We start from the raw sequence: 288,358 nt of genomic DNA on the forward strand, positions 1-288,358 counted from the left end.
ATGGTGCTGCAAATTTAAGGGAAAAAAGGTAGTATTATGGTCATTGTTGTCATGTCTTGTCTACAAAGCCTCATGATCATAGATGTGGTGTGCAGCTTTGTCTTGGTGTTAACTAATGGTAGTTCCCACTGCTGATCAGATCTACTCCATCAAGCTTGACCAGATTGTTTTGGTCTGGTCGGGTTCACTCGGCAAGGGTGATCAGGGGTGATAGCAGTCGGTCTACCTTGATTGGCATTGGTCCGGCTTCCTACAGGATAATTTTTAAAATATCAAAAAATATCGTGTAGGAAGACAGACCAATGCCAATTAAGGTAGATTGACCCCGTTTGCCTTTGCTGAGCGAGCCTGACCAGGCCAAAATAGGCTGTTCGGGTTTGATCAAGTAGATGTGATCGACAGTGGGAACTCACTTTTAAGCACTGCTATGTGTGTTGACCCCTGTACAGGTTGTACTTCTACCTTATTTCTCTTCATTTGTGCTGGAGGAATCTCCAGTTTGCTGGAAAAGAAATGTGTGTTAATTTTATTTGCCAAATGATTGATGGCGTCCAGAAAGGTGGTACACAGATACTATGTGATTTAAATGATATAGTTTTTATTCAAGACTCTTCAGTAATATTAATTTTGGCATAAATTGTGAAGGCTTCTACCTCTGTGTATGAAGGCGCATAAACTATTGTACAGATGATGCAGTGCAATTCAAAGTAATAATAGCAGTGCTGGTAAAAATTCTGTATGTCATTTTCATACTTGTGTGTGTCAGACAGCTTAAAAGAGATAAGCTGGAGGTAACAAAGTTTCATTTGCCTCATAGCTTCTTGAAGACTGTATATTTAATTGTACAAGCCAGGCAGTAGCTGGCTTTTTCCTAGTCTTGTGTCATTTGTCAGTTAATTCTACAAGCCATTTGGTGGCAAACTATTGTGAATTCCCACCCTGCTCATTATGCCAATTCCATTGGACCTTCTGAAAACAGGAAAACAATGATTAACCTTTCATTGATAGGTAAACGTTCAATGTATCAGTGCTATGATATTGTGGTGTGAGTGGATCTGCTAGATCCTATGTGCCTGGACAGACACATGTATTGATAGATATTTATGATCTAGAATTAAAATTGTAGATCTGTAGATGACATTTGTATATATGATAAACCGATACCTCTTTGTAAATATTCTGACAGAAATTAAATTTTATGTACATATTGACTAGTGACCTTTTATCATGTATGATTGTGTAAATAGAATAGATATTTATACTTGTTTGTGTGACACCAGTAGCACTGGATCTTGCATATTTCCATTTGCAGTGCTGGCCTTCTCAGTCTTAGCAGATTTTATTGTTAGTATGCTTTGAGGCTTTTTATTATCTCCAGTCAAATCTCTCTTCTTATTGAAGTTCAGTTGCATTCAAGCTACCATCATATGCAAGTCTTCGAAATTTATGCATGGTGTGTAAATGAGAATTTACCCCAAAGAGAATGTTGATGTTGATGAAGGTAAATGTAAGCTCATTGTTTTTAAGCTATTTGGCATTTTCTTAAGAGGTAAGAAATTAGTATCATTTCACATACAAATGCAACCAATTCACTTGATTTTATTGTCATATGAAAAAGTACAAAAGGTAGTGAAAATGCTGAAACAGATCACATCATTTACAGTTTTTCTCCAAGTTTTACCAAAGTTTTAAGTGATGTGATACTTTTGTTGTTTGTGTTGTTTCACAATTTTTCTCTCTTATTAAGTTTAAACACATCCTTAATGAAGATGAAAGGCTGATGGTGTTCCAGGTATTGTCTCCCAGACAAGACCTGATGCAGATACATGTACAGATTCATCAACATTTGTCAACTATCACAATACATGCTACTGCGATGCTTTTAATGTGCACTCTATTCCTGTATTTTTCTTTGACAAGAGATTAATTAGGGGAGGTAGACATCTGAAATGATTTGACGTTTTAATGTAGCTGTCTTTATGAACACAAAATGTGTAGAAATGAATACCCCTTGATTATGATTGATGTCATAGTTTGTCCCTGATTATTTGCATAATTCTTGAGTGCCCGGTTACGGGGTTTTAAAATGTTCTGCTCCAGCTAGGACCATTATGATGGATTTAAAAAAAAAAAAGAGGATTGGCCAATGTACTTGGTCACACTGCATATCTGGACAGTGATTTAAAAAAAAAACCCCAAAGTTGAATGATAATCTGAAACATTGCCTTATCCAGATTACTGTGTGATTTATGATATAGCTATCGATATCCAGTTGTGTAGCAAAGTTAGCAAAAGTTGTTATTTTTAAATGTTCCAAACAAAGTGATGTATACAGTTGACATTGCTTGTAGCAGATTTTACTTCCTTGAAGTGGGGTCAAAGTGCCCAGTGTGCAGTGAACAAACAGAGAGAATGATTATGCTGTTGCATATATGTATTGATACTGCCTTTTTCTTGCTTTCCCAATTTCATGCAATACTTATTGAATTTTGATGAAGCACACATTTTAAATTGTCTGAGCATTTATTCTTTTTATATCACTGTGACATGTTAACAGTCATAATGACAGATTTATAGACCTTGCTGTCATTGTTAGACTAAGACAAGATGAAATGTGGTGAGGTGTTGCAACTGTGTTGTGTGTGTGTGTGTGTATGTGTGTTTGTCATTCACTTTTAACTGAGCTCCCTGTGGCATTTTATGCACTGTGATATCTTGTGTAGTTTTTTTTTCTTTTAGCAGAAGGTATGAAAGCCTGTGCAAAATCATGTATTTTGTCCATGAAGGAGGAAGATGGTGTCTTTTCAGCCCTGTTATCATATGAACATGTGAGGATGTGTAGTGTGAACACATTGTTGTTCTCTGGATGGTCATGCTATATTCAGCTCATGAGTGTTCCTGAGAGTATCATTACTACTGACACAATTATACATTTGTATTATGGTAGCTTGTTATATCTTTCATGCTTTCGAGGGTGTTGGGGACAGACCATGACTACACCAATGAAAAATGATATATCAGGACTCGGGATGTGCTCCTGTACTTTCCAGTTGATCGCTAGGGCTCTCTCAACTGGTAGTGGCTGCTTGATCAAGTCCAAGCCTTTAACTTGCTTAACCCTCTCAACTGGTATGGATTGAAGCACCTTGGTTCTGTTGCGTATCCACTTTGTTAACCTGAAACTTCCTTTCTTCAGATTCATCAGCTCATCTGCTATCGTAATTGCAGCATCTTCGTGAGGCACAGCAACCAAATAATCATACACATAGATATTGTGCTTCACAATTCTATTTACATCAGGGCTGCATACAGACTCCAAGTCCTCGGCTGTCCTGCGGAGTGCATAGCTACATACACTAGGGCTCCAAGTTCCCTCAAACAAGTGGACACACATTCTGTAAATAGGAGGATTTTCTTTCATTTCACCACCTGGCCACCACAAAAATCTCAATACATTTCGGTCTGCTACTGGCATTTTAACTTGATGAAACATCACTTCAATGTCCCCCATCAGGGCCACTGCAGCTGATCTGAATCTCAACAGCACCCGATCAGCTTGTCAGTAAGATCTTGTTCCTGGTAAACCACGTCCTTCAGCAATACACCTTTCCATGCCAATGCACAGTTGAAAACGATCCTCACTTTACCAGGTTTTGATGGTAAAGAACTGGTTGATGTGGCAAATACCTCTCACATTCACCTTTACTGTCCTTCTCGACTTCCTCTACATACCCCTTTTCCAGAAGCTCTGCCATGCCCTCTGAATACTTCTGGAGGAAACCTTGACTTTGATGAAGCTCCCTTCCTCGACTTTGTAGTCTCATTTCTGCCAGCCATTGGTTGTTCTGGAGATCTGGAGGTCTCTTCTTGAAAGTGATAGGGAACTGATAATGACCGTCCTGCGTGAAGATGCCCTGCTTCCAGTCTGCCAAGGCCTTCACATCATTCCTAGACATTCCTCTTTCCTCCTTGAGAGGATCAGGGGTCGCAAGCTTCCAGAACCTCTCTAACTGTCTCTTGAGGTAAGCATCTTCTTCGATGAAGGTGTTTGTAACATAAACCAGAACATTCTTTCCACATGCTGAACTGATTGGATCATGTAGTGACCATCCAAGGCACATTCTGATTGCATATGGTCCTTTTTCTCCTCATCTTACTTCTAGAGGCAGCAAGGCTTCTGGCACATCCTGACCTATAATTAGACCCTCTTCCTCTTCAGTTGCTCCAGGGATGTCAATCCTTTTAAGATGGGTCAGTTCTCTAATGTCATCAATTTTAGCCATGTGCACACCTTTGATGTTGGTGTTGTCCCTTGTACACACATGGTATCTTGACCTGCTTGATGTTGTCTCCAGTGTCCACGACCAGACTTACAGCTTCTGTGTAAACAACACTTTCATTATGTGTAAGGGTCGTTAACAACAGCTTCTCCTCAACTCCCTTTGCTCTTAGTCTCCTCGCCAACCTTGTCAGGCAAAACCTACTTGTGGATCCTGAGTCTAGTAATGCCTAAGTACACAGCATTTTCTGGCAGCCTTCTGCCTTCACCCTTACAGGTACTATTGGGAGTACACTCTTCTGCCAGCCCCTGTGGAACTAAAAGAGGCTTCTGCTTCCACACTGTCATTCTGTGTGTCACCCTCAATCCTCTCGTCACTAACTGCTTCAGAGATATACAATAGCTTTTTTTATATTTATGTGAGCAACCATCCACAGAGCAGTCCTCGTGCTCTTACATTCTCCTTTCATGTGGCCTGGTCTCAAACAGTTGAAACATATTTCCTTTTTTCTTGCAATCCGCAATCTATCTTTTGGGGAAAAGTCCTTAAATTGCTCACAGTCCCACAGCTTGTGGTTGCCCTTGCATTGGTAACACCCTGGTTCAGCAGGCTTAGCACTGGAAGTAGAGGAGGAGTTCTTGGATTTTCCACTACCAGAAGATTTACATTGCTCAGTCTTACCAGACATCACTGCTCTGAACTAAATACATCATATCTTCAAACCCAGGAATTCTCTGCTGACGTGGAATTGCTCTCACTCTGTTCAGCCACTTTCCCTTCGTGTGGAAGGCAGATGTTCAGCAACTGGGAGAAGAGCCTTCTGAGGCGAGAGTTCATGTTTAAAACCGATGGCTTGGAAAGACATTAAACAGACACTCATTTCATCTACCAACTCTCGTAAAGCGTTCCTGTCTTGAGGGCCTATGTTCTTTCCAGATGATATCTTTTCCATCCATGCCTCCGTAATCACAACTGGATCTCCAAATCTCTCCTGCAACAGGCACTTTGCCACGGAGTAACCTTGGGATGGTGACATCAACAGGCATGGACTAAGCAACCTTTTGGGCTCTCCCTTATAATAATGCAGGAGTCTTGTTAGCTTTTTCCTGTCCTTGACCAGAGTAGAGTCAATACTGTCTTCAAAACTATGCCAAAAACTCTGCCAAAACTCCCAAAATCCCGGCGGATTTCCATCAAAACAAGTCAGTCTGCTTTAGGGAATTGCATTGTTTGCAGGAGATGTTACTGCTGCATCTAACTTTACTTCATCAGACTGACTAAATCTGAGTTGTCATTCCTGGCAGTCTGATTTGCAGATATCTTTGGCTGTTGATCATGCCTAGACCCAGATGATTCAGAATTCACTGCAACAGGATCTGACTTGTTAGGAATAACAGTCTCTGGGGTTCTTGTTGCTGCATTATCAGATGGGTATTGCAAAGTTTCATCCTCTTCTTTCACAGGAAAGCTGAATCCCAACTTCTTGTTCTCATAATTGAGGTATATCTGTTTCTCGGCTTTAGCAACTCGCAGCTTGGTCTTCGTAGCCAACCTCAACTTATGCTGTGTAAGTCGAAATTCCTTGAGTTCTAGTTCTTGTAGCTCTTCCATAGCAGCTGCAAAGCTGCAAAGCTGCCTTCCTGGCCATCATTCACAACTTGGCAGATGATGTGGAACTGGTGGGGCTTTCACACTGACTCGCCAAATAGTCAGGATTGACATCCTGAACATCTTCCATCTCCAGCTCTCTCGCACTAGATGGCTCACCAGCATTTCGAGGTCTACCTGCATCACTCATCCAGAAGACCATTATTGAACTTGATGTTAGCAACAGACCATGACTGCACTGATGATAAATGATCAGTCAGGACATAGGTTGTATTGGCCCAGTTTGAGACCACACTAACATCACATTAAGCGTGGTTTGATAAGGTTGGGGTCATCAAATAGGATCAATTTATCATTTCAACTCCACAGTCGTCTGACTATTCCAAACAAGGAAATCAGTGGCATGTGACTAAACGCCCTCAACTGTCAATGTCGTGCCATTCCCTATAAGCCTCATCTATGACGTCATCTCTTAACCTTGTGGCACAGGATTTTCGAAGGAAACTTCCTACCACTAACAGAGGGTATACATGATTTTGATATCTGATACAGTTATTTACACAACACTCAATTGCTTTGCTTGGAAGTGTGTAGATGTGGTTGAACAGACTGGATAGCACTCGAGTTAATCACTTACCAACCATGGACATTACTTTGAGGCTTTTCATCAAACTTTGGTTTTCTGAGGAACATACGGGTCTTGGCGTGGACCATAGCTGTTAATCTCTTAAGTACTGTATAAAACATAGTAAATGGTTTTTATTTTTTGCAATGGAACCAAATTTTGCAGCTGGGAAATTAGGCATGAGCCCCTACAAAAAAAAAACAACAGTAATAATAAAATTTAAAAATGGGCCCTTGTAGGTCTTTGTCCCCCCCGTACAAAAAAAAAAGAAAGGCACAAACCATTTTCTTCCATAAAAGTATAGAGACTGCCGCTTTTCCAGACTGATATTTTAGGATTTTTTTTTTCTTAACTGGGCAAGTCGTTCTGCCTTAAGCAGCAAGTGACTGTTTCTTTCATCCTTGTTTAACTGTGTTGTGTGTCCTCCCGATAGTCAGTATACCTAGGACTTCTAGTGGACAGATAAAACTTGTTCTTGTGTTAGGAATGAATATTGTTAACATGTTGATATCTGATTTCAAATAAAGGGAAACAAGCACACTTGCAACAAGGTACCACTTTTATTGAGGCGAATTGGGTGATCCCGATTTTCCATTGCTGCATTTAGCTGGTCTCTTTCGTAGGACATTTACAATGCGGTATCCATTAAAACAAGATAAATTTGATGATCCCAGTGTCACAGTGACCTCATTATAACAGGATTTTCCTGTATTCCAGCAATAAATTTTGCATTCTTCACATGTATGTGTTTATAGTGATTGTATTCAATTAAAAGTGTTATAAGTAGCAGTTTACAGATTGATCATATACATTTACAACCTGCAAAGATGTATGAGCATGTGCAGTCTTGGCTTGTTGATTCCAACTAGTGCACAAAGCTATTACACACGTAATATTGTTAGCATTTTACACATCGACTTCAGAATGCCCAACTTAAGTAACACATTGACCATTTTGGGTAATTTGCAGGATCCCCTGGAAAGTAGATAATGATACCACTAATTGAAGTAGTCCGAGCATCAAATAAATGTACCACTAACAGTTGAAACTTTTTTAAAGACCTGACTTAACAAATTGTTTTCTTTGGTCCTGGAAAGTGTTTGTTTGTTTGGTTGTTTGTTGTGTGTGTGTGCTTTTTTTTTCATTGACTTAGCTGTTGATATAAGAAAGCCACAAATGATACAGAGGATTTCCTATTCCTTTGAATTTTTCAAAAGCATGTCTCCAATGTATTTTTTTTAAGAGTGTACATAGTATCATATGCCAGTTGATTGTAAGCAAGAAATTGTAATGGTGGTGTCTTTATGGTTAGATAGTGGTCAACATGTAAATGCTTTGTGGCAGCTGGCAGTTCAAAATACAATCTCCTTTCTTATGTTAAAAAAAAAAATGAAATTTAAATCACAGAGTTGTTTGCCTGTGTAGATCTTTGCCAGACACAATATAGCCTTATCAAGCTATTTTTGTTCTCCTAATTCACACTCACAAATGCACACTTGGCACCTCTTAATGGTGCTTCTGACAAAACTACACGATAAGGAAAATTTCATAACTGCTCTGCTTAATCAGAAGTTTGAAAATGTTCAAAGGCTGCCCTTTTGATACTTTACACAGCTAGCTTGTTAATCCTCTTCAATATTTTAGCAATTTGTAGTGGTCAAAGTGAGATCAATTGGTCAAATTTTGATTATTATAACTTGTATGTCAAACTACTCATCTTATGATAGCCAGTTTTCAACATGTGCTTTTGACCTTTCAAGATGATAGGGTCACTTTTAGAAGCTGAAATGACAACCTTTGACAACGGCTTTCCCATTATGAATTGTGTAAGAATACCATGGTTTAACGTCGAGGCAAAAAGCCTTAACGATATTATTTTTACTATTCAAGCAAAATGCAAGAATACATAAGTCATGCCCCATCCATACATTAAACACATACAAAGCAAGGCTCAAACTGCAGTACTTGAAGTTTTAGATCGAATGTCACACCTTGCACCAACACTGTTTACAATACTGTTCATACATGAATATCTGCTTTGATACACAATTTTCTATTTTACCATTCTCCCATGAACTCTCTGACACAACTTTTGCTCTAAAACCACATTACTAATAAAAGAAAACAGATCATTAGAAGAATGGAACTTACTACATTCATTCAAGCATCTTTAAAAACTGTGTGGATAGGCTGTGGAATCAAGGCTATATTAAGAGTATATATATTTACATATATTAAGAGTATATATATATATATATATATATATATATATATATATATATACACATATATGTATATATATATATATGTATTTGTATTTATATATATATTATATATATATATATATATATATATATATATATGTGTGTTGGCATCCATTCGTCTCGAGAAACGATGGCGTAGCACTAGCTGGGCAAGAAGTTTGCACTGCCTTGAGTGGCTGTAAAGCCCCACTCTTGAGTGGCAATCCTTAGAGCACTTGCAGCAGATGAAGTCTGTTGGGGCCAATACTAAGACTGCCCGTGCCTTTCTCTTAGCTCTCCTGTCGGTCTGCTGTACGTATATATATATATATATATATATATATATACATATATATGTATATATATATATGTATTTGTATGTATATATATATATTATATATATATATATATATATATATATGTTCTTTTTTGGATTTTTCCACGACTTCGAATGTTATAATTATAAGAAGAATGAGTCTCAAATACGCCATCTGTAGATCCAAAAAGAAGGTTTTTATTCACAAAATTTTCAACCCGCCTTGGGCCTTCGTCAGTGTAGTGTATACTAGGACAATGATAAGTGTTAGCAAAAACTTATCATTGTCCTAGTACATTGTATACACTACACTGACGAAGGCCCGAGGCGGGTTGAACATTTTGTGAATAAAAACCTTCGATCTACAGATGGCGTATTTGAAACTCATTCTTCTTATGTTAATATATATATATATATATATATATATATATATATATATATACACACACACACACACACATGTATTAGCGATGGTTTCATTTTGTGATCTAGTTGGCAGAGAGAGAACCTAGTCGGGGACGTGAGGGCTCCCTTCCAAATCCTTGACCCCCATGATTGCCATGCACATATGCACACACAGGCCTGGTGTGTTTTTCCTTCCCATTTTCGTCATCTCTTTATGAAATTGTTTAAAAATTTCCGACGTGATCTATAAAGGACATGTAGTGATCATTAATTAATGGACACCATTCTTCAGCCTTCTCTGTTAAATAAATGGAACAACCAGTGTCTTATGTCATTTTTGCGGGTCTATCTAACCCATCTATATTATTTGATGGAGTCGGGGGATATGCTTTTCCAAACCCTCCCCGCTCGGACTCCCTATAGGTTGCATCAGAACACTTTTTTTTTTTTTCTTTGGCGGGGGGAGTGACAATTTCCCAAATATTCCGTCAAAAATGTGTGCGAAACTTACATTTCAATCTAAATTTACAATTCCTTCGTATGGGAGGGATATCCCTCCTTCAGCCTCCTCTTGTACGGTATGCCTATCCCTCCATAGACTTAGTACTCTGGGATTGACACTTTTTCAGCTATTCAACTAAAAGTGCACGCCAGATCGTTGAATTTCAATCCTAAAAATGCAAAACTATAATAAACCTTTCAACACCCTCCCAGCATACTCGCACATATTATGTACTTCCAAGTTTTGCCCCCACCCCCAATCTTGACAACGGATCGATCATTTGATGCTAATTTATGATAATTTTGCACATATCCTGACCTAAAAAAAAAACAAACATATTCTTTAGTGAAACCCAAATCTAAGTATCAAAAGTACCACGGTTTGAGCATGATATGTTTTGTACACTTACATCCTTTGTTGAAAATGAAAATAAATGAAATGAAATAAAATGAAATGCCCCTGCTTCGAACCCTGCACCGTATGGTAAAAGTTTCGCCGCCCGACCAACACTGAAATCGTACCACTTTCAAATTTCTTCCGACATATGCCATGCCTGACTGGCACGGTTGCAATTTTTCAGATATTCAAGTAAAAGTGTGCACCAGATCGTTGAATTTGCAAAAGCTCCCTCATGTGGGAGGGGTATCCCTCTCCCACACATATACATTTTGGAGATTGATAAATTTCCTAATATTCCACCAAAATGTGCACTCTATCGCTGTAATTCAATTCTAAAATGCAAAAGGTGTAGCTCCCACATAATAATTATTATAGAAGGGATACCCCTACCTCACCCTCATGCGTGGTCTCCCTCCATAGACTTCGTACTCTTTAGGATTGACAATATTTCAGATATTCAACTAAAAGTGTGCCCAAGATCATTTCATTTCATTTCTAAAAACAATGCAAAAGATCCCCCGTGTGGGAGCGGATGGATATCCTCCTCCAACGCTTTCTCCCGCTCGGTATCCATCCGGCATACGGACACTTAAAAGTATACTCTATAACATATCACTAAAATCTAATTCCAAAAGTAATCTAAGTTTAAAGGTAGGGAATCCCATTTGCACGCCTTAAATGAAGAGCTGTATAAATACAGTGGTATGTTGAAGAGAGTATCATTTTAGAAACTCCCATAAAGTATTGAAAGTGGAAGGTAACATTTAGTACATTTTTTTGACCGTTAGATTTTGAATTGAATTGTTTTCGGGGCTCACCGTAAATTCCAGTACATTACTAGGCTACCTTTGCAGACCCATGTACTGCATGTGTGTCCATCGTCATGTATATTTTGTGAAGAAAGTTCATCAACACTTACAAACATTTCTATATACATTCTTGCCACACAACAAGAGCTGATGTAATAACATATATGTTATAACATCAGCTCTTGTACTTTTAGATTTGTGTTTATAGATCACAAATACAGAAGAATGCAACAAAAAGGCTTAAGTGTGGCTGACACACAGAACTACTGAGTAGTTGAGCTTTGTGCATTATTCAAATTTTAGATAACTGTTGACTTCCAAATTTCTAAGCAGTGGCCTAAGCAAGTCCCCTGAGGTTCACATTTAATGTTTTGCTGCATTTTGGGAGGTCTGTAAAAGGTATCCCCTACCTTTAAAAACAAGAAAAAACAGCCACTGTTTTGGCATGATATGTTTTGTACACTATACATATATACATATATATACATATATATATGTATTTTATATATATATATATATATATATATATATATATATATATATATATATATATATATATATACAGGGCTCGACACTAACGGTGGCCCGGTGGCCCGGGGCCACCAAAAATGGAAGTCGGGCCACCAAATTTCCAAAAAAGGCAAACTTGGTGGCCCGCCTCGGGCCACCAAAATTTTGTGAAAAGTATGTCAATAAATTCGTAACTTTTTGCGCCGGAAATTAGCAGTGAAATTTGTTCAAAGGATAGATGAAAAGGACTGAATGAATGCCTGAGAGTGAGTGTTGCAAGTTTGTTGAAGTTTCTTTATGAGTAGATATGTCCAACTTCTAATTCTTACTATCATAAATCTTGAATATTTGACTCATTAAAAAAAAGGACTTTTAATATTTTTTATTGTTTTTTTTTTTCGGGACACCAAATTTTTCTCTCGGGCCACCAAAAATTTGAAATTTAGGATTTTGGTGGCCCCATCGGGCCACCAAACAAAAAAGTTAGTGTCGAGCCATGATATATATATATATATATATATATATATATATATATATATATATACATACATATATATATATATATATATATATATATATATATATACATACATAATTATAATATTCTTTGTTGAAAATGAAAATAAATGAAATGAAATGAAATGAAATGCCCGTGCTTCGAACCCTGGTGGTTGAGGTTTCGCCGCCCGACCCACACTCAAATCCTACCACTTTCAAATTTCTTCCGACATGCATGCCTGATTGGCATGGTTGCTATTTTCTTCGGTGCTGCGCCCCTCAGAGGAACAGTCACCTCGCAGTTCTTAATTTCAACTGGTATGGAACCTCTCAGTTCATGGCATATCTTTTTATTACTATTCCCCTAAAAGTCACAGTGCACCAGATCGTTGAATTTCAGTTCTTCTTGGTAAGGGCTCCAACCCTCCCCCTTGGTCCAGAACAATAGACTTAGTACCTAATGAAGACAAACACACGGCAAAAGAGGTGACAGATACCACATACCACAATAAAGCCATTCGCAATGTAGGCCTAGATATAGGCCTACTTGAATATCAGTTTTTCTTACTTTTTGTTTGAAAATATTTTTAATATTTCCCCAAAAGTGTGCACCACATTGTTGAATTTAAGTTCTAAAAACGCAAAATCTCCCAGATGCAGGATACCACCTCCCATGTCCTCCCCACCCATACCCCCACTCTATTGGTAACATGGTAATTGCCGCTCCTATAGAGAAAAATTATGCCTGTTACGGCCATGTGTATACGTGTGGGTGTGTGTGTGTGTGTGTGTGTGTGTGTGTGTGTGTGTGTGTGTGTGTGTGTGTGTGCGTGTGTGCGTGTGTGTGTGTGTGCCATGGTTGTTCGAACGGGTGCACGTCAGGAGTTCGACACCTACGAATCATACAGCCCACGAGTCATACAGCTCATGAATTCGACACTAAGCAAACAAGGCCCCCGAGACCGACACATTAAGCAGGTGCATTAAGCCCCGTGTTCTAAGACCTATAATGTCGAACTCGTGAGCTGTTTTTACCTGTATAATGCCGAACTCATCTACATGTATATGATTCCGTGGGCTGTGTGACTCATGGACCTTTTTTCAATGTTGAACTCATGGGCTGTGATGACTCGTGGGTGTCGGTCTTGTGGGATGAGCCCGGTTTGACCACATGTCTATCATGCCACTGTCTGTAAATGCAAATTTTAAAGGCGCCCTCGCGTGGGAGGGGATTACCCACATCCCCCCCCCCCCCCCCCCGCTTGCGTGTTACCGAAAACATTTAACATAAATATTATTGCACCCCATAAAACATTTCTGCTCCCGGCCATGGACTCGACTAACGTCTCTTGCACTCCTTCATATCCATTACATCATCCATAATCGTTCACCTATATATCTAACTGACCTGATCTCATCGAAACCCAGACCGGATACACATATTAACCTAAGATCATCATCTGCAACCCAACTTAAACTTGGCCCTCGCACCCACAATCGTTATGGTGACCGTGCTTTTTCCGTTTGTGCCCCCCTTCTTTGGAACACTCTCCCTACTCACATTCAGACCTCCACCTCCGTTGACATCTTCAAAAAGAAACTTAAGACTCATTTATTTTTAGAGCAGAATTAATGATTATGTAGGCCCTGTATGCATTTGTAGTAAATTATTTGTTATTCTAAGCTGATTTGTATGTTTGGTTGTTTAGCATTGTAAAGCGCTTAGAAACATGTTGTATTAAGCGCTAAATAAATATTTCATATTATTATTATTATTATTATTACCACGAAATCATCAATCTGAAAAAGGTGACTGACAGTTTTCAGCAACACAAATCCAAGAAGGATGATGTTGCCGTGGTATAGGTAATAGATAGATTAGAACAATGCAGTATAGGCAAGGAGAAGAGAGACTTTTCTTCATAATGGCTGATAACATTATAAGTCACTACAAACTATTAAAAGAAAAAAAAATACGTTTGGAAATATGGTCTGGAAGGGGTATGTTTTTCATACTTTTGATTTTTTTTTCGTAATACACCTGTCAATTTATCGATCATTATGATTTACGATTTTTTTTTAATTTTTCAAATAATCTAACTTGCTATCAAATGTCTTTCTCTTTTACTTGTAATTTATAGTCACAATATATTGTGCCTAGTATTTGTAATATTTTATTATAGGGCCTACCTGCCAAATTTTACATACCTATCATGGTTTATTGTATTGATTGAATGTATTATAAGATTATTTCATTTTCTGTTTTTATTTTCGGGAGCCACTAAATGTCATTGTCGGGATACCAAAAATGGAATTTGATGATGAAAATAAAAGGTATATGTTATATCGTCGAGCCTTTTTGTGATGAATATGAAATTTTCCATTGGACAAGCTCATTCACGTTGTTACTGGTATACACACACTCGATCACAAGGCTCAGGATTTAGTTTCCTTTTTATTCTCCTTTTTTCAACTGCAGGAGAGCTTAGTCCGTTCCAACTTAGCATAATCACAAGAAGAAAACAAACTACATCAAGTAACTTAGTTTTAAGTCAGCGCATGGTTTGGGAATACAACTATTATAGATAGTTTTTATCAGGGGCCCGCACAGAGACAGAAAAACTGTGTAGAGACCGCGAAGGGTGAAGAGATTGAGGGAGAGATGAAGGGAGAGAGAGGGTGAGAAAAAAAGCAAAATGATGACGATAATAAAAGACCAGTTTAACTTGTCACTCTTGCTATCGTGTAATTTCAACCTGCGTTTTATCGAACTTGTGCATAGTAAAATGATACTCACGCATCCTCGGCATACATCTCATATTTTTCCATTTACCATCTTGTGTAAGTTTCATCGTTTGCTCTTTTTTTCCCCCTAAAGCTCATGCGCACATTCCCAGTACCAATTGGTATTTTTTTTCATTTGTATCTCGTTTGTTTAACATTATATTATATATACTAGGTGTTACAAAAAACATCTCCCACTTTTGATGCTTAATATTTCAAAAACTATATGTCAGATAACACTGACATTGATAAGAGCAATAGCTGAATAGTGTACAATTATTTTGTTGGAGGCAATTTCAATTTTTGTATTTAGTATTGGATACGAATTGTCACGGGAAGTTCACAGGTACTTTACGTATGGAACTGAAAATTAGCCATGGTTTAATTTAACACACAAAGTGACACACACATCCACCCTTAAGCGCGCCAGAACACTACTGTGTGTTTGTTTGTTTGTTTTTGTTTTTGTTTTTGTTTTGTTTTGTTTTGTTTGTTTTGTTTTGTCGTTTGTTTTTGGTTTTTTTTTTTGGAGGGGGGCAATATCTCGATGGGGGGCACATTCGTGACGGTGTGAGATCCTCGGCTAGGGAGCGAAGCGACCGAGGGCGGGGGGGGGGGGGAGGGTGTGGGAGGGGGTATCATACCCCCTCCCGCGGTAGGGACTTTTTGTAAAAGCAGAGTACAAAAGTGGCGTTCGTAGAGCATCTAAAAGCAAATTTCTAGGGAACTAAATATAGTGGAAAAAAATCACTGTAAAGGACTATGTTTATAACAAAGGGGGGTATGTGACGGTGTGAGATCCTCGGCGAGGGAGCGAAGCGATCGAGCAGGAAGGGTGTGGTAGGGGAATACCCCCTCCCACGGTATCTATAGGGGCTTTTTGTAAAAAGCAGAGTATAAAAGTCGCGTTTACAGAGCATTCTAAATCAAATTTCCAGGGAATTAAACATAGTTTTAAAAAACCGCTGTGAAGGACTGATTATAACGGGGGTACATTATGTGACGGTGTGAGATCCTCGGCAAGGGAACGAAGTGATCGAGCGGGAAGGGTGTGGTAGGGGAATACCCCTCCCACGGTAGGGACTTTTTGTAAAAACAGAGTATAAAAGTCGCGTTTACAGAGCATTTTAAATCAAATTTCCAGGGAATTAAACATAGTAAAAAAAATCGCTGTGAAGGACTGATTATAACATACAGGGGTACATTATAATTATGTGACGGTGTGAGATCCTCGGCGAGGGAGCGAAGCGACCGAGCGGGGGAGGGTGTGGGAGGGGGATACCCCCCCCCCCCCATGGGCGTAAATCCCGGGGGGGGGGGATGGGGGGATATATCCCCCTGAAATGGAGGAGGGGGGGGGATGGCCTGTACAATCATCCCCCCTGAATTTTGAGGGAAAAAAATGGAGGAAGCAGAAATGTGATTGTATCAAGTTTGGCATATTGCATGACGTTTATACGCCGGCCTTCAGACGATAACAGTAACAGTAACAGTATTCTATCTTTTAGGAAAATGTATACACAATTTTCTCAAGCGCTCGCTCGCTTCGCTCGCTCGCGAAGAAAGTAACATCGACATACACTGTAAGGTATGGCTCAGACGTTGACAACGTCAAATAGTATACGCCTACATGTAAACATCCTATGACGCGAGTAACTGGGGACCATCTGCAAAATATACGAAAACAAACAAACAAACAAACAATAACAAAAACTATACCGCCATAATTGAACCCCCTCCATTCCCTGAATCATTATTGAAAAACGACAGTGATTGATGACTCAGTCAGGATACATCCTATGGGCATACCCAGGGAAGATCAGGGGCGTCGAATCTATGGGGGGGGGGGGAGCAAAGGGGCATTTGCCCCGCCCCTACGGAAGTATTTAGGCAGACAAATCAATCAAAACCAAGCAATTCCCGAGATGAGGACAAATCTCGAACTTTCTTAATGGAAAATTGTCCAAATATCGCCAGAACTATGCACCAGATCGTTGTATTGCAATCATAGATGCAAAACTCCGCTATAAAGGATCCATTTCGATAAACTTTGTACACTTTTGACATTGACGTATATTTCCCTAATTTATTAAAGAGTGTGGAGCAGATCTTTCACTTAACAAAAGCACCCTCATATGAAGAGGCGTCGATGGGGGGGGGGGGGGATGGTTCCCCCATAAAAGTGGGACAAACAAAAGCGAAAAATATAGCTACAAACCGTACAAACGGCAGTTTTTGGAGTGTAAAATGTCAAAATTTTAAAGCTAGCTCGCTCCGCTCGCTCGCATTTAACCGCTATGCCATTCTCCTGATGTTGCTGCCATCAGTGACTGACAGCAGTTGCGCCCGATGCGCCCCCTTAATTTTCAAAGCGAAAAATATAGCTACAAACGGCAGTTTTGGGACTGTAAAATGTCACAATTTTGAAGCTCGCTCGCTTCGCTCGCTCGCATTACTAATCATTATTCCATTCTCCTTGTGTTGCTGCCAGTAATTGCCAGCAGTTTTCGCCCGGTGCGCCCCTCTTAATTTTCCAAAGCGAAAAATATAACTACAAACGGCAATTTGGGGACTGTAAAATGTCAAAATTTTGAAGCTCGCTCGCATTTAATCATTATGCCATCCTCCTGATGTTGCTGCCAGTAATTGCCAGCAGTTTTCGCCCGGTGCGCCCCCTTAATTTCCAAAGCGAAAAAATACAGCCACAAAGGACAGTTTTTAGACTGTAAAATGATTTTGAAGCTCACTCGCTTCGCTCCCTCGCATTTACTCATTATGCCATTCTCCTGATGTTGCTGCCAGTAATTGCCAGCAGTTTTCGCCCGGTGCGCCCCCTGAATTTCAAAAAGCGAAAAAATACAGCCACAAAGGACAGTTTTTTAGACTGTAAAATATCAAAATTTTCAAGCTCACTCGCTTCGCTCGCTCGCATTAATCGTTATGCCATCCTGATGTTGCTGCCAGTAATTGCCGGCAGTTGCGCCCGTTGTGCCCCCCCCCCCCCCCCTTGATTTCCAAAGCGAAAAATATACTGTAGCTACAAACGGCAGTTTTTAGACTGTAAAATGTCAAAATTTCAAGCTCGCTCGCTCCGCTCGCTCGCATTTAATCGCTATGCCATTCTCCTGATGTTGCTGCCAGTGATTGACAGCAGTTGCGCCCAGTGTGCCCCCCTTAATTTCCAAAGCGAAGAATATAGCTACAAACGGCAGTTTTTGGACTGTAAAATGTCTACATTTTTAATGCAAAAATATTTCACCGTGGGAGAGGGAAACCCCCCTACCATACCTCCCCCCCCCCCTCGCTTGCTTCGCTCCCTCGCATAACCGCTCCTCCCGAATATCAAATCCTGTCTACGTCGGTGATAGGCCCCATTATTTAGTAGGCCTTCACAGTGATGTCGCACAGGCGGAGCAAGAGCTGAAATACCACGATTTAGTCATTCAATAATATATTGTGAATATTTCATTTTCTTATTGTTTTTTAAAGAAAAGAAAAGAAAAATTTCACCAAAAGTGTGCACCAGATCGCTGAATTTCAGGTCTGAAAATGCAAAATCTTCCTCGTGTGGGAGAGGGATACCCCCCCCCCCCATACACACCCTCCCCCCGTTCGGTCGTTCCGCTCCCTCTCATAGATATTTCAAAAACAAAAAGAAAAATGTTTTCATACTTAAGGTCTGATTTTCCGCCGAAAGTCATCTGACAAGCAAAAAAAAAGCAACAAGAACAAAAAGTCTTCATATTTTTGCTGCCACTTTCCTCCCACTTTATATTTCATGCAAAAGAGTGGGACATCCGATCCCTGTAAAGTGTGTGTGTGGGGGGGGGGGGGGGGGGGGCACCAAGCTTCTCTCCCCCCCCCCCCCCCCCCCCCCCCCCCCCCCCAAGGCTGCGCCGGTCCTGTTATGGGCTTGTAATCGTGGCGATGGTGACCATCCCCCCACTCCTCAGTACGGATTTACGCCGTTGGCCCCCCCCCCCGCCCCCCCCCCCTCTCCTACGGTAGGGACTTTTTGTAAAAACAGAGTGTAAAAGTCGCGTTTACAGAGCATTTGAAATAAAATTTCTAGGTAACTAAACATACGTAGTAAAAAAATCACTGCGAAGGACTATGATCAATACTTATGAAAACTATCCATTTTACTATAATTTCATGTACGGGCAGGGGGAGCGAGCCACTTTCACTTTGCCATTCGTCTGAGATGTATCAATTAAAAGCTTAAACGTGATTGCATTGATTGAGCAATACAATTTTTTTCTTATATGAGCATTGAAGCATAGAAGAAAAGGAAAAGTGTAGGGTTTACTAAAGGAATGTTTCAAGGGGCGCGACTCGGGGCTACCATCTATACACTAAATTTACTCCTAATTTCTCCTAATATTGTCAAAATAATCAATGATGAACCTTTCATTTTAACAAATTTACACCAAATTTTTTGCACATGACTTTCTCTGCATTATCCATTCCAGCGGCGTCGATCCGTATTCCTGATTAGGGGGGGGGGGGGGGCAAACTTACAGGTGGGATATAGCATATGTGCGAGGAAGCGGAGCGACCGAGCGGGGGAGGGCGTGGGAAGGGGCATCCCCCTCCCACGACAGGGAGATTTTGTTTGCTTGTTTGTTCATTTCCATCTGAGAAGATGGCTGGATAGCCCATATTATTCAGCTTGCATTTTCAGACCTGACATTCAACGTTCTAGTGCACACTTCTGATGAAGTTTTTTTTCCTATAAAAAAAAAGAGAAAAAAGATAACTGCTAAAGTAACTCGCGGCAGTTCAGCCCTTGTTTCCACGTGTGCAACATCACCGTTATAGGCATAGTAATACATGGAAGTTGACAGGGGGAGGGTGTTGGAGGGGGTAGCCCCTTCCCACACGGCGGAGCTTTGCATTTTTAGAATTGAAATAGAACATTCTGATGCACACTGCTTTGAAATATTCCGAAAAATTGTCAGTCCCCAAATGTGTCGAGTCTTGTTAATCTGTGGTATCAAAAAATATTCTGAATTTGTCAATCCCCCAAGTTTGCTAAGTCGTTAGAGTATGGTTTGAGACCTAACGGGGGAGGGTGTGACGGAGATTTTGCATTTTCAGAATTAAAATTCAACAATCCCTTGCACAATGAGTGAAATATCTGGACATTTTTCTGTTAAAAAAGGAAGGAAATTTTCCTTATTTCGAGAATTACAGGGGGACAAAATGACGTTTGCCCCCTTGTCCTCCGGGACTGATGCCTCTGCATATACGAAGAAGCTGTTGCATTTTTAGAATTCAAATGAAAATAGCTCATAAAGACAATCACCCAAGACTTTTAGTGTACTATGAAGGGAAACAAAGCGGGGAAAGGGTTAACGGTTATTGAAAGGAGATAATAATTATCCCCTCCGACACGACGGAGCTTTTGCTTTTGCGTTACGTTTTGTTTTTTGTTTTATTTTTATTTTTTTGAAGTGAAGTGAAGTGACAGATCTGGTGCACTTTTTCGATAAACATTTGAAATGAAAACAATGAAAACAATGAAAACAATGAAATGAAATGAAATGAAAGGAAATGAAAGGAAAGGAAAGGAAATCTATCACTCTAAAGGTATAAGTCCATGGAAAATAGACCAAACGGGAGAGGGTTTGGGAAGGGGATCCCCTCCCACACGAGAGAGACTTTACAATTTTAGAATTGAAATACAGCAACCTGGAGCACACTTTGGGTAAAATATTTAGACAGATTTCTATCAAAAAAAGCAAGAAAATCTTCTCATCTCGGGGATTATAATTATCTGGGGGAGGGGGCAAATGATATGCTTATAGACCGGGGGCCCAGAAGATTTATTCAGCTGAAAAGGGTCACACTTTTTAATGTTCTCATCATATAAGGATGTGTCCAAGGGTCAATAAAATGAATTGCTGGCAAGTCACATCCTGTACCGTAAGCCTAGGGACCACAAAAAGGGACCCCGAAAAATGGATTTATTCAGCCGAAGGGGGTCACGGAGAAAAGTTGGTGGATATTGTTCCTTTGGGTGTACTTACCATGAAAACAGCAATGCCAGCTATTCTATCCTGTACGGGGCCCCAGACAGTAGCCCCAAAGGGCCCCACAAATATGGTGTTATTCAGCTGAAAAGGGTCACGGCTAATTTCTTTTGCAATGGAAGTAGTTCCCATCAGAGATATCCAAAACACCAATGCCAGCTATTTTATCCTGTACGGGGCCCTAGACAGTAGCCCCAAAGGGCCCCACCCCCCATAGGCCTACGTACAAACACACACAAACATTGATTTCATTCGTGCAGCTGAGAAGAGTCACGGCTAATTTCATTTGCAATGGAAGGAGTACCCATGAGATATCAAAAACACCAAAGTCAGCTATGTTATCCAGTACGGGGCCCTGGACAGTAGCCCCAAAGGAGCTCCCCCCCCCCCCCCCAACACACACACACACACATTAGTTTCATTCAGCTGAAAAGAGTCACGGCTAATTTCTTTTGCAATGGAAGTAGTACCTATCAGAGATATCCAAAATACGAAAGCCAGCTGTTTCATCCTGCACGGGGCCCCAGTCAGTAGCCCCAAATTGCTCCCTCCCCCCCCCCCCCCCCCCACACACACATTGATTTTATTCAGCTGAAAAGGGTCATGGCTACTTTCTTTTGCAATTGGAAGTAGTAGGCATACTCATCAGAGATATCCAAAACACTAAAGCCAGTTATTTTATCCTGTACGGGGTCCCAGACAGTAGCCCCGAAGTGCACCCCCCAACACACACACACACACACACACACACACACACACACACACACACACACACACACACACATTAGTTTCATTCAGCTGAAAAGGGTCACGGCTAATTTCTTTTGCAATGGAAGTAGTACCCATCACAGATATCCAAAATACCAAAGCCAGTTATTTTATCCTGTATGGGCCCCGCACAGTATAGCCCCAAACACGGGTAATTTCTTTTGCACTGGAAGAAGTACCTATCAGAGATATTCAACACACCAAGGCTAGTTATTTTATCCTGCACAGAGCCCCAGACAGTAGCTCCACAGTGTCCCATCCATTATACATGTACTGTGAATCAGCTGAAAATGGTCTTACAAATTCTTTTGTAACGTTAATATCAGGGCCTACTGAACAGAGATATCACAAACACTAAAGCAAGTCATCTTATCCTGTATACGGGGTCCCATAGGATACAGTAGCAAAACACTCAAGAAATTTGCAAAGGAAGCATACTTCTGTATAGTGCACAACCAAGATGACCATTATTACGAAAACCAGTCATTTCATCTTGTACTGGGCCCAGGTTACAGTAGCCATAAAGTGCCCCTCCCCCACATAATTATTATGACATCATTTAGCTGAAAAGAGTCATAGTTGTTTTTCTTTTACAATCGAAATAGGCCTTAGTTTACATCATAGATACCCAAAACATCAAAGCCAGTTAGGTTTTCCCAGCCAATTTCGCACTTTTGTTGGTTCATTTGATAGAAGGTTCGAATTCGTAGAATGGGTATTCAAATTGGCTGGTACCCTGCGTTCGTTCAAATTCGCCTTGACTTGCCGAAAAGGGTATTTCAGTCATTAAATTTCGCGAAAGACAGTCAAATTCCAAACGTGTTCATTCAAATTCAAATCATGCTATTTCTTTGTTTCAGATCATTTTAGCATGTCTTTCTATGTGTGTTTTCGTTTCATCTATAAATTACCGTTATAAAGCAGTCAAAGTATCATATTTCTTATCTAGTATAACTGGATTTGGTTGTTCTGTAACCAGAATGGTAACGCTCCTTCTCTTTCATATACATGTCATTATAGGCCTACACGTGTACCAGTAATGCAGATTAACTTCATTTTTTATAGCCATGACAGCACAATAGATACAGACGTATATCTCGAGAAGACATAGAAAGAATTATTAAAAAAGAAACAAAACATTTGATGATCATAACCTTGTCTTCTTGGAACTGGCCGACCGCTCGTAATAAAGCGCTCGTAACGGCCAGATAATTTGTGGCTTCTTACTTCTGTGGATTCAAAAAGCACGTTTAAAAAAATGGTGTCAAAGTCTCTTAAACGAATACGAAAACATAAAATGCTACGATGCTTACAAAACAATAACTACGACGAAAGAAAATAAGGAAAGAGGCCAAGCATGAACATATCTGTTTAATTGACTGCAGAACATGTTAAATTAGATGGCCAGAAATCAATTTGAATGAACGAGCGCAGCATGTAATCACGTGACTATATCATTATGAATTTATGAATGAACGGATAGTGGAATGGTACTTGTCTTATATATGGATTTCTTTGAAAAAGTGTTATTTAGAATAAGGTTAGAGGTAATGTGAATGTTTCAAAATAAATTTGAATGAAGAGATTAATATGACATTGAACTACCATGTCATCTAGGCGATGTTTTTGCTAAATTTAATTCAACATTAAAGAATTCGATTAAAAGAGGTGCGATATTGGCCCGGATGCAGGGCCCTTGACAGGTATAGCCCCAATGTATTCCCACCCCATGTGAATTAATAATGTTTTTAGGTGAAAAGAGTCATGTATGCCTATTTTCCTTGGCAGTGGAATTAACAGCTGAGATACGTAAAACACAAACCCATCCAGTTAAGGGGCCCCCAGCCAGTAGCTGGAAAGTGCTCCCGTATCATTTTATTCTAAGTGAAAAGAATCACTGCTATAATTTCTTTTGCAATTTAAGTAGTACTCAAGGAGGTATCAAAAACACCGAAACCAGTGTTCCTAAAGTGTCCCCACATGTAATTCCACTATCAAGATCTGCATCCCGATCTATTCAATCTGTCAGATCGGGAGAGAGCGGCAAAAGTGTACGGGGACCGGGAGCATCGTAGCAGCAGCGTTTGGGTGATGGGGTTGGATCTGGCAATTTTACAGATCGGGAAGAAATTTTGAACTCGTTCAAAATTTCTTCCTCATCTCCCAATCAAGATTGACCTATTTTGAATCGTAGCTCAAACGGGGAGAGAGCAGTGACAGTGTAATTACCGCGGGATGAGCGTAACAATTTCAGGTTTTTCTGACCGTAGTAACAACGGCACGAGAACGGGAAATATAGTCTAAACTACTCTAGACACCGACGACATGGTCCCGCTGCTGCGCCGCTTTCTTGATCAAAGCACGACCTTCCCGCTTTAACGACGCTCTCACTAAGTTCTCTACTCTCGTGTAAAATCAAGGCCTGTTCCTACGACGCTTCATTCCTGCTTCGATAACGCTGTTGGCCGCTTTAGCTACGCTGTTCCTACGCTTTCCCAGACTCAATTATGCACGTCTTCCGCTCTCGCCGCTCTAAAATCGAACGTAGCCGATACGCTGGAAAATGTTTGCCAGAACAGCAAAACAGATAATGATGAGGAGGACGCGTTGTCGTTGTCGCGAAAATGAAGACGAAGGAGCGCATATTTAAGAAGAAGAGATGCAAACAATAAAGAGAATAAAGCAAAACACTTTGGAGCTACTGTACGGGACCCCGTGCAGGATAAAATATCTGACTTTGGTATTTTGATATCCGATGGATACTACTCCCATTGCTAAAGAAATTAGCCGTGACCCTTTTCGGCTGAATGAAACCAATGTGTGTGTGTGTGTGTGTGTGTGTGTGTGTGTGTGTGTGTGTGTGTGTAGGGGGCATTTTGGGGCTACTGTCTGGGGCCCCGTACAGGATAAAATAACTGGCTTTAGTGCTTTGGATATCTCTGATGAGTACTACTTCCGATTGCAAAAGAAAGTAGCCGTGACCCTTTTCAGCTGAAGAAAATCAATGTGTGTGTGTGTGTGGGGGGGGGGGGGGGGAGGGGGAGGGAGTAAGGGGGCAATTTGGGGCTACTGTCTGGGGCTACAGTCTCGGGCCCCATGCAGGATAAAATAACTGGCTTTGGTATTTTGGATTTCTCTGATGGGTACTATAATTCCATTGCAAAAGAAATTAGCCGTGACCCTTTTTCAGCTGAATGAAACTATTGTGTGAGTATGTGTGTTGGGGGGGGGGGGGGGGGCACTTTGGGGCTACTGTCTGGGGCCCCATACAGGACAAAATAACTGGCTTTGGTGTTTTGTATGTCTCTGATGGGTACTACTTCCATTGCAAATGAAATTAGCCGTTACTCTTATCAGCTGAATAAAGTCAATATGTGTGTGTGTGTGTTTGTACGTATAAGGGCTTATAGGGGGTGGGGCACTTTGGGGCTACTGTCTGGGGCCCCGTGCAGGATAAATAGCTGGCTTTGGTGTTTTGTATATCTCTGATGGGTACTACTTCCATTGCAAATGAAATTAGCCGTTACTCTTATCAGCTGAATAAAGTCAATATGTGTGTGTGTGTGTTTGTACGTAGGGCTTATAGGGGGTGGGGCACTTTGGGGCTACTGTCTGGGGCCCCGTGCAGGATAAAATAGCTGGCTTTGGTGTTTTGGATATCTCTGATTGGTACTCCTTCCATTGCAAAAGAAATTAGCCGTGACTCTTTTCAACTGAATAAAATCAATGTTTGTGTGTGTTTGTACGTAGGCCTATGGGGGTGGGGCCCTTTGGGGCTACTGTCTAGGGCCCCGTACAGGATAAAATAGCTGGCATTGGTGTTTTGGATATCTCTGATGGGAACTACTTCTATTGCAAAAGAAATTAGCCGTGACCCTTTTCAGCTGAATAACACCATTTTTGTGGGGCCCTTTGGGGCTACTGTCTGGGGCCCCGTACAGGATAAAATAGCTGGCATTGCTGTTTTCATGACAAGTACACCCAAAGGAACAATATCCACCAACTTTTGTCCGTGACCCCCTTCGGCTGAATAAATCCATTTTTCGGGGTCCCTTTTTGTGGTCCCTAGGCTTACGGTACAGGATGTGACTTGCCAGCAATTCATTTTATTGACCCTTGGCCACATCCTTACATGATGAGACCATCAAAAAGTGTGACCCTTTTCAGCTGAATAAATGCTCTGGGCCCCCGGTCTATTACCCTTGCAATATTTTATAGCGGGAACTTTTTTTCTGTCAAAAAAGCACGAAAATCTTCTTATCTCGGGAATTATTAATTATGGGGGGGGGGGAGCAAAATTATAACAATGCTAACCCCTCCAAAATTTTTATGAGGCTAAGGCTCGCACTTCTCAGGGCTCGCATTCTCAATTTGGATTGGTTAGAAGCAGGGGCGGCGTAGCCGTGGGGGCCGTGGGGGCTCGGGCCCCCACACTTTTTGTGCACCATACAAAGGAATACATAAGGTGATCACTTTGGGCCCCCACACTTTTTTTCAACCCGAAAGTACGTAAGTGGCACTAAAATGGGAGGGGACAGAATGAGCTGAGGACCTTTTTTTTTTTTTTGCTTGTTAGCTCATGAAACCCGGAAGTGGGCCCCCACACTTTTGAAAACACTGCGCCGGCCCTGAGAAGTAAAGTGCTTAGATAGACCCTACATCCTTGTAGCACACGTACGCGTACACGCAAACGTATAGTATGAACCAGTGCCGTATATTAAGTTTATCGCAGTAAGATATCACAATATCTTTCGTGTATGAACGGCAAGACCCTCACTGCGCCGTGACTGATACTGGGGATGTCCCAAAGGCAAACAATAGCCGGGTTCACACGTACAAATTAGCGGGATGACGATCGCGATGCACATCCCGAGTTTTTTTGCGAGCGTCCACACGTACCAAATTAGCGGGATAGCGATCGCGATCGGTATCCCGCTAATTTGGCGAGCGTCCACACGTACCGAATTATCCCGCTAATTGCCGATAGAGATAACAGCAGAGCCTGCAAACTGGGTCACGCAGCGCCCTTCTCTATCACTGCCTACGCGCACTTACCTTTGTCCATTGTCTTTTACGCGTCGGTGGTGTGGTTCGCGCGCTGTTGTTGTGCTCCAAAGAGGTGAAGGACCTCTTCGCAGAGGCCTCGCTGTTGTGATGTGCGTATTGCATGATGGGATGTAAAAACTCGAGATTCTAATCCCGACCGTTCACACGTACCAGCGCGGGGCCAATTATCCCGCTAATTGACGAACCAGCGCAAGATTTCTTGGGATTAGCATCGCGATGCTTATCCCGCTAATTTTCGGGTTTTTTCTGTCCACACGTGCAAAAATCTCGGGATGACGATCACGATGCAAATCTCGAGATTTGTATCCCGCTAATTGGTGTACGTGTGAACCCGGCTAATATTAGTGCGTAGCTGCGCATAATGAACAATGGGCACCGCGTATGAGCTCTGCTCGCGCCCGCGTGATTGACTTTGGTAACGACATGGCGCCTGTAGATCACGGGACCAGCTTTTGACCAATCACAGGCTTCAAAACACATTAGCCAAAAACCGAGTTGGCCAGACTCTCTTAATATACGGCACTGGGGCCTGTCTTATAAAGACTTGTGATAGAAATCAATCACAAGTTTTGTGTGTGTTGCAATGCAAGTTGCGATTGATTTGGGGACTTGTGATCGATTTGAAGGCTTTATAAGACGGGGCCCTGGTATGAACACGTGCTCCGCGCCGTACGGATATAGTACGGTCGATAAATAGTAAACACTGTAATAGCTAATATTTGCATAAAGTCAGTGCTGCCAGAGCCCGGGATGCGATATTTTTTTCCCACGAATATTTTGTCCCTGGTGTAAAATGAAAATAAAAAGAATGATAAAAAATTAATAGAAAAGAATAATTGTTTAGCGTCCGGCGTTGAGGTCGCTCGCAGACTAAAGTGTTGTTGTTTTTTTTCCCCCTTTTTTTTTAGGGTCTGAAGGCGACCCCCCCCCCCCCCCCCCCCCCCCGTGTGACGCCCATGCACAGCTAGACTTTATTACCTCCGCCAAGGGCGGAGGTAATAAATGCTACAAGAATGCTACAAGAACTTAATTGGACCACTCTGGAACAGCGCAGAGAAAATGACGGGCTAATTATGATGTACAAAATACACAATAATCTCACTCCTCTTTCAGCACAGGACTATATCATCAAACAGGCTACTCAGTTAACGAGAGCCTCGCAACCACACTCCTATCAGGTACCATATTCGAGAACTGAATCGCATCGCCATTCGTTCTTCCCAAGAACTGTAAGGAACTGGAATTCCCTGTCGTCAGAAATTGTTTCAGCGCCATCTGTGGGATCATTTCGAAACCGTCTAACGGTTGATCACAGTGGCTAGTATTTTCGTCAAATTTTCTATGTGCTTGTAAATATCTGTAAATAAATTGTATTATAATTATAAAGTCTGCAAGAATCTTCAGTCTATTGAAGGAGGCAGACTTAATCAGAAGAAGAAGAAGAAGGGAGAAGGTTATGTTTTCGTTACCGTTGATTGGTTGGTTTGTTCATTAGTTAGTTAGTTATTGTCCGTGTGCAAAATAACACAAACAGTGGTGAACGGATTTGAATGAAACTTGCAGGAAAGGTTGAGAATGACACAAGTAACAAAAGATTAACTTTTGGTAGTTATCCGAGAATTTTTGGGGAATTTATGAAGGATTTTTGATATTATGGCAGGTAGGGTCAATGAACTTGGGAGTTCAGGCTGCGCGTATTTGAGGTTTGCATGCACGCACTGAAGTTCGTGCTCTAGTATATTAAGCAAATAATCAACGTTGGTGAAGGTGATGGGACAAACTATTACTTCCGAGGCGATCTGGATGTAGCTATCTTTCCGAAGCGCAGCTGAGGAAAGATAGCGTACACATTCAGATCGCCGAGGAAGTAATAGTTTGTCTCATTGCCTGAAACTAAAAGTTGATTATTTGCTTTATATTCCACATCTAGGGTCCTAGAAATTCCCATTTTATTCCGCATCTGAAACCGTTTTAGCCGTCTTTAGGTATCCTTAGGGCTTAGGCTACGTGTGCGCGGTGATGACAAAACAATGAATTTACTGCGCGCACCGCGCGGCACCGAAGTGAAAGTGCGTTGCACTGTGTACTATCAAGTGACCTAGGTCACATGATAGTCCACAGTGCAATGCACTTTTATTTCACGCGTACTCATCTTGCGTTGATAGGACTGTGTGGCCTGTGTGGAGATCAGCGAAACAAAAGGGACTATCAACATAGTAGTGTAACGAACTTTTCTTCTCAGGTGATGTGATGGGCAAAACTACGCTTCATCACGTGATCAGCTCTGGACCAATCCTATTGCAACATTCTTACTATGTGGAATATAATTTCTGCCAATTGGTTTTTGCTAGGGCGAGGCGCGCCGTGCAGCTGATGGTTTATGACGTAACAAAGGCTTCTATATTGGGAAATCGGGCGACTTTCAGCACTGTACGGAGCCCGCCAGGTGACACGAGGAAAAAAACCCTCAATGGATTATTGCGTTCCCTCGCAATAATTATTGCGTTCCCTCGCAATAATTATTGCGTTCTCTCGCAATAATTATTGCGTTCCCTCGCAATATTATCGCGTTCCCACGCAATATTATTGCGTTCCCTCGCAATAATATTGCGTTCCCTCGCAATATTATTGCGTTCCCTCGCAATAATATTGCGTTCCCTCGCAATAATTATTGCGTACCCTGGTTGTAATTATTGCGTTCCCTGGCAATATTATTGCATTCCCACGCAATATAATTATTGCGTTCCCTCGCAATATTATTGCGTTCCCTCGCAATAATTATTGCGTATTAACCCTCACAATAATCATTGCGTTCCCTCGCAATAATATTGCGTTCCCACGCAATATTATTGCGAGGGAAAGCAATATTATTTAATCCATTGAGTTTTTTTTCCTCATGTATGGCTCCGTAATACGGATATATATCAGTGATTTCCACACATACGCTCTATGTGGAAGAACAAGATCAGTGGTGGAAATGAGCTGCATGCTTGGCAGAGGTCTGCGCTCTCAGAGTGCTTTTCTAGTTCATTCTGAAATGTGGTGTATGCAAGCACGTGGAAACATGTGCTTACTTTTTTCATGTGCATGCATTTCACCCTTTGTTATAGGAATTCAGACTAGCAGTGCCCAGGCAATTATCCATCATGAATAATTAATGAAGCATTCATGTGCCTTGCAGCAGAGCTCTGAACAGGTGGTATCCCGGTCCATTGTTCAGAGTCATTGTAAGTAGGCCTAAACACTCACATACACATCATTAGTTCCTGTGTAAAGTTCAAGTTTTGTACAGAGGGTTAAAATTTGACCAAAATCTGGAACCTAACTTTGAAATTAATCATGGATTTCATGAAACTGATCTAGGTTTTCATATTCAATTCACCTCCAACTAAACTGTACACTATTCAGCTATTGCTCATATCAATGACAGTTTTATCTGATGTAAACTTTTCGAGGTATTAAGCATCATAAGTGGGAAATGTCTTTTGTAACACCTAGTAGTAGGGAGCCTATGCCGCACTCATGACTAATACGCATGCATTCGTGCACCTTGTAATTTCGCGTTTGGGAGAGAGTTTCCTTTTGTTTTGTGTCATGTTTGTTTGATTGTTTGTTTGATGATTTGTTTGTTTGTTTGTTTGTTTTGTTTTTGTTTTTGTTTTTCTCTTTTTATATATATGCACGTGTCGATGTCGATTGTCAACCTACAGGTAGGCCTATAAATGTTAGTCCATGGGCCAGGCCAGATATTGGTACCATCTCAGGTGGCAAAACCTTTTTGGTGTCGTTTTGTTTGTCGGGCATAGATATGCTTATCAAGCTATGATAGCATTTCCAAATGAGTAGCTTAGTCATAGTAAATTAATTTTAACCAATTTGTTCTCGTTGTTATATCCCTATACTTCTGAATCGAAACTAACCGCTATACAAATAAGAGCACTGTCTTCTGTATGTTCCATAGAGCTGTAAAATGCAGCTCTATGGTATGTTCACAGGTGTTCTATTGTAAACGCGGTGCGCTTAGTCTTTATTCAAGGCAGCGAAGGGAATATCCAAAGGTTATGATGTCCACAGCGCTTAGTCTTCATTCTAGAAGGCGAAGGGAAAATCCGAGGCGTATGATACAGTGTATATCCTTTTATCTAAAAACAACAACAACAACAAAAGCAATTCCTCGTGAATTTTACCGTATCTTTCAATTATTTATCATTTTCCCGCGAAAACGCTACGGTGAAAACGCTGATACCACGCCAATGTCGCTTTATTCCAACAATATAAGATAATGCAAAACAATGTACCGGTACACTACGATACATTATAATGAATGATATTGTAAATGAACAGAGTGATTTTTGTTTAAAATTGATATATTTGTTGATAGGGTAGTATAAAAACAGTATAGATAATCGTTATAAATCCCTTTTATGAGGAACTTTAGATATGATAACGGTACATTGGTCTAGATAAAGACTAAGCGCACCGCGTGACAGCTGTGGACATCATAACCCTTTGGATATTCCCTTCGCTGCCTTGAATAAAAACTAAGCGCACCGCGTTTACAACAGAACACCTGTGGACATACAGAAGGCAGTGCTCTTCTTTGTATAGCGGTTTAGTTTCGATTCAGAAGTATAGGGATATAAAAACGAGACCAAATTGGTTAAAAATTCATTTATTATGACTAAGCTACTCATTTGGAAATGCTATCATAGCTTGATAAGCATATCTATGCCCGACAAACAAACTGACACCAAAAAGGTTGTGCCACCTCAGATGGTACCAACAACCCATTTTTCGGGTCTTGGCCCATGGACTATGTGCTCTTTTCATCATTTGTCCTTTTCGATTTTGGCCAGCGGCACTATATAGGCACATACAGCTTCATAATCATTATATGCCCGTGTCATACTTGTAAGTCGATCCGTTTAGCATCTTTCTTATGCTGTATATTGTATACTAGTTTAGATGAATAACATTTGCTATATTGATGAACTGTCAATTAAAAAAAAAAAAAGAACACCCCAAAACAATGGAGACCAATGAAAAAGAGAAACAATGAAGAGAAATAAATATGGGTGCGGACGGGCCATGGCATTTATAAACTGGTCTTGGGCAACACACACACCTTCACACACACACACACACACGCACACAAAATAACAAGAGAAATGACCATGTAGAGTAGGCTTTTATAAAGTTCGTCAGTCATTGCCGAAATATGCACAAACATTCGTCACCATTAGCTATATATATATATATATATATATATATATATATATATATATATATATATATATATATTCAAATCCCTCAGCACCACATGTCAAATCATGTCCGTAGGACGGCCCTGATTGCCACGTTTATAAATATCGTGATTGTTAGAATGGTGTAAATCTCGTTCTATGGAAATATGAGTTATTGTCTAATCGGGCAGTGCATCCATCCCAGTTGCTCTCGTCCGAGGGCCATGTGGTGGGAAAAATATGTTTGTAAGACGTTTTCTGAGATTTATTCTTTTTCTGCTAAATTCTAAATTTCAACAGAAATTTAAAATAAAGTATCAAGACATTATTATTTTTACGTATTTAAAGATATATTTTAATCCATTTTGTAGTATTCAATTTTAAAGATAACGAAATAACCATGACAATGACTTGATCAAAATGGCGGGCGACAATAGTGCTGATTGTTATTGTGGAGATATTCTAAAGCTGCTAGAATCAAGTAAGTTTATCAGTCATTGATTATCAGCTTATTTTAAGGTACAAAATATAACGTGAACAGTAATGTATGATTTGCGTAAATTTTTCGTGGATCAATGCAAACATACGATGTCAGTAAGTCTGAGATACATGGCTGTCCATGTAGTCACGATCATAGTCCCACATGTGGAAATTAGTTGGACGTAATCTTCAGAATACAGAAGTGCTGGCATTCCCTCCCTGCTGAGCATATAGGCTAGACCTATTCTTCTTTGCAGACTTCGGACTCGTTCTTTTTAGTGGTAATGAGAAAGAGGGATCTTGTGGTATAATCTAACGTGCTACCACTTGTGCTAATTGTGATTCAGGTCTAGCCTGACTAGCCCCGGAGACGGCGCCGCAAGGCGCGGTCCTGGCGGCTACCTCGCAGCTGAGCGGGAGGCAGCAAAAATCACGAATAACTCCATTGCCACATTCACGGCGACTTCACAAATAAAGCACTGCTAAATTTCCATCATAAACACAGTGACAATAAAAAATGAAATATACATTACCTTGTCGACTTGGTTTTTCTCACCCATTTATCTAGAAACTGCAAAATTTTCTACATTTTTTAGGAGTAATAAGCGGCCTGCCCTAGTGCAACAGTAGTGGAGAGACTTGCTGCTATATCCATTAGTAGGCATATGAAATCGCAAAAATTCTGCAATATGAAGACTTACAGGTGAAGATGTAATGTTGAAGACTGACTGCGTTCAACTTTTGGTTCTAGTCCTTTTCTGCATGCGACTCGGTCGAGAGGAACTGCAGTCAATGGATTTGCATGCGCTGGCCGTCAAGTCGTGTAGCTTTGTGCATACTGTTGCAAACCCTCTGCTGTATATTGCGTTGCTTTCTGGGTGGGTGCGCGCGCGCAGGCCTTGTCAGAAGGCTAAACGCATTGCGCGCGCCTGGGAGCTGTGCGAGTGATTGTGAGTTTCAGTGAGCATCGGTGAGCTGAAGATATTCGAGTTATAAGACAACATTTTCTGCATCATAAGCGATGAAATGCATCAAACAGTCGCCGAAATTAATCATTTAGGTTTAATCGACCCATGTAAGTATTCCTAGTAGTTTTTGTTGAAAAATTTAGGAAATATAGCGCCGAAACGGCACCGTTTTGTACAATTCCTTGATCTGAATGCGAAAACGTCACAGCCCCAACGCAGCACGTTTGGGCTCCGCAGTTATAGCCTGACATGGTCCGACATGCGTTGTGTTTCAACGTTGTGTACCGGGTAAACGACCGTCACTATTGACGGCAAAATCACATAAAATACCTTTTATTTTGTATGATTTTAAGAGTAATATAATTTTTAACACTCACCTACAGTGTATTTTCCTAATGGTTCAGTTGAATTTGACGTTTTGTTGGTATCCAGACCTTATTGTTGAATTTTTCGGAGTAGATTGTGCGGTGGCATCTTTTCCTTCGAGAGCTTCACAAAATCAACAAACTACCACGCATGCGCAACCGGAAGTGGTTGCGTTTTACATACGCCCGTGCGCCCGTGCATTTTATGTGTTACGTAAAGCTTATCTATAGGCCTACCTTGTTCATCACGCGCGCCGGCAATGATTTGACCTTTTTTAGTCGGGGTCATCCGACTATCTCATCACTTCCGCCCCGACTACCTACGTTGTAGTAGAGAGTGAATGCCATTCAAATAACTCGCAGATGAGGAGTGAAGCAATAAGGACGTTTACAGACCTGATTTTAGCCACAGATTTCGGTGAGTTTTTGACCTAATTAAACAAAAAATCGCATACTGATTATTGAATGATTATCATAGATTACGACAATTCCTTACATTTTAGTTTTCTACGATTAATAAAGATATTCATGAAGGAAACGCACACCCACCGCTGAAAAATATCAACGTCTGCGAAGGAATAGACGTGCAGCCGCTGTCGCCTCGCGACAGCGGCTGCGTGTAGTTAATTCAGGTCCTACTTGATGAATGGTTGTTGGCTGATTCTCTGCCTTTTAACCCGTTCCTTCCGCAGTTCTCTGAGTGCCTTTAATTGCCCCCAAACGAGATTCTTTTCGCTCGTCGACAGAGAGGCACACAGGTTGGTAATCCAGCTGTGTGAAGGCAGTCAAGCGGTTGATTGTGTCCCACTTTCTACGGTCAAGTACATGTGCCCGTGAACAATGGAAATATCGATCGGGTGCGAGGTATGAATAGAGCGTGCGCTGATGAGCTCTCAGAATCTTTTGTTCTTCACAAAACCAGGTACCTGAATGAGGTGACTGGGGTCAGCGAACCCGCATTTCTAACTGATCTCAGCCTTGATCATTATGTACATGTTCGTACGAGTTTACAGCAGAACAAGCAAAAAACTAAATCAGGAAAAGGTACATAATACTGTAAAACCCCCTTTTTTTAAACAGCAGGAGAACAAATCCTGATAGAATAAACTCTGATCTTTTTATCAAACCCACTTTTCTGAGCATTTTAACACAAAGAAACATGAATTTAGGCCACTGAAGCAGGCACCCTTGTCTTCATTTTGGGAACCTGGTAAACCAGGTTCCCGTATATCAGTTGCTAACCTGGAACCGGTAAGGAACGGGTTAACAACAATGCAATGAATGGTTAACATTAATCGAGTGGAGTGAGTAGACTTGGTCTAACATTACATGGGTGGTTGTCAGCCCGACCAGACGCCGTACACGAAGCACGACTGCTAGCGACTTCTGTTGTCTAAAGTGGTGTGATAGAATCTATATATGCAAAATGAAATAATCTAGTAGGTCCTATAAGTACTGTGTACTGTAACACATATAGATCGCAGCATGAAATTTTCGTGAATTGGAGCTGACGGCCTTTTTTGTGGCATAAAATTTTTCTCGAACTACAACTGGCATTCAATGCACAGTGTTGACCGAAAGATCGGTCTGTATCTTGTCGTCGGGGATATGTTCCGCGGAGACTGCGTCTGGCTTCATGGATCCCCTCCTATATCCCCTCCTATATACTGTCTCAGAATTCGGACACGCGCTGTGCGCGTTCAATGTCAATACATGCATACAACTGAAGGCCACTGAAAAATGAGCACGCGCCATTGTACCTTGTTGGTGCAAGGTTGCATCGGGGACGTTGCGGCACCCGTTCTTGTCCGAATTCTGGTGCCTTGGCTCTTGCATTCAGCCCCTGTACATTTAATCACTGCATTGGCACACAGGGAGATTTTGTTTTTCTTTTGTGTTTTTGAGGATACCATCACACTCTGAGCTTGCGAATAAGCGAAAAATCTCGCAACAAAACGGCGTAACTTTTCAATTTTTAGCACTTTTTCAGCGACCCTGATTCTTGGTACGGGACCTATTTCGCGAGAGTTGTGGAAACGTTGTGGTGATTCTGCGTTTTTGATGGCAAAATTTGGGATTTTAGATGGATTTTTGGAGGTGACTCAGGCACTTTCCTGTGGTAAACAAGTGTGCCAGTATGTGAAACGATGTGATATACTGTACGTGTGTTGTGACAGTAGACTTTGCTGGCTTGTGATAAGTGATAAGTGTCCGTATTCTGGAGGCCCGCCAAAAACTGGGGGTTTTACTCTAGATTTTAGAAAGGCAGTGACCAGTGTAGCCTACACAGCCACACCCGTGTACATGTGTGTCTCCATCCAGCCACACGCATGCCAAGTGGCCAAGTGAACAATGACAGACTGTGTTCTGTCTCAGAGGAATGCCATTATCCAGTTAAAGTGTATCACCTGAGATGCCATAATATTGGAGCTTGATGCGAAGTCATTGGTGGGACACTCTATTGTGCATCATGGGTGATCTTTCACAATATATTAACAGCTGCAGCACTATGTTTATATTTCTGTTTGTGTGGTAACTATTACAAATTCACAATTTTGAGTTCTCTGATGAAACCGAGTCAGTATGTTTTGTGGACGTGATTGTATGTGTATGCACTTTGCACGGACCATTGTAAATTGTAATGAGAATCAATGTGTATACATTGTATAGACCAATTTGAGCGACTGCTCATGGAAGTGTGCCCTCTTAAGGTGACGCCATAACTGGGGGGCATCCAGGCCTGGCCGGCAAGCGCCGTACGTGCGTGGCGAGGGTGCCAGCGGCAGCCAGTGCTTTTACCACCCGGCGCCAGGTGGCCAGCTGTCTCTGGCAGCGATCGACGCGTCTGGCTTTGTGACAACTGCATTTTTTTCGCCCACTAAATTGTAAAATTTGCGGTCCAACAGTGATTAGCGAAATTCGTGAAAATTAAACAACTTATACCGGGTATGAGCGAATGGCCATGGGTAGATGACATACTGCACTGTAGCCAAAACTTGAATTTCAAGGTGAATATCGGTATGATCCTTGAGTGTTTGTACATGTAGACTTTATTTCTATGGCGATGACTTGGATACTCCCTTTTAAGCCCCATATATTCAAATTTGTGTAAGAGAATGAAAACCGCTGGGGTGAACTATGGCTAGGCGCAGGCAGACATCTTGCGAGTAAGCCTAGACTGTTGAGAAGTTAACTGATATGATTAAATACAAATAGTGAATCAGAATCTTCAGCTAGATATGGCGCCATAAATTGCAACTTATCGGTTAACTTAAGCTTTTTAGGCTTTACTCGGGCCAGCTTGGTAGAATCTGTCTAACGTTAGATCTTGTCTAGAATTCTAGGCAAGAGTCCAGACTAGACCTATTGACTTCTGGAACCCTACATCCAAGATACCCTATATAATTTTCGGTTGTCGCTAACTTCAGGCAAGCCTAACTGTATAAGTAAACCAAACGGAATACAGATCTAGGCATTCCTATACCGTATAAACTAAATTCAGGTCGCCTGATGTTAACAACCAAAACTTCTACTGTTTTAGGTTTAAGTAACATTGCATAACATCGCGCTAACGCCTAATATTATAATCTACAAAAGTGATTTTAAGATTAAACTTTTTTAATATGATTGTGAAGTGGATGTTTGCCTCCATCCATGGTTTGATATTTATAAGTATCAATATCAAAATTCAAATTCACAGTTTCCTTCAGGCCAAAATTGAATAGGCATGCTATGGTCAATGCAATGCTGAACATTTTAGAAGTGAAAACAATATAAGAATTAAATGCATCTTGAAACATTTATTTGCCTGTAGTGCAGGCTGTAAACTGTTTGTCATAATAATATGATATAGCCAGGAAGTGTATTTAAACTTTGGAAAGTAGTGCACCAAGCATAAAAAACCCCAGTGAATTATCAAAATCTTTGAACTTGTCTTCTAAAATGAACAACATATTTCACAAATATGCAGTGATAACCTAATTAGATAGAAGATCTAGTAGGCGTAGGCCTAACTTTCAAAATCTGTGCATTTTATACCGTTGTATTTCACTTGTCTCTAATTGTTTATTCATCATGCGTCAGTGGTGAATGAATTTCACACACTGCTATGCAGCTTCCATTTCCGTTTTTTTCTGTTATTTGTGCACCCAACAACTGCTCAATATATTTTCCTGATCCTTCCTTTGAAGTTTTCATTGTAGATCAATATGTATGAATCACTAAATTTGCCCAAAAGAAAGGCATTAAAAGCCGCTGAAAGACTTTTGCACAGTGAGTAAACAATCACAATATTAGCGCGGCGGCCGCCGGCGCAGTGGTGGTGGCCGGCTGACTATGCGCGATGGGTGCGCTAGGCTGCTGAGCTGACTGAAACGCCAGTGCAACTCGCTTGGTAGCTAGCTTGCTGGAAGCCCCCCGGCTTTGGCGACCAATATAGCTCCGCTAGCGGCGGTAGGTGTACAGGTCATCGAAATCGAATCGGTCTATAGCATTACTGTCGCATTCATGTATGTACACATACACACACACAAAACACACAGCATGCACACCCGATCCAGCTTCGTGCCATGAATGTCATGTGACGGTGTTGCGTGTTTGGAGAAATTCAAATATGCCTGAGCTCCTATGCACGAAAATTACCATGGACCCTTGCATATGAAGCCATGCCTAAAACGTTTGCTGCAGTCCAAAAATAATGGTCAGGAGTGATTTCGAGGCATTATACCCAGTCCCAGACATGGAGCTAGCAAAAAACTAATCGCACCATCAGATTCAGCATATCTATCCCTACTTGCATTCCACACGCTGGTTCAAGTACCTAAGCAGATGCTGAGATATGAGGATATAGATGTGATTCTAACAATGTTTACATCAACTTACTGTCAGAGTCATTTATGAGCGTCTAATAGAATATGGAGAAAAACTTCTTCTTTCATAATATGATACCAAATTTGTTAGGATTAGTTAGTGGCCATAAAGGCGAAGTCAGTCACAAAATTGCATGTCAAAATGAGCACACCCGGTGTTTTTATTGTGCCCTATGGGATTTGCGTGATATCAGATAGGGCACGTATTTGTCTTTATGTTGGCAGGGCACGATCCAACACCCTAATACGATACTGGTACTTACATTGTATACTTTGCACAACATGTAATCACCAATAAGTGTGTGTATATCCCAAATGCAAAGTGCATGCATATTCTCTGAAAGATAACCCAGGACACGCTTGTACTGTGTGCGTACGGCGTATGTGCGGGCCGTTGAAATCAGAATTGATCAACACTGGGGCCTTTATGTTGGCCGTTTTGGATTGGAAGCAAGCTCTACCTCGAGAAAACATGCAGACCGACGTTTGTGACAAGACCAGAAAAAAATTTGAGAAAAGACATTGAGAATTAAGGAGTATCCCTTCAAAGGAAAAAAAAGGTCATCTAGAATGTAAGAAAAAGTAGGTTATTTTCATCATATTGATGCATGATGGTGTGTTATGTGCATCACACTGTGTGTTGATGTGGCAGTATCCAGCTGGCCACTCTGGCTTTGGATACATTCAAATGTGTGGCTGTATACACTGCCTTGAACAAATATTGGCATCATCCTTTTGTAATTTTGGTAATAAAAAGACAACTCCCGAGGTCTGTTTGCATAGTTACAGTATTTTATCTGACCGGTACAAATCCACATTTTTAGTACAACGAGTACCGGTACTTGTTCTCCAATGAGGTAATGAACGTAGTCAGTGTCAGGAGTGTGTTGTTACCTCCGCCAAGGGAGGAGGTTATGTTTTCGTTACCGTTGGTTTGTTAGTTTGTCCGTGTGCAAAATAACTCAAAAAGTAGTTAACAGATTGGGATGAAACTTGCAGGAAAGGTTGAAATGTGGGGGAATTTATGAAGAATTTTTGATATTTTGGCAGGTAGGGTCAATGAACTTGGGAGTTCAGGCTGCGTTATGTTATATAATTATATTATAATATTGTTATGGGGAGATTTCAAGCTTTTGGTCACTTGAAGATGTGGTGCTAACAAAAAACTGTGCACCGTCCGATTCTGCATCTAATCCAAAACTACTTTCGTGCTCCTGCTGGTTGATGTAACAAAGTGCTGAGATGCCAATTTCTGGGGATAAATGTGATTCTATCGATGTTTAATCAATTCATTGTTGGAATTATGTGGGGGGGGGGGGGGGTGGGCATAGCCAGAGTTTAGATTTTTAACAACAAAACTGTCGTCAGGATATTTAGATAATGTTATCTGTTCTCTTCTCCCTTTCTCATTTTGCTCTCTTGCTTAAAAATTGCTTTTCTAAACTTTTCCCCTTTGCAAAAATTTGTTTCATTCTTGTGCTATCAAGAGGACATAAACACTGAAGAAGTATTTGTGTTATGGCAGTGTACAAGTTAGCGTATAACAGATACTTTGAATCCATTTAACAGTAAGTTGCAAAGTCATATCTAATAGATTTCCTACTCCTCTATGGTATAACTTACAATTCTTCTGACAATTTTCTGGAGTAAACATTTGCTGAGAAATCATTGAATTCCACTTTGCATGATGATACACCATCATATGCAATATTTAGTGTTCACCCTGAACTCCTAAAATTTATACAAGATTGCGAGGCAACTCCACTCCTTGATAATAAGTCTGTCCTTAATCAATTTTGTTGATGGGTTAACGTAAGAACTGTTTGAGGTATCCAAATGAAACTTGGCATATATATGTATGATTATTATCAATGGGGTAAAAGGTCAAAGGTCAAGTAAAAATGCTATTTTTAGATTTGATGGTTTCCATTAGATTTCCATTGATGGTTTCAAAAAGAATCTCAAGACATATATTTTCAATTTAAATTGACAATATTGTATACCTGTATGTATAGTATGTATACGTATAATAGGCCTATTGTTTGTTGGTTTATTGTCTTTTTTCTGTGATACTGTTGTAACGTGACACAATATGTACTCTGTTTTATAGCGCCTTGAGTATCTTTTTTTAGGTAGAAATGTGCGCTTTATAAAAGTCTCACTGTTATTATTATTATTTTCACTTTTTCTCCATTTCTTGAAAATGGCTCAATAAATCTTCATGAAACTTTAGTACATAAAGTTTGTATGCATGAACTGCCTGCCATGATCATCTTGGGAATGTTTGGGTCAAGGGTCAAAGGTCAGGATAAGATGCTTACATTTTACTAGTAAATGCTGAAATTTCACCACTTTCTCTTTGCCTTGGAAATTGCTCAGTACGCACACTTAATTCAACAAGTAACCTGGTATACAAATGTACATAACTGCGCAATGACTTTAGAGGGAAAGATTTAGGCCATGTGGTCAAAGGTCAAGTGAAAATGTTCAAATGTCACAATTTTTCCCATACTTTGAAAACTGCTCAAAGTATTGTGAAAATTGGATATCACCAGAAATTTGCAGAAATTGAATCTTTGATATGTTTTCTACATCTACACTAAATTTCACAGCATAAGACTCAGTTTTTCCTATCGAAAATGGAATTTTAAACACCCTATGTTGGATCGCACTTGTCAGTTTCGATCTTATTTCGAACGCCGCGCTAATATGCTCAGTGTTGCTACGGCGGGGCGTCTCGCGTGTGATTGGCTAGTGCTTTGCACACATTTACATACAAATATGTAGTTCGGCTTTTGGAAATACGTACGTCTCGCAGCGTGTCGGAAATGTTTTGTTCACGCGTGCATGCTCCATTGTTGTTGCTACGATAGATACCAGCACGCTCGCTCTGTACTGAATGCTCTTTGTTTGGCTTTCTATTCGAGCTTTTCTACCGTAATGTTCGACAACGGAAGTGAAACAAAAAGTGAACAGCAATACTAGGCATCACTAACTTCCAACGTGAAAATAGATACGATAGGGAACATGGTTTGAATGTATCAAAGTTACAAATTGCCACACAAATCGTGCAACATACAATCGAAAATTCACTTGTCAATTATTGTGCTTGTAGTAAATACGACAGCAGGTTGACTCAAAAGACAGCAGAAGAGAGGAAATGAACGGTCATGAATGACCAATATTCAAATAATACCCTGTACTAAAAGTCAAAATTGCACCAAACTAAGTAAAGTCGTGTTTGTTTGTTTGTTTGTTATGCCTCCGCCACGAAGTGGTGCCGGAGGCATTATGTTTTCGGGTTGTCCGTCCGTCCGTCTTTCCGTCCGTCCGTCCGTCCTTCCGTCCGTCCGTCCCTCCTTCCGTCCGTCCGTAATGAATTTTGTGGACAGGGTAACTACCAAAACCTTTTGAGGTATCCCAATGAAACTTGGCATGTATGTGTATTAGGGGGTGAAGTTGTGCCTATCAACTTTTGGGTGCACATGCTCAAGGTCAAAGGTCAAAAGGTCAAGGTCAAATGCTTAAAATTTTACTATTTCCCCCATATCTATGCAATGCCTGAAGATATTTTCTTGAAACTTAGTGTATACATGTACTACCCAATTAAGATTCTCTTGTGAAAGTTTGGGGTCATGAGGTCAAAAGGTCAAAGGTCAAAAGGTCAAGCAAAATGTTAAAATTTCACTTTTTTCTCTATATCTTGGAAATTGTTCAAGGTATCGTCATGGAACATAGTATATATGCATCTACTGACTGGCAGTGGTTATCTAGGGAATTTAGGGTTCATGGGTCAAAGGTCAGGGGTCAAAGGTCAAGGGCAATACTTCAAAATTTTACTATTTTCCTTATATTTATGCAATGCCAGCAGGATTTTTTTTAAAACTTGATGTATGCATGTATACCGGTAACCCAATAGAGATTCTCTGGGATTTTTTTTTTTTTGCCAAGAAGGTCAAAGGTCAAAAGGTCAAAGATCAAGTGAAAGTGCTGAACTTACTTCTTTCTCCATATCTCGGAAGTGGCTCAAGTTACCTCGAAACTTAGTACACTGTACATGCTGAATTTATGTATGTTCTGCCTGACAGTGATTCTCTTATAAATCAAAAGCCAGATGAAAATGATAACAATTTACTGTTCAATATAGAAATTGCGGTTTTTCTCCATACCTTGAAAATTACTCAGTGTATAAACTTATGAAATGGTCAAAGTCAAGTTAAAGTTCTTAAATCCTCAAATACATGCTCTCCTATTCATCCAATTAAACATAGGTCAAGGAAGGTAAACATTCAATACATTTGTGACAAACATGTCATTTTAATATTTTGCCAATTTTGTGAAAATGTAATCACACATTGTCCACATGTACTATAGACCTATTAGGAGAGTCATGCATTATGGCGGAGGCATACCAGTCGCCATAGCGACATTTCTAGTTTGTTTATATACCGTGATTTGAAAAGATGCATACAAAATAATGCGCCACCCGCTCCTGTGACGTGTACACACAGGCGTAGCGTGAGGATGCCATTGGGTAATACGTGCAGCATACACACGTAACCAGCAAGCTTGCAATAATCGTAACCGCCATCTTGAAAGACGTATTGGTAAACAAACCTGAACAAAACGCATTATGTATTCGGCTCAATACGCTGAGTTCTGAGGAAGCTGCCCGGGAAATTTGGCTCTCTCAGAGAGCCAATCAGAAGCTGTTGTGGTTGCTAGAGGCGGAGCTTAATCTCGATTGGCACCATCGTACGGATGGGTGATTCTCACCTCGCATCGCCCCTCAGCATTGTCTTCGAGCAAGAGGTGAATCTTCAAAGCCCGGTTTCTCGCAATTTTGTCAAGCTAACAATTCAAAAAGTGCATCATATTTCACTTTATATGACCGCTTATGGTGCCGGAGAGTACAAGTTTGTTATATCAATGTAAAGCTTAGGAAATGGGCATTGTGATTCAATGAAAAAAATGAATTTTCACAGTTTCTGCCTTTTGCCTGAAACCGTTGTCGCCGGTCACAAATGATTTGTCACACAGCACTAGAAAAATATATGAGAAATTCAATGAAAATCTCTATGAAAAAGGAAGCTAATGTCATATATTGCCATCACACTCTCACCAAATTACATTGTAGGTGAAAATATGTGGCATGGACTTGATATCAGGTAGCATCTTTCGATGGACTTTGGTGGACATTGCGATGGATTGCAAAGAGGGAACTGTAAAACCAGAAACTTTCTCGATTTTCCCAAAAAGACAAGATTCACAAAAGTAAAAAGTGTTTGTCTACATAGTGTATTGAATGCCAGAGTTTCATGCTGTGGAAAAAGGCCTTTGGCTCCAATTCACAAAAGTTTCATGCCGCAGTAGTGTTCCTGGGTTTTCAGTAAGCCCCAACAAGTGAGAGGGATGTAGGAAGAGATGTGATAACAATGTGAATGTTCATTGCTTAGTGATGTGCTGCAGTGTGAATGGCAACAAATAAATGAGCATTTTCCACAGTGCACATGCAGGCTGGAACAAGGTGCATTTGAAGTTCAGTGTGTCTGCAGCAGTCATGGACCATGCATCCATCACTGATGCATTCAGCCTTCCTGGGTTCTCAGTGGAATGAGAAGAGGGTACCCTTGTACTAGTCATTTCACAAATGGGGTGTGTATGGCTGAACATGAATCCCACGAGATGTCCCCTGCTGAGCATGTGATGACATACAGTGTATGGTGTGTGTGTTTGTGTTTGCCTGTGTGTGTGCACTCACGCACTTGTGCATTTTGTTTGCGTGCATGTGTGTACACGAATGTACAATGTACTGTATGTGTGCACATGTTTATTGATGTGTGGCCATATATGCATTATATGTGTGTGTGTTTGTGTGTGTGTGATTACCAATACAATTTGTGTCTCATCATAGAATGGGTGCATTTGTGCATTTGTGCAACACAGCCTTTGCTCAGAGAAAAGAAACTTCTTTATGAGGATACAAGTAGTGTACATGTATGTACAAGATGTCTACAAATCGCAACATACATTGTTACACCTGCGCTTTGTGCAACTGTGTCTGTTAAAATCAGTAAAGAGCATGAACTTGAGTATGCACTTGAATTTTTAAGATTCAATTCCATAACTGATAGCATCATGTTTTAATGTCACAATTGTCACTGAATCTATTGTCACAACAATAGATTCAGAGAAGCTCTGCATTTTTAACACAAATGGATTTTTTTATGTGTGTGAAATGTGATATGAAGCAAAACAGGAATTCTTATGCTTCCGCCACATGAGGATTGTCTCATTGTTGACCAATTCTCCCTGTTGCATATAGGCCCTAAATATAAAAACATTTCTTTGCCAGCCGTTTGATCAAGTGTATTACAAATTGTAAGTGCTTTATGCAACCATGCACAACACGCATGTAGGTCAAGCAGGGTTACACTTTCGGTACAAGTATTCACATGTGCACTTCCGGTAATGCTGAGTTACTGTCAGCAGGTGCGGTTAGAGCGTATACATTGTATGCCATAATGGGATCTAATTTGTCCCTTCTCATCATGATTAAAACATTGTCACTTCACAATAGAAATGCATTTTCAGAGCTAAAAGCTTGATATTTCTTTTCTCAGCATGTAACAGTTGCTGAGAAAATTGACAACACTATGGTAGTTTGGAGATAGAGATACATTGTACATGTAGTGTTCCATGTTCTTTGTGTACAATCTAGAATATACAGCTTGCGCTGTGCACCAGCACAGCTTTGTCAACACAGTGCTTTGGAAATTACTGGTAGATAGCGCTGCATCATTTGACTTTTTACAATAAGTTTGATTACTGTATACGCCATATATTTCGAGAGTCTAAATTTTCATAAATCAGGAATTCCCGACGATTTTGCAAGTGGTTGAATTCGCGATTTTGGAGTCCTGTACTGAACAGAGAAATGTACACGCGCACGTCACATTCACATCAGAATCAGAGTCAATATTTTTGTGTGTCTTTAATTTCGCGAATAGCATCTGACTTGCGAAATTTGCGAAAATAAAAACTTCGCGAAATATTCGGTGCATACACTATTACAGTATGCGATGGAGAAAACTGAATTGTAGCTAACTAAAGGAACTGCAGTGTGCCTTTATTGACAGACACTGTGTACCGGTATACAATGTACACATGTTGTACATTGTAAAGAGCATTTTTCAACACCAATATTGGTCCTTCACATTCCATATTTGCTATGATTTATACAGTATATACTACAGTAGGACCTCGATTATCCGGCCACGTCGGGACTGGTGGACATCCGCATTATTGATTTGGCTGGATAAGAGAGATACGCTTAAATACAACACTTTCTAACATATCATGCTAGGGGTATACACATGTGGCACATGTTATTACCAATTGACTAACAGCATGATTATCAGTATGGCATTGCCTTTTTCATACATCATAAATTGATATGGAAATAAGATAAGAAATTAGTAAAATATCCCTTCATGTATTGTTTGTCTGATTGATATTGACCAATAACGAGATCACTAAGCCACTTGTCGAATACTACTGCATTGTCCTATAACCACTCCAGTGCATTCAGTGCCAGTGACAGCGTGGCACCAGTCGTTGACATGGTCTGACAAACTGACTTCAAAGTTATAGTCCGCTACAATGATTGGAATATGTCCTGTCGTATATTTGCACAATAATGGTTGAGCGTGTGTTTGTTTTGAGTGAGATTTGCACTGAAAATACATGAAAACATTTTTTAAAAAGTCAGCCAGTCGACATCCGGATAACATCGACATCCGGATAACAGAGAATCCACATAATTGAAAGCCGGATAATCAAGGTCCTATCGTATATGATTATGAACAAAGTGTTTTAATAATTCATAGCTTTGCTTTTTAATCTGCAGTTTTTCCAGTATCGAAAGAACCCAGCATACTCCAATTTTCATGCTGTAGTATCATTTTTTTGCCCCAACCAGGTACTCAAGAAAAGATTGATTTACAGAAAGAACATGTATGGATCCTGTACAACTACACACAGGCCTTCCTTCACAGGTATGTACAGTGTTACAATGTGCATCAAACACTTCATTATCATCTACAATACACTATCCTCTGTTCATTCATGTTGATAGAGGTTGATTCATAAAGTGGAATGATACATGTACTTCACTGTGCAATATCTATTGGTGTGCAGCTCACACATGTACTGAACATGCATCAAAAAGAAAAGTCAAATGTATAGCAAATTGTTGTTCCTTTGATTAAAGGAAATGTTAGAAATGCCTTATACATGGTATCTTATGGCTGTGATGTTGTCGTGTGACATTCAGGCTTGCACAATCTTGGCCTTTTTTCTCTGGCAGATAATTGTCAGTAGCACTTTCACGCACATGTATGTGCATGTACTTTTCAAATAAGATTCAATAATTATATGGATGTTCTTTGTTATTGTGAATATTGCATTTAAACCACCAACAGCAGCAACAGCAGAGATGCCTAGGTCAGAGAGCAGCTAGGTGTGAGATTTTGCGACTGTGGCACTTGAGGGAGTATTAAAAAGTGATGGGGCCGTGAGAGGGGATGGGGTGCCTCCCCTCCCAATGGAGCAATTGTATACCATTTTTAAACTGTAAATCATGCAATCTGGTGTGTATAGTGTACATTAATGTAATATTTTGACTTATTCTGATTTAAAAGAAAAGAAAAAATTCCCAGTGTGTGGCTTGTTTGGTGGTTGGAAATTCACGTTTTGGGTTCATTTGTTTTTCTGTGAGGCGTGAGAAAAATCTTGTCAGGCGTTTGAGCTTGAAAACGACCCCTGAGGAATGAGTCTCATGCCTTATACTTGAGACTTGGTATGTCTGCTATAGGGGTGGTAGTATTCTGGACATACTGAACTGCAGTGAACTCTACATAAGTTAAAGGACAAGTCAACCTTCATATGTGGATTGAGTGAATGCATCAATATTAGTAGAACACATCAGTGAAAGTTTTGTGAAAATCGGACAAGCGTTTCAAAAGTTATGAATTTTTAAAGTATCTTTGCAAACACTGGTGGATAAGAGGACTACGTGTGTACTACAGTGTATGATGTCACATGCATAGAATGATATATAAGGAAAATATAAAGAAAATTCAACATATTTTCACTTTTCTTGCATAAAAAGGACACTTGACTCCCCTCTTTCTTTGATATTAATCATGAAAACAAAGTTCAGATTGGCTGAAGTGATCACAGGAAGACTGTTAGAACTGGCTAGTTGTGTTAGCGGTTATGGCTCCGCTGTCTACACTGAACATTGCTTAGTGAAACAGCCATGATCCATGATTTAAACGCAATGACACACACAGACTAAGAGCTTGTATTTCCATGTACTATTCAATCAATATTACTGTACTTGAAGTGGATCACAATTCATGGAAAAAAACCCATGTTTAGTTAACAACATTAAAGGGATCGTATAGTTCTGGTTGAGACCTAATTTCAATTTTTTGGTGAGATAATGAGAAACCTCTTATGAAATATGAAAGAGCATGTAATTCCATGAGGAATTCAACGTCTATTTGATGAAAATTGGTTTTGAAATGGCTGAGATATCCAAAACGGTGCGATTCTAATAACGTGTGGGACCCACACTTTTTTACGATCGCTTTGTTATACTTTGTTTTTTGATGTTTCAGTTATTCCAAACCTGATTTTCATCAAATAAACTTTGAATTCCTCATAGAATGGTATGCTCTGTAATATTTCATAAGTGTTTTCTTTAAATAGTATCTCGCAAAAAGTTAAAAGCCAAATTCTCATCTCCACCAATACTGTACCATCCCTTTAAAATACAAAAACAAGCCTAAACACTCATTGGGAGACACACAACTTTACATGGAATTACAGCACAAACAAGTAGAAAATCGTCAGAAACCTACAATGTACTATGAGAGTCGAATGAGATATAATCGAATGAGATAATCACTCGCATCGATTTGTTTTGCCTACCATTACTTAGCAATAATAGAGCATGTATAAGTACATCTACAATGTGTCTGAGCAATTATTGGAAGAAAAATAGAGATGAGTCAGTATATGACAAGACTTACTGATTATATGCAAACTAAATGAATAGATACATCGTACATTGCTGAGAAACTGTGAAAACCAGTTATTAAGTGATGATTGTGTAGTGAAGTGCTACCATATCATCTAAAAAGTGAAACATTTCTTCTTTGTATGTGTTTGGAAACTAGAAATCTACTGTGGATTTTGTACATGAACAGAGCAGAACAAAAGAGCATAGAGTGCCAGACAGCAGGATGTTGCAGAAGACAAAATTTCTGTATTTTAAACATATTTGAATAGACACTCGAACAGGAGTGTGCAAAATGTATACCTGGTAGTTTTGGGGTATCTGTTTTAATGTTGTGTACATAAGTACACAGCATGTCAAGAGAATATTGGAAGTCTAGTGACTTAGTGAGACTATAAAATCATAGTCTTATTCACATGTAGTGAACTACATGTACCTTGACTCTCCTTGCTGAAATAGTATGGGTGCAGTGTACTCCCGTTATGACAAATACGGTTATAACAAAATTCTCATGGCAACAAAGTAAAAAGTCAAGTTCCAAAATTATCATCAAGAGTAATTGTCTCTGTTTGCAGTTTCAGTCATCAATAAAACATTTAAAGAGTGTCTAGTGTGCTTAATCCCACTTAAGAACAAAAGCAGGAGTTACATGTAAATGTTTTAGGAAGTTAGGATACTCTCACACCTGATTGGGTCTTTTCATCAACAAATAAACATAGTTATGGCCCCTGCTTCAAATAGGCACTCTGTCGCAAACAGGAATGATTACTTATCTTTTTAAAATACACACTTTACTGAACTGGGCTATAACAAAATTTCAATATAAGAAAAGAAATCATACCGGTCCCAGGAACTTCATAAAATAACAGGAGTTTTAATTTAACCCATTCCTTCCACAATTCTCCGAGTTGTTAAACACCTGTGTGAAAGCAGTCAAGCAGTACATGTTTCCCCTTTCCATGGTCAACTGTATGTGTCGGAGGGAGGGGGGGGGGGGCGGACCCCCCCCCCCCCCCCCCCCCCATTGAGCTTTTGTTTCATTGTGGAAGTAGATAGAAATTATGCAATTGGCAAGGACTGTCTTGTAATTCCTGCACCATGCAAAATATGAAAGGAATGTACTATTTCGGTGTACCCATAGTTGGTCTGAGGTCAATTGGTCCATTAGTCTCTTGCAAAAATCATGTGGTGTGAACTACCCTCTTTTTTCAGCAATGTTGATGAAACATGGTACACATAATGGCTTCCCACTAGTATAGATGTACAAGTCTAACTTTCTATCAGAGGTCTTGTTGCTTGACCAACTTTGGTATACATTACTTTGTGTGGGGGGTGGGGTGGGGAATAGACATCCCTCTAGGTTCTGAAGCAGCAGGAAACTTTGCACTTGACGACCTACAATTGTAGTAAAGATAGTACATCATATGCAGGACATGCTTCGTACATAGGTATGTACAAAATATGTCATGTCAGAGATCATCATGGCAGTCATGATGTGTGCTGTAAGACCTTTGCAGAGTGAACTGTCTCAGACCATGAAAGGCATCAATTGCGGAAATAAAATTGAAAATAAACCAACAATCGAGATCATAGTAAAGAAGACTTTCAGAGCATAGATCACCAACAATCGAGATCATAGTAAAGAAGACTTTCAGAGCATAGATCAAATTTTGTTCATGCTGGATACAGATATTGACTAATGCAAGATAAACTTAACATTTTAAATTTTGTGTCTTTAAAGTACATGAGATTGCAATAGATAGCCCACTTGAATGACATTTGCTTCCATCACTTTTTGATATTCCTTGTTCTTAAAGGACAAGTTCACCTTCATAAACATAAGGATTGAGAAAATGCAACAATATTAGTAGAACACATCAGTGAAAGTTTGAGGAAAATTGGACAATCGATGCAAAAGTTATGAATTTTTTAAATTTTTGTGTTGGAACCGCTGGATGAGGAGACTACTACAGCTTGTGAGTCATATGCGTACAACAGTATAAAGAAAATATAAAAGAAAATTCAACATATTTTCACTTTTTTCGCATAATAAAAGAGCAATTGACTTGCCTCTTTCTAAGGGCAGGGGGAATAATATTACTCATAACATGTATCGGTAACGAGTCAGGGGAATGTGTACTTTTTTCAAAAGATGGAATTTTGTGAAATTCTCTTTATATTTTCCTTATATTGTTGTACGCATGTGACATCTAAGTTATTCATACACTGCAGTAGTCTTCTCATCCAGCGGGTACTGCACAAAAACTTCAAAAAATCATAACTTTTGAACGGATTGTCTGATTTTCCTCAAACTTTCAATGATGTGTTCTACTAATATTGCTACATTCTCTCAATCCTTATGTTTATGAAGGTGAACTTGTCCTTTAATATCTTTTCTCTCTCTTTCTCTCCATCTATTGACATTCACAGGCAGTGCAATTGTGTGTTCAAGGAATACAAAAACTTTGAGCAGCTGAATAGTCTTGTTCAGCTAGTCCTGCGCCTTGCCATCAACATCATATCCTCATGGCACCAAGCAAGAGAAAGAGAAGAGGCTGAGAAGGAGAAACGGCGAGATGGGAATGATAAAACCAATGACAAAGAGATCACCACATCTTCCTCCAAGGATGACAAGGAATCCAAGGAAGAGAGTGTGTCTGATGGTAGAAGTACTGAATCAAAGGAACTTGTGTCAAGCACATCGAGGAAAGACAACAAAAGCCAAAGTGATGCCAAAATGGAAGGAACAGAGTCTACATGTTCATCGGCTGAAAGCAAGAAAACAGCGTCTGCACAGGAGAAGGAAGGAGATGAGAGTGATGACAGCAGTGGATCCGAGAAGAGGGCAGAGAAAAAGGGTGGGGAGACCCCGCCCACAGCAGAGGAGGACTATTGGACACAGGAGGAGAAGGAGCGATTGCTGCTTCTGGTTGCCAAAGTTTTTCACATGACGTTCCCACTGTATTCAGCACATAAACAGTACTATCACGGTGTCACAGATGTAAGTGTGAAGGTCTCAAGTTGCAAATGTGATTATGGTCATGTTCAGACACATGATGCTTTATTGTATGCCCTGGTACATGTACTGGAGGATATTTTGGATTCAGCAGTGTTATACGCCACGGCCACATCACATCAAGTTTTGTACAGAGGTTTAGCATAGTCACATCAATCTGAACTCCTATTATTTTTGGTGATGCTGCACTTAATGTTCTGCCTTTTACATGGGCAGAGGCAGCCACCATTTGTAAATATATTTTTTATATATCTTCTCTACCATGCCCATTTCTGGGTAGGTTTTCTTCATAACATGTATGAAGGTGCATCATGCTTAAATTTAGACCTCTATTGTTTCTGGTGATGCTAAAATGCTGAAATTTAGTAGTCAGGTGTTCAATACATAGACTCCTAGTGTTTTTTTTTGTGTGTGTTTTGTTTTGTTTTGTTTTTTTGGTGATGCTGCCCTTAGTGTTTCAAGTCTTTTCTAGGATCAAAGGTCATATTTAGGTTGCTGACTTGTATACACTGTACTGTCCACTTGACTTTTTTCTATGTGTGTGTGTGTGTGTGTGTGTACAGGTCCATCATAATATACTTTTAACGGCTGTAGTTTGCCAACCTGGGGATGCACTTCCGTTGCATGGCAAAGGATATTTGTAGCTTTAAGTGATAGGCAGACAAATGAAAGTGAAGAGCAGAAAAACTGATTTCTTGCTAGATTTGATACTGAATTTTTATAAGATTCCAATGCACACTTTAAAAGAATTCATTAAAGGACAAGTTCACCTTCATAAACATAAGGATTGAGAGAATGCAACAATATTAGTAAAACACATCAGTAAAAGTTTGAGGAAAATTGGACAATCGATGCAAAAGTTATGAATTTTTAAAAATTTTGTGTTGGAACCGCTGGATGAGGAGACTACTACAGCTTGTGAGTCATATGCGTACAACAGTATAAAGAAAATGTAAAGAAAATTCAACATATTTTCACTCTTTTCGCATAATAAAAGAGCACTTGACTTGCCTCTTTCTAAAGGCAGGGGGAATAATATTACCCATAACATTTGTCGATAACGAGTCGGGGGAATGTGTACTTTTTTCAAAAGATGAAATTTTGTGAAATTCTCTTTATATTTTCCTTATATTGTTGTACGCATGTGACATCTAAGTTATTCACACATTGCAGTAGTCTTCTCATCCAGCGGTTACTGCACAAAAACTTCAAAAATTCATAACTTTTGAACGGATTGTCCGATTTTCCTCAAACTTTCAATGATATGTTCTACTAATATTGCTACATTCTCTCAATTCTTATGTTTATGAAGGTGAACTTGTCCTTTAAAAGACTTACTCAGGATATGTCTTAATAGCTTTTATATTTAGATGATAATGTTACCTACCAGATCATGAGAAGTAGTGAAATCAGTGTTGATTTCATTTTGGAGCATTCAGTATGCCCATATTGATATCTGTGCTTGATGACACATATTGAGATTGTGAAAACTTTATTTCACTATGATCCTGCATTGCAGCATATTTATTGTCCCAAAGAATTGATAGTAGTGCTCTATTGGTCTTTACCCTTGATATACAAAATGTTGTATGTGCAGGCCTTGAAATAGGATTTTGGAGGGGCAAGGCCATTAAGAAAAGGGCACTTTTTTAAAGAGGCCAGCCAATAAAGAGCACTTAGGTCAGTCAGAGGGGCACCAAGGCCACATTGGAAAGGGCATGTTGGGTGTTTATACGTGATGTGAATGCCCCATAGAGCTGTATGCTATCGACCGTGCTGCTACACTCCAGCAGCGCACGCACGCACGCTTTGGAGCACTTCGGCGCCATTTTGCTTTGAGCATGCGGGCATGAATGCAGAGCGAGAGAGATGGCAATGCTTGCAGCCGTCCGACAGGCCTGGCATTTTTTAGCATGGCTTGCGACCACTTGCTCCGGCCCGCCACTGCCTAGCTAGTAACTCTATGGCCGCTGCGCTGCGGAGGCAGTCAGGACGGTAAAAGCCGGTCGGGCGGGCGTACATGTACGTAGACTTCTACACGTTGTCTTGTATCTCGGAAAGATACTTTGAGTTTGAATCAGATATATTGGGACGCGAGTGAACTGAAGGTATGATATTTGAGATCAGGAAAGTTGTTCAACCTTATTAAAGTGTAGACTTTGAGAAAGGGCATATTATACGTCATGAATAATAACTTTCATTCTAAAAGGGCACCACGGCCACAAGAAAAAGGGCACATTTTTTTTGGCCGTAACTTTGATCAAGGAAAAAAAGGCATCGCAGCCAACGAGAGGGGCACCGACGGCCATGGCCGTTGGTGGCCGTCGGTTAATTCGAGGCCTGTGAAGGTATGATATTTGAGGTAAAAATACCATATATTCTTTTGTGATGTAATACAGTTATGATACCTGAAATGTGCCTGTTTGTCATGGTGGACAAACTATGTACAAGTAGATTATGATGGCAGATTGAAGATTTAGGATCACTCTGTCTGTTCTTGATTTCAATTAGGAATTGTCATCACAAGAATCGGAAGCACTTGGGAACTACTGTGACACAAATGTAAGTAAAATCACAGAAATCACAGAGCTGTTAAATGAAGTCATACGCCTAACCTGTACAATTCACTGGTTTGAAGTAATGACTGGTTAATTGTCTTTTCTTTAAAGTAATCATCACTTGCATGTTTTGGTATGCATTGCCCCTGTCGATGACCAAATGTATGATTGGATCAAGGAGATGAATTGTATGAATTTCTCACAAGTTTAATTTCATGAGACCTTTTGCAAAGAGAAGTTTGTTGCAATAACTGCAACTAATACAGTACAGCAACAATGTAACTGCTCAAGGCTGATCAATTCTTTCTTAGCTGCTGCCATAGCAACCACAATTATTTAAATTTACCATATGAGCAAAGTAGTTGAAAATCTTTGTTCAGAATATGCTCCAGATCTGTCATAATGAGAAGGCAAATACCTGATATTGTGTTTATTGTGATGTGTCTAGAAAACAATACAGTCCCCATGTAGATGCTATATATATCCCATTCTTCTTTGTGTTTGTGATAATTGTTAATACTGGAGTCAAAAGGGGCCCGAGCTTTCGATCCCAGCAGAATCTTTGTCAGAGGCAAAATGACAAACAGGCAGGGAAAGCAATCACATCAGGACTACACACAACAAGAACTGTCCGAGGAGGGCGAGGGACACATAACAAAGAAAATAAAAGGGGAGGGTTGGAAGTCATGGGCAAGGAGCCCAACAAGTATTAAAGGGAGGGGATTAAAGCAGGAGGGTAGACAGACAAAAGGCAGAGGAGGGTCAGTGATGATCTCAAGGATCATGAGGGGGGGGGGGGGGGGCAACCTGTGAAAGATAAGCATGAATATGGAGGCAACATTAAACAAGATAAAGAACAACAGATGGACAAATAGGAAAGGAGTGAAATAGCAACAGCATGGGGAGGGGGTGCTGAACAAGCAGTGAGCCCTAACTTGGTGTCACAAGAAGAGACAACAAATTGAAAGTGAGAGTCAACCAACAAATGCTATTTCACTCTATGCTATTCTTTGTCCCTCTGTTCCTTATCTTGTTTGATGTTTCCTCCCTATTCATCCTTACCCTTCACAGGTTTGCCCCCATGATCATTGGGATCATCACTGACCCTCCTCTGCTTTTTGTCTGTCCACCCTCCTGTTGTAATCCCCTCCCTTACTTGTCTGGCTCCTTGCCCGTGACTTCCAACCTATCCCTTTTGTTTTCTTTGTTCTGTGTCCCTAGCCCTCCCCTGACTGTTCTTGTTATGTGTAGTCATTATTATTATTATGTGATTGCTTTCTCTGCCTGTTTGTCATTTTGCCTCTGACGAAAATTCTGCTAGGATCGAAAGCTCAGGTCCCTTTTTGACTCCCATTTTACTCAATTGGCTTGCCACTATTGGATAAGCAGTTTTAAGCAGCTTTTTTTTCTACCATTATTACTGTAAAAATGTACCTGAAAAATGAATATACCTTGACCAACCAATAAATGTCAATATAGATGAATAAGTAAATGAATAAGTGAATAACGTACATATTCATAATGTAGAATATGCTTTTGTATGAAGTTCATTTACAGATATTTGGGCCCTGTTGCATTAAAAGATGCAATCAAACATAAGCCTGTAATCAGCCAATCAGAATTTAGTATTTGCCGACTTATGTTTAATTTTCTGACTTTTGTTTGATCTCAGCTTTTACGCAACAGGGCCCATATCTCTCTTTGAAATGCCTTTAGAAAGATTGAAAAGTAAATAAGTGACATGTGTGTAGAGATGCATTAACTGGAGGCCAGTCCTCTTGTCTTCCTCACAGGACCTGGATGTAAGTCTGCACCTGCTGAGAAACGTATGCTTCTTTTGTGACAGCAACGGCTTAGTGGTGATGAGGCAATGTTTCCAGCGCTCCACCCCGCAGAGTCTGCCTTTCTCGTCTGCGCATGCCATGTTTACTGTTGTCACCAATGTGAGTGTCTTTTGTCAGATTCTTTATTCTTTTTCTTTTCAGTTAGATATGCGTACGATCAGTGCTCTAACTTGCTTGATTAGTTTTGCTCCTTATGGCTGTCAACATGACTTTTTAAAGAATTATTCTTCCAGTTTAGCTTTTCAAAACTATGAATTGGTATTAGATTGTTTTCAAGCAATTGAGAAATTACAAAGATATCAAGTTTTAATCTTGATGTTTTTCATGTCTGATTTGATGGTCCTGTCTTTTGTTATTATCTAGTGGGAAGTAGTTGCTACGAATTTAGAATAAGGTATTATAGATATCATGTGCTGTGGTGTTTCCTTTAAAACCTGGCAGTTTTATGACTCATCAATGAGTCACAATTTTTCTGTCTTACTATGCACCGTCCTGCTAAAACAGGTCTACAGTGCTGTCATAGTGAATAAGGTCTGCAGAGAATATGGTAGCAAATATTGTGAGAGATTGTGAATGATAGTATAAGATGTTGGATTGATTTGATGTGCAAAGGCTTTGCAATGAAGCCAGTAGCTTTGATAACAACAACAACAACAACAAAAATATGTGTTTTAAAGTTTGCATGGGGCTGTACACGAGGAAGAGAGGTTTGTGGCAAAATCATGTTTACGTAGTCTGTTGTTTGGCAATAGAAGACTCTAGAAAGAAGAGAGTGAAGGGAAGCCACATAGGGAGAGTGTAAGGAAGGCAAATAGTGACAGTCTAAGGGCAGCGGTGAGCTGGAAGTTCAGCTAGCACTAATGGAGAAGGGAGAATAGGAGACAGGGACAGTTGTAAAGAGGGTTAGAGTGAGAATCAGGTAAGGGTTCCGAAGTCGGAGAAAGATGAATCAGAAAGGGAGGGAGGAGAGGGAGAAGGAGAAGGTTGGAAAATCATAGAGATGAGAGAGAGAAATGATGAAGAGAAATGAAGATGTGAAGAAATAAGTGATCCAGATGTTTCATTGTTGTTAGGGAGCATTGATTGTTGAATAGATAGGGAGTGCATGGGGAGGATTAGGTCAGGTGTTGATGTGACGTGGGCAGAATGCAGAACCAGGAGAAGATGGGGATGTGGGTGCTGTGGGTGATTGTGTTGGTGGGGGTGTCTTCTGGAACCAGCAGTGGATGTAGTTGCTTGTGGTTGGCAAGGGCAAGATGCTTTTTGCTGCGATGGGAAAGTGGATGTTGGGATATGAGAAGCAGAATGTGGGGGAGGAATGTTCTGTTGAGAGAGAGTGATATTGTTGGATGGTTTATTGATGAAAGGAAGCCAGATATAGATATAATAATGTGAAGTCCAGTTTCTTGTGTAGCTACATAGTGTGTATGAATTTCTATGGCTTCTCTGATCTGTCGAATACTTTCCCACATCAGCAAATGATTTGGTAGACACCTGGTTGTTGTGTTTGGGGTTTGTGTCTTTCTGTGAATGCAGTGTTTTGTTAAGTTTGTCAGTAGATGTGATAGACTTGGGTGTTTGCAGACTTAAAGATGTGCTGTATTGTTTGAAAGGAGGCACCAAGGTAGGGAAGAGTTATCATTGTAATGGGCTATAGATGTTTGGTTTGTAGAGGGAATTCATGTGTTGATCTTGTGTTCTGGGTAATTGTTGATTGAAGTCACTGATGATGTGATTGCACATGATGAAAATGTCATCCACATACTAGAGCTCAGGTGAGGGTTTGTATTGTGCTTTGGCTAGTGTATGGGTTTTGAAGTGCTCCAGGTATATTTTTGGCACATGTTTGGTGAGAGGTTAAAGCCCATGGCTGCGCCTTGTTGTTTGTAATGTGTATCTCTCCGTCAGGAGGATGTAGAATTGAAACATGTGAGGAGGTGGTCATGTATCTGTTGTGGTGTGAGTTAGGTTCTGGATGAAAGAGTCACATCATTGATGAGACATTTGATGGTGTTGCAGGCTCCATCAGGAGGAGGTAGAATTGAGATATGTGAGGAGGAGGTCTTGTACCTGTTGTAGTGTGAGCTAGGTTCTGGATAAAAGAGTCGCACCATTGATGAGACGTTTGAGATGGTGTTGCAAGCTTCGTTGCTGGTGAAGAGTGATTTGATAGTAAAGCTGACCAGAGTGTCTGTAGGGTTGATGGTGGCATTAGAGAGTCTGACAATGAAATGTTTGGAATTGTGGATGTCATGTTTTATGTTGCCAACTACTGGCTGTAGGATGTATAAGAGATGTTTGGCTGTTTCGTAGCAAGGGGAACCTTGTGGGGACTCTTGGTAACTGGGGCAGATGCAGATCTACTCCTGGTTCAATATTCCGCCCACATCCCACCAGCACCTGAAATACTCTTCACGGACGCACTCCCAGATCTATTCCACAATCAATGGCCCCAACAACAATGAACCATCAGGATCTCATCAACAATCACAATGCACCACCACACACTCCAATATCAGTTGCCTCGCCTGCTGTGGCCAGTGGTCTCCTTCCAAGTTTGCACCTTCCATACATACCTTGCCTCCTCTTAGGTTACACCTTACTTCTGGCGAAGGACAGCCATTCTGCCCAAAATGTCAATTACTTGAAATAGATTGGTTATCCTTCATGATTATAAGATTTCTAGCGCTTTTGCATAGTTGTTTGCACGACCCATTACTTCTTTTTCTTAGTCTCACTTCTCTTCGACTTACCTCTCTCTTTCCTCTTTCTATTCCCACTTTCCTCACAACCCAACAGTCCTTTTCAGAACCACATCACCAGTGGATGAATTTTTCAGTTCTTCTCTCCCATTCAGAACTACATTTTTACTTTATTCTCTTCTCTTCCACATTCCCTCTTCTGCAGGAATCCTTTTCAGGACTATACTTTTAATTTATTTTTGTCTTTTCCACAACTCTTTCCCACATGAGTCCTTCTTAGGATCCACCCCTCCCCCTCTTCTTACTTTTCATAGTTTCTGATGATGCATTTTATAGTCCACGTTCTCCATCGCTTACTGACATAATTTTCTCTTCTCTTTCTCTTGCTTGTTTCACGATACATTGTTCGGAATTTCACATCTTCATCACTTCTCTCTCATATCTCCATGATTTTCCAACTTTCTCCTCCCACTTTTCAGGTTAGTTTTTCTCCTCCCACTGACTTCGAACTGTTGATTTCACTCTAATCTTTCGTACAACTGTCTCTTGTCTTTTGTTTTCCCATCATCATTGGTGTAACCTCAACTTCTAGCTCACAGCTGCCCCTTGACTATCACTATTTGCCTTCCTTACACTCTCTCTATGTCGCTTCCCTCCTTCACTCTCTTCTTTCTAGAGTCATCTATTGCCAAACAACAGCCCTGTCATGGACTACATATGCATGGTTTCACTGCAAACATCTCTTCCTCCTGAGAAAATATGTCTAAGAATTTTTGTATGTTTTCTTTTCGCCATTCAGGTGTGTAAAATATGTGAATCTCAAATGTTTTCAGGTGTGTAGCTAATATTTCTGCATCTTCTTCTTCATATTTTATAATCTTTCTTTGCATCTCCAGCTGCGGATGTGGCTTCACCTTCATGCCATCATGCAGTTTGTTGTTCCTCTGAGAACTCATATAATACGGTGAGTTGGTGAGAAGATGTTGTCTGTTGTGCATCACTGCAGGATGCGTTACAAATCAATCATAGTTTTTAACACAATGCAGAGATTTCAATACTCTGGTGTAACACATTCCAAACCGGTAAAGAATAGGTCACATGACATATAAATGGCATCACACAAAGCATAACTCTGTGATTTAATATGAAAGGGGAGCCACTTGTGTACTGCAGTACTGACCAGTAGCAAGATGATACCTTTTGTCTGTACTGTGAAATGCTACCAAGAGAGGACTGTATGTGAATTACATCAAGTCTTTGAAGGAGAGTTTTGTTTTGAAAATCTTGAACCACTGAGTGGATGCACATTTAACTCCTTTTGAAATTGTTGCCAAGTGGATTGTATATGTATTTGTGCCACATTGAATAGTACTTGGCCATCTGTGAAATGTGCAGCTTAAAAGCTGCGTTAGGTCTGTGAGAATATGAAGGAGAAAAAAATATGTGAAACCAAAGAAGCACTCTGAGAGTGCAGACCTCTGCCAGGCAGCTTATTTCCACCACTGATCTTGTTCTTTCGTAGAGATCAGTGATTTCCACCCATACGTATGCATGCTGAAAATTGCCCGATTTCCCAATATACAAGCTTATTGTTGTTACATCATCAACTTCCAGCCAAGCGGCATGCCTTGCCCTAGGAGAAACTAGAGCATGCACTTTAGTGCGCATATGCGAACTTAAAAATGGGCAGCTTGAACTTCCAAATTCGTTGATACTACCTGTAAAAATGTTGAAAATCCTTCATAAAATCAATAAAAATTCCTGGATCACTATTAAGATTTAATCATCTGATCCTTGTGTCATTCTCAACCTTTTCTGGAAGTTTCATCTAAATCCGTTCACAACTTTTTGAGTTATTTTGCACACACACAAACCAACCAACAAACAAATTCAACGCCAAGGAAAATATAACCTCCTCCCTTGGCGGAAGCAGTAACTGTCAGTTTGGGGTTATTGGCATCATGATGTATCTAAGGTTGTCCCAAAACATGGATATCATACGGTATTTACCTAATTTTTTATTGTACCTGCATTTTTGATAATGGGACCTATCTACATTTAACTTTACCATCAGATTTGACTGTCTTTGCACTTTTATACACAGTAACTATCACTCCTCAAATTTAATTTTGCCATGTGGTCACACATACAGATATCTGTGTAAGCTGCCAGACAAGGAGCTAAGGGGGAACGGAGCGAGGCATATGGCTGACATGATGTGGAGTGCCATCAAGGAACCGGTGGAGGGGCCTCTCTGCTTTGATCAGGACAGCCTGGAGCTGGCCTTCAAGTTTTTCACCTCTGCCACACTCACCATGAGGCTAACTGGACTGGGCCAAATCACGGTGGGTCACTCTTGTCTCATAGCTGTATCTGCCCCAAATTAATTCCTTTTGTCAGTGGCATTTATTGCTTAACCCTATTCCCACCAGGGGGCCAACACGTGATGCTGTCGCCCCGACATTTTATGACGTTTTTCTTTCAAGTATCACGCAACTTTTGAGATCAAATTTGTAGCTCCCGGGCATACCGTTTTGAAGCCACGCCCCTTTGAAAAAAATTCGTCGACCCCAAAATTGCTCAAAAACATGATTTTGTGTACAAATCCAATGTAAATTGTGCTTTTGCAATTAATTCATATAAAAATAAATATTTTTACTTTCAATGGTTGATAACGATTTATTTTAGCCTGATTATGCTTTAAAAAGTTTCTGTGACAAATTTTGGCAAAAAAAACCAAAAACAAAAAGTAAAAAACAAGGAAATACATAAGAAATTCAATAAACAGTAAAATACATAAGAAATAATTATGAAGCTGAATTTTTGCTTCAATATATTGTTGAGGATATTGAAAAGAATATGTTCACCAAAAATTAGAAGTCTTGGAGCTTTATTTTTTTATTCATAGGCAAAAAATTATTTTTGCATAAGTTAGCATAAATTAATTAATATAAAATACATAAATTAAAATTTGAAAAATCTAACTATACAGTCTTGTAGATTATATTGGCCTCTACCTTAGTGCAAATTTTCACGAGGATTGTGCGATCCACGACCGAGATCTGAAGGGAGGGCCAAAAAAGCCCCCCCCCCCCCCCCCCCGTTAGGCCTTGTAGCCCAATGAAAAATAAAGTAGAAAAACAAATGTACGGTGAAAAGCACACAAGTGCTGAATGATTGTCAATTGTTAAAGGGATTGTGTGGATGCTAGATATTGTCAACAAAACTTGCATTATATGTGACAAGGTATTTCAACAGCAAATAGTAAAAGAAGTGTTTAAGAAAAAAGAATTTTGTTGGTAGGAAATGTTCCAGCAGTTTGATTACCATGATCTGGTCTAATATTGATTTGATGAATCAATGTTAAACACACATTTCTTACAAGTTTTCTTCTGTCTTATGGTCATGACAGATAAGTGAAGCTTCATGAAATGATCTGTTCCCAGTGAGTTTGTGTAATATTTTACAGACTTTGCATGTATCAAATGTGACAATCGAAAATGATGATATAATTTGTGTCTTTTCCTTTGGTCCGTTTGAAGGAAATTTCAATCTCCCATTCTTATTTTGAATGAAAGCAGTGGCGAGAAAAATAATCATTTGATGATAGTTTCAGTGAAGTCATACCAAATTTTGACTTCATTACAACCATTTTCTCATCAATGAGTCAATCAAAATGTCCAGTTGGTATTGCAGAATGCAACATTGCTTGCATAGTAATTACAACATATTACTCATATGACACATCTTTATGTGACTTTGTTCATGGTTTGCCAAAACAGAATGATCTTGTGCATCTGACAAGACAGGATAGACACCTCTCTAGTTTTTGAAGATATTGCAATCATTTTGTGCACAAAGCAAGGGACATGTAGCAAGAAGCAGCAAACTCTCATTACCTCGAACCTCGAACATGATGTACATGTACTTGCACATAAATGAACGTACTCTTTGGCCTTTGGAATTTTACTGAGTGATATTCCACTGTAATGTGTTAAATTTCATTAGAAATAACTTCAATGTTGAGATATTTGCCTTTAGCATTATGCCCTCAGGCTTCCCTGCACCCCCCCCCCCACACACACTTTTAAAATGTACAGTGTGTGAACATCACATTGCATTCATGTTGCTGATTTTCATGTTAACTTGGTTAGAAGTTGCCATGTTGTTTGTTTATGTACATTTACTTGAATTTATTTGATTTTTTTTTGGTGATGCCATGATATCGATGATCGCCATGCTAAAGAGATCATTTTTTTCTTTATTACAGTCTTGTAAATATAGTATAATAATGAACATTTCTCTTGGATGATGCTTAATATTTGTCAACTGTATCCATTGATATTTCTTTGCCATAAAATTGTTTTCATATAGAATCAAATCCACATGTTCAACGAAGTGTACCACAATGAATCAGTAACTGATGATGAAAAGTGAGTATGACGGGCAAAGTGTGTAACACACAGCATTTTACATGTGGATATAATTACATGTATGTTACAGTTTCCAAACATTCACTTGGTATTAAACATATTGCTGTCATTGTGTTCTATACACGTGCAATGTAGCTTTATTTATGTTAGGCCAAACTTTTGAGTTATCACTAAATTACAAGTCATTCAGTCTTCAGCAAGAAGTAAAGAAGAATCATTATTGCATATTTTTTTGAAAAGATTTTGTTGGTAGAAATTGCATTGACTGTAGTAGCGTGAATACAATTTCACCTTGAAATATGGAGTTTATGCAATCATATGAATGATAATGATTTTGGGACTTACAATCATGTTGCAAGTTTTTTTCTGAAAATACTTGATGATGTTAATTATCATTGTTACAGTGTGTCACTGTATTATGTGAATTGTGCATATATGACATAAACAAACCTTTTTCTTCATTCCTCTATCAATAAATGAGATGATACTCTTCACACTGCAAATTGTCTATCTCTCTTTGACAGTATGGGATCTGAGCTGACGAAATGGCTACTAGAAAAGGAAATAGTGGAACACATATTTGGACCCAATATGCATGTTGAGGTGAGTACTTGGAGTGATTCTAGAGTGCCATAGCATGATTTACCTGTTTTATTTTTTCCATATTTCCACGCAGATTAGACAAGAGATGAGAAAAAAAAATGCCTCATCAGATTTTTATTGTCTTGTTCAGGATTGTGAGCTTAAAGTTTGTAGGCCAAGAAAGAGTTTGCTTGCAATGAACTATGTCCTTGGGATCCTGCCTTTGCACCATTTGTAATTAATATGTGTCACATTTACCAGGTTTCAAGGAATTTCGATAATGACAACAAGGTTAAATTTGTAAATGAACAATAGTCCCTCTGTTACAAGACAGTGTCCACAATGTGAGCATCCAAATGGGGATTAAAAATCCACATTTTCCTTCGGTATGGTCTCTTTATGCAAAAAGAAATTGTGAAAGAACTGTGATTCAATTTGCTCTTTTCTTAGATGATAGTTATGACATTATGCCTTTGAAATTTAGCTGCTGAGTGCAAAGTGTATGTTCAAAGAGGCTTGTTGAAGTAATTTGATTTGTCACTTTCTCTTTACTCCAGATCATCAAGCAGTGTCAGGTGATACTCAACTTCCTAGCAAGTGATGGTGCCCTCACCCTAAAGCAGCTGGATACCGTGTGGGCAGCAGCCCAACTCAAGCACTCGGGTCGCTACGTCCATGACCTTTTCCCCCACCTCATCAAACATCTGGAGTCTCGCCCCCTCCTCCACCTCATGCAACTAGTGGCTAAGCTCCACCCCTCAGAGCACACAGAACAGGTTAGATCCCACCAGAAGAGGTTGCTGACAGAATGCATTGGTTTGGTGTCAGTATGTGCACAAAAACATAACATCAAATGCAATACGTAAATATCATGTTAGTCAGGGTCTCTTCTTTTTGAGGTAGTTGTTTGAGAATATGCACTCACATTGTCACTGTGAAGCTTCATGTTCATTCAGTGTGGATGCCATTTTCTTGTGATATATTTTGTTTGATACCAAACCAGGAATGTCAATATGATTATGCATGTAAAGAGTTATATAGACATATATAAAAATAGAATGGAGAAAAAGGGAAAAAGTGGTGCTTGATACAATTGGGTGTATTGCTTTGCTGGTGGTGAGATATGTGTGATGGCAGTGAGATAGATCAGATTTTCTTGTTCATCAAAAGTCATAACTCTGATGTGTGTTTTCTGCTTTGCCCAGACGCTGTACCTGTCTCAAGTCATCACCAAGTGCGTGTGGGACAACGCCCTATCCACTCGGACCATGGCAGCCACCACCACCCATCCTCGCAGGCTGCTACCTCCGGTCCAGATGTCTCCTAGCAGCCAAGACTTCCCTCTCCTCAAGTCCAGTCTAGAGAAGGGCAGAGGTCAGTGTACACCTTTGACATAAGGGCATAACGCACATTTCCCTTTAACTTTAATGGAAACACCCTCTCCTGAAGAACTGTGTATACAGATGAAATAAAAGAAAGTGGCTGAAAACAAGCTAATGCAAAGTGAGAAAATGTTTAAAATTTGTCATCCAGAATGGCCATCACCACAAGATTCCAGGTCATTTTACCGTGTTGTCATTCAAAAACATTTTTCATTTTGACATTTATGAACATGAAATGCCCTAATTTCATATTTTTCTCCTTCAAAAGAAATACACTCTGTAGTTATTATTTGTCATTGTTATATTTCATGTAGCCCTGAGCTCAAAAGTCAAATTTTATACATTAACAGTCAGACCGCAGCACGTATGCTAATGAGCCGATCCAGCAAGATTTATTCAGCACTCTCGTTGACGATCTTTGCGTTCGAAAGGTGTCTCTTAAGTGCGAGATTTTGCGAGAGTTTGACAGGGCTATGGTTTTCACAGTGTAGCGACCTGTACATACATTCATCATGGCTACAAGTCACGGTAAATTGTTCTCCAGACTTTGATCTTTATTTTGATACCAAATTTGCGTAGAATATCGGTTCTTATCATGACGATATAATCAGTTGAATTTGTGTAAATTTTACCTGCTTTTCACGGAAGATTTTGTCGTCTAAAGTTCATTTTTGGTTCCTGGCCGGATTAAGAAACTGTTGTTTCTGATTTTGGCTTTTTCGTAGAGAGGAAACTTAGATGCTCATCATATATTTAAGTCAAGGAGATGCAAGCATGATTTATACTAGTTTTTCCGTTTTGAAATGTCTGTAAAATTCACTTGTAAGCAGGAAGTATGCTCCACACAAAATGTACAGTGCCGCAAAAGAGCTCTCTCATTTGTCAGTGCTTGCATTCAGTGCTTGAACTTGGCTTTAACTACACGCGCGCCTGTATGCAAGCATGCGCTATGCACGCACGTGGCATGAAACCATAGCAGCGTAATGACGTAATGCAAGCGCTGAATGCAAGCGCTGTCCAGTGAAAGAGCTTACTCTTGAGATTGCATGGTTTCAAGCTGACCAGCACTGACATCGATGTATATTTTACTGGTTCCTGACCGGATTAAGCTACAAATTGTCAAGATATTTACATAGATACAAAGATTAATAGATGGACTACCAAATTGTGCATTTTCATTGAGACGCAAGGTGAAGTGGGTATTCTTTTGACGTCTTGAACGTGTACTACACGAATTACTTTTTATGCCTCCGCAACGAAGTGGCCGGAGGCATTATGTTTTCGGGTCGTCCGTACGTCCGTCCGTCCCGTTTTGTTTTTGTCGATATCTCAAGAACCGTGTGGTGGTTTTACATCAAACTTGGTATGAGGGTATATCCTTGAGGGATAATACTTTGTGTGGATTTTAGGGTCACAGGGTCAAAGGTCAAAGGTCACAGGTTATTTTGTGGAAAAAAAAAAGAATTGAAATTTCATGTTTTTCTCCATATCTCGCAAATGGTTCAAGGTATCTTCATGGAACTTAGTATATATGCTTGTACCGATGGGCAGTGATTATCTAGGGAAGTTGGGGGTCATGGGTCAAAGGTCAGGGGGGGGGTCAAAGGTCAAGGTCAACTCCTCAAAATATCACTACTTTCCTTATATTTATGCAATGAATGAAGTTTTTTTTTTTTTACTTGATGTATACATGTATTACCCAATATATATTTTGTGGGAAGTTTCTTGCCAAAAGGTCAAAGGTCAAAAGGTCAAAGGTCAAGTGAAAGTGCTGAATTGCACTTTTTCCTCCATATCTCAAAAGTAACTCAAGGTATCATCATGAAACTTACATATTTATGCATGTTTAACCTAACAGTGATTCTCTTTGGAACTGTGAGGTCAAAGGTCAAAGGCCAGGTTTAGATAATGCTATTTTCCCATTTGATACTGAAATTATACTTTTCTCAATACCTTGAAAAATTACTCAATGCATAAACTTATAAAAGGGTCAAAAGTCAAGTAAAAATCATTAGTTCCCCAAATACCTGCACTCTGACATTTTAATCATTCATCCAATTGAACCTAGTTCTAGGAAAGTGAACATTCAGCACATTTGTGTCAAACCTGTCATTTTAATATTTTGCCAATTGTTTGAAACTGTCATCACACATTGTCAAGACATTGTACTATAGACCTATTAGGAGAACCATGCATTATGGCGGAGGCATATCAGTCGCCGTAGCGATATATCTAGTGTCATCATTTTTCAAGCTCAAATTACGCTATGATATTTTTCATTCACAATAATTTGAGTAACATGTTACGATAGCTTACATATTTTCCTTGAATTTGATACCAAATTTGTGAATATAAGGTGCATTTTTGTTGCCAAAAGCCCAAGGACAAAATCCCCTTCCGCAGCTCACTACGTATGCAAGCCTCAAGCAGGCTTGCATACGAGTTGAATAAATACGAGCGAATTATCGGGTGCTGCGGTCTGACTGTGAACATTTTAGGAAAATTTTTTCTGTGAGTACCTATTAGTCAATTTTATGCAAACCTTTGCTGAGTAAACTATGATATGTTTCAAAATTTTGCCCAAAGTCTGGCAAATAGATGATAATGATTATTAGAATCCATAGTAAATAAATGTAAAGAAATCTTTTACCGTTATATATATTATTTTACATAGATTTAGTTCATTGTTAGCAGAACTGCACCTTCAAAGATTAGTAATAGTGAAGGTGCTTGAGAGGCATATAATAAAATGATAATGCATGAGCAGACACAGTGGATAAATAGTAACATGTGACCTGTCATAAGCGTGTATGTTACCTGCTGCTCTAAATCCTGATGTTGAGTTGGACGTTTGTTTTTTCAGTTCCGCTATCCATTGGAAACAACCGAAATAACAGCAGATCTCTGGACATTCCTGGCATGAGGGAAGACCAAGAAGGGGCGTGTCATCGCTGTTTGCACTGTGAGCAGCGTGCTGAAGAGGTATGGATATAGATCTATGAGTGGGACATAAGTTCTTCACATTAGGAAACCAAACTCAAATATCAGTGTGGATTGAGTAAAAGCTGCAATATTAGTGGAACACAACAGTGAAAGTTTAAGGAAAATTGGGCAATTGATTCAAAAGTTATGATTTTTTTAATGTTGTGGTGCTGTCATTGCTGGATAAGGAGACTGCTACACTTCCTGATGTCATTTTGGACAACAATGTAAAGAAAATATAGGGTGAATTCCACAAGATCTGATTTTTCATGAAACATATTACACAACTTGATACTGGCACAATGTTATGGGTAATATTATTCTCCCTGCTTGCTGAAAGAGGTAAGTCAAGTGCTCTTTCCTTATGCTAGAAAAGTGAAAATACATTTTTATTTTATTTTTATTTTTGTATATTGTTCTCCATAATGACATTAAGAAGCATAGAAATCTCCTCAAACTTTCACTGATGTGTTCTAATATTGCTACCTTCACTTAATTCACATTTATATTTTAAGTCAGTCTGTTAGGTTTCAGAATGTTAGTGTTCGGGTTGTGAGAATCAATGTCCCTTGCATACCTGTCATGTATGTTGCCATTGAAACCAGTTGAACAGTGAGGAGAGGTAGATTATGGTGTGAGCATCACATCTATTTTGGTTTCATTTTATGTAGATGTATAGTTGAGAACGTGTGTCACTTACAGATTTCTGATCAAACCACTACACTCATCTTGCCTGATGTTGTCATGTTTAGCCACAATGTTGTTTTCGTATATTGCTGATCACTTGGTAGAGGTCATGCTCATTTTGAATAGGTACTTAAATTTATTTGAAAATTACACGCACCTTGTATTAATGCTACAGCAGATATCTTTGTGTGTAGAGGTCAATTTGACACTAGTAACTTGTCCGGACCAGAGTAAAATATTGATGAACCTTACCTGCATCTTCTTTATGTTGGCTACCCAATGACTCAGTGTAATCATTCATTGCAGTGCAATCAATGTCAAAAAGTACGAAACAGTGGATAGAGATATTCTTTATATTTCCTTTTACAGGAGGAGCACCTTGATGTGGTAGGTTTAGATCCAACTCACCTTGAGGACCATGCATCGTCTGAAGTTATGTGCCACCATGACCCTGATGACCATCGGTCAGTCCACTCGCACAGCTCCAAGGCCAGCCATGCCGAGTCCTGGCGATCAGAGAGTGATGTGGCCTTGTGTCGTGGCCACCACAAAACTTCCCGTCACTCCTCGTCCCTCTGCGCCTCAGATCAAGATGATTCTGACAGCATAGACTCTGAAAATGAAGCCATGGCTACAAGCCCTGATCAGACGGACAGTGGTAGCGATGCCTCAGAGGGAAGCTATGAGGACAAAGGGGTGCAGTTAGGGAGTGACTATGAGGATGTCAGCAATGGGAGTGATATGGAGATTGGTGGTGAAAGGGAGAGTGCAGTGTCAAGGAGGGAAGAGGTGCACCGGCAACGAGAAGTCTTGAAACAGCTGACTCGGACACTTAGACATGGGAAGGAACCGCAGCACCATGGGGACATTGGGGGAGAGCAAGGGGGTGACAGCTCAGACTCCAGCCCAAGTATGGAGTACAGGAAAGTCCAGCGAGAATTAGTGCTCTCACCGAGTGAGTTAAACACCAGCCCGGTCAAGCTAGCACATGAGGCTGTGGTCAGGGGCAAGTTGCCTACCATCGATGAGTCACCAGAGTCGGAGACTCATGGACTGTCTCCAAGAGACTCACACAATTCTGAGGAATACTTCCATGGACAGAGTGGTGTGGATGTAGAGATCTATGACTGTCCAAGGTTCCTGCAGAGACCAAGACCTATCAGAAGGTAAACAAATTCCTTCACTGCATGCCAATCATTTTTATAGTTATTGATGATTAACAATTGTTCAAATGCCTCTGTATGCATTCTAATAGGCAATTCTAAAAATTACAATTTTTGTACCAAACAGGTGATTCTGCATCATTGAAATGTAAGTTATGTTTTGGTAGAAGATCATTCTTAATCATTGCAGTTGATTGGTATTCATAAGTTACACTTGGTGTTGGTGTAAGACTTAACAATACATTTTGCTCTTCCACTTGTGTGTCTAGACCAATGATGATGAATCTCATCTACCCCCATCAACACCACCATGATGAGGAAGATGAGGATGATGATGAGGAAGGAGGAGGCAGCTGCAGCAGCTCCCAGGCCAGTGCAAAGTCTGACAAGAACATGGCTGACTTTGATGGGGAGGATGAAGAGGATGAGTCCAGTTCGGTGTGTGAGGATGCGTTGGCACAGCTGAGTGCCCAGCTCAGCCAATTTGATCAGCATCCCGACCATGCCCACCACACCCATCACCACCACCATCATCACCACCACCATCACCATCATCCACACCGCCTGCAGCCACAAGTGAAGGGCAGGCCACGACCTATTGCCAATGTGTCTCCAGTTCAGAGAAGCAGGCTTTCCAGTAGGTCTTTCTTTCTCAGCCGTGAAGATAGTGTAGTTACATCTAATTGTTTCTTTAGGGTTTGTGTGAAGTAACTCAGTAGACTTGGTCCATCAAGGAAGGGACTGTGTACATGTTTGCATCCTCTAATTTCATTTAGTTTATTTTGCAATAAAGCCTAAAATATAAGGAGATATCACTATTTTTCTCATTAAACCATAACTGTTGACGGTTTAGTCTAGAAACAATTTTATTGTAACTATTGTTTACATTTTGTATATTTTGCAGTTAATAATGCTTATTGACTTTTTTTACAATGGTCGTTTCTACCCCTAACTCGCATTTCAGAACTATTTTGAAGCACTAAAGCTGGGTTTTTGTTTCATCTGTAAATGGTAAACAATGCCTTTAAAGTGCATGATTAAGCTCATTGTATTTCTAATAAATGAAGTAGTGAGATTGAGAAGTCAAGCAGTAGCTAGGATCAGTACAATGTTACAGATATGGTGCTATATGAATATCATAAATCATTTTTGCTATTGTTTGGATCATATCTTTTGTCCAAAATCCTAAACTCAGATTTTGAGCATAAAATCATCATACCAGTTGATAAACTGATGTGCCATGGATTTGCCCCCTTCCAGGTTCATGTTCGACACAGCGGGAGGAGGAGGATGAGGAGGGTCACATAGTACCCTTTGGGGACTTCAAGTTTGAGGATGTGTGCAAAAAAGCACATACACTCCTGTGGGACCTGGTGCAGGATGAGAGTGCTGTGAGTTTTCATTGGTGCCAACATATTTTTTTTTTGTGTAAATACACATCAGTATGACCTTGTTGAAGAACAGTCTGTAGCTGATACAAGTTGCCGTGGAGAGCGTGATGAAAAGCTATGTCATCTCAGTGGTACTTTTGACAGTAGTCATCAACTTTTAAATGTGGTGATTGTGCACAGATCTGCCTCCTATATTACACAACTTCAGCCAATGGCTAAGCGCAGCCAGGGGCTGAATTCTTTAAGCTCTCATTTTACATGAAACACAAATTGAATTTCAATTTTTTTTTTTCATTTAATTTTCTTTTCTGGTAGTATCTAACCTGTAGCGACATTGATGTGAATTTCATGTCAGCCTGTACTAATGTATTTGTGCTGTATCAGATTCTAGTAGTTGAAAAAGTTATTAATGCGTAAACTGTACTAAAAACAGAGTGTTAAGCCCGTATGTTTGTGTTCGTTATGTTTGTGTGTGTATGTCAGGTTCATCTCAGTGAAGGACTGTCCTCGGAGGCTGAGAAGCTGCTGTGTTCCTTGGTCTGTGTCTTTCCAGAGCGAGAAATCCGGATGAAATTTGTGGAAGGCTGCCTAGAGAACCTGAAACAGCACAGGTCAGTCATTGCCTTCATGCATGAAGGGTGTGAACACATGACTCTTTGTAGAGAACTGACACCTATTTGGTTTGGAACCTTGGCATTTCTCTGTGACATTGTAATTGCTCTGAAATGATTAAGTGACAGTAGTTCATCAAAAGTTCAGGTTTGTTGTGTGCATGTTTGCAGAATTATCTGTCGGATTATGGTATGTTCATTGATGGCTATTATTGTTTAATCATTTTTCAAAAGTTGATTTTGTGCTCTCTTTCCAGGTCTGTGGTGGTGTCCCTGCGACTGATCCCCAAGCTCTTTGCATCCTTCCAGCAATACCGCAACAACTACAATACTCACTGGATTACTATGTGAGTTTCTACTCCAATCTAATCCCTCTGGTGTCAATTCTGTCTTTATCCCCCAAAGAATGTCATTTCTGGCAATTATCTAGTCATTAGTCCTTCCTTCCAAAAATATGTCATGGCGTTTGTGAATGACTTGTTAATGCTTCACCATTTTCAAAATTTCATGTTACATTACCTGAAAGCATTATTTAAAGGTGGAATCATTTCAGTTTTAAGGTGCAAATCTTCTGTAGGTCAGATTGCATTTGGTGATTCATATAGAACTAAGGAATGTAGAAATGTATTCTTCCATTGTAAACGTGTAAATGCGTACCTATATGTATTTCCAAAGGACCTTGTATTTGGTACGTCTTGAACAGTGTTAATGATTGCTCTGAATATTGGAAATTCTGTGTATTTGTGTATTTGAGAGAGAGGATAAAAGGGGATTTGTCTTTCCCCTGTTTCCTTGCCAGGTGGGCTGAACGGGAGCTTGGGATGATGAGCCTCTTCTTTGCTGACCTTCTTCACTACACAGGGCAAGTCCGGCTGGCCAAGAAGCCAGACAAACAGCTGTAAGTCAATTCATGCAACACTGCCACTAACACAGACTGATATCTTATCATGTGCAATTATCTCAGCAGTACTGCCTTGTGTTTCTGCTTGTAAAGACTGGGATGAGAAATTCTGTCCCATGGAGGATGCTGCCACTTGTAATGATTGAATACTGAGATATAACCAATATATTGGATGTTATGTTATGTTTAAAGTATGTGTCAAACTTTAGACTCCTTCAATAGATATCTTGCAATCAGATATATACCAAACAAGTGACTACTTTCTTAAATATCAAATTATCAGCTAATAGGACTGGGTAGCCTTTTGGAAACCTTTTGCCTTTATACATTATATTGTTCAGGTAAACAAGTAGTTCATGCTAACTTGTCATAAAATGGCTAATCATTTGTTATTATTGTCAATCTGGTATCTGTATTGTACATCTTTGTGTTCAATTTATGTCTATTCCATGATCTAGATCAAGATGCATGTTTGTATTATCTCTCGTTTAAGGATTTTGAGTCTTCTGTAACAGTGGCTGTGAGAATATCTTTATATCCTGATTTTTGTTCCTTTTTTCCGATTTATCTATAGCTACAGTCACAAAATGGAGATCCAAACCAGACTCCAGTTCCTGACGTGTGTGTTCTCAACAGGAGGGTCCCCAGATCACTTCAGTGAGTTCAGAGTGTAGATTTATTATGAGCATAGGTCTATTGTGCACTAAGGTGTACACTGACCATTGACTTACATTTCGCAATGTGATTCTATTGGCCAGAGTGTTTTTTTTTTTGGGTTTTTATACCCCCGCCAAACGAAGTTTGAAGGGGGTATATAGGAATCAGCGGACGGTCGGGCGGTCGGTCGGGCGGTCGGTCGGGTGGTCGGGCGGTCGGGCGGTCGGTCCGTTGCAAATCTTGCGTCGCGAACTACTTCCTCAGTTTTCAACCGATTCCCATAAAACTTTGACAGATGTGTGCCTTGGGTTGTAGATGTGCAAGACATATTTTTTGACAGTACCCAAAAGTACGTTGCCATGGTAACGGCATATTATGGGCAAAAATGGGTACAAATCTTGCGTCGCGAACTCCTCCCACAGTTTTTGATCAATTTTTATGAAATTAGGTACAGATGTTCATCTGAATATGTTAATGTGCAAGACACATATTTCCGCAGTGGCAAAAAGTGCGTTGCCATGGTAACGGCATGTTATTGGTAAAATATAGGGCAAAATGCTTCATGGCAAAACTGCTTCATCAGTGTTCTTCCAATTCTCATGGAATTCATATTGAATGTTTGTCTTAGGATATAGGTCAGCATGACACATTTCTTGACAGTGACAAAAAGTATGTTGCCATGGTAACAGCTCACATATTATGAGCCAAAATGATGGAAAATTTTGTGTTGCAAACTACTTCCTCAGTTTTTGCCCAATTTCCATGAAACTTGGTACAGATGTGTGCCTTTGGTTGTAGATGTGCAAGACGCATTTTTTGACAGTACCCGAAAGTACGTTGCCATGGTAACGGCATATAAATGGCAGAAGATCAAGGAAAGATCTTGTGGATTTAACTACTTCCTCAGTTTTTTGACCAAAGCTTATGAAATGTGGCACACACCTTGATCTTGGTGGGAAGATGTGGAAGACATATTTTTCGGACGTGTCGGAAGCTGCGTTGCCATGGTAACGGCATATAAATGGCAGAAGATCAAGGAAAGATCTTGCGGATTGAACTACTTCCTCTGTATTCGACTGAAGCTCATGAAATGTGGCACACACATTGGTCTTGGTGGGAAGATGTGCAAGACATATTTTTTGGACGTGTCGTAAGCTGCGTTGCCATGGTAACGGCATATTAATGGCGGAAGATCAAGGAAAGATCTTGTGGATTGAACTACTTCCTCAGTTTTTGACAAAAGCTTATGAAATGTGGCACACACAATAGTCTTGGTGGGAAGATGTGCGAGACATATTTTTCGGACGTGTCGGAAGCTGCGTTGCCATGGTAACGGCATTTAAATGGCAGAAGATCAACGAAAGATCATTCCTTGGGTAAGACTGTCGTCACAGGGCGGGGGTATTAATCACCTTCAGTGATATTTCTAGTTTTTTTTTTGGTTGTTGTCGTTATGCCTCTGTTTCATTTTACAATATAATTTCCATGTTGCATGGGAGAACATGGAGAAAAGAGACAATCATTACAGTGTGTTTATTTATTGTTTTTATGCCTCCGCCACGAAGTGGTGCCGGAGGCATTATGTTTTCGGGTTGTCCGTCCGTCCGTCCGTCCGTCCTTCCGTCCGTCCGTCCGTCCGTCCTTCCGTCCGTCCTTCCGTCCGTCCGTAATGAATTTTGTGGACAGGGTAACTACCAAAACCTTTTGAGGTATCCTAATGAAACTTGGCATGTATGTGTATTAGGGGGTGAAGTTGTGCCTATCAACTTTTGGGTGCACATGCTCAAGGTCAAAGGTCAAAAGGTCAAGGTCAAATGCTTAAAATTTTACTATTTCCCCCATATCTATGCAATGCCTGAAGATATTTTCTTGAAACTTAGTGTATACATGTACTACCCAATTAAGATTCTCTGGTGAAAGTTTGGGGTCATGAGGTCAAAAGGTCAAAGGTCAAAAGGTCAAGTAAAATGTTAAAATTTCACTTTTTTCTCTGTATCTTGGAAATTGTTCAAGGTATCTTCATGGAACATAGTGTATATGCATCTACTGACTGGCAGTGGTTATCTAGGGAATTTAGGGTTCATGGGGTCAAAGGTCAGGGGTCAAAGGTCAAGGGCAATACTTCAAAATCTTACTATTTTCCTTATATTTATGCAATGCCAGCAGGATATATATATATTTTTTAAACTTGATGTATGCATGTCTAACCCAATAGAGATTCTCTGGGATTTTTTTTTTTGCCAAGAAGGTCAAAGGTCAAAAGGTCAAAGATCAAGTGAACGTGCTGAACTTACTTTTTTCTCCATATCTCGGAAGTGGCTCAAGTTATCTTGAAACTTAGTACATGCTGAATTTATGTATGTTCTGCCTTACAGTGCTTCTCTTATAAATCAAAGGCCAGATGAAAATGATAACAATTTACTGTTCAATACAGAAATTGCGCTTTTTCTCCATACCTTGAAAATTACTCAGTGCATAAACTTATGAAATGGTCAAAGTCAAGTTAAAGTTCTTAAATCCCCAAATACATGCTCTCCTATTCATCCAATTAAACATAGGTCAAGGAAGGTAAACATTCAATACATTTGTGACAAACATGTCATTTTAATATTTTGCCAATTTTGTGAAAATGTAATCACACATTGTCCACATGTACTATAGACCTATTAGGAGAATCATGCATTATGGCGGAGGCATACCAGTCGCCATAGCGACATTTCTAGTTGATATGTAATTTGAATCATCATTAGGATTTCAGTGAATTTTTTACTGTTCATGTGAAATCTTTGCATTCATATATTATGCATCTGGAAAGATGTCTTTGATATGTTCACAATTCATTCAAATGTTATAAAATATGGAATGTTGAAGTCCTTCTTCATTTCTGTGTGCATGATATTTGTAGACATTTCTCATGTCCTTTGTTCCTACTCCCAGGATTGACCCTTGACCAGGTTGACACATTGTGGTCATGCCTAGCCTTAGATCCAGACTGTTCAGACGAAGCACTCAACTGGTTTCTGCAACAAGCCAATAACAAAGATCAACATGCCTTGGGCCTTGAGAACTTCAAGCATATCTTCTTCCACAAGGTGACATTTTAATTGGCTCTTTTTGCAAAGCAAAGGGAATTGTGCTTATGTGTATTGTGGTGCATTGCATGAATGATATTTGTTTGAGTGAAATGTGTCCATTCTGTAGTAAACATACTGTTGTGTTTCTTCAAGTTGTATAAGTTTGGATATGAAATCTTTTAAATGCCACAAGTGGGAAAATCAAGCCAGTGATTCACCAACATGTCACCCCCTGCTTGCCATGCCAAGGCAGAAACAGGCTAAAGTGAACATTGGAAATATGACTGTAAACAAAGAACTAATAAGCAAAAAAATGTTTTCTTTGTACTGTGAAAACAATGCATTTATGAGTCATCAGTTAGTAAAATGATCAGGAATATCTGAAATGTTTATATTATTTATATTTCTACAGATGCCACAGCTAGAACCAGAGAGTATCAGCATGACTGGCCTAAACCTCTTCCAACAGCTGTGCAGTCTGGCCAGACTAGCCAGCTCCTCCTCATACAATAGTCCTCCTGTCGAGGTAAAGTATGGTTTCCCTTCTCTGGATGTGGTCTTGGCATGAAGTATTTGATCTGGATATATTTGTTCTTAAATATGGCATTTAGCCCTCTGTGGCAAGGACAAGGTTGTGAGTGAAATCTGCGTCTGGGATTGAAGTGGTTTTGTGCACAAGTTTTGTTCTATTATGTATTAATTCCCAGTGTGTGGTATATGCTAAAAAATGGATCAGCAAGAAGACAAAACTATGTATGACAATGCCATATGGTATATTCTTTTATAAAAAGATCCCTTTGCATACTGTATTTGCTGGCAATAAGACCGCACAATTTCTGACAGAAATAAAGCAGGATATTCCGGGTGAGATTTATGTGACATCACAACCAAATTATATTTTTTCCAACCCACCAAATCACCTGCTTAACCAACACATACCCATGTATGGAACTATGCAATGTGCCAGTGAGCAACTCTAACATTCAAATAGACTTAGAAATTTGTCAGGAATGACAAATTAGGTGATACGTTTAATCTGTGATGGGAGACGATTGGCCAAGCAATGTTTGAGATGTTCATCAAAGAGCAGGGAATCGAAGCTGGTACATGTATCTTGCGGACGATAAGCTACAGGTTACACCCATACAGGATACGTATTGCACAAAATCTTCCTAATTTGTATCCTAAGTTTCAATGTCAGCAAACTTAAAACATAAGCCTGTTATCCAACAAAAACAGCGGAGGGCATATTACAATAGCCCAAAGTGTCAGCTACAACCTATCAAAATCAGGGATTTGGGATGCGATGCTGCTGCCTAATCCCTGGCATTTCAGTTTGCAGTGAGAAAGGTTTGTCAGAGTGTGGCATTTTTCAAGCAAGTTAGTGTTTCAAGACGCTTCCATCTGTCATTTCTATCACAGATGCCAGGCATTGATCACCTGTGGAAGATTGCTCTGAGAGCAAAGAACACTGATGTCAGTCTTTCAGCTATACAGTACATCAACTCCTACTACATCAATGGTGAGATGTATAATGCTCATATTCCCATTACAAAATGTCATATTATAATTTCTCAATATTACATTATCAGTGCATGGCATATATCATGTAGGCCTACTGTAACAGAATGTACTGATTTTTTTTTTTCTCTCTCTCTGTACGGGAAGAACATGATGATAATTATGTAGTGAAAGTCCATGACCTCTGAAAAATATAATGATACAAATAAAAATGGTGAGTAATAAAATAAAAAGAATAGTAAAGAGGATTAAAAGGAGGGGAAATTGATGGAGCTGTCATCAATAATAACAGTGAAAGAGTCCCTGCTGCTGCTAACAGTATTAATATACCAGGGATTATGATCTTGATTGTATCTTGAGGAAATTCACAATGATAATAATGACTGTGATGTTGGAAATGTCGTCAAAGTTGTTGATGATGATGATGATGAGAGTGATGGTAATGACAAAGATTACTCTGATGGCGAATTCCTAGTTGACACTGTTTATGTGTTTGCAATCTGGTATTACAGCAGGAAATGGCTCTCTTGAGAAGGAAGAGGAATTCATTGAGCGCTGCATGGAGAGTCTGTCTCAGGCTTCAGCAGACCTCAGCTTGTCTCGGGACGCCAGCTTGCTCATCCTCCAGAGGGGACTCATTCTTCTCAAAACTCACCTGGAGGCATTCCGGAAAAGGTCAGATATTCTTTGGGTGTGCATATAGTGCAAATTGGACCATGACTGTGATCAAAAACTTCAGACACAGGACTGTGTCCAAAGTTGAACACAAGATGAACCGACAACTGGTTGTGATATTATTGAATTTGTGGTGATATCTAGTTATAGCTGTCTATCAAGCTGTACTGGTAGCCCATGACTACTGAGAAGTATGACTACAAGCTCTGTTTCAAGATGTCCACACTTCTAAATGTGGTATCAATTTGATTTAATGCTCCCAATTTTTGTGCTGCTCATTCCATGACAATTACATGCCAGTGGAGTTGTATGTACCTGCAAAGAGAGACTTACAGGTAAAACAGCAATGATAATTGGCAGTGGCATCCCCAACCTCTACTGCTTAAAATTCTTCGTGCTGGAGTGAATATTCTGTAGTACTAGCTTTCTTCTAGGGCTGGAATTTGCTTCCCCCTTTAACTTTGTGCTGTGAAAAAATCGAAGCCAAAACATAAAATCAAAAGGTGTGATGTGCTTCCTTTGCAGGTATGCCTATCATCTGCGCCAGTGGCAGCTTGAAGGATGTGGGATCACCAGTCATCAGAAGCACCTGTTGGACGGTCAGTCAGCGACCATCCGGGTCATCTGCCAGATTGCATCCATGCAAGACAAGGTGAGAAGAGGTTCTCAAAGTTCAGCCAGATAAAATATCTTTCATGAACTTGATAAGAAATACAAAGATGCGGTAACAGAGGTTTGTGTGTGTGTCTTGTGTCTTGGATTCACATTTGATGATAACATTTTGATAGGATTGTTTAAAGAGTGAATTCTGTCCCTTAACAAAAACTGTTGAGTGCATGCCTTCTTTTCAGTGCCTGTTTGTGTGATTTATAGGTCGCATATGTCCTACTCTTGCCCATAGTTCACATTGGAAATGAACCTCTCGGATCTTGTCGCTGACCTCCGTGCTGAGGTAACCCACGTCTGCAGCAAAATTCTTCAGCAGCAGTCTCCAGAGGGCAATGCACAGCTGAGTGCTTTGTATGCAGCTACAGCTCCAGAGGAGAAGGGTGCTGGTGACGAGCAAGGAACATCAACATCATCATCATCCTCGTCTTCCTCCCTGCCGATGATACCCGGCCCAGTTAGGATGATCTCCGCTGGGCACGAACTCATACCAGACCTTGATGAGAAAACTCTGAAGGAGATGAGTTTCAACGATGCTAGGGTCAGTGAGGCAACATCAAGCTTGTTAAATCAGGCAGTTATAACTTCTAAATCTGAGTTAGTTTGTGGACATAGCTTGCTTGAATGTGTATCTCCATGAATATTGCCCCTCCCCCAGTTTCTGATAAAATCTACTGTGTTTTCTATAGTCATTGCTACAGAGCTGCCAAATGTTATGAACAAATTGATTCCCTTTGAAAATCTTTCTGCCAACCATAGTTTGATTTAATTACCTCATGTTATTAAGACATCCTCTTATGGATTTCCATGGCTTTTAAAGTAGCAAATGTTGACTACACCATTATCTTAAAAAAAATATTGAATTACAAAAATGTTGCATATTGCCTTCTCTGATTGACATTCCAGCTGGTTTTTGTGTCCTTTGGAGCAATAAGGAGGGAGAGGAAACGAGAGGGGGCGGACCAGCCAGCATCGTGTCTGCCACCACCCCCTAGGGAGAAGCTACCCATGATGCTCTTACTGGAAGAACCCCACTTTGGCTGTCTCTTCAACCTACTACAGCAGCTTAATGAACTCAAGTGTGATGGCCAGCTGGTCAGTTCTCATAGAGACCTTCTGTATTTCAGGGGTTTAAGGATTACCTCGATTTTAGTGTTGTTTATTTAAACCTGTTTTGTGACCAGCAAGCCTGCTGCTGAAAAAATGTTACGTGTGACCAAATGCCAGTGAGTTTTCACAATGACGCTTTGCAATTTAACAATTCAAGTAGTCTCTAATTATTGTGAGAATCATGTTTGTTTCCATCACACACTTGTAGCAGGTGAATGAACTCTAGCTAGATGAATAGCTGGACACTTTACACTGCAGTGTGTATTTGATAAATTGTTGAGCTTTCATTATTAAAGATATACAATAAATGAGCGAATAGATTAAATAAGACCAGTTGTGTGACATACACTAGGAGCACATTAATGAAATGTAATGTGACAACCAAACAATTTTTCACACATGCCTTTATAAACTTTGTATTACAAAAATAAAATTGTCTGAAAGCTGGCATATATGATAGTGTGACTGCATAAAATGTATATATTATGTATTTTGTTCATTTAAAGCTATTTGTTTGTAGGACTATGCAGACTGCATTCTCTTTTGCAAAATGAAAGCTGTTCTGTGAGATGATTTTTTTTTTTAAATCGTAGATACTATAGAAAGTTACATTCATTTTTTGTCTTTTCTCCATAGGAGGAAGAAGCACAGAGAGATTTGGTCAGCCGAGCACAGATGCTGTCCAGGAATGTTTGGGATCTTCTAATGCTGCTTCCCACAAGTCCAGACGTGCTGAATGGGTTCAAAACATTGCCAGCAGATAAGGTATAAAGTCTATTCAGTAGAAAAATGGGAAATTACAGTGGTACATGTACTTGGGCTCTTCCAACAAGGAGTGGATTGACCCTTTTTCATGACATGATATATAGCATGACATGATATATAGCATTATATGATATATAGCATGACATGACATACTGTAAAACGAGGAATGTTCACGTACATTTTAATTTCGCGAATTTCGCGAGAGCAAAGATTCACAAAATTAAAATGCACATGAAGGCTCTTGTCCACACTATATGCATTGAATGCCAGAGGCACTGCGCAAAAATTTCATGCTGTCAAAAAGGCCGTCGGCTCCAATTCGCGAAAATTTCATGCCGCTAGAATATCATGTTTTACAGTATAGCTTGACATGATAGTAGCATATGATATATAGCATGAAGAGCTGATGATAACGCCCATACCTTCTTATCTGTTGAGTAGGAAAAACCATTGTCAATTGCCAGGACATGCATGTTGTTTTTGCATAAGATTAACCTGCTGTCTCTAAGATTTGATAAATCTCCATAGAGTTAGCACATGACCACCATATTCCAGTCAGCATTGGGTTTGAGGAAAATATTCTGTAATAAAAGATTCTGTTGAATCAGTATTGTCAAGAAACGAATGTACCCTGAAATTTTAAGTAGTGAGTACTAAGATCTAGACCAATGACTGGTATTTGAACATACTTTGATGTAATGAAAAGCGCTACATCAAAATCTGCAAGGAATTTTAAATGGCGTGAAAAATTTTTCCCAATCTGTGAAGTAGAGTACATTGGAATCTAAATGAAATTTACCAAGAAAAATTAAAAGGAAAATGTCAGAGGAAGCTATAGAGTAATAACTTTCCCTTGTAATTTTTCTTTTGCTTTTAGCTCCCTGCAGTGAAAGTGCAACGAGAGGTCAGCAAACATAAGTCAGGAGATTCTAGGGAAGTGTTGTCGTCATCATCATCATCAATGATGAGCAAAGTGAAGGACCCAAAATCATCAGACACAAACTCTGCTGCTGAGGTTGCCCCTGTCAGTGTGGACTGGGGTAAGCTGTTGACGGAGAACAAGCCCCACAAACTGCTCTATTCTCTACAAATCATTGAGGCCTTGGGCCAACCAGCCAAGAAGCAACGGAGCAAATCCACAGTGAGTATATTGTCCCACCTCTCTGGCAAATACCTATCAAAGTTAGCTAATGAGGTGTCTTTGATAATATCCTCTTTGATATATATTTTTTCCACCTTGGATTGCAGTATCTGAACCTTTTAATTTTTGTATAAGCCTTATATTTGTGGTGTTTTTATTTTTCAACATTTTGTAAGCCTACTGATAATTACCAAATCAACAATTTGCAAAAATGTTGCTTCCCGCTGCAACTGTGCAATATAAATTGTCTCAAAAGCAGGAAAACATTCACTTTTCTCCTGAATAGGGATGATGCATATTTGTAATTCTGTATCTGGTCCTTGATCAAAAATTCATTCACTCAATGTTGTCGTACAAGCCCGATTTAAACAAAAAATGGCATGTACAGTACTTTTATTTTTGCTACCTTGATTTGATGAATCAATCAAAAGTGTCAGTAATGTTCTGTCATCATCTCTTAGATAAGTAGATAGTGAGCATTTGTTTGTTACACTTTTTATTATACCCCCGCCAAACGAAGTTTGAAGGGGGTATATAGGAATCAGCGGACGGTCGGGCGGTCGGGCGGTCGGTCCGTTGCAAATCTTGCGTCGCGAACTACTTCCTCAGTTTTCAACCGATTCCCATAAAACTTGGCACAGATGTGTGCCTTGGGTTGTAGATGTGCAAGACATATTTTTTGACAGTACCCAAAAGTACGTTGCCATGGTAACAGCATATTATGGGCAAAAATGGGTACAAATCTTACGTCGCGAACTCCTCCCACAGTTTTTGATCAATTTTTATGAAATTAGGTACAGATGTTCATCTGAATATGTTAATGTGCAAGACACATATTTCCGCAGTGGCAAAAAGTGTGTTGCCATGGTAACGGCATGTTATTGGTAAAATATAGGGCAAAATGCTTCATGGCAAAACTGCTTCATCAGTGTTCTTCCAATTCTCATGGAATTCATATTGAATGTTTGTCTTAGGATATAGGTCAGCATGACACATTTCTTGACAGTGACAAAAAGTATGTTGCCATGGTAACAGCTCACATATTATGAGCCAAAATGATGGAAAATTTTGTGTTGCGAACTACTTCCTCATTTTTTGCCCAATTTCCATGAAACTTGGTACAGATGTGTGCCTTTGGTTGTAGATGTGCAAGATGCATTTTTTGACAGTACCCGAAAGTACGTTGCCATGGTAACGGCATATTAATGGCAGAAGATCAAGGAAAGATCTTGTGGATTTAACTACTTCCTCAGTTTTTTGACCAAAGCTTATGAAATGTTGTTTGGCGGGGGTATAACCAGTCGCTGTAGCGACATTTCTAGTGTTTTTTCTGTTTTCCTTTTCGTCAGGCATGTCTCGTTTCTGGTGATCATATACTGGGTACCAATGAGGTGGGAGTGTTGAAGTCCAAGAAGGTATTGACATAGGATGTATACAATTCTCTCTAAGCTCACATCTATTTCCTAACAGTATTCCTGAATGATAAAAGACACTGCTAGTTTGATGCATAACAAAGGGTAGCTTTGATTTGTATGTTTGATAAGCACCTTTCACAGAAAATTTCCTGCTCAAAAGGTTCCAAATGTAAAAAAACAAAACCCAGATCTTTACTAGGCTACAAGTTTTACTTTTCTATGGAATGAGGCAAGAAATATATTGGTTAGTATGGTTATTAAGGCACTACACATTCTAAAATGTGGTCAGGCATATGGTGTTGGATATTATAGGATCTCACTGTTCAGCCATACACATTTGTGATGGCACAGAGCTCATTGATACAAGTTAGTTCATTAATGACTGATGTATTCTTCATGTAAAATCTTTTAGTGACACTTTTTTGCATCTCTTGTTGAAATCTTTTAGCTTGAGGTGGTAACCAAATTGTGACTTTCTTCACATAGTATATAGAGCCATATATTTCAATGAATTATCCTCCCCATTGGAGGAAGTCTGGGACTATTTGTGCTATGTTTGTTGTCTGCTGCAGAGTAAGAGTGATACACACCTGAGTGAGATGGACACAGAAGTTGACCTGTTGAGTCACAGATCGTGGAGTGCAATGGTAAGACAAATATCTAACCTGCCTACACTATGGTGAATGTAGGAGATTGTACTGTATGGAATGCCAGTATGAAAATAGAGATTTGCAAATAATTTGTTTACAATGATTTGCCTATATAAATCAATGTCATCACTAGTGATGTGTTAACAGTCATCAAAATTAGCTTTACATTAAATTAGAGTTGGTCATAATCATTGGAGACTGAAAAGTAACTTGCACAAAATGTCCACTTTTATGGAATCTCAGATGCACAGAACTGAAGATCCTTATTCCATAGTAGGACCAGTCTATGCATTCACAGTTCATTCTGTGTCTCACTTGTGATCTCAGATGCAAAATGTATCCTGAGGAATCTTGGGTCTTTTTCATCATATTATTTTTTTCCCATAATGAGGAAAATGTTTGCAATCTGGATAAATATATTACACAGAGCTATGATTATACCCTATGTCATTATGTTCAGATGTCTATTTCTGTATCCCATCAGGAGAAAAAGCTCTGAAACTAGCTACTTTTTGTGATTTCTAGATGGGTTTTCCTATTAAATAAATAAAGAAAACTAATCAAGTGAATCAATCATTTTGATGATGTTGTTACAGATTAACTCATAGGAAACATACTCTATCAAGTCATCATACAAAAATCATGCATGATGATAGCTTTTCCTTTCTTCTTTTCCCTTTGCGCTTAGAAACAATGTATTAAGCACATTACAAATGTAATGTATTATTATCATTATAGCTAAATCTAAAATTGCATTGATACTATCTTCCAAAATTATGTTATTCATGTCTTTAGTAATTCCAGTGTTGTGCAAGAATGTCCCAATTCATATTTTCTGTTTGTCTGACTGTTTATAGTTTATCAGCTGCGGCGGCTTAAAGCATCTCTTTGGCATCTTTATGTCAGCGTGTCTGGAGACTAGAGATGACCAACAGTGGAACTTTGTAAGTCCGAGAATGTGCATTGTGTGTAGTGTAAACGTAATCTTGACTTATGTGAGCGTTTACCCTCAAAGAAAGGGTTATTTCTGAGTGGAGAAATTGACCTTTTGTTGTTGTTTTAAAGAACGAAAGAAGAGAGAGAGAGAAAATGGGGCCCTATACAAATAATTTGCCCCAGACAGCACTTAACATAAAACAAACATTATAAATCTTAGATAGATGTAAACAAGAATATTAAATATATACCAAGTCTCCACGAGACTTGACCTAAAAGCAAGAGACAAGTGGATAGTTTGTGCAAAATCAGAAGAATTGTAGATTGTTACTACTGTTTAAATGTCATTAACTCATGAGTATGAGTATGGTGTCCAGTGGGTGGTGTTAAACAGGCCTGATAGTCTGGTGATTAAGAAAAGCTGCCTGTGTGATGCATCTATTCTTTAATCAGAAGATACATACTGACACTGATGTTCATCCCCTTCTCTTTGCAGTCATAAGGCATTCTTTCTTTCTGTTGCTCTGCTGAAGATACATCTCAATCATTAAAAAAAAAAAAAAAAATCAATCACTTTTCTCATACAGCTTTGAAAACTGGTCAAATCTCTTATGCAAAATTTGATTTGAAAAGAAAAGTGTCAGTTTTATATAAGAGCAGGTGAGGATTATGTTCCAAGAAACATTTAGCTTTAGTGGGAAAGAGATACCAATGTTCACATGGCCATTTACCAAAAATTTCGTACGTACACCAAAATGAAACAGGTATAAGTTTTCAAAAGTTAAAAATTTCCAGCTCCACTTAATCATGAGAAAATGCACAAAAATCTGCAACTGCTGCTGCCCTGGGAAGAAGTTGTGTTGTTGAATGAAAATGCTTTTGAATAAAAGAATGTTTGTCCTTGAACAAGACTAGATTAGACCCTGTGATGGTGTAATGGATAAAAGCTAAGTCATCTCTCTGCAGTGATGGGATCTTAGATGATTGGTAACATCACCAGGAACTTGAAAACTATAACATCTATAAAAATATTGTCATGCGAGGGGGGGGGGGGGGGAAGAAATGAATCCGTCAGGCTGCCACTAATAGAAATGTGACATTGGGAGTCGGAGACCTATCATCATACCAAATTGCTGCCACCTGTTAATCTTTGAAAGGGATTAACAAACCTTATTCAGGAGTGTTATACTACTCCAGTTATCAATGTTATCACAACACTGTTACACAAACAAGAGTTTTTTTTATTTTATTATGGTTGTATATAGTGGCAGCAGGAGTGTCTGGCATCAGTGCTGAAGTTGATCAATGAGTTTGCCTCTGAGGAGGCTCTTTGTGAAACAAGTGGAGACGTTGATGAGGTTTTTGATGAGCCACCCTCGTCATCGTCCTCATCCGGGGAGGAGGTGCCAAGGAAGAGGGCCAGAACTGCCAGATCCAGAAGGGATAGCACAGACTCTGGTCGGCTGATGGTCCGATTCTCAGCAGTAAGATGATATCCCATCTCATTTTATCACAATTTATGTACTGCAATCATCTGTCTCTTTTTGATGACTAGAGCAAACTGCTTTCTTGTTTGGCCATGAGATAGAAATTTCTCCTCTCAATTTGACTCTGTTTATTTATTTATTTGCGCGTTTATTTGTGCTTACGCTTTTTTCTTTTGGTCTGTTATTCTCACCTGTACTTTCATCCGAAGTCACATTTGCAATTTTTCAGTCATTTTCATCTTACAAAACTTGCATTTCTTTTTTTTTTTTTGTAGAGTAATTGGTCATGATATCTGACTAAAGAATCTCGTTCAAAATTGAAGCTTTAGTTTTTTATTTCAAGAAGACTCAAATTGAGTTATTTAAAAGAGAGTCTACAAAGTTACATCTTACAGGATAACTGAGCATTTTTTCTTGTTGTGGGTCCAGTTCATTTATGCAGCTTCGTCTTAAATCCAACCACTTCTGATGAGAATATTTGATTTTGTTGGTCTTGTTTGATGAGAGTAAGGGTATGTTTTGTTGTTTCATAGTCTTAATATTAAAGGTTGTATTCTTCTGATACATCAGATCATGCAGGACCTGTTGTCGCAGCCTGGTGTTCTGGAGAGGCTGATGAGTGTGCTCTACAAGGCTGCCTTCCCAGGAGACTCAACACATATGCAGGCTGGCTACTGGGGTAAACACACTCTCTCTTGTTTTCACTCCCATTCTGAAATGGGGGCAGGCTGATGGGATGAAATATGTGTGACAGCCTTTGTACCTATGTAGATATGTGATTTCTAGGTCTTGTAAGATATGTTAAGTTCACATTATGGTTAAAAGCTTTAAGAATCTCACAGTGAACAATGTTAATATTAAATTAGGTCTCTCCATAGTTATTATGTGTTTAAATGCACCAGAAGAGAAAGGCTTATGTTTTGAATGGTGGTTCTGAAAACATTTGCATTTGACTTATTGAAAGTTTCTTTGGTATAGTAATCTGCCTTGTGAAGGTCTGATGAATTATAGGTTAATCAAGTCCATATAGAGAAAATTAATCTTAAGCATAAAAGTCATAAGGTTTCCCATGAATTAAATATATCTAAATCAGTCTTGTATTTAATCTGATGTATATTATAGATATTGTGTTTACAATGCATTCAAAAAGAAAGTCACCTTAAAGCTTGCAATTTTGTAGGAGTCATTGTTAACCTGCAGTGTGAATGAATGGCTAACCATTTCATTATTTTTTTTTTAATTTCCAGTTGTCCACTATGCCATGAAGTTGTTGGTCTCCTGGGCGTCGAGTGACCCAGAGGTCAAGATGGCCATAGGTCAATACAGCAAGCTTGACCAATGGTTGCAGAGATTGGTGCTGCAGACCAATGAGGTAGGTTCTATACCGAAGTCTTTTGCAACACTCTATAATTTTGAAACATCTCTCATGCTTGTAGCATTGATGATTTACAGCTAGATTGCTGTCACTGCTCTTACCGGGCACTCCTTACACTTCGGAAATAGGATAGGAAAGAGGATAGTCTCTATGAATGGATTATGTGTGGTTTATAGTATGCAAATATTGTGGTGGAGAAGAAACGGTTAGCGACGTAAACTTCATATTTAGCAATTTAAAGCTTTGCCAGTCCTAGGGATGAAAGAAGGTTCGTATTGCAGTCATTATGAGAGTGTTCAGGAATGGCCATTTATGATAGTAATCATGTAGTCTGGCGACAGATAAAAAGATCATAACATAAATCATCAAAGTGCCCACACTGTGATTTCAATTTGATGCCTTTGTAGAATAACATAACTTATGACAGATAAAGGCAAGACCAATGTGTAACCACTGATCACAAGTTATATGTTTAAATAAATATTTGAGAGAACTGCTGTAAATGCAAATGCATCTAAATATGCAATAGAAAAGTGTAGACCAGTTATTATGATCATGATCATGATCATCGTCATTGACATTATCTTGGTCATTGTCATCATCATCATAATGATAAATTATGATAATAGTGATATAAATGATAATAATAAAGCTTATCCCAATTCTCAGACTGGCTATTAGTGGGAAGGGGAGCTACAGATTTTATGATTCCTGGCTCTTTTAAAGATATGACCCAAGATAGTTCCGGTTTGGATTTCAGCCATTTTTCTCCTTTGATAAAAAAAAAAAACTCTTGCAGTTGTACATCCGACGTGAGGTGTGTGATGGCCTGTTCAGACTGTGTGAGGGACTGGGTCTATCTTGCCAGCACTTTCTCTGGTCTCTCCTCAAAAGTCTCTTTACTTCTCTGGACACAGCGCTCAACATCCAGCCAAAGAGGGTATGTGGAGATTCTGCTGAATGATGATCAAACGCATAAAGTCATTTGCGATGTAGATTGTCTTCTCTGATATCTTATGGTGTGAAACACATAACTAACTCTGGCATACTGGACCTTTATCTTATAGTCACATGGATTGTTGTTACAAACATTCTTGTCAATTTTAAGAACATAAGAAACTACATGTACTCCTTTGAGCTTCATGTTTTAACACTACACAAGTTGTATGTCCCACTTGGTAACAATTATTATATTGGTAAAAAATAAAAGTGAATTGTTATGAATTCATTTATTAAACTCAAGTTCTGAAGTATATGCGTTTGTCCTGAAAATTTAGGAACAGGCTACTAGAAATTGTTTATATGTGACAAGCTGCAAATAAATTACAGTGCAGTAAACATGGAATAAGAACAAATGTAATTTTTTATACATTTCATGTGATACCAGCATTGAAATAAAAAACTTGTGAATACAGTCAACCTTGCCTATGTCAAATCTATTTGGACTGAAGAAATAGAATATAAAGAGAAGAGGACTTGAAAAGACTTTAGACTTTGGCGATTATTCAACTTATGTGAAGTCTACTTGAGCAAGGGTGACTGTATGTTGCTTTCTATATTTTGTCCATGAAAATGAATAATATAGTCTGTAATTTGTCAATAATCTCGAAAGTCAAGTCTTACCTGCTGGAGCATAGAAATGATTTGTGCAAAAATTTCCAATTTTGCAATAGCTTTGTTATAATATATCTTTGTTCAAAGAGTTAAAGGAAGGCTAAAACAGCTGACTTTTCAGGAAAATAAAAAAGATGATTTAGGCAAAAATTTCTTCTCTTACACTTACAATATCTGTGTACAAAGGAACCAAAAGAAGGCTGAAATTGTTGTCAACAGCTGAGTCATTGTAATGTTTATCAGCTTTCACCAAATCATGCCTTGTTTGTACACCACAGGGAGGTGACAAAGGGTGTGATGACAGCATCCCAAGCTGCCGTGATTACTTCTGGTTGCTATGCCTCTTGATGGACAACCTACACTGGCAGGGAGACAGCCCCCAGGCAGGTTCGGCCAGTATGTGCAGCATTGACCCGGAAAAGGTCAATGCACAGCTGGACTCCTTTACCAGGCATCTAGCTCAACAAATTGAGAAGTGAGTTATCATAGCGATAGGACAATACTTGAGTGATTTCGTGTAGACTGGACCAGAGAGGCTTATATTTTTTCTGGTATCCTATTATCAGTTTTCATTATGTGAAGATAAACTAGAAAACAAAAACAAACAAACAAACAAACAAACAAACAAATCAACAAACAAACAAAAAAAGCCAGCAGAGATATCTGATTTACGCGTAATGTTTTCAGCTATGTTAACAGTGTTTGCTGTAAAAAAAAAAAAAAATCACACAAATAGGGGAAAAAATTGCTAAAAGGAAATTTGTTCTATATCTTGGATAAACCTTGATTTATCTCCATTTTAGTCACACATTCATCTGTTTTTTGTTTTTTCTTAAGTACATGCTTTTAATTTATCTTTATTTAGTCATTGAGGGATTGTATATCGTCGCTGGGGCGACAAGACCTTGTATCTACAAAATGTCAAATGTTCAGGAGAGCAAAAACACATGGGAGCCAAAGCACAGTATCAAATGGGAGAGCCTTTTTCTTTGACATGCCGTGGTGGCTTCATTTTTGGGGTAAGACATCTAGGATTTGTACAGGACATCACTTAACTGATTATCTGACCATTAATCCAGAAAATTCATTTTCATCAAAGTTGCAGATACAAGGTCTTGTCACCCCAGTGACGATATGCTGTCAACTCCAGAAAATTTACATATACCATAATTTCTTTGTGTAAAGTTAGTGTATGTATGTTGCAATTCAAAGAAAAAGATTTTTTTTTTTTGGAGCAAATATTGGTGTGGTCAGTATGGTATACATGTCAAATTACCTTGGTCAAATGGAGGGTTATGGAATAAGAAGTCTTTCCAGTTTACACTAGAATATCAGATATTGCAGCACCTCGGTATTCAAAAGATGTTTGTATGATTTATAGATCACTGAAAAACATGTTGGAATCACATTGATGCAATTAATAGCCACAGGGTAATGTTCAATTTACATTTAAGAGAGCAGCTTTTTATATTCTACAGCTCTGGTGTACACCACCTAAAAACATTTGGTATTTCTGTTGTGGTTGTTCTTTGACAGTCGTCCAATTCTGGAGGGCAGGCACAACACTGTAGAGGATTTGGCCTTAGCTGGGCTGCTCAAGTTATGCACTGCAGCAGTCAAACACAATCCACCATTTAAGTTCAGTGAGGGTGGACAGGTGGGTTGTTTCTTCGTTAATTGATACATGTAGCTCATTTTGCACTGTTTCTATATATACTTGGTACATTTGCTGTATTTATCATACCTTATTTGTGGAGGTTTCCATTTAGATCACTAAGCTCTGTCTGCAAAAGTTCTCAATAATGGATTTTTAAAAATGTATATTGCAACAAATATATTATCTGTATAATTCTGATTTTTTTTTTGGATAGAATATTAGATTAAGTATGATTTTGCACCTCATTTCTTTACATATTGGTAAGAATTACAGAAGCAATCTAGTAATTCAATGCTGTATGTATAGCATATGTATACAACTAGTCTATATTATGCTTATATTTTCCCTTCATGCCATCACAGTTATGGTAGTATTGACTGACTTTAAAATGTTTAATTTTGTTTTACTTCCTTTTGTTGTGTAAACTTGTTATAATTTTTCAGTATATCTGTAAAGATGACTGAATTGATGAGTAGAGCTATTTCAATAATTTCAATTTTTCATTCCTTCTTGTTTTTAATCCAGCAAAAATTATGATATCAATGATGATATTGAACATTGAATGCTCTTATGGACAGTCACAATGCCCAAGGTTGAAGTAACAGCATCCATGTGAAAAGTTATGTTTCAACAACATGCCCCAAGTTCACTTCTTTACAGCTGCAACTTTTAAAAAGAATTGCATCCACAATTTAATAGATACTAAGTTTGTAGACCCTTTGACTCGTATTATGCCAACCATAGATTATAGAAGTCTAAATATATGTGTCTTTGTGACAAACTTCACATTGTGGAGAATGTTTGTGCCTACAGCTACACATCATGGTAATTAATTTGCCTGTAACAGTGGGGCAAATGTTTGAATGTGTCAGAGGCGAAATTTTACAAGTGTATTCTTTTTTTTTTTTGGATTATTATGTTACCATGTGCAATTTCCTATGCTTTTCATGACATGATTATTTCTACTGTGTATTCTGGCACCAGGTATTTGTGAAGACAATATTTGACTGTCTGTTTGCCCTGCCAACACCTGGTCACAAAAATCTCCCCAAGTGCAAGTCAAGAACGAGTCGCCTAGCGGGGTTTGACCTCTTGCTGGAGTTGGCCAGGGAGTGCCAGGCAAACTACATCCTCCTTCACAAACTCATGTTTCAGCAGCATGCTCCTAGTAAGCCCAACACATATGCTTCCTTACAAGTACAACAGCAATCATGACACCCACCACCATAAATGCCACTACCACCACCAACAACAACAATTCCATCAACACCACCGTAATGACAGGAAAGCCATGCTTGTGTATTGTAGCTTGTATCTAACTTTGCATGTCACATACTGGAAGAGCTACACATGTTGTGTTAACTGCATTTATGAATTAGTTTGTATTTTGTTATGTTAACCCGTTGAAGGCAAGTCCCGCGTATACTCAGGCAAGCATATATGGGAAATGCGTGTTGTAGCAAAATCAGTCCATCCTCAACGGGTTAATGGATTTTATTTCAGCTGATAAGTTTATACCTCTTAAGTCTTTTATTCATAGAAGATGTGGAGTGTTATTTCTCACACAGATCATGATAATCTCTTTTACAGCAGTGGGTATGTGATTTATTGTCCGAGCAGGGGACTATGAAACGGGCTCCGTACGTGTGTGTGTCCGTGTGTCCGTGTGTCCGTGTGTCCGTCCGTCCGTCTGTGCGTCCGTCCGTCTGTGCGTCCGTGTGTGATCAAAATGTTCAATTTGCTACTTCTCTGTCATTTATGAGCCAATTTTGATTGTTTGTTTTATATGATAGCACTACATGGGAGCTTTGAAACTTCTACACAGAATTTCAGTTGTGACCTTTGACCTTGACGTTTGACCTATATTGTACATTTTGCTTCAAAATGCTACTCCTTCGCCATTTCTAACCCGATTTCGATTCCGTTCGCTTTATGTGATGGCACTAGGTATGGGCTTCAAAACTTCTACACAGAATTTTGACCTTTGACTTCTTTGACCTTTGACCTTGATTTTTGACCTATATTGTACATTTTGCTACAAAATGCTACTCCTTCGCCATTTCTAACCCGATTTCGATTCCGTTTGCTTTATGTGATGGCACTAGATATGGGCTTCAAAACTTGTACACAGAATTTTGACCTTTGACTTCTTTGACCTTTGACCTTGATTTTTGACCTGTACCGTACATTGGCTACAAAATGCTACTCCTTCGCCATTTCTAACCCGATTTCGATTCTGTTTGCTTTATGTGATGGCACTAGGTGAGGGCTTCAAAACTTCTACACAGAATTTTGACCTTTGACTTCTTTGACATTTGACCTTTATTTTTGACCTATATTGTACATTTTGCTACAAAATGCTACTCCTTCGCCATTTCTAACCCGATTTCGATTCCGTTTGCTTTATGTGATGGCACTAGGTGAGGGCTTCAAAACTTCTACATAGAATTTTGACCTTTGACTTCTTTGACCTTTGACCTTGATTTTTTACCTACATTGTACGTTTTGCTTCTAAATGCTACTTCCGGCGGGGACATATATTACGCACCGCGTAATTTCTATTTTTCCTTGTTTTTATTTGTATGTAATTCAATAATTAGAATATCTACACCTTGTAAATCTTTCTATTCTAAATACACTTCACAGTGAACCCAGCGTGTTTACCTTACACAGGTCACGACTGTCACTGGATGTTGCAATCCTGCATTTCCCATGAAGAAGATATGACATTGTTGCTGGCCTGTTCTTTTCTCCCATCCCCACCAGGCACTCATCCACCATACCCTTGGGAGTACTGGCCCCAGGAAGACCGGCGGGCCATGTGTGGCTATGTTGGCCTTACCAACCTGGGTGCCACCTGTTACATGGCCTCATGCATGCAGCAGCTCTTCATGATGCCAGAGGCCAGAGCACCTATTCTGGAGGCAAAGGTAGTACAAGAATGCAGTGCTATGTCAGGCAACAGATAGTGCCAGAGCAATGCTGCTCTGTTCATGATAATAACAACAGTAGTGTGCTTCTGTCTAGACATTCCAATATTCCATTCATGCTTAGGTTGCTACTACAAAAGTTTACCTCATACTATAGCAGTCATGCTGCAATGTCAAGTGATTTTTGCAGACAACTGTAAAGGGAGTCTTATTTTACAGTAGAAGTTTGGTCAAAAGTAATCTGCCAAAACAATCTCAGATTTTTGAGCCCACTGATTCTTTTTTTTTTATTATTGTGTTTTGATTACTAGTTTACCTAAATACCTCCTGAACTGCAGAAAATTTCTAGGTCTTTGAGACCTCTTTGTACTGAGTTTCCATGGCTTACTGCAGTGTTCACTGAGTATCCATGTATTCAATCTCTGTCTACCCTCCTTCCCCCTACACCAGGTGAGCGAGGCCAGCAAGCATGCTAGTGTGCTGAGTGAGACCCAGCGCATGTTTGCCTACTTGCAGGAGAGTGAGCGCAAAGCCTACAACCCCCGCAGCTTTTGCCGTGTCTACACCATGGACAAGCAACCTCTTAACACGGCCGAACAGAAGGACATGACAGAGTTCTTCACGGACCTCATCAGCAAGATGGAGGAGATTACTCCCAAGCTGGTGAGTTAAGTAGCCAGTTTACTGGTAGTGTTTACTATGCAGTGATAAAAGGCATGGTCTTTTTTTTCTTCTCCAAACTAGCCCCTTGAAAGGACATAGTATGTACATATAAAGTGTATGTATTATTGTCAATTTTATGTATTCATTTCATTTCTGCAAATTGTATGACAAGAAACATTTTATATTATGGGATGGAGACAGTTTTATTCCAATTCTCTGCAGGCCTGTTGCATACGACTGTTTGTCTATGGGTCTAGAAAGAAACATCAAATCCAACAATATCGTCATAGATACTAAACATCAAGTTTCAAGAACAATAAGACATGACATAATTATTACTGGTAGATAAACAAATGCAGTTACAGTAAAGGGGAATAATGATATACCCCAGGTACTGCACCTCTTATCTGCATTAATATCAGAATTATGTTGCTGTGATGGAAAAAAAAATCAGTTTATGATCTCCTTTGCTATATGATGTCATGTATTTATTTAGCTCTAAGCAAGTCAACAATAGCATGACCACTTCCTACTAAAGTGAAACTGGGAGTTTCAAACTTCAGATGTAAGAGTGGGTGCTGTCATAGATTGAGACTTACTTCAATCAATATTTGGATCACATTGCATGTTTAGAAAAATGTACTGGTAGGCTGTAGGTGATGGATCATTGATAGTCACATCCATGTTGTGATCATTGTAGATCTTCACACATCTATCCTTGAGTCCTTTTTTTCCTGTAATCCATAATTTATGATACTGGGGACTCTGTCAAATTGAGTCATGTATACTATTTTGTCAACAGAGGTGCATGTAAATATTCCCAGTTTATGTTAATGCAAATATGTCATTCATGTTATGTTTGGAAACAAATATTTCTCATTTATTCTTGGTGTTGTTCATAATTATTTTCTTTTGCAGAAAGAAACAGTCAGCACTTTGTTCAAGGGAGAGCTTACTAATAACGTGGTGTCACTTGTAAGTAATCACTTTCACCAGGATGTATGGATTTTTTTTTTCCTCCATGACATTTTACTATTAAAAAAAAAAAAATGAGTGTATGTATGCCTTCTTGCATGTATTTTCAGGTGTTTGTTCATGTCAACATTTGTTAATTCCTTCAGAGAAAATTGCCACTATTTTGAATGAAGGTTTTTGTGAAAACCTGTCCTTATCAGTGAATATTTGTTTTCATCAAATGAGTGCTAGTACTTCTTTAACAACAGGCTGGTTTATTCAACTTTGTCGCTATATTTCTCTGGTGACATGGTATGGAGCTGTCCTGTTGACCCATTTCTACCAATTACATTACGTGGAATATGGTTTGAGCGCATTTCTCACTGCTCTATCTAACAAGCTGCCAGCAAACCTATTACTTGTCAGGAAAATTTTCTAGCATTTAAGTGTATCTGTACACAGAAATTTAGTTTTCTGACATTGTAGGTTATTGTACTGGTAATATCCCTATCAAATATAAGAGTGCAACATTACTCTCATACTGAGATATAGCAATATATAAAGAGACATAGAGCAATCTCTAAAATGCCAAAAAATTACATGCGCCTTGATCTAAGAGTAGTTGTTTGGCGTTATCGACTGCATTCGATTGCGTAGTTTGATAATTTTCTGTACGATCAGTGTACTACAATACTCTCAAAACATGCAAACGCACGCAAATGTCCATGTATGCAGTTAGGTTGGTGCTGCTGTGCCGGGCCACTGACCAGGCAGCTGCGGCAGCATCTACTCGTGCGGATGCATAATATGGCTCGATGAGGCGATACTGATAGACAGTATTCGATATATCTGTGTGCAGATGGAGGCGAACGAAGGAAATGTGCACACACCGATGGTCTACGTGTGGCTACTATTTTCAGATCTGGCTACTATTGCAGTACGCACTAGTCCGTGCTGATTCATTAGAATTAATATTTCACAGTTTTGGACATTTTTTGTGATGGGATAGAATTTTCTCTAGAGTTCTTAGGACATGCTCTCACACCTCTCAAATTTTAGAGGAGAGATTCCCTTTAAGGTTTGTTTGCAATTTTTGTGTTTCAGCAAAATGGTCTGTCCTGTAATAATCTTGTACATGAAAGAATTTTCATCGCACCAAGAACAGCTTGATGTTCTCTCCAAGACTACTATACTGTTGTAAACAATGGCAGCCTGTTGGATGGTCTCTCAATTGTTTTATGGCTACTGTAATACCTGACTCCTTGTTTCCACTCAGGACTGCCCTCATGTAAGCCAGACGACGGAAGAGTTCTTCACAGTCAGATGTCAGGTCGCCGACATGAAGAATCTTTATGTAAGTGTGAGGACAGCAGACTCCATTCTGTTGCAATGGACACGTCAGCATTGTCTGTAGAGTGGGCTGTTTGTGTACAAAGTCTGTATCTATTTGTGTGCTGTATAAAAAGGTTGTGTGCCAGGGATTCAGCAGCCCTCATGTAATGAGTCTGCTTCTGCCAGTACTATTTAGATTGTGAGATATCTATTGGAAAAATTTTTTTGAATATTCTTTGATCATTGCTTTAGGGGATAAAGTGGTGATAAAAGAACATATTGAAATTGGAAATTTATGGCTCGTCATCTTGACAATGTCTTGCACTCATCGGCTACTTCAACTGATTTGTTGTCGAGCCCACCAGAGGTGCGGGGAGACTAAGAGATCGCCTGCGGCGTCTGTCAGTCCGTCGGTCGTCCGTCCGTAATGCTACAAAAACTTGAATATCTCTCTACTGAGGACTTTAATTTCAATTAAACTTGGAGGGAAGAGTGGTTATACAAAGTTACACAATTTACCATACATGAAGGTCACCTCAAGGTCAAAGGTCACAGGCAGGGGTCAATGAACTTTAGGGCCCAATGTTAAGTTTTTACGGCGTGTTTCAATTATGGCTCATAACTTTTGATGTATATGTCCGTTTGTGACCAAACTTGGATGGTAGATGTCCCTTGGGAATTTGAAGGTCACCACGAGGTCAAAGGTCACGGACAGGGGTCAACGAACTTTTAGGGCGCAATGTTAAGTTGTTACGGCGCGTTTTGATTATGGCTCAAAACTTTTGATCCATATGTCTATTTGTGACCAAACTGATGGTAGGTGTCCCTTGGGGAGATGAAGTTCATCACAAGGTCAAAGGTCACAGACAGGGGTCAACAAACTTTTAGGGCCCAATGTTGAGATTTTATGGCGCATTTCCATTATGGCTCATAACTTTTGATCCCTATGTCCATTTGTGACCAAACTTGGCTGGTAAATGTCCCTTGGGGAGTTGAAGGTCGCCACAAGGTCAAAAGGTCATAGGTGGGGGTCAATGAAATTCTGGGATTTAGAAAAGCATTAATTTCTTCTACGCGAATGGGCGAGACACATTTTGGCACTTGCCTTGTATGATGCTGCTCATGTATGTGAGCGACGAAATCACAAACTTTTAATCAATTTCTTGCTTGCAATAAAGGAAGAGGAAACATTGCAACTACCGTAGAATGAACTTTTTGTTCTGATATTGACATGTTTAACCCAGGAATACATGGACATTCCTTTCATTTGTTACACTTCCAAAAACTATGTCCATACTATTGGCAAAGTTCATTGTTTAAGGTGTTCATAGTATTCTTATGTAGTTGTGCCTAGAGGGTTAATGCTCCACTATTCATTCTACACACTCTACCATCAGGAATCCCTGGATGAGGTGACGGTCAAGGATACACTAGAAGGTGACAACATGTACACATGCTCCCAGTGCGGGAAGAAAGTCAGAGCTGAGAAGAGGTGAGTGTGAAGCCCTGAACAGTGATCTAACAATACTCGTGTGATGTTTGCACAATCCCCATGAGATTTTTCTGTCTGTCAGTTGCTGCTCAATATCACACAGGATCCTTTACTTGAAGAACACCCAGTGTAAATTTCTGTGAATAAACAACAGAATGAAGGCGTAACATTATTTCTTTATAATGGATACAGATGAAAATATAATCATTTGACCTGCACTTCCATGTCTACAAAGAGAGCAACTCTATCTTGCCACTCTCATAGAGGCCTTTCTGTAATTGTTGACCTATAAGTGAATGGGTATGAAACAAACACATTTGCCTCTCAGAATCATAGCTATAGAGAGGGAGCTACATTTCACTGAAGTAGAATGACAGTATAATACATGTAAGTGTCATGCTAGCTTTAGTAGACCTAGGAGAGTACTGTCTTGGTGTATTCACAAACATGTTCTTATGTGCTGCTATGTGACTCTATGCTCAGGGCCTGCTTCAAGACATTACCCAAGATCCTGTCCTTCAACACCATGCGCTACACCTTCAACATGGTCACCATGATGAAGGAGAAGGTCAACACTCACTTTTCATTCCCAAGACAACTGGACATGTCCGGCTACACCGAGGAGATGCTAATCAACAAGGGTCGGGGAACGGGTGAGCAGAATCTGACAAGATGAATCCTTTGAAATATAAGACAACCAGAAGCACTCTCAGTTAAACATGAGGAAATGATACTGTGTGTCTGTAGTTTTTGAGTCTGCATGTTTTCACTTGAATTTGAGTTGATTTGAATTTAAAGTGTGTAATACAGAAATCTATTTCACATTTTGTGACATACTGAACAACATCTGACACTGTTATATATAAGTGCATTTTTTTTTCCAAGTTAGGTAAGGTACAGTACATTCTTATTTCTATTGTGAATTGGACTTCTGGTCAATTAGGTGCAACTTTACTGGTGTGGTTTTTTTGTCCCCGCCGAACGAGTTCGAGCAGGGGACTATGAAACGGGCTCCGTACGTGTGTGTGTCCGTGTGTCCGTCCGTCCGTCTGTCCGTCCGTCCGTCCGTGTGTCCGTGTGTGCGTCCGTGTGTGATCAAAATCTTCAATTTGCTACTTCTCTGTCATTTATGAGCCAATTTTGATTCTGTTTGCTTTATATGATAGCACTACATGGGAGCTTTGAAACTTCTACACAGAATTTCAGTCGTGACCTTTGACCTTGACCTTTGACCTATATTGTACATTTTGCTACAAAATGCTACTCCTTCGCCATTTCTAACCCGATTTCGATTCCGTTTGCTTTATGTGATGGCACTAGGTGAGGGCTTCAAAACTTCTACACAGAATTTTGACCTTTGACTTCTTTGACCTTTGACCTTGATTTTTTGACCTATATTGTACATTTTGCTACAAAATGCTACTCCTTCGCCATTTCTAACCCGATTTCGATTCCGTTTGCTTTATGTGATGGCACTAGGTGAGGGCTTCAAAACTTCTACACAGAATTTTGACCTTTGACTTCTTTGACCTTTGACCTTGATTTTTTACCTATATTGTACATTTTGCTACGAAATGCTACTCCTTCGCCATTTTTAACCCGATTTCGATTCCATTTGCTTTATATGATGGCACTAGTTGAGGGCTTCAAAACTTCTACACAGAATTTTGACCTTTGACTTCTTTGACCTTTGACCTTGATTTTTGACCTATATTGTGCATTTTGCTACAGAATGCTACTCCTGCGCCATTTCTAACCCGATTTCGATTCCGTTTGCTTTATGTGATAGCACTAGGTGAGGGCTTCAAAACTTCTACACAGAATTTTGACCTTTGTCTTCTTTGACCTTTGACCTTGATTTTTGACCTATATTGTACATTGGCTACAAAATGCTACTCCTTCGCCATTTCTAACCCAATTTCGATTCCATTTGCTTTATGTGATGGCACTAGGTGAGGGCTTCAAAACTTCTACACAGAATTTTGACCTTTGACTTCTTTGACCTTTGACCTTGATTTTTTACCTATATTGCACATTTTGTTACAAAATGCTACTTGCGGCGGGGACATATGTTACGCACCGCGTAATTTCTACTTTTCCTTGTTTTTAATGGAATGGGGATCATGCCACATGCTTCCACTCTTTGCAAATGCTGATTTATTGGATGCATTTCCCTCTCCGTAACTTTGGTCTAAATTCACTGTATATGAATAGTATCAAATTGCTCAAGATCCTTTCTGTGATGTACACCCCTTGTATACTCAGATACACCATCCGGCAGCAGTGGCCAGCACCAGAGCTACTTGTATGACCTGATAGGGGTCACTGTGCACACAGGGACAGCAGACGGCGGTCACTACTACAGCTTCATCCAGGACCGCATCAATAGAGACCAGGAGGAGGACCGATGGTTCATGTTCAATGATGCTGAGGTCAAGCCCTTTGACCCCAAACAGCTGCCTGCTGAGTGCTATGGGGGAGAGATGACGGTGAGTACTAGAGCTGAAATTACTCGGCCTCAAAGCGGGAAGGTCATTGTGAAAACAGTGTTCAAACAATTACTGTCATGTGGAGTGTGCAATGTTTATGTTTAATTTAAAGTTTGTGTCTCCTTGGGATGATTGTTCCTTTCTTTTTTTTATTGTGGGGGGGGGGGGGGTAGGGTTAGAACAGGTGAGGGAGTTGCTCTTTGTGTGGTTATAGTGGGACCACATTAAGATAATTCCTTCTTCTTTGAATCTGTTGCATTTCATTTATTTTCATGGAAAATTATTAGAGTGAAGAATTAGAAGTGTTTCACAGAATAACCAAGGAACATCAAGATTGAACTCTATGTATGAAATATGCTTCTGTCATGCACACAAGTTTTTGTATACATAAACATTTACCTTTTTCAGTTCATAGACATATTGACCGCTCTCATACCCCTTTCCCGCTGAAGAAAATCTTCCCCGGGGGCACCTGGGGAACACCGGGGAAAATATGCAGATTATGTCAAAGGTCATGTTTTGTTTCTGGTCATGCACACGTTTTCAGCTAGCTAGCGCGCACTCGACCTCCCAAATCCACACGTACAGGGTACTAGTAATTCATGTTTGTAAACATACACACGACACTACTGTACATAGTACTAGTATGTCGTTTCGTGTGCAATGTGGCGTTCACAGTGCGACGGCATTGTTTTGCATCGTGCTGTGCATTGTATTGTTTACTAGTAATTAGCACGCCGTGTACTGTATACAAAGCTGATATAGGTTTACAGTGTACATATGTACTTGATCGATTTGATGCTTCCTCCTTCTTCGTCTTCCTCTAGTGTCTAGCTCTTAACTCTTCCAGTAAAGTCTGATACAGTGCGCCTCTTGCTTGATTTTTTCGTATTTTGTGCTTTTCTCGTCAAGTGCTGGGTTTACAGTGTGCAGGAGAAATCCGTTGACGTTTTGTGCTGTTGAAATTTGAGGGAATTTTGCAAATGGCTGGAGCGTGGACCAAAGACGAAGAGAGACTGTAACTTCAATTACGTAGCAAGGCAGCAGTGAACGAAGAACTGAGCGGGACGTCGGCTGACGCTGCCGCGTACGAGTCCCTCCTCCGAAAACTTGCTGAACATGGGATCGAAAAAACCAAATCGCAGATGCACAACAAACTCAAGTACATAAGATCACCCACGTTGCGAGCAGAAAACCCGTCTAGGGGAAAGTTTCACCGAGAGCAGTGTGAAACGACGGCACTCAAACTTTCACCGAGAGGTTCCCCGGTGAATTCACCGGGGAACCTCTCGGTGGTTCACCGAGACGGGCAGCGGGAAAGGGGTATCAGTTTCTGATCTGCACTGGCCGATTTTTTGTTTTCTTTGGTGGCATCTCATCACATTGCAGTTCTTTCAAAACAGCTTCCTAATCTTATGACAGTATAGAGTGACATGCAGTGATTTTGTATTATAGCCTGGAGCAAGTATTGTGATTTTCCCCTCATTTACAAATGCTGAGTTGAAAATAGTAGGTTGGGTATGCATAAGCACTTACAGCTTATTGCTATAGTGTTAAAATCACACTGGCTATGTTGATACAGACATTGTCCATCCATGGAAAAGGTCTGAATGATTCCATTACTTCTAGAAATATTTCTAGTTTGTAATAAAGTACAGTGTGGTAGGTTCTCTTTCACATTGACTTCAATATTTTCCTTTTTTTTCCTCAGACCAAGACGTACGATTCTGTTACAGACAAGTACATGGATTTTTCCTTCGAAAAGGTAATTTGTCATATAAGTACTTTATATTGTCGATATCTAAGTGAGCAGTCTTCTTCTTTTTCGTATGGCACAATGTGCCTGCTGGATGCTATATACAGACTGTTGGTAGTCACCAGGGGTGACCGTGAGGGGTCGACATCATTCACCCAATATCTTGTGTGGGTGGGTGGGTGGACCACTTCACCAGGTTTGCACCCTGCTCTTTGAGATGAATAAATGAAATGGGATCTTTCATAAGCACAATTTGTGACTAACTCACACACACAGGACCTCCATTTAATGTCTTGTCCAAGGAACAGATTGTTTTGCATCTTACAGTATGAGAGGGGACGGTATGATTACACACAACATTGCTCATCTAGACTTGGTGGGAGTCAAAGCAGAGTCGTTTGGATTGTGAGGCAAACAGGCTGAGCCACATCACCCCCCTGAGCAGGAGATGTATAATTTATCCATGTCTTGCATGAATATGGATTAAATGCGCAAAACATGATCAAAATAATGGAATGCAGTTAGTACGCTAAATCATTCACATATGGCAGATTGTGATGTGCGTGCTCTGACTAATTGCAAGTAGTGATATGTGAAAGTTTTTGCAATCTGGAGTATGTTCTTTCATTGAGGCCATTGCTTTCAGGCTCAATTTTGCATAATATGTGCTCTCTTGAGCTGTAATTGATAGTGTCACTGAATTTTATTGGCAGTAATGTCTATGTCTATCTTTTGTCCTCTTCTTTTAACAGACACACAGTGCATACATGCTGTTTTACAAGCAGTGTGAACCAGACAATGACAAATCAAGGGAGAAAAGAAGGATATCTTCTGCCATGGAGATTGCAGAAAAAACTGCCACTGAGTTGCCCAAAGAAATAGCTGAGGTGAGAAAACTTTGCCAAACTCTCCAGTAAGAGTCATGCTAGATTCATCAGCTCAGTGCATAGATAATAACTGAAAGTGAAAATGTAGCAGTGTAAATGAAATTTTCCAGGGGAGATGTGTTACATTACTATGCATCTGGTCCCTAGGAATGTTAATATTTGTGCTCTGTCTATATCATAATATGAATACCGGATGTAAATGTACGCATCTCGTATAGAAAGTTTTGAATGGCAAGATATGCAAGTGAAAAGACTTATTCAATGACCAGTTACAGTGCTAAGTGGGAGAGGTAGATTTATGCTCTGTTTCTGTCTATTTGAAGATGTGCATATATACCTGTTTGCCATATTGTGACTGTATTTTCTTATTATCAGATTTTCATTTTATATATTAGTTGTGTTATATTCTTTTTGATGAAATTATCTGCTTCCTCCTTGAAATAGAAAATTTCAGTGGCTGCCCTGGCATTTAATGTTGCCATCTTTCCTATTTTCAGTTCATTTGCAAGTCGCCATGAAACATATTTATGTGAAATTCTACAAAAACTTGTTTGATAACAGATTTGATTTTCTCCTGGGCAATAAAACACATTCATAAGCAAAATTAGTTCATGAAGTGACAACTGTGGTAGACAAAGAAATCCATGCACATATCAATTCCATGTTGACCTTGGCACTGCAGGTATGTGGTATCTAGTTTTCTCAGCCCCTCTGTTGCTCTGCAACTGAATCTCATCTTACAATTCCTCCCATCTGTAAAGCTACTAGAGCTAGCACCTAAACTCTGCAAACTTTGTTGTCCCAACAATCCTTGAAGAAAATCATATTTTCTTAAAGTGACTGTGAGTATTCTCTCCTGTGATTCAGTGGATCTGGGAGGACAACACCAGGTACCTGCAGGATAGCTACATCTTTGACCTCAACTACATGAACTTCATGTGGCAGGTCTGCAACTTCTTGCCGGCCACTCTCCCTGACCCTCAGGACGTCCAAGTCATCGCCTCAAAGGTGCGTCTCTTGCACCAGAGATTTTATTTTGTCAACAATTATGTCCAAAAGATCATGTATTTCATGAATTTAAAAAAAAGATATACAAATCTCAAATCTCGGTTAAGACTTGTACTGCTGTGCTGTTGTCACTAACTTGTGTTGCCTTTAAATCTTTATATCAAGAAAGAAAGAAAAAACCCAAGGGCTTCTTCTGCTATGTTGTCCCACATGGAGGTCAGCTGTTCATGCCAGATGTTGGGATTAATGTTGTCTTTTTCATATCACTTTCATTTTGTCAAAGAAAAAAAAAAAATCTGAGAAGGGAGAATACAAATGACTTCCATTACAGCTGTACTAAGCTGATAGACCATTGTGGTTGAGTGAATAAAACTGCTATTCCTCCATCTTGAGGTTCCTGGTTTGGACCCACTGGCAGCAACAGTGGTCCACACAAAGGCACTCTATCTTATCGCCTAGTCCTTTGGAGGGAACTTACAGTTGTTCCACATAAAGTGAACAATGAAACTCAACATCAACAATCAACTAGGCTTCAAATCTCCACCAAGAGATTTTCCTTTTGTCAGAATTTAGTGACCAATGTCTGGTAAATCTGAAATTTCATTGAGGACATCTTTTTTGGCTGAGTCTTGATCATTTACCTGTATTCTGGTTGAAATTAAATGAATTCCATGAAGACCGTCTCTGTATTCACTAATTTGCCTGATGATTATATATAACTTATGGACACAATAACAATGAGATATTACATGTGTATTCAGTCATAACAATAGTGTCTATCTAGAAGCAGAAAGAAATACAAGCTGTAGAACTGTTGTGTTTGTAGTGCTCCCCTGCGTCTGAATGAAATGACATTCATAATTTTGATAATACAAAATCCAATGAATCAAAATATCCATTTATGTTTCCCCCATCAGCTGACAACATCATTCATGCTGGAGACACTCATTCACTCCAAGGAGAAACCAAACACCAAACAGTGGATGGAGCTCATGACCAACCAGTTCCACACCTGTACTCTCGCTTGTGAGGTAATCACCAGTCTTTCTATCACTCCTGGATTGAAATAAAAACTTTCACTCGTACAATACCTCTTTATACATAGTCTTTGTCAGGATTGTGGTGATGAAAGTGGAACTTAGGATTATCAAAGATTAGCAGTACTTTGAGGTACATTTTTAGCACTTGTATGGTATATGTCGTGACTATACCTTTACTGAAGATTTTGAATGTGACCAAATTTCTTGATATTAAGTGTATCAAGTTGTATTGTCTTGTCTCTCTATGGTTCTGCAAATGAATTATTAGATTAACATGAAACAGTGCAATCCCATGGAGTAGCAATTCAAATTGAGGTTAATGGAATAGGAATCTGTCGTGTCTAGTGTGATCAACTAGTTGGACAACATAGTCTAAAGCCACAATAAGCTGGAGTGTGGGAAATGGTGCATGATAGGTATGGTACAGCCTATCTGCCAGAGTCAAGATAATTGTTTAGCTCTGAATGAAAAAAAAAGAAGAGTGACCGAAACATATTTGTTTGTTTGCAGTGGTTCCTTGACTACATGGCTACAGATGACTGGTGGCCGCAACAGATCCTGATCAAGTGTCCCATTCAGACGTGTAGACAGGTAGCGTCCTCCTTCCTTCCTACTCCTCCTTTGTGTTTTGAGCTTTAGCTACCAAGGTGTGATAATTCCCAATGGAGGTGATATCCAACACACCCAGCTCTCAGAAGCTCTTGATCTATCCATGTTACTAGTTATATTTAAGTGAAAGCCATCTTTAGGTAGTCCACTCCTGTATGAGTGCCATGAGTACATTAAACCTTGCTATTTGTTGCACTTTGTACCACAGATCTCATAGAAATTTTTAGGATGGATGGATGTTGGTTGTCACTTTGCCTTCCATGAATGACTGGACTAGATAGGTGTTGAAAATTTAGTGTAATGAACATTGTAGACGCCAGCATAAAAACAAATTGAGGCAAAATGAGTTAACAATTTATCCACATTTATATGAACATGTAGATTAATACTTGTCAGTAATTCTGTGGTATATATATGGAAGTTTGATCATATTGAAACAGATACAGAGGCAGTCAGTATGAAGAAAATTGAAACTTCAAATCAGCAAAGTTTTCTGAATGTGCTGTTACTCTGTTTTAGTCAGTAACAGTGTCTTCAAATAGCTCTTTTGATTGATAAATGGAAAACAAGCAGCGACTCAAATGCATGCCTTCTAAATATGACGCTGGTTGATTTCCTCTGCAGCTGTTCCAGAGACTGTGCATTCATGTCATCAGACAGCTGAGAGAAAAACATGCTCCACTCTACCTGCATGCAGTCATCGAGGGGTGAGTCTTGAGTTGGAAAAGAGGCTGGACAAATTATTGGTATTGTGTGGCTAATTATCCTGGGAAAGGGAGCTGAACCCAATACAGTCCATACTGAATCATTCTGTATCATGCATGGATGAAATCTAATGCCAAAGTAGATTAAATTTTAGGGGCATTGAACATTCTTATGAAGTACTATTGTTAAACGAATCAGCTAATTGGATAGAAACTGACAGTGTTTGACTTGAAATGTTCAATTTCAATATGTCTTTTTATTCTGCATTTGATACATTTTGATCTCTGAGGGCTGCCATTTTGGGCATTGATGATTGTGTTTGAGTGTATTCTAATCTTTTGTCTGAAGTCTTGTAAAATCTTGTCTCATCTTTTGTGGAGTGTTGTCAAGGAAAGCGGTCAATGCGAACTTTAACAAATAAGCATTCTCGACTGTCATAGTAGTACAAGACTAGTAATGCTTGATTATGCATCAATAATTCTCTGTCTCCTTTTATTTTCATATGTGAAACAATGAATAAGCCAGAAAAATAAGCCCCCCCAAAAAAAAAAAAAAAAAAAAATCAAACAAATCAAATATAGTGTGGTCCAATCAGAAAAAAGCTCATGTCCTGGCATGAGTGTGATAAATAGGATTGTGGCCAGAGTAATTTTCTTATACGTGGTCTACATAATGAGATTGAAGCATTTGACATTGTTTAACAGAACTTCCAAGAAGCAGTATCTTTCTATCTCTTCAGGACATTCTCCACTGTACAAATCTTATAGTGACTCAAATTGACCTTTTTTCTTGCAGTCACGATGAACGTGAGATTCAACCTGAAGAGATTGGAAACGTCTCCTGTGTGACAAGGTTCATCAAGAAGCTGCTGTCCATAGTAAGTCAGTGCCTTGTGTGATGTTTCAGTAATTGCCACCTTGGTAAAACCACCTCGATAGAAACAGGGATTTAATCACCGTTGGTATTTCTAGGATGAAAAAACAAAGAAATATTGGCAGTCAGATTCCTGTCTCCGCTTCGATGAGTCAGTCTAAAATGTGCTGAGTCATGAAAATCTAAATATACTCTTCATGATGATTACATGTATATTAAATAATTTATGTAAGCTAATAAACCTTTTGCAGACTGGAGCTGTGTCATATATAATAGATGTGCTGATATTTGCTGACATGCAATGTAACAACAAAAAAAAAACAATTACATAGTATGTGCTCTCAGTAGCACATGGTGGACGAGTCATAACCTTGTGTGTCATGCTAAAGATTTGTTTATGAGCAGGGTAGCAAAGTTGAAACTGGGGTGTGCAAAGTAAAAAACAGATGTATAACATCATATGGCATTGTTTCTGCAGATTTCCATGGGAGTGAGACCACAGTGCAAGCACCTAACAGAGTACTTCTCTGTGCTCTATGACTTTGCCAAAATTGGTGAAGATGAGGTAAGATTCCTGCTCAGATTACTCTTTATCTCTATCAAGTGAACAGATGATTGGGTTATCATATCATTCATATCTAAATGCAATAAAATATTGTGGAGAATGAACTTAAAAAAAAAATCATTTGATCAATGCTGAGTAAAACAATGCTCTGTTATCAGATATTGGATCATTTTAATCTTACCTGTAGTTCCTTTCTTTTTGTGTGCAATTGGACATTTCATTGCAAATACATGACTTCATTGGATGGCTCATGCAACAGTGAAACAAAAGCAAGACTGTCATCACACACTAATGATATTGTGTGCATGGGAACATTTACTTCAGTTAGAGATATGGTGCATATCTTGTATGAGCTTATAAAGGTTACTTCACTGATGTACATGTATTGACAGTGCACTTACTTCACATTCAGATGAATTCTGATTTAAAGGACAAGTTCACCTTCATATACATATGGAATGAGTGAAAGCAGCAATATTATTAGAAGACATCATTGAAAGTTTGGAGAAAATCGGACAATCCATTCACAAGTTATGAATTCTTAAAATGTCTGCACAGTCACTGCTGGATGAGAAGACTACTATAGTGTATGATGTCACATGCGTACAATGATATAAGAAAAATATAAAGAGAATTTCACAAATTTTTATTTTTTGAAAAAAGTGCACATTTCCTTGACTTGTCGCTGATCTATGTTAAAGGTAATATTATTCCCCCTGCCTTCTGAAAAAGGCAAGTCAAGCATTCTGTTATTGTGTGAGAAAAGTGAAAATATGTTGAATTTTCTTTGTTTTCTTTATATCGTTGTACACATATGACATCACTGGCTGTAGTAGTCTTCTCATCCAGCAGTGACTGAGCAGAAATTTCAAAAATTCATAACTTTTTAACGGGTTGTCCAATTTTCCACAAACCCTCACTGATGTGTGCTACTAATATTGCTGCATTCACTCAATCCACATGTCTATGAAGGTGGACTTGTCCTTTAATGTTGTGTGGTGAAAAAATAAAAGGGGTTTGTCTGTATTCATGATCATTTCCTCCAACTTTATTGTATACAGGCACAGTTTCTGACCTCGATAGAAGCTATATCTATCATGGCCAACTTCTATCTGGGCACAAAGGCAGCTGACTATGTGAGTATTCTGGTATTTATCTCAGGTGAAATTATAGAGAAGAAAATGCTCATCCCAAGTGCCATGGTAACATGACATCATATGCAATATTCAGCAACATATTAGATAGATGACTTATTTCCTAATATGTGTACATGAAAAAAAAAACCACCAAAAATCGGTAAATCACCCTAAGATGAATTTGCAGTGATAATTCAACTTAAGGGGGCTTTTCTTTGCATATGCACTGATGTCGATGAGCTCAAACAACATTACATAAACCTCTGATTTTTTTCATGTGTACATCAAGATGTGTTGCAGTCAGTAAGATATCACCTCTTGATATTGTTGAACCCTTGAATTACTGACACCAAACCCAATATTTATATTATATTGGATGGCTATGAATGGGATACTAGGGAATATTGCACGAGTTAGGGCCAATATTGCGTGAATCGAAGATGAGTGCAATATTAGCCCTAACGAGTGCAATATTCCCTGGTTTTCCATGAATTAATGCCAGCCAATATAATTATCCTCTCCAATTATGTAGAGAAAGCATGTTCTGCACAAAAATACCGTAGCCCTACTTCTACTCGTCTTTGAAGTTGACTCAGCAGTCCCATCCTAGCGCTGAAAAGGGGAAGCCCCTAAAACTGCGTATGAAGCAAGCAACTAGCACAATGTTTGCGCGCTTGTGAATTGTAACAAAATTTCGCGCACTAATAGCAAGCGTTTGTGCACTCGGCAAGCGCTCGCGCAACAGACAAGACAAAATATGGTGTATTCTTGAACGGCCAGTAACAACGGTAGCCTATGGGGAATTAATACGTTGGCCTATGCGTTTTGTTCAATACTAGTATGCTCTCATATTGAAAGGTAAAAATTGAGCGGACAACAATACACGTTTTTAATGCGCCGCTAAAACGTCCTATATAGATGATAATAGGAAAAAATCATATTATTAAAGCATTGTACTATACATGTCAACAGGTGGAGGTGATCTCAGATGATGAGAATGATGACGAAGATGATGACGATGACGTCATTTCGCTGACAGAGGACAAATACAAACCTACATCACTGGAGAAGATGATTTCCCTCATTGCATACTTGGTGGAGTCGTCTCGCACAGACAGGAGGCTTCTGTTGTCCCCAAATGACTACAATGTCTTGGTTGGCGGAAAGGTATGTAGTTCAATCTGTTTACAGATGAATAAATGCTCAATGTTTTTTATACGTAAGTGTGTGTGTGTCTGTGTGTGTGTGTGTGTTGTATATACGTGTGTTTTATTCACTACATTATTTGTTTGACAGTTTGGTACCTTTTGAGTGCATGACATAAAAGCTAATTTCCTGCAATGCAGCAAACTGTGGCAAACTTATTTCCATCAAGCAGAGATTTATTATTGCCTCTGCCAAGAAGGTAAATATACATTTTGCTGACATTTGTTTATTGGTCTGTATGTCGAGGTTAAGACTCAGAAAGTTATAAATGAAATTTGATGAAATTTTCATAATGAATCTGTTCTGGTAAAAACCATAGGTAATTAGATTTGGCAGTGATTTGATCATAGTCTAGATCTAGGATTGTTTTCAAATGGTGCATGCACAGTTCTATGGTATCAGTGACTATGGAGCCCTAGTAGGTGCTTGTTTCATTGAATGAGAAAACAATGGGCCTTACAATCATGATTGTTATGATACCTTTGATTTATTCTAGGGCTTCCCCTTCCTCTTCCAACAAATCCGAGACAACATCAACCTCCAGCAGACGAGGAACCTCATCCTAAGGCTAACAAGGTTCCCGCCAAAGCTTCCGGAACAGGTACTATGTGGGCACATTTTGACAGGCATTCACAAGCCTGTGCTCAGCACTTTGAAAAATGTTCACTTTCAGATATGTTCAGAACAGTCATCTATTGCAACTAAACTTAGTATAAATTGAATTGTGTTGATGATATAGTGTTGACTGAAATGAACTTTTTTACCACAACCAACAATGAGCAATGAGAACTAAAGTTCAGCCTCATACAGGAAGACAGAGTTACCTTCATGTACTCATTTCACCACTGAATTTACTGAAATGAATGGCTCGAGAAGAAAATTACCTCTTTCAGAGTGCTGTTATTTTTGGTGTGTCATGTGATTTTTATTTGGATGTATTGGTACTCTAAATACCTGAGCCATGTGAGTGTTAAGTGTGCATGATTTTAAGATGGAATACCTATGGTGTGGTTCTCTATATGTATGTAGCCATTATATTTGAATCCATCTGAATTAGCACTAGCATTTCAGCTTTGGTCTTGTGTTACTCAATCTTTTCATTACAGATCATTGCCATGATATTCAATGCCATCAGCAAGCTGAGTCCAGAGGTGAGTTTTACAAGGAATGCTGTCATGTCTTTACATGTATACCTACAATCGTACAGTAGTAATAGCATTACCACTGCTTGAAGCAGTAAATGCAATCATAAATATTTTTTAAAAAATGTATTTTTTATGTTTGTTAAGGTCATGTAAGTTACTCAGGTTTTCATTGTTTTCATTTCATAATGATATAATAATTTGCAGTTAAGTTCTTATCACCTCTATTTTGATTGGACAAAAATTGCCAAAGAGAATCTGTAATTGATTTATCATGTTGTAGACATAGAATGATTAATTCCAAAAACTAGTCGCTCTTTCATTTTTGAATGACAGTACATCTATCTTAGAGTATGCACTGCGACTTTCTGAAACATTTTTTTTTTTTTTTTAATTCTTTTGCTGGAACAAGCTTTTTGCCAAAAATGAGGACTGTGCTAGAAGAAGCAACAGTGTGGCTGATATCAAGCTCTCCTCTGTTCATTAATGAGTAATATTTATATTGGCACAACATTCATCTCTCCCATCTTGCAGGCTGGCATCCCATTCTTCAAGATGCTCTCCCTGTTAGTGGAACCAGTGCCTCCAGGTTGCACCTCCTTCACACCCATCATCCTCCAGAGGATCTGGGATGTAAGTCTTTTTAAGGCATGACTTCCTTGGCCAGTGTATAGTCTGTATTGTGATTTACCTACATACGATATAGTTCCTGCAGTGTATGTTGTATTAAAGCCAGCAAAGAGTTTCATTCTCTATTTATGTGCTGGGTGAATTTGAACTCTTGATATCACAGTTCATACTCTCAGCTTTGAAAAAGAAATATGAAAGGGAATGTTTAATGGTGTTTTTGATGAAGATCCCAGAGGTCATGCAGATTAGCAGGATTGCCATATTCAGAAATGATCTTCAAGTACATTTGTATGTCAAATAAACGACAAATTTGAGTTGTAGAGTGATAGTCAAAATCAGCAAAATATCAAAATTTGTATTAGGTCCTTCAGTTCCTGCTTTAGATTTTTTTTAGACCCTGAGGGAAACTATTGGCGCTATATAAATCATATCAATTATTATTATTATTATTATTATTATTCAAGTGGCCTATACAGTGCAGAAAAATCTAATGGTGATCAAAGAAATGTGGTACATGCTTTTATTTCATTGTTGTTATATTAACTGGTTATTTAACAATGTCACAACACTGTTATACAGTCATATATATTTGCACTCAAGTTCAAGTTTATTGTTTTGACAAAAATGGTTTTGTTGTTTCCTCCATATCTGTAGATCTCTGAGTACAACCCCCAGCAAGTACTAGACTGGCTTGCAGCCCAGGTGCCCAGGAACAAGCTTGCCCACAACTGGGTGCTGCACCACATTGATAGATGGGTAGAGACCTTCCTCATACACCAAAACAACCGAGTCAGAAACTGTAAGTTGTGATGTACTGCCCATTATGATGCAACTTTGTTTGCAAGGACCAGTTAGATATTCAAGGGCTTGATTCCGCTCACCTGATCTGTTTCAGTTTTACATGAAGACAACTTTTAACTTCATTTCAATGATTCAATCTCCCTTCCCTTTATTATTGATTTAGTCTGTCAATTCATACCTTGTCATGGAAGTGTTAGTTTGAGTCTGTGCTGACACGGCACCTTGCCCATGAATTACCAGTTGTGATTCACCTTCTTCCAAGACTACTAGGAAATGGAAAGAATGGTAGTGTGTAAAGTTTATTACTGGATGAAGCAAAATTTCCATACGACAAACCAGTAATTGGAGAAGATTTATAAAAGGTGTTCAGACAAGGCACTACATGCTTTTTAGGGTGGTGTGTAAAATTGCTTTTCACAATCTGACAAATGTTCCCCCAACCACTTTAAAGGACAAACAAACTACAGACAAATGCTCCAATATCGCAGCTGCTCATGTGTCTTGTAGGAATTTACAAAAGAGAGACAGAAAACTGAATTCAAAGGTTGCTCATGGAGACAGTCTGTAGATTTTGAAATAAATTGAGAAAAATTGTCCATAATTTTCACTTCAATTAATGGCATCAATTCAATTTCCTTTCATTTTTTAATGGATTTTCAAATAGCAGTACAAAGCTTGTGAATATGACTACATTATTGGCTGACAAGACTGACAAACTGAAAAACTGTAAGTCAAACTTCATACTGTCTTTACCAACAGCTGCTGCCTTCCTTCTCATCTCCCTGGTGCCTGACCCTCACTTCCGCCAGTCCTTCCGGTCAGCCAGGTCCCTGCACAGCCCACAGAGAGAGATCAGGGTAAGTCACCAACCATCCAACACTACATAATTCTCACCTTTGACTTCTACTGCCATGACTATTCCAACACTAGGAGGCATGGTAGGCTACAAATACATTAAGAATTGTTTAGCTATGTTTTAATGTATGGTGTGGGTGTATAGTCATAAGCATTGATACATTGTGTTTGTGAAAGATGACGTCAGTATCGTGTGTTTCCCTAATGATGACATTCAGCTGTTTTTACTGTGTTTCCCTCTTTATTAGGGATGCCATTGGCAACATATTTTCTGTTTGTATGTCTATCTCGAGTTGATACACCATGACGTCTTTACAACCGGTAAGATGACATTTAATTTTGATAATACTCTCACCTGTATGGAATAACTGAATACAGTGATGTTTTGGGAGGTTTCTTGTATTGTGCATCAGGAGTGAATGGTAAGAGATGTGACTGAATGAAATGTGTGGATGTGTTCTCTGACAGAGTATTTTCATGTGTGAGTCTCTCATCTTTTCTGTCCCCACACAGCTGGCACCAGAGGCACTTCTGGTCCTCCACCAGATCTATGCACTCCTTCTTTCCCTACTTCCAAGAGCCAAGCACTATGTTGGTAAGACAGCTGCAGTCCTGACATTGCTCTAGTACCATGTACAATAATCGTAAACCAATTTTACAAAGAACATTTTGTTCCTCCATGTGGTACGATTGTATATTTCTGTTGGTATCAGGTAGTGAAGACTGACAATGGGTATTCTGAATTTTGAATATCTTTCCTGTATATGTGATATTTGTAGAGTGTGCAGAATTCAGTTTTTTTGTAACCGTATGTATGTGGATTACACAATACTTTTAAAGAGGGTGTTGTAAAGAGTCAGAAGAAATCATATAGATGTGTCTGTGCCTGTATCTGGATTTTAATTGTCTTTCTTGTGTATGTGATATTTGTATAGTGTGCAGACCTCAATTACTTTCTAACCATATTTACATATGAATCACACAATGCTTTTAATAAGGAAGGTACTGTAAGGAGTCAACAGAGATCCTGTAGATGTGTCTGTACCTGTTGAGTAAGACTGAGTTGGATATTCCAGGCAAATGAAGCATTGTTCAGTCTGCTGAGATTGTTCCATATGACCAGAGATTCACGATTCCTTACTTTTTTGACACAGATGTGACAGCCCATGGAACGTCCAAGCTAGTTGCCTACTTTGCTGTGCTCAACCACTGTTTGATATCTAGGTCTGAGAAAAGGAAGGTGAGTATATCCTGCAAATGGTTCTCATTGGTAGTGTAAATGCAGTGCACGCGAGGAATCTTTAGATTATTGCTACCTCTGCATACGAGCTGCTAGGCAAGTACTGTATAAGCTGTTATTTTCGCAAGGGTTTAATTTTCGCGAATTTCGAGAGTCACAGTTGGATCGCGATTTTAACAACATGCGAAAATGTCTCCATGCGCTCTGCTAATAGTACGTTAATGTTAGTGTCGGCGTCAATTCGCGAAAACAACATCTCGCGAAAATGTCTAGTTCTGATGAATAACAAATAAAAAGAAATGGCAGTCTAACAAGTTAGTTCAATTACACGATGAATGATAGACAAATTTTTTAATGACAATTTCATTTTTAGGTAAATTTGATGCGTATATTAAGAACTAGACGGCAAAGTCTAAAATAATTGATCAGAATACAACCCCTGTCCTAAATGACAAATAAGCTTTTCTCACTTAAAGGTCCATGGGATTCCACATGTCATGATTTTGCTGCAAAGTCGAGCATAAATCCATATAACCCCTGAACACGTCCAGATAGATCTAGATCTAGTTAAAATCCAAACACAGTTATGATTATGAAAAGCTCCAATTATTGAACACAAAAATGCATTTACATTTGTGGAGTGTGCACGTATTTACAGTTGAGTGTGATGGTGAAAGTTAATTGTAGATGTAAACGTTGCATCCAGCATGGAAATGCAAATGCTTGTGGATGCTATGTTGTTGATGAATTTGCGATGAACTGATTCCGATACTTGACTGCGGCTGGGAAGATGGACCAGGAATGTTGCCATAAGCCAGTTTTTTGATTGTACGTGATCACAGTCACACAACTGGTCTCGATGCTACTCAGTGTCAAAAGATCTGGTCTTGCTCTTGGAAGGAGATGTGGAACTAGTGGTAGAAGTGGTTGTGGTCGTACCTTCACAGTAGAGCTGTTGGCCGAGGATCTCATTTCTCTTTTTCTTGTGTCGCTTCTGCGGCTATAGTGTTTTAGGCTTGTTTCACTCTTGTGACCACTTACGCTCATTATGTCTCTAGCCTTGAACCCAGTGCTGTCCAATGCATTAATAGTTGTTATAAAATGGGTTCAAGAACGTAGCCAATAGGAAGCGCTGAAATGAGTCACGTGGGCTTTGATTACTTTAGTACCATTGCACTGCAGTACCAGTGCGCACTCAAATCAGTTGTTACAAGTGCGCGTCGCGCGCTACTATACGCGCTGTCAATCCTGTAAACAACTTCTAGTTCGGACTGCCGGCCGGCCTTTCTTGTGTGCATGTACATATTATGTGGCGTACGTATACAGTACTCTTTTATACGTACAGTACTTACATGTGCAGGATTTGCGACTGCGACGTGCTTGACTCGACTCGTACTCTCTCGAGCGAGTGCTACATGTAGTTGACTGGTATTGACCCACAAAGGTACGTGAATAAATGCTGTTATTTTTCGACTCATTTTATAAAACAAATGATGCACAGGATTATTTCGTGGCGTTAGTGGAGATGCAGCTCACTCTCGGGTATATACAATGTGCAACATGCACTCGGCTTCGCCTCGTGCATGTTTCACAATTGTAAATACCCTCGAGTGCGCTACGCCTCCACTAACGCACTCTATTCTGTGCATCATTTGTATATTGTTCGAAGCGAGTGATTTGTGGAGACTTGGCTACATCCAGCATTATGAGATATCAACTTGAGCTTGTTTCCGATAGTATTAACTCCAAGTAGGCTGTTAAAATACCGAGAAGAACCATCAGTGGGAGCTTTAGGTTTTGACCTTTTCCAGAGGTCAGGGGCAGTTGGGGTTTTATAGTTTACTGACAAAAGTCTGGAATTCCATTGTGGGGCGGTGAATTATCATTCAGAATCGCATACATCCTGCCACTGTTGGACACTTCATCCTGGTCCTCTCTGTCTTTTGTGAGACAGTCTTTCTTTAACATGTAAGTAAGGCCAGTGGTTCGACGTCTGTCTTATCGTTAAATCGTCAGGTTTCATCCCACGACTGTTTTCCCTTCTACGGTTACAAAAAATAGGTCATGATGTCCAGGAAAACTTTATTTTGCAGCCTGTGTGGTGATGTCATGTCCAGTTCCTCAGAGTTCTGCATCAATTTCATGTCCGTTTTGCTGATTACAGGCTTATGTTAAAACGTGACCCTTACCTTCTTTTTTTCAGATTTACCAATGTGGCCTTAACCCTAAAAAGACTGGGGGGGGGGGCCTAAAAGGCCCCCCCCCCTCGACATTTCGCGCGATTACTCAGCAACACGCAATGCTCTCGCCACGATGCTCTATGACTTTTTCTTTCGAGTTTCCCGCACATTTTGACACCAAATTTGTGACGCCCGGGGGTACGGTTCTGAAGTTACATAACTTTTTGTACATGCACATGAGACCGAAAATGGCTCAAAAATGTGATTTTGTGTACAAAGTCAGTACAAACTGAGTTTTATCACATGGTTCATATAAATATGCTTATTTTTACTCTCAATGGCTAAAATCAATTTGTTTTAGTAGTATTATGCTTCAAAAAGGGTCTGCCTCAAATTTTGCTGAAAAAAACAAACAAAAACAAAAGGTCGAAAAAACAAAGAAATACATAAGAAATTCATAAAACAATAAAATAGATAAGAAATTAATTTTGATACCGAATTTTTTTTCAAGTACATTTGCTAAGAATGCTACAAAGAATATCTAGACCAAAAATGAGCACTTTTGGAGCTTTATTTACTGATTTAGATAAAAAAGTCTGATTTCTCGCATAAATTAGCATAATTAATCAAAATAAAATAAAAGAAGACTATTTTGGAAAATTTAAATATACGATCTTGTAGATTACATCGCACACTACCATTGTGCAAATTTCCGCGGCGATCGCTCGATCCACGGCCGAGATCTTAAGGGGGGGCCCTTTAGCCCCCCCCCCCCCGCCCCCCCACCCAGTCTTTCGAGCTACCAAAATAGCCCAGTCTTTTTAGGGTTAAATGTGCGATTGATTGAGGAAATTTCACCTTGTCTGTAATATCTAGGCCAGACTTATCCAAATAATGATGCTGAACTCCGTATTGTAGAGTCTGCATAGTTCTTTTCTTATAATTTGTCCCATCCTCCTTTCAGTTCCTGGCATAAAATTTGCTCAAAAACGGGTCAGTCAGGCTTTCCAAATTTGTCCCGAATACTTTGCAAATCCAAGTGATTTTTCTTGTGCCACTTTTAAGGTCTTCTTGGTGTTGTTTCTATCCATCTTGCCCACTAGGTCAGCGAGTTCCTCGTCCGTGGGGACATGAAATGACTTACTACTCACCATTTTTTTTATTTATTTATTTTTTTGGTGTGATTTAGGTCTAAATCTAGGCCAGTTCACCCTCACAAATATCCAGTTGAGAACAAAAGTTTTTATTTCTGCTTGTCGTACGCATAACAACGCAATATCACGAGAGTGGTATATCACTTATTTTGCACAACCTCTGCACTCCTGGGTAGTGCATGAAAAAAGTTGAATGCCACATGATGCATTGAAATAACATGGCTATTTTATAACAGTATTTGTTCGTTGCATAGGATGTAGTTAATTTTATTATAAGAACTGTATTTATCCCATTTTGCCTGTCATGCACAAATATTAATATCATGGAAATCATGAATGTGATTTGAGGTAGAAGGAATGATTCAATTTGTGTTTAGACAAATATCCCAGACTTGTGTACCAATACACAAAGTCACTTCTCGAATCAGAATCACAACCGAGAAGGTGTGATAACCATGTTGGCACATCCGTATTGTATTTAGATTTTAAGATGGGCCACAGTATTATACACTCATGTGATATTGGATGTGGAACAGAAATTCATGCCTCTGCTTTGCACCATTTAAGAAGCATGCTTGTTGTCAATGGGGACTGTAAATGTCAAAAGGCCTCATTCATAGCAATGTTTAGAGTAGTGAGTCGTGCAAAGCAACAGTATATTTGTGCGCCATACTGCAAAGCTCAATGTATAATTTTGTAGTTGGGTATGGGAAAACCTACATTAGCAACATGTTTTTAATGATTGTATGTACAATCCAATGTTTTACATTTACATGTCCTTTTTGCCATCCTTTGCTTGTATTCTCTTAGTTTGCAGCCCACTTCATGGATCTGTGGAACCTGTACCAGCCCAAGCTGTCAGAACCTCCCATCTCTTGCAATCACAACAAGCAGGTTAGTGCTTTCATTAGCTGGATAGAACACAGTGCCAAGGCTAAATACTGCAAAGTTAAAACTGGCGCAGAAAAAGTTGAAATGGGATTGCAGAAATTGACATGCAGCGTGTAATTCCTTTTTTCCCCCTATTTTGTCTACTTTGTGGAGTATGAAGAGTATCAAATTGTAATTTTGGGGTACAAAGCACATTGGTCTGTGTAGCTATCTGAAAATGAAAGTAGTGGAACATTTGCAATGGTATTTACTTCTTTATGTAAGCAGAAATGTGGCTGTTTCTTTGTCTCACTCCTGGGGTTTAAGTGTGTATGTTTAAAGAGTGACATTTTATTTAGATGACCAGCATTGGCAATTTAAGATTGAAGTTAACATTTCTCTTTTGAAAGTACATCATTTGAAGACAGTATGTCATTGCTTGATATGTCACATTTCATTCTTTAATAACATGCAATCACTTTGTCGTAGTATTTTCCTCTTTTAAAACAGGGATGATAAAAATTGGTTTCAGTTGATGTTAGAGACTCTTTCTTAATGTTACGTGCTGTGTGATCACCCTGCTGGTTATTTGCAACTCTTTGTCCGAAACAGGCCCTGCTCCAGTTTTGGTATAATGCTTGCGTGGACTACCCTGAGAATGTGGATCTTATCATCACCAATCCCCTGGTCATGAAGCACATCCCCTACAACTACATCCTGTAAGACAATCAAACACATTGGAGTAAAATCGCTAAGTATACAATCAATTTCTTAACTGCAAACACTCAAAAAGCTTCTTTTTTCAGTGATCTGCATTTGCCTCACATTGATGTATTTCATTGTATCATCAGAAGTATTCAGAAGTGTTGCCCATTCTGCTTACCATTGAAGAGAGATGGAAGAAGAAAAGATGGGATTTTTTTTCATAAACAGCCTATAAAGTTTCTCTTGTTTAGGGTGGACTGTGGGTGTGCTTTCTTTCTTTGCTGTTTTAGTACCATAAGGTATGAATATGAGTAACATTTTGGTATTCTCTAGTTTGTTGGGATCATTAATTTGAGAGGTAGCACATTTTCAAAATGTTGCACTCCTGTAGAATAAGAATTTTTGTAAGTGGATCACTGTCATTACAATTCTATCTACTGTTTGAGTTATTAGAATGCTACCGAAACTTCTGCCAAGATTTGAACATTATGAATGGTCCATATTCATTGAAACTATGGTATGTAATCAATCCAGTGAATACCACGCTGTTATTTCTGGCACTGGAGCACAGGATTTAAGTTTCTTTCAGCAAGGTTGCATGATGTGGCTTGATGCAAAGCAGAACATTCATGCCTAAGAACTGAATTCTTGAGAACAAGTAAAAGTGTGTTTATGATGCTGGAGTCAGATGATGATTTATTTTGATGACATGATGTCATTTTGCCTTCCCCAGAGCTGACCACGATGACCAGGAAGTGGTGGTCTTCAACCGCATCATGCTGCCAGCCTACTATGGCCTTCTGCGACTCTGCTGCCACCAGAGTCCACAGTTTGCCAGGATGCTGTCCGTTCACCAGAACATGCAGTGGGCCTTCAAGTACCTGACTCCTCATGCCAACCAGTACCCCATGGTGAGACCAGCTCTGGGCCATTGGTTGAGTTCACTATTGCTCCTTTAACAAATCAATAAAAAACAAATTTGCAAACAAACCTGCTTCCTCAGGATAATGCTTGTTGGTTGTGCCAATCTACCATCATCAGATACCACTCTTTGTAAATTATGTATGTGTGCCTTACATGCCCTGTAATATGTAAGTGATATATTTGACAAAGTCCTGGAGAATGTTGGAAAAAATCCTGGTACCAATAGTTTCATATCTATAACTCCCTGATTTCAATTGATTTTTAATTAAATTTGAACACCATTTCTATGTTATCTCTACTTAGAAATGGTGAAACTTAGACCCTGTATTGTTTGTGATGATGCTGCCCCCATTGTTACGCCTTTTATGTGTCTCAGGCCATATTTTGGGTGGTGTCTTGTGTGTAGCCTATGGGCTGCATTTTTTTATGGATTTTATTAAAAGTCAATATGGAAGTGTATTCAAAAGTCTAGCCACCTGTAATTTTTAGTGGTAGAGCCCTTGCTTGTTTCTCCTGTATACACACATGCTCATTGCTCATGACTTCTGCTCAGATGATAACTTGTGTAGCCAGTTGCTTATAAGTGTCAAAGACTCTCTGTCGGGATAAAATGATAGTTAAGTTTTCAACAGCAACAGGATGTTTGTATGTCATAAGAGAGCAAAATGGTATTGACAATATTCTGACAACCAGAAACAGTAAAAGACTTATTTGCACATGCATTAAAACAATAAGAGATATGATATTATACAGATATTGACTTACCAGAGGTGTAATATAACATTTGAGATCCTCATGGGAAGTCATATTTTTGTCGAGGATTATTATATTTTTCTGAAGCGCGTAGCGCTGAGGAAAAATATAGTATTCCGAGACAAAAGTGTAACTTTCCAAGGGAAATCTGTGTTATATTCCTACTGAAGGAAAAAGTCAATGTCTGTTATATTATGTGACCTACAGTACAAGAAATAGATTCTAAACTGCTGTAGACTTATAAAGCAAAACGACTTCTCCTTTCTACAGTCAAATTCATGAACGCGCGTGACAACAGTGCGCTAGTGGTATTCAATCGAGCTGTACGTAGATCTAACTACGATGGCTTTCACGTACCGGTAATTCGTTCTTCCATGGAGCACGACAGCTGCAATATCATCATCGCCTGTTATCACATTCCTAGAACAGTCGCTATTCAATCGTACGTAGGGCCTAGTTTCGTAGCGGTAGAGCTAGATTTTGTAATGACAGTTGTAAAAATTGTAGAAGACTACAAGTTACAACTGCCGCTTTGGTCTAAAGCAAGTTTGTTAAGATAACATTTGTTTGTGGTGATGTATGAGAATGTGAGCTTTCTGACAATGTAGGGCCTAATCTCTTCTGTCTGCGGTCACTGGTACAAGAGCTGTAGACTGCAGACCTGGCCCTGGTCCAGATCCTGTGCTGGTACAAGTAGCATATAAACTTACTCAGTTCAGGCGCTGGTAATGTAAATGGGAAATCCTTTGGCTTTCCTGTCACGACTGTCTAACATTAACTGGAGTAGTAGGCTCTATAGATTCTAGCTTCCAGGACATTCTCCAATTCTTTCTTTCTCAAGCGAAGCACAGCTGCTCATCAAAGCTGCCATACCAGTTTGACGAAAACAAATCTGTTGCAATTTCGTAATTCGCGCTTGTGTAGCGTGTGTCATGACTGTGTGATGCTCATACCACTAGGTGCGCTGTACTACTGTGGTGCGCGTGGTCGACTGGTCACGATTGCATTCGTGTGTGCAAAGCATCTCTACGTGGTAGCTCTGTGTATGTTGCGCGCATCATAACAGTTGGTTCTTTATTACGTCATCCCGGTCCAGATACAACGCCATTTTGTGTAACGTAGTTGCTGTTATATTCCATGGTTGTATGTAATTTACGTCATGTTATGAAATATAACACCTCTCATCCTTGTGACCATGGTCACGTGACAGCATTTTGACCAATCACACATTGGTATCCATATAGGTCATATAATATATCTGTACATTTGCATGTTCCCCAAAGGTTGTTGAGGAGCTGTTTCGTATGATGAAGCTCTTTGTGACGAGGAGAGGAGATTGTGATGATGAGGAGGAGCAGATTGCTGATTTCAAGAAGATGACATTGCTCTGCTATCTAGAGTGTCTAGAAAGGAGCTCATGTTGGACCACACTCATCAGGTAGGCCCAAGGCAGAGAGTTTTGCTCCTTGCTTGTCTTCTTGCAAGCTTTTCATGACAGAAAATTTGAGGGTAGTATCCCTCAATTACTAATATATTTAAAACTATGAGGAGCTGGGAAACACAAACATCTGCCATGGCAGCTAATCTCCCTTGAATATCATTCAGCTTATAGTGACCAAGTTTTTATGAACCTTGTAAATCTTATTATATCATCAACTAGCCAATGCATGGGGGGAAAAAGAAACTCTATTGTGCAAAGGTATTAAAATATCAACAAACAGTAATTCATATGGTTTTCAGTCTTAAAAGTTTGTATACTTGATGATTGCACTTATAAGTGTGTGCAGACCTCCCAACCATTTTTTTTTTTTTTATTTGGAAGAAATAATCTGAATTTCGACCATTTGCAACTGTTGTTTCGGTAGGAGTTTCCAATTTTTCATGATAATTTTACTCCACACTCATATGGGAACTGGTCTTACTTTCCAACTTTTGAGCCAGATCATCCCTATTTTTCAGTCAGGAAGGTTTGGAAGTATGTGTGTGTGTTTTTGCATGCATGTGTAACAACTTTAGAGAGAAGTTTTTCTCAGATACATCTCCATTATGGTCTGATAATATATTTTGGCTGCAAATACTTATATCTTTTCCCCAAGGAATGTTAGTCCATGTATCAGTGTCATCAATGTATGAAAAACAAGGTGAAATTGTATTTTTTTTTACAGAAATACATGCACCTCCATCACTAAGATCAAATTCACTGTTGTCTTTAACCCATCCAGTGCCTTCAGGTTGTTGTTAGAGAACGATGAAGACCGTATGGTGGTGTTGAGCAAGCAGGGTCTCAGTAGGCTGGCTGACGTGAGTATTACTATCAACCAACCCAGACCTGCAAACGATAGTGTTGTGACCATCACCTGTGGTAGAAAACACACATGTAGATCTTTCAATAAGTGAGCAGTGTTTCATCAATACAGTAGTACCTAGCTAGGCTAAAGTAGAGAATCCATCCTGGAACTGTTTCATAAGTCTCTCACTTTCAACCCCTTCTTGCCAGGGACTTGGAAAGTGTGTACAATGCTTTGGAGTTTTCTGTGCCAATCAGCACTTGAGGCATACAAAGGGTTAAGAAAGCCCTAAAACAGCTGATTTTTATTGTCCTTTGAGATGCTATGGCTTGTTACAGGTTAACGACATTTTAGATGCATGAGACTAACCAGTATTATCTGTTATAGTGATGCATCATATGACTGATAATGAAGAAATAAATGCTATTTAAAGTGAGAACAGATATGAAAGTAAGAATCAATTGGACCCTTTGCAAGTTTTTCAGAAACAGTAAGGCCAGCTTTATTACATGTTATTTTTTTCACCAAAATGAGTAGTTATTTACTGCAAAACATAATTTCATATCTGCAGCATCAAGGGTATTATGTATTCAAAAAGTGTTGCATGCTGTGGATCCTTCTCAATGTTATATTGGAATATTTGGTACAAAGTACTTCAGACCAGAAGGAATTAATTTTTCAAGTTTAACAATAGCTATACCAGACATGAATGGCATTTACATAGTCATCCTTTGTACAATAGGTGTGCCCAACATGAATGATTTTAATATCTGTACCTATTGAAACACTAAAGCTGTACCATAAATTAATGATGTCTGCAATGTTATTCTCTGTAGGCATTCTTCACCTTACACATGATGTACCATGAGGCCACTGCCTGCCATGTGGCCTGTGAGCTGGTGGAACTCCTGTCTACTACCAACGCTGTACTTCAAGTCGCCATCCAGCATCAGGACTGCAAAGGTCTGTGTCAAACCTGCACTACAGTAGCTGTAGCGAAGAGATCATTGTAGAATTCTACTCCTTGTACTCTACAGTCACAGATTATTAAAGCTGTATCTAAATCTGTTGATGTTGTTGGAGTCAGTGTCAACACAATGCTATATCTCACAGCTGAGGTTCTGTCAGAGGAGGGAGAATGTTGCTGGCTGAAATCTGTCGACACTGAAGGAGAAAGTGTTAACATACTACTACAGTAAAAGCTCAATGGCAGCATAGAGATTACTGTAGAAATCTTCACATTGTAGTGCTGTAGTGCTGAAACCACACTAACTGACACAGTTCTAGCTGTATTGCAGTAAAGAGATAATTGCTCAAATCTAGTGACTCGGGAGGAGTCAATGTCAATACTACAGCTCAACCAGCATCACAACAATTCATCCCAGACACCTATTGACACTGAAGGAGTCAGTATTGACACTTAACTGACACAGCTGAAGCACTAGACGGTGTGTTTAGGTCAGAGTATAAATACTCTCACCTCTGCATGTACACTATTGTACATTGTATCAGTCTTACACTGTACAAAGACAGTGAAAGTATGTCAGCAAAGTCACCATTTGAGGATCTTCATGCTTTCAGGGTGTCAAGACCTGCTGCACTCGGATAGTAAGCAAATAATCAACGTTGGTGAAGGTGATGGGACAAACTATCACTATCACTTCCGAGGCAATCTGGATGTAGCTATCTTTCCAAAGCGCAGCTGATATTCCACATCTATATTCCCGTTTAATTCAACATCTGAAATCATTTTAACTGTCGGGAACAAAACAGGGAGGGGGGGGGGGGACAACACAGCTAAATCTAGTTAGCCTAGACTCCAAGTCCAAAAACACCAAAACTGCAGATCTGTAGGGCCTACATTAGGTCTAGCGAGAGTCTACACCTACCCTAGTCGGTATAGGTATAGATCTAACGTGTTAGGTATCCTTAGGCCAAGCCTTTAGGGCTTAGGTTACGACCGTAACGTTCACTTACCAATCATGCCGTTGCTGAAAACGCTGAACATTCTGAAACACGAGCGAGAGCAAGGCAACTAGACTACGTGCACACATGGTACGGTAACAACCCATACGAGTCAACTTTATATGTAGGCTGGCGATTACAAACACGGCATCGTCTCACTTGCCTATCACTTGACCCAGGTCAAATGATAGACCACAGTGCAACGCACTTTTATTTCGCGCGTACTCAAAATTGTAGGTTATATCACGCGTGAGGACTATGTGGACTGAGAGATCAGCAAAACAAAATGACTATCATCATAGAGTGTAACGAACTTTTTTTCTCAGGTGATGTGATGGGCAAAACTACGCTTTATCATGTGATCAGGTCTTGACCAATCCTACAGCAAGATTCTTAGTATGTGGAATATAAAGCTTGATAATACAGTAGATCAGATATCAATACATGTGATCTGAGGGTGAATATGAAATTGGGCAATAGATTGTTCAGGAGTATTCCTGTGTAACATGAATTATGTAGGTAACAATACACAAAACTGTTATGCACTTTGTATAACTGCATTGGTGTCTCATTTTTAGATGAGTTTGCAAGGGCTTAAAATGTTGTCCATGCAAGAATTTCTGTGTGTGATATTTTGAATATCAGCTGTATTGTGATAATTAGCTAGACCTGTGACCCAAATCCATTTATTTATCAGACAGGAATACCCTAAAGGTGTACTTTAGAAAATAAGTACAGTAAGCTAATGGATGAACTCACCTTTGACACAACGCCACACAAAACACCATCTTGTAAAACTAAATCCACTTGATATGGAAGGAATAACTGCACAAGTGTGTCTTGATTGATTGTGACTCTGCCAATAATGAAGTCATGATGAATGTAGCCTTGTGTTCGTATGTTTGTTTGCCTATCAGATGTGAAGCACTCCCTGCATCAATTCCAGGAGAGGATGGACTTTGCTCTCAAGCTGTTAACACTCCTCAATGCCTACACTCCAGACAATGTCAGAGCAGAATGTCTTGGTGAGATTACAGTCTCTATTTTGATTAAATCTGTGAGCAGGTGTGCATTATCAATGTGAAATTTCACATTGTGGAAACTCATAATAATATCATGCAGTAGAAATGACCAGAGTTCAATATATATGAGATTTGAGAGAACAATGCGTACAAAGTAGCTGATGGAAAATATGACGAATATGATGTTTAGAATGTTGTTCAAATAGTATGTCATGAATTTGTTTCTTTGAAAATCTAGTTCTCATTGTTGACGATCTGGTTCTCATTATGACTTGATGATGATGTAGATTGGACCACCATTAATTGTGGGCAAATGTGTTCCAACGATGTATGCAATTATTTAGAACAGCAATAATTGTTACCATAGAAGCAAGTTAAGTACTTACAGCTGATTGGTTCTTCTCTTGGCTGCACCATAGTTACAGCATTTTTAATATTCTTCTGATAATTACTAACATCCAAATGTAATGGACCCCAAAGAAGTCTAGAAAAAAACAACAACAACTTATGATATATCGCTCTTCATTGCAATATAATGTACTTACCTTTCTGTTACTTGTACTGAAATGTAAAATTGCATTAGTCAACTGTGGCATTCAAAATGTCATTAGTAGCAAATATGAATAGGTTAGAGGCTTGTTCATGATTGTCCTATGCTTTGTATTTTTGTATACCACTTGTAGTGTTTCTTTTATTAAATACATGTATACAGTAGTTATAAATTCCAGGGCCTTATGCTGGTTAGTTTGTGTTGGTTTTGTTATTACTGCAGGCGTCCTCCACAGCATGGTGGTTCTCTATCCCCATGACTTCATCCAGCGAGTAGTTCCCATGATGCACCACACACATCGACAATTCCAGCAACAGTCCAACATATCCAGTAAGTCTACAGCAGGTCTTTCTCTTGAAGTCTCACTTGATATTACTGATGATCTCTTGTTGATTACCTGTCATAAGACCTAAGCCAAGACCATGTGTCTTAGCGTTAGGAAAAGTTGCTATTAAGTGTTGCTTGTGTTCACCATGTGGCTTGACAGAGAGCTTGCAACTGATATCATCTTTACACTTAATTGCACCTATTGATGACAGGGAACCTAAATCATAGGATTTATCACACTGCACTATTTTTTACACTTCGAGGTAAGTTTGGAAACTTTGTGATGTTTCATTCAACTCAACTGAGCTTAAGATCATTGTCACACTGGAATCTTTTGATGGAAATTGTTAATCTCTCTCTTCTACCTTTACAATGGAGACTGTTCTTGTGGAAAATTAACCTGATTTCCAAAGTCCTTGGGCAGAAGCCATCGACAAACTTACATAACACTGTTGAGTGAAATGGATACAGGAACTTTTGAAATTGTGTTTCTATGTTTCTGTCTGTCCTGTAAATGAAGCTGAAACAACCTTTATCCAATTCTTGTGATGTTATGAAGTGAAAATGTGAAATTTTTTATTGAAAAGAAACAATATGATAATTGTGGGTATTTATCATTGTGATCTATTGCCAGTTATTTCATCTGGCCCGTACTTCCCTCGCCGAATGCCCAAACCACTCCTCAACAAGGCCACGCTGAGAGCACCTCATCCTGAGCTCCAGATGTTCTTGCACCCGAGTCAGCTTGAAACATCTCATGTAAGAGTAGTTCAAGAGTAATGTCACCTTTCACCTTTGACTATATGCTGTATTTCAGGAGGCAACAGAAATGAACTATGTTGTAGTGAACTATGTTGCAGTGACAGTGATATTCAGGGTTTTTGTTGTTGTTGTTGTTGTTGTTTTTGAGTTAATGTTAATTGATTGGTAGCATCAAAAAGTCATTACCTAAGGGAACCTTGGAACCGCTGGAGATTTCAGAACCATTGAGTCAATCAATGTTAATGGATTGGTAGCATCAAGAAGTCATTATCAATGGGAACCTTGGAACCTCTGGAGATTTCAGAACCTTCTTTGGAACAGGTTAGATTCCAGTCTCATATTAGCTTTCAATCCCTGTTGATGTGTGTCAGTGGTCTTCAGGATGGTAACAACCATCCTTTCTGACAATCTTCTCACTCAATTCAATCCTCAGGGTGCAGACCGAGAGTATGACCAAGCCCTGCTTGACTTCTTTGGACCATACCACAACCTGATTGAGGCTCTGTGCTATGCAGCCCTGCAACAGAAGATGCTGACGGAGGATATAGTGGGACTCAGTAAGTTTTGCAGCCTCGTCGCCAGAGTGTCAGCATCTGATTCATTGATTCAGTTCTCTCTTAATACATTCCTGTTATAATTCATTCCTCGTCTATGATACTGAAAGGGGTGTACAATACCTGTATCTTTGTAAAAGGGCATTCGTAGATAATCGAAGTTGAAAATCTACTCTTTGTTCAATCAGTTTATGATTGCAAAAAGTTGTCGACATTGGAACGAATATTTAGTGATGTACAGGTTTGTCCCTCAAAACAAATCCAGAAAGATTTTTGTAGAAATGAAAGAATGACAGTTTGAAATGTATGTACACCCTTTTGTCATATCCGAGTTCACCTCAGTGGAGTAGGCGCAATATGGCAAGAGTGCATATATTGACATACGCATGCAGCAGTCACTGTGATGATGCTGTGATACGACAAAAGAGTATGTCAGGAAACTTGCCTAAGATATGATAATTTTCAGGTTCAAGAAATCAATATTGAAGTCAAGTAAAAAAGCAATCCTCATATCCAAACAGAGGGGTTTTTGCCCAATGTGAGAGATAAGACAGAGAGTCCTTAATATTAGAGTTGGAAGGTCTTTACATGCTGCCAGCCATAACATTTTTTTTAAAATCCACATTGAAACATTGCCGGGGGATAATAGCGACAAGATCAAGGACTCTACAGAATTGACTTTGAACACACTCATTGAGGTCACTCAGCTTGTATATAAACTGTGCAACAGCAAGCATGCAGTGAGTACCCAAAACCCATTACACGTAAACAGACACTCATTGCAACGGAGCAAAGCCTGTGGAATATTAAGTACAAATATCATCAAGGGACTGCACCAAGATTGACTGTGTATCAGTACAGTGACAAATCTGTCAACGACTGATGTATTTTTTCTTTACAAGGTGTGCTGGTAGCCTACGAGGGAATTCCCCTACAACTGGACTGGTTTGCCAAATACTGGAAGACAATCTACAACACACAGGTGTGGTAACATCACCAATTATTTGATATTCAAAGTTTTAAAAGATATGCGAAATGTGTTAATCATACCAATTTGTACTTGCCAGTGAAAACAATGTACTCACTTTATTTTCTATGATATTGAAAATGTCAACAGATTTTTAATAATGAAACTATATCATTTCTTTTCTGTATTTTATTAATTTACTTAGTACTACCTAACAAATGCAATCGACAGTTGAGAGAATGACTGTAGAAATTAACAAGTTGTCTGTTAGCAGTGTAATATTTACCAGAAAGGGATTTCCCCCTTTTCCTGCCTCTCCTTCCAGTGTATGTCACAGGGTGGAGACCCTATACAGCTGCTGTGCAGCATGCAGTCCTTCCATGACTACATAGAGAGTATCCTCCTGGATGAACGCACATTTCTCAACAACCAACACGTCACCTCCTTTCTGTGTATCTTCTTCCCAAGGGTACGTAATGGCACTGCAGTGTGCTTGTTGGTGCATAGTTTGTCTCTCAAGTGAAGTGAGGGAGGCTTGGAAGAATACCATTTCTACACTCATACTATACACCACTTCTTGGATTTACCTTTTGTGCTTGCATGCATCATCTTATACTTGAACCATAGATATGAATTATGTTTCTTGCTTTTTTCCATGTATCTACATGACATTAAAACACAGTAAGTTCAGGGTTGAACTGAATACTGTGGAAGCTTTTGACTGTCAAAATAACCATGAGGAATTGTATTGGCTCTCTTTTTGACATTTTTCTCCCAATCATAATTCACTCTATTATTTGTTTTCTACCCTGATTACAACATTTTAGGGAGAAGTGCCTGTCTTCTCTGACTTCAAAATGTACAGAAAGTACTGTCTTAACCTAAACCTTGGTGTACAATTGCAAAAAGATTTAAAAAAAAAAGACTGAATGAGAAAATAAAATGATACAATTATTTGACTGAACATTGCAGGTATACCAACATGTACTGTGCAATAACTGGGACACGGTAGTCAAGACGATATGCAACAGTGTGATGGCGGAAAGAGACGATGTAGATAGATATGACAGACACCAGTTGACCATTGCAGCTCACAAACTCAACGGGGTAAGTGCAGCATCTTATTGGTATGGAAATTGGACTTCTCTATAACAATCTTTCTTATTGGTAAATAATTTCTGGATTGAACAATGTGGCAGTGTGCAAATGTTTTTCAATTGTACTATTAAGAGGTTGATTTTGTAGCCATGGCAATGCACTCATAGGTAAGATTTGACACCCATAAGTCTGCTTTCCTATGAAGAAAAGTGTGGCTCTTACATGTAGTAAGACCAATGTTGACAGAATATCTCTTGGCACCCAGACATATACAGAGAACAATGTGCACAGCCCAGGTAATGAAAAAGTGCATACAACTCTTGAAATGATTATTAAAGACTGTATGCAGTAGAAGGAAAATTATGATCCATTTTGCTGTAAAATCTTACATGTGGTGAAGCAATAGTTCCTTTTATTTACTCTGTACCAGTAATATTAATTTTTGTAGTGCTCCACAGACTTTGTCTTCTCCAGAGTGAGAGTCATATTAACCCTGTACCATTTGCCTGCTTATACTGTAATGAAATAGAGTCTACTATTTTTCCAGTCACCTTTGTTCATAGTTTTTGTATAGCAGAAGCAGTATTTTCAGGGAATATGAGTTTGTCATGCCCCTGATCATATCCATATCACAAGAAGAAGTTGCTTGCAGGGAGTAAGCATTACACCTTGCTACTTTCCACCTCGCTGCAGGATCTGAGGGCCCTCCTCCAGATGTTCTCTTCGGTCCAACCCCAGCAGCTGAATCCTGCCCTCCTGCCGGCCCTCAAACACATCCAGGAGGTGTGCAAGAGGCACCAGCCGAGCCTGTCAAGGCAGCGACCACCGCCCAAGAAGCACCAGACACCCTCCTCCTCCTCCTCCTCCTCCTCTTGTTCCTCCTCCTCATCTGAGGAGTTTGAGGTGGAGGAGGATGCTGGACCAGAGGTTGCCAAAACGATGAAGGGAGATGATGGGAAGCTGTCCAGAAGGAAAGGAAAAGCACAGCACAGTAAGGAAGGAAGAGGGGATGGACAGAAGGAAGGAAAGATGCAGGAATGTGCAGAGGATGAGAAGAAGGATCCTCATCAAGAGGAAAGAGACACAGGTATGTGTGCAAGTTAGTTAACCATGCCTTTTGCCATTTATACTATATTCTTATATACTGAAAGCCCATTGATGACCTTTTTTCCGTCGTCCGTCGTCCGTCGTGCGTCGTGCGTAAACTTTTTACATTTTCATCTTCTTCTTGAAAACCCCAAGACCGATTTTCATCAAACTTGGCAGGTAGCATCCCTAGGGGGTTAGGAACTCAATTTGTTAAAATGGGCACCATGCCCCACCCAGGGGGCCCCCAGGGGGGCCCAAACCCCCCAAAATTAAGGAATCTGTAAAAATCTTCTTCTCTAGAACCAGAAGTGATAGAGCTAAATTAATACTATGAGTTAGTACATTGATGACTGTAGTTTCAAGTTTGTTCATGGCAGAATCAGGGGTGCCCCCCTTGGGACCCAGGGGAGGGGGGTGGGGAAGGGTTCTAATGGGGGCTAAATTGTACATTTTCATCGTCTTCTTGAGAACCCCATGACCCATTTTCACCAAACTTGGCAGGTAGCATCCCTAGGGGGTTAGGAAATCAATTTGTGAAAATGGGCACCATGCCCCACCCAGGGGGCCCCCAGGGGGCCCAAACCCCCCAAAATTAAGGAATATCCGCAAAAATCTTCTTCTCTAGAACCAGAAGTGATAGAGCTAAGTTAATACTATGAGTTAGTACATTGATGACTGTAGTTTCAAGTTTGTTCATGGCAGAATCAGGGGTGCCCCCCTTGGGACCCAGGGGAGGGAGGGGGTGAGGAGGGGTCCTAATGGGGCCTAAATTGTACATTTTTATCTTCTTCTTGAGAACCCCATGACCTATTTTCACCAAACTTGGCAGGTAGCATCCCTAGGGGGTTAGGATCTCAATTTGTTAAAATGGGCACCATGCCCCACCCAGGGGGCCCCCAGGGGTCCCAAATCCCCCAAATGAAGGAATCTTTATAAATCTTCTCTAGAATCAGAAGTTATATATAGAGCTGAGATAATACTATGAGTGAGTACATTAATGACTGTAGTTTCAAGTTTGTTCATAGGAGATCCAGGGGTGCCCCTCTTGGGTAGGGGGGGGGGGGGTGGTGGTTGGAAGGGTTTTTTATTTCATATTTCTAACGAAGAGCGTTGTCATACAATTCTCACATTCCATCTCAAATAGCTCTCTTTCAATCACAGTACAATAGTTATCCAGAGTTATTGTCACTTTTATAGTGGATCTCCTGATTCTACAATAAATAGATATCAACAGATTTGACCATTTCTCTTGTGGACCAAGAAAATGTAAATGGTGGTGACAGTGAGACGGCGCAGTCGGTAGCACTTTTCCCTTGCAGTAGAACAGCACGGGTTGAGTCTCGTACGAGTACAGCTGAGCAAGGAGGTGTGTGAACATACCCTCCTGGCTAGTTAAAGGGAAACACGCTGTTCTTTGGATAGGACAGGAAATGGAGGTCCCATGTATGAGGGAGTCTCAACTCACACACATCAAAGATCCCTCCTCACTTCCACACAGAGAGTAGGGTGCAACCTGTTCAAGTGGTCTGCTACACATGCACATGTACACACATCAGAAAACAGGTGACTGATGACCCCTAGTGGTTTGCCTCAGGTGATAAGAAATACTTGGCAAGCAGTATCAACCCAGCTTGTCATTGTGACTTTAGAGATAAGGAAAGAAAAGTGTTAATGCAAGCAGTTTTGTGTGAAACTGCGTAATTGTGTGCATATGATGAAGTAAAGATTATCATAATTTGGAATTACTGTCTTTTCAGTATCTAATCATGCAACTAAACTGTCCTGTGAAATCTCTGTAACAATGTTTAAAGCTCAGTTTGTTGAACATGATAGTCTAAGACCAAAATTTGTTGCCTTATCTGAAATACACTGGACAGCAAAAGAAAGTACCCACTGTTGTCAAAGGCCGCACACAAAAATTCACCCCCTAGAAATATAAAATTTTTGTACACAGGTGTGCTACAATGCCCCTTACTTATCACATGCACATAAGCAAGTGCATGTCTTCATAACAAAGAAGAACTTGACATGCACAGCATCTTGGTCATTGAATCAAAAGTCCCACACAACAGCACTTTCCACCATGCAAAAAAGGCCACTGAATGGATAACATTTTTAAACAACCAACATATCAAAGTGAACACCTGTTTTGTCAAAATGATGTTAATGAATGTATTCTGTATTTAGGGATGCTGTCCTTCATGATTATGCTAATTCTTAGAATAAAATCAGTTAGCTCTTTAATCTGGGCATTACTTTACTCTGGTCTAAGCCAGCTTCCATCAGGAGAATTATGCCACGTCCTGAAAGGCTTGTAATGCTCATTCTGTTACATTTTGTGACTTTTGATTCAGCGACCAAGATGCTGTGCGTCATTTTTCTTCTTTGTAATAAAGATAATCACTTGCTATTGGGTATGTGATTACTAATGGATATTGCAGCATACCTGTGTACAAAAATTGTTAAATTCTAGGTGGTGAATTTTTGTGTGCAGCCTTTGACAGAAGTGGGTACTTTCTTTTGCTGTCCAGTGTATTATGTATTTGTGGCAGTGGTTGTAAATTCACTGCAAGACAAAAGAAAATGAAGGAAATATGCTGGGATATTCTCTTTGCCTAGACAAAATCAAGTATGTGGCATTGTGTAGTGATGAAGAAAAATAGTACTCTAGACATTCTACATGGCTAGCATAGTGATGGTAAAAATTTGTACTGATCATTATTATGATGTCATGATTTGTGTTATGGTTAATGTTATGTGTTTTGATAGACGAAGGTATCCCAAGTAAGAGAAGACGGTTAAGCCAGGAGTCCAGTCATGAGGCAGTCAAAACATCTCAAAGAGCACAGGAGGACCGTGTCAAAACAAGAGTTCACAGGACTTCTGAAAAAGATGCCAAAGGAAGCGACTGCCCAAAGCCCAAATCTGGCACCATCAAGGAAGAGAGGGGGTGGAAAACTAACAGACCTGTCCAGGAATCTGCTCCTGAGGACAAAAAGGATGACAATGTTGTGTGTCCACCCTTGGACAAGGAGGAGGGGGCGGAAGAGAGTCTGAATCCCTCCCTTCCCCTTCTTTCGCCCCGCTCTCCAACAGAACTTCCAGACCACTCATCCTCATCCTCCGGTGGTAAGGCTGGTGTCCAGTCGATACTGGCTACGAAGGACTCGAGGCTGGTGGGACAGAAGGGGAGGAAACAAGACCAGATTGGTGCTCTCATCAAGAGTCTGGAGATGTTGATTAGCCTCCTGGAAAAATCATAGCAGTACCTCACCAGGTCTGCATGACTTGGTCACAGCAGCAGACAGCATTTCATAACTGCACAATGCAAGCAAGAAAGTGTACTTTGTCTGTGTTTGGGCATATTCTACTCTGTGATGCTGTTTGAGGAATGCAGCAGAAATGTTCTGAACAGGAGGATCTTTGAGAATGCTACATACAACTTGTAGATGTGATGGAAATACACCCAGGTGCTGTGTTTGGTCAGTCAGTGTTCCATATCCATAGGGAGAACATGTAAACTGACTCGTCATTCTTCTTATGGAATGCTAGATGTCTTGAAATAAATGTCAAATCAGCTGTGTGCACATGTTTGTTTTCATTTTTATTTGTCAAATTCTCTTTTTTTGGCAATGTTTGACCAGCCAACACTATTGCAATATGCTGTTGGTTGCTGTACAATTGAAAGTCAATGTATACTCTCTGATCCGTATTTACAGATTAAGTGGGGATGATTTTATTCTGCTGTGGTTTGAAATAAACAAAACTAAATTGAGAGAGGGAGAAATGTATGGACATTTTACAATGACATGGCTTTGATTTATTGGGAAAAAAAAGGAGTGATTTATAATGCCATTCGAGGACAGTTTTTTTCTGTGTCAGTGATTGCGTGATGTACACAGATTATTCAGTCAATCATTGTTTGGTAAAGTAATGTCATTGGTGAAGTGTAGCAACATGTCCAAGTGGTCACCAGTCCACTGTCCAAACACCTTGATTTAGTTTTTCTCTCAATACCGCTATTGCAGATCAGTAAGCTGCCAAAATTGAATTGTGAATTGTGAATTCCTATTGATTTGCTTCAATTAATTCACCAGTGTGCTTAGTGACATTGTTTCTTTGCCCAAACAATCTGTGAGGGTCTCAAGTGCAGTGAGAGACCCGTGATAAGTGGACTAGTGTGTGGTCTGGTAAGGAAGAGATTATGGGTTCAAATCCCACCTGGTGCCCTCATTCGTTGATAAGATTTTGTACTCAAAGCATCCTTCATTACTTACTTGTATTAAGAGTTACCTGGTAATTATTGAAGTTATAATGATGACATGGCCTTCTTGAAGAAAAATGCTACCACTGAAAAAGTTTGCCCCTATTTTATAGGACTATATTATTATCATTATTCAACTGGAACAATACGGAAAATTTTTGAGATCTGTAAGGTTATTGCATGTTTGTAACACTGGAAAATCAATTACCCAGTTTCAATTAATCCTTTCCATTCATTTCTTGAGTTGAAACAAATTGATTACAGTAAAACAAGCTACACATTCTAAAAATTGTTAATGTACAAAAATAGAGACAAGATGTGAAAAAGTTAGTACAGGATAGATACAATGTCACATTGGACGTGAGTAAGGCCCTATTTTGTTTGTGTAACTTTTTAAGAAAGTAAGTGACAATCATAAACAAAATATGTACCCAGGATTACTTTATTTCTATTAATACACGATGAATGAGAAAGCAGTATGTAATATGTAATGTCATGATGAAAACTCTGCTGTAATTCTAGATCTGCCTGTAGATGTTTATTAAGTAAGCTGGTGAAAAGATATCTTTTCAATATTGGGTATACATGAGATTGCAGTCACCTTAACTTCACTGTTGTTGAGGGTAATGTACTTCAAGCAGAAGCTGGGATTGCAAGTGTGCTATGCTAATGCCATGATATATTCCTAAGTACACAGCATCAGTCAAATAACCATGACAGTTCGCCATTGGTTTTGTTTTAGTAATTCTTTGCTGTTGTGAAATATCCACTGTGGTGCTAAGATTTTAATGTGATCAATGTTTTGTAAATCTCTAGTTTGCTTGATTGGCAAGAATGCAGCACATTCAAACCGTGAAAAGGCTGTACAGCTTCATCTTGTTGTGTACAAATTTTGAACCATATACACGTAGCATGAGGACATTGCCATTAACCATTAACAGCTGAGATATTGCATGCACACTTCCAACTTGCTGTTTTGTCTGCATGATGACAGCTACAGCTCTGTCTTGTCAGCACAATGTCATAGTAGATATCAGGCTTGTACACTCTATGTGATGTATCATCACACAACTCAAACAGAAAGTTTTCTGTCAAAGCTCATTGTTTTTGTTTTCTTTTCCCTCTTTGGTCTCTGACTCAGATGCTCCATTTGACTTTTTGGTGTGACATGACGTTTCTTTGTAATGTACATTGTATCCAGTGCAGTAAGAAAGCTGTGGCTTTTCTGGTTTGGTTTATTTTATTTTTTTCTCTCCATGGGATGCAAACTTGAACGATCTTTGTTACATCAGGTGAAAATATGCAAATGGTGAGCCTGCTGCAAAAAAAAAAAAAGAAAGAAAGAAAAGTACTGCTTTTATTATCTGCTGGTGTTCCTAGTGGCTTGAAACATGTGTGAGGCATGCTCAGTGCTTAACTATTAGCATGCATTAATTTCTTTACAGTGTTTGGTTCTTGTTTCTGTTTATTTATTTTTCCATCTTCCAGTGAGTCCTTGTGTCCCTTTTCTGATTTTTGAATGTATGCAGCACTAAAGCATTTTAAAAGCTAAATCTCTCCATTTTTGTTTAATGCATCATTTTTACAGTCTGCACTGCACATGGTAGGCCAGCTATCAAAGACAGCTCTCAGAGAGAACTTTGGTCAAACACAAATGGCATTTCTATGAAAGATGTTCATACACCAAAACAGCATGAAAGTTAGTAAATTATCATGTCAGTTGTGGTCAGAGGTAAAGTGAAGTGTATGTACTTTTAATTCCGCAGTGCCACATGGATTCTCAGCCATGTAATCACAATTCATATTGCCCAGCCGTTGTAGAATGTAGGAGGGAGCAACTAGTTTACATTAACACAAATGAGTTCATCTCATAGACTAGTAGTATGGATTCTAATCTGGTGTAATTTGTTATCATAAAAAGACTGATATAAATGCCATTTTATCAACTATTCTGATTTGTACTTTTGAATTTTCAAGACTCCCAGCTCTCCAGTCATACATAGTTTGTCCCTTTGTATTCACAAAAATTTACTATAGAAATGGTAACAAATCTAAATACCAGATATACTGTAAAATAAGAAATATTTGTGTGCATTTTGATTGCGCGAATTTTATGAGAGCCAAGATTCACAAAATTAAAAAGCACATGAAAGTTCTTGTCTACACTATATGCATTGAATGCCAGTGGCAATTTGTGAAAATTTCACGCAGTGTAAGAGACTGTCGGCTCCAATTGGCGCAGATTTCATGCTGCAAAAATACCTTACTTTGTAGTACAGTTTAAAGAAAATATACTTATTAAAGACAGAAGTGGTCTTAAGTGCACAAGAGATTAAGAAATGCAGTAAGTCAAAGTCAACAAACATAGTAGATATTATGGAAAATTGGGAAATTTTGTGCTCAGTATTTTTCTGAAGGTTGTCTCAGAAAATGCACAGAAAGTGAAAACTGTGTGTCTCCCTTTATTAGCTCACCTTATCAAAAAACTCGAGTGAGCTATTGCAATCACTCATTGTCCTTTGTCTGTTGTGTGTAAATAAACTTTTAAATTTTCAGCTCCTTCTTAATCTTTTAAAATCTTCTATAGATTGGAAGTGATAGGACAACCCCCCCCCCCCCCCCCCCCCCCAATTGATATTGACAAAGAAAAAAATGGGGGTGCAAAAGAGGGCATTCAAGTTAAAACACATGAAAGTTGGATGTTTGCCACTGGAAGACTGATCAAGATTGAGTCCTCACAGTTGTGTTGTTATAGTACTAAATGATGCAAATGATGCTGGAGAAGGCTTAAACAGAGCTCTTGATACTATAAAGCCCCAAGGGTGGGTCAGAATAGTTTATGCTACATTGCAACCAGAAAGACGGGCTATATATAGCCTTGCAATCACAGGGTCCAGCATGGTCCTACCGAAGAAAATACTTTTCTGCTCTCTCCATGTAGCCAGTTGGCATCAATGTCATTTTCTCCTGTTAAAAAGAAGACTAGGTAGTGTAGGAATCTGTTGCCAGATTGTACAGAGTATTATATCACCTGGTATGAGAACAAACATGTGATGTGTGGTGACTTTGGTAAGCAATAGCATGGCTTCTCTGAGCTCACTTAATTAGTCAGATGTGCTGGTGAAATTGACTCCAAGCACCCACTGCAGACAGGCAAATTGCCATCTTTGAAATGCCTACAGAATCGTGAGAAGCATTCATCATGCGACGCCATTGCATGGAGGATAGTATCATTGTTTTTGGTCATTTATTTTCTACAACACATCTTTATGAGAGTTGCATTGTTTTGCCAATAAATCAGTTGTATTGGCCTACATGTGTGAATTTTTAAGGTGAATGTCTGTGTCCAAGACTAGAGTCACAGATGGTTGCAATGCATAAGTTTAATGTGCCTTAGAGAGTATCTGTTTTACATTGGAGGAAGGTGTGTTTCGTCCTCTCCTCTGGTTGGTGGGTCATGTATGGCAATGGAACACTTGAGCAGGAAATGTATGATAATGCTTGGATAAGCTCAAATGACCATGTCTTTTTGTTGTTGTTGTTCTTGTTCTTGTTGTCTGTATGACTGTATCAGATGTATAAGATTAAGATTGTGCTCTGTATATTTCACCTGAACATGAGCTTTTCTGTGAACATGTGTGGCGAGTTGTAAACCACTATGAAGTTTGCGTTCAATATGTAGGTATCTCCATTCTGTGCTCACACTATCATGTACTAGATAAGCATTACAATTGATGTTGATAATAATGATGGCAACCACTGGAGTGATTCAATGCTTCAGGTGTATGTATCTCTTTGTTCAGATAACATTTTGCAGTCAGACATTGTTATACAGAAGCTCATGGTGTGGACCTGTACAGTGCAGCAAGTGAGAGAATTGGTTTTTGACATCCATGTCAAGTAATATCTATGTTCTTTTGAAGGTTAATAGTGCAACATTCCAGGCCCCCAAAATAACTCAAAGCACATTGATACAAGCTTTGGGTGTATGAATGCTGCTTTCAAAATGTCTTCAGTTTGCATGTCGCTCTGCAGAGTATTTTCTACTTAGGCATGTTTGTGCATAGTGCTGCTAGAGAACCAGGTGTATCAAGCTGTTAAGTGAGCAGGCAGAACAGGATCTGGGCTTGTATAGACACAGATGTACCTTCTCCTTTGACCCAAACCACAAGTGGGGATGGAAAGCCACAAGTGGGGATGGAAAGAGGTGGTTTCTTTTGTAATTTTTAAACATGGTCAAAGGTTTCTGGTCTTTGTATAACACCCTGCTTATAAATGTGTTCTCTAGACTCATTCCCAGCCGAGTTTCAAGCACCACAAAGTGAGCTATTACACTGTTATTGATATGAGAAGTGAGTTAAAGTGGATTTTATGCATGCATATTTCCCTACTGCTGTAGGCCAAATCTATTTTACAGTTGTATAATGAGTTTCCAAAATTTACTGCCATGCAAAAGCATAAACCTGGTTTAGTTTTCTATGTCTTCCTCACACCTTGCACATGTGTTTGGTGCCAGTTTCAGATATGCTAATGTACCAGGTAAATGAACTTTTAGTGTATTTAAGGCAAAACCAGGAAATTAAATAAGATATACCTTGGTAGTTAGATTCCTACCACTCTCCATGTATCAGGGGTTAATCAAGAGGTAATGACTGATGTGAATCTAAGTGTGAAACTGTCACACACATCACGAGTTATGTACACAGGAAACCCCACGTACTGTCAGATTACTTTCACTGTGTTTATTAGTCTTCATACAGCCTCACTCCTTGCAAATGTGGAAATACAGGTCTATAGAATGATTTCTGCAATGCATGTGAAAAATGAATTTTTTACTCTTTATGGCTAAATGGAGTCAAGCCATTCAGTGTAATTGGCCATAGGACAGACAGAGGCACTAGGGTATGGAAACTGAAAAGTATGGAGGCCCTTGAATGTAGCCTTGATATGGCATATAAAATATGTAAAGATACAGTGTAAGGAGTCCTTCTACTTGAAACAATGTATTATCCATTGAGCTTTCAGTTTTACTCTAGGTGTCATCTCTTTCCAGCCCACTAATCCTTGCAAAATATATACTTTTGATGACGTTTAGCCTGCACTGTTGTTTGCGAGTGTTGGAACCTTTGTGGAATGTTGGACAGAGTAATAGCTTTTAGGAAAAATTGAAATAAGTGCAAGTGAAGGTGTAAAGAATGCAATGTGACCTTTGGGATATTTTGCCATCCAGGTTTGTTGTGATGTAAAAAAAAAAAGAAGAAGAAATTTCTTTTACTTCATCAGCAATGTAACTATGCAAGTAGAGATAGAAATCTGTTGGCTAAACTTAACACCATTTTTGTAACATTACAGGTACCAAGTTCTGGTACAGCAAGTTACCATCCTCTTATGATTGCCACAAGATGTTATATTTCATTGTTTGAGGTCTTTGTATTAATGAAATCTACCCTTTGGTTATATTCCTTATTGATCACAGTGGCAATATGTGATTATAGAGATGATGTAATGTTGCCTGTTTAGAAGAGCTCTGAACTTCCATTGTCTAAACAACTGGAATGTTATGTGATTACTTTAAGCTGCATAGCATGTGGAGAGGCAAACATGACACTGACTGTACACCAAATACCCTAATGACTTTCATCTAAGTACAAGTATTTCTGTTCAGCTATCTAAGTGTATTCTATTGCTAAGAGTGGTAAGCCACTTGTAGCACTAGCTCATTTAATAGCACAAATATCTATTGAAGCACAGGTGGTAGCATAGCAGTGTGGATGTTACGTGTTGAATCATAAACTGCTTGCGAACACCTAATACATTGTAGTAAGTATCTTGAATGGGGGAAGAGTGTTTTTTAAGGAGATTCTGCAGTGTTTCAAAGGATTAAGTATTGAGTATCTGCCATGCCAATAGTCAACAGCTCTGTCTAGTGTTGGAAACCTTGTAATATATTTCCCTTAGGGGATCTTGAACTTTTTCTCTTTTTTTTGCCATACTGTATGCACACTGACAAGCACTGCACATGCCATTCTTGAATATGTGTTGAGATGAAATGTGTATATTGAATAAACTCGCTTTATTGCAACAGGATCAAATGTTTCTTCCATTTGTGATTTATCAATAGTTTTAACCTGTGCTAGGACAACCTATACGAATATACACTAGCAATCACAAATGCATGTACACTGGCATGAACACATTCCATTGGAAATGCTGTGTCCAAACTTTTATTTGCAAGATCAAAGATGTTAATGTAAATTGCAATACTTCTGTGAAGTGGAAAAAAGTAAAAGATAATTCATTTCCACAACATTGCCATATAGATGAAAATTAGAAGTACAATGTGACATATTTGGTTTTGACAGAACTTTGACATCAATAAACAACCCTATACAAGGGGGAAGGATCCAGTGGCATTTAATTCTACCATTTGAAACCATATGGGTAAAAGCACCTGCTCTGAATAACATGTTTGAGTGACTGGCCACTTGTACCTTCTGCATGTTTCACAGACAAAATCATTGGTCCTTGTAAACCTCACATTTACTGACAAATGGATAAAAGTAAATGTTAGCATGGCAAGAAATTGGTCCGAAACAATTGGCCCTGAACCTTTCCTTAGTTGCCATGATATTTGCAAAACTTTACAACTTACAACTGCAAGTCCACTTGATGAACAGAACCACGACTACAAGCACATTTACACATGCTAACTCTCGGCTAAATGTTCCACAAGGATATTGTTGTGTCATTTCACAAGTCACAGTCTTGTAAAAAAGAGCCAAACAGTTCTGCCCAGCTTAGACAGAAATTTGTAAAATAAGTCTTGCCTGACATGTTAATGAACATAATGACATGTACTCGAAATTTTTAATGCATAGAACTGCACAGAATACAAAATTTATTTCACTATGAAATTGACATAATCGGATCAAATATACAAAGTGTACAATGGTACGTAATCACAATATTTACAATAAATCACACACTTATTCAATAGATATCTTAGAACAAGTCTCTGTCCAATATCTAATGTTTCAAAGGGATATATCAATTCTTCCCACAAGTAAGATGCAATCAGGATGTGTGGTCAGTAAGTTGAGGTAGTATCCATTGTGCAAGGTTGAGTAACAGTACTGAGGAACCTTGTTACAGTGCACTCCCGTTATAACGAAATGCTCGGGACCGGCAGTTTTCTTTCGTTATAACGAAATTTCGTTATAACCGAACTAATACAATATATAACGAAAACAAGGAAACCACATATATATATCATATTCTGTTTGCTGAATACTCATCATACACTGGAAAGCTATGTGAAATGTGATGGGATAACTGTATTACAATAATAAACGCACATGGAGCGAACACACAGTGGTGTGAAGCGTCACCCATGCAGAGACGCTATAAATGCTTTTTCCGCTACGTATTTTCGAAAGCAATTCGCATTTCGTTATAACGGAGCACATTTCTTTTGTTTTTCTTTGTCTCTGGCGCTCGGAAAAGACTTCGTTATAACGGAAATTTCGCTATAACCGTGTTCGTTATAAGCGAATTTTGAACCATAGACTTTAATGGTGATAATTTTGGGACCAGAAGATTTACTTCGTTATAACGAAATTTTGTTATAACCGTGTTCGTTGTAACGGGAGTGCACTGTATAACCATGATGTAAAAACTAGGACAATTACCTTGTTAGATCAGTTTTCACATTATATCAGGATAGAAAACAAAGAAATGAACGGAGTTGGGGACCTGCAAAATATGTTGTTCTGAAAGGGTTTTGCTGTAACTGACCACTACCAAAGTGATGTCATACCCTTTTGTTCTTGCTCAGGTTGGAATCAGGTGCGAGCGTAAACACTTCGGTGAGGTGAGGCTGTGTTGAACCAGTTTCCATAGTAATGAATGGCTATGATCGGGCTTAACATTAGCGGTGGCCCGATGGCCAGAAGCCACTAAAAATTAATGTCGGGCTACCAAATTTTCTAACAAGCTATCCTTTGGTGGCCCGATCTGTCACATAACACTCAAGATGGATTTCATTTTTTTTATTCACTTTGAGCGAATACATTTCTGTTTTGGGGCCACACAACTTTCAGATTGATTTTAGTGGCCTGAATGGGCCATCGGGGGGGGGGGGGGGGGGGGGGGGGGGGGGGGGAGTTAGTGTGGTCTGTGTGGAGCATTGGCTACGGCATCACACTTTGGTACTCTATAACAAAGTTTCACTGTAAATGTTGCCAATAATGACACTTCTAACACAGTGTTTGTAACCTCACTGAAATTGCCCTGACAATAGCAGAATATGAGGACATGAGTATGGCATACATGTATTAAAGTACATTGTAATTGCGATACGCAGTATTGCCACAATTAATCATGCACAGTATCAAATTATATGAATTATACAAATTTCATCAGAACTTCTACCTCGTTATCACAGAAAAGGGAAATGGTGCATTACATGGTGATTGTGCTAAATAGAAATTATTGCATTCACATCATTTTCAGCTCAGAAAATTAGATGTCACTCTGTCATCACCGTTCACCTCCTTTTACAAAGCTTCAGGAGTACTCGAGATCCAGGCAAATTTCATAATACTACCAAAGCATACTTTGCTTCTAAGGGCTTTATAACCACTGTTTGAAATCTACTTTTGGACAAGAATCGTTGTCTTCCTAAGTAATGCGTGTGAACATTTGACAACCAAGCTGCCCTCTCACAAAGAAATTATTCCTTCAGCATTCTCAATTACATTCTTCTACATGTTATCCCATCAGCTCTTTTCTTGGTAACAGGGAGTATTACATACAATTAGCTTCTGTTGAGTCATAATTGAATTGACTCCAAAATCAGTACAATCTTTCGGCCCTGGTTTAGTGAAGTGCTGGATTAAAGTATTAAGAGATTATAAGTTCAAGCACATTCAACATGGCACTGTCCTTACTAGGCATGACCTGCAATTTATCAACACTTCTCTTAAGTTTTGAACAAACAGGAAATTAGAAACCTATCGAAGACTTTTTTTTTTGGTGCACCAATAAAATATGCATATGTGTACATACAGACCTATGTATCAAGTAAAAACACTTTGATTAGTACTTCTTATGTGGCATAAATGCCAAAAGGGATTCACTCATTCATCATATCAAAGTTCTTTGCCATGATGGATGGTACGGCTAGCAATATCTGTGTGAGCAATTGACGGTTTGTACCCCTCATTAAATTACTGGATGTTTCTGGCCCAAAGTGCCTGATGATGAGCCTTTCATTTCACATGCTTCATTTGGCATGCATAATTTCTTGCTACGCCAGGCAAGTCTCTGGAAAAGTTCAGAGTTCAAGCTAGGTTTTAAGTTGTTGTAATTTTGATGAAGTTTATAATGATGTTGGTGTACTGTGAAATTGCGGAAACAATTTGTCTGGTTCATACCTATGTGAAATCATGAACTGAACATCATCTTATGGAGGCCAAAGCATGATAAGGTGATTGTATTTTGCTTCAATTTTTTTCCTCATGACAAATATATTCCATTGAAAGGCAAACAAACAAGAAAGCAGAGTGCACAGTTGAGCATGACATACACAAATATGCTGAGGAAATACAATGATGAATACTGAGTTCAAATTAACAAACAAAAGCTCTGACATCTGGTTTTCTATGAAATCTGATAAGTGCATAAAACATTGCCTAATATATCAGTGCTGAATTATAGGGATGAGGTGGTGGACCTTGCAACTGAACACAAAGCACAACTTTTCACTGGTGATAACTGTTGATCTGGGAGTTATCCTGCATGCCAAGTGCTGATTGCCTTGAATGGAAGCATCTCATTTGACAGACATCATCTCACTGCAGAGTAACAAGTGAGTGACATGGCTACTCCAAATAGACTGATATCTTACTCACATCGAATGTCAGCAGTTCACATCTCAGAGAGTGGAGGGGTATGGCAGGATATCCACCATCATAATGCAGCATTTATCACGTCTTGCCAGAGTGTATGGATGCTGAAATATTTCCTGAGACAGTCCGATGTGTCAGCTGGTTTATCCTCACACTCGATGGACCACCTCCAATTTGATAGCATGAGTCTGCACATATGTATGAGAAAGGACAAAGGCCAACCATTGATACCAACAAATACATCATACACTGTCTGCTCTAAAACTTCCTGTTTCAAGAACAGATCAAAAACAATATTACAGTGCACTCCCGTTATAACGAAATGCTCGGGACCGGCAGTTTTCTTTCGTTATAACAAAATTTTGTTATAACCGAACAAATACAATATATAACGAAAACAAGGAAACCACGTACGTATATCATATTCTGTTTGCTGAATACTCATCATACACTCGAAAGCTATGTGAAATGTGATGGGATAACTGTATTACAATAATAAACGCAAGTTCCCCTCAGAAACTGTGCGTGACACAAGGAGCAAACACACAGAGTGATGTTAAGCGTTCACCAATGCAGAGACGCTATAAATGCTTGTTTCGCTCCGTATTTTCGAAAGCAATTCGTATTTCGTTATAACGGAGCACATTTCTTTTGTTTTTCTTTGTCTGTGGCGCTCGGAAAAGACTTCGTTATAACGGAAATTTCGCTATAACCTTGTTCGTTATAAGCGAATTTTGTACCATAGACTTTAATGGTGATAATTTTGGGACTAGGGCCCCGTTTTATCAAAAGATATAATCGATTTCAAATTTCCTTACCACACAGGCTGCCATAGACTTACCATAGGAATCAACTTTATAATCAATTATAACTCTTCATAAAACAGGGCCCAGAAGATTTACTTTGTTATAACGAAATTTCGTTATAACCGTGTTCGTTGTAACGGGAGTGCACTGCAGTACCAAAATAAGTGACACAAGTCTACAGTTTCTTCCACAAACACATACTCTTACATTATTACATTATTACATCCAGTAGGATGAGAATGTTGGTTGATCAGCATGTGTCCGCCTGTAAATGGCTGTGACTGGCTGGAATACTCCCCAGGGAGTGAGCACTGTCTCAGTGCTGGTTGGAAATAATGTATCCAGTGACTAGGGTAATAATAGTGTGTATGCACCTTGAGTGGATTTGTCACAATGTAAGTTACGTATACAGTCAACCTTGCCTAAGCAGAATTTATTTGGACTGAGGAAATAGCTTTGACTTAGAGAAAAATTGACTTACGAGAGATTAGAATCAATGGAATATAAATAGAAGAGGACTCAACAATTCCTTTGACTTAGGTGATTATTCAGCTTACGTGAGGTTGACTTAAGCAAGGTTGACTGTATTTTAATTATTATTATTAGTAGTGGGTTTTGTTTTGTTTTTATCTCAAAGCAGTTGTGACTACCATGTCATAATATTAATGACTCATATTATGCAGATAACATTGCACATAAAATATGTTTCCATTTGCTGCTCATAATCTTCCTTGAATGACAGACCTGTTATGGCAGCCAACAAAGAATGAATTACTTACGTTAACCGAAGGTGTACTCCCTTTATACCACAAATACATACATGTGTGTGAACATAAGCATTTGAACACTTAGTTTTATGTCTCTGTGAGCACAAATTGAATGTATTGACTTATTAACATGTTGACACCAACTTGCCTGATTTAGGTAGTTCTGGATAATCCTCATCATTAGTTAGAAGTGTTTCAATGACGGTACTGGTAGTAGATGTATCTATTCAATGAAGGGTAAGAAAGCAGAAATATTAAACTTGGATTTTATGTGATGACATCTCCATTTTCAGACAACCAAGACTGCTTAGAGACCATTAAGTGTCCCAAGGAATTGACACATCTCTCAACAGAATTACAGTGAGCTCTATACTGTGATTTCCACAGTCCTCCATGATTTTTCAAGGATCATGCATTGAAATTCCATATGCTATGGGTGACTTGGTCTTCATCAATTTTCAAAACAGCCTCTCTAATGGTAAAGTGGCTTTCTATGAATATTCAGCAGTCTCTCTATGGGAACTCAAAAGTCTCCTTATAGTCACTTAAAGATCTCGGAGCCATCTGCTAATCTACCATCTAAGAATTTTCCACAACCATATTGGAAATATCAGTGAGAGATCATTTAAAAACCAGTGACGAAACAGTGAAAACAACAGGTAAATTCTTTAACAAAAATCAGTGAAAAATCAAGGAACAGCCATGCATTGCATGACAGATTGCCAAAAATTAATGATAGATTGTTGAGAATTTTAGATGTTTCTCAAGGATCTCCAGTGCATTTCACGAGACACAACCTCTTGTTGGTCTTGGAGACTGCCGAGAGATCCTGCTGATTTTTTTTTTCCTCTCTATGGATATCCAATGGTCTCTGTCCTATGGAAAGGGGGCCTTACTTGCCTTACAGTACAATGAAATGAGCATTCAGTAAAGAGCGAGTTATCCACAGATTGACTCCAAAGTTATCAATTGGTGTGGTGAAAACATGGGACTCACTGCAACACATCACTGTCATGCATTGTACATCCAAATGAAACCTACAACCCCATGCATTTGCCAGAGATCAAGAGCGTTTTAAAGGTAAAACATAGTTCTGGTGCGCCTGCAGAATTGTCGAATTTTGCTCCAAAATGTACATGTATGCCTAAGAAATGTATGAAATAATGCTGCAATGACAAGATATTCGTTGGGTAACGATGAAAATGCAAAATATTAACCAAAAGGGTTTGTCGGAGTGGCAATCTCAGAACGGGGTCAGGCTAACTCGGACTCAGGGACAACTCAGCCTCGCTTTGACCCTTACCAGAACTATGTTTTCACTTTAATGTGTTCATTTTTGTATAAGTTACGTCACTTCCACAGTAACTTGCATCATTTGTTGTCAAATATAACAAATGTCACTTCAATTAAATATCTTTGCAAGGAGAATTCCACCCCTAATAATGAACACAAAAATATAAACTAAACGTGAGTTTGAGTTCTCATACCTGCCGGATGGTAGTTAAGTCCCTCCCTATAGTGGACTTCTAGCTCCACCTCTTCTGAGGAGTCACTAGCTACAGGTACTACTTTAACCCGTGGGTCTGTAGTCTGGCAGGTGCTTCGGATGCGCCTCCACAACTTCTTGTTGTCGTAATTACAGATGATGAAAATGGCAACCATCAAAACACTTGCGAAAAATGACCACTGCCAATGGAAAATGGAAAGAGCAGAGCCAATTACTTCATTAAAGGACTACTTTGCACATGTATGCCTTGCAAATGATACAGCAATAGCTCTGAGAAGAAGCAAAACATCTACACATACTAAGGGACATATAGCATGAAACCACATTGGGGAAAACAGAAATCAATACTGAACATCAAATAAACTGGTTGGTTTCCCCCCCCCCCCCCCCAACACAAATGACAGTCTTGGAATTCCTACAATTTTTTGTTTTTCTGTTGGTGCAAAAACCTCTTTATCTGATTCTTTTCTCATAAAAACTAGAAATATCACTTAAGGTGATTAATACCCCCGCCCCGTGACGACAGTCTTACCCAAGGAATGATCTTTCCTTGATCTTCTGCCATTGAAATGCCGTTACCATGGCAACGCAGCTTCCGACACGTCCGAAAAATATGTCTTGCACATCTTCCCACCAAGACTATTGTGTGTGCCACATTTCATAAGCTTTTGTCAAAAACTGAGCAAGTAGTTCAATCCACAAGATCTTTCCTTGATCTTCCACCATTAATATGCCGTTACCATGGCAACGCAGCTTCCGACATGTCCAAAAAATATGTCTTGCACATCTTCCCACCAAGACCAATGTGTGTGCCATATTTCATGAGCTTCAGTCGAATACAGAGGAAGTAGTTCAATCCGCAAGATCTTTCCTTGATCTTCTGCCATTTATATGCCGTTACCATGGCAACGTACTTTCGGGTACTGTCAAAAAATGCGTCTTGCACATCTACAACCAAAGGCACACATCTGTACCAAGTTTCATGGAAATTGGACAAAAACTGAGGAAGTAGTTTGCAACACAAAATTTTCCATCGTTTTGGCTCATAATATGTGAGCTGTTACCATGGCAACATACTTTTTGTCTCTGTCAAGAAATGTGTCATGCTGACCTATATCCTAAGACAAACATTCAATATGAATTCCATGAGAATTGGAAGAACACTGATGAAGCAGTTTTGCCATGAAGCATTTTGCCCTATATTCTACCAATAACATGCCGTTACCATGGCAACGCACTTTTTGCCACTGCGGTAATATGTGTCTTGTACATTAACATATTCAGATGAACATCTGTACCTAATTTCATAAAAATTGATCAAAAATTGTGGGAGGAGTTCGCGACGCAAGATTTGTACCCATTTTTGCCCATAATATGCCGTTACCATGGCAACGTACTTTTGGGTACTGTAAAAAAATATGTCTTGCACATCTACAACCCAAGGCACACATCTGTGCCAAGTTTTATGGGAATCGGTTGAAAACTGAGGAAGTAGTTCGTGACGCAAGATTTGCAACGGACCGACCGCCCGACCAACCGCCCGCCCGACCGACCGTCCGCTGATTCCTATATACCCCCTTCAAACTTCGTTTGGCGGGGGTATAACTACTTTTGCCCACTTAGAGTTGCTTGTTCATATTTACCAAATTTATAACAGCGATTCAATCCATTTTTTCCCTAATTCATGTCTTTATCTTTCTAATGTTTTGTATGAATTCATAGTGCACAAAATTTCTTACTTCTGTATCCCATTACCTATGAAAACATAGTTATACTGTATAGGCCGTTTTGCATACAGATATTTTTGCATGTGAGGTCCCGGACATTTTCGCGAGATGTTATTTTTGCAAATGGACACCAAGGCTATCATAAGTGCACTATTACCCTTGCACATGGCGACATTTTTGCATGTTGTTAAATTTGCGATCCAACCTAGCAAATTGGCAAATTTTGCAAAAATAAAAGCTGATACAATATCAAGTGCTTGAATATTTTGTTTTGTTATTACAAAATCTTTGGAACTTGCAAAATTAGCTTTTGCTTACAGCAACAATGACCAAAGCTTTATTCCCGCTGATATCCATTCCGTGAACATGGACAACAAACTGCAAACTGTAGTGACAGTACGTTGACTCTGTATCCACCCCAAGTGTTGACATTTCAATGAGGAAGTAGTACTCTGGGCTGTAGGGAAAGTTGAGCATGGGAACATCAGCACAGGGTGAGTGCTGCTCACAAATCCAGGTGACCCCGTTGTGTGTGTGGGAATACACAGGAGTCGATTCATTGCCCGCAGATATGCTCTCCTTCTCAATGGGTTTCCAGATACGTTGTCCTTGCCTAAGGAAAATGTTTATGATTAGCACATAACACATTAATACATAATGTCAGTCACCAGATTGAATGATATCAAATATCATAAATCACAGCTGTAATGATATAGAATTTTTATGAAATAATTGTATGTGCTGCTATAAAGGCAGCCTTTGACGTGTGCTCACTGGGGACGTTATTTTCTCAGTTTTGCTTGTAGGAGTTATTTATTTTTTTTAGAAGGGTGTGTAGGAAAAGGAAGAAAAAAAAATCCTCACAATCCGGTGAAAGCCACCCATCTCACTGAGTGGCGAATGTTTGCGAGCGTAGGGTGTTGAAAATTTCTTTGCAACAACAAAAACTGTTTCCAAAAATGAAAACAGTCAGTGAGTTTGACTGCATTTGTTTACAAATTTGCTTGCAAATTCCCTAGTATTCGCTACGCTCGCAAACATTCGCAGCTCAGTGAGGAGCACCGAACGATTTGCGAAGGACATGAATAGCAAAATCCAACATTCGGAAGTTTTTATCCGAATGTGTTCGGACAATAAAGCAAAAAACAAAACAAAAACACGCATTTGTGCGCAGTTTGTGCCAAGTTCTCATGATGTATGTGTAAATGTCGCGTGTACTTTTGCTAAAATACAGCCAGTTACGTAAACGAAAAACACGCGTCGGAAATGCAACCACACAAACTTTTCAATAATCATTGGAGAATACTGTTTCCAAGGAGATTGATAGCTGTCTTGAGTTGAAGATTTTCTCTTTCCTGTATTTCTCCTCTCTTTCCCTTTCATTTTTCCGTTGCATGTGTGTGTGCAGACCGTTAGTTAGCTGTTTTTTTCTGATGACCTAGGCTACCCCACAATTAACAAGCATTTTTTTTTTCTAGGTTCCCCCACACATTATATAATTTCAGCGTGCATTGGAGTAATTTAAAGTGTATTTTGGGATTTTTTTTTGAATATCAAAAATTTCGTTTTCATATACAGTGTAAATTATAGTTGCTTGATGGGGGGATGGACTACTGTAGTATGCTACGATTTTGTCTTGCAGAAAACGTAGAGCGTTAAAACGTTAACATCAAACATGCGCCAAACATTTGTGATAATGTTTCAAAAGGTACATGAACAGGTATTGCAGTTATGTCGTAAAATGATCGGAAGAATTTCGCGGATTTCGCGAAACATACACAAGACATTTTCCAAAGTTTCGGGGGTTTGTTTGGGGTTACACGAAGATTTTGCGAACATCGTGCACGTTTGACGAAGGTCTCGCACATAATATGACGAGAGTTTAAAGACATTTTTGAGACCAAATCACGACCAAATCATTACTCATTGTCCGGAAAAGGTTCGCAAAAAAATCGAATAATTTTGAAATTCTTGCTGAAGTAAACAATTGACGCCGCCTCCGAACTCCTGCGTTCGTTTGGCTATTTTTGCAGACCAAAATGCGAATGTTAGATTTTGCCACTCGCGACGTGACCACGTAAAAAAACGCATATTACACGCAACGCATTTCGATTATCGCAGTACAATAATTTAGCTTCACGATTTTTTTAACTCAAGCAAAACAAGAACACTAAATACTACATATTACTACCGTCTAATATAATTTTACGGCCAATAAAAACATAAAAAGACACTGCGTTATAAAAATTCGTAGGGAAATATCGCGAAACATGCGTGAGATATTCTCCGAAGCTTCACGGTCTGTTCGGGGTTTCACAAAGATTTTGTGAACATCGCGCACGTGGCGAAGGTCTTGCGCTATGACGAGACATTAAGGACATTTTTGAAAACAAATTACGACCAAATCATGACTCATTGTGCGGAAAAGGTTCACAAAAAATCTAATTGTTTTGAAATTCTTGCCGAGGTAAAAACGACATCCCTAAACAAATGACAACGCCCCTGAACTCCCGTGTTCGTTTGGCGATCTTTGGTATATCATGTGCAACATTTCGATTATCACAGTCCAATAATTGAGCTTCAGGATTCTTTTTTAAAACTTAAACAAAACAAACAAACTAATTACAACATATTACTACTGTCTACTGTAATTTCGTGACCAATAAAAGCATAAAAAGACACTGCATTATGAAAATTCGTCAGGAAATACAAGTCGAAAAAGATGCGACTTTCGCGGAAGTCGAATTTCGCGTAAGTCGAAGTGTTTTGGTCGGTCCCAATAGATTCGACTTAGGCGAGGTTGACTGTATGATATAAACCTAATAGAATTTACAGATAAAAATGTATGGGTGTTCTTAAAGGTACATTGGGAAATGACACTGGAGAAATATTTCAACCATTAACTGGTTTATTAAAGCTAGTACTGTGTACTGCAGCATTGCACACAGTTTCCAGCAGGAGGAGGGGATTATCCTTGCTAAATGACATTTTTTAAAGTTACTACAAACATAAAGTTGCACAATGATGGGTCATTTTTTTTCTTTACATGTCTGATATTTTGTTTGCCATCTCGAGGGTTTTTACAGTTTGCAATTGGTATGAAACGGTTTGTACGTACGTAAGTGCACGTATGCATCTGAGCAGCACACTTTGTTTTCATGGCGTTCCTCCTGAGACAAACTATTTCCAAACTCTTGAGATACAGGGATTGTGGGCAGGCACCTTTGGCAACACCCTCCTCATTTTGGCCATTTGGGTCCTGACCCAGGCCCCCTCCCCCATCACCTATACAAACAATAATCCCTTCCCCCCTCTAGTATTTCCTGCCAAGTTTGGTCAAAATCCAGCAGCTAATTTTCAAGAAGACGATGAAAACGTGAAAAAGTTCATGCATGACGCACACCACATGCCAGATTGCATGCAATAGCTCGCTTGCTAGCCATTAGGCTTAGTGAGCTAATAGCTGGACACAGTAATTAAAAAACCCCAGACAAAACCAAATGTTTCTTATACAACGTGCCCCTACATAAGTTATAATTCTTAGACAGCCCCTAGGAGGCCAGAATGATAACATACTGAGAGTCATACTTGTTGAAGTTGTTATATTTCTCCTGATTCTCTGGGCTGAAAATGGTGATATCATTTGTACTGATGTAGCTGCCACCGAGCACCATTAAAGTGTACATCCCAGTGAAGAGAGTCGCTTCTCCTGTTGTGAAGTCAACCAGCTTGAACAATGGCCGAAAATCTGGAGAGAATAATTTACCTGAATCAGTCAACATCTCCTGAGCAAGACAATCCTCTGAAGCTGTGCTGCTTGCATAACTGTACTGCAACTACTGAGTATTTATGTACATGGTAATCTTTTTTTTTAAGTGCAGCAAGTATTCAAGAGCTGTGCTCATTTCTTTACTTTGTTTTATTCTTTTCTTTTTTGTTGTTCCTATAAACACAGTACAGTCCACATGCAGCTGAAGTAGACCTAAATCAAAACCCAAAAAGGATAAGGCAGCATAAACAAAACATATAGCATGTGTTTTAAATTTCCACAACAAAGACCCCACACTTGCTTTGCAGATCAGAAGGCTCAAAACAATGGAACTAGAGGGAACATCAAATCCTTCTCCTTCTCTTCCTCCTTTCCCTCACCCCCCCCCCCCAAAGTATTTCAAATTTGAACTATTTATTTACTCAGTCTGATTGCCCAACCTGTTGTATCTCTACATCACTCACCATGATGGTAATGTAGACAGGGTCTGCCCTCCATCTTGATGGGACAGTCATAGATAAACTGTTCATTCAAGCTCTCTATGCTGAGCTTGAGGTCAAAGACGAGCTTTCTTCCGGGTGGACAGCCCAACATCACATCCATGCTGTGGATACCCTGATGCCATTAGGCAAAATGCAAATATTGTAATTCCTTGGCAAACTCATGCACTCTCTTTTGAAAACATTCACTAGTAAAATTCACAAGAACCAAAATTTAAGGCAAAGTTTTTGTCTTTTATCCTATAAGGAAATTGCCTATATAAACATATATCATCATAGATTGCCCAGAGATTACACAATAAGATGCATGCACATACATAGCTGATGATAGACCAAAGAATGCATGTCATTTAACATGTTGGCGTATCTTTAAAGTTAGAGAAAGCCAGGTGAAAGAGAAATGATATCAGGGTGAATCAAACTTCATTGTTTGTTTGTTTTTGTCATAAGTGAAATAAACAAATAAAGCCCATTATGATAACATGCTCTCAAATATCTTCTTGTCCATTCACCACAACACCATAACAGGATGGCATTTCATTTTTCATACCAAGCAATTCCTGTGAAAACACCTACAGTCTTCTTGTATAAAAGTAAACCTCTAATGAGATTCATTGTACCCTTTAAATACACCAGCATATCACATTTACTACAAGTGTTATCTACATTAGATGTGAAAGTACTATGTAATCCTATGAGTAACTAAAAGTCACATGATGTATGGCCATGTGACTAAGTTCAAAAATAAGAGCAAGCGACCTATGATGTCACAAAAACATGTTAGTTTTCTAACCATTTTTATGTATACACCTGAGGGACATCACTGGTAGTGTGTCACTGCACTGAAATCAAATTAGATCAAAAGAGGATGATAGTTACAAAGGTACACACAACAAAGAGTTTGTTACCTCAGGTTCAGAAGTAATTTGATCAGGTGTGAAACAAGATGATGATGAGTGCCAAACTTGGAGGAGGACAGAAGTGGGATACAAGCTGGACCCTGGACCAGACTGGTGTACCAATGCACCCTGGTCTGCTAGAATGACCTACAGGTATAATCATGACACAAATACATCCAAACTCTTAACTTTAATAATACTTGAAATATAAAAATAGTACTTATGCAAACTGCAATTTTTCTATCTAATGACTTTGATTCACTTTCATCTGTGATAATCTTCATTGGTTAGTAATTGGCATTTTTTTTTTCTGTTTCTATGAAAATGTTTAGAATGATTTTCCCTTGTGTATAACTTAACACAAAATCCCAAACAAGCAATCAAAGAGTTGCAATACCTTCATGTTGCACTATTTTGCAAAAAAGAAACTTAACCAAGGTCTCACAGCCTGTTTCATTTGATCAAACAAACAACAACAAACAAACAAACGCTGAGGTATTCTGGTAAATGGCCGACTTCAAGATACCAGTGCCACAACATCCTAAAGCAAAGATGGCATAGGTCTACGTTTATTTTTCTACAGTAAGTATGTATATTATGTAATTTCTGTAACCTCATGAAAATGTTTACTTGAAATCTCACTTTCAGGTAGGATTAGCAATGTGCTTTTGGACTGATTAATCCCACAATATATAATAAAAGATTTATATTCCGGGCATTTCTTGTTAGACAATCTCATTATGCTCTAATGATAACAAGTTCTTGCTTGGCTACACATTCCCTAATATCTAAGTTTGCAACAATCTGATGTGCTACAAAACTATAAAGTAGCATTGCAAGACCACCACCATCTTTGAATTTAGTTATTACAATGATTAGATTTGCCATGAAAATTTGTAGCAGGAACCTCATATCTGATGGTGCTATTCAGAGGGTACATCCAGCGCTGTGTCTCAACTGCCAGAATGGTTTCGTCAGAGACTTCCAAGGAGATGCGAAGGTCATCCAAATCCATGTTGATGTCAAGTAGACCAACTCGGAGGTAGACATCAAAACGGAACACATCATGCTTGTCCAGGAACACAGTGTGTGGCAGAACGGGTCGTGAGCCAGAATGGTCGGGCAGCTGTAAATGCAATATTAATGAGGTTAAGCTTTAGGTAACATTTAACTCAATTACTTTCTATCCTATTCCTGTCAGTACTATGTAACAGTTTTCAAACAGCAAACATGCACATCAGTGTACATACACACTCGCACACATTCATGAATACACATATTTAAAGGCCTTGACTGAAAAATCACTACAAAAACATACTTGTGATTTCAACATTTTCTAAATACTGTAATATAGCATGTGTCTGTTGGTATCTGTAGGCTTTCATACTCAGTACTGATATATATTTCTCAACATTATCTGAGAATCCTTTCAGATAGGAAAACCATTAATTCAGAAGGATAATGATCAACTCACATGGAGGAAGTAAGATCCTGGGTCAATGTGAATTCCTGATTCAATCTGGTTATTTTGGAAGAGATACTGGTGAAAGGCACTGAATGCCTCGGTGTCTTCTTGCCACCAGCGGAAAGGACTGTGGCTGGCTTGTGCCAGTTCCTAGTCGTGCAATATGAGAAAATAAAGAGTGAAATGAATGCAAAACCCCACCACCAACAATGATATGTAATGCCAGTGAAAAACTGTGAAAACTGATTTATGCCAAGCATGACACAAGTGGAAAAATGATGTGTAATAGAATTGTAAATCTCTTCAAATGTGCAAATATAGTCCTAAATCAATGCAGAGAGAAAATAATTGTGTGTAAACAATTCATAGTCTAAAACTTTTTCTGTAAATAGTTTAGCTATCTCCTATTAAATCTTGTATGGTGCAAGATGTTCAGCACAACCTCATTCCAAAATTATTTGGAATGCCGCATGAATTTTATGTTCTACCAGCCAATACTTCTTTTCACATTAATACATATATGAAATCACATTAAAAGAGAGTTTTGATGCAAATTCTAAGCATTTCCCCATGATCCTGCGAAGCTATAGACTCTTTGTTTAAGAATGCATCTCTGCAGAACAGACATGGAATGATGCACATGCTACATCAATGACTGCTATACAGAGGACAGCATCAAAACTTTGCTTGTTAGTATTTTGCCATTCCTAAACACATTCACATTTATGTAATAGTTTTCATCCCTAATAATGTAAACACTATTCATTTCATACACATTTGTTCCAAATAAGGACTTGGAAGACAATTTTGCAACGAGTTTAGTTCTTGATTTAGAAACACAGTGACTGAATTAGGAATAAGAGTTATGGCCCGTTTCACGGTTAGGCGCCACTTTTTGTCAACCTAGGGGTCAAAATTTCAAGTTCTCTTTAAGAGATGGAATGTCTTGATTTTTTATTCCCAAGAATGTGAATTTAATGGAAAATGTAATGCCAGAGCTTAATTATTATTACAATATCTGATATTATGAATGGTTCAATAGGAGATGAAGGTAATTTTGCTGAAAGATAACACTATGATACCATGGACAGAGCTGACACACTATGTGTCCAACAGGTAATTTGATACTGTAACATGATTAAGTGATATTTAAGCAAATTCCGTGCCAGATTTTGTGTTCTCATTTGGATTTATTGGAAAATTGTACCGCTTTGAAGGAAAAATATGGTGTGAAATAGAGTAAATGACTTCAAAAAGTTTCTCTTGTTTTACACTTCCTCATTCAGGATGTGTAATATTTCATGGAGATAATGCTTATGTTGGGGGACATACACACACCTAATATTAACATTGTGAGTGTCCAACTTTTACATTTAAAATTTCAGCTGGAGGATGTGGTGGATGTGACAAAAACAGATGTGAACGGACATTTTACACCTTGAGCAATAAACAAAAGAAATAAGCCAAGTGATTACCCAATGAACAGTCAGCACAAGTCAGTTTACAGTAAGAAACATATTATGTTTCATAAGAAAGCTTCTTTTTTTTTTGTCAGCATAAATGATATCAGTAATATCCAACATGGTGGATGTGACATGTGAACGGAAAACCAATTTCCTTATTTTTTTTCCTGCACACCTTGCATTGCAACCAATGATTATAATTCATGCAGTACCACCAAGAATGCTGTATTCTTTAAGTATACAAGTCACTGCTGACAAGGTTCCATGTCCTGTAAAAGTTATGAATGCCTGAAATTCCTCATAAGTGGTGGATGTGACGGATTGGAGATGTGAACGGACATTTTTACTCTTCTTCAATTTACACTTAATAGTAATAGTTGAAATCATTAGTAACATTTCTATTGAATCACATACACTGAATGACCAAAGTATTGGGTCTTTTTGCAGACATACATACCTGTACACTGTTAATTGTACAGTTCACTTAATTTTCTCAGAGTAAATTGGATCCAACACAGGAGATGTGATGCCAAAATTGTGAACAGAATTCTGAATTTCAATCTTTGCTTATCATAAATTTTTAACAGTAATCCTACTTGGAAGAACCACATAGAATAGCCACATTTTAGAATGCAAATCACTGCTCACAAGGGTCCACATACAGTTGTATTCTCAAGTTTCAATGTATGAATGCCTGATAACTCCTTGGTGCAGATGTGACAAAATCAAATGTGAACAGACATTTTTTACCTTCAATTTATGTGAACTGCATATGAATAAAACATAGTAAAGACATCCTTATTCTTTAACCAATGAAGTCATACATAATGTTTCTGATAGAGCAATTATGCACTCAATTTTTCTCACAGTAAATGATATCCAACATGGTGAATGTGACATTTTTATTGTGATCAAAATCCCCAATGTGCAGTGTTTTCCCAGGGTATCGAAAAGAAAAGGTACAAGTAATGTGAGTCTTAATCTTACCTTAACCTGTCCTACCTATAGTTTCTGCCTATGACAAACTTTAAAAGTGAAAACCTGGTATAAAGACCGATCCTCAATAATAATAACAAAAATGCAGATTATGTGGTCATGACCCTGTGTGCATTATGCATTGCAAATCTACAGCACAGGCAAAAGCTACAATACGGTAACCCTCGCATATACGTGTACACTGTATGTCACCTACCAGGATTCCACCCATAAACTTTATCATGTCAGTTAAAAATCACATTTCTAATTTGCCATAGTTTGTTGATATTGAAGCACCACTGTTAGTATGTTAATGCACAGGGTATACATAGGCCCTACATATTGACAAAATGAAATCTTTATTTGTAAAGTTTGTGTTCTGTAAAAAGAAGCATTTTCTCCTCCTCATCCATATACCACCCTTCCACCTCTCCCACATCATCACCAGGATAAGCCATTCTTTGTCAATTGAAGAACATTCATTTTTTTTAAAATAACAAACTTTATTTCCCTTTTTGCTTTATGGGTATCTATTCAGATTAAAAAATAATAATTTAGGATTAACAAACCTTATTACACCTTCAGAATAACATGCCTTATTTCATATTTGGATATGAACCTTTGGAATAACGACCTTTATCTAATTCTTGGATAAAAGTATTTACAAAGCCTCAGAAAAATAAACACTCTCTCATTTTTTCGCTGAACGAACCTGTAAGTAAAGGGAATTTGTGGATATGAATTACAATGCCTGCCAAATAATCAGGAGCTTGTTGGTTCCAGAGTTGTATGCCCATGATTTTTTATTAGGACTACAACTATAAACACTGAATAATTGGTGCTTATTGTACATCGACAAGGGGCGATTTGTCAATCAGCTCCACTTACAAACAACTTGATGTAAGAATTCATTTATTTGAATACCAGGTAAATACACAGTATCTGCTGCACAGGATCACATGCCATAGAACTAGCACAGGCTCTGTAGCGGAAGCCTGGTAGTCTAGTGGATATGACGCCAGTCTGGTAATCAGGAGATGATCGATTTAAATCCAGCTTGAGTATCATATGGCCAGGATTTTTTCATCACACATGTGGTTATACTCCTAAAACACTGAATAAATATGCAAGAATTCCTTTCTTTCTAAAAATGCATTGGAAAGTGGGGTTAAATGGATCCATACCAATATCTCTGTGAATCACCTTCACTGTACCTTCACTGGAAAATAACCATCAGGAGATAGCTGGTTTAAATCTGACCAAGTTGAATGCCCATTATTTTTTGTCATGGCTACTATTAGAACACTGTATTACCGGTGCTTACTTATGTTGAAGGGCAATTTTCAATCAGTTGCAGTAAAGTGATATATAAATCATTTTAACTTTTTTTTCACCCCTCAATCTAAGTTAACCATTCCAATGGTTGTGGATCATTTCACACTGTGTTCAAGTCTTGATGCTGCGTGAATCATTGGGAACTAATGCTGAAAAATGCTGTGCGTTTGAGGAGATACACTGTGTGTCCGTTCACACCCCAAAATGTCACATCCACCACATATTCAATCATTTTTAAACTTATCAAATACAGGATACAGGAGAGGTCTAATCAATGTAATTAAATAACATTTATATTCTTTTGCCTTTTTGAGATTAATCACCTGGAAAATTGATTAGAATATGTAGAACATCAGTTTTCACAGTCACAGTGACAAAATCATACTACATCCTCACTGTGAACAAGTATTCTAATGTAAAACTATAAGTGAATGTGGTATAAAAGTGGGTGTCTGATATCTAGATATCTTGGGAAAGACATGTTTTTAAAATCTAAACATATTTTGTCCCCCCCAAAAATAAGTTGTCCCTAGATTTTATGTGATATTCATCGAAATGTCCGTTCACATCTTAAAATGTCACATCCACCAGGGCATTTCACATATTTTTTAAGTTTTCCAAATTTTTAGTTTCATAGTAATCTCAAAATCAGTGGCATTTATAAGGTTACTAAAGAGTCTAAAATGTGTTGAGATTTAAAGTTAATTGGACCAGTATTTACTGAGATGCACACCAAAATGTGTTTCTGACAAGAAAGGCTGGTGGATGTGACATGTGTGAACGGACACCATGTTTTGTGAAATAAAAAAAGCATTTGAATTTCAAATCCTAAATTGTTTCAGAGGGATAGGCACCCAACTGTGTATCATTGATATATGCAAACATTTTAGAAATAATCTAAACCATTAAAAAGTTATAGATTTATAAAATCTTAGTGGATGTGACAAAAATGTGAACGGACATTTGAATTTTGTTTTCAAATTACTGTCATTTCATCAGATGGAACTGAAGCACAAACAAACTTTCTACAGTCACTCATACAAAGCTATACTTTACTTTTACATTATTTTCCTGAGACTTGCCTTTGTTTTCTTACTTACACAACCCATATAAGCAGATGCTTAAATGTGAACGGACAATGTCACATCCACCAAGAGAATTTGGGGGTGGAAAAAATGTAACAAAAAGAAGTTGAAACTTTTTAGCTCTGATATGATTCATTATGGCTACTCATACACTTAACATAGATATGTTCACTTAACTCATAGCTAGATATTATACAGAATGGCAAAGTTTGCAAGAAAGGGATGTTTGCCAGGTTGACACACAGTGAGTTCGATTTGGGCACATCTTGCCTCACTGTGAGCAAATGCTTTGGAGTTGCATTTTCGTTATGCTATGGGAGGTAGACCCCATGGGGGTCTAACATATGCACATCAAAACATTTCATGAATCTACTCTTATTCTGTGTAGTAGACTGAAAACTGAAAAAAAATGAAAAGTGGCGCCTAACCGTGAAACGGGCCTTATCCCTTTTCAAGAGAATATGTGATATCCCACTTCGAAAATGAATATGAACCATGAACACTGCCTTGCTACAGAAGGCAATATTCTCATAATTATCAGTTGATCTGTGAAATTCACTACAAATAAGAGTACTGCAAACTGTATGGTGTATACAGTTTTCAATAATCTATGATGCCATGTCACTGGTATGACTATGACCAGTTACTGGTTTTTAAGTCCATGAATGAAGAAAGAGGAACATATGTACACCATCAAGTTTAGAATGAAAAGGAATTCCCATGTGCATTTGCAATTTTCCAAATATGACACACAAATTCAATACAGGGAGGCTCAACGTAAAATCAATATTAAATTATAGCTTTGTGACTAGCACTGATTGAGGGTTTTACACTAACATTCTTTTGAAGTGTGTGATGAGCTGTTCTTTCAGAGAGCAAAAAGTGTACAATGGCCTGGTAGACCATGAGTGATGTGTTCCAGTGGCCACCAGTGCTGTCTCTCAGCTGGGGAGCTCCCAAAAAGTAGCTCTCTGTTCTCTCATAGTGGAAGACTTGCTGAATGTCATAGACAATGCTCTCGTAGGGACATTGGTATTCCACTAAGGGAGCGACAGATCTAAGAGGAGTGAGAAGGAATATGAAAGGAATTAACAGCTGAAAAATTGTGATGGTTATTTCCATTATACTCTGCTGGTATCCTGTGTATCAACGGGGCAAAAACTCACCTGTTTGCACACCTTGCTGTTTAGTATTCTTTACTGGAGCATAAAGGAATCAAGTGTAATGACTGTACAGGTAATCAACAATAATGCCATCCTCACAAACTTTAGTAGGAAGCTTTTCAAGTCCATTTCCCTTGAAATTTCATCACACTGACATTGGAATGAAGTCCCTTCCTCTCTTCTCCATAATGCTTTTCCATTTACTTTTCTCTCTTTCTCTTCAACACTCTTCTCTTCTGTCCCTTCCACCACCTTTTCTTCTATTCTGTCCTATTGTCTATCTGCTTTCTCTTTCATTCGATTATTTCTACCACATCATGTAGGCTCATATTTGTAATTTCATCTTCTCTGTAGATATCTCTTCCTCCTCTTTAGTACATAGAGAGATCATAAATTGTACGCTTTGGTTAACTAGGAATGCTCGTGTGTGACATTTGGTACACCAGCTGGATATTTCTTTTCTTCTCTGTATAACAATGTTGGTTTGTGCATCTACGATTTTCATATAGAAATGTTATGTTTATTTGACTTCACAAAGACCATAAAACTCAAAACCTGAATGCTGTTATGTCAACTTTGCACAAGAAATATGACCAAAAAGAGAAAACACTATTAAAAAAATAATAATTCATTACAAAATTATCTGTAGCTAACAGCATTGCTGTCAAAGTAGAAATTTTCATGGAGTACCGGTAATTTCTGGTGCTCAGTCAGGTAAGATAAAATTTTCTTGTAATCTTTGAGTCCGCAGAATCATAACATAAAACAGCGGTACGTATAACAAGCGAAAATTTTTATTTTCATGCTGGTTTCTTGTTAATGTTCATGCTGGTTTCTTGTTGAATGAAATTTCCATAATGCAAAAATTTAAACCGTCTGTCAATATTATGACCGCCAGTTTTCTTTCGTTATAACCAAACAAATAAACAATAAAAAACATAGAGCAGATAATGTTGCGGTCTGAACTTTTACTTCTTTGTAACCGATATTTCATTACAACCATGTTCGTTCGGGAGTGCACTGTACATGTATAAGCTACAGACAAATTAGATAGCTGCAGCAAATGGTGTTGCTTGATGTCTGATCATATTTACAAGGTTACATATGTAGTAAGATCTATGGTAAAAGTAATGGAAATGGCAACATCAGAGATGAAAACTTTCCAAATTTACATTGTATTTATACCATATATCCCACTGGTGCAGGAAACAAAACTTCAACTGGCAACAGTTGCAGTCTGTGATATTTTCCACTTGTGTCTTGTAAAAGAAAATTAACGTGAACTGATTTAATCCCAGCTAAGTAGCTGGTGATTAATGAAAAAAATCAAAGCATATGGACTAAAAATACACCATGACACTGAGGTCTCCGGCTTTCCTTTGTATGGATAGGTATTACAACAAGAGACCCGCGGGTCTAGCGCTCACCTGAGTATCGCAAGTTCACCTTTCACGCAGTCACTAATCTAAATTAAAATTTGACCAGGCATTCTCAAGTAGAAGATGAAAATGTACAATAAGGGCCCAATTTTTTAAAGATTCCTTAATTGGGGGGGATTGGGGCCCCCTGGGGCCCTCTGGGTGGGGCATGGTGCCCATTTTGATAAATTGAGATCCTGACCCCCTAGGGATGCTACCTGCCAAGTTTGACAAAAATCCATCATGAGGTTTTCAGGAAGAAGATGAAAATGTACAATTCAGGCCCCCATTTGGACCCTTCCAACCACCCCCCCCCCCCCCCTACCCAAGAGGGGCACCCCTGGATCTCCTATGAACAAACTTCAAACTACAGTCATTAATGTACTCACTCATAATATTATCTCAGCTCTATAACTTCTGATTCTAGAGAAGATTTATAAAGATTCCTTCATTTGGGGGGTTTGGGACCCCTGGGGGCCCCTTGGGTTGGGCATGGTGCCCATTTTAACAAATTGAGATCCTAACCCCCTAGGGATGCTACCTGCCAAGTTTGGTGAAAATGGGTCATGGGGTTTTCAAGAATAAGATAAAAATGTACAATTTAGGCCCCATTAGGACCCCTCCTCACCCCCTCCCCTGGGTCCCAAGGGGGGCACCCCTGATTCTGCCATGAACAAACTTGAAACTACAGTCATCAATGTACTAACTCATAGTATTAACTTAGCTCTATCACTTCTGGTTCTAGAGAAGAAGATTTTTGCGGATTCCTTAATTTTGGGGGGTTTGGGCCCCCTGGGGGCCCCCTAGGTGGGGCATGGTGCCCATTTTAACAAATCGAGTTCCTAACCCCCTAGGGATGCTACCTGCCAAGTTTGGTGAAAATGGGTCATGGGGTTCTCAAGAAGAAGATGAAAATGTACAATTTAGGCCCCATTAGAACCCTTCCCCACCCCCCTCCCCTGGGTCCCAAGGGGGGCACCCCTGATTCTGCCATGAACAAACTTGAAACTACAGTCATCAATGTACTAACTCATAGTATTAACTTAGCTCTATCACTTCTGGTTCTAGAGAAGAAGATTTTTACAGATTCCTTAATTTTGGGGGGTTTTGGGCCCCCTGGGGGCCCCCTGGGTGGGGCATGGTGCCCATTTTAACAAATTGAGTTCCTAACCCCCTAGGGATGCTACCTGCCAAGTTTGATGAAAATCGGTCTTGGGGTTTTCAAGAAGAAGATGAAAATGTAAAAAGTTTACGCACGACGCACGACGGACGACGGACGACGGACGACGGACGACGGACGACGGACGACGCACGACGCACGACGGACGCCGGACGAAGGGGGATCGCAATAGCTCACTTGAGCCTTTGGCTCAGGTGAGCTAACAAGCCAAATCTTTATAGAGTATGGTCACAAGCATGCTGCTCAAATGGGCACAATAACTTGGTTAGCTCACATGGCAGTGAAGCAAGTGAAAATAATCCTGATTTTGTTTCCAAGGACAATGGTCCCTTTAATCAAAGACTTGTCCAAGCTGTTGATATTGTATCCTGCCCACTTTTTATCTCTTTTACATGGGTCAGAAACTAGAATAGCTCTATATAAACATGCTTGAAAAGCCCTTGAGTGTTGCACGTCAACTCACACACTCCTCATATCTACTTTGAGACTTACTGGGTTTGATAATGCACTGAGCCATCACCATGCTCATCATTCAGACCGATTTCAGTGTTTTCCATCTCCTGTTTGCCTTCAACATATGAATTATATGCCAGAATAGCTCCAGTGTTGATATGTCGTCTCTCTATGTGAGCACCAGAGGAGTTGTCAAATGCAATGAGCTGGTAAAGAACAAACCAGAAAATGAAAGAAAACAAACAACTTTTGACATTCCATGACAAAGCTTGTTACACCTCTACAATATATGCCACTTGAGGAAGTGGCATGGACTTTACCACTGAAGAGTTTTTGCATCAATTCTACATGACATTACTTTAGATTGCAGTATACTCATGAAATGATGATGATTATCCTTGTCATCTCTTGCTGTCAAAACGCTGCAGCTTGTATACAATATGAAACAGTGTTAGACTATCTTCCACAGCTACAGTTATACAAAGAGCAAAATATCCAGTCTCAAATAGGATGCACTCTCTATAGAAAAGGGATGCTTTCCTGATGCACGTATGGCATATTTTTTACTACACTGAATGAGTGATCAAGTCTTGAATACCAAATCACTGGGAACAAGGATTTAGTTAGTACCATACCTCATAGAGCATGCCCCAGTAGTCATAGAATAATGATATTGTAGTGGCTGTGGCAGTGGGATATATTTGTTGTCCACTCAGAAATGTTACATCCCAACCAGCTGATGGTCTCAGCTTTTTCATGTAGATCCTGGTGCTTATGTATCCATACCAGATCTTTAGGGAGATACCAAGAGAATAGTGTGAAAGTGACAAGAGAATATATTTGTCACTTCCTTGATGTATAAGAATTAATCGAATGTCATTCATATAGTTGTAATGGTAAGTTTGATATTGCAAAACACACAAAATATCATAATGACTTATGTAACACTGTTTTAAAAATATATTACATTTCATATTATATGTGAGATGAAATACATTTCAAGTTTATATACAATGTACAAACCTTCACATAAATATTAAATGAAAAAATAAAGAAGCAAGCATGATGAACAAGCACCAAGGGTAAAACGAACACTTAACATTATAACTTACTAGTAATTGTTCACTAGTTCAAAAGGCATAATATACCTCATTTGCTGAGTTAAGTAAGGCAAAAGAAGCATCCTGGCCAACCAAGAAGAGCAGAATCTCTGCTTCCGAGTCATAATCAAGTAAATACTGCATGGTTCTTCCTCTATCTGGGCTATATTGAGAAAGGAAACAAAAAACAGAAACAAATTTGTAACCAGGTCTGACAGTTTTAGGCAGCAGTCAGCCTTTTTAGATAACAGTCATAAACCAATAAAATAAATGCTAATAAGTTGTAATATTTACATCGTAGATTTGCCATGTACTGCAAAGCTGTCAAATTAATGCAGTTTACTTACAAAGCCAAAAAACAGACAAGAAATGCATTTGTGACCCCCTGCATCACAAAACCAACAAAAAATTAGCAGACATGGATTTTTAGTTACGGGCAGATTCAAAAAAAGAGCACACTTTAAGCTTTAAGATGATGTAAACTAAATTCAAATGGGATGTAAAACCCCACAGCAAATACAATGAAGGGATTATCAAATTGAGCTGAAATTAAGCATGCTCTATTAACACTTCCTATCCATGACTTATACTAACTTTCAGAGCAGTAGTACCATCCTTTCAAATGTTATAAGGGTTGAAAGTGAAGTGTGAAGGGTTTTTAAGAAATGAAAAGGGGCCTCTAAAGCATACCTAATCACACTACAGATGTGTTCTATAAAGACTGCTAAAAACAGTTTCCCTTTCATTTCATGATTGCAACCTTGTGAAGACTAACTGCTCTTTCAGAAAATATGAAAAATTCAAGATTGATACGGTTGACCCATTTCACCTATTTTGAGTCCTCATTTAAACTCAGGGAGTGTGACTTTTTGTTGGTTTTGTGATGCAAGGTCAAATATGGAGGGAAGAAAAAGGCCTTTGATTTCAAAGATGGCAATATAGCACAGCATTGCAAATGTACACTGTTCTGAAAGGTGTGTGGAGAAAGAAGGTAAAATCAGGAGCCAGGAATAAAGGAAGCAAACAAAAATCAAAGATGGCTTGGAGAGGGTGAGCAGTTTGTGAACAAGAGAGAGAATTGAGAAAGGGCGGGGAAGGGAAGAGTTTTTGATCATCATCTGTAGACGTTTCATAAAAACTTTGATTTTAATGGGAGTTCTTTTAGCAAACCTTTCATTACAAATTAGGTGCATTTGTATGAATGTAAATACATTGGGATTAGGCCACTAGCTACTTGCATTGATTGGCTTTTTTAATCCCATTTAGTCTGTACATGTACAATATACAGCACTTTGTGACAGACAGCTAGTGTGTGTGTGTGTGTGTGTGTGTGTGTGTGTGTGTGTGTGTGTACTGAGGAATTACGGAAGGACCATCACACTTCTTTATCTTATTTTATGTTTTTTGTTCTGTTTTTCAAATTTGAAAAATTTGAAAACTACAGTGCACTCCCGTTACAACGAACACGGTTATAACGAAATTTCGTTATAACGAAGTAAATCTTCTGGTCCCAAAATTATCACCATTAAAGTCTGTGGGGAAAATTTGCTTATAACGAACACGGTTAGAGCGAAATTTCCGTTATAACGAAGTCTTTTCCGAGCGCCACAGACAAAGAAAAACAAAAGAAATGTGCTCCGTTATAACGAAATGCGAATTGCTTTCGAAAATACGTAGCGGAACAAGCATTTATAGCGTCTCTGCATGGGTGAACGCTCCACACCACTGTGTGTTCGCTCCTTGTGTCATGCACAGTTTCTGAAGGGAACTTGCGTTTATTATTGCAATACAGTTATCCCATCACATTTCACATAGCTTTCCAGTGTATGATGAGTATTCAGCAAACAGAATATGATATATATACGTGGTTTCCTTGTTTTCGTTATATATTGTATTTGTTCGGTTATGACGAAATTTTGTTATAACGAAAGAAAACTGCCGGTCCCGAGCATTTCGTTATAATGGGAGTGCACTGTAATTGTGAGCTCCTTGGTTTCTTGCTTTGACGCTAAAACACAAAAAAGGAGTATTTGCCATCAAAGGTGGTGTTCACTGACCCATGAAAAGGAGCTTTGCCAAATGTTCAGCCCCATGCTATGCATACTGGCAAAGAATATTTTAGGAATGTAAGCACAGTAATAACCAAAGTGGTTGTAATGTGCTACAGGTGGTTGTTGTGTGTTACATGTAGACATGGCTTGTGGGAGACACAACCATGTAAATCCACATTAGTTTGTTAATGGGGTTAGGCTGCGTTCACAAAGAAGTATTCGCTATTCGCTATTCGGGCACCGAATACACCATCAGCCGCACCGTCAACTCACCATCCCATGCAGTGAGGATTTCTTCCTCCTACATCCCAGCAAATCTTATTAACAATTTCTAAACTGCATTAAAATGTCAGTCTACATGCTTATTTTTGCTAAAGGGCAAATCCAGATCAAAATTGTCATTATTTCGTAAACGAGAGACGGTATACGCTGCAAGAAAATCGAACAAGCTCGATTCCCACTTTGCTATACTTTTCGCAGCTATTCAGTACTTTCGGATAGTGCCCTCTTATGTGAACCGGTGTGAGGAAATCCTATCGTTCGATTCAAGCTATTCGCGTGCCCTCGAAAAACGAGCCCGAATACCCGAATAGTATACTTCTATGTGAACGCAGCCTTATGGGGGAGGACACTTCTATGCAAGAGAGAGTTATTCTCAATGCACGTGTATATGGGGACTGTGTAAATCAGGATTAGAGGGAGACACATCTTGGCAGCTGGAGACAAGAGAGCAGCATGGGAAGGCAGCTCTTGTGCAGGCAGCTCTTGTGCAGTTTATTTGCCTTTTGAGGACTAAATTTTCTGAGACATCAGCCAGGAGTAATTTAGTCCATGCACAGCTAGCAGGTTCTTTTTTAAGCACCATTGGTGAGTCTACAAGCGATGACATTTCTTGATCCTTGATGCAGTAATCCTTGTTGCAGCTCTTATGTGAAGCTATACTGGGATGATGAACTTAGGATGTGTGTCATGTTACCTGAACATGTTTGGTTTCATCATTGACTCTTTGCACTAGCACTTTACAGCAACACTGCTAAATTTTGATGCCTACACCTGTTTTCAAGCATTGAACTAATCAGTTTTTTATGTATTGCACGCATTGATTTGCACTATGATCTATAATACATAATGCAAAACACCCCTCATATATGAGAGAAACCAAATCAAGAGAGTTACAAGTACATTCAGGATTGAGCCTTGTTACGAGGAGAAAGATGAAATGATCCATTTAATGAGACATAGCCGGGCTGAATTGATCAAAAATTTCATCTTTCACTGAATGAAATATTCTGTCCATTGCACGAATGAAAATCATTTACTATTTCTTTTATATACAAGTTGTAACACCTAAGAAGAGATCCTTGTCATTTTAATTTTTATGGATTTAGAAACAAGGGAGAATGTACGAGATCTGAGATCAAGAGAGTGCTGAGCACTATATGCTAGTGCACTGTGTGTCAATATGCTTGATTGCATGCACACTGCAAATGCAAGCGTTTTACATACGTAGTGTGCTGGGTTCTCGGCGTGCATGCAAATGGAGCAAATAGTATCGAGCCACAAATGCACAAATGATGACGTAATATTAGTAAAATGAGACAAACGACCAATCAAATGACACGGATCTCTTTGTGTAAACATAATGTCAAATAACACACAAATTAGTATTTCTGCCTTCATCAATGCCTTCATAACCAACAAGAGCAAAGAAGTTCAAAATTTGATGTACAGTAAACCTCGCATGAGTCGAAGCTCTCGGGACTGACAAAAATGTGTCGACTTAAGTGAACTTCGACTCTCGCGAGAGTCATTTTTTTTTCGACTCACAGTTATGTACATGTATTACAGTACATTTGCATTCATGTATGTGTGTGTGTGTGTGTGTGCGTGCATGTTTGTGTTTGCATTCAAAATTGTCTGTTCTTGAAGATAATGTTCTTATTTTGTTCTAAATTGAACATGGAATTTGTATCAATACTAGTAGTTAAACGTAGTTCTGAGAATATCTGCGCTAATGTGGCAATGTGCATGTGCTATGTCTATGGTGCAGCATAGGTAGCCATCTGTGTCAACCTACCCTGAGAAAAACACTCTCCCAGGCCCATCCCACCTCCATTGAACAAAACTATACAACCAGCCTGGGCACGCACAAACAAGCTCCGCCCACTTGGCCTGTCACTAAAATATCAAAGCAGCGATTGGTTGACCAAGGAGTTCTGGCTTGACATGGATAAAGTACGGATGTGCTGTGTGTATGAATAAAGTACAGTGTATGGATCGATGTGCTGTGTGTATACATGTATACCGGTACATGTGTATGTATTCGACATGCGTGCGGAGCGGTACGGTGAGTGTGCATGCTTTACCTGCAGCAGGTCAGGGACGGGGTTCTGCGACATGCCGATTTTTTTTTCTCCTCTAAATGTAATGAGAATTGCAAGACAAATCTTCTTCGGCTCAAGTGATGTAAACTACGTGTATTTTGTACAAAAGGGACTGAATGTTTTACTTCGACACAGCCGAAATTCGACTCTCGTACTTCGGCTTATCCAAATATTTCTTAGAGAAAATACATAGGGAAAAATCGGGACTTTTGATTTTGCTTCGAGTTAAGTGATTTTCGACTCACTCGACGTCGACTTATCCGAGGTTTACTGTATATGCTTAAAAAGACACATGATGTACATGTGCATGGCATATCATATGATTTCATTGTAAGTTGATAACAACGTGAAATGCATGATTAAATCTAGTATGTGTTCCCATGGTAATAGCTGTTTAGGAAAATTACACAATCTCTATGACTTGACGTTTTAGTTTCACAAAATTTTTGTCATCAGCATTACAGCACAGCAAAGGTATCATCATGGTTTGGATAGAAAGGAGTTTCATACACACCTATGAAGAAGAGCATTTCCCCAAAGAAATAGATGCTCAGAGACATATCCACTGAATGACAGACCAGACATTTTGAGATTAATGTTGGCTGCATCCTGGTGCTCAGATATGGGTGGGTCCTGCCTTGGGCCTTGGGTTTTGAGCACTGGAATATCTCTCCAATTGTGGGCTTCATCAAAGTCTATAGAGATAAAAGATCGCAAGACCATCACGTCAGTGTGAAAGATAGCTCAAACTGTTGCATGTGGCTAGGAAGAGCAGGCTTTGAAAGATAACCAGCTGGATTTAAAACAAGAAAGGAACCAATGTCTCCTCAAAAGGTGAAAGTGGTGACACCACATACTGCTTCCTTCCACTCTGTGGATGATTCAACTGTCATATTCTTTTTAGTGATAAAAAAGTGTCATTTTAAACTGCAGTGAAATATATGCTGCAGAACTTGTTTAGAAAATTTAAGTGAAATATATGCTGCAGAACTAAATATATGCTGCAGAACTTGTCTAGAAAAGTTAAGTAATATAATGTTCCGGCAAACTGCTTATGAACAATGGAACATTTTTAATGAATATAAAAAACCCAAATTAGATTCTATGATGTTAAACAACTTTAACAAAGCTTCCTAACTCATATCTGCCGATCGATGCAATTACTGATCTAGGGGATAATATGTAGATAAGAAATAACTTGGACAATGACATCATATACAGATCTTTTTATAGCCCGTCAACTCAGTTATAACATCCCACAGTCCCTTGCCTCCCTTCCTTTCACTTTTGTTTGGACTGGCATTCCTTTCTGCAGTTTACATATAACGGAATACAACAGTAGGTCTACATCTACATGAGATCAAACAATGCCATAAGCATACATATTTCACTGTAGTTTCATCCATAGGTTTATGACTTACATCACACCAGTCCTTAGCATCTATCAGTTTTCATTGAAGATTTCTTCATATTTGTAAGCATTATACCTTATGACTATAAACATCATTGAAAGGCTTACCCTATGATAATTTCAAAATTCTGATTGTCTTTCCATACAAAGACTATTTATTTTTTCATTAGTTTCTTTTGAATAACTTACATGATAAATGCGCATTTCATATATAGATATTTGTGTTACTGTAAAAGTGGTTTCTTTCACGTACAGAAACTTTCGCGGTTTCCATCGATGCCGACTTTTTGGCGTGTGTTTAAATTCGCGGTCGGTAATGATAGCGTTGTAACAAGCGATGAGTTCAAAACATTTTCGCGTGATGTGAAATGCTTGGTTCAACCTCAAAGCGCAAAAAGCGCGAAAATAAAACCACCGCGAAAGAAACCACTTTTACAGTATGTGATCTCGCGTAATTCATCAGAGGACCCTATTACATCTTGCATTAACAACTATCATTTTTTCTTTCAATTGATATTATATAGTTTTCCATACTTTTCTTCCTGTAAGTATGGGTGACATCAATTTGAAGTTGAGACAGCATAACTGAGTGAGCATGCTTGAAATAGCCTCTCGCACCAAGAGCCTATCAACTGCATCATGTGATATGCAGATATGGGCTAGGGTCTCAGAATAATTTGAAAACTTTGAAAAAGCTTTCATATATCAATTTTACCTGAGTGTGTTCTCCAAGTGAAATTTCCAGCAAAAATGCCAATTAGGTGCCATTCTCCAAGATTGGGTAGGCCTGACAAAATAACAACACAATGAAACCTTTGACAATATAGTCAGAGCCACGCTTTCTCATGCAATGCCATTGCCAAAAATGGAACGTGGAGCGGCTATCATGGTCTATTAAGTAATACAGAGTGCTTTGAACAATTCTACCTGATACAACATATACTTGGAGTTAAAAGGGGCCTGAGCTTTTGATCCTAGCAGAATCATTGTTAGATTCTTGGTTACCTTGTCATTTTGCCTCTGACAAAGATTCTGCAAGGATCGAAAACCTTAGCCTCTTTTTGACTATATTTTACTCCATTGGCTTGCCACTATTGGTGAAGCGTTTTTCAGATTTTTTTTTCCTTTTTTTTTTTACTGTAACACTTACTTCAGTCTCAAGACAATAATTCTATTTAACACACATCTTTTTTGAAATGTAGTGTGCACTTGTTTTGCTATATAACTCATATGAAAATGTTCATATTGATCAAGGCCGAGTTCAGTACATTTCGAGTTTCGCTGACCCTATTCAGGTGCCTCTTTTGTGTATAACAAAAGAGTCTGTGAGCCCATCAGCACATGCTCTACTTATATCTCGTGCCCAATTGATATTTTCATTGTTTGATGGCACATGTAATTGACTGTGAAAAGGGGATACATGTACTGCTTGACTACTTTCACGCAGGTGGATTACTGTCCTGTCCGTTCTCTGTTGACTTGCATAAAAAATCTTGTTTGGGGGCATTGACGGCTCTCAGAGAATTCTCTCAATTGCATATAGCCGATATCAAGCAACATCACCTCGCCATACCGATATCTGATCGATCGCTTTTGGGACATATAATTCCAGTTTTGCAGTTCTGGAAAATCATACAAAAGCTCCTACGTAGTGTAGGATCTTTGATCGTACGTCCCTTTCTGGAAATGTCTTGAACAAATACGCGAGTTTGACTTCAGGTCAAAGTGGTCTTTCCTGCGAAGCAGATTTTTCCACGCTCTCCACTGAACTTTGTCTGTTGGGAACTTCACCCACGTCACATCCTTCATCTATGGATATTTTCCAGAATTTCGTCGTTTGGCATCATCGGCCCAGCATTGGGCTGCTTTGCAGAAGAATCCCATTTATCAAATGTAGAGTTACAGATTAGAAAATAACTTTATTATTCGCAAGATTATAAGACAAAATTTGATACGATCTATGAATACTAGCCAGTACTTTTGCGTTCAATGTGTATAAAAGCGTACATTTACACATCGTGCATTCATAACCAGAAGTTTATATCCCAAGAATTAAAGGTAAAAAAATTAGAGCGCCACACACATTCAGATTTGGAGAGCTATACATGCAATAGGGAGAATTGATGGAGGAATGGGTTCAAAAAAGAGAAAAAAGGGGAGGGGGGGAAGGAGGCAGAGAGGTACCATTCATCCTTGATACCTATCCCCCGCCCCCGCCCCCTACACACACACAAAAAAAAAAAAAAACTTTCCATGACGCCGGCAAGTAACAAGAGAATTACCTGGTATGCCTGGAAGTTGTTATCACATATAGTAATTGCAATATCACAAATTGTGAACATTGTATATCCTTGAGAAACAATGGAACAGCCATCTTCTAAAATACAGCATTAAAAAAAAATTATATCAAAGGAATAGTGATACCTGGAGAGGCAAACAAGCAATGCTTTACATCTCTACATCCTAGTAAATCCAAGGAAGTACATTGTATGTGTTATGACAATCATACTGGTTAAATACCAAAATATTTCAAGTTGGTTATTGGTTTGATTGGTTTGATTTATCTTTCCAACGGCTTAATTCTGTGTACATTTGCCTTCTCCACATAATCAATATGCGAGAGTTTGAATACAATTTGTGCACAAAATGATTCCAATTTCATTCCAAATGAATGCAACACACTTTAACAACAGATGGTGAAAACAGTACATGAATTCCACTGTTTATAAAAGCACAATGTATGTTTGCAAATTTTCATAGTTCTTTTGGGGATGCTGAAGAAATTTACTCACCTTGGTATTGCACCAGGTGGTAAAAGACATCATCCCACTCAGTCACTATATTCAGTAAAACTAGGAGGGTGTCAGCATCCACTGTACTTACAGTAGCATCAATGATATCACATGCATGAAGAGCTGAAGGAAAAGAATACACACACACACACATACAGGGACCATGGAAAACTTTTGGCTCTTTGGGGGGAAAAAATAAAAATAAAACTGAAGAAAACCCATGATTTTCTGAGAGTTCTACCCCAAGATTCTTCTTATCAAAAGGGGGTGGGGACATTACCCCTTCACCACATGATCACAATGCCTAACTCCACTCCACATACCGTAAAATGTTCTGCTGTCTCTGATTAAACACAGACACGACCATGACACATCAAGCAGAAAATAAGTGATGTGGATGTTGATAAAAGGTCGATGATACCAAAAGGTCTGTGCCAGAGTGCATGTAGCATAAGGGGAAAGGACACACTTTGCAATTAATCTTGTATTCTTAGTCTGAATGGTTCAGTTACTTCAGTAGATAACAGCAGTGGTGACAATGCAAGCTAACTGACCAAACAAAACACTGTCACACACATGTTGCATTCATGCCTGCCAAATACTACATATATGATGAAACATAACAGAGAGTGTCTTCACTGCAATGCGGTAAAAGACATCAATGTTAGAGATATGAAATCAAGGAGATTGTTACGGGCAAGATATGTTTCCTTTTTCAGTTGTCAACAGAAAATGCTTGCTACATTCCTTGATCTTAAATCAGTACAAGAGATGCCAATATATCACTGCACAAGCAGCAGAAATAGAAAAAGAAGATATTTCCAACTTAACATTGCTTTGTTTCTATACATTAACACATTTTTTTTTTAATAGTGAACAGTCTTCCTAACAAACTAAAAGAAAACTCAGATTGCAAATGTTTTGCTCTAGAAGATGATGCTACTTCCTTGCAAGTTCAAATTGTGCATTACAACTCCACATCTACAGTAGATCTTCCATACACTCTAAACAAGAAGATCTGAAAAATCTAGAGATATTCCATTTCACTTCTTTTAAACAACAGTGTTTACTACTTTGAGTGTCAAAAACATATATATCAACTGATCTATCTCTGACTGACTCATTTCTGATAAATCAACTTAAAGGTAAAACATGTTTCCACAACAGTGCAGAAATTGCTGATTTTGCTCCTAAATGGACACATATTCATAAGAAATGTGAAATGATGCTGTGATCCACAATTTCATTTGGGTGATGACAAAGATATTAGCCCAGAAGGTATGCCAACAATATTGCAATCTGAGAACACATGTTATAATGATGCAGAAAACTTTTATCAGTTTGGGAGATCATACAATAGGAGATTCAGGCTTCTACCAACATTGAGTGATTTGCTGGCTAGCTTTTATCCACTCCTGTGGACTTCTTCAGGCCAAGTGATTGCACCATTTCTCTAACACTGCCTGCTTGTTTTTTATCATTGGACCAAAGACCAGATACAGCTTATTACCAATCTTCAGTCCAATGATCAAGAATTGACTACCAATGCTCATGGGTAGCTAATTACTAGTATAGTTATGGAAGGAATCACAAAATCATTAAATCTTATTTCTTCACAAAATTGTAACTTACCAGTATAATCACATGCTCTACCACCACCGACATCAACTACTTCTTCAAAAACTGTCTGGATCCCTGTGAAATAAATGTATGTCAATCAATGACTAAACATTTTATGCGTATTTATGATACAGCAGAGATTTTACTGAAGACTAAGATTGTAATATTTTCATTGTTTCAAATACAGCTGTAGTATTTTTCTCAAAGGATCATTCCTCATTGATGAGTTGAAAATAAACTGTAGAGTACATAAGAGATAAATATATTCCATCCATCCTTGGATCAATCTTGTTTTGTATTTGAAATGCATTTCCATTGCAGCTTACTGATGTCTTTTTAAATGTCCACATTTTTCACTAGAATATGTAAATGAAAAATAAGAGAATATTTATGATTGGTTATTTGATTAAAATTCAAGCATTCATAGGATTTCTTTCTCAGAATACCTGTACAACAAAATCATCTGCCAAGTAAAGTAAGATCATGTGGAATTCATGCCATCCCTTAAGGAGTGTTCTGAGAAATTTATTACATACATTTTCTCAAAGCTGCAGCCATTAAACTAAAGTGATCTTAACCCCCCCCCCCTGAAAAAATTAAGAAAGCAATGTTTGAACGTATTGTTCTGTTACACAACAATGTTCCACTGCAACACAGAAAATGAAAAACATTTTAAAAGTCACCATATCAATAAGATTTTAATTATCTATGGCACTCACCAAATTGTAAAGTTGCAAGATACAGCCGTTGTTTATCTTGGGTTATGGCTAGTAGGTACTGCTCTCGCTGTCTCTCTTGTTGTGGAACTATGAGGTTTTGAATGCACTCCTGAAGACCCATGAAGTGAAAATTCAGACCATCCTGGCTAGAATCAGCATCTTCATCCTCATGAAAGTTCCCAAAGATCTGATACAAGCCAGCTGCAGTGTTGATTACCATGCGGTCAGGGAATGTCACTGTTTGTCTTATCAGCAAATTGAGCCCCTCTGTGCACTCTAAAGCAGCTGAGAATTCATGTTCAGGCTGAAATAAAAAAGTACACCATATTATTCTGCCATACAAACACTCTCACAGACATATTCTGTGATGATGTGCAATCAACAGATCACGTCTTATATGCAAACATAATAAATTGTTTCTTCCTAATCTGTATTGCTCAGGGATTCTTTTTTTTTTTTTTTTTTTTTGGGGGGGGGGGGGCATAGGGTTTTATAATGAATCCATGTGTCTAACCACAGTGACAAATCTTTAGGTTTAGCCAATAACTTCCACTATGATGCACCCAGTGAGTGCAAAATGTAGATGTCCATTGTATTGAAAATGTCTGTTGCCTCTAAAGTTTGAGCTGATATATTGTATGTGCTGCTAACTTACCTCAATAATTTCTATATGCTGAAAGTAGTCAGAGCTGACCAAAACTAAGCTTCTGTTCACAAATCCTGCTAATGCTTGAATAGGGGATGTTCTTGGAAAGGTCATCACTGAGTAGGCTTGACCACCAAGTAAGCTGGACAAGTCAGGTAACTTCACTTTCCTCCCCATAGGAGTGGAGACCAAAGAATAGTTTGAAGGATCATGATCACTGTATCCATCAACAGTAATAAGTGTCCTGTGGGGAAAGAAACAAATATTTGAATATTTAATGTCCGTGTGATTTCTTGCAACTGATAGGGGGTTAAATGATATTTTGCAATATGTCTTTAGTTCATCTGAGCTAAAGACTGGAGTAAGATATTGTGATTTCATCATCTAGTGTCTGTTGTTTGTAAACTTCTCACATTTCCAGCCTATTCTTGAAAACCTCATGATGCATTTTCTCACAAACTTCGCACATAACATCCCTATGGTAATAGGATCTCAATTTGAACAAGAAGTGACAAAGCTAAGTTAGTGCTTTGAATGAGGCAAATTTTCACATTTTTATCTTCTTGAAATTTTATGGTCAAATTTTCACTAAACATCTCCAGTATCATGGCTACACTGATAGAAATATAATTTGTACAAATGGCCACCATGCCCCACTTTGTAGCCCTCAGGGGACTCAGAAGCACCAAATTAAAGAATCTTTAAAAATGTTCTTTGAAACCATACGGTCAATATCAGTGAGTCCACTTTTGAGGTTTTTTTTATGGCAGATCCAGGGGTGGCCGCCTTGGGCCCAGGACCAAATTTGGGGCCAGCTTTCACAATTTGATCTTCTTTTTGAAAAATGCACGGTCAAATTTTCTAAAAACGTGGCAGGTATTATCTAAAGTGTGATAGCTATACAAAAGATACCATGCTTCCCTGCAGGTCCCAAAAGCCTCCTATAAGTAAGTGTGCTATATTGTTCTTCTGCAAGAATGCATAAAAGGTGAACTTGATATACTCAGTTGAGCACTGGACCCACTGGGTCTTTATCTTGATTCACATTCTCTCATACATAGTCAAATACAATTTTGAAGAAGTTATTCCATAGGCTAAATACAAAGTGTGAATTGCTGCATAGACTGTAAGCTCAACTTAAGTGTAACATATGGATCTTTTTTTATTTTTATGGAGTAAATGCGCTCTGCCTCCTATACCAAGGTGAAAGGTATAGGACATGTTATTTGTTATAGAAGACTCACAGATTCTCAAGATTGCATCCCTCATTTTCTTGAAATTATACAGTTAAGGTATGAGGGGAAAAAATAAGAATGACAGTTTTTATTCATGCAAAAAGAGGCTCTAGTGGCATTTCTTTGAAAGAAACAAACATATTGCTTATTCATCACTGTATTGATAAAGCTTTCCAGTGATCAATATATGAAATTAGTGCACTTAGGGAACAAATAAAAATATCTTTACCTTGCTGAAGCAACATCCATATCCATGCCAACTGTCTCAGCTGATATGTGAAAAACAAGGTCTGGTGCATAGGGAAGTGGAAGTGGACAAAGCCAAACTGGCACACAGAACATAGCTTCACAGTCTCCACTTAGGTCTACCAAGGCACCTTCAAGGGTGTAATGTGACTCTGTGTCATACAAAATTTCTTGAACTTTGTGCGCATGGTGTGAAACTGTAATTTTTGGATAAGATCCGACTGAGACCAAGGCTCTGCTCATTGCTGGATTCGGTAAGAGATCACATTGCACTTGGAGACGTAAGAAGTATGGATACGACCATAACTGCTCCTGAAAAGACAGTGAAGCACAAATGGAAGTTAGATTTCTCACCTTTTGGACAGTAATTCAGAAAATTTGTTACTGCATGCAATCATTTGACGGGGGGGGGGGGGGGGGGGGGATGTAGTGCTTTCAGTATGTAAATAAGAGAGGAAGTAAAGTTGCATGAAGGCAGTGGCACAAAAGCAACACTCAGCAGCACACCATATCAGTAAAAATATCAGACTATTGCACATATATATTTAAGACATTAAGAAAATTTGAAAAATGGCATCAACAGACTCCTCAACACAGTGGCCTTTTTCATGTGACTGTGAAGTCACATCATCTAAATAGAGGGTTATTATGTTGGGTTGTTTGTTTGTTTGTTTTTTTTGCTGACTTAGCATCAAAGATCTCCATGACATTGTGTCCTCTCATGTCATTGAAAAGGTAATGAAGCTACATGCACTTTGTGCGATATCAGTTTTGCTCAGTATCGAAGGAATCTTGCTAATCCTCAACTTTAATTGTACTGATTTCACGTACTGTGAAGATGAATATTTAAAATTGCACTCTGTCAAGTAAGATGAATTTCATGTGTTTTTAATTCCACAGAATCAAGACATCACACCTATAGTGGTACATATATATAACAAGCAAAAATATTTGCATGCTTTTATTTGAATGCTAGTTTCTGGTCAAGTGAAATGCACAAAAGTTTCCACACCACAAAAATTTCCACTTTTACAGAACATCAATTCCTCTGCAAGAGGCAGACTCTTCCTTGGATTAAAGTGAACTGAGGTTGATGCAGGTTACCTTTTCTGTGCAACAGAAATAACAAATACTGAGCAATCAGAATTACTGTAATTAAATAAAGGCATATATAATAACTATTTCACATTGCTGCAAAACACCTGAAAAATAGTAACAGAGTGACAATATCAATGATAGAATACACTGCACACATATGCATAGGGGGAGAAATTTTTAGTTAACATTTATGTATACAGTAAGTCTTAAATTGTCTTACTTGTGTTGGTAGATTTCTGACATCAGCTCCATCAAAGGTACGTAGACCATCCTCATGGTTATGGATAACATTTTCAAACAGATATGGGAACCGTGATTGCACAACATCTATCTTCCAAGTACACAAGTCTTGGGCAAAGGACAACAGAGCACTGGTGGTCATAAGAATCACAGCAAGAATTTGGTAGGCAAGCATGATCCTCTTTCGTCCTATAACTGCCATGGTATTTCTGTCAAAAGAAAAAACAAGAGAGAGTGAACTGTTAAATGCTATACATGCTGACCTGGAAAATACAAATATTTCAGATCTACCTACAACTGTATACTTTTGATGTATTCATGTCAATATATTTGCAGACTATTCAAAGAAATTCTTTGTTGAATGAAATGATGACCCTTCCCACTACGGTACATAGATACTACTTGTCTTCAGACATTGCTCCACATACATTTTGCCATAATTATCAACAACTGACCATAAAAGGAAATTAAAGGCTCTCGCTATGGCCATGTGAAGGTTAGGTACTACTAGTAGTAGTCTTACATAGTGTATGTACCGGTATATTGTACTTTGCAGTAGTACTGGAGTAGAGTTTATAAATGTATCCACCAGCATAACATCATTCAAAGTTTAAGGGCAAGTATCAGTAAATGAGTGACTGGACTTTTCAAAACCAAGTTTGACTTACACTTGAAAGGGCCTTTTTGGTAGAATAATGAACAAAGTTAACGAATGACATTTAGCCTGATTCTATCCTTAGGTTTATCACATTACTAGACGAGGCCTATAGAAAGAGAAGTGAAGGCAGCATAATTATACTACTGTTTACTAGATTCTACTGCTTATTGTTGACTGTAGTCTTTGAATTTTCAAGTATTTGTCTAGAGTAGCGAAACCAGTTTGCGGCAGGTTAAGGCTTTTTCAAGGGTATTTTGTAGTATTCTTGTAAAACGGGCAACTGAAATTATTATTATTTTTTTTTTTTTGTATTGGAAGAGGTACCAAAGGCCTCTTGACACTGCATCACAATTTTGTATGGTGGACAATTACCCTAGGTGTAATGATCAATTTCTATGCAAAAAATTTGCAACCACCAAGAGGACCCGGTTTGCGGCATGGGGGTCCAATTTGCGGCAACCCAACCAAACATGTCCCCTGATATCTTCAAACATTAAAATTTTGCAAAAACCAAATATTTTTGTTAGTCCAACTAGTTTTCAGCTTGTTAGAACACTTTATTTGGATTCATTACCTTGATCCTTCATGATTTTATAGTTTTTCAAGATTATATACTTTTCATCAACTTTTACCCATTGCGACATGTAAAATAGCGCTATAATGTGTAAATCCCATAGGGGTGCTGCAAACCGGACCCATCCCTGACATTTTGGTCACTGTTGCAATCCTCAAAACTGACAAAGGAAATGAATTTTAGAATATTTAACACAGTCACAGGAGGAATCCTTGGCCTTACCATGCAAGGCCTCTCTTGATATTAAGATTTTGTATAAAGATGAAAACATGGGATGGTGGTTGCCTAGGCCCTAGCAACAGAACAAAATCTTAATGTTTCGCTAATAAAGTCATAAACAGTTACTTTTTTTAAATCAGAGCAACACAGGCAGTCTAAATTAGAATTATGAAGGCCATCATCTGAGTTATTTCACAATTCTGGTATCAAAAGAAAGCTCTTCAATTGCTGTTGAAATAAAACAATTTAGAAAAAAAAATACCCTTCTAACTTTTGAAGATATGGTGAGACATTCCTAGGGGTGCCGCAAACTGGAGCCCTGCAGCAAATTGGTGCCCCTACTCTAGACTATACCCCCATCAGAAATAGTAGAATTCTAATTTAATCAACGTTAGAGTAAATCCATCTAACACGCTAACGTTTAAATATTAAATCTAACGACGTTAAACTTCGAGCATCTAACGTTATTCGTTAGGGGTCTCTAACGTTAGGTGCAACATTAGTGTAGTGTTTTCTGGCATTAGAGCAAGTTCTATCACTACACGATACTACCATACTTGCCAACTCTACGGCATTTGGCGGTACACTACCGCTTTTGAAAGATTTCATTAGCATTCAAGCTAGCGCTGCTCGCATATATAGGCATCCTGGATTCTACCGCTTTCTCAAATGAAACTGTTGGCAAGTATGTACTACACTAATGTGTTAGACATGGTCTATAGATCTAGAAACTGTAGAACTCTAACTTTAACTGTTACACTATTCGTTAGCTTAACGTTATAGATAAGTTAGAATTTTAACAGTTAATTTTTAACTTTAAGTTAGCAACCCTCCAGACTCTCACCTCTGTCGGGGCTCTGAAGAAGATGTGCAGTTTTTCAGGCAACACACTGCTTGGTCTAACACTCAGTAGTTGTAGATCTAGGCCTCTACATCTAAAACTGATTGATGCGTTTTGTAAGTTGGTAATCTGTTTAAAACAGACCAAATCGGCAAGTCAAACAGAGACCACCTCAAGAAGCTCACTGGGCATACACATCGTCATGTCACAGCGCAGCTTGGTAGGACGTTTGGCGGCGACGAGAGTCACGACTGTCGTCGATGTTCAACCGGCAAAAGCTCGGTGATGACGAGTTCCCTTAGCCTTGAACATGCAGTGCATGTAGTTAACAATTGACGATTGGTTAGATCGAAGGGTGAACTTTCATTGAACGCATTCTGTAGAACGATGCGACATATTACAAAAGAAAAAGACACGACTAGAGGTCTAGACCTATACTAGTGCCTATACAATCCTGAAATGTGTGGTGGAAAAACTGAGAAGAGCTCGAGCGAAGCTACTTAGAAGTTACAATTGATGGGATCTGATGAGGAGTAAACACGGCGTATTAAAACGTGAGCTGAGATCGAGAGCTCATTAATCGTGTCGAGCGCGCATATTATATGCATACTAGTAGTATAGACCAAAGAGATTATATACTCTATCTAGAGTTGGATTACTGTAATCAGGGAGGTGAGCCCCTCCCTGCTGGTTATACCGCGTACCGGTCGACTGTGTCGAGCTAGCTAGCGATGCGATCGCGAGGTAGGTCGAGATTGGGTAATTTTTTTATCAAGAAAAACTTTTTAGTCTCGAGCTTTCTGAAATTGTGTTTTGATCTATAAATTACATGTTAAGCCACAAAGGACATTCCTGACTACAAAATTATCAAGACACAATAAACATATTATTTATCATAAAAACGAACATTCATTCATGAAAATATCGCAACTATTTATGAAAAAAAAGAAGAAAACTATCTCCATATTAAGATATACGAAGTTACTGAAGAGCATTCCGCTGATCTCTATGGAGTGCATTCATGCGCAGTGGTCGAGCATTCTAGTAGATTCTCGTAGCTAGCCACGTACGACAGTGCAAGCAGCTACAGTGCAAGCAGCGCACGACGCATCCGCAATGCGCGCGGAGTACAGCTAGCTAGCCAGGTGAACGTGTGTCGTGAAAATGAGCTACAAACGAGTATTTTAACATCGTACATGTGCGTCAGATCATCCTCACATTTCAACAGCGACCAGCGGAACAGTCGTGCGAAACCTTTGGAAAACCTCCTTTTGCGAGATCAAGATAATTTGTTGGTTTTTTTTTTGCGGAAGAAAATCCGTAGGAAATGGCCAAGTGGGGACAAGGTGATCCTCGATGGATCGTTGAAGAAAGAGCAGATGCAACAAACGTGAATAACTGGCACTGGTAAGTTCAACTTAGACTCTGTCTCTTCCTTCTCTCGGACTCTGACTCTACTCTAGCCAGCAGACGCCGTGCACAGCCCGGTAGTAGGCCTACTGTTCATAGACCATGTAGTGTAGGGTTGACCGAAAGATTGGTGCAATGGTGGGTTCCGCGGCGGCGGAGACTGCGTCAGGCGTCAGGCTTCATGGAATCCCCTCTCTCTCTTAGAGCGGTAAAGGTAAAAAAAAAAAAAAAAAAAAAAAAAAAAGAAGATAGAAGACTTCTCTGGACAGACGTGAGACGGATTTTTCTATCTAAGTGTTGCCGAAAAAAGAAAAGAAAAGACAGAAGACTCCTCTGGACAGACGGATTTTTCTGTCTAACTTAAGTGTAGCCCGGTCATTGATCATGAGTGTATTAATATCACTGCATAGTCAACTATAATTTAAAGTAGGGTATAGGGTCTAGCTAATCGGTTAGACAGAAAGATCCGTCTGTCTGGAGGGCTCTTTTATATTTTGCCATTAACCCTGTCCTCCGTAGACAGATGGAAGGTATCAGTACCCATTGCTGTGGGGATGTTCAATCTTAACCACTCTGTCTCTATGGAAAATTGGGTGAGGTACCTCACCCTTCTCGATTTCGTCTAATTCACGGCCCTAACACGTTAGGTCGGCAAATTTAATCTTGTACTTGTAGAACTTCTATAGTGAAATCAACTATTCAAGAATACACTACACTCACCAGATTAATGAATAATCCAACATTTTGGTCGAATTTTCAACGTAAAACACACATCAACCAGCCCGTCGTCACATTCAAACGGCTCTGAAACACACGAATCCGTTAGCCAATCACATTTGAGGTACTTGCGGAGGACTAATTAGTATTCATAGTTTACATACTGTACTTACGCTGACCCCACCCTCCAACGTGCGTACTATACAGTGTACATGATACAAACGCCGTCTGCTTCACTACTTCTATCACTGTCATATTCATATCGATCAGCTGACGGGATGCGCCTCTGGCCAATCAGAGCACGCCTTCACCATCACATCACATCACATCTGATACGGAAGTAGAGGACTGGTCCTGTAGTATTCCGGTCTCAACATAATATAATAATCTTCAACTTTGTTGCTTTATGTGCGTTGAGGAGCAGAGGTTTTGAATTTTTCCCCCCTCCATTGTCTATCTATAAGTAATAAATCTTTGAAATTATTAATCAAGGAAGCTTCAACAACACTAGCAGGCAATCTGTTCCAGTCGGCGACTACTCTCTGGCTGAAAAATGTACTTCGTAGTTCTAATCTTGAACGTTTGGTGAAGAGCTTGTATTTATGACCTCTTGTTGATGAGTGAATGGCTGGTTCGAAGAACATGTCACCAGAAATCCCCAACTTTCCATTGAGCAACTTATAAACAGTAATCATATCGCCTCTTCGTCTCCTATAGTATAATGAGTGCAGGTTGAGTTTTTCTAGGCGTTGTTCATATGACAAACATTTGAGTTCAGGAATCATACGAGTGGCTCTTCTCTGCACTCTTTCAACTTTGTCAGTCCATTTTATATCTCAAATGCCATAAAATGTTGCCATACTCCAAATGAGGTCGAACCAATGATACGAACAAAATGGGAAGTATTTCCATCGTCATTTGTGAGAAGGTCTTGTGTATAATCCCGAGTGTTTGATTTGCCTTTTGGACAGCTGCTGAGACATGTTAATGAAAATTTGATTCTTCATCTATTATAACGCCAAGGTCCTTTTCCTGCTTGGTTGCTTCCAACTCTACACCATTAATTCTGTAGTTTTCCCTTGGGTTATTTTTTCCGATATGAAGAATCTTACATTTACTAACATTGAAATCAAGCTGCCATCTTTTACTCCATTCATCAGCGAGATTTATGTCAGTTTGAAGCGATTCCTGTTTTGGGGCTGTACTGACATCACCAATGATTTTGGTGTCGTCGGCAAACATAAAAACTGAGTTATTCATTATATTCGGCAAATCATTTATAAAAATAACAAAAAGGACCGGTCCACTGCTAACTTGACTCCAGTCTGAACTTTCACCATTTATCACGACTCTGTTCCCTTCCAGTTGTGAATGCTTTGATCCATGAGTACAGTTTTCCATCAATGCCATAAGATATCAATTTTTTCAAAAGCCTCTCATGAGGAACAGAGTCAAAGACTTTACAAAAGTCTAAATATACTATATCAATAGGATACCCAGTATCAAGTTTCTGAGTTATTTCCTCCATTGCACAAAGGAGCTGAGTCATACAGGACCGTTTTGGAGTGAATCCATGTTGACAGTCTGAAAGCAAGTTATATTTCAAAAGATGCTGCATGACCGCGTCTCGGACTAAACTCTCCATCACCTTTCCAACAACAGAAGTTAAACTGATCGGCCGATAATTCTCAACACACTTTTTACTTCCCTTTTTATGTATAGGAGTTATGTTGCCTAGTTTCCAGTCTCTGGGAAGAAAGCCTTCGTCCAGCGACTTGTGGAAGATAGTTTGTAATGGAACAGAAATAGACTGTGCCGTCTCCTTTAACAATCTTAGATGCATTTCATCTGGGCCTAGAGATTTACTTGCGTTCAAATTTAATAGTTTCTTCTCCACCCTTTCTCCTGTGATAATCAAACTATCTAAGATTGTAGGTCCAGTGGGCTGCCAGTCAATGTCAGGCATGTTAGTCAAATCTTCTTTCACAAATACACTTGTAAAAAAGTCATTCAATAATTTTGCCTTTTCACTATCACTGCTGTGACAGTTTCCCTCTTTACTGACTAAATCACTAATTCCGGATCTGTTCTTTATTTTTCTATTTGCATATTTCCAGAATTTCTTTGGATTTGTGGCCACCTCTTTTACTAACGATTGTTCATGCTCTCTGCAGTCTTGTCTTGTCACGTATCGTAATTGGTTACGAATCTTTGCATATTTGGCATAGTCTACAACACTTTCTGTGCTAGCATACAACTTCCATGCTTTATTCTTTTTTCTAGGCAGCTGTAATGCTTCTTTCGAAATATAAGGACTCTTACTCTGTTTCAGACTTGTTTTCTGACATTCGGGCACACTCTCCAAAACACAGGCAAAGAATATATCTTTGAAGTATTCCCAAGCAGTACAGCATGTCATGTCTTTCAATACTTCGCTCCACTTGACACTTCCAAGGAGGTGATTGAGTTTCACATAATCTCCTTTGTCTAATACACCGAAGTCTTAGTCTTAATTTTTGTTTCAACACAAAGCTTCAAATCAGTTACAATACAGCAATGGTCACTTTTACCCAAAGGAGGTAGTACCTCTACGCTCCTGACCATGCTCTCATTGTTTGTAATAATGAGATCTAAAATACTAGGATTTTGTCCCTGTCGAAATCTTGTATGCTCAGTAATATGTTGATGAAGATAAGAGTTCTGGAGAGCATCTACAAATTTCTTGGCGGGATTTTCAGCTGCACCTCCAACATACCATGTTTGCCAATCAATCCCTGGAAAATTAAAATCTCCAGCAATAAATACTGCCGTATTTTTCATTTCACTCAATCTATTCAAATATGTGTTCAACAAAGTATTGTTGTCTGTACAACTTGAAGGACTGCATTAAATACACCCAACCAAAAGTTTCAAATTTTGCTGTAGAGTTATAACACACCAAATAGATTCAGCAAAGTTGTCAAACATATCCACTTCAGTCACCTTCAGTGATGTCCTTGTGTATATAACTACTCCTCGTGTATTACATCATGCCTTTTTTCAATATTTCCCATAATATCAAATCCTCGTAAGTTTAACGAAGTCAAGGTTGTTTCAGTTCCAGACGTTTTAGTTTTAACCTCAGTTACTAATATTAGACTTGTCCTCAAGGAGTTAATGTGACATCAGTTCACTGTAATTTCAAGATCAAGGATTATTTTCTGGGTGTAAATGGTGAATATGGTTAAATGTGTTTACTTTTATGAATTGCAGCAACAGACACAGGAATATTTTAAACTTCTGCACACCTTTGATTGTTGATAATGAAGAGCTTTTATGAATTGCAGCAACAGACACAGGAATATTTTAAACTTCTGCACACCTTTGATTGTTGATAATGAAGAGCTATGCAGCTAAAGTAAGTTGTCCGAACGACAACATGAAAACATGCTCAGGCCCCTTGCAATTTTAACCTCTAAATTTAAGATATTTTGGGCCACAGGATTTTATTTTTGCATGTTTTAACTTATATATTGTAATATTATACAAATAATACACAGGTGAAAGTGCATTAGGGGAGATGCAGTGCACTAGAGGGTATTTACGATTGTGAAACATGCACAGGGCAAAGCTGAGTGCATGTTGCACTACATTGTAAATACCTGAGAGTGAGCTGCTACACTAACATTACGAACTTAAACCTGTGTATGGCACATTTTTTTTGCACAGCTGTGCATGTACATGTTAGTAAGAAAATCATGAGCGGATGTACATGTGACTCATTAAGCACTTCTAATTGGCTACATTCTCGAACCCATTAATAATACTGTAATAAATATTGACAAGTGCATGAACATGGGACATGCCAATTTTTGAACGTCCCTCATCTGCATATATAATTAGTTGAGAAACTGGGAATCATAATCATCATGACTTGCCATTCAGACTTTGGGGTCTCACAGTTGTTAGATAGAAAAGTGGAAACATTTACAGTATCTTAAAAAGTGCAAAAATTTTTGATGTCCCACGCATTACCCCACTGTTTAATTAATGCAAATGTATTAATTTATGTTCTGGGCATACACAAATCTGTTCATAAAAATTGACCTTGCACCATCTTGAGTTTGCACGGTCAGTTACGGGCTGTTTTTGCCTCCGCTCAAAATCACACCGCAAAGAGCTTCTTGATGCAATGATCCTGTGGGGCACCATTTTACTTTGTACAGGTTGCGTCCTTGCAACACGACACAGGGAGAGGAGAACTGTCAATGCACTAATTGTCTTAAACACCCGCATCACAATCTAAAGCTCCCTAGTAACAGTATCCCGCGGCTGGTGGCCAGCACGGCTAGCATGTGTGCAGACACTCTCCACAAGTACTAGTTCACGCGTGTACATGTGTACATGCATGAGTTTGTAGTTACACCGCAAAGCCATAGCCAAGAAAGTGTAATTTTGGACAATTAACATGACATTTGTGTGTGTTCAACAAAAAGACTGTAGATGCTAAGGAGCCTAGTCATTTTGCTAATGATTGTGATGAAATGCCACACATTATACTGTATATACTGCATACCGAGATTTGAACCCTATAGTAGTAGACAGTAGACCTTGTTGAATACATAGCTTTTTGTTTCTTCAAACCCAAACAGGACAGAAAGAGATGCATCCAAGTGGTCAAGAGAGAGACTGACACAACTTTTAAGTGATATTGAGGTTGAAGATGACAGAGGTGAGTGTGCAATGTTCATTGGCTTCATTATTAGATAATGATAATAATGCAGGGTACTTATAATTCGCCAATTCCACATGACTAATGTGCTCAAGGTGCAGTAGGAAAAGTGAACTATGAAAAACAAAAAGCATTACACACACATGTACATGAAAATGAATGAAACAATGATGATGGAAAAAAAAAACCAAACACAATGTACAATTTTACCGGAAAGCAGTTACGAACAAATGAGTCTTCAGGGCAACTGTAAAGGAGTTAACATTTGAAATGTAATGGATAACTTGATTTCTTGGTTTTTGGAACAACAAGCAATCCACAATCGGATGATCTTAAACTTCTGGGAGGATTATAAAGTGTCAGCAAATTAACATTGTTCTCAGGGGCAGATCATCTGTGTATGCAATGAAAAACAAACAAAAAATGATTTAAATGCAATGCGGGATTCAACGGGTAACCAATGCAATAAGGGTAAAACAGGGGTAATGTGATTATTTCTTCTGGTAAGGGTAATAGACAATACAGGCTGCTGAATTTTGCAATTTTTGTAACTATGAAAGTTGATATTGTGGTAGCTGAAACAGAAGTGCATTACCAAAGTCAAGTCAGGACAATATAAGGGCATGAACTATTTTTTTCTGTGGCTGAACGAGTTAAATACTTGTGAATAATGCCTTCATTGCGTAACTGATACCTCACGGATTTACAAACAGCAGAGATGCGAACAAACATGGACATTGTAGAATCAAATAATTCTCCCAATATTTCACATGATTTAGATGGAATAATAACCACATCATTGTCAACCGTAAGAGAAGGAAGACTGACCTTGTCAAGGAGAACTCTAGAGCAAATAAATAAATATTCTGACTTTTCTTGTTTTAACTTCAATGAATGAGAGCTCATTGACTTTTTGACATCATGGATACAAGTCTCAACTTTCTGAATAATATCAATGACATTGGTTTGGGTAGGTATAAATGATGTATTTATCAGGATATCATCAGCATAACAATGATAGTTAAAAGAGTGACAATGTAAGATCTCTTTCAAACCAGTCAGATAAATCGAGAAAGGGTTTAGCCCCCAACAGATCCTTTTGGGACACCACAGTCTAATGGAGCAGGGTCGTATTTTGCATTATTAACACAAACAACCTGAAACCTTTCAGCTAAGTATGATTTGAACCATTTAAGAGCTTTACCATCAACCCTGAATGACTTCAGAGTATTCACCAGAATTGTATGATTAACAATATCAAATGCTGATGATAAATCAAGCAGTAACAGAACAGTAATCCTACCATCATCCATATCTCTTAAAATATCATTGGATTTAAAGTTAACTATCATTGGATAAGTTAACTAATAATCATACGCAGGTGTTTTTAAAAGTTAGTACAAGTAGCTAGTTTTGACATTCTGTTGCAAGGATGCAAACCTTATTGTGTTATTTCTGGGAAGATAGAGAAAGAGGTTCTTATCGTCATATATTGTTGTTATAATTATTATCATCATTATTATTATTAGTAGTAGTATTTATTCGGCATTTGCAAGACAATACAAGTGAATGATCGAACAACAGACAAATAAACAAAACACTAACAGGTGTAATACAAAGGGTACAAGATGTCAGGCTTTTCCTGATGCACTTCCGTAAGTTGCAGGATTGGAAAAAAGCAATCGAAATCAGAATCGGGGGGGGGGGGGGGGGGGGGGGGGGGGGGGAGGGGGAACAAAAAGAAAGAGGAAAGAAAAAGAGAAAATGCATTACTAGAGCTTTGAGAGTGGGGAGCTTTTTTCATGTATATGTGTAAAGGGTGGTGACAGAAAAACAAAAGCAGAACATGTCTTAATTTGTTAATTGGTCTTTGATCTAAACACAGGCCAGTGTAAGATTTGTGAAGTGAAAGAGATCACTGGAGAAGCATCTGCAAGCAATCGCAAGGCCAAGCTCATCTTCTTTTATGAGTGGGACATCAAGCTGGAATGGAAAGGCAAGTACAAGTTCTGTTTAAAGAATGATTCTTATTGTTGTCATTGTTGTATAACCGTTTCTTGAGTCACGTAGACACTTTCTCAAAACAATTGAACATACCACCACAATTTGGAAACACCATTTTGACATAAAGATGTGTATACGACTTGATAGTGCAACTGTGCAGTATGTGTTGTCTTCAATGTTGAAATCACAAAAAAAGCACATTATACAAAAGGCAGTTTTTGATCACATAGTATGATGTACATGTATGTACCTTGCAAGTCTCCATCTTGAATTTATGTCATTTTGTATGAAAACAGAAAAACCAAAGAAGTAAATCAGTGAAAATTTGGAGAAAATCAAACACTTTAAAAAAAGTTATGAAATGTAAAAGTTTAGAGAGTACTTAAAGACAAATTGGCAACTCTGTGTGATCTTGGGTGTTGAGGAGCTCTCCTCTCATTACATACAAAATGTCACTAATTTACATTTTTCTCAAACATTTGGCCACAGACAGAACTTATCCTTTGATGTGCATTAAAAAATGTATTACTCTTATTCCATACCAAGCACACGCCTGAAGAAAAGTTTTCTAAGAGAAAAAATGAAAAGAGATTAACTTTACTTAGCTTTTTCTTTACTTTTTCCTTCAACTTTACTTTAACTGTATTTGGGAATCTGTAAAAATCCAATTTTCACCTTTTCATCTTTTCTTTTTTAAAATGCGTGCTCAAATTTCTCTTAACTTTGCAGGTACATGTATTATTGCTAGGGTGATAGAATATACATGTATTTGTACAAATACGGCACTATGTCCCACTTAGGGGCTGCTAGGGGGCCCACAACCCACAAAATAGAGGGTCTTTTATAAAATCAGAGATGCTTTGTCACGATTAAGTTGTCACGATCAAGTGAACTTAAAGCACAAAACATTACCATTATTTTATCTGCACCTTTGATTTTTTTTCCCCTCCAGTTTGGAGTCGGGGGGGGGGGGGGATTTATTAGTTATGCTGTACTTCCAGCTGTACAGTACAGAATACAATGCTTTCACCTCCCTACTCTTGCAAAAACAAAGCTATGCATTATGAAAGTTTAAGTTGTTTGAAGGTATATTGTCAAAGATAAGAAAATAAGACAAATTGGCAAATCTGTGTGATCTAGGTATTGAGCAGTTCTCCATTTGTTTTATACACAACATTTCACAAATTTCTCATTTTTCTCAAATATTTGGGCACTGAGGAGAATCTTAAAAAAAAAACAATGAACTTCTTCAACCAGAAATCATAGAGCTATGATGCTTTAAGTGCATTTCTGAGTGCAGTTTCAGGTTTATTCCTGTTAAATCCAGGAGGTACCCTTGTTTGGGGCTGGACCAAAGTGGGGGTCAGTTTCCACATTTTCACCTTCTTGAAATTTATGGTCAAATATGTCACCAAATTTTTGCAAGTATTTTCACTAGGGCGATGAAATACACATTTGTACAAATGGGCACCATCATGTTCCTTTGGGGGCCCCAAAGCCCCCAAATTCTCACTATCGCCAATGACGTAAAAAGTACCTGGATGTAGCTTTCTCGTCAAGATTTAGTGCACTTCCGGGACTCAGGCACTTCCAGTGCGGGGCATATTTTGCACAGCGCTGGTGTGCGCGTACCTTACCTAGCGCCGCGCCGGTCACGGATAGCCGGCTGTACCCGAGCCAGCCAGGCCTGTGATACATAGTGTATATAGCTATAGCCTCTAGGCTTTGTATATTGCTCTAGGCTTTGTGTATATAGCATGCAGCGCACGCATACCACCTAGACATACCGGTTCATTGCGATCGACTTGCACATCAGTCATCTCTGCATACGCTGAAAATAATACTTGAAAATATTTACCCACCTGGATATCGTCATGGAATGCCCATCCTTTTTTATTTTTCTCTGTCAAAGTGCCGCGAACACAATTAGAATCGGGAACAAACCAAGATCTCGAACTTATCCTGCTGTCTCCGAAGCAATTTCTTCCAAGCAAGTCGCACGCGCTGTGGAGCCACCCGGAAACTTCACCCACATCACGTCTTGCATGCCAGGGATATTTCTGTAGATTTGTTCATTTATTGTCATGCGACCAACAAATGGCAGCTTCGCAGTAATGACCCATAAAGTCATATTTACAGCAATTTCTCTAGAATGGAGAAATTTCAAATCATATAAAAGCTAAAATTCAAGTCGAGGAAACAGTAAGTACACGTAAGAATACAGTCGGTTGTATGTAAAGAGCATTAGTCGCGTATCACGTGCGTACGAACGGAAGTGACTTGGCTCCCGAACTATCCCATAATGCACCGTAAATGACACTTAAATCAACATCCGGGTACTTTTTACGTCATTGGCGATAACGAGAATTAAGGAGACTTAAAAGATCTTCTCTACAGCGAGAAGTGGTAGAGCTAAGATAGTACTATGTATAAATAGGGACCATATTGTTTTCAGTTAAAAACAAACAAACCAAACAAACAAAAACACCAAAAAACAAAACAGTGAGATAATTTCTACTCCGCTTCTAGAAGTGATGGGTTTTGGTGGCCAGGTCAGGCCACCAAAGTTGTGAGTGTGTGCATTGTTTTTATGTGCTTTTCTCAGTCAGACAAGGGGAGAATAACGCTTGGATCAGTGCTTGATAACTGCACGCATTTCAGATAAACACAAATGTAGCTGCCAGATCACCACTACTGTAAAAGTGGAAATTTTTGCGGTGTTGAAATTTTCGCGCATTTCGCGCAACCAGAAGCTAGCTTGAAAATAAAAGTGCACGAATATTTTTGCATGCCATATGTTCCAGTAGTTGATGTCTTGATTCCGCAGAATTAAAACACGCGAAACTCTTCTTACCCGGCCAAGTGCGAAAAATTAGTCCTGCGAAAATATCCACTTTTACAGTATTCTGAACGGCCAAACCATTTTATCAAGGCCAAAGTTCATCTTGTAAATGTAGAAGTTTAATGTTTTTCATCTTATTTCTTACAGCGCAGTACATAGTTTTTGAAATGCTTTATCATACCTGCCAATTTTTACATTATCACCTTTATTTATTATGTCAGTATTATTTTAATGTTTTATTAGATTTAATTTTGTCTTTTATCTTTTAACACCAAATACCACGGAACATGAAATTGCAATTTAACATCTTTTTTATTATTCTTTGTGGGTCAAACAGGAACGCTAAAGGACTGTGAAACTGAATTGACAGGAACTGTGGCAATACCCAACTTGAGTGATGAAAATAGTTCCAGTGATGTGGATGTAAGTTGCGTTGTTTTTCATTGTTTTCTGCTGCCCAGTGATGCTTGTTTATGTCAACAGGACACTCCAGTAACATCACTCTGTTCTTGTAACACTGACCTCCTCATCTTTCCTATAACAAAAACCATGTGGGGTGACGGGTCTTTTGTTCACACTGGATCCTCTCTCTGGAACAAGCTTTCTTTACACATTCGTACTATCTCAGTGGATTCTTTTAAGACAGCATTGAAAACACACCACATATAGCATATAATTTTGAATTGATAACATTTTTCTTTCTTTACACTTCTTTTCTCTTTATGCTGTGTGAGGAATTTTTCATGCCCTTTGAGCACTCAACACACCACATCATATAGCATATAATTTTGAATTGATCACATCATTTTTCTTTCTTTACACTTTTTTTCTCTTTATGCTGAGTGAGGAATTTTTCATGCAGTTTGAGCACTCAGTGGTAAGAGCCATTATAGATACCATATATTTATATTCATTTATTTTTTGTTGTTGAAGGATTATCATTGGCAAATAGGGCCAACAAACGAGGGAGTTCAAGCTGCGCATATTTGAGGTGTGCATACATGCACTGAGTGTGCACTCTAGTAGCAGCATGCAGTGAGCTGATGAGGTAGACTCTTAGACATGAGAATTAAGTCTATTTAGAAAGACTTTTTTATCATAATTGGGAAAAGGGACCATTTTTAGCATGCATGCATGGGTGGAAATAGCTGCTTGCCAGAGGTCTCCACACTCGAGTGCTTTTCTAGTTATTCTATTTAGAGCAATGTTCCTTTATCTCGTTAGCCCTTCAAAGAATGTTCAACATAACCACGTTAGTAAAAGTGATAATGTAGTCACAAATATTCCTTAATTTGGATTGAACCGGTACTGGTCGTGACACAGAGATATGTTCCACAAGATTCCTGTATACTCCGTCAGTAAGAGACTATTACCACCATTCAAGTGGTCATACAGAGCTAAAAATTGTAGTGTATCTGAACAATTTTAGTACAGTCAACGTCCCCTACCTTGACATCAGATTGGCCAAATATCACGAAAATAAAAGTCCCAATGTTTAGTAGTGTATTTCCTCTTCTTAAAACGTGTAAGTTGAAGGAACTTAAAGTTTGGTTATCTAAATGGGCTATCCCCAGTACCTTCTATATTTAACTTATTGTTTTTCCCCCACGTATTGCTTGAAGCAAAATTTCAACATCACTTTACCTGTTCCCAGACAAACAAGTACCGAGATTAAGCATGCATTGGCAACAGAGACAGAGTTTAATACTATAGTCAATTCAATTTTTATCACACAGCCTCTTAATATTTTACTTTTGACATGTTTTGCAGTTCATTTCTCTCATCATTTGATATGCCTTATGAAAGGTCAACTTTATCATTTCAGATACAAAAAAGGTCACCTTTTTCTTGTTTAAGCAAAGAAGAAAATTAAAGAGAATAGATCTAATCATTCTTGATGCTTTAAATTCTGCTTTACACACACCATTTTGAACGTCAATAAATCATACATCGAATAAGTCAGGGCAAATTTGACGTATGCAAACCACAGTTCATTAAAGTTAACTTCAGTCCCGACTGAGGTAAGCAAGGTTGCCGTACTTATCTATGCTTACCTGTAACCACTTATTTGGACCTCTTGATTTATTTGGTTTGAATTTGTCTGTAATGGTGATTTATTTATTTTGTTTTTGCAAGGTATGTGTACTTTTATTTATAAAGACCACAGTTGGAAACGTTTAAATTTCACAAAGAGTAATGCATGGCAATATATTCAGTATTCTCGATGTGTAAGTGATATCTACAATCAATCATTGTCTTCACCTGCTGTCAACAATTTTCTGATCTCTAGATAAATATATCAACCAAGAAGGCCACACCAGAGTCAAACATTCTTCGTGAGGTCATGAAGAAAGAAGGTGTTCCTATAATCAGGCAGAAAGTTGAAGAGTACATCAAAGCCCTCCAAATGGGTAAGTGCACCTTGTCTGAAGATTCCATGTCTCGGCATGAACAGGCTGACTTACATTTAATTTTGTTCTTTTATTCTTTTATTCTTTCACCGGTGCTGATTCAGTAGTAATCAGATTGGGCAGAAAAGAAAGAATTGGCAAAGTTTTGGCTATTAATTGTCAAACTTGATGGTGCTTTATCTAAAATCATTGGTAATATGACTCTTGCTTTCGTCAATTAATGAAAGATCAAGGAAATTTGCAAATCTGCAAGTTATAATTCTTTCGATTAAATTTGTTGGCAACACTGTTCCGAGCTTGAAAATATTCTATTGATCGATTTTAATCGATGAAAGTGAAAAGAATCATGCTTTCATAAAATATGACTGAAAGCACCATTTGCATTTAAATTGTATGTGAATTCACATTTTTTAACAATTTTTAGTCTGACATGCATGTACATATTTATGTGTAACTTTGAAATCGTAAGCCCAGGTGTCCCAAATTTGGTGTCAAAAGATGTGGGAGACTTGAAAGAATATCTCTTTTGACTCCCTATGAATTCATACCTTTGTACTCCCTCCTCTATTGTTAATTTCTGCCATTATGTTTGTTCCATATTCTTGGCTCTGTGCTTTGTATTATTGGTTTGTCCTGCGAAATGATGCACATTTGTAAATTGAGTATTTTAAAAAAGATAATAAAATTTAAAATTTTTACATTTTGAGATCCTTGATCTTTAATTTATGCTCCCATGGTTTTAATAAGTATGTACATTTACTCTGTATTCATCAAACCCTTGCATTGCCAACATTTTTTTTTTTTTTTAAGGGATGGTATAATTTTGGTTGAGACGGGGCTTCAGGTTTCCAACTTTTTTTTTTTGTGAGATGATGAGAAACCTCCTATGTAATGTGAAAGAGCATACAATACTAAGAGGAAATCAACATTTATTTGATGAAAATTGGTTTTGAAATGGCTGAGATATCCAGAAACAAAAGAGGTCTTCCTAAAATTGGGACCCGCCTTTTATAAGGACCACTTTATTTTACTTTGTTTTTGGATGTCTCGGCCATTTCAAAACCAGTTTTTATCAAATAAACTTTGAATGCCTCTTAGAATAGTATGCTCTTTAATGAGTCATAGGTGGTTTCTAATTATCTTACAAAAAAGTTAAAATCTGTATCCCTTATCACAAGCAAAACTACACCATCCCTTTAATCATTTTCCTCATTTTTGATGAGCAGAAATGAATTGCATTTAATTTCATTGAAGTTGATATCATTGCTTTGAAAGTTTGTCAGTATTTTGTAAACTCATGATGAAACTCACAGACAGCTAGTGTCCAAAACTGAAATATCTCCTAAACTGCCAATATATGTGTGATATGCCAGAGAAGTTGCCACTTTGAATGAACACCTACATTTATTAAAGTTGTTGGGGAACTGCAGGATGACATGTTATAGTGTGAGTTTTCACTCATACATGTGAGTATCCTTTGGTCTGTCTGGTACAGAGTTCTGTCAGGGAATGATCCTGCCTTCAAAGAGCCAAGGCAACCCACCCGTGAATGCAGACTCGGCAAAGAAGGCAGTTGCTAAGGTAACAGCTTTTTGTTTCATGACAATTTTGTACATGCTCATGATTTAAAAATTGTGAGGTCACATAATAATTTCTTTTAAAAAGGGAATTCTTATCTTTCATGTTCATTAATGCAAGATGAAATGGTAGTTGGATTAATACATGGAAGTGCTTGATAAGATTCATGCTTTATGTCAGCTGCTTTGTGTTTTGGGGCATTGAAGGTGTAGCAATTTTAGAGCTACTTTTGTCTCCTTAAAATGCATGACTGCAGTCAACAGTATTTTATTAATTAAACAAGATCCAGCAGTGCCGGCTACAAGCCTAATGCCAGCCATGATGACGCATCAGACGCAATTGTTAGTGTCACCTGAGGATACTCAATCAACCTGATTCTGGTTTTGTGCAACTGTACTACTTCCATATCACGTGCTTACAGTAAAATTCCAATATGAATTCTTACACGAAAATTTGGGAGTAATGAAACGCTAGGAGGATAGAATATTGAAGATTGATTACAATAGACTTGTGACATCATTTTGTGTGATCAGTGCTGAAAATTAAGTGAAACGATGAAGCTTACTGTAAAACGAGGAATGTTCACGTGCATTTTAATTTCGCGAATTTCGCAAGCGCCAAGATTCGCGAAATTAAAATGCACGCGAAAGTTCTTGTCTACACTATGTGCATTGAATGCCAGTGGCAGTTCGCGAAAATTTCATGCCGCAAAGAAGGCCGTCGGCTCCAATTCGCTAAAAATTCATGCCGCGAATATATCATGTTTTACAGTATCAAAAAGGTCAGTCATCACTATAGTAGGTATTGAAATCTTACAATTGTGAAACCAAACAAACTGTGGAGGGTGGAGTCAGTTACCAACTCCAACCAGGTTCACAGCACCATTACAGACAACCCGTTAGTAAAGCCCAGTGGCTCCAACCTTTCACACATACAGTAACTGACAATGAACCTCGCACACACCCTCCATGCAAACAGAACTTCATCTACCTATTTGGCAGACTATAAGTATATTCAGTGTTCACTTAGTAATAAAGGGGGGAAAATTGGTATTTTATCAAAATGTTTCATTAAAATGTGGCACAAAGTGCGAAAGTTTGGGAATGCAGACTCTTCACATGCTTTGATGGAACACTGCTATTGGTCAGAATTACATAATTGAAATGAAATGATTATGTCATAATCTTTACAACTCTCCCATTGGTTTGTATACAGACTGTCCATTACCTCTGATGCCTTCTCAGGTGATTAGGCTTACCCCATTTACTTCTGTGCTTGCAAATAATATTTTGTGAAAACATGAAACTCTAAATTCCTCATTCTATATCTGATTTTGATGAAACCTCTATGGTGAGTTCTGTTTCCCTCTGGTCACTAATAGTTTCAACATAAAGTGGAGATGCAAAGTCTGGGATAGTAAACAACCCTGCCAGTGACTGTCAAACTGTTTGACAATTATATCTTATTGCAGTAGGCTACTTTTTAATAAATTCTCATACATTTATCATTTCTTCAATTGGAGTATTTCTCTACATGTAAATATGTTGTTACTCAAAGATATTCACATGTTCCTAGTGTCATGCTAAAGTAATGGAACACAAAATTTGTGAATATTTCATATTTGCCATACTTCATATAAAAGAAAAAATTATTGAAGGAAGCAATTTCTACTGGTTTCAGCCCCCAGAATCAAAAACCAAGGAGAACGGACTCTCTTCAGCAAGGGAAATGAAGAATCTAAGTCTTGGAGTCAAAATTGAAACCGGCAAACTTGAACTGACAGAAGAGTTCCGATGTGAGGCAGCAGAGCTCTACATGGTATTCACTGATGCAAGTGTGAGTGTCAAGATCATTTCTGCAAACATCAATGGACATCAAACTTTTCTTCTTCATCAAAACATATATGCAGCTAGAATATAGACTAATTAACTCCCAACCAAGGCATTTGACTTTAGTGTAAGTACATGTTCACTAAAAATCCTGTTAAGAAAATTCAATGCAGAACTGCTGTTTGTTTGTCTGATAGTTAATGGGTTGTTGTTGTTGTTTTTAGTTGGGATAATGCTCTCATTTAACCCTAACTAGGCCGGGCTATTTAGGTAGTTGATAGAGCCGGGGGGGGGGGGGTCCTCCCAGGCCCCCCCTCCAGATCTCGGCCGTCGACCGCGCGATCGCGACGAAAATTGGCACACACATTGCCTATGATGTAATCTAAAATACCATGAAGTTATTTTTTCAAAAAAAATCATAATTTATGCTAAATTATGCTAATTTATGCATGATGATGCATAAAATCAGACTATTTGGTATAAATCACAAAATAAAGCTCAAAACAGGCACATTTTTTGTGTAAATATTCTTTTTAGTGTCCTTAGCAAATGTAATAAAAAAAAATTGTGATATCAGAAAAAATTCTTAAGTATTTTATTGTTTTTTGAATTTCTTATGTATTTCCTTGTTTTTTCGACTTTGTTTTTCATTGTTTTTTCGATGAAATTTGTCCGCGACATCGCTCCGAACAAGAAAATATGTTATTCATTGATTTTAATCGATAAAACACCAAAATAATCATGCTTTTATGAAATTTGCCTGTAAGCACAGTTTGCATTGAAATTATACACGAATTAACGTTTTTGAGCAATTTTTGGTCTGACATGCATGTACATATTTATGCGTAACTTCGGAACCGCGCGCCCGGGTGTCAAAAGATGCGGGAGACTCGAAAGAAAAAAGTCATGAAACGTCACGGCGATAGCTTATTGCGATACATTGCGCGGAACGTCGAGGGGGGGGGGGCCTCGGAGGCCCCCCCCCCCCCCCCCCCCCCGGCCTAGTTAGGGTTAAATGGAGAATATGCTATAACACCCTTCCCCCCCCCCCCCCCCCCCCCCCCCCCCATATGTGATCTAGCTTCCATTTTAGAAATGGGACCATCAGGCTAAGAAAGACTTGTGTTTATCTGATTTTGCTTTAAAAACACATGCCAATGAAATGTTTATACAGTAAGTCCCCAAAAAAATTACAATCGGATTTTTGCATTGAAAATTTCCAATATGATTAAACTGTCTAAATACTGCTTCAGGGTCTTGAAATATAACATCTTAGCTATATTTTTCAGAAAACCCCATTAAATTTGGTTAAGTGGTCACAGAAAAATGTGGATCTTCGTAAAGCATGTCATGGGTCACATTCTTCCAAATTTAGCACTTGGATGCTCTTGGCATTGCATAATGTGTGAACACAATGGACAGAATTTGGAGGGAAGGGATTCCTGACATGCTCTACAAAGATCCTCATTTCTCTTTGAGCACTGAAGCAAATCGGATGGGGTTTTCTGTAATATGTGGGTAATAAGTTATAGTTTCATACCCTGAAATTGTATTTGGATTGATTCACTAATTATAAAATAACCATTGCGGAGGGTCCCGTAGTAATATATATATTTTTTTTTTGACATACGGTAGAATGACTATGATTTTTGTAAAGAGAAAACCAACAAATAATCAATGGCTTTTTACAGAATTTATTGAGTATATGAATTCAGTGCGTAACTTTTGTTTGCTTTCATGATACACTGTATACGTCCAATGCGTATTACTTCTAAATAGTGGGTCCATTGAATCGATACTATTATTAAGACAGCCGTACCATTTTGGAGAACCATGTAAATTGTTGATTTGTTAATGAGTGAGAAATGTGGGAGTTCTGACAAACAGTCAGACATCAAATACAATATGTGAGACTATTAGCACTTCATAACCTGGAGAGTTGACATGGTGATAAGCAAAGTTCAAAGTCAGAATTTCGAAGTAAGGATCTGTGAATTCCCCAAACTATGCTACTTATTGTGGACCTCATTACTTTGGTTCCAGTAGAAATGTAATAAACAATACTTGTAAAAGGGGTACTTGAATAGGTATGATCACGTTATGAGTTACATACTTTCAGCAACACAGGGAATTATTGTAGGCAGCACAAAATTTACAGATAGTGCCGCAAAGCATCGGCTGCAGCTCAGGGCATGAACGTACAGTAGATATAAACTGCTGTAGCTATGTCATTGGGCATTTCAGCTGGTATCGACTGGGCTGGGTGCATGCAAGGGCCAGCGATCAATCTACTGTTATGGTCCTTGATTACATCAAGTGATGTATCATTACAGAGCATCAACCCAGCAAAAAAATGCACAAATGTTGTCCTTTTGTGGAGTTGGTCCAAATTTTTTAGGTGAAAAAAGGTTTTGAAATATTTGTCACTGAGTGGTTTATGTGTCATATAGCAAAAACTCAACGGTCAGACATACACAAATGCATTTGTACTTGTGTGTTTTTTGTTTAAATAGCATTTGTATGAATTGTGCACTATAGTAACAATTTGTTAAAGCCTGTGAACGTCTTGTGGATTGCAGAGAGTACAAGCATTCACTCAAGCCCAGGCATCAATGAAAACAGAAGCTGGAGGATCATTCACTATGCTGGATGGCAATATATCAGGAGAATATGTGACCCTGGTAAGTTTATTCTTCATCTTTCTTTTCTTTTTAACATAAGTGTTCAATAGATTTGGGTGTTACTGTGTCCTTGTTTTTGCAGGCGGAGGTATGTATGTGAATGAATTGGGTTCATGTTTTAAAATGCATCACCAGGAGAAAAGGTTTGTTTTAAAGGGATGATACAGTTTTGCTTGAGATGGGGGTTCAGGTTTCAACTTTTTGTGTGATAATTAGAAAACACTTATATGAAATATTTAAGAGCATACAATTTCTGGAGGAATTCAAAGTTTATTTGATGAAAATTGGTTTTGAAATGCTGAGATGTCAAAAAACAAAGCAAAACAAAGTGGTCCTACTGAAGTGCGGTCAGACTGGCAAAAGATCGAGAAGTTGAAGATCGCAAAGTCTTTGCGATCTCTTGTCGTTGGGTCACACTGGCAAAAGATCAGAAGTTTGGCAGGGGTGGCATGGGGGGGAAAATCCGTACTTGGAGTGGGAAGCTTCACAATAATATTTGAGGAAAGTTTGCGGTCACACTGGCAAAACTTTGAGATCATAAACTTCTCGATCTTTTGCCTGTCTGACCGCGCAAAGGGACTGTACAGTTCTGGTTAAGCTCAGGATTTAGCTTTTAACGTTTTGCGAGATATTCAGAAACCACTCTATGAGATGTCAAAGAGCATGCAATTCTAAGGGGAATCAAAAGTTTATTTGATGAAAATTGGTTTTGAAATCACTGAGATATCCCAAAACAAGGTGAAACAAAGAGATCCTAATAAAGGGCGTGGCCTGTTGCCTTTATTATTATCACTTTTTTTGATATTTCAGCCATTTGAAAACCAATTTTCATCAAATAAATGTTGAATCCTTCTTAAAATTACATGCTCTTTCATATTTCATAAGAGGTTTCTCATTATCTCACTTAGGAATGTTATAAACCTGAATCCTCACCTCAACCAGTACTGTACAGTCCCTTTAAATTCTCTGTCCCCCCTTTTCTATGAAACTGAGCCTCCTAACTCTCTCTTATTTAATTGTGGTTTTTGTTTTTGTTTTTTTAATGGGTTGAGGTGGGCCAATTTCAACAAGATATATATCATCATAGAGCCTAGAACTTACTCTTATAAACTATGTAGAAAAGTGGAAAATTCAATTCAGCCTACTTTTTGTGGGTTTTGAGCTGGGTGGTCACATATTTTCACCCTTTCACATATTGTGTGTAATGCTTCATCTACAGTGTAAGTGAATTAGATTCAATGTTCTACTTCTATTTTGATCTATGGAATTATGTTAAAATTCATTTGTAATTTTTCCATTGCCAGGAGCCGCATTCAAAGATTGTGATGAAATGGAGATTTAAGTCATGGCCACCAGGTAAGAACAAACTTTGCAATAGTGTCAGGAGAAAAGCTGCTTCAGCTCTTTGTTCTCTACAGCAGAGATGGCTTTTATATATGAAAAAGTGGAATACCGTTTCGTCGGCGATAAGGCAACATCGCTGGATAAGCTGTATCCCGACTTTTATGATGAAAAAAAAAATTGAAGGGATTTTGTTATGATCGAAACTTCATTACTTTCCTACATTATTTTTTTATGAAAAACTTTGTTATTTCAACACGTTTTGGTGTGCTTCCTAGCAATAATTCATGTTTGTTTATTCAAGTATGTTTTTTTCTTAAGTTCTTCTGGTTGATGCAAGGTGTGTATCAGGATTTTGAATGACAAAATGTACTAATTGCCATTGTGATAGAGTAAACTTATGGATGCCATGCCCTCTTGGAGGTCTCCCAAGCTCACAAAGTTTGCTGTGCTCCCCTTGGGTAATAGACAGCAAGAATAAGCCAGTTCATTGTTAGCTCATGGGCGCATTTGTGCAAATGACCTTTAATGGACACTTCATTGCTGTCGGGTGGATGTGCTTGCAAGCTTAGTGTATAAGGATTGCATGAAAAATCAACACATCACAGATGCTTGTCTAGGTGAACATAAAAAACAACATGCTTGTTGCAAAGTTTGCAAAGTTGAACTGCACACTAGGTCTTTTGTCATATTTCAGAATTGATGAGCAGGCAGTTTTACTTTGGGGTTATTCACTATGCTTGTGCCAAGACACAGAAGCTGCTCTTTTAGAAATTGATTGAAATCATATTGACGTAAGTTTGTGAATATGAATCCCTCTTTGTTTTGATGGACCGTGAATGCAGAAATATTTGCAGATAATTGATTTTTGCAATTTGATGCAGGTTTTGGCTATTGCTAAAATATCTTTATGATTTTCTATGAACATTTTGAATGGGTGAATGTTGCACTTCGTCAGCTGATAAATTCTACAACGGTAGTGCTAGTAGTAGGTTTGTGTGTATGTGTATTAGCATTTCTTAGCCAATGTAACTAGCAAAATTTGACAGACATTTTACATGATTTTAAAATATGCAAGTGTGTTCCCTCTCCAAATGGTATTTGCTAGTTAGACTCGTGTATCAGGGCATTCAGGTAGTACATTGATTTTCAGGCATTGAAATGTCAAATCAAATTCTGTCTTCTCATTTTTAATTTGGATTCTATGAGAAAATTTAAGAGAAGAATTGTACAGGGGAAACTTATGAACTTTTGGATGTGTTTTTAAGTGCATAAAAATTGAGACATTTACAGTAAATGCGAGTCCTTATATGACTTTTTTCCCTTCAAACTTTCTTACCAACACAGCACATCATTCCCTGGTAACAATGAACTTTAAGCAAACTTCTGATGGCACAGAGCTCACTCTGAAGCAAAATGGCATCCCCTGTGCAGACCTCGAGCGCACAAGGCATGGATGGAACTCTGTCTTCTTCCAGCGGATAAAGGGCATGTTTGGTTATGGTGCTTCGCTCTTCTGATGTTATCTCCTTGCATGGAGTGTGCATATGTTCAAACTCTCTCATGCAGAACATTGCTGTTGAATGTCTCAGCCCTTCGTGTAGTCTGCAGGTACATCATCGTCTGTCAGCTGTGAACCATAAAGCATACACTAGTATCAAGCCAATCTCATGCCAGCCCCACCCACTCCTGATTCCTGACGCTCATCCCTAATAAAGGTGTCATGCGTATTTGGATTTTCGTGGATTTTTTTTTCTCATTCTAATGTCTGTACATTGTACTTGTGCAGATATATATAATATATATTCAATTGAATAATGCATTCACCAGTATTTACAGGAGTTTTTATGCCTCCGCCACGAAGTGTCGCCGGAGGCATTATGTTTTCGGGTTGTCCGTCCAGTCCATCCGTTTGTCCATCCGTCCGTAATCAATTTTGTGGACAGTGTAACTAAAAACCGTTTGAGGTATCCTAATGATACTTGGCATGTATATGTATGAGTAGGCAAAGTTGTGCCTATCAACTTTTAGGCACACATGCTCAAGGTAAAAGGTCAAGGTCAAATGCTCAAAATTTCACTATTTCTCTCATATCTATGCAATGCCTAAAGGTATTTTCTTGAAACTTAGTGTATACATTAACTACCAAATAAAGATTCTCCAGAGAGTTTTGGGTCATTAGGTCAAAGGTCAAGTGAAAATGTTAAAATTTCACTTTTTTCTCCATATCTCACAAATGGTTCAAGGTATCTTCATGGAACTTAGTACATATGCATGCATTGACTGGCAGTGATTATCTAGGGAATGTAGGGGTCATGGGTCAAAGGTCAAGTTCAACTCCTCAAAATTTCACTATTTCCTTCTTATCTATGCAATGCCTGCAGGATTTTTCTTGAAACTTTATTGTAATGTATTACCCAATAGAGATTCTCTTGGAAGTTTCTTGCCGGAAGGTCAAAGGTCAAAAGGTCAAGTGAAAGTGCTAAATTTCACTTCTTCCTTAAACTTATTAAAGGGTCAAAAGTCAAGTAAAAATTCTAAAATCCCCAAATACCTGCAGTCTTAGACAATATAGCCATTCATCCGATCAAACCTAGTTCATGAAAAGTAAACATTCCACACATTTGTGACAAACCTGTCATTTTAATATTTTGCCAGTTGTGTGAAACTGTCATCACACATTGTCATGGCATTGTACTATAGAGATATTAGGAGAACCATGCATTATGGCAGAGGCATACCAGTCGCCATAGCGACATTTCTGGTTTCCTCATGTATCCTGTAGGACTGTGACATGATAGATCAGCATTGACATCATTGTATGTGAAACAAGCTACCAATCTCATTATAGAGGAAAATGATGAGCAGATACCAAGTTTGCAAATTTCAAGGTATCAAGTAATTATCCATGTGTAAAATCACATTTTTAAAATTTCCCAGTGTGGAATATACCAGAGCTATTTATGTGATGTTTTGAAAGTCGTGCATTTGATGTCTTTTTTTTACGAATTAGTGCAGGTGATGTGGCTTATCATGAAATATTAGTTGTAGCCCTGTGTTAGTGCTTGGATTGATACATGTGATACATTTTCCTCTGTATTGATGGCATGGTTTGTTCATTTCAAATTTCATTAAAGTAAATTCTACAAGCTTGTAACTTGATGGGTAAACATAATGTCTTTGTGGTAGAAGGGAAAGTGTCAGTGGATCATTAGTTCGGAAAACAAACTGTAACTGTCCAGAATGTTATGATAAATGTGATCAGTCTGAGTTTTTTCAGCTCTTTGTCATGTTTCAAAATTACCATGCCCCTGATGTGCTGAATGAGCCTTCAATATTTCTCCAGATGAAAACTTAGTTCGATTCATGATGATAGGAACAATAAAGAAACAAGACTTAAGTACCCCTATGTTTATATGAATCTTCAAGTTGTTTTAAATACAAATTTTATGATCACCCAACTTAATGGCTCAAAATTGCATTTGATACCCCTCCAAATTTTTATGATCCACGAGCAACTAACAGGGATAAGCTTGTTTGTTGTTCAACTTATTTATGAATATGAATGTATTTTTGTTTTGTTTACTTTACTGCTGTCACATGCAAAACTTTCAAGTTTAGGTTATGTCTTCATACATAAATAATACGTCCTTCAATGCATCACTATACAGTGTGTTCCTAAAAAAAGGTAACACAAGTTCAAAGGTCAGGCATTTGAAAAATGAAAAGTTTGAAATCATCATGGTTAGTTGGGATAAGAGAGCAACTCTCTGGCTTTCATTTGACACCTAGGTACAATATCCATTTTTTCCAAGTTTTTAAAAATCAGAACCCGGAATAACGCTTTAAGAAATAATTAAATCGTAGTTTCTTTTCTGTTTGAAATCTTTAAAATGTGTGATATTATTCAACCCTTACCTTTTATGGGCCAACACCTTCGACGTGTCCACCTCCCCTGTCGACACAAAGCTGTGAACGACGTTGCATGTCTTGCACTGCTCTTCTAACCATTGCGGGTTCATGACGAAGGACATCGATCTCATGACGAATACGCGCCTGCAAGTCATTAAGATCACGTGGTGGGGAGGTGTAAACCCTGCTCTTCAGGTATTCCCAAAGGAAAAAGTCACAGGGTGTTAAGTCAGGAGATCGTGGAGGCCATTCCACTTCATGATTGAGGGCTATTATGCGTTGGCCAAACAACTCTACCAGCCTCTCATGGACAGCTCGAAGACAGTGAGCTGGAGCACCATCTTGAACCCACCAAAGGTGCCGGAACACTCCTCGATCCTGTCTTTCAAAATGTACTTCCAACTGGGGCACAATGTCTTCATTGATCAGGTTCAAGTACATGGCACCATTCATGTTTCTGTTGAAGAACAATGGTCCAATTATTTGGCCACTTCCACACAGGCCAACCCACACACTCCATTTGTGTTTGCTTACGTTTACCTCGTAATTAACGTCTGGTGGATGTCCTGGAGGGGCATACTCCATGACATTGTGAGTGTTCACTTTTCCGTCCATGCTAAATGCGGCTTCATCGCCAACAACAAGGTTTCGCAGGAAATTACCATAGTTCTCAACCCTGCCCAAGAGCCACCTCGCAAAGTTGAGCATCCTCTGAAAATCCCTCTCTAGCAGTTGATGACGAACATGCATTTTGTAAGGATACTTGTTAAGATCCAATCAGGCGATTCGATGGAAAGTTGTTGGACTTATCCCTAAACCATTACGCCGTGCAGTTGTGGTCCTTGGGTGCGTCTCCAGTTGTCTCCTGACAGCCTCAATGTTTTCTGGGCATCTCCCACTCCTCCGCCTACCAGAATTGCCCTTGTTTCTGTCGAGGCTTGTTCCATGTTGTTGGTATTTGCGTACATTTGCTTAAATAGTCTTTGTCGATAGAGGATCTCTCTCTGGGAACTGCAAACAGAATGCTTCCCTTGTCTCCATCACGCTACCGGTACGGTGATATGTTGTCACCACAAATGTCCTTTGCTCAACTGCAAGTTGCACCATGATCAGAAATCACTTCTTGTTGCGTGACACATTAAAGACAGAACTTGTCCTACTTGAATCCTTACATACTGTAAAACATGATATATTCGCGGCATGAAATTTTCGCGAATTGGAGCCGACAGCCTTTTTCGTTGCATGAAATTTTCGCGAATTGCTACTGGCATTCAATGCATGTAGTGTAGACAAAAGCTTTCGCGTGCATTTTAATTTCGCGAATTTTGGCGCTCGCGAAATTCGCGAAATTAAAATGCACGCGAAAATTCCTCGTTTTACAGTAACTAAGTACTGTGTACTTACCTGACCTTGCAGCTAGACCAATAACTCTGTTACATGACAATCTAGCAATGTCAGTCATTCTGAAGAATGCGGGGGTTATGCATACCTGACATTGCAACAGGGCAATTTCCCCGTTACATGACAATCAAGCAATTTCAATCATTCAGAAGAGTGGAAGATTATGCCTGTAAATGAGCATTGAAGCAGGGCAATTACCCTGAAAATAGCTGTGTTCAGACGGAGGCAGTTTTGGTCGGAGTAACTTCGGAGGAAGGGTCGGAGGAAGCTTGGTCGGAGTAACTTCAGAGGATTGGTCGGAGTAGTGCCCGTCTGAACAAGGTTGTGGTAACTTCCTCCGATCGGAGGAACTTACCACGACCTCTTCCTCTGAACGAGATACTCCTGAGTTTTCTCAGGAGTATCTCGCTACCACAACTAGCCGGTCGGAGTAAATTGCCTGTGCAGACAAGCCCTCGGAGTATCTATGAACTTACATACCTTACGAGCTAGGTAAAACTTTCTGGGTCAAATTGCAATGTTGACATTTTGCGAGTACACGTGCAATTTTAACCTAGTCGATCGTGATGAAGAAGCTAGCGCTCATGCAGAAATTTCCATCAACAAGAATGGAGAAGAAAAATGTCACTGGTAAAAAACAATCGCATGGTCGACGTGTGCGGCGCTACCACTTCCGGAAGTTACACCGACCTTCGCACATAAATTGGTCGGAGTTTCTTCCCACGACCGTCGTGTAGACACAAGGGTCGTGGTAGGATATGCATTAATTCGAATATTAATTACCGTTCCATAAATTTTTACTCTGACTAGAAATACGTCTGAACATGGCTCATGGAGCAATCAATTTCAGTCATCTCTTATTTTCGTTCATTGAGAAGAATGGATGGAAGGATGGGGTTACTGGAGATAGCAGTTAGACACTGGTTATGTCACATTACATACACTCACTAAAAGCTAGCAGAGGGGAAAGCAGAAGGAAAGCATTTCATTGAAACTTGCTATGAAAAAAATAATGCAAAAAAAAAGGTTTTGTACCCGACAAACCAAAAACTTGGAAAAAGTAGGTTTTGTACCCTTCTCCTTCGATGGACCTACCTCAGCGACCTGTGACAATGTTGACGCAAATAAGGTGTCAAATGAAAGCTGATGAGTTACTTTGTACTTTAATAAACAAATCACAAGAATAAAACAAGTATATAAACAAGTAATAAAACAAGTATTCTTTATGGCTGACCTTTGAACTCGTGTTACCTTTTTTTAGGAACACACTGTATTGTCACGATAACTTTGGACTTCATTGATAAACTTGTCTATGTATTAAAGGGTTCTGAAATTGACATAATAGTCTCAAAATTTGCTTTCAATGATGCTACATTGAAATTGTGTACTGTTGGTTAATTACTTGTGTAATTCCCACCAGTTGACCAAAACTAGTTACGAGTAAAGAAAAAAAAAATACCTCAAGGAGGTTCATGTCAAAGTGCAATAGATTTGGAAACATGGCAAGCATTATTACAAGTTCTGTAATTATGTCCTGTAGACACGAGTGTCTTTGGAAAGCATCATTGTGATGGCATGACCATGTATCACTTTGCATGGTCTTTTTTTTCCCTTCTTTTTGTGCACTCAAAAGACAGAAAATAACACTTTTATGGAAGGGAGGTGAAGTTATTATTCTCTATCACTTACATTATGTAAGTGTGTGTCATGGAAGCTGTGTGATTACAGAGCACTTGGTGACTTATCATTTAATAAAGAATTATGAAAATTTGTCTTTTACAATAAAACACGGAGAGACAGCTGCACCTCACATAAAAACATGAGAGGAATATCACACAAGCTTTGTTTCGGTCAAGTGACAAAGAAGTGACAAAGTCTTATCAAATATCTTGTTATGTCACTTATCGCCTTTTATTGATAGTCATGCCCTTGCATCAATACCTATCTTGATTTCCCACTCATTTCACTAGTCTGTGTACTTTTCTTGCGGCATGTACAGAATGATTTTTATGCCTCCATCATGAAGTGTCGCCTGAGGCATCCCCAAGTGGAAATGCTCAAATTCCCAAATAAGTGCTCTCTGAAACAATTTAGCCATCCAAATGAAATCTGGTTCAAGGAATGTATAAACACTCAACTAACCCAAATACTTGCTCTCTGAAACAATTTAGCCATCCAAATGAACTCTGGTTCAAGGGATGTATGAACACTCAACCAACCCAAATGCTTGCTCTCTGAAACAATTTAGCCATCCAAATGAAATCTAGTTCAAGGAATGTATAAACACTCAACACTCAATTTTCAAACTTCAATCATGTGAAACTGTCGTCTCACACTGTCAATGTGTACAACAGACCTGTTGGAGAATAATGCGATATGGCGGAAGCATACCCAGTCGCCACAGCGACATCTCTAGTGTTTTCCATGAAAGATATTTTTTGACAATGTACAGTGGAGTCCAGCAAGAGCAAGGTCAGATACAAGAGTCTGGTTTTAAAGCCCCGCATACACAAAGTGTATGAGGGGTGTATAGGAATCAGCATGTGGTCAGGCAGGCAGTTGGGCGATCCGTTGCAAATCTTGCGTCGCGAACTCCTACAGTTTTGAAGCAATTTAGATGAAACTTTGGATACATGATGACATTGAGGTATAGATGTGCAAGACATGTTTTTTGTGTTTGTCGTAGAAAGCTTTGCCATGGCAACCATAATTTTCCCAAAACCTTGTGGAGCTAACTATTTTCACAGTATTGAAGCAATTTATTTCAAATTTGGTATGTATAATGGTCTTTATGTGTAGTTATGCAAGACACTCTGTGTTTGTACCCATTGTGAATCATATTACTTGCACAGCATTCAAGCAATTTAAGTGTTGCCATGGTAACCACACATTTTTGTATCAAACTGAAGCACTTAAAGCTATTAAGGTCAAATTTGGTGTGTATGAAGATCTATCAGTGTATTTGTGCAAAATTCCCTTTGTGCTTGTACCCGACAAACCCTGGTTCAATTCTTTTTCACAGGAGTCTGAGCTGCTGGAGTGGGGGTAACTAGTCTCCTTCAGTTATAGTTATAGTTTAAAGAGGTACCTTTGTCCTTAAATCATTGGGTCCCAACCATAGAGATATAAGAACACTAGAGCGCGGATTGCGTGTGGCGCGTACGCAGCGCTCGTGTGCCGAGTTAAAGAGGCCGCGCGCCATCTTTGTCCGGGCAGCGCAGTAGAAGTGAGACACGTAATAAACACGTATACATGTACACAAGCGCTCAAACACGTATTAGTATAATATATGCATTGTACTTGTCTTTCAGCAAGAAGATGAGGGGGTCGGAGATGAGAGAAGGAAATAACTCAAAAATTTAAGTTGCTAGCAATCTCTTATGAGTGGTAAAGAAAATGAAAATTCAACAAAATTTTACCTTATTCTCCACGAGGTAATACTTTCAAGCCGACCAACACGACCATGGTCCATGTAATACAAAGGGTTCTCTTGATCTCCAGACAGCCGGATGCCCCTTGTGATATAATAATTACCGCAATTACATCAAACTTTCCTCAGCTGCGTCAGTCTTTGTACTGGGAAATGATTCATTCATGTCTGGGATGGTTTACATTGTCTGGGATGGTTTGCTGCTCTAAAACAAGTTCCTTAATGTTTGCAATTAATAATCATCTGATTATTCCCCATTCCACAACATTTCCTTTGTCAGGAAATGTCGCTTGGACGTTTGGTTGTTTTTGACATACACGTGTATCTTTCAATGAACAAACGGCCATGATGATGCAAAACAGTTTTCAGAAACAGGCCACTTAACATTGTGACCAGCTGGTTTCCATGATCGTCTTCTTGCGACAGGTCTTGCTCCGAGAAGTATTCGCTTAAGTCTATGAATACTGTTTCTCTTACAGAGGACACAACTTCAGTCTGAATTTGCTTGATGAGTTCATTCGAAGATTTCATTTGGGCAACTGTTGAAAGTATTCTCCTGGAAAGAAAGCCCCAAAAGAGGAATTAAATGGTTGTCCCATTTTAAAATCATTTTTATAAGTACATGTAGGCATATTGGTTCCATTACACATGCTCCAGCTCGAAATGCTAGTGTTGAAGCTTACGTAAACCCTAACCCTAACCCTAATCCTAATCCTCACCCTGCCCTGAACCAAAAGCCCAATCAGACCCATGATGCTAACTCTATTTTAAAGGGCCAAATAGGGCACGTAGAAAAGAGCACTTTTTAAAATTAAAAAGGGGAGTTTTTAGGGGCAAATGCCCCCCCCCCCCCCCCCGTTCCGCCGACCTTGCATATAGTTATGTATTAGCTATCTAGTAGCACTAGATCGAGAATGGCTAAGGGAGGGCGGAGTGCCCCCTGACGAATTTTGCAAGACCTTTTCTTTTCTTTTCCTTTTTTTTTTTGCCTTGAATCAATCTGTATAAGTAAATAAAGTAACGCAATTACATGTAATTATCGATTATCAGTTATTTATCAACAAAATAGTCGAGCAAAAATCGTATGATTCAGGCATTTTGCAACATAGATCTATCCCTATTTTAAGTAGAATTTACGAATTTAAGAACACTTTCAACTTTCCAAACTCCGATGCAGACTTTGGCATAGATGCTAGCCTACTGCCGTTGCATCCTTTCGTCGATCTCCCTGCGCTCCGCTAGCGCTACATGTTATCGATACGGTCGCTAGTTGATATCTAGCTCGCTCCATCCAAATTTGCCCGGACCAAAATGGCGAACGCCTCCTTTTATCGGTCACAGGGATTTTACGGAGTCCGTCCTCAAGTGTTCTTAGTATATATCTCTATGGTCCCTACTAATCTTTACATATTAACCTATGATAACTCAGTTTCTTTTATTGCGTGATCAATTTCGGGCCAAAAAATATAGAAGAATTTGTGCGAATAAAGACAGAAATTTTGGTCTGGGACAGTGGGAAATTCACGTGCCCTGTCAAAACCAGCAATCATGTACTGAATAACCACTCTCTATACATCTCTATATGTACTGGTGTGTGGGTGTGTGTGGATATTCTTAAGTGACTACCCACAGTAATGAATGACACATGCATTATTGTGTATTCCATGTTCCCTGAATTCTGATTGGCTCGATTGATAAGAATGTAACAAAGGGTGACATGATTGTCAAATTCAAAATTTTCTCTCCTTCATACGACCAAGGAGGTACTAGGCAAGCTTGCCTAGTTCGTACCTCCTTGATATGACTCAGAAAGGTAAACTTCAGCCTGCGGTAGGAACACACATACAATCTGAAATCAATCTAATTTTGTTTTTTATTGTGACAGTTGTGCTGTAGATGTATGCAGTGATGCCATATAATATATATTGTATTATGGTCTACCTCTACTGGATTAAAGTGGCATTTTATTTTGTATAGGACTCTCAGTCAGTTCATTGCATAATCATGTTTACTGTGGAAGACTGCAACATCTGCCAAGAAGCTTTAATCCATGTTTACCCTTGAGGTTTTCCTGGGTTTTTCAAATATAGAAAATAAAAGGTTTGAATGTGCTATGCCTCTTCGTGTTGTGTTGACCTTCATAGAGTAAAGACCAAAAAAAAAAAAAAAATGAAATAGGTTTCATAAAAAGGATGGATATGAAATAAGAATGTTCCAGGATTTTGAAGTTTCATGTGACAATGGGACAATAATATTGGTTACAACCACATACATCACTGTATGCAGGTTAGATGAGGTAATGTTGTCACCTTACATCTCTCCCATTGATTTTTTGGTTGATCTTCTTGCATCTGCTACCCTTTCCCTTTAAAAGTCATTACACTGTATATTACAACATGATTTCTTTATTATTTATGTAAGAAAACATTAGGGAAGATTTGAATGCAAGTCAATAGGAGGCTTGTTTTGTAATGACTTATTCTGATTTGCACATGTGGTTGTAACTAATACTGTAAAAGTGGAAATTTTCGCGGTGTTGAAATTTTCGCGCATTTCGCGCAACCAGAAACAAGCGCGAAAATAAAAGCATGCAAATATTTTTGCATGCCATTTGTTCCAGTGGTTGATGTCTTGATTCCGCGGAATTAAAAACACGCAAAACTCTTTTCGTCTGGCCAAGCGCGAAAAATTAGTCGCGCGAAAATATCCACTTTTACAGTATTACTGTTTTTTGATACATATTAAGCTTATCAAATTCCCAAACTGACAGTTAATGTTGCTTATAATGAAATTTTCACTGTTGTTTTTATTTTAATCAATTTCTCAAAGCTAACCAAGAATTTGGGAGTGAAATTGCCTGTTCAATGCATTTTTAAAAATCCTTGCCTAGATTGTAGGTTTTGACAAAATTTGAAAGTTAAAAAAAAAAGTGTTAGCTTTTTTATGCCTCCGCCACGAAGTGTCGCCGGAGGCATTATGTTTTCGGGTTGTCCGTCCTTCCGTCCGTCCGTCCTTCTGTCCATCCTTTCGTCCGTCCTTCTGTCCGTCCTTCCATCCATCCTTCCGTCCTTCCGTAATCAATTTTGTGGACAGCATAACTAAAAAACTGTTTGAGGTATCCTAATAAAACTTGGCAGGCATATGTACGTAGAGGTGAAGTTGTGCCTATCAACTTTTGGGTGCAGATGCTCAAGGTCAAAGGTCAAAGTCAAATGCTCAAAATTTCACTATTTCCCCCATATCTATGCAATGTCTGACAGTATTTTCTTGAAACTTTGTGTATACATGTATTACCCAATAAAGATTCTCTAGTGAGAGTTTGGGGTCGTGACTTCAAACGTCAAAGGTCAAGTAAAAATGTAAAAAATGCACATTTTTCTCCATATCTTGGAAATGATTCAAGGTATCTTCATGGAACATAGTACATATGCATGTACTGACTGGTAGTGATTATCTAGAGAATTTTGGGGTCATGAGGTCAAAGATCAGGGTTCAAAGGTCAGGGTCAACTCATTACATTTCACTTTTTCCATCATATTTATGCAATGCCTGCCAGATTTTTCTTGAAACTTGGTGTATACATGTATTTACCCAATAGAGATTCTCTGGGAAGTTTTTGGCCAAAAAGTCAGAGGTCAAAGGTCAAGTGAAAGTGCGAAATTTCACTTCTTCCTCCATATTTCGGAAGTGGCTCGAGGTATCATGAAACTAATATACACCTTGTATATGCATGTTGTGCTTGACAGTGATTCTCTTGGGAATTTTAAGGTCATAGGGTCAAAGGTCAAGGGTCAAAGGACAGTTCAAGATGCCAACAATTTACTATTTAATACAGAAATTACACTTTTTCTCTGTACCTTGAAAATTACTCAATGCATAGAGACTTATAAAAGGGTCAAAAGTCAAGTAAAAGTCCCTGAGTCCCCCAAATACATGCTCTCTTTAGAAAATGTAGCCATTCATCCAATTAAGCCTCATTAAAGGAAAGTGGACGTTCAACACATTATAACATGTCAACATAACATTTTGCCATTTCGATGAAACTATCATCACACATTGTCAAGACGTACTATAGACCTATTAGGAGAATCATACATTATGGCGGAGGCATACCTGTCGCCATAGCGACATTTCTAGTTTTTTGTTGTTGCTATTTTGCATTGTACATGTCACAAATGATAGGAACAATTACCTCGAAGATGGGGCTAGAGAAAACATGAAATGCTTAAAGGGATCGGATCGTACAGTTTTGGTTGAGACTTAACTTCAGGTTTTTATCATTTTTTTGGTGAGACAGTGAGAAACCTCTTATGAAATATGAAAGAGCATGTAATTAGATTTCAACGTTAATTTGATGAAAATTGACTTTGAAATGGCTGAGATACCCAAATCAGAGTGATCCTAATAAAGTGTGGGACCCATATTTTATTATGATCATTTTGTTTTACTTTGTTTTTGGATGTTTCAGCTATTCCAAACCCGATTTTCATGAAATAAACTTTGAATTCCTCTTAAAATGGTATGATCTGTACTATTTCATAAGTGTTTTCTTGGTATCTCGCAAAAAGGTTAAAGCCCAAATTTCATCTCCACCAATACTGTACTACTAGGTGTTTCAAAAAACATTTCCCACTTTTGATTCTTAATAATTCAAAAACTATATATCAGATAACGCTGTCATTAATATGAGTGATAGCTGAATAGTGTACAATTTGGTTGAAGGTGGTTTAAATATGAAAGCATAAATAAGTTTCATGAAATCCATGATTGATTTCACAGTTAGGTACCAGACTTTGCTCTATTTTCAACCCTCTGTACAAAATTTCACTTTGCACAGGGGGCAATGGGTGTGTATGGGAGTGTGTGGTTAACACCCTGACAATGGTCCTGAACAATGGCCAGGGTTTGAATGCTTCATTATTCATTCATGAGAAATTCCACTTTCACAGCTAGTCTTTATTCAGCCTCTGGCAGTATCTGTGTAAAGTCAAACACCTGTCGATACTGTCATTGAGTCGCGTCAGTGCTCTCCCTACTTCTGAAAAACAAAATTACAATGAATACCTTCTGTTCTATCGTAAACATGGTGACAGGAAGTAAAGAAAATCAGTTAGAGTATATATACACTTGTGTATATGGAGCCTTAAATAAATCTACTCTGAAACAAATCGCCCCAATGATAAATGCTGCTGAACTCTTTACCAAAAAATGATCTCTTTTTATCGAAAAAGCAAAAAATTTGTCAGACTATTTAAGTAGTAGACAGTTGTATTAAAATGAGGAACTTCAGATCATTTATGCTTATTTATATCCCAAATTTAGTGATATGTGAAGCAAAATTTAAAAATAATCGCAAGCTGGAATGAAATGTGGTGTTTGCAAGCACTTTACCGTGCATGAATTCAGACTAGCAGCGCCCAGGGCAATCCACATGAATTATTGATTAAGCATTCATGGGCCAGGGAGCGCCAGACTGACGCCTGGTCAACAGGTGGTTCAGGCATGTCCATTGTTCAGGGCCATTGTCAGCACACACTCACATACACATCATTGGTTCCTGTGCCAAGTTCAATTTTTGTACAGAGGGTTAAAATTTGACCAAAATCTGAAACCTTACTTCAAAATCAATCTTAGATTTAATGAAACTGATTTATGCTTTCACGTGCAAATTACCTCCAACCAAATTGTACACTATCCAGCTATTACTCATATCAATGACAGTTTTATCAAATGAATAGTTTTTGAAATATTTATGATCAAAAGTGGGAAATGTTTTTTGAAACACCTAGTATCTCTTTAAATTACAAGTTCACCTTAATATTCATGTTGATTGAGAGAATGCAGCGATATTGGTAGAATGCATCCGTGAAAATTTGAGGAAAATTTATTCAAAAGTTATACATTTTTGAAGTTTCAGTGCCTACATTGCTAGATAAGAAGACTCACAGCTTGTGATGTCACATGTGTAGAACACTATAAAGAATATTGACCATATTTTGACTTTTCTCCCTTAATAAAAGAGCACTTAAATTACCTCTTTACCCTTAACATACATCATCAGTAACAAGTCGAGGGAATGGGTACTTTTTCTGAAAATTTTGTGGAATTTTCTTTTTATATTGCTTATATCATTCTACGCATGTGACATCATAAAATGTAGTACAGTAGTCTTGTAATCCAGCAGAGACTGTGCAGAAACTTACGATTTACAACTTTTGAGCAGATTATCTGATTTTCCTCAAACTTTCACTGATGTATTCTATAGATATTGCTGCAATCACTTAATCCTCATGTATATCAAAGTGAACTTGTCCTTTCACACAATTTTCTTTCTGTGAATTTCAGTGGGGGGAGGGGGTAAAGAAGTATTCAAAAGGGAGCATTTTATGAATTGGGGGATTGGCATGTCATTGGAAAATTTTATTTTGCTCATACACTTTGTGTGTAGTTTACACCAGTAACCTGTGAATATTGGCATTGTATTTATTATATCTTAAGAGGCCATCATGTGCAAGAGTTTGGCAAAAAAGAACTGGCAATAGCGTGCAGGCTAGTCGAGGCCAGTCTTGACTGAGAGATACATGTATGTATGGAACAGGACACCCAGCAGGACATTTACTACAAACAAAACTCTGATATAGTATTATTGCTTCCATGACATTTGCTCCTCCATCAATTGCTCCCATGAAATACCTGCACACTAAGCCAAAAATAAATTCTACCTATAAACATAAACCTAACCCTAATCCTAATCCTATTCCTCACATCAAACTAAGCCTACATATTATAAAACCCTATCACAACCCTAACCCTAAGTCCTTGGAGAAAATAAGACCAGGGCTATTGGTTGCAGGAGCAAATGTTGTGTCCCCAATACTATTATCAAGCCATTGTGCATGTTAATGTCTTTGCAGAAATTGTTTTCACCTAAGAGCACAAACAAGAAGCCCATCACAAATATGAATACTGGTACATGTATCAGTTATGATGTATATATATCAAGGCTAGTGTGGGAATGCTTTTGTCTACGTGAGCAGTTACTGTTTTATGAAGTTGAAAAAAAAACAAACTTGCTTTAATAGTAGTCATCACACTTCCACTAGACTTTGACCATTTTTTTTTTTATAGACTTAGTGGACAAATTGCTCCAATGTCTTCACTGGAGGTAGACAGCCTTGTGGAAGTCGAATCAATTTGGACTGAAGAAAAATCTTCAACTTAGAGAAAATTCAACTAAGAGGGATTGAGATAACAGAAAATAAAGAAAAGAAGACTTGACAAGACCTTCAACTTTGGCTATTACATTGTATACGACTTCGAGGTCGACCTGAGCAAGGTTGATTGTATTTGAAATGCACTGTACTCCACCATACAATGGAGGCAGGGGGAGAAATGATATGTCTGTCTTGAGGTACATGTAATGAAACAATGATTTAAGGGCTGGCTAGTATGAACAGTGCTCTTTCAGTTGTGTTTCAAGGTATGACAGAAGGATTGTTGTTACAAAATTTGTTAGTCTTGTTTTTGTTTGGTTGGTTGAGTTTTTTTTTTTTTGATTTTGGTTTCTTTTTTTTTTTAAGTGGGATGTTCTGATTGCATTCAGTAATTTCCAATGGGCTTGTCTGTTGAACAAGAAAGTCGTTATATAAAGACATCACAAGAAGCATGTCTTACCGGGTAAAATGAGTCATGGAATTTCAATGAAATTTGTGAACAAAGTTCTCAAACAAATATATTTTGGAACTAGCTACTTTGTGGCAAAGTCTTGCATGGTAAATCTCGATATTGGTTTGCTCAAAAAAAAAAAAAATTATTTGATCCAACAGCAAACTGCCTTTTTGGTACATTTTGCCTTTATGGCAAGGAGGGTACCCCAAATCACAAGTCATCAATGCATTGATTTGTTTATGCAGTTAATTCAATTTAATATCACAAATAAGTGATTTTCACAATCCTGGCAGTGTTTTAAATTACCATGTACACACAGATGCAGATCAATTTAATGGGCACAAAGTAGTTGCAGTTGTTACCTCAAAGCCACAGTGTAAGTTTCGTATTAACTGGAATTCTTTTTTCAATTTTTTTTTAGAGAGATAAAGAGATAGAGCAAAGAGAGAATCATTGAAGATCGAAAATTCAATTTCCTGATCGAAATTAATCCCAATGTAATCTCGCATACAAATAGATTGTGAAAGATTGTATGCGAGCAGGAAATAGTGCGACAACATAGGAAAGCCTATTCAAATCTTATATTTAGATATGGGATATTTTCTCATGATATCACCCAGATGAAAGGCTTAAGACCTGTGTGGTTGTGGTACATTTGTACTGTACCTTGATTTTACAAGAACTACATGTACAGTTGTATCTGGCTACCACAAGTTAATTTATTGCTAGCAATCTCCGATGTTTTTGTGCCATGAAATAAAATTTCTCCCATTGAAAATGTACAGCAGTCGTTAATGATGTGTGATTTACCCTGTGTCTTCTGCTGCATGTTATCATCATTCTCATCACCATCAGCACCATCAGCATCACCACCTCTGGAGCAGATGAATACAAACTCTGTGGAGTCAATTCAAGACTACTGTACAAGTGACACCTGTTATAACAAAGCCCTCAGGACTGGCATTTTTCCTTTTAATATTGAATTTCATTACATCCTACCAAATAAAGTATTAAAAGATACATACATGCAGATGATAACTTTTGGGAACTGAATTTTTACATCATTGTAACAAATTTTGTTATACCATTTCACCCTATTTTAACTGGGCTATTTGAGACCAAGTTTTTACGGGGGGGGGGGGGGGGGGGGGGGGGGGGGATCAATTTGATCGCCGCAAAATTTTGCCTGAACATAGAGCCGGATGTCAACTACAAGATTACATGGTCATACAATAGAAAAATGTTGATTTTATTTTTCTTAATATATTAATTATGCAAATTTACGCATGAAATCATATTTTCACCTATAACTCCATCACAAAGACTGAAGGATTGCTAAATTTTTGTGTCAGAGTTCCTCAAGACACATCAAACAATTTTCTTGTAAAAAAATAGCGCAATCAAAATCAGTTTCTTTTGTTTTTCATTGTTTGTTAATTTCTGATGTATTTTAATATTTTTTCGATCTTTTGTTTTCCATTTTTTTTTGCCAAAATTTGTTGCAGGCACTTTTTCAAGCTTATCTACATTAGAATTGATTAATTTCAATGGTTAAAAGTCGAAATAATCTAATTCATATCAATTAAACAAAAAAACACAATTTGCATTGGATTTGCACACGAAATCATAAATTTGAGCTGTTTTCAGGTTGACATGCATATGCCAAACATTGCGTAACTTCAGAACGGTGTACCCGGACGTCGCAAATTTGGTCTCAAAATATGTGGGAGACTTTAATGAAAAAAGTCATGAAACGACGCGGCAAAATCTTTGCACGTTGCGGAATCGTGGCGCGAAATATTGAGGGGGGTCAATTTGACCCACCCCCCCACCAGTTAAAATAGGGTTAACCGTGATCATTGTAACAAGAGTGCACTATACTGAGCACCTTCAAAGCTCTAATGGCATCACATGTTACGTGACACCACCTTACTACCTTGTTCATCAGCCTTTGTACAGTATAGTCAGCCCATAGGTCAGCATCACCACGGCATTTATATTATCATTGCTTTGGAGTAGTTCAGGGGATATTCTCTAAATAATAGTTTATTCAAAGCTGAAAAACTGAAAAACTTCAAAGATCTCATAACATTGCAGTGCACTCCACTTATAGCAAACACAGTTATAACAAAATTCTGGTTACAACAAAGCAAAAATTTAGGCCGCAACATCATCCATTCTATATGATGATGATGATGATGATCCACAGCATTTGTATGGCGCCATATATCTGTCACAGAAACATTCAAATTCAACATTCTATATATCTTTATTGTTTACTTGTTTGGTTATAACGAAATTTTGATATAACAAAAGAAAACTGCCGGTCTCGAGGACTTCGTTATAACAGGAGTCCACTGTACATTGTACATATTATACATAAAAACATTGCAATGCTGTACACTTTAATCTTTAAATAATTACATAATAATGCCATGTGTGACACATAGAAAATTTTTGATGCAGATTTCTCAAAGCACTCCTCTCTACGTACAATCTTATGATGCATCGCCGGAGTCATATGTGGGGATTAGCCTGACATATTGTTCTTGGATAAGATTTACTGCTCTTAACTGTCTATCAAATAAAGGATTATCATATGCACGACCATTTTGTTTGATCTAGGGTGAACAATTTGACTGCTATGCAGTCTACTGGGATGCCTTTCCCTGTTCATGCAATCACTGAAGTAACATACATGTTATATACACATACATGTATGTACATGATCCTTCATTTACATTTTGACAAAGTTAATTGATATTGACCTTTGATGAAGGATTGACACTCAATCTTTTCTACATACAGGTAATATTCTCCAATTACAACTGTATTTCTATTCAATACATCAAATACATTTGTAACATAACATTGGACAAAATGGAATGGATGGTTAGGAAATGACATTTTAACTCTAGTTAGGAGGTCCTTGACCTTGCACATTTCACTTGTCATTTTAAGAAATACTTATTCAATTTTGAATCTTGTTACCTCCACCAAGGAGGGCATGTTTTTGCCAGCATGGTTTGTCTGTCTGGGCGTCTGTGCATCTGTTTGCAAAATAACTCGAAAAGTTATGAATGCATTTGGATGAAATTGTCAGTAAAAAAAAAGGATGGCACAAAAAACAGACAATTACATTTTGGTAGTGATGTGGAAAACCATTTGAAAGATTCTTTATCATTGGGAAATATGGCCGCTTAAACGTGTGTATATAACTCCACAATGAATAGCCCGATTACTGTAAAAGTGGAAATTTTCGCGGTGTTGAAATTTTCGAATAATCAGAAACTAGCGCGAAAATAAAAGCATGCGAATATTTTTGCTTGCCATATGTTCCTGTAGTTGATGTCATGACACCGCGGAATTGAAAACACGTGGAGCTCTTCTTACCGCGCCGAGCGCGAAAAATTAGTCGCGCGAAAATATCCACTTTTACAGTACTTAGCATCGCCATCACTCTTCTTTACACTACATTATGATTATGACCATTGATGTTTATTGTGGATTGGGAAACCCCATTAATTTGCATATTGCAACTATAGACACAGCAAACAGTGAGGGATCCCAAAGTGGGAATCATAGAAAATCACTGGCATTAAGGAATGACTGTAAATACCAGAGATTACTTCGGAAAATCTTTGCAGTCATACCTCGCTCAAGATCTTCAAGTGTGGAGTAACAAAAGAAAGAGAGTGCAGAGGGCATGAAATAGAAGAGGCAGGCAGAAACACCAGAGGCTGCTGAGACTGTGCTTCTGTCAGAGCACAAAAGACTTGGGCAAGAAGAGCTTGATGCCAGAGGCTGCTAAAAAGTTGCTGCGCTTCTGTCAGGGTGAAAAAAAGCAACGACTGCGCAAGAAGAAATGCCAAAGCCTGCTGACAGTCGCTGTGCATGCAGAAACATAGACGGGAAGAGACGCCAGAGGCTGCCAAGATTCACCATGCTGCTGTTGGGGCAGGCATGCAGAAACACAGAGACTCCAACTCTCCCGTTTTCGACGGGAGATCTCCCGCCGAAAACCCATTTTTGCAAAATCTCCCGTCCTCCCGTTTGAGATTTAATTTCTCCCGCCCTGGCTCAATGTCTCCCGTGTGAGAGGATTTCTTACTTATTGCTATCGTATGTTGCAAAAATAAGCCTTAGATAGCACCAGAGAGCATCTATAACCCTAGGAACTTTGCGCTTCGCAAACATAAACTTGGGTCTCCCGTTTGCTATGGGTTTCAGGCGGGAGAATCTCCAGATCAGAAGGTGCTTGGGGTTGGAGTCTCTGGAAACATCACCAAGAAGAGACATTAGAGGCTGCTTAGACTCACCATGCTTTTAACAGAGCAGAAAAAAAAAAAAATGGCTAAGTCTTAGCAGGAGGAGACATCAGAGGCTGTGGAGACACGCCATGCTTCTGTCAGGGCAAAAAACAAAAAACAAACAAACAAACAAAGACTTAGGTGAGAGGAGACACCAGAGGCTGCCGGGACTCACCATGCATCTGTCAGGGCAGACATGCAGCAGCATAGACAGGATGTGATACCACAGAAAGCCAAGGCTCAACTGATCACAGAGAAAAACAAGATGCCAGGCCGTAGAGCACAAAAGAAAAAATTGACTGTGGAACAAAGTGCTGTCATCTTCATGTCTAAGATAGGAGGACCATGTTATGCCTGCTGCTCTTACCACCGACTGCATTACCGATCATCAGTTGTGGAGAGGAAGGCTGGAAAGTATCATTCAAACAAAACAATTGACATCTAAAAAAGTGCAGTGGAGTACGAACACATGAAAAATCATGGGTTTGCAACACCTGTCATTTGTCAATAAAGTGGAAAAGTCCCCACCCATCATGAATCAATTGCTTGGGCCTGGATGAAGTACTGTACCATGGGTACTAGTTGACCTGGGGGGCGTTTCATCAACGAGTTCGTCGGAGTTTTCACCGACGAATTTGCTATCAGCCAATCAGACCAAGAATTTCATTAGCTTTTAACAGTTGTCAGTGTAAATCCTTGCGTCTGATTGGCTGATAGCAAATTCGTCGGTGAAAGCCCCCGACGAACTCGTTGATGAAACGCCCCCCTGAGATCTCTAGAACTTGAGACTGGTCAGTCAGAGAATGCCATTTATGAAGCTTATGGGTCTGCCAAAAGGAGGACATAGAGCCATCCATTGTAGTGCTGTAAATGCCCCATCTAAACTGCAGTCTGGGGCTCAGTCATTGCTGCTGAGCCTTCTCAACGCAGCAGAAGTGGTAGCTCCAACTGTTCTCACTAACCATTCCTGCAGTTCCCAGGATAGGAAGGAGGAGCACACAAGTCATCGGGCTGCAGTCTGGACTATCTTCTTCAAACTGTCCATCAAATACCTGTGGGGGGGGGGGGGGGGAGAGAGACTAATTTGGTTCAGGGACACTTGGAAAAACATATCTCACAACAAATGGGCCCTAACAGTCCTCCAAAAAGGTTGTGCACCCCAGACAATTATTTCCACAGAAGATATACAAATCTACCAGAAAACCCCCTCTCCAGAAACTCCATAAAAAGGAAAGCTCCACTCGGGGAAATAGACTCCCAGTTGGAAAACCAAGTGATAAGAGAGATAACACAACATACCCCACTGATCCTGTCCTGTGTGTTCCTCACCTCGAAACAGTCAGGAGGTTCTAAATGGCTCTATATCTGGAAAAGTTAAACAGATTCCTACCAATCAAACTTTCAAAATGGAAACCCTGTCCACAATCTTACCATTTATAAAACGTACAGACTTTGCAGCCATCATAGACCTGAAAGACGCATACAATGTACTATACAACAGGAAGAGATGCCAGAGGCTGCTGAAACTTACCCTGCTTCTGACAGAGAAAAAAAGCAAAGACTTCAGGCAAGCAGACACACCAGACTTTACGACTACCATAGACCTGAAAAACGCATACTTTGACATTCCACTTGCCCTTAAAAGTCTATGTTTACTAGGCATCGCAGCAAACAATATTTCCAGTTCAAAGTCGTTCCAGTTGGACTGAAGTCTGCACCAAGAATCTTCACAAGACTAGTCAGAATCTTTGCAGCAGAACTCAGGAAGAAGAGGAGTCACAATATTTTGTTATCTAGACGACTGGCTCATTTTGGCCCCATCCTCAAGATCATTACTGCTCACCTGAAAATGGCAATGGATCTGAACATCCACCTGGGCTTCATAATCAATCTGGGAAAATCAAATCCAACACCCACAACAAACCCATGACATATAATGGATAATTGACTGAAAGTGACTTTTGTCAACTCTTTACTGCTTAATACTACAAACTTTGAACTGAGACCTGACAAAATTCACTGAACATATTTCTTTTTTTAAGAAGCAGCAACAAGATCTGGGTGAGACAGACAGACATACAGGAACTGACAACCCATTAACATAATGCACTGGCACCTTTCAGGGTGGAAGCATAAAAATCCTACTTCGCAGGCAATAAAAAATGTTGGGAGTACAAGCCCATCACACATGCATATGTGCACAAACACACGCACACTGACACGCACACATACATACAAAAGAGTGATCAAGAAGGACAGAATTTAGTCCTGATGATCTACAGGAAAAACCCATTTGATGTTTATTGACTTAAACATGCAAATTCACACAAACATAAATGTCTGATTTTACTTTCTTGATTTCAGTCACCTTGAACATGAAGTGGCAAAGTTCTCATCAAAATGCATAATATTTGCATAATTTGATATTCTGTTCTGAAGCAAGAAGTATGACTTGACACACACATGTTCATTGTATGCTGTGATCGCTTGTGTATGTGTGAAAATATAAGATCATCGTTCATTTATTACACAGGCAAACACCCTGAGAAAGTCTGTACAAATTTGTTTGTCACAGTGAAATCTTGATGAAATGAATGCTCATTGGTCAATACAGTCAACCTTGCCTAAGTCAAATCTAATTGGACTGAACAAATACCTTTGATTTAGAGAAAATTGGACTTAGGAGGGATTAAAATCAATATAATGTAAAGAGCAGAGGACTTGAAAAGACCTTCAACTTAGGCTATCATTCCACTTATGCCAGGTCCACTAAGCGAGGTTGACTGTACATTAATGCTGCTGAACAAAGCTGGCTGTATCAACTGAATCGTGCCACTGACTTGCAAGTTGAAAAATTTGTACCAGGAAAATCTTCATGCAATGATAAAATCCTGTTTAATCTCTGTTGATATCAGGGTTCACATGTAAATTTTATAAAGTTGCAGTTTCTTAAAGGTTGATCTGCACAGTAAGATTACAAATGTTACTGTTTTATCTTTGTTTATTATAACAGAGTTTTCCTGTAAACTTTTATACAAATTCATTTTCTTAAAGGTTGATCTGCACAGTAAGATTACAAATTTAAGTGTTTTATCTGTGTTCATTTTAACAGGGTTCAAACATAAATTTATATAAAATTTCATTTTCTTGAGGTTGATCTGCACAGTAAGATTACAAATTCTAAGCAGGCACATGCAATAAATCCAAAGAGATGTAGTGTTGGGAAGCTTGGGTTGTTACAATGATAAACTATTACTCTGAGATGGATGAAAGTAAAATTTGTTGATTTGTCATATTGTATTGTTACAGATGAAACTTTGCCAGTGAACATTTGGAAAACATTTTTCTCTTTACAAATGCAAATTGCTGCCCAAATTACTTCCTCCTGTTCAACACGGGGGCTGAATATACTCAACACTAACAAAAAGAAAAACAAAGTCTGTCTTGATACAAGACACATCCATGTAATGAGCTGTACACCTGCATGGTAACCTTACAAAGCATTATAATAGTCATTATGACATTACCTGGCATAAACTTGACACTGCCACTTATTCCACAGGTGTGCACTTTTGCAATCTGTGAGAACTACTCAAAATATCACCTCCTGCTAGATGAGCTCTTTGATGATATGTGATTAGTTTTGCAAGATGAGGTCTGTTCTGCATATGTGGCCTGACCAGGGTAATCATTTCCTCCCTTAGGGACCCCAACTCCCTTTTCTGCAGCTTCTTCATCCACTAACCCAGCCTGTATTCTGTGCTTTCGGATGATCTCCTTGCTCTTCTCCTCGTCCTCCTTGAACCTCTCCACATGCCTGGATACCAAGCTGATGCGTAACTGTGGCAACACATCTTCCAGCATTACAGCAACCAAGGGAGCATGATTCACTTTGGGCATATCATTCATGTTCAACCTCTCCAGATGCCTAGGGCAAATAGAACAGCAGAAAAAAAAAAAAAGTTCTCCTAAAAAGATATTTCGAAGGATATGTCAACATCATAAGATGAAAACAAAGACAATCCCCTCTAATTCACAAAGTGTAACATAATTAAATTTCCCATGGCTCCAATATCTGTTAAAATTTCTACCAAAATGTGAAAGTACGGGTTCACATTGGAAAACTTCTTAATGAATGACAGGACCGACAACCTCTTTTAAAAAAATGAATGAAAACAACAGCACTTTGGTATAAAAATGGAGAATTTACACATACTGAGCATAGTAAATACAGTCTTAGAAATTAGAAGGGAAAAAAACTCAATGCTTTTTTTTTCATTACACAAGTATATATATATATATATATATATATATATATATATATATATATACATACATTTTTTTTTTCTTGAATGAAGAAAAAAGAATTGACTACATGCCTAAAACATACATAGTTAAATTCTTTGCAGAGAGCTGTGTTAACTTTGGGAGCCCTTTATGCTAATCAAAACTAATTTGTATGATTCATCAAGATCAAATAATTAAAAGAGCTGACCTGGAGCAAACAGTACATGGTTGATTATTCTTAAATGAAATAAAATGTATAATAAAATCACCTGATCAACTTTTGTAGGTGTTAGGAGATGAATGATGATTATAAACTACAACTGTATTTATCTCGTTTCTGATGTGAACAGGGCCAATTGGGAGAACAGTGTCAAATACCTGAAGTGACTACCCTGTGTAAATAAGACTGAATGATAGCAATGACAACACAGTTTTACTGTAGTGCATGACTACGGTCAAATGGAAGAGGTTAGGCCACTGCGAGCCATTTGACCCAGTTTAGGGTGATGAAAGCATTGTATTCTCAGCAACAGTGAAGAGTTAAAGGTTGCCTTTACCTCAATTTGTGAAGAACTGCAACACCATTTTCTGTGATCTCAGGACACTTGTTGATATTCAAATGGGTCAAGGAGTCTCTGAGGTGGACAAGACTGGCTAAACAGTGGTCATCAACGAGTGGACACCCCTCCAGGCTCAGGAACTTCAGTCTGGTTAATTTAACTGTCAAAGCACCAATGAGAACAAGTCATTTTCCCTCATGAGAAGAGGTCACAATGAGCTCTTTGCTTTCCTTTGAAATAGAAAACAAGTACAGGACATCTGTGTCCAAGTATGGTTCAGATCATTTTAAGTCACACCGCACTGAATCTTCAACATGCATTAGCTCCCCTAATCTTCCATTCATGAACATTTCTTGTTCCACGAGTACTGTATGATATATCTCTAATAGATCTATAAAGGTTACTTTATACGCCATATATTTCGCGAGTCTAAATTTTCACGAATCGGGAATTCGCGATCGTGGAGTCCTGTACCGAACGGAGAAATGTACATGCGTATGTAACATTCACACCGGGATCAAAGCCAACATTTTCCTGTGGCTTTAATTGTGTGAATAGCACCCAACTTGCGAAAATAAAAACCTCGCAAAATATTCGGCGTATACAGTAGTTGGGACCTGACAATATACCTATTTACGGTGAATTCTTGTACCTGACCTTGCTGTAATAGGACTCCTTGTACATGTTGGCAAAAAATTGCTTAACTCTCACAGACTGGTATATTTGATGCAAAGCAGGAAATGCATTAAAGAAATTAGAAATGTCATAAAATGGTTATTGGAAAAAGGAGTTTGAATGGTCCTTGTTTTGTGATAGGTATATGCCATAGCATGTACATCCTTTCCTGTGAAAACAACAACAACAACAACAATAGGAGTACATACAATTTTTTTTTTCATATCAGATAAATAGAAAATAGTGTGATGGTCATTGACTATGTCCATCCCACGCATGTAAAAGTGCACAAGAGATGTGGGTTTCCTCACCTATATCCACCATGGCAAACTGGTCCACAAGGGTCTCCTTGGCATCTATGGCAAGTACAAACTGCCCTTCCAGCTTGGCCACTGGCAGAGAATTTTGCACTACGTCACCTCTGGTATACCACTGACCATCACTGAACTGGACTCTGGCTCCCATCCGAGCCAGCGAGTGGGCTGTTCCAATCTCCACACCATACTTCTGCACCATGATACCAGTTTCACTAAAAGTCAAAGAAAACATAAACAAAAACATACAGCCTGACACCAGTGCAATTTAAGATAAATTGGGAGTATTCAAATTCATGAAATTCTTCCGTCGAGAGTGTTTCATGCAACTGATTGACAAATTAGATTTGTTTATTATGTATATTGCAGCATGATTTCACTGCCTACATGACTCTTCAAAATACAAGATCTCACATTTTACTATACACTCGACACAGGCATTATACAACAATTTGGTTACCCCTCAATAGTGACCATGAAGTACAATGAAATGATAATTCAGATTGGCCTCTTTCATATTCTACATTACAATTTCTTGGGAAAGCAATTCCAGACCAGTTAAAAGTTAGACAAGAAAGAATGAAGTCTAATCAGCACAACAGTGAAAATCTAAACGAAATCAGATAAAAATTTAGGAAGTTATGACATTGTGAATTTTACCCAATGTTAAAAAAGCAGTCCTTTGACAGTCAATATGAACATGCAAATGAGAGAGTTGATGATGTCATTGCCTCCAACTTGCCATTGTATTTGTGCACAACATATCAAGAATTTCCAGATCTTTGTTCAAATGGAAAACTTTTTGCCCCACTCTGATCATTATTTTGAGGATATTTAGCCAGGAATATGATTTACACTGTTATAGTGCTTTTATAGGTGATGACATCATCAGCTCATTCATTTGCATACATTCATATAAACTGAAATCCAACCCGTTATGCAAAAATTAGTGGCAATTCACATTTTCATAACTTCTCTCATTCTTATCCAATTTTGATCAAGTTTTCACTGTCATGCTTTCTCTTCAGCGTAACTTTTAACTGACCGGTCAAGAATTGCTGTTTATATCCAAGATTCTATGGATACAGCTGTAATTGCAAATTGTTACACCTGGCAATACAATACAGAATAACAACTTTATTGACTTCATGGTAGTGTAATGCTGCCAAGAAGCGAGATTTAGTTTGTTCAAGTGGGATGGCCAGATCTTGCTTATGTTACAACAATCAACTGTAGATTGATTGAAGCAACATTTCATTTTCCTCTTAATGAAAATTGTGATTTCTGAGTTCCATCTGAACTGTGGAATATGCAATGCTATGGCATACAAATAATGCCCAGGTGATAGTATGTGTAGTAGAGATGTGGCACACTCGAACTTAAACCTTTGAATTATTTGTTTTATAAAAATGGGTCTATGAACTATTTTCATTTACCTTTATGGGTAAATACAAGTCAGCTACATGCCGAACTTGCTAAAAAGCCACATGATGTCAAAAAAAAATGTTCCAAACACACCAAACATGAACTTAGAAATTGTTTATAGTAAGTAAGTGATTGAGCACAGGCTCATAACTGATTAAGTGCACACTGTTGACATATGCTATAGCATATGTCAGCAGTGTGCACTTAATCTACAGGGCTGCACACTGACCAATTTTTTCTACTGGTCCGACCTGTCTGTCAGGCCAGTAGGTACCCAGTTTTTCCTTTTACTTGTCAATTCTTGAAAAAATTACTGGACCTACAGTGATTTTTACTGGTCAAGGACTGTCGGATCAGTGCCAGTGTGCAGCGTTGTGCTAGTACATTATGAAGTCAGTTACTAGTAATGTGTATTACATTTTGTTTTGTTTTGTGTTTTGTGGTGGGTTTTTTTTTTTGCACACTTTTTGCATTACTGTGCATTAGAGTAAAAATTACAAGTGCCTACATGACTTCTTTCAATGCTTCTGATTAGCTACATTCTTGAACTATTTTATGATAAAGTCTACCATCACTTACCTCTTCACCTGTGTTGCCCATGCATGTTGAATTTTCTTTTTGGCAAAATACCAGAGGGACATGCATCTCCTGTCTACCATTCTGGGGACCATCTCAACAGCGGCATGTCTATGCTTTGCTGCATTTCCTACAAATAATCTTGTCTCCCAAAGATGACTCTTGGAAAGGTGTCTACAGGTGCGGCAAAACAATGGCTGTAATGAAAAATACAGGAAAACATTCAGTTATTTCTTTTATTGGGATGTATAGAACATCGTATTGTAGATTCATAGGTATGTTAACAAAAGGAGTAAGCTGCTCTTCCAGCAGATATGGCTAAACAAATCCCAGTAGGGTCCAGAAAGCTGTAACCTCAGAAGCCAAATTTTAGTTGTATGCTTACTGTCTTTTATTGTACAAGAAATTTGGGCACCTATTATTCACACACTTACAACCCACTGGCAGTCAATGACTTAACAGCACCGATCATCCCAGTCTAGCATACAGCACTGTAAAGTTGCTACAAGAATTACTTCTTCAAGGTTCAAGCCAATCAAGGAGAGTGAGGTGCACTAAAAAGTGGCACTATAGAGCACGTCTGTGTAGTGAATGTGGAATTTGACAAGTTACAAACAGTAAAATGAACACCCACCAACATTAGATACATTCACTCGTCATTAAACACTTGAAGGAGATTTCACAGCTTGGACAATTTAATTAAATGAAATGGTGAAGGTGAAGTAGAGAAATGTATATTAGCCCTGTCAAAAAAACAGTCTCTGTACATTGAATTAATTCAACCACCTCCATGTTTCCAATGTTTTGTTGATCATAGAATTCAATATTGGGTTCATGTGTTCCAGTTCTATGAAAAATGAAAAATATTAAAACAAATCTCAACTTCTCTTTTGCTACTATACTCCCTCACATACATACAAACATATGGTGTTAATTTGCGGCATGAGATTTTCGCAAATTGGAGCCGACAGCCTTTTTTGCGGCATGAAACTTCTGCGAGTTGCCACTAGCATGCAATGCTATCAATGATATTAATGATATCAATGAGTACATGTAGGTCTTGAGGGATCATCACTCCAAATTTGGTGCTTTTATCCACCATGTAACCGTAATTTCACTAAGCCACCTGACGAATAAGAGAGGGATTCCATGAAGCCAGACAAAGTCTCCACAGAACACATCCCCAATGATAAAGACAGACTGATCTTTTGGTCTACGTCAACTCTTGACCTTATCTATGGCTGTAAATTAGATGTCATTGAGGAGGGTGAGGTATCTCCTCCGGCACATCCATAGGGACCATGGTTAAGCATCTCCCCAAAGCGGTGTCTATGAGAGGCTTTCACTGTATTTTTGTTTGTCCCTTTTTCCACAAAGAGAGACTATTGTATTTACCTAGTAGCTTGACGGCCAGTAGACCAAGTGCATTACATATGGCCAAATTATTAGATTGAGCTAATGCTTGCCATTTGAAAAAACTAGCCCAATTTGTCAGAATAATTATATATTTTCAGTTTTCTTCAAAACCAAAGAAGACAGACAGTAGTTTTGTAGACAGTATAGACGTGAATGTGTGTACACGTAGTGGTAGAGTAGTTAAACGTCCTTTACGCCTTGTTTTGTACACATGTTTATTTAATATCTGTTATTTTCACATGTACATGTACATTATCACTTACATTTCTGTATTCATATAGCTTTGTACTCTCATACCCCGAGAGGGGGTCGATAAAGTCAATAAAATCTTACAAATCTTACAAAATCTGTCTTGTCTGAGAACTGTCAAAGTCAAAAAATGTTATAAACTCCTTTTTTTTTTTTTTTGTCTAGGTCAACTCTAGACTTGAAAGATCAGTCTGTATTCATTGTGGGGGAAATGTTCTACAGAGACTATGTCTGGCTTCACAGAATCTCTTGCCGACAGGGATACAGACTGGAGGCTCTGATACATTTATACTGTAGGGGGAATGCTCTCGCACATAAACCAATGGCTATGTGATTGGCTAATGGATGCATTTGCCAGTGATCAGTTGTCACCATGCTATTTTTCTTTTCTTTTTTTTTGGCATTACTTAGAAACATTAGCATGCAATGAGCAATGAGCTGGTAGTAGCTGTGTCTTTTTTCATGAAAATCTTACCCAAATCTTTGATATATTCAATATATCAAACAGCTGACAGATGAGCATACTGTAAAATGAGGAACAAGGAAAATTAGCGGCCTGATCCGACTATCGGATCAGGCCGCTAGGTGCGGCAGTCTTGCATTGTGCGAACACGCTGGCGCCCGTGCTTTGATGGGCGCTCTGCATCGGTTGATTAAAGCTCGATTTTTGAAGAAAAAAAACAGACAGGATTTTTTTCTTCTTTTCATCATGGATAGTGGATATGTGTGTGTAACAAAAAATCACCGTGCAAAGTTGCGACAATTTATACGTCAGATGTGAGATGAATAGAAGTGATAGGGGGCCTCATGAGGCGTTCCCCCCCCCCGGGCCTCATGAGGCGTGGGGGCGGTCCTCATGAGGCGTGGGGGCGATCCTCATGAGGCGGGGCAGTCCTCGTACCCGGAAGCGGTCCTCATGAGCGGGTTTCCCGGACTGATACGGACGTTTACAGACCTGACTTTAGCCATGGATTTCGGTGAGTTTTAGACGTAAATAAACAAAAAATCGCATACCGATTATTGAATGACTATCATAGATTACGGTGATTCATTATATTTTAGTTTTCCACGATTAATAAAGATATTCATGAAGGAAACATACACCCACCGCTGAAAAATAACAACGTCTGCGAAGGAATAGACGTGCAGCTGCTGTCGCTTCACGACAGCGGCTGCGTGTAGTTACCGCCGTACCGGAGTACACTACAGAGAGGTAAATTTACACTCATGAAAGTTGAAACAAACTCCATCTCACTCTCAGCACAACTGATGTAAAACTACCATCACGGTGCACACCACAGGCCACAGCATATGCACAGTGTATCCGCGTGCCGGTCGGTCCCACTTTTATCTGTCTAATGTCAGTAATGATTAGTGTTAGCTAGCAACAGTCTTAAAGGCACCGGTAAAACTACCACGGTGCTTACCCCACTTTCTGCAGTTCGACAGCGCGGCACCCCCCGGCGCCCGGGCCGCGCTGGCGCTGGCCGGGGTTACCACACAGACAGTGCTGTGTCACAGCTCAAAATCATATTGCTATCGTCATTTCGAAATTACAGGTAATATCTTACCCAGTTCATGATGACGATGGCACGAGGATATGTACGACGAAAAACGGCCAAGAATTAGGATTGTTTAAGTTGACTTGACAGCAAAAAAGAGTCCTATCGTCACTGGTCGTGGTTCAGATCAGTAGGAAAGACCCGACATTTTACACCGGCCTGAAGTTAGTTACTTATTCCTCGTTCGATATTCGCCACCTGAAGTTAGTTACTTATTCCTCGTTCGATATTCGCCACCTGAAGTTAGTTACTTATTCCTCTTTCGATATTCGCTACAGTGCAGACCCTATCTGAAGTTAGTTACTTATTCGTGCATGTTACCATCAAGCAGCCCTGCCGCTGTCGCATGGGGACGCACGGCGAATCACTGCGTCTGTTTTCTCGTTTGATATTCGCCATCGGGGGGGGGGGGGGGGGGGGGTTCATCAACGTTTGTCAGCGCTGACAACTTGAATCACCATAGTAACAGTCAGTGACCAGACCATCTCAGCCAATCAAAACCAAGGATTTTGCTGAAATTGTCAGCGCTGACAAACGTTGATGAAACACCCCCAGCCCCGTCGCTGTCGCACAGGGACGCCGCTTCGCACGGCGTACTTAGGGGCCTATTCCTCGTTCGACATTCGCAACTTGAAGTTGGTTTCTTGGACCCAAATTGTAGAAACGCCCACTAAAAAAGTAGAACAAGATGGCAAGAACGTTGTCCACAAGAGGGGGAGGGGGGGGGGGGGGCTCGGTCCTCTCCCCACTTTTTTTTTCATAACAGGTTGGGCTAAGACCTTTTTCTTTTTCTTTTTCTTTTTTGCTTGTCAGCTGAAGAAACCATGAAGTGCCCCCACTTTTGAAAGCGTAGAGCCAACCATAAAACATGTACCTCCCCCAACACACACACAAACACACACACAAACACACAATAATCACATTTTTCCCTGGACGTGGCATCATTTGTTTGTTTTTTGTTTTTTGTTTTCTTTTCTTTCGTTTGTTTCTTGTTTTTTTCCCTTTTTTTCCCCTTGTCAGCAGCAGAAAGTGGAAGCGGCATTAGCAAAGAAAAGCAAAGGCCTTTTTTTTTTTGGGGGGGGATGTTTGGTTGTTTACTTGTTTACTTGCATTTTTGTTTTTTATTTTTGCTTAGCTTGCTTTGTTTTGTTTTTTTCTTACTTTTTACTTTCTTGCTCGCTTGTCAGCAGATCACCAAAACCCGAAAGTGGTACCTGAAATAAAAACTAAATGAAACCGATATGATTTAAATTGATGAATATCCTAAAATACTGGACATACTATAGACTCAAAGCCGAATTTTCTTGACATTGACCTAGTAGAACCTCATGGGCCGCCCCAAGCTAACTTGCCCTGCATTCCCTATATACAGTTTGTCAAGATAGGACAAGTGATTGTCTGGTCCATGCCGTCAGAGGCCCGTCAGGGCAACTACCACGCGTAAGATAAATGAATATGCTAATATACATATAAAATCATTGGGGTGTTTTGTCGAGTTTGACCTACGAAACCCCCATGGGCCACCCCAAACTAACTTGTCCTGTTTTCCCTCATTGCAGTTTGTCAAGAAAGGATAAGTATTTTCCTCGCCCATGGCATCAGAAGCCTGTCAGGGCAAGTAAATATAACAGAAATGATTAACTAGATTATTGAATATGCTGAAATACATACAAATCTAGTATACGGTACGGGTATTTTGGCGAGTTTGACCTACGAGAACCCCATGGGCCACCCCAAACTATAGACTTGCCCTGAATTTCCTATATATAGTTTGTCAAGATAGCACAAGTGATTGTCTGGCCCATGCCGTCAGAGGCCCGTAAGGGTAAGTAAAGGTAACATGAATGAGTATGATGAATCAATTGTGTACTAAAATACATAAATAATCATAGGGGTATTTTGGTGAGTTTAAACTACTAGAACCCAATGGGCCACCCCAAAATAACTTGCCCTCCATTCTCTACATACAGTTTGTAAAGAAAGGACAAGCAGTTGCCTGGTCCATTGTGTTAGAGGCCTGTCAGGGCAAGGAAATGTAACAGAAATAATTAAGATAAATGAATATACTAATGCTAAAATGAATATATCATCATTGGGGTATTTTGTCGAATTTGACCTACTAGAACCCCATGGGCCACCCTAAACTAACTTGCCCTGCATTCCCTACATACAGTGTGTCAAGAAAAGATAAGTGGTTTCCTGGCCCATGGCGTCAGAGCCCTGTCAGGGCAAGTAAACGTATAACAGGAATGATATGTTATTATTGAATATCCTGATATGTACATACAATAATTATGATTTTAGGGGTATTTTGGCGAGTTTCACCTACAAGAACACCATGGGCCACCCCAAACTAACTTGCCCTGCTTTCCCTATATACAGTTTGTCAAGATAGGACAAGTGATTGTCTGGCCTATGCCGTCAGAGGCCCGTTAGGGCAACTAAAATGTAACAGGTACGGGTAAAATAAATGCTGAAATGCTAAAATACATATATAATTGTAGGGGTATTTTGTCAAATTTGACCTACTAATAGAACCCCACGGGCCACCCCAAACTAACTTGCCCTGCATTTCCTACATACAGTTTGTCAAGAAAGAATAAGTGGTTTCCTCGCCCATGGCGTCACAGGGCTGTCAGGGCAAGTAAATGTAACAGGAATGATATAAGATTATTGAATATCCTGAAATACATACAATAATTATGATCTTAGTGGTATAACTTCTGGCGAATTTTACCTACAAGAACCACATGGGCCACCCCAAACTAACTTGCCCTGCTTTCCCTATATACAGTTTGTCAACATAGGACAAGTGATTGTCTGGCCCATGCCGTCAGAGACCCGTCCGGGCAACTAAATGTAACAGGTACGGGTAAGATAAATGAATATGCTAAAATGCATATATAATCGTAGGGGTATTTTGTCGAATTTGACCTACTAAAACCCCATGGGCCACCCCAAACTAACTTGCTCTGCATTCCCTACATTCACTTTGTCAAAAAGATAAGTGGTTTCCTGGCCCATGGCGTCACAGCGCTGTCAGGGCAAATAAGAGTGTTTAATGTCACAGGAATGATATAAGATTATTGAATATCCTGAAATACACACAATAATTATGATTTTAGGGGTATTTTGGCGAGTTTCACCTACGAGAACACCATGGGCCACCCCAAACTAACTTGCCCTGCTTTCCCTATATACAGTTTGGCAACATAGGACAAGTGATTGTCTGGCCCATGCCGTCAGAGACCCGTCCCGGCAACTAAATGTAACAGGTACGGGTAAGATAAATGAATATGCTAAAATGCATATATTATAATCGTAGGGGTATTTTGTCGAATTTGACCTACTAAAACCCCATGGTCCACCCTAAACTAACTTGCCCTGCATTCCCTACATACAGTTTGTCAAGAAAAGATAAGTGGTTTCCTGGCCCATGGCGTCAGAGGCCTGTCAGGGCAAGTAAACGTATAACAGGAATGATATGTTATTATTGAATATCCTGATATGTACATACAATAATTATGATTTTAGGGGTATTTTGGCGAGTTTCACCTACAAGAACACCATGGGCCACCCCAGACTAACTTGCCCTGCTTTCCCTATATACAGTTTGTCAAGATAGGACAAGTGATTGTCTGGCCTATGCCGTCAGAGGCCCGTTAGGGCAACTAAAATGTAACAGGTACGGGTAAAATAAATGCTGAAATGCTAAAATACATATATAATTGTAGGGGTATTTTGTCAAATTTGACCTACTAGAACCCCACGGGCCACCCCAAACTAACTTGCCCTGCATTTCCTACATACAGTTTGTCAAGAAAGAATAAGTGGTTTCCTCGCCCATGGCGTCACAGGGCTGTCAGGGCAAGTAAATGTAACAGGAATGATATAAGATTATTGAATATCCTGAAATACATACAATAATTATGATCTTAGGGGTATAACTTCTGGCGAATTTTACCTACAAGAACCACATGGGCCACCCCAAACTAACTTGCCCTGCTTTCCCTATATACAGTTTGTCAACATAGGACAAGTGATTGTCTGGCCCATGCCGTCAGAGACCCGTCCGGGCAACTAAATGTAACAGGTACGGGTAAGATAAATGAATATGCTAAAATGCATATATAATCGTAGGGGTATTTTGTCGAATTTGACCTACTAAAACCCCATGGGCCACCCCAAACTAACTTGCTCTGCATTCCCTACATTCACTTTGTCAAGAAAAGATAAGTGGTTTCCTGGCCCATGGCGTCACAGCGCTGTCAGGGCAAATAAATGTCACAGGAATGATATAAGATTATTGAATATCCTGAAATACACACAATAATTATGATTTTAGGGGTATTTTGGCGAGTTTCACCTACGAGAACACCATGGGCCACCCCAAACTAACTTGCTCTGCTTTCCCTATATACAGTTTGTCAACATAGGACAAGTGATTGTCTGGCCCATGCCGTCAGAGACCCGTCCCGGCAACTAAATGTAACAGGTACGTAAGATAAATGAATATGCTAAAATGCATATATTATAATCGTAGGGGTATTTTGTCGAATTTGACCTACTAAAACCCCATGGGCCACCCTAAACTAACTTGCCCTGCATTCCCTACATACAGTTTGTCAAGAAAAGATAAGTGGTTTCCTGGCCCATGGCGTCAGAGGCCTGTCAGGGCAAGTAAACGTATAACAGGAATGATATGTTATTATTGAATATCCTGATATGTACATACAATAATTATGATTTTAGGGGTATTTTGGCGAGTTTCACCTACCAGAACACCATGGGCCACCCCAAACTAACTTGCCCTGCTTTCCCTATATACAGTTTGTCAAGATAGGACAAGTGATTGTCTGGCCTATGCCGTCAGAGGCCCGTTAGGGCAACTAAAATGTAACAGGTACGGGTAAAATAAATGCTGAAATGCTAAAATACATATATAATTGTAGGGGTATTTTGTCAAATTTGACCTACTAGAACCCCACGGGCCACCCCAAACTAACTTGCCCTGCATTTCCTACATACAGTTTGTCAAGAAAGAATAAGTGGTTTCCTCGCCCATGGCGTCACAGGGCTGTCAGGGCAAGTAAATGTAACAGGAATGATATAAGATTATTGAATATCCTGAAATACACACAATAATTATGATCTTAGGGGTATAACTTCTGGCGAATTTTACCTACAAGAACCACATGGGCCACCCCAAACTAACTTGCCCTGCTTTCCCTATATACAGTTTGTCAACATAGGACAAGTGATTGTCTGGCCCATGCCGTCAGAGACCCGTCCGGGCAACTAAATGTAACAGGTACGGGTAAGATAAATGAATATGCTAAAATGCATATATTATAATCATAGGGGTATTTTGTCGAATTTGACCTACTAAACCCCATGGGCCACCCCAAACTAACTTGCTCTGCATTCCCTACATTCACTTTGTCAAGAAAAGATAAGTGGTTTCCTGGCCCATGGCGTCACAGCGCTGTCAGGGCAAATGAATGTCACAGGAATGATATAAGATTATTGAATATCCTGAAATACACACAATAATTATGATTTTAGGGGTATTTTGGCGAGTTTCACCTACGAGAAGACCATGGGCCACCCCAAACTAACTTGCCCTGCTTTCCCTATATACAGTTTGTCAACATAGGACAAGTGATTGTCTGGCTCATGCCGTCAGAGACCCGTCCCGGCAACTAAATGTAACAGGTACGGGTAAGATAAATGAATATGCTAAAATGCATATATAATCGTAGGGGTATTTTGTCGAATTTGACCTACTAAAACCCCCATGGGCCACCCCAAACTAACTTCCTCTGCATTCCCTACATTCACTTTGTCAAGAAAAGATAAGTGGTTTCCTGGCCCATGGCGTCACAGGGCTGTCAGGGCAAATAAATGTCACAGGAATGATATAAGATTATTGAATATCCTGAAAAATACACAATAATTATGATTTTAGGGGTATTTTGGCGAGTTTCACCTACGAGAAGACCATGGGCCACCCCAAACTAACTTGCCCTGCTTTCCCTATATACAGTTTGTCAACATAGGACAAGTGATTGTCTGGCCCATGCCGTCAGAGACCCGTCCGGGCAACTAAATGTAAACGGTACGGGTAAGATAAATGAATATGCTAAAATGCATATATAATCGTAGGGGTATTTTGTCGAATTTGACCTACTAGAACCCCATGGGCCACCCCAAACTAACTTGCCCTGCATTCCCTACATAGAGTTTGTCAAGAAAGGATAAGTGGTTTCCTGTCCCATGGCGTTACAGGGCTGTCAGGGCAAGTAAATGTAACAGGAATGATATAAGATTATTGAATATCCAGAAATACATACAATAATTATGACCTTAGGGGTATTTTGGCGAGTTTTACTAACAAGAACCCCATGGGCCACCCCAAACTAACTTGCCCTGCATTCCCTACATACAGTTTGTCAAGAAAGGATAAGTGGTTTCCTGGCCCATAGCGTCATAGGGCTGTCAGGGAAGGTAAACGTATAACATGAATGGTTAAGATTATTGAATATCCTGAAAAACATATAATATAATTATGATCTTAGGGGTATTTTGGCGAGTTTTACCTACAAGAACCCCATGGGCCACCCCAAAATTAACTTGCCCTGCTTTCCCTATATACAGTTTGTCAAGATAGGACAAGTGATTGTCTGGCCCATGCCGTCAGAGGCCCGTCAGGGCAAGTAAATGTAACAGAAATGATTACAATTATTGAATTTGCTAATGTACATATATAATCACAGGGGTGTTTTGTCGAATTTTGACATACTAGAACCCCATGGGCCACCCTAAACTAACTTGCCCTCCGTTCCCTACATACAGTTTGTCAAGAAAGGATAAGTGGTTTCATAGCCTATGGCGTCAGAGTCCTGTCAAGGCAAGTAAACGTATAACAAATGATTAAGATTATTGAATATGCTCAAAATACATACAATAATTATGATCTTAGGGGTATTGTGGCGACTTTGACCTACGAGAACCCCATGGGCCACCCCAAACTAACTTGCCCTGCTTTCCCTATATACAGTTTGTCAATATAGGACAAGTGATTGTCTGACCCATGCCGTCAGAGGCCGGGCAGGGCAACTAAATGTAACATATTGTATGGGTAAGATAAATGAATATGCTAATATACATACATAATCATAGGGGTATTTTGTCGAATTTGACCTACTAAAACCCCATGGGCCACCCAAAACTAACTTGCCCTGCATTCCCTATATACAGTTTGTCAACATAGGACAAGTGATTGTCTGGCCCATGCCGTCAGAGGCCCGTCAGGGCAACTAAAATGTAACAGGTACGGGTAAGATAAATGAATATGCTAAAATACATATATAATCGTAGGGGTATTTTGTCGAATTTGACCTACTAAAACGCCATGGGCCACCCCAAACTAACTTGCCCTGCATTCCCTACATACAGTTTGTCAAGAAAGAATAAGTGGTTTCCTGGCCCATGGCGTCACAGGGCTGTCAGGGCAAGTAAATGTAACAGGAATGATATAAGATTATTGAATATCCTGAAATACATACAATAATTATGATCTTAGGGGTATTTTGGCGAGTTTTACCTATACAACAACCCCATGGGCCACCCCAAACTAACTTGCCCTGCTTTCCCTATATACAGTTTGTCAATATAGGACAAGTGATTGTCTGACCCATGCCGTCAGAGGCCGGGCAGGGCAACTAAATGTAACATATTGTATGGGTAAGATAAATGAATATGCTAATATACATACATAATCATAGGGGTATTTTGTCGAATTTGACCTACTAAAACCCCATGGGCCACCCAAAACTAACTTGCCCTGCATTCCCTACATTAAGTTTGTCAAGAAAAGATAAGTGGTTTCCTGGCCCATGGCGTCACAGCGCTGTCAGGGCAAATAAATATCACAGGAATGATATAAGATTATTGAATATCCAGAAATACACACAATAATTATGATTTTAGGAGTATTTTGGCGAGTTTCACCTACGAGAACACAGTGGGAAACCCCAAACTAACCTCCCCTGCTTTCCCTATATACAGTTCGTCAAGATAGGACAAGTGGTTTCATAGCCTATGGCGTCAGAGGCCTGTCAAGGCAAGTAAACGTATAACATGAATGATTAAGATTATTGAATATGCTCAAAATACATACAATAATTATGATCTTAGGGGTATTGTGGCGACTTTGACCTACGAGAACCCCATGGGCCACCCCAAACTAACTTGCCCTGCTTTCCCTATATACAGTTTGTCAACATAGGACAAGTGATTGTCTGGCCCATGCCGTCAGAGGCCCGTCAGGGCAACTAAAATGTAACAGGTACGGGTAAGATAAATGAATATGCTAAAATACATATATAATCGTAGGGGTATTTTGTCGAATTTGACCTACTAAAACGCCATGGGCCACCCCAAACTAACTTGCCCTGCATTCCCTACATACAGTTTGTCAAGAAAGGATAAGTGGTTTCCTGGCCCATGGCGTCACAGGGCTGTCAGGGCAAGTAAATATAACAGGAATGATATAAGATTATTGAATATCCAGAAATACATACAATAATTATGACTTTAGGGGTATTCCGGCAACTTTGACCTACGAGAACCTCATGGGCCACCCCAAACTAACTTGCCCTGCTTTCCCTATATACAGTTTGTCAAGAGAGGACAAGTGATTGTCTGGCCCATGCCGTCAAAGGCCGGGCAGGGCAACTAAATGTAACATATTGTACGGGTAAGATAAATGAATATGCTAAAATACATATATAATCGTAGGGGTATTTTGTCGAATTTGACCTACTAAAACCCCATGGGCCACCCCAAACTAACTTGCCCTGCATTCCCTACATACAGTTTGTCAAGAAAGGATAAGTGGTTTCCTGTCCCATGGCGACATAGGGCAGTCAGGGCAAGTAAATGTAACAGGAATGATATAAGATTATTGAACATAGTGAAATACATACAATAATCATGACTCTAGGGGTATTGCAGCAACTTTGACCTACGAGAACACCATGGGCCACCCCAAACTAACTTGCCCTGCTTTCCCTATATACAGTTTGTCAAGACAGGACAAGTGATTGTCTGGCCCATGCCGTCAGAGGCCCGTCAGGGCAACTAAAATGTAACAGGTACGGGTAAGATAAATGAATATGCTAAAATACATATATAATCGTAGGGGTATTTTGTCGAATTTGACCTACTAGAACCCCATGGGCCACCCCAAACTAACTTGCCCTGCATTCCTACATACAGTTTGTCAAGAAAGGATAAGTGGTTTCCTGGCCCATGGCGTTACAGGGCTATCAGGGCAAGTAAATGTAACAGGAATGATATAAGATTATTGAATATCCAGAAATACATACAATAATTATGACCTTAGGGGTATTTTGGCGAGTTTTACTAACAAGAACCCCATGGGCCACCCCAAACTAACTTGCCCTGCATTCCCTACATACAGTTTGTCAAGAAAGGATAAGTGGTTTCCTGGCCCATAGCGTCATAGGGCTGTCAGGGAAGGTAAACGTATAACATGAATGGTTAAGATTATTGAATATCCTGAAAAACATATAATATAATTATGATCTTAGGGGTATTTTGGCGAGTTTTACCTACAAGAACCCCATGGGCCACCCCAAAATTAACTTGCCCTGCTTTCCCTATATACAGTTTGTCAAGATAGGACAAGTGATTGTCTGGCCCATGCCGTCAGAGGCCCGTCAGGGCAAGTAAATGTAACAGAAATGATTACAATTATTGAATTTGCTAATGTACATATATAATCACAGGGGTGTTTTGTCGAATTTTGACATACTAGAACCCCATGGGCCACCCTAAACTAACTTGCCCTCCGTTCCCTACATACAGTTTGTCAAGAAAGAATAAGTGGTTTCCTGGCCCATGGCGTCACAGGGCTGTCAGGGCAAGTAAATGTAACAGGAATGATATAAGATTATTGAATATCCTGAAATACATACAATAATTATGATCTTAGGGGTATTTTGGCGAGTTTTACCTATACAACAACCCCATGGGCCACCCCAAACTAACTTGCCCTGCTTTCCCTATATACAGTTTGTCAAAATAGGACAAGTGATTGTCTGACCCATGCCGTCAGAGGCCGGGCAGGGCAACTAAATGTAACATATTGTATGGGTAAGATAAATGAATATGCTAATATACATACATAATCATAGGGGTATTTTGTCGAATTTGACCTACTAGAACCCCATGGGCCACCCCAAACTAACTTGCCCTGCATTTCTTACATGCAGTTTGTCAAGAAAGGATAAGTGGTTACCTGGTCAATGGTTTCAGAGGGCTGTCAGGGCAAGTCAATGTAACAGGAATGACTAAGATAATCGAATATGCTGAAATATATATGATCTTAGGGGTATTTTGGCGAGTTTCACCTCCGAGAACCCCATGGGCCACCCAAACCTAAGTTGCCCTGCATTCCAAATATACAATTTGTCAAGATAGGACAAGTGATTGTCTGGCCCATGCTGTCTGAGGCCCGTAAGGGCAAGTAAATGTAACAGAAATGATTAAAATCATCGAATATGTTAATATACATAGAATCATAGGGGTATTTTGTCAAATTTGACCTACACGTCGGGAAAATTAATGTGCCGCGGACTACCTCGGTTGTGTTCTCGGACTATGATATAAAGAGAAAGCAGGGCAAGTTAATTTTGGGGTGACCAATGGGGTACAAATAGGTCAAACTCGCCAAAATACCCCTATGATAATTTATGTATTCTATAAAGCATTTTTTTCATCATACCCGTTCATGTCGCATTTGGTTGCCCTGACAGGTCTCTGACGACATGGACCAGACAATCAGCAGTCGTACCTTCATTAAATGTATATGGAATGCAGGGCAAGTTAACATGGGGTTCTATATAGCAGGTCAAATTCGACAAAATACCCCTATGATTAGATATCTATTTTAGCATATTCGTCTATTTTACCCGTATAATATGTTACATTCATTAGTTGCCTAACAGGCCTTTGACAGCATAGGCCAGATAATAACTTATCCTATCTTGGCAAATCGTATATAGGGAATGCAGGGCAAGTAACTTTGGGGTGGGGCATGGGGTTCTCGTATAGAAGGTCAAATTCGACAAAATACCCCTATATGATTAGATATTGATTTTAGCATATCCATCCGTATTACTCGTATATGTTACATTTAGTTGCCCTAACGGGCCTTTGACAGCATGAGCCAGATAATCACTTATCCTATCTTGACAAACTGTATGTAGGGAATGCAGGGCAAGTTATTGGGGGTGGCCCTTGGGATTCTAGTTGGTCATATTTAACAAAATACCCCTATATGTATATTACCAGATTTATTTTATTACCCATGGGCCCTACATGTTACATTTAGTTGCCCTGACGGGCCTTTGGCGGTGTGTGCCAGGAAACCATTGTTCTTTCTTGACAAACTGCACGTAGGGAATGCCGGGCAAGTTAGTTTGGGATGGCCCATGGGGTTCTATAGTATAGGTCAAATTCGACACCCTATTATGTATATAGGTTTTCCCGCGGTCAATTTCATACTTTTGTCATTCAAATTCACGCAGCGCACGCACGCGAAAATATTCGGGCATTCGAATTCAGAATCCGAGCGATCAATTTCATTTATGGGCGTTCTATTTCGTTTTCGTGAAATCAAGTTCACGATTGGGCTTCAATTTCAAAATGCGAGCATCGACTTTCCTACTCGTGCATTCAAATTCATGCGATAGTCACGTGATAGTCCAAATGAGCTTGTTTGGAGCGTTCAAATTCATTTTTAGGCGATCAAGTTCCTACTTCGTGCAATCAATTTAACGAGGAAAATGGAGTTTACTTTTAAGAAAGGAAAAAGGGCCAACACAACCAATGAAGGCTTGCATATGGTGTAATTATGATTGTTTACAGGTTCTACATTGTTCTCTGTTCATGTATGCTTTGTTTTTCATCTCAATAAATTTCAAATTGTAATGTCCAATCAGCAGTGCATCCAAACAACACAACAACAATTTAATCATATTTCTTGATGATGCTGCATGCTGACAACGCCCCAACACCAACCACATTATGACAATTCATCAATTTAAAGACAAACTGACACACAATGATCTCACATAGTCCCGCAAAAGTAAATCAATAAGACAGCAATACACAACAAACAAGACGTGTAAAATGTTCATGTATCAGTTTCAGTATAGTCGAAATTGTTTTTTTTTTCCCTCGAAAGTGTCAACCATTGCAACCCTCCGTATTATATAATACAGTGCCTAATATTTGTTTGTTTCATTTTCCATCAAAGAAGATGGCTGCCATAGAGTACCCATATTCAGCTGCAATAGCTGGTCTTCCATATGGGGTCCAGTTGAATGTTCTGCTCTTTGCGATGACTAAATGAGTGGGATCTTTTACGTGCATGAGTTGTGACTCTCTCATACATGGGACCTCCAAATATGTCCAATCCGAGGGACATGTGCCTGTATATTCCTTTTTGCTAAGCGCGAGTTCAAAATTGTCAATGAACAGGTGGACCTCTACTGCAAAATAAATAATCATCATAAATCCCAATATATTCAAAGCCAAATGAGAAACACATGCATACACGGCCCCAAACTAACTAAATTCAGGACTTCTTTTAGATTGAATGTAGTTATTTGGAACATGGTTGCCTATTCACGAATTTGAATGACCGACGAGATTCCGTCGCCAGCTTGACATGAATTTGAATGCTCATTGATGAAATGCGTGCTCCTTTCTCTAATTTGAATGCTCCGATAGTGAATTTGAATGTTCCGATAGTGAATTTGAATGTTCTGATAGTGAATTTGAATGCTTCGACAGTGAATTTGAATGCTCGGATAGTAAATTCGAATGACCGGATTTTGAATTTGATTGCTGATTCAGTGCTGGGAGCGTGGAATGCGTGAAATTGAATGCTCAGAATAGACTTGAATGACAAAAGTATGAAATTGACCGGGAAAACATATATTAACATTTTATTCATTTTACCCGTACATGTTACATCAAGTTGCCCTGACCGGCCTCTGGTAGCATGGGCCAGACAATCAGTTGTCCTATCTTGAAAAACTGTATATAGGTAATGTATAGCAAGATAGTTTGGGGTGGCCCATGGGGTTCTAGTAAGTCAAATTCGACAAAATACCCCTACGATTATATATATATTTCAGCTTATTCATTTATCTTACCCATTCCTGTTACATTTTAGTTGCCCTGACGGGCCTCTGACGGCATGGGCCAGACAATCACTTGTCCTCTCTTGGCAAACTGTATATAGGGAAAGCAGGGCAAGTTAGTTTGGGGTGGCCCATGGGGTTTTCGTAGGTCAAAGTCGCCACAATACCCCTAAGATCATAATTATTGTATGTATTTTGCGCATATTCAATAATCTTAATCATTCATTTTATACGTTTACTTGCCCTGACAGGCCTCTGACGCCATGGGCTATGAAACCACTTATCTTTTCTTGACAAACTGTATGTAGGGAACGGAGTGCAAGTTAGTTAAGGGTGGCCCATGGGGTTCTAGTATGTCAAATTCGACAAAACACCCCCATGATTATATATGTATATTAGCATATTCATCTATCTTACCCGTACATGTTATATCTAGTTACCCTGCCGGGCCTCTGACGGCATGGGCCAGACAATCACTTGTCTTATCTTGACAAACTGTATATAGGGAAAGCAGGGCAAGTTAGTTTGGGGTGGCCCATGGGGTTCTCGTAGTTCAAAGTCGCCACAATACCCCTAAAGTCATAATATTTGTATGTATTTCAGGATATTCAATAATCTTATATCATTCCTGTTACATTTACCCTCCCTCACAGCGCTGTGACGCCATGGGCCAGGAAACCACTTATCTTTTCTTGACAAACTGAATGTAGGGAATGCAGGGCAAGTTAGTTTGGGGTGGCCCATGGGGTTCTAGTAGGTCAAATTCTACAAAATACCCCTACGATTATATATGTATTTTAGCATATTTATCTTACACGTACCTGTTACATTTACTTGCCCTGACAGGCCTCTGACGCCATGGGCTATGAAACCACTTATCCTTTCTTGACAAACTGTATGTAGGGAACGGAGGGCAAGTTAGTTTGTGGTGGCCCATGGGGTTCTAGTATGTTAAATTCGACAAAGCACCCTTATGATTATATATGTATGTTAGCAAATTCAATAATCGTAATCATTTCTGTTACATTTACTTGCCCTGACGGGCCTCTGACGGCATGGGCCAGACAATCACTTGTCCTATCTTGGCAAACTGTATATAGGGAAAGCAGGGCAAGTTAGTTTGGGGTGGCCCATGGGGTTCTTGTAAGTAAAACCCGCCAAAATACCCCTAAGATAATAATTATTGTATGTATTTCTGGATATTCAATAATCTTATATCATTCCTGTTACATTTACTTGCCCTGACAGCCCTGTGACGCCATGGGACAGGAATAAATTTATCCTTTCTTGACAAGCTGTATGTAGGGAATGCAGGGCAAGTTAGTTTGGGGTGGCCCATGGCGTTTTAGTAGGTCAAATTCGACAAAATACCCCTACGATTATATATCTATTTTAGCATATTCATTTATCTTACCCGTACCTGTTACATTTTAGTTGCCCTGACGGGCCTCTGACGGCTTGGGCCAGACAATCACTTGTCCTATCTTGACAAACTGTATATAGGGAAATCAGGGCAAGTTAGTTTGGGGTGGCCCATGGGGTTCTTGTAGGTCAAAGTCGAAGCAATACCCCTAAAGTCATAATTTTTGTATGTATTTCAGGATATTCAATAATCTTATATCATTCCTGTTACATTTACTTGCCCTGACTGCCCTGTGACGCCATGGGCCAGGAAACCACTTATTCGTTCTTGACAAACTGTATGTAGGGAATGCAGGGCAAGTTAATTTGGGGTGGCCCATGGGGTTCTAGTAGGTCAAATTCGACAAAATACCCCTACGATTATATATGTATTTTAGCATATTCATTTATCTTACCCGTACCTATTACATTTTAGTTGCCCTGACGGGCCTCTGACGGCATGGGCCAGACAATCACTTGTCCTATCTTGACAAACTGAATATAGGGAAAGCAGGGCAAGTTAGTTTGGGGTGGCCCATGGTGTTCTCCTAGGTCAAAGTTGCCGCAATACCCCTAAAGTCATAATTATCGTATGTATTTCAGGATGTTCAATAATCTTATATCATTCCTGTTACATTTACTTGCCCTGACTGCCCTGTGACGCCATGGGCCAGGAAACCACTTATCCTTTCTTGACAAAATGTACGTAGGGATTGCAGGGTAAGTTAGTTTTGGGTGGCCCATGGGGTTTTAGTAGGTCAAATTCGACAAAATACCCCTACGATTATATATGTATTTTAGCATATTCATTTATCTTACCCGTACCTATTACATTTTAGTTGCCCTGACGGGCCTCTGACGGCATGGGCCAGACAATCACTTGTCCTATCTTGACAAACTGTATATAGGGAAAGCAGGGCAAGTTAGTTTGGGGTGGCCCATGAGGTTCTCGTAGGTCAAAGTTGCCGCAATACCCCTGAAGTCATAATTATTGTATGTATTTCAGGATGTTCAATAATCTTATATCATTCCTGTTACATTTATTTGCCCTGACTGCCCTGTGACGCCATGGGCGAGGAAACCACTTATCCTTTCTTGACAAACTGTATGTAGGGAATGCAGGGCAAGTTAGTTTGGGGTGGCCCATGGGGTTTTAGTAGGTCAAATTCGACAAAATACCCCTACGATTATATATGTATTTTAGCATTATTATTCATTTATCTTACCCCTACCTGTTACATTTAGTTGCCCGGACGGGTCTCTGACGGCATGGGCCAGACAATCACTTGCCCTATCTTGACAAACTGTATATAGGGAAAGCAGGGCAAGTTAGTTTGGGGTGGCCCATGGTGTTCTCGTAGGTGAAACTCGCCAAAATACCCCTTAAATCATAATTATTGTATGTATTTCAGGATATTCAATAATAACATATCATTCCTGTTATACGTTTACTTACCCTGCCAGGCCTCTGACGCCATGGGCCAGGAAACCACTTATCTTTTCTTGACAAACTGTATGTACGGAAAGCAGGGCAAGTTAGTTTGGGGTGGCCCATGGGGTTCTCGTAGGTGAAACTCGCGAAAATACCCCTAAAATCATAATTATTGTATGTATTTCAGGATATTCAATCATCTTATATCATTCCTGTGACATTTACTTGCCCTCACAGCGCTGTGACGCCATGGGCCAGGAAACCACTTATTCTTTCTTGACAAACTGTATGTAGGGAATTCAGGGCAAGTTAATTTGGGGTGGCCCATGGGGTTTTAGTAGGTCAAATTCGACAAAATACCCCATCGATTATATATGTATTTTAGCAAATTCATTTATCTTACCCGTATACCTGTTACATTTAGTTGCCCGGACGGGTCTCTGACTGCATGGACCAGACAATTACCTTGTCCTATCTTGACAAACTGTATATAAGGAAAGCAGGGCAAGTTAGTTTGGGGTGGCCCATGGGTTTCTCGTAGGTGAAACTCGCCAAAATACCCCTAAAATCATAATTATTGTGTGTATTTCAGGATGTTCAATAATCTTATATCATTCCTGTTACATTTACTTGCCCTGACTGCCCTGTGACGCCATGGGCCAGGAAACCACTTATCCTTTCTTGACAAACTGTATGTAGGGAATGCAGGGCAAGTTAGTTTGGGGTGGCCCATGGGGTTTTAGTAGGTCAAATTCGACAAAATACCCCTACGATTATATATGTATTTTAGCATTATTATTCATTTATCTTACCCCTACCTGTTACATTTAGTTGCCCGGACGGGTCTCTGACGGCATGGGCCAGACAATCACTTGCCCTATCTTGACAAACTGTATATAGGGAAAGCAGGGCAAGTTAGTTTGGGGTGGCCCATGGTGTTCTCGTAGGTGAAACTCGCCAAAATACCCCTAAGATCATAATTATTGTATGTATTTCAGGATATTCAATAATAACATATCATTCCTGTTATACGTTTACTTACCCTGACAGGCCTCTGACGCCATGGGCCAGGAAACCACTTATCTTTTCTTGACAAACTGTATGTACGGAAAGCAGGGCAAGTTAGTTTGGGGTGGCCCATGGGGTTCTCCTAGGTGAAACTCGCCAAAATACCCCTAAAATCATAATTATTGTATGTATTTCAGGATATTCAATAATCTTATATCATTCCTGTTACATTTACTTGCCCTGACAGCGCTGTGACGCCATGGGCCAGGAAACCACTTATTCTTTCTTGACAAACTGTATGTAGGGAATGCAGGGCAAGTTAGTTTGGGGTGGCCCATGGGGTTCTAGTAGGTCAAATTCGACAAAATACCCCTATGATTATGTATGTATATTAGCATATTCATTTATCTTACCCGTACAATATGTTACATTTAGTTGCCCTGCGCGGCCTCTGATGGCATGGGCCAGACAATCACTTGTCCTGTCTTGACAAACTGTATATAGGGAAAGCAGGGCAAGTTAGTTTGGGGTGGCCCATGAGGTTTTCGTAGGTCAAAGTTGCCGCAATACCCCTAAAGTCATAATTATTGTATGTATTTCTGGATATTCAATAATCTTATATCATTCCTGTTACATTTACTTGCCCTGACTGGGTTTTAGTAGGTCAAATTCGACAAAATACCCCTATGATTATGTATGTATATTAGCATATTCATTTATCTTACCCGTACAATATGTTACATTTAGTTGCCCTGCCAGGCCTCTGACGGCATGGGCCAGACAATCACTTGTCCTATCTTGACAAACTCGTAGGTCAAAGTCGCCACAATACACCTAAGATCATAATTATTGTATGTATTTTGAGCATATTCAATAATCTTAATCATTCATGTTATACGTTTACTTGCCTTGACAGGCCTCTGACGCCATGGGCTATGAAGTCACTTATCCTTTCTTGACAAACTGTATGTAGGGAACGGAGGGCAAGTTAGTTTAGGGTGGCCCATGGGGTTCTAGTATGTCAAAATTCGACAAAACATGGGGTTTTAGTAGGTCAAATTCGACAAAATACCCCTATGATTATGTATGTATATTAGCATATTCATTTATCTTACCCGTACAATATGTTACATTTAGTTGCCCTGCCAGGCCTCTGACGGCATGGGCCAGACAATCACTTGTCCTATCTTGACAAACTCGTAGGTCAAAGTCGCCACAATACACCTAAGATCATAATTATTGTATGTATTTTGAGCATATTCAATAATCTTAATCATTCATGTTATACGTTTACTTGCCTTGACAGGCCTCTGACGCCATGGGCTATGAAGTCACTTATCCTTTCTTGACAAACTGTATGTAGGGAACGGAGGGCAAGTTAGTTTAGGGTGGCCCATGGGGTTCTAGTATGTCAAAATTCGACAAAACACCCCTGTGATTATATAGTATGTACATTAGCAAATTCAATAATTGTAATCATTTCTGTTATATTTACTTGCCCTGACGGGCCTCTGACGGCATGGGCCAGACACTCACTTGTCCTATCTTGACAAACTGTATGTAGGGAAAGCAGGGCAAGTTAGTTTGGGGTGGCCAATGGGGTTCTTGTAGGTGAAACTCGCCAAAATACCCCTAAAATCATATTTATTGTATGTATTTCAGCATATTCAATAATCTTATATCATTCCTGTTACATTTACTTGTGACAATGGGCCAGGAAACCACTTATCCTTTCTTGACAAACTGTATGTAGGGAATGTAGGGCAAGTTAGTTTGGGGTGGCCCATGGGGGTTTAGTAGGTCAAATTCGACAAAATACCCCTACGATTATATATGTATATTAGCATATTCATTTATCTTACCCGTACAATATGTTACATTTAGTTGCCCGGACGGGTCTCTGACGGCATGGGCCAGACAATCACTTGTCCTGTCTTGACAAACTGTATATAGGGAAAGCAGGGCAAGTTAGTTTGGGGTGGCCCATGGCGTTCTCGTTGGTAAAACTCGCGAAAATACCCCTAAAATCATAATTATTGTGTGTATTTCAGGATATTCAATAATTTTATATCATTCCTGTGACATTTATTTGCCCTGACAGCCCTGTGACGCCATGGGCCAGGAAACCACTTATTCTTTCTTGACAAAGTGAATGTAGGGAATGCAGGGCAAGTTAGTTTGGGGTGGCCCATGGGGTTTTAGTAGGTCAAATTCGACAAAATACCCCTATGATTATGTATGTATATTAGCATATTCATTTATCTTACCTGTACCTGTTACATTTTAGTTGCCCTGACGGGCCTCTGACGGCATGGGCCAGACAATCACTTGTCCTATCTTGACAAGCTGTATATGGGGAAAGCAGGGCAAGTTAGTTTGGGGTGGCCCATGAGGTTCTTGTAGGTAAAACTCGCCAAAATACACCTAAGATCATAATTATATTATATGTATTTCAGGATACTCAATAATCTTAATCATTCATATTATACGTTTACTTACCCTGACAGCCCTATGACGCTATGGGCCAGGAAACCACTTATCTTTTCTTGACAAAGTGAATGTAGGGAATGCAGGGCAAGTTAGTTTGGGGTGGCCCATGGGGTTCTAGTAGGTCAAATTCGACAAAATACCCCTATGATTATGTATGTATATTAGCATATTCATTTATCTTACCCGTACAATATGTTACATTTAGTTGCCCTGCCCGGCCTCTGACGGCATGCGCCAGACAATCACTTGTCCTGTCTTGACAAACTGTATATAGGGAAAGCAGGGCAAGTTAGTTTGGGCTGGCCCATGAGGTTCTCGTAGGTCAAAGTTATGCCGCAATACCCCTAAAGTCATAATTATTGTATGTATTTCAGGATATTCAATAATCTTATATCATTCCTGTTACATTTACTTACCCTGACAGCCCTGTGACGCCATGGGCCAGGAAACCACTTATCCTTTCTTGACAAACTGTATTTAGGGAATGCAGGGCAAGTTAGTTTGGGGTGGCCCATGGGGTTTTAGTAGGTCAAATTCGACAAAATACCCCTACGATTATATATGTATTTTAGCATATTTATTTATCTTACCCGTACCTGTTACATTTAGTTGCCTGGACGGGTCTCTGACGGCATGGGCCAGACAATCACTTGTCCTATGTTGACAAACTGTATATAGGGAAAGCAGGGCAAGTTAGTTTGGGGTGGCCCATGGTGTTCTCGTAGGTGAAACTCGCCAAAATACCCCTAAAATCATAATTATTGTGTGTATTTCAGGATATTCAATAATCTTATATCATTCCTGTGACATTTATTTGCCCTGACAGCGCTGTGACGCCATGGGCCAGGAAACCACTTATCTTTTCTTGACAAAGTGAATGTAGGGAATGCAGGGCAAGTTAGTTTGGGGTGGCCCATGGGGTTTTAGTAGGTCAAATTCGACAAAATACCCCTATGATTATGTATGTATATTAGCATATTCATTTATCTTACCCGTACAATATGTTACATTTAGTTGCCCTGCCCGGCCTCTGACGGCATGGGCCAGACAATCACTTGTCCTATATTGACAAACTGTATATAGGGAAAGCAGGGCAAGTTAGTTTGGGGTGGCCCATGGGGTTCTTGTAGGTAAAACTCGCCAAAATACCCCTAAGATCATAATTATTGTATGTATTATTCAATAATCTTATATCATTCCTGTTACATTTACTTGCCCTGACAGCCCTGTGACGCCATGGGCCAGGAAACCACTTACTCTTTCTTGACAAACTGTATGTAGGGAATGCAGGGCAAGTTAGTTTGGGGTGGCCCATGGGGTTCTAGTAGGTCAAATTCGACAAAATACCCCTACGATTATATATGTATTTTAGCATTTCAGCATTTATTTTACCCGTACCTGTTACATTTCAGTTGCCCTAACGGGCCTCTGACGGCATAGGCCAGACAATCACTTGTCCTATCTTGAAAAACTGTATATAGGAAAAGCAGGGCAAGTTAGTTTGGGGTGGCCCATTGGGTTCTCGTAGGTCAAAATCGCCACAATACCCCTAAGATCATAATTATTGTATGTATTTTGAGCATATTCAATAATCTTAATCATTCATGTTATACGTTTACTTACCTTGACAGGCCTCTGACGCCATAGGCTATGAAACCACTTATCCTTTCTTGACAAACTGTATGTAGGGAACGGAGGGCAAGTTAGTTTAGGGTGGCCCATGGGGTTCTTGTAAGTAAAACTCGCCAAAATACCCCTAAGATCATAATTATTGTATGTATTTCAGGATATTCAATAATCTTATATCATTCCTGTTACATTTACTTACCCTGACAGCCCTGTGACGCCATGGGCCAGGAAACCACTTATTCTGTCTTGACAAACTGTATGTAGGGAATGCAGGGCAAGTTAGTTTGGGGTGGCCCATGGCGTTTTAGTAGGTCAAATTCGACAAAATACCCCTACGATTATATATGTATTTTAGTATATTCATTTATCTTACCCGTACCTGTTACACATTAGTTGCCCTGACGGGCCTCTGACAAGATGGGCCAGACAATCACTTGTCCTATATTGGCAAACTGTATATAGGGAAAGCAGGGCAAGTTAGTTTGGGGTGGCCCATGGGGTTCTTGTAAGTAAAACTCGCCAAAATACCCCTAAGATCATAATTATTGTATGTATTTCAGGATATTCAATAATCTTGTCATTCCTGTTACATTTATTTGCCCTGACAGCGCTGTGACGCCATGGGCCAGGAAACCACTTATCCTTTCTTGACAAAGTGAATGTAGGGAATGCAGGGCAAGTTAGTTTGGGGTGGCCCATGGGGTTTTAGTAGGTCAAATTCGACAAAATACCCCTATGATTATGTATGTATATTAGCATATTCATTTATCTTACCCGTACAATATGTTACATTTACTTGCCCTGCCCGGCCTCTGACGGCATGGGCCAGACAATCACTTGTCCTATGTTGACAAACTGTATATAGGGAAAGCAGGGCAAGTTAGTTTGGGGTGGCCCATGGGGTTCTTGTAGGTAAAACTCGCCAAAATACCCCTAAGATCATAATTATTGTATGTATTATTCAATAATCTTATATCATTCCTGTTACATTTACTTGCCCTGACAGCCCTGTGACGCCATGGGCCAGGAAACCACTTATTCTTTCTTGACAAACTGTATGTAGGGAATGCAGGGCAAGTTAGTTTGGGGTGGCCCATGGGGTTCTAGTAGGTCAAATTCGACAAAATACCCCTACGATTATATATGCATTTTAGCATTTCAGCATTTATTTTACCCGTACCTGTTACATTTCAGTTGCCCTAACGGGCCTCTGACGGCATAGGCCAGACAATCACTTGTCCTATCTTGACAAACTGTATATAGGAAAAGCAGGGCAAGTTAGTTTGGGGTGGCCCATGGGGTTCTCGTAGGTCAAAATCGCCACAATACCCCTAAGATCATAATTATTGTATGTATTTTGAGCATATTCAATAATCTTAATCATTCATGTTATACGTTTACTTGCCTTGACAGGCCTCTGACGCCATAGGCTATGAAACCACTTATCCGTTCTTGACAAACTGTATGTAGGGAACGGAGGGCAAGTTAGTTTAGGGTGGCCCATGGGGTTCTAGTATGTCAAAATGCGACAAAACACCCCTGTGATATATATGTACATTAGCAAATTCAATAATTGTAATCATTTCTGTTACCTTTACTTGCCCTGACGGGCCTCTGACGGCATGGGCCAGACAATCACTTGTCCTATCTTGACAAACTGTATGTAGGGAAAGCAGGGCAAGTTAGTTTGGGGTGGCCAATGTGGTGAAACTCGCCAAACTACCCCTAAGATCATATTTATTTTATGTATTTCAGCATATTCAATAATCTTATATCATTCCTGTTACATTTACTTGCCCTGACAGCCCTGTGATGCGATGGGCCAGGAAACCACTTATCCTTTCTTGACAAACTGTATGTAGAGAATGCAGGGCAAGTTAGTTTGGGGTGGCCCATGGGGTTTTAGTAGGTCAAATTCGACAAAATACCCCTATGATTATGTATGTATATTAGCATATTCATTTATCTTACCCGTACAATATGTTACATTTAGTTGCCCTGCCCGGCCTCTGAGGGCATGGGCCAGACAATCACTTGTCCTATATTGACAAACTGTATATAGGGAAAGCAGGGCAAGTTAGTTTGGGGTGGCCCATGGGGTTCTTGTAGGTAAAACTCGCCAAAATACCCCTAAGATCATAATTATTGTATGTATTTTAGGATATTCAATAATCTTATATCATTCCTGTTACATTTACTTACCCTGACAGCCCTGTGACGCCATGGGCCAGGAAACCACTTATTCTTTCTTGACAAACTGTATGTAGGGAATGCAGGGCAAGTTAGTTTGGGGTGGCCCATGGCGTTTTAGTAGGTCAAATTCGACAAAATACCCCTACGATTATATATGTATTTTAGTATATTCATTTATCTTACCCGTACCTGTTACACTTTAGTTGCCCTGACGGGCCTCTGACAAGATGGGCCAGGAAACCACTTATTCTTTCTTGACAAACTGTATATAGGGAAAGCAGGGCAAGTTAGTTTGGGGTGGCCCATGGGGTTCTTGTAAGTAAAACTCGCCAAAATACCCCTAAGATCATAATTATTGTATGTATTTCAGGATATTCAATAATCTTGTCATTCCTGTTACATTTACTTGCCCTGACAGCCCTGTGACGCCATGGGCCAGGAACCACTTATCCTTTCTTGACAAAATGTATGTAGGGAATGCAGGGCAAGTTAGTTTGGGGTGGCCCATGGGGTTCTTATTAGGTCAAATTCGACAAAATACCCCTACGATTATATATGTATTTTAGCATATTCATTTATCTTACCCGTACAATATGTTACATTTAGTTGCCCTGCCCGGCCTCTGACGGCATGGGCCAGACAATCACTTGTCCTATATTGACAAACTGTATATAGGGAAAGCAGGGCAAGTTAGTTTGGGGTGGCCCATGGGGTTCTTGTAGGTAAAACTCGCCAAAATACCCCTAAGATCATAATTATTGTATGTATTATTCAATAATCTTATATCATTCCTGTTACATTTACTTGCCCTGACAGCCCTGTGACGCCATGGGCCAGGAAACCACTTATTCTTTCTTGACAAACTGTATGTAGGGAATGCAGGGCAAGTTAGTTTGGGGTGGCCCATGGGGTTCTAGTAGGTCAAATTCGACAAAATACCCCTACGATTATATATGTATTTTAGCATTTCAGCATTTATTTTACCCGTACCTGTTACATTTCAGTTGCCCTAACGGGCCTCTGACGGCATAGGCCAGACAATCACTTGTCCTATCTTGACAAACTGTATATAGGAAAAGCAGGGCAAGTTAGTTTGGGGTGGCCCATTGGGTTCTCGTAGGTCAAAATCGCCACAATACCCCTAAGATCATAATTATTGTATGTATTTTGAGCATATTCAATAATCTTAATCATTCATGTTATACGTTTACTTACCTTGACAGGCCTCTGACGCCATAGGCTATGAAACCACTTATCCTTTCTTGACAAACTGTATGTAGGGAACGGAGGGCAAGTTAGTTTAGGGTGGCCCATGGGGTTCTTGTAAGTAAAACTCGCCAAAATACCCCTAAGATCATAATTATTGTATGTATTTCAGGATATTCAATAATCTTATATCATTCCTGTTACATTTACTTACCCTGACAGCCCTGTGACGCCATGGGCCAGGAAACCACTTATTCTGTCTTGACAAACTGTATGTAGGGAATGCAGGGCAAGTTAGTTTGGGGTGGCCCATGGCGTTTTAGTAGGTCAAATTCGACAAAATACCCCTACGATTATATATGTATTTTAGTATATTCATTTATCTTACCCGTACCTGTTACACATTAGTTGCCCTGACGGGCCTCTGACAAGATGGGCCAGACAATCACTTGTCCTATATTGGCAAACTGTATATAGGGAAAGCAGGGCAAGTTAGTTTGGGGTGGCCCATGGGGTTCTTGTAAGTAAAACTCGCCAAAATACCCCTAAGATCATAATTATTGTATGTATTTCAGGATATTCAATAATCTTGTCATTCCTGTTACATTTACTTGCCCTGACAGCCCTGTGACGCCATTGGCCAGGAAACCACTTATCCTTTCTTGACAAAATGTATGTAGGGAATGCAGGGTAAGTTAGTTTTGGGTGGCCCATGGGGTTGTTAGTAGGTCAAATTCGACAAAATACCCCTACGATTATATATGTATTTTAGCATATTCATTTATCTTACCCGTACCTATTACATTTTAGTTGCCCTGACGGGCCTCTGACGGCATGGGCCAGACAATCACTTGTCCTATCTTGACAAACTGTATATAGGGAAAGCAGGGCAAGTTAGTTTGGGGTGGCCCATGAGGTTCTCGTAGGTCAAAGTTGCCGCAATACCCCTGAAGTCATAATTATTGTATGTATTTCAGGATGTTCAATAATCTTATATCATTCCTGTTACATTTACTTGCCCTGACTGCCCTGTGACGCCATGGGCCAGGAAACCACTTATCCTTTCTTGACAAACTGTATGTAGGCAATGCAGGGCAAGTTAGTTTGGGGTGGCCCATGGGGTTTTAGTAGGTCAAATTCGACAAAATACCCCTACGATTATATATGTATTTTAGCATTATTATTCATTTATCTTACCCCTACCTGTTACATTTAGTTGCCCGGACGGGTCTCTGACGGCATGGGCCAGACAATCACTTGCCCTATCTTGACAAACTGTATATAGGGAAAGCAGGGCAAGTTAGTTTGGGGTGGCCCATGGTGTTGTCGTAGGTGAAACTCGCCAAAATACCCCTAAAATCATAATTATTGTATGTATTTCAGGATATTCAATAATAACATATCATTCCTGTTATACGTTTACTTACCCTGACAGGCCTCTGACGCCATGGGCCAGGAAACCACTTATCTTTTCTTGACAAACTGTATGTAGGGAATGCAGGGCAAGTTAGTTTAGGGTGGCCCATGGGGTTCTAGTAGGTCAAATTCGACAAAATACCCCAATGATTATATATTCATTTTAGCATTAGTATATTCATTTATCTTAATTATTTCTGTTACATTTCCTTGCCCTGACAGGCCTCTAACACAATGGACCAGGCAACTGCTTGTCCTTTTTTTTACAAACTGTATATAGAGAATGGAGGGCAAGTTATTTTGGGGTGGCCCATGGGGTTCTAGTATAGTTTAAACTCACCAAAATACCCCTATGATTATTTATGTATTTTAGCACGATTGATTCATCATACTCATTCATGTTACATTTACTTACCCTTACGGGCCTCTGACGGCATGGGCCAGACAATCACTTGTGCTATCTTGACAAACTGTATATAGGAAATTCAGGGCAAGTCTATAGTTTGGGGTGGCCCATGGGGTTCTCGTAGGTCAAACTCTCCAAAATACCCGTACCGTACTAGATTTGTATGTATTTCAGCATATTCAATAATCTAGTTAATCATTTCTGTTATATTTACTTGCCCTGACAGGCTTCTGATGCCATGGGCGAGGAAAATACTTATCCTTTCTTGACTAACTGCATTGAGGGAAAGCAGGACAAGTTATTTTGGGGTGGCCCATGGGGTTTTCGTAGGTCAAACTCGACAAAACACCCCAATGATTTTATATGTATATTAGCATATTCATTTATCTTACGCGTGGTAGTTGCCCTGACGGGCCTCTGACGGCATAGACCAGACAATCACTTGTCCTATCTTGACAAACTGTATATAGGGAATGCAGGGCAAGTTAGCTTGGGGCGGCCCATAGGGTTCTGCTAGGTCAATGTCAAGAAAATTCGGCTTTGAGTCTATAGTATGTCCAGTATTTTAGGATATTCATCAATTTAAATCATATCGGTTTCATTTAGTTTTTATTTCAGGTACCACTTTCGTGTTTTGGTGATCTGCTGACAAGCGAGCAAGAAAGTAAAAAGTAAGAAAAAAACAAAACAAGGCAAGCTAAGCAAAAATAAAAAACAAAAATGCAAGTAAACAAGTAAACAACAAAACATCCCCCCCCCAAAAAAAAAGGCCTCTACTTTTCTTTGCTAATGCCGCTTCCACTTTCTGCTGCTGACAAGGGGAAAAAACAAGAAACAAACGAAACAAAAGAAAACAAAAAACAAAAAACAAACAAATGATGCCACGTCCAGGGAAAAATGTGATTATTGTGTGTTTGTGTGTGTGTTTGTGTGTGTGTTGGGGGAGGTGCATGTTTTATGGTTGGCTCTACGCTTTCTAAAGTGGGGGCACTTCATGGTTTCTTCAGCTGACAAGCAAAAAAAAAAAGAAAAAGAAAAAGGTCTTAGCCCAACCTGTGATGAAAAAAAAAAGTGGGGAGAGGACCGAGCCCCCCCCCCCCTCTTGTGGGCAACGTTCTTGCCATCTTGTTCTACTTTTTTAGTGGGCGTTTCTACAATTTGGGTCCAAGAAACCAACTTCAAGTTGCGAATGTCGAACGAGGAATAGGCCCCTAAGTAGCCAGATCAGACGCCGTGCGAAGCGGCGTCCCTGTGCGACAGCGACAGGGCTGGGGGTGTTTTATGAACGTTTGTCAGCGCTGACAATTTCAGCAAAATCCTTGGTTTTGATTGGCTGAGATGGTCTGGTCACTGACTGTTACTATGGTGATTCAAGTTGTCAGCGCTGACAAACGTTGATGAACCCCACCAACCCCCCCCCCCCCCCCCCCCCCCCCCCCGATGGCGAATATCAAACGAGAAAACAGACGCAGTGATTCGCCGTGCGTCCCCATGCGACAGCGGCAGGGCTGCGTATGGTACGAATAAGTAACTAACTTCAGATAGGGTCTGCACTGTAGCGAATATCGAACGAGGAATAAGTAACTAACTTCAGGTGGCGAATATCGAACGAGGAATAAGTAACTAACTTCAGGTATCGAATATCGAACGAGGAATAAGTAACTAACTTCAGGCCGGTACATTACACCTAAACCCTAACAAGCGGTATCCATATCTACACGTGCACGTCGATTGTGTACTGTACACGCACTACGCACGTGCAGTACGGCCCCTGCATTTACATGTACGTACAGTGTGCGTGTACAGTGGATTGGACACACTTGACGTCGGTACTGTTGACCTACGGCCGAGCCGCCAAAATTACGCAATCTTGCTGAAGGCGAAAACAATGTTCCGAGGATCGTTACGGAATATGTAGTACACGGAATATGTAGTACACAAACTAGACCTAGTAGTAAATCTAGTTCCGGATCGGTACAGTGTTTTGTGCCTTAAAATTACTACTATTTAACGAGCCCTTTCGTTAACTGCACACCATAAGGCAACAAATCAAATTTCATCATCAGACTTTTTGGACTTCTCCTGGTACGTTCAAAAATACAAACGAGAGTAGACACTTCCGTCTGGAGCAGAGTAGAGTTCTACGATGCGACGAATGGTTACATGTGAGCGTGGGTTAGTGCGCAGCAGCATGGCCTAGTACGTAAGTATTTAATGAGATAAATTTAGGGCAAATGTAGCCATGGCCATCGCTAGCCTGTTTAGCTAGGTAAAGAAACTGGAGCAAATAAAAGAGCGTGAATTGTTGCTAAATACTCTCTTCACTGACAAGTTTGACTGTTCGTACTAGCTACTTTTCTGCGTCACACACAGTAACTTGTTACACAGTAAATGAATAGATCTAGAGTCTAGCACGTTTCGTTAGCTCTAGTAGTATCTATAGGATGGAAGTCCCCGTACGAACTTTTATGTTAATTGAGGGTGTTTTTCAAATATAAAGATGCACTCAAAGTTTTCATACTCCCGCAGAGGCAGAGCTGTCGATTTTTGCTTTAAAATGAACATGAGAATAATAAGACAATTCTTGAATTAGTTTTGGATGATGGGTAATGATGAAAATGCAAACTACTAATAAATCGCTATATGATGAAGTTTATTCTAAAAAGTTCACAGGATGTGTCACGACAGTCTTAAAAAGAGCATATCCGACCATGATCACTAACAATGAACAAATCAAATTGTGTTTTATTTCAACTTTCAATCTAAGTCTAAAGATTACTCAAGCTATTGATGACCATCGCTGCCCATATGAAATCAGAAAATCTCCCTGAAATATTAATGGTACGAATGGCCAGGAACAGGCATAAACGGCCAGCTATACAGCTGTATAAACCAAGTCCAAATTGGCCTTGAGTTTCCCCGAAATGCACATTACACATGGATTGAGCGAATGCAGCAATGTTAGTAAAACTTATCAGCGAAAGTTTTAGGAATATCGAACAATCTATTCAGTAGTTGTGATTTTTTTTTAATTTGTGAAAGCGATGCACAGTAATATTGCCTTGATTTATGTTTGATACCTTGCAGGTGGTAGATGTTTAGCATAACAGCTTCATGAGAATGGAAATTTGATGATCATGACTTCTGATGCTGAACTTGCTCGCATGTTGCAACTACAGTTTGACGATGAAGTCTGTGAGTCGCTCTTCATATATTGCTTTTGCTGTTAGCATTTCTTTCTTACATTTAGATTTTGCAATGGCATACAGTTATAATCACGGTATGCATCATTTTTGTTGCAAGTATAAATCTTACGTTACATATGTGTATGCGGTATCTATGGTTAAAAATGTACATTTGAAATTATCCAGATTCAGTGTACAGTTGTATGCCACTTTATTGATCACCTGGGTTGCACTTTAAATTCTACACATAGATTATGATCTGTTACTTGCATTGTTTGCAGAGATTGTTTTAAGTGCTTATCCCACATGTTATACCTTAGAATGATCACAAATTAACTTCATGTGTTATGCATCATTGTCATTGTAATTATTAATAGCATTACCATCACCATTATATGAGGATTTTGTAGGTATTCATGTATTGGATGCACAGAAAATCAACACAGATTGTGCATTTTATGTATAATATTGAGGTACAAGTACCCTGTGATTAAAACCATATAATCAATAGTACTTGTTACAGTTAATGATTGTACACACTAGTATGGATATTGGTATGAAGGAAACACCACATTTTTCATTTTCAGCTTACTAGTAACATTCAGCTTCTTCAGATTGTATGACTCCAAGAACAGGCATGTGTAGAGTTATCTTTGAATATTGTGTGATCTACTAGAATGAGCTTATCAATTGACATTGCTATTAACTTTCTCATCCCATACTGTAGTCACAAAATACATCTTGAGTTGACTCTCTTGTAATTTATTTTGTTGTTGTTGTTGTGTGACAGTCTGTGTGGACACCAGCGAGTCTTCACATCCAAATGGGAAGAGTGACTCATCTGGATCAATGGGGATAGTTGATGAGAGGTGGGAGCTAATTGACCCTAATCCTGATATCAGGGCCCTTTTCATGCAGTTCAACGACCGCTTCTTCTGGGGCAGGTTGGAGGGGGTGGAGGTCAAATGGAGCCCTAGGATGACTCTGTAAGTATCACATGATATAAGTGGTGCAGTCATGGTATGCCACCTTTTATTAACATATGATTTAGACATGCAAGGAATATCAGTCTGTCAACCCAATGCATGATGTCATTATGGGAATGGTTGGGCAAATGTGGCCCTTGTACCATTACATATTTTGCCATGAAAACAATCACATACTTACTAATGTAGCATACCATCTCATTACTGTACTTTAGGGACTTTGTGCTTCCATTTTATGTCACTTCTCTTTTCACAGTAAAGGGAATCCATCTATAAATATGTAAGTATAGGGGGAAAACTCAAAATCAATCTTGTTATAATCTGTAATCATATGCGAGACTAAATTCATGACATACAGATCACACAAGCCCTGTGTATTTAGTTTATCAGTGTCGTTGCTCTAATCAGAGTAGAAGCGAAATAAAACCAACATCTTTATGTGTACCTGTAGATTATACCATCATCATCTAGACACTGAGCTTGCAGCAGACTACTCAAGAAACTATATACACATGAATATGACATACCAGTATACAGAGATGTGTATGTTCATCAATGCATAGACACACATACACAAACACATGTAAAACATGTTTCAGATTTAAAGTGACAGACTGGTATGGCAGTCAGCTTGACTGTAAATGAACTCTCTCCTTTCACAGCTGTGCTGGTCTGTGCTGTTATGAGGGCTATGGCGGATTGTGTTCTATCAGACTGAGTCAACCTCTGCTGAAGTTGCGGCCAAGGAAAGACCTTGTGGAGACCCTGTTGGTATGGCATTTGAACTTCTCTCCATGAATCTTTCTAGTCAGAAATGACTCAATGAAACAATATAATTACAGGTTCATAAAAGGCAGGTGATGCATCATTTTAGAGTTGTACAAGCCTACCCTGCAAGATCATTTTAGAAACAAGATTTTCAGTTATACTGACACACCATAACCACTTCAACATTTGTATCATACATAATGTATCCTTGTCAGTTTACACCTACTATATCACTTCTATTGCAGCATGAGATGATCCATGCCTACCTCTTTGTCACCCAGAACAACAAGGTAAGAACTGCCATATTGTGCTCAGTCAAACAAGATCTCATACTGTAAAAGTGGTTTCTTTCGCGTACAGAAACTTTCGCAGTTTCCATCGGTGCCGACTTTTTCGCGTTTGTTTAAATTCGCGTCAGTAATGATAGCATTGTAACAACCGACGAGTTCAAAACATTTTCACGTGATGTTAAATCCGCGGTTCAACCTCATAAAGCGCGAAAAGCATGAAAATAAAACCACCGCGAAAGAAACCACTTTTACAGTCGTGAAATGCAATAGGAGCAAGAACAGTTAAAGAAACAACTTGCATACAAATACTTGTAATAAAGGCATGTATAAACCTTATTCTATGATGAATTTAATATCATACCCTTTAGTGAGTGAGTGTTCACACTGTGTTCACACTTGTAATGATAGATGTTCTCAAATAGTGCCACAAATGGTATCATGTCTTTATGGCTGTCCATTCAGCATGAATGTGCTGAATTAGTATACACATGCAGTTGCCCCCTCTGCAATAGGCTTTAAAGTTTGGTTTTAGGATCTAGTTGGATGCTCCTTGTTTTCTTTTCTTTTTTTCTTCTTCTTCTTAAATGCACACAGATATTGGCATCCAAACTTTGAGTGTTGCATATCACTGGTGCTAATAATTTGCCATGACATTGTATTTGCACATTAGCGGTGATGCTATTGATGTATATGAGCAGGGACACAGTATAATATTGGAAGAAAAATATAATTGAACTGTGCCTTTTGCTTGAAATTTCCTTGGAGTATTAACATATATCATTCATGTGCAAAATTGAGGGGGAAGTGATAGTACGTGTTTACCTGTTTAAAGCTAAATATTTCAGAGCATAGAACAGAACTGCCTAACATAAAGCATTCATCAAATTCTTCTGTGTTTGTGACCAAGTTGAGAGCAAGACATGCCTTACTTTAGGAATATGAAGATCAATACAAACTGTAAATTTGCCACCATTTGAAGTATTGGAAAGTCACAAGAGGAAATATCAAATATGTTTCCTTTTCTTAGCAGTAGTGTGAAAGTGAATATCCTGCAATATGTGCCTTGTTCTAACTTAGAGGAAATGGTGAATTGTAGTCTTCACAAATTTCCTGGAAAAAAAATTTGCCATAGTAGCTTTGTATTGTTATGTGTTGGATTTGATGGAATATGACAATTGAAATCGACACCTATACTTTCACTATCCAACTTCCTTCAAAATAGTGTGAATAACTGTTGTTGTTTTCTTCTTCATTGCAGGATCATGATGGCCATGGACCAGAGTTCTGCAAACACATGACCAGAATCAACAAAGCAACAGGCACACACATCAGTGTAAGTCTTATAATTGTGGGAGTAGCTTTATGCAAATTATCTTTCAGTAAAAGTTAAAAAATAGGAATTCTAAAACTATACTGCAAACTTAGTAGTCCAGGCGCAGGGACCCAGAAAAAATGACTGCGTTCAACCCACCCCGCAGAAAAGGTTTGACTGCATAGGGTGGTCGGTTGGACTCTCTGGAACACCCCTAGGTAGTATGTGATTCGAAATTGTGGTATCAATAAAATTTTACAGGCCATTTTAGTTGCGACAAGACCTTATTGTTCGAAAAAGAGTCTGCGCACGCCAAGACTACTACACGCACCACTAGCACTGCTACAGGCGCCAGTGCCAGTGGTGCGTGTAGTAGTCTTAGCGCACGCAGACTTTTTCCTCGGCAAACAAGGGTTTTTGCCAGCAAACTCACTAGCTGAGGTCAGTGTAGTTTAGTTTCTAGCCGTTTTTATTTCGTGTATATTTTTTCCGAGTTGCAGCAAGCCGAGTGAGGTTGCATACCCAGTGATTGTGACCCCAAACCGTTCGGGCGTCGCAATCACTTGGTATGCGCCTTCGCTCGGCTTAGCACAATAAAGTGGGCTTCTACACATGCGCAAGCTGCAACTCGGAGAGATGAAAACGAAATAAAAACGACTAGAAACTAGACTGGGGTCGCTTACGGCTGGCACTGAAAATCACAACATAATCACAGTTTTTTGCAGTTATTTCATGAATAATTCCTCAAAACACAGTAAAACCATGTGTATATATATGTTGCTAGAGATGTCAGCAAAACAATGGGATACATTGTAAGTTAAAATATTGTGCATGGTTGCCATGGTAACCAGATGTATACAGGTGATTGATAATCCAAAAAATGCCTCCAACTGCTGCAAACTTTGGTATTTTTTGTTTAGTTTTTTTTTTTGTAGATAGGTGAATTAAAAACAAACATTTCTATTGATTATTGTTCAAAAAAGTTTTTTTCCTGTTGCCATGGCAACCAGTAATATCCAATCAGGATTCAGCTGTCAATACTTAAGAACTAATGCCCATATTTTCAAAAAGCTCAATAAGCATGTCATTCTGCATAATTGTACCATTTACCGACTTTTAACACATATTTGACTTCAAATTACAGGCAAATGTTGTTTCCAGCAATGTATGGACACAAAATTCCCTTCAAAATCTATGTTAATACAGAGAGCAAAGCCGACGATATTCTGATATTAGCTTTTTAGAGTATATATTTACAGAGAAATGGTTATTCGAAACAACCTTGGAAAAGAGCAGAAGAAAGCAATTGATTGTTCTTGTTCTTAAAGGAAATTTATTCAAGAATGCAGATAAATTCCTTTCTAAAGAAGGAATATACACGTACACTGCATTATCCATCAATGGAATTAAAAGCGTACTTTTCGTTGGTAAGCTATATATATTTGGACAACTTGTGGTGATATTTCATAATCAAGTTCGAATTACCAATTCTTTGTTAAATATGAATTCAATTTTTCATTTCTTGTTAAGCCTGTTACTAGAGCTCACAGTGTGATGGATTGACTTTCAAATACTTCGTTATACATACATACATATATATATATATATATATATATATATATATATATATATATATATACACAAGTATTTTAGCTTTATTTTCAACAAGTTTATTTGTGGGTCGAGGTATTTGTGAATCAGGGTATTTTAAGGACGTCTCAGGGTCAGACAATTCAGACAATCAGACAACTTTCTGTCTCAAATATACCAACAGCATTTATGTTTGTACCACACCAGCGTGCGATAAAAGTGAAAAAAAAAAATATCTCAAGTGTAAATACTTTTTCATGCTTTTCGTGGACTGTAAGTGCAAGAAATTTGAATCATTCTGTTTGTTATAGGCTATATCTAAAGTGTAGATACATTTTTTGTGCTTTTCGTGGACTGTAAGTGCACGAAATTTGATTCATTCTGTCGATATAGGATATCATTATTTGGACAACTTATGGTGATATTTCATAACCAAGTTCGAATCGTCAGTTCTTTGTTAGATATGAATTTCTTGTTATGCCTGTTACTAGAGCTCACAGTGTGACTGACTTTCAGTACTTTGTTATACATTACAGTACAAGTTTTGTAACTTTTTTGTTCAACAATTTTATTTGTGGATCAGGGTATTTTAAGGACATTTCGGGCTCAGATAACTTTCTATTTTCCACAGTCATTTATAAGTTTGCCACAACAAAGTAGGATAAAGTGAAAAAAAATATCTGGAATCCAGACACGTTTGTTTATTTTGCCTTACGTGCTCATGATCACCCATTGTAGGTCGGGTCTTAACTCTGTAAAGCCCAAGCTATTTTGACCCCTTCCAGGCCCAAGGGGGGGGGGGGGGGGGCACATTGTGCCCCCTACATAACTTCTTTATTATATGATGTATGACCGTCCTATTTGGCACATGGGTAGAGCAACTCATGCTCTACATGACCCAACATTTCTCAAGGTTACCCACTGAGGGCACTATTTCCCAAAATATAAAAAATACATAGAAAATATGCTAAAATCATGTTTTTTCTTTCTATTTCTTTATCCCCAGTAAATATGTTGTTATTTTATATTAATCATTTTCATATTTACTACAAAGGAAGAGCAAGTCAACGTTCACTATTTGTTATGGTTGAAATTTCTCAAGGTCAACATGTGGGGGCTTAATTCATTACAATATAAAGAAATATATGAAACCTATTACGTATTGCTTGGAATGGGTGCATATATTTGTATCACATTTCATATTTCCAAAATACTGAAATTTTAAGTTTACAGATTGATATTATGATAAACAAATATTCCAGGCAAAGCTTGCGTGAAGATAACACAAAATAAAAAGCTAATCTTTGAAAAATGCTGCATTTTCGATTATTTCTATTATATCTATATTGTTTGATGCCTATGTTATATAGAAAATAAAGGAAATAATAAGAAGACCATTTCAGGGTAATTCTCAACCATAATTACTTCACATTTTTTTTCTTTAGCAAACTATGGCCAAGAAAACCCCAATTTCATCCATAATTATATTGTTAACTGAAATTGAAACAGAAAATCATGCAAAATCTGATTAACATGGTTGTCAGTTTACGGTTGCCATAGCAAACAGGAATATCGGACATACCTAAATTATATATCAAAATGTTTGTAATAAGATTTTAGGAAAAGCCACCAAATTTGGTTGAAATCGGGTAAAGGGTTTAGGAGCGGCAAATGAAGATATGGTAGGGGGCACAATGTGCCCCCCCTTGGGCTTTATAGGGTTAAACTACCCACCTCAACACTACAAAGTTAACCTGGAGAAAACGGATAGGACCCCTAAGATTTTCCCTCATTCTCTCCTTAATAGCATTAATTCATTACTGCACGTTTTAATACAAATTTACATGTCATGACTTTTCATTTTATTTTTTAATTTTTAACCCTAGCTTACCAACGAAAAAGTACGCTTTGAATTCCATTGATGGATAATGCAGTGTACTTGTATATTCCTTCTTTAGAAAGGAATTTATCTGCATTCTTGAATAAATTTCCTTTAAGAACAAGAACAATCAATTGCTTTCTTCTGCTCTTTTCCAAGGTTGTTTCGAATAACCATTTCTCTGTAAATATATACTCTAAAAAGCTAATATCAGAATATCGTCGGCTTTGCTCTCTGTATCATCATAGATTTTGAAGGGAATTTTGTGTCCATACACTGCTGGAAACAACATTTGCCTGTAATTTGAAGTCAAATATGTGTTAAAAGTACGGTAAATGGTACAATTATGCAGAATGACATGCTTATTGAGCTTTTTGAAAATATGGGCATTAGTTCTTAAGTATTGACAGCTGAATCCTGATTGGATATTACTGGTTGCCATGGCAACAGGAAAAAAACTTTTTTGAACAATAATCAATAGAAATGTTTGTTTTTAATTCACCTATAGACAAAAAAAAAACTAAACAAAAAATACCAAAGTTTGCAGCAGTTGGAGGCATTTTTTGGATTATCAATCACCTGTATACATCTGGTTACCATGGTAACCATGCACAATATTTTAACTTACAATGTATCCCATTGTTTTGCTGACATCTCTAGCAACATATATATACATGGTTTTACGGTGTTTTGAGGAATTATTCATGAAATAACTGCAAAAAAACTGTGATTATGTTGTGATTTTCAGTGCCAGCCGTAAGCGACCCCAGTCTAGTTTCTTGTCGTTTTTATTTCGTTTTCATCTCTCCGAGTTGCAGCTTGCGCATGTGTAGAAGCCCACTTTATTGTGCTAAGCCGAGCGAAGAGGCATACCAAGTGATTGCGACGCCCGAACGGTTTGGGGTCACAATCACTGGGTATGCAACCTCACTCGGCTTGCTGCAACTCGGAAAAAAATATACACGAAATAAAAACGGCTAGAAACTAAACTACACTGACCTCAGCTAGTGAGTTTGCTGGCAAAAACCCTTGTTTGCCGAGGAAAAAGTCTGCGTGCGCTAAGACTACTACACGCACCACTGGCACTGGCGCCTGTAGCAGTGCTAGTGGTGCGTGTAGTAGTCTTGGCGTGCGCAGACTCTTTTTCGAACAATAAGGTCTTGTCGCAACTAAAATGGCCTGTAAAATTTTATTGATACCACAATTTCGAAGCACATACTACCTGGGGGTGTTCCTGGAGGTCCCATCTACCACTCTATGTGGTCAAACCTTTTCTGTGGGGTGGGTTGAACGAACTCCTTAATTAAGGCCCGTACAGGAATTAGCGCCTTGACTATAGCAGAATATGTGCATGGCCAACATTTATGTATGAGAATTGACCTCAAGCATAGCCTTGTCTCTCAAGCAATGGACTATGATGCAGTTTCATGCAGCAATGAAAATATCTTGTTAACCTGTTGAGGACGAGTCCCGAGTATACTCAGGCAAGCGTCTATAGGAAATGCGTATTGTAGCAAAATCAAACCGTCCTCAATGGGTTAAAAAAAAAGAAATGACACTTGTAATATCTAATGCCACATGCCTTAATCCATTGTAGCACTTTGGGCATGGTCTGCTGTTTGTTTGTTCATTGTTGTTACTTTTTCAATAAACGTTGTTTGTGCCATATTACCAGAGTTGTGCTAGCGTTATTTGGTTGTTCCATGCCAGCTTGGCTGGCATCCTGATCACCCAATATAACTGCTAGTTGTTCTCCATTCAGATAGTGCAAAGATCAGTCATCATGACAACTCCATTTCATTTTGGAATACCTTTTATGTAACACCTCCACACAGATATACCACACATTTCATGATGAGGTAGACTCCTATCGGCAGCACTGGTGGCGCTGTGACGGTCCATGCCGGCAACGCAAACCCTACTATGGCTATGTGAGGCGTGCTATGAACAGGGCTCCCTCTGAGAAGGATTACTGGTGGGCGGACCACCAACGATCCTGTGGGGGAACATACACAAAGGTGAAGGAACCCGAGGGTTACGGGGAGAAAAAAGGCAAGAAGAAGAAGCAAAATGGGGATGAAGGAAGTGAGCTCAAAGGACAGCCAAAAAACACAGGTGAGGGGATGATTGCAGTGAATTCAGGCTTTCATGTGTAAAGCCCAAGTCAAATGAAAGAAAATATATTAGGTAATGGCCTAGTTGATACTTCTTAATTTCATTATGATCCCTTTACAGTGCACAACATAATGTTTGATTCAAAGCATCAATGACCTTACATTGGAACAGAATGCAGAAGCTAAGCTATTTAATTTCTTTGCTTTTTAGCTCACCTGAGCCAAAGGCTCAAGTGAGCTATTGCGATCGTTCTTCGTCCGGCGTCCAGTGTTCGTCGTGCATTGTCCATCATGCGTCGTATGTAAACTTTTCACATTTTCATCTTCTTCTTGAAAACCCTAATGACCGATTTTCACCAAACTTGGCAGGTAGCATCCTTAGAGGGTTCGGATCTCAATTTGTTAAAATGGGCACCATGCCCCACCCAGGGGACCCCCATGGGGGCCCAAACCCCCCAAAATTTAGGAATCTTTAAAAATCTTCTTCTCTAGAACCAGAAGTGGTGGAGCTAAGTTAGTACATGAGTAAGTACATTGATGACTATAGTTCCAAGTTTGTTCATGGCGGATCCAGGGGTTCCCCCTTAATTTGGGACCCAGGGGAGGGGTCCTAATGGGGCCTAAATTGTACATTTTCATTTTCTTCTTGAGAAGCCCATTGCCGATTTTCACCAAGCTTGGCAAGTAGCATTCCTTGGGGATAGGATCTTAATTTGTTCAAATGGGCACCATGTCCACACCCAGTGGGGCCCAACCCCCCCCCCCCCCCCCCCCCCCCCAAATTAAGGAATCTTTAAAAGTCTTCTTCTCTGGAACCAGAAGTGATAGTGCAAAGTTAATACTAGGAATTAGTAATTGATTACTTTGTTTCAAGTTTGTTCATGGCGGAATCAGGGGTGCCCCTTTTGGGACCCAGGGGAGGGGGGTGGGGAGGGGTCCTAATGGGGCCTAAATTGTACATTTTCATTTTCTTCTTGAGAACCCCACAACCGTTTTTCACCAAACTTGGCAGGTAGCATCCCTAGGAGGATAGGATCTTAATTTGTTCAAATGGGCACCGTGTCCCACCTAGAGGGCCCCCCTGAGGGCCCAAACCTCCCAAAATTACGGAATCTTTCAAAATTTTCTCTAGAATCAGAAGTGATAGAGCTAAGTTGATACTATGGGTTAGTACATTAATGACTGTAGTTTCAAGTTTGTTCATAGCAGATCCAGGGGGCCCCCATGGGGGCAAGGGGGGGGGGGGGTGGGGAGGTCCAAATTGGGACCTAAATTTTACATGTCCATCTTCTTGAAAACCTCACAATGGATTTTCACCAAACTTGGCAGTTAGCATCCCTAGGGGGTTAGGATCTCGGTTTGTTAAAATGTGCACCATGCCCCACCTGGGGGGGGGGGGGGGGGGAGAGGGGGTCCAAATTTGGGCCCTAATTGTACATTTTCATCTTCTACTTGAAAATGCCTCGTCTAATTTTAGTAGAGCTGTATGTAATTTAGATTAGTGATTGCGTGAAAGGTGAACTTTCGATACTCAGGTGAGTGCTAGACCTCTTGGTCTCTTGTTTAAAGTATCTTCTTGGCTAGCATTATGGACACTTTGATAAGCTTGGTATTTTATATGTGTCAAGAGACCCAACTGAGTGATATCCTGAAGGGCTTTGACGTCAGGATATTTCTCTGAGACTATGATTGCCTCATGTTTGCTCCTCCACCAAAGATACTTATCCTGCTGTCGTTTGCGTAACCAGGTCTGCAAGTAAAAGGTGTACTTGATTAAAACACTACCAGGTTAATCCTGTAATTGTGTATGTCGTAAATTGCTTCCCCCCCCCCAAAAAAAAAAATAATAATAATAATAATTATAATGATAATAATAATAATAATAATAATAATAATAAATAAATAAATAAATCTGTTGGTTGAAAGTTCAGGATTAAGACATGGAATGTATCCCCATAATCATTGATAAATCCTTTTCTACTAACAGTAACAAAATAAGTGCTGTTTAACCCATTGAGGATGGGCTGATTTTGCTACAACATGCATTTCCCATAGACACATGCCCAAGTATACTTGAGACTCGTCTTCAACAGGTTAATGGTTGTCAGGCTTACAGACACCTCACATTCTCCATGAAAACAAGCCCCCTATGGATAAGAGGAAAATGATTTGTTGTAGTACACATATTGTACCAGATTCTAATAGTTGTTTTGGAACCTTTCATTGTTTATTCATTTTCATATCTTCCAAGGCAACTCATCAAGACATGGTATGGACATTAGAAATTTTATCCCTTTCTCTGGGAAGGGACAATCTGTTGGAACAAGTTCAGCTCAAGTGTCTTCTGCAGTACCAGCTATGTTGTCATCATCATCATCATCGTCATCAAAATCGAAAATAAACTTAACAGATTCATCTTCAACAAATAGAACTTCAAATGGAAAGCCTGGAGTATCAGCTAAGAGAAAGAGCTCATCTACTGATCTGGACCCTAAATCTGACATATCATCTTTCTTTATAAAGAAACATGGAGGATCATCTTCACCATCTCAAAGACACGCAGGAGGAGGTTCAGCCTCAGTTCACACAGATTCTTCTCCTTCTACTACTGCATATGATAACAGAGCAGAGAAGAGATCCATACAGAAACCACGATTTACACCTGTTGTTGCTACGGCTAGTGGAAAGCGAGTAACAGATAATTATGTTCCTCAATCTGAGAGATATAAAAGTCAAGATGAGAAGGTGATGGTGGATGGAGGTTTGCAGAAAATGTCAAAAGTATCCATTCCTGTCTCTGCAAGTGACAAACAGGAAACAAACAATCATTCATGTGACAAAGATAACAAGTCCTCATTTGAAAGAGGTAAGATCGGAAGTTCCATTGGCCACGATAAGTGGTTGTCAAAAGCTACAGGTGTCTCTGAGACTGCAGGAGGTTCCAGAGATGTTTTAGAGAGGAACTTTAGTGGGAAGAGGTCAAACACTTCATCAAGTGATGGTGGTAGAACAAAGCGTGCCCGTCTCATTGATTTACAGGCTATGTTTGACAGTGATTCCGAGGAAGAATGTACAACACCACAACCAAGGAAGCATCCAGTCTATAATGTAGACTGTAAAAATAGCACCAATGATGTTTATGACGTGGAAAGGAGCCAAAACAACAGACCTGCTACTGGACCTGACAAGGAAAATGCAAACAGTGATAACTCTGCTGGCCTATTAACAACATCAGACAGGAATGACAGCATTATCCTTTCAGATGATAGTGAGAGTGAGACAGCCATGAATGACAAGTCACATATAGTCACATCAGGGATATGGAAAGACTTGTCACACTTGTCCTCCCGATCTTCATCAAGCAATGATCGAGGAAACAGGAGATTTGGAAGAGTGACACCCCCTCGCTTGGGGAAGTCAACCTCTAAGACCAAAGGAGCAAGTGGGGGCCAAGAACGTCCTCAGTCTTCATTTAGCCAGCATCCATGGCAAACTGCAGCCAGGAATAATGAGAAGAAAGCTCTTTTTGCTGTTACCAGGGTAACAGACAGCAGTGGTGTCATTGACCTTGTATGTGATAATACTAATGGGCATGGTGCTGGTGAATTAAGGTCAGGGAGCCCTGTGCAGATTGGACCAAAGACAGTGCCTTGCCCAGTGTGCAATCTCCAAATTGAGGAGAAGAAGATAAATGCCCACCTTGACACCTGTCTCACATACAACTGTGATGCTTTGTTTACCCCTTGATGTGTATGAAACAGACTTGACCCAGATGATTTCAGAGCCATACATCTATGGACAAATTTATGATGTTTTGATACTTGAGCCTATTCTTCCATAAATGATGATACATGTACTACCTCTTAAGGAGCCATTGCAAGATCTGTGACTGGTGAATGAAAATTTCCCAGCTCTTTTGTTTGGATTTTTCCCTTATCGTTTATTCAGTGAACAGAACTATATGTCACCTTTTCTGGCAGTATCTCTCATAAGCAAATTAGAACACTACAGAGCTAATGCTCTCTTGCATTTAGTGCAACAGTGAGAAACCCTGTAATACTGTATACGTCATATATTTCTAAATTTCTAAATTTTCGCGAATCGAGACTTCCTGATGATTTCGCGAGTGGTTAAATTTGCGATCGAGGAGTCCTTTGCTGACCGGAGTAATGTGTATGCGGAGAAGTGTGTATGCGTACGTCACATTCATATCAGGATTAGAGTCAATATTTTTGCATGTTTTTAATTTCGCGAATAGCAGCTGACTCGCGAAATTCGCGAAAATAAAAACCTCACGAAATATTCAGCATATACAGTACATGTAGTACCCTTGCTTTATGACTAGCAGTCTGTTACATGTGCTTCACTGTCAATTCTGTGTCAACATGTAAGCCCAAAAATACTTTGTTAAAAGAGGAAGTATGAGGAGAGTTTATGCTAATGAAAGAGCAACAAATTGGTGAAACTTACAGGTACACTGCTTTAACAAGACAAAATAATGGCAACATTTGTGGGGCACATTATTTGTTATTGCCTAATCAGGACATGTTTTTCTCCTCAGATATTCAGACAGAATGCGAGCTGTATGTAAAACAAATGTAACGAGGGGGGGGGGGGACATAACAACTCAATATATGTATATGACAAAATATAGTATGACAAGACATGGAAACTACATTTGTGAAGGAATATTCAGCAGTAACCTAGGATCTATTGCTATGCAATTGCATCATGTAGTCCACCAGCATGCTAAGCTCACTGCAGCCCCAACTTCGGTCTATCTACAATGTAGCATCCACTACGAAGCTTGTACAATTACATAATTATGGAAAATCTGGCAGAATGATGGTACATTCAGACTTAACAGTGTTGTGTGCAGTACCATTAGCAATTGACAGATCACAGTAACACGGCGAAGAAGCTTCTGGAGGTCCTGGAAATCATGTTTTGTTTTAGTTGAGATTTTTCTTTGGGGATGATCAAACACTCTCCATTTCAAATGTACATATCATTCCCTAGTAGAAGTTTGTCAATTTAAAAAAAAATCGTAACTGATTTAAATGAAATTGTCTTTGATAAAGATACACAAAAGTCATTGATATTAAGTCTGAACTTGTTAGTGATATCCAAGTGTGTGCCAGTTACTATGTCATGTGTAGACTCATCTTGTGAACTACTAAATAGATGACTCATTGTCAGGCCTCTTTTAATCAGACTGAAGGTCTCATATCCAAGTCATGTACACGTATTGAGAAAGTATTTTGAGGTGCTGCTAGTGTAACCTGTAAATTACCATTCTCATCACATTGAAGTTCATGTGCGCCTATCTTCCTTCATGCTCATTATACATAACATAAAATTTATCAATTGCTCTTCTTGAGAAATGTGATGGTTTATCCAAGGCTTGACAATATTTTTATTTCATTTTAGTGACCAGTGCATCTGTGCCAATAAAATCCCCAAATTTCGGGGGTGGGGGGTTGTAAGCGTGACCCAACAAAGGTATTTGGTGGCCAGAAAAATATTAAAAACGTTTTTAAAAAGTCAAGAAATCGTTTAATAAAATGATACATGAAATAATGGCAGTAATATGAAAATTGGCAGGTACTGTATAATAATGTGTTTGAAATACCACATGCTATGACTAAAAAGTAAGAAAGACAAATATTACAAATGAAATGATTTAATAAAACATTAGCATGATTGAAAATCCTGATGAATATGTTAAAATTGGCAGGTATGATAAAGGGCTTCAATTACCACATACTGTAACTAAGTTCACTAAAGCTTACATTCAATATTGAATTGAGGCATGAACATGATTTTTCCATGATACAACACATTCATTAAATTATTATACATGGGGTATACCTACTTCTATTATTGGATAGATAATATTTGGCTATGAAATTTAAATGTGAGAGAAAGCAGTTTGGCCATAGAATAGACTGAGTTTGGCTGTGAAGACTAATGATAATCCTTCAACCTCAGTTGGTCACGGCAGCTTACTGAAATGCGTGCAGTTTTGAGCCATGAGTTATTCTTCCTTTTCTGGATGAGAAAACCCATAAAAACAATATGCACACTCACAAATTCTAGGTGTCCTATCAGACCACCAAAGCATGATTTCCTAAAAAGTGCCGGGGGCCCAACATCTATTTCTGGTGGCCCCATCTGCAGGCACTGCTATTGTCAATCCTTGATTTATCTCGTTGTCGAAGATATGTGAAGGAATATGTTCCAGTCATTTTCCAAAACAAAAAAGTTTAGTGTATCATTATATTTGTTGTCTTTTCTTGTAGAGAAAACAAAGCAGACGTCATGGTGCACAATTCTATTGTATCCTAGCCAAGACAGCAATTGAATTTGACTACGAATTACATGTATGTCAGATATTTGTAGTTTTGTCATCATATTGCCCATTTTCTACCATATTTTCACTGACCTTTCTTTGTTTCATTTGAATTAGTTTAAGTAATATAAAGTGTACTTACATTAAAAGGATAACATTCCCCACAAGATTTTATATTTTATTGAATTTGTAAAGTGATACAGGATACAAACAGCCTTTTTTGTCAGTCGAAGATCTCACATGTGTAGGCCTCTGCAGATTTTGTAATTTTATTTCAATTATAAAATGTGCACATTTCAAAGTATGCAACCATACTTTCATCAAACTTGGTACATAGATAAAATTTGAAGACAGGACAATGTCCTTGCAAATGTTGGGACAAAATGTAATAGACCCTAGTGGTCAGAGATTGGAACTGTACAAACACTGAATCAAGCAAAACGAAGTCCGATGTCACCTAAGGATTACAAAGCATTTAATATTATAGCTACATACACCTGCATGTTGCTAGTTGTGCCGTCCATAAATTTCAGAATCAAATTCAAAATCATTGGTCAAGTACAGCAAAGGGATATTCAATTCAGTTCATCTTGTAATTTTATTATCAATGAAAACAAATTTGACGCATCGTATGTGGTCAGTACAGTGTGAGGAATGCATATCAAGTTTCAGATAAATGTCAGCAGCTTGAAGTCAAGTTTTGTAGGTCAATGATTTCTGTAAAAATCAGTGAAAGGTAACTAATGGCTGAATGTTTGCTTCTACATATCTGTGGAATTCTGGTTAAGGATTTGAAGTATTGCAATAAATACAATAAGATATGTACATGTATTATCACACTGTATGCTGACATTTGTTCATTCCTCGACCCTCTGAGAGTCTTATTAAAGCTAAAATGTTGAAGTTGACGAGGATTTTATGAGTATGAAAGTGGAAGAAAGGATGTTGATAAGGGAATAGAAAAGTGAATGTGTGGCAGTTTGAAATTCTAGTGGATTGATGTAATTTGTGACAGTACAGTGGACTCCCGTTATAACGAAGTCCTCGGGACCGGCAGTTTTCATTCGTTATATAGAAATTTCGTTATAACTGAACAAATAAACAAAACAAAAAAAACAGAGTGGGTAATGTTGATCCCTGAATTCTTACTTCGTTGTGACCAGAATTTCGTTATAACTGTGTTCGTTATAACGGGAGTGCACTGTATAGTGTGATTTAAAATGATTTGTTATGAATGATTTGTCCTTTGATGACACTTCCCGATTCATCCGACTGGTAGGGCGGGGCTATATACAAACAGGTACAATTGGTAAAATGTGTCTGTATATGTGTATGCATGAGTGTCTGTGTATGTATTATGCGGGGGTTGTCACAAATGGGAGTTTGCTTTGTTTCATTGATTTCACTTCATTTTCTACACTTTGATCTAAGTTGAAATCTTCGATCATAGGCCTATATGTGCACCAGATAAACGAGATTTATATCGCGATCGCTGCTGTTATTCATAGGTAGACATGACCAATTGTTGGCACAAATTGATTTTCTACCGCATTTTCCCCCGAAATGAAAAACAAAAACAAAAACAAAACGACCACACTGTGCATAGAAAAGCACCATTATACTATTAAGTACCGGGTAGCAGAAATTACCTTTTACTACTGAATAAAAGAAGTCAAACTACGGTAAACGGTTGTACGAAATTTTAATGCATTGTTGTTCCTTCACCTCTGTCTTGAATACGTAATAGGGCCTTATTTTACAGTCAGTATACACTGTACCACAATTTCCCTTCTCGTTGAAAACGGATACTTCAAAGGAAGTCCTCAGAGACTCCAACTCTCCCGCTTTCGACGGGAGATCTCCCGCCGAAAGCCCATTTTTGCAAAATCTCCTGTTCTCCCGCCCTGGCTCTGTGTCTCCCGTTGGAAAGGATTTCTTACTTATTGCCATATCGTATGTTGAAAAATAAGCCTTAGATAGCACGAGAGAGCATCTAGAACCCTAGACTGGACCCCGGCCGCAAGGAATTTTGTGCTTTGCGCACATCACCTTGGAGTCTCCCGTTTGCTAGGGGTTTCAGGCGGGAGAATCTCCAGATCAGAAGGTGCTGGGGGTCGGAGTCTCTGAGTCCTGTGTTTTCTTTCAAGAGCACGTAGGCCCTACTGTGTTTCCTTTTCCTAAAGAAAAAAAAATGGCTGTAGCTATTTGTTGGAAAAGTTTTTAAAGAATTATTTACAAGTATAAAAAGTATGGTTTTACACACAAAAAGATTGACCTTTAGGGTCTGCTCGTGTGCGCTCTACTATCCACTACAGATTCTGTTCGAAGTTTTGAACAGAGCCAATCAGAGGTTCTATGCTCTGGTCTGAAACCCTTTAACCAGTGACGGCACTGCCTTTAACTTGGTGATGCTGCCCTCAACGCCCCACCTTTTACAGGGTCAATTCAGCCACCATGTTATGTCTTATTTGCACTTTACCATCACATTTCTAGATCATTTTTCTTCAAAACTCGTATGGCAGTGCATCATGTTAAAACTTAGATCCCTTTTTTATTTTTGGTGCTAATGCTCTTAATGCAGTGTCTCGCCTTTTATAGGGTCAAGCGTATCAATATTTTGGTCCGTGCCTTGATGTATGTTGACTCTGGGTTGCATTTCTTTTCTTTTTTTAAATTTATTTATACGCTAAAAAAAAAAACGTTATCAGCCTCGGGGCTGGTTTTCAGTGAGTCCGTTTATCAATTTACAGCCTAAAGCATCGAAAGATGATACAGTACAAATAAAAGAGAAATAACATTCACAACAAGAGAGAGAACATACTGGCCAAAAAAAAAGGGAATATCAGAGATTGACTACAGAGTAAAGAAGGTCGTGTACTGAAAGAAAAAAAAAAGATATTAGGAGGAACATAAAATTTGCAATATTATAGATCATGTTAGGTGAAATTCTGTGAATGGACAGTGCAAAGTAATAAATATATGTTTAAGTGGAAAAAATATCGTTGTTTTATACAGATTCCAATTCAACTTATTAAAACGGAGTTTGAAAGATGGTATGATCAATGCTTGACCAAAATCGATATAACATGGGTTCTCATATCTGAGATTGATTGGAAGGCTATTAGACTTGGACGCTACATACGATGTGCTACTTCTCTTGAAATTTGCGTTTGGCTTTTGAAGAGAAAGTTTGGATTTGTTATTTCTTAGTTGGTAGCATGGTAACTTTGTTCTTATTTTAGCACAGATCTCCGAAGGAGCGAGTTTGTGAAGTAATTTTAAGGCCCAAATAGCCAAATGTTTCTCTAATTTCACTCTCAGACAAGTCTGTCGTGTGATGTCTCATACAGTAATTATCGACTAAACAGGCCATTTACTTGTAAGATTATTCTCAGTGCCCTGTTGTGAACAACCTGGAATTTTTGTGTTTCGATGGTTTGTTTGTTTGTTCATTTCCATTCGAGAGATGGCTGGATAGCCCATATTCAGCTACGTTAAGCTGGTCTTCCATGGGGTCCAGTTGGATGTGAGGACTGGTGGGACCGCTTCACCGGGTTAAATTTGAAATTGAATTTGAATTTGAATTCCCCGTTGAATTCATCCAAATTGTACTGCAGTAAGCAAAATGGGTTGGGTTGTACCATGATTTTTACATTGTAATCGCTGTATTTTTTATTAGATTTTGATGGTAGCAGTTAGCACCCTCGCTTTCTCGTCTTTATACACAAAATGGTTAATTTTGGGGGTCCCTTGTCTGCACTATACCGGCCACATTTCTCGACGGATTTCGTTCAAGAGTTTCGTACAGATGTACATCATCGCCAAACCATGGAGCTACTAAAAGCGCCATGGTCAAATCTTGACTGATACTGATTTCTAAATGCTGCCCCCAATGTGTTATTAAGTCGAAGGCCGATGCTATTTTACAATTCTTGTGTGCGTTCTAACATCCAAATTTCTTTTCATGAAGATGTAAAGGCAATTTGTCAATCAGTTGCAATCCAAATTTCTAGTTGATTTTTTTCTTTTAACTCACGTTGACCTGCTGATGATATGTTTTTTTAACTCCTATTGTTGCTGGAAATGCTGCTCCCATCTCAGTATTCCACCTTCTATAGGGTCAAAAGTCATGTTTTGGTGGATGTCTTTATGTGCGCCATAAGTCGGGTGGCGATTTGCTTCGTGACATAAGATTGCTGAGATTTTGTGATCGAGTGTAGTGATGGTCAGATCTGACCCCTGTTTTTATTTTTGCTT

The 288,358-nt window shown here is 39.0% G+C and overlaps 5 protein-coding genes across 5 annotated transcripts; 3 read left to right on the forward strand and 2 right to left on the reverse strand.

Annotated features, from left to right (window-relative positions):
• The first annotated feature begins 32,512 nt into the window (after positions 1-32,512).
• LOC139741722 (ubiquitin carboxyl-terminal hydrolase 34-like) lies at positions 32,513-140,238 on the forward strand. The gene is made up of 77 exons (XM_071652308.1): positions 32,513-32,573; positions 46,755-46,830; positions 51,291-51,861; positions 54,388-54,438; positions 56,228-56,377; positions 59,877-59,944; positions 61,133-61,325; positions 63,355-63,413; positions 63,938-64,016; positions 64,553-64,771; positions 65,201-65,369; positions 68,241-68,359; positions 69,416-70,212; positions 70,479-70,846; positions 71,470-71,600; positions 72,084-72,211; positions 72,469-72,558; positions 73,011-73,109; positions 73,687-73,769; positions 76,707-76,861; positions 77,256-77,369; positions 78,266-78,365; positions 78,877-79,039; positions 79,565-79,691; positions 79,941-80,246; positions 80,612-80,800; positions 81,452-81,580; positions 82,458-82,721; positions 84,071-84,136; positions 84,709-84,783; positions 85,644-85,730; positions 86,988-87,206; positions 87,780-87,888; positions 88,457-88,581; positions 89,384-89,524; positions 90,477-90,673; positions 91,735-91,855; positions 92,840-93,023; positions 94,622-94,785; positions 95,236-95,448; positions 96,367-96,423; positions 97,679-97,756; positions 99,132-99,226; positions 99,710-99,879; positions 101,492-101,715; positions 103,427-103,480; positions 104,224-104,358; positions 105,226-105,366; positions 106,284-106,397; positions 106,917-106,997; positions 107,640-107,722; positions 108,516-108,597; positions 109,072-109,158; positions 110,220-110,294; positions 111,267-111,461; positions 111,997-112,101; positions 112,607-112,651; positions 113,177-113,275; positions 113,927-114,071; positions 114,833-114,930; positions 115,442-115,523; positions 116,083-116,168; positions 120,313-120,396; positions 120,985-121,091; positions 121,811-121,988; positions 124,038-124,192; positions 124,977-125,055; positions 125,879-126,005; positions 127,925-128,032; positions 128,802-128,909; positions 129,541-129,665; positions 130,102-130,225; positions 131,125-131,204; positions 131,515-131,658; positions 132,162-132,296; positions 132,981-133,374; positions 136,146-140,238. Exons 1-77 carry the CDS (start codon positions 32,513-32,515, stop codon positions 136,637-136,639), a joined length of 11,532 nt encoding a protein of 3,843 aa, XP_071508409.1. The 3' UTR covers positions 136,640-140,238.
• Positions 140,239-147,626: 7,388 nt separating this feature from the next.
• LOC139741727 (cation channel sperm-associated protein subunit gamma 1-like) lies at positions 147,627-180,357 on the reverse strand. The gene is made up of 13 exons (XM_071652312.1): positions 180,197-180,357; positions 169,209-169,323; positions 168,100-168,266; positions 164,735-164,903; positions 158,998-159,138; positions 158,431-158,649; positions 157,533-157,670; positions 156,589-156,739; positions 155,944-156,103; positions 152,674-152,968; positions 150,609-150,807; positions 149,270-149,344; positions 147,627-147,736 (listed from the first exon to the last, which is right to left on the reverse strand). Exons 1-13 carry the CDS (start codon positions 180,355-180,357, stop codon positions 147,627-147,629), a joined length of 2,100 nt encoding a protein of 699 aa, XP_071508413.1.
• Positions 180,358-187,004: 6,647 nt separating this feature from the next.
• LOC139741731 (activator of 90 kDa heat shock protein ATPase homolog 1-like) lies at positions 187,005-209,086 on the forward strand. The gene is made up of 10 exons (XM_071652315.1): positions 187,005-187,301; positions 192,653-192,732; positions 194,618-194,728; positions 197,916-198,001; positions 199,869-199,989; positions 201,485-201,570; positions 203,248-203,403; positions 205,976-206,077; positions 207,382-207,433; positions 208,766-209,086. Exons 1-10 carry the CDS (start codon positions 187,222-187,224, stop codon positions 208,936-208,938), a joined length of 1,047 nt encoding a protein of 348 aa, XP_071508416.1. The 5' UTR covers positions 187,005-187,221; the 3' UTR covers positions 208,939-209,086.
• A 22,492-nt stretch (positions 209,087-231,578) lies between these two features.
• Positions 231,579-236,059, reverse strand: LOC139741728 (distal membrane-arm assembly complex protein 2-like). The gene is made up of 4 exons (XM_071652313.1): positions 235,980-236,059; positions 233,973-234,190; positions 232,984-233,146; positions 231,579-232,067 (listed from the first exon to the last, which is right to left on the reverse strand). Exons 1-4 carry the CDS (start codon positions 236,057-236,059, stop codon positions 231,740-231,742), a joined length of 789 nt encoding a protein of 262 aa, XP_071508414.1. The 3' UTR covers positions 231,579-231,739.
• A 32,655-nt stretch (positions 236,060-268,714) lies between these two features.
• Positions 268,715-281,971, forward strand: LOC139741732 (uncharacterized). Its single transcript, XM_071652316.1, has 7 exons — positions 268,715-268,820; positions 269,601-269,796; positions 270,459-270,567; positions 270,810-270,854; positions 272,113-272,187; positions 277,471-277,750; positions 280,001-281,971. Exons 1-7 carry the CDS (start codon positions 268,757-268,759, stop codon positions 281,494-281,496), a joined length of 2,265 nt encoding a protein of 754 aa, XP_071508417.1. The 5' UTR covers positions 268,715-268,756; the 3' UTR covers positions 281,497-281,971.
• The last annotated feature ends 6,387 nt before the right edge of the window (positions 281,972-288,358 follow it).

This window comes from Diadema antillarum, unplaced genomic scaffold (genome assembly GCF_040938485.1).
Source record: "Diadema antillarum isolate AM-2024a unplaced genomic scaffold, OU_Dant_1.0 seq00000947_RagTag, whole genome shotgun sequence".
Lineage (NCBI taxonomy): Eukaryota > Metazoa > Echinodermata > Echinoidea > Diadematoida > Diadematidae > Diadema > Diadema antillarum.

Coding starts and splice junctions, on each gene's coding strand:
- LOC139741722 (XM_071652308.1), top strand. CDS start 32,513: ATGGCGGGCGACAATAGTGCTGATTGTTATTGTGGAGATATTCTAAAG. Junction 106,398..106,916: donor CCTGTACTCTCGCTTGTGAG/GTAATCACCAGT, acceptor GTTTGTTTGCAG/TGGTTCCTTGACTACATGGC. Junction 120,397..120,984: donor CTTGCAATCACAACAAGCAG/GTTAGTGCTTTC, acceptor TGTCCGAAACAG/GCCCTGCTCCAGTTTTGGTA.
- LOC139741727 (XM_071652312.1), bottom strand. CDS start 180,357: ATGGTAATCAACACTGCAGCTGGCTTGTATCAGATCTTTGGGAACTTT. Junction 157,671..158,430: donor ATAGCACCATCAGATATGAG/GTTCCTGCTACA, acceptor TTATACCTGTAG/GTCATTCTAGCAGACCAGGG. Junction 152,969..155,943: donor AAATATAACAACTTCAACAA/GTATGACTCTCA, acceptor CATTTTCCTTAG/GCAAGGACAACGTATCTGGA.
- LOC139741731 (XM_071652315.1), top strand. CDS start 187,222: ATGGCCAAGTGGGGACAAGGTGATCCTCGATGGATCGTTGAAGAAAGA. Junction 187,302..192,652: donor AACGTGAATAACTGGCACTG/GTAAGTTCAACT, acceptor AAACCCAAACAG/GACAGAAAGAGATGCATCCA. Junction 206,078..207,381: donor CAGGAGAATATGTGACCCTG/GTAAGTTTATTC, acceptor TTCCATTGCCAG/GAGCCGCATTCAAAGATTGT.
- LOC139741728 (XM_071652313.1), bottom strand. CDS start 236,059: ATGGTAGACAGGAGATGCATGTCCCTCTGGTATTTTGCCAAAAAGAAA. Junction 234,191..235,979: donor TGGGCAACACAGGTGAAGAG/GTAAGTGATGGT, acceptor TTTGACTTTTAG/TGAAACTGGTATCATGGTGC. Junction 233,147..233,972: donor GTTTGCCATGGTGGATATAG/GTGAGGAAACCC, acceptor GTGCTTTGACAG/TTAAATTAACCAGACTGAAG.
- LOC139741732 (XM_071652316.1), top strand. CDS start 268,757: ATGATCATGACTTCTGATGCTGAACTTGCTCGCATGTTGCAACTACAG. Junction 269,797..270,458: donor TGGAGCCCTAGGATGACTCT/GTAAGTATCACA, acceptor CTCCTTTCACAG/CTGTGCTGGTCTGTGCTGTT. Junction 270,568..270,809: donor ACCTTGTGGAGACCCTGTTG/GTATGGCATTTG, acceptor CTTCTATTGCAG/CATGAGATGATCCATGCCTA.